Here is a 243,793-nt window from a genome sequence, read left to right as displayed (position 1 = left end):
ACCCCACCTGCAGTGCTGTGTCCAGCTCTGGAGTCCTCAGCTCCGGAAAGACCTGGACCTGTTGGAGCGGGTCCAGAAGAGGCCACAGAAATGATCAGGGGGCTGGAGCACCCCCTCTATGAGAGGCTGAGAGAGCTAGGGTTGTTTGTATTGTTAGTAAAGGTGAAGACTTTTTCTGTTGTCTTCAACCCTTTATTTCCTTGTACTGTCTAATAGTTAGACCTAGACTACTGAGAGCCTGCTGGTCTCCTTGCCGGCTCTGAACTGTAACAGGCCAGAACAAGCCCCCCCACATGTCATTCACGGCTGCAGGCCTTGGTTTTGGAAACCAAAGACAAGACCAGACTGCGAATTTCTTCCCAGAAAACCCACCCACACATGTGGAAAGCAACACCACCTGCTTTGTTAGTAATACTGAGACTTTTTCTGCAGTTTTGATGCCTTTATTTCTTTTATTGTACAATAATTAGAGTTAGGGGGCTGGGATGTCTTGGGGACCATCCTGAGCCCCAGCTGCCGGCCCGGCCAAACCAGGGCCCCTGAGGGATGCTCCCAGGGTCACTGGTGGTGGCAGGGGGGCTTCTTGCGGGGCTGGGAGGGGTCTTCAGGGCTGCCACCCTCCTCTTTGGGGCTCACTGGGGCCCCCCAGGGCACCATTGGCTGCCCCAGCTGGGAGTGGAGGGCCCAGGCACAGCCTCCTCTGGGTCCTCCTGCAGCTCTTTTTGCTCCCCATAGGTGGGAATGGGGTAACTGGGGGGGTTGCTGGGCCCCCCTGAAGGGCTGGGCTGGGGGCAGGAGACTCCCCTTGGGAGGCAGCAGGGCGGGGAGCAGCCTTGGCACTGCCCTCCCACCCCCCGGCAGCACGGGCGTCCCGTGGTCCATCTGACGTCCGGCCTCCCCGCTGCACCGGCACACGACGGTGTGCACAAGCTGATGGACAAAGCTCCTCATGTGCCTGCCTGGGGTGTCCCACAGCAGCTGGATCAGAGCCTCCTTATCCGGGCCAAAGTAGTGCAGGCTAGATAAGACGAGGCTCTGCACTGCTGCTGCTTCCTGGGCATCCTTGAAGAGCTGCCCCAGCACCTGATGCAGTCAGGGCAGCAAGGGATGGAGGACTGCGGGCCAGTCGCAGAAGACGGATGCCCAGACGTAGGCACAGAAGCCGCCCACCGGAGCCACGGACAGCTGGGTGCGGCTGGGTGTCCGCGAGCTCCTCCTGTCAGGCGGACGATAAGTGATGGTGCTGCAGGTGGTGTGATGACTCCTCAAAGCTGTCGTCTGCCCACACTGAGTGCAAGATGGATCTCACCTTCCTCTTGCAGAGGGGGCACTCGGGCTTGCTCTCAGCCCACCGCACGATGCACGGGCAGCAGAATTGGTGGAGGCATGGCAGTACGTAGCTGGGCTTCTCCCAGCTGTCCAGGCATACTGGAGAGCAGTTCTCCAGCTCCGTGGCCATGCTCTCCACATGCTGCGGTGGGCTGGGGGGAGCTGGGGATGTCGAGCTGCTCCTGCTCACTGCACACTAGTCACACTAGAAAAGGAAAAAAAGACCACAATCATTTACTGCTCCAGGGAGGGGTGGAAGAAATGTCCAGGCCCCTCAAGAAGGAAACCCTCCCAGCTCCCCCGGGTGACAGTTCCCTGCACAGCTCACCTCTGGTGCTGCAAGCGCGCCTCCTGGGTGCCACGGCTGCTTGAACCAGGCAGGGCCGGGGAAAATCCTTCAATGGCTCTGGGGTCGGGCACTGACCTCACTTGCAGTGAGGAACTCCCGCCGCACCAGCAAAAGCCTCGCTCAACACTCCAACCTCGCATACTCGCTCAGCTGGAGCGCGGGCACGAGCCAGCTGGGTGAGACTTGGTGCCCGGATTCGAGCAGCGAGGGACGCGTGGTCACCATCCATCGCTTGGGAACGTCGCAGTACATCCCTCGGTGACATCAGAACCCATCGCTCGGTGTCCGAGGCGGGCGGGGGGACGCAGCGCCAAACAGCCCCAGCGCCTCCGCCTGCCGTGAGCCACCAGCGCGGCTCAGCGGAGCAGGCGGAGCCTTTTCCCCGCCAGACCCCCGCCGGGTCCGCGCCCCGCCGGCCGCACCGCCCCGGGACCGCCAACAAAATGGCCGCCCCGCGCCGCTCCTCAGGCGGGGCTCGCGCGCCCGCAGCCGCCGGGCCGGCCGCCAGGGGGCAGCTGCGCCCGCCCCGCCCCTCGTCCGCGGCCGCTGCGCGCGGGGCCGACACGACCCGCCGGGGGCTCCGCGGGGTCCCCCCGCCCGGCACCGCCCGTGTCCCCCAGACACCGCGCGTGCCCCGAACCCCTGCGGCGCCCGGCCAGGCCGCGGCCGGGGCAGCGCCTGGAGGGACTCGCCGCTCCCCGCCCCCGAGGCCGCATCCGGCTCCCCCGAGCGCGGCGCGGCCCGGCGGGATGCGGCAGGAGCGGGGGCCGTGCCGCCCCCCCGAGGGCCGCTCTGGTGCCCTGGGGACAGCGCTCGGCCAAGTGCCGGGGCCTGGTGTCCCCGCGGCCCGTGCCAGGTGCCGCTCGAGCCACAGGAGGCCGCGGGCCTGCAGTGACAGACCACTTCGGCAGGCCCTGGGCTCTCGTCTCCTGGTGCCGCCAGCCCTTCTTCCCACTCCCCGCTGCTCGGCCCACAGCCCGTGTGCGATGGAGGCCTGTGCCGGGGGGAGCAGGGCAAGCGGGCAGCCACCGATGGCCGGGCTCCTTCGTCTCTGTCCTCTCCCATGCAGCAGCAACCAAGAGCCACAGTGAGCTGCTGCTTCCCCTGAGAAAGGCAAGTTCTTCTGCCTCTCATGGGGGGCTCTGTGCCCCAAGTGCCTCCAGGTCTTGAGGTGACCCATGGGAAGGAGCATCCAAAAGACACGGGCAGGACCTGACTGCCTGACACCAGCAAATGCACATGGAGAGACATTTATGTGGGGAAGACTGAGCTCTGGAGACTCTTTGAGGCCACCAGCTGACCCGGCAGTGCTCTTTTTGGTGCTGGCCTCCCTGGCCCGATCTCCAGGGCTCTGCCCATGGATGGACATCTTTCCATTCTGGGAGGGTGGGGGAAGGCAGCACCCTTAGATGACAGTGCCTGTAGCTCTGGGAAAAAAACGAAACCAAGGCCAAAGCCCTGAGCTGGGAAAAAGTCAAATCCCTGGAGGAGCTACTGAGCCCGTGCAGCCTCCCCACAGCCTGCTTTTGTCTCCCCAAATACACGATCACCGGGGCTCTGCAGGCGAAGGAGGGGCTGAGAGTCATCAGCCACCACTGGGGCTCTTCTCTCCTGCTGCAAGGCGGGCTGGAGAAGGGGATCCCACCGTGCCGGGAGATGGTGCACTGCAAGCCCTGAGGAGCGTCTGCCACGGTGTTCTGCAGGGAGAGGACAATAGCATCCTGTTAGCATCCCTGTTTAAGCAGTACCATGCAGTCACCTACGGAGCTGATACAGGCATAAGTCACTAGTTCAGATACTATCAGAAGTCAGGGAAATCTCTGGACCTGGTGCTTGAATAGTATCTAGTGGGTAATGGGAGCATGTGCAAATGAGAGGCTTTGAAATTCAGAAGGGAATTTGTGCTTTTGCACATTTCTGTGTAAGAAAGAAGGTTGGCTTTTAATGTTTAAAATGAAGTTTTTTACACAGTAATTCCAGCAAGAGACGGCTGAGAGCTGCTGGGGTTAATGGCCCACGGTAAAGCTGATAAAGGGTTATCAGCTTTCCCATCTTGCCATTAATCTGCAGGAGCTTGTCTGATTAACAAAAGAAGCCCTGCAATTCAATATCACTACAGAGATATTGCCAGACTCCATTTCAGATGGCTGATAGCAGTAGGCATTTTAGCAAAGCCTGTTAATTAGATCAGTCTTGTTAAATAATATGTAACTTTAATGTGAACCTGGTCAAGAGATGATTTTTACTTTAGTACTTGCAATAACATGATGGTAGGCCCTAAGCCCACCATGTTCCTTGTGGTTCTGGCATGCTAGCCCATTCAGAAGGATACCCCCTTGCAGGAACTGGTGTGCATTAAGCTAATTGAAGAACAGACAAATGAGCAATAATGTGTCACACACACGTGTACCATCTTGTTACAGAACATTTGGGCGACTAGTACGACTGAGCTGGAATTAGACAGTGCTTTAGTAACGTCCCTATATTTCTCTCTTGCTGGCTGTCTTGCTCCCACTCTGCAGGAAAAGAAGGCTGCAAATGACTCTGGCAGGGTGTCGTCAGAAGCTGTGAAGCACATGGGACCCCTTCTTTCATGCCAAGACAGCACTGAATGCCCTGTGATTTACTGTTTTACTTTAAAGGCAGTCTTCTTGAGCTGTTCTGTTGTGTATTTTTAAGTCCCTGTATTGCTATTCCTGTAAGATTTGTGTGGCACTGGTATTAAATATCTGGCAAAGATAATCAGTCACTAACTCAATGAATGAATGAATGAATGAATTCACTAAATGGTCACTGTAGCTGATAGGGTGAATATTAAGTCTTCTGTATGAAAGTCTTTGCATTTTGTGCAGAAAACTTGAGCAGCAAAGTCAGGTGTAAAACTGTACACGTCAAAGCAACTCCACAACATCTCAGTGGATGTTATGTTGGTCTAGTTACATTGCTCGGTAGGATCAGTAAACTCTGGGGTAGAGAGCTCTTGATGTGCAACCCCGCTTGGACATCTGCATCAGTTCTGCATCACAGCTACAGCACGTCCACGTTACAGCTGCCTCATAGATGCATCACCTGGCAGTGAGTATCATGAAGCTTGAGGACTCCCCTGTTAAAGATGGGAAGACTGCAGAGAAAAGGCAGCTGTAGGCTAAGCACAGCAATTGCAGGCTACTGGTGGACTCAGGTCATCAACTAACACAATGCACATGCAAAAAGTAATCCATTAAACTAAATAAAGCACTGGGTCATTTTGTTCCTTGGGCTGAAAATGGTGTTCTCTGCTTCAGAGAACAATAGACGCATCACATTTTAGAAGGAAGCCTTTGTTTCAGGATTAATGTTCACACCTGTGATCACACATCAGGAGGTCTAAAGACCAGCTAGAAATTAATCTGGCTTCAGCCAGATATATACTATAAGTATGTCAACTGCAAAAGAAAGACCAGGGAGAGCCTCCATCCCCTGCTAAACGTGGGAGGAAACATGGTAACAAGTGATGAGGAAAAGGCTGAGGTGCTTAATGCCTTATTTGCCTCAGTCATTAATAACAAGACTAGTTGTACTGAGGGAATCCAGCCTCCTCAGCCAGAGGACAGAGACTGGGAGAACGACCCCCCCCACATTCCAGGAGGAGACAGTGACCTACTGCATCACATAGACACACACAAGTCTATGGGACCGGGTGGGATACACCTGAGGGTGCTGAAGGAGCTGTCTGGGGTGCTCGCCAAGCCACCTTCCATCATTTACCAGCAGTCCTGGCTGACCGGGGAGGTCCCGACAGATTGGAAATTGGCCAATGTGATGCCCATATGTAAGAAGGGTCAGAAGGAAGATCCGGGAAATTACAGGCCTGTCAGCTTGACTTCGGTGCCTGGGAAGCTGATGGAGCAGCTCATCCTGAACATATGCGGGGCAACCAGATGATCAGACCCAGTCAGTATGGGTTTATGAAAGGCAGGTCCTGCTTGACAAACCTGACACCCTTCTATGACAGGGTGACCTGCTTATTGGATGAGGGAAAGGCTGGGGATGTTGTTTACCTTCACTTTAGTAAGGCCTTTGACACCGTTTCCCACAGCATTCTCCTGGCAAAACTGGCTGCTTGAGGCTTGGATGGGCACACGCTTTGCTGAGTAAAAAAAACTGGCTGGATGGCCGGGCCCAAAGAGTGGTGGTGAACGGAGTTAAATCTGGTTGGTGGCTGGTCACGAGTGGTGTCCCCCAGGGCTCGGTTTTGGGGCCACTCCTGTTTAACATCTTTATTGATGATCTAGACGAGAGGATCGAGTGCACCCTCACACCCTCAGTAAGTTTGCAGATGACACCAAGTTGGGTGGGAGTGTTGATCTGCTCGAGGGTAGGGAGGCTCTGCAGAGAGACCTGGACAGGCTGGAGCGATGGGCTAAGGCCAACTGTAGGAGTTTCAATAAGGCCAAATGCCGGGTGCTGCACTTGGGCCACAACAACCCCCAGCAGTGCTACAGGCTTGGGGAGGAGTGGCTGGAGACCTGCCAGTCAGAGAGGGACCTGGGGGTGTTGATTGACAGCTGGCTGAACATGAGCCAGCAGTGTGCCCAGGTGGCCAAGAAGGCCAGTGGCATCCTGGCTTGTATCAGAAATAGCGTGGCCAGCAGGGACAGGGAAGTGATCTTACCCCTGTACTCGGCACTGGTGAGGCCGCACCTCAATTCCTGTGTTCAGTTTTGGGCCCCTCACTACAAAAAGGACATTGAATTACTCGAGCAGCAGCTGAGGGAACTGGGGTTGTTTAGTCTGGAGAAGAGGAGGCTGAGGGGAGACCTCATCGCCCTCTACAACTACCTGGAAGGAGGTTGCAGAGAGCTGGGGATGAGTCTCTTTAACCAAGTAATGAGCGATAAGACAAGAGATAATGGCCTCAAGTTGTGTCAGGGAAGGTTTAGACTGGATATTAGGAAGCATTTCTTTACAGAACGGGTTGTTAGGCGTTGGAAGGGGCTACCCAGGGAGGTGGTGGCGTCCCCATCCCTGGAGGTGTTTACGAGTAGCGCTGACATAGTGCTTAGGGATATGGTGTAGTTGGGAACAGTCAACGTTAGGTTAACGGTTGGACTGGATGATCTTCAAGGTCCTTTCGAACCTAGATGATTCTGTGACATGTGCATCAAAAGTAAGAAATGTCTTTCTGAGGGGTTCAACTAGACTACGGTGCAAACTGCTAGCAGTTCAACAGCTTGAAAGGTCTAGAGATCTTAGCCTAGTGCAGAGAAACTGTATCACAGTTTCACATCAGCTTTGTTTGAAGAGATTTGTTTCCAGTATCTGCCTGGAGCACAACAATGCTTCCTGCGGGAAGCAGTAAGTAAGGGAATATGTACTTCCACATGCATTGCCCATAGGCTGCACTGCAGCTATGCTGACATGTCAGAGCTTCTGGGGGGACCAGAGCTTATCTGAGCATTAGAAAAGTAGACTTCTAGTCCTGCTAGACCATGTTTCTTGTTCTTTGCCCCTCTCCAGGGCCTCTCTGGTCTTTTATGACTGACCAAGCTGTGACACCTTGGTAGTACTGACTTATAGCACCTGTGGACTTGAACATTTTCAAAGCTGGAGCTATGAAAGAAGCTGGCATAACCTTAAATGCCAGCAGGACTGAGACTTGCCTCCAGGTTCTTCTACACATGTCCCTTTAAATATTTATTACTCTTTCAACCATTGCTTTTGTTCAGTTTAAATCCTAAACTCTGGATATGGACTCCCTGTGCTGCTCAGGGCTGGAGAGAAGCTTTCACAGGGCTCTGTCTTCACTGGAGCATCCAGCGACCTATTTCTATTTCCTCAGGCTCACGTGTAGAGACTGCAGCAGAGATGTCTCACTGGGGATCCACTACTGCCACAGCAGGAGTCCTGCTCATAGAGCCAAAGCTTCTCCTGAGCCAGGGAAGATTCCTCTGACCTAGCCAGGGACAGGAAGGAGGTGACTACTGATCTCAATAATCAGATTAGAACACTGTGGAGAGGGAAGAATTAGAGACGTCTGATTCGGCTAACAAAACTTCATGCTTTCTCCTCTCCTACTGGCAAGTGGTGGCAGATGTGCTTCCTGCTGTCTTCCAGGGGCCCTACAATGGTCAGAAACTGTAGCCTGAAGACAGCTCTGCTAACAGGAGTGCTTATGTACGACAGGGACTCCGAACAGGAAAGAGAAGAGAGGAAGTGGTGAAGGTCCACTACTAAATTTATTGTATTAATCCTACTCCTGCTGGTGATACATGCATAATCAATTAAGTTAATTATTTTGCTGATGCCATTGTTATGAACTCCATGTAGGGGAACAGACATGCAGCTGGATTGCTTGTTTGCTTTATTTTTTTTTTTCCCTTTCATCTTTTCTTAATGACAGCATGGGTTGGATTTCCAAACCCTCTCAGCACTGGCCTAACTGCGCTCTCTGACAACTGCAATCAAATTCTTATTTGTCTAACTGCTAACACGTCTACCAGAGAGGTGCTGACTGACTGCAGCAGGAGCAGAATTGAAGTAGTTCAGGCTCCCCTAAAAATACCACTCTAAGAGATTACTGTAGGAAAATACTGTGATTCTTGGTCTGAAAGGCCAATAAATGTGACTTATTAGGGCCAATCTCAACAGATGAGGAACCTGAGTAAGGGAAGGAAACAGCTTTTTTGGTTATGTGGCAACTATAGGGGAGCAACCAGGACCTAATTTTCCTGAGCCCAAGCAGGCTGGTTGAACCTAAGCCTCACTGTTTAAAGTTACACCAAATGCCATTCTGTTGATGTCTTTGATTTCTCCCAAGACATCTCATCCTGCTTCAAAGCCCTTGACTATTTGATAACTATTGACGGTAAGCAACAAGAACAGCATCCCTCTCCAGAAAAGATGATGTGGTGAGCTGTAGCAATTTGTGAATATGCCCTGCCTCAGCTCTGCCTAAGCCTTTAGCATTGGCTCAACTCCTTTTCTCTCGATGGTGATGACAGTGGACTCCTGCTGAGCTCAGAATACTTAAGATAAATCTTCAGTTCTTTGGCAGCACGCATCCTATCCCACCCTCTTCTGATTTGTGTGTCAGTAGACATGGACCCAGTCTTCACGGAGGGACTGGAAAACATCTGTCTCTATGGGTACCAGCAAAATGTCACTCCTTTACTGCAGCTGATGCACCACTGATTGCCTAAAGCAATTGTGGAGGTCAAAACTGCTGAGATGTTTGCAGATCTCAATGCAGAGCTGGGCTCAAAGAGAACAAAACATGATTTCAATGATGAATTGAAAGGAAAGCACTGACATAAAGAGAGTGATAGGCCTCTGTGTGTGCTCAGCACGGTGCGTGGTGCTCAAGGCAATCAGGGCCAGGTTCCGGCCATAGGAAATGTCGTTTCATTGAGTTATAATGGCTGGCACAGGGCACTTTGAACCTGTTTGAAACTAATCTTTAAGACCTTCCAGACATGTTCAGGGATGAAAATTCCAAGGACCATCAGGTAGGAAGACACCTTCTCTGCTTACAGAGGTAGAGCCCATTACAGCCAGAAGGTAAGACTCAATGGAAGAAAGACTGCCAGCTGCTTGCTGTCTTCCTCTGGTCGTTTCCCATGTGCTGCTATCAGACAGGACACTGGCTTATGTGCAGCTTTGGTCTTGGTAGTAAAGCTGCCAGTTTTTCCTTCTCCCTGTGCAGGTGCTTCACAGCAGTCCTTGGGCAACTAAGGCCAAGGTCTCAGGCACACTTACTCTCCTTAGTTCACGTGGCTTTGTACCAAAAGACAAGGCAATTGATTTACTTTTCATCTTCACCTTGGAAGCAAAGGCAATGGTATGCATAGAATCTGCGTCTGAAGCACATTTTCCTTCTTAGGAGATTGTGACACCTCTGCAGTTCTGAGACTGTCACATTCCAAAATGCAAAGAACAGAGGGATTTCAACCCCAGCTACAAAACACATCAGCAGCTTTGGGCTTTCTCTCTTTCCAACCCCCACCCCCCCATTTTATTTGATTCTTCCTTAAACCCAGAGGTGATGGCATTGAAGACAATGAGAAGACCCTGGAGAGAAATGGAGGAAAGAAGAATCCAGTATTTCCGTAATGAAAATTGAGCAGACTAATGTGAGGAGACTCTTATAGTCTTAATTTTGCTTCTGGGAAATCAACACACAGATTGTGTGTTGATTTCCCAGAAGAAAGCAGCAATTAATACTTCATGGTGTAGAAAATCCTTCCCTTCTGGTTGGTTCAAGACCTGCAGGCATTCAGACTCAACTCTCCCATTGCTATTTTCCTGGGAGATGGCCTACTGCAAGATCTAGCAAGGTTCAAAAACCAAGTGTGATTCTTTTTTCCCATTGCAACAGTCAGAGCTGTTTGAAGAAGACAAAAAAGAAAATCTAAAAGGAAATTTAACACCCCCAGTGCTCCTACCATTGGTTATATTGTCAAGGCCAGACAAAACTGTGATTTGGCTGCAGGTAAATGATTTGTTCAAACCTGACTTATGAGAGGTTCTAAGTCACTGCAGCTTTACCTGTTATTTGCTTGACAGGATTCTGGTAGAAGCAAACCAAAAATAAAGAGAAGTGTCCAGAGGAAAACTGGAGGAAACAAACTTGGAAGACAGATTTTGACTCCTTTCAGGAGTATACTTGCAAGTTTTACTGCTGATTTCTTTCCATCTAAAATGTTGCACCAGGAATGCTGATACCATGAATACCCACAGCAGCCCTTCTAGTTGCTGTATATAAAATAGCAAAAAAACACGGGAAGCAGGAAACAGCAGCTGTAATCACATTATGGACAGCTGCATTTTCAACTAGCTTTGCACTTCAGACCAAAGAAGGTAGAGACAAATCTGTGATGGCACTCTCTGTGACTCTGAATTTATCCTGGTCATTGGGATATTTCAGATGGAGATGTTCATGAAGGAATTCACCATACCACTAGTCCTGCAGGCTCCTGAGAAGTGCCAGCCTGGCATCAGTGCACATGCACCCTGATTCCCAACTACCTGAAAGGAGGTTGTAGTGAGGTGAGTGTCAGTCTCTTCTCCCAAGTAACAAGAGGAAATGGTCTCGAGGTGCACCAGGGGAGGTTTAGATTGGATATTAGGAGAAAATTTCTTCACTGAAAGGGTTGTCAACACTGGATCAGGCTACCCAGGGAAGTGGTGGAGTCACCATCCCTGGAGGTATTTAAAAGACTGTAGATGTGGCACTTAGAGACATGGTTTAGTGGTGGACTTGGCAGTGTTAGGTTAACAGTTGGACTCAATCTTAAAGGCCTTTTCCAACCTAAACAATTCTATGATTCTATGACTTTTAACACTAAGATGTAAAACTACTGATGTAACCCACTAGTGTAGATGAAAGATTATTACTCTTACCCATATCTGCTCTTACAGGGAAGGATGGGATAGGAAGGAGTGCTTCAGGGACTTCCTTGAGCTCCTTTCATTTCCTTCAAGGAAGTAATTCACAAAAAAGGCAGGGTCTGAAATGAGAAATGCAAGGATTTGCCTCACTATGTATTAGGTTGGAATTGGGATGCTGAGATATCTTTTCCTTAGTATCTAGAATACAAAATTTCTAATGGCATAGGAAATCCCAACATGTGGAAAGTTTAGAATGCCTTATTTTTAAACTGAGTAGCAAGATCTTGTTGTAACTGCTAGCACTTACATAAAGTGGAATTCTTTTCTGCTTGGGGAAGAAGGGTAGGGAGAAGGGAGCAAAGAGATTGTGGACAGCTGCCATATCTATTTCCATGTGCAAGAGACTGGGAAGAATTAAAGATGAAATTATTTTATTCGAAATGCCTGTACTAGTTGACTGGGCTCAAAACTGTACAGCGTTGAGATGCTTTCATGTAATGCAGTCATCATTTGGTGACACCCACTATTCATGAAGAACTTAATCCATTTCCAATGTAGTCTGTAAATTGTTGTGCAGTTATGACTGGTAGCAAAAGAATAAGAGGAAAGGAATGAAGCTGATTCCCTCTTCACTGGTGCTGCAGGCTGTATTCAGGCAACCCCAAAGCTGTTTGGGCTCCCCCAGTTAATGCTAAACACAGAGTCTCCCTTGAAATGTGAGGGTTAGCATTATCAGGGTCTTTTGTTTAAGGAGAACAATGGATTTTGTATTGTACCATGAAAGGGTGTATCTTTTGAGGGACAGGAAGAACCTGCTGTCTGCCTGGTAATCCAGCATTTTAGGATGTCACTTCTTTAAACCCAGTATCAGCTTATCATTTGCTCAGAAACCAACCTATGTGGGAACCTGCAGCTGCTAACCTTGCCTCTGACTCCAGGAACACAGACCAGGCATTCAAATGCTTTCACTGCTGTTGCTGATGTCTATCCTACCCGCTGCACCATACCAGTGGCTGCAATTACTCAGCACTCCAGAATCTGTCACTTCCAGGAATTTTGATTAGTCATTATCTTCTGAAGATTTGTGAGAAACCCCTTCAGACTAGTTCCCTTAAAATTGCTCTGCACATAACTCAGGGTTCCTTCACTGTACTTGGAATTTCGCAAGGCTTTTGATACTGTCTCTCACAGTATCCTTCTGGACAAAATGCCCAGCACACAGCAAGAGAAGTTCATAATATGTTGGGTGAGCAATTGGCTGACAGGTCCAACTCAAAGTTATAGTAAATGGGGTCACAAGAGGTTTGTGTCCAGTCACCAGTGGGGTTCCCCAGGGCTCAGTTTTAGGGCCAGTGCTCTTATGTTTTTATAAATGAGCTGAATGCAAGAATCAAATGTACATTAGCTAAATTTCCCAATGATACTATATTAGGAGGAGCTGTGCACTCCCTTGAGGGTAGAGAGGCCTTGCAGAGAGGTATGGATAGACTAGAGAGATGGGCAGTCACCAACTCTATGAAATTTAACAAGAGCAAGTGCAGGATTCTCCACCTGGGATACCGTAATCCTGGTTATACATACAAATTGGGGGATGCGAGGCTGGAGAGCAGCTCTGTGGTAAGAGATCTGGGGGTCTGAGTTTATGGCAAGTTGAATTGGAGTCAACAGTGTGCCCTCAGAGCCCAAAGGGCCAACTGTGCCCTGGGGTGCATCAAGCACAGCATAGGAGGCCAGTGGAGGGAGGTGACAGTCCCACTCTACACTGCACTGGTGCAGCCCCATCTGGAGTACTGTACAGTTTTGGGTGCCTCAGCATAAGAAGGTGTCACAGATGGAGTCATTCACTTCACTCGGAAAAGAGAAGCAACACTATACCGTATTGATATAACAAAGTTCAATGATAAATGCAACAGTGGTTTAACAAGACTCGATGGCAAGGTACACTTGGTATTTACTACATAGGGGACAGTGTCAGACAAAACTGTCAGGAGACCCTCCTGTTGAGTCATGAGGTTCAGAAAGGACTCCTCTGCATTTTAAACTTCTTTGCAGAGAGGAGTCTGGGTGCAGTTGGATCCAGACTTAGTCCCAGACTTGGTTAGCAGTTTATGTCTAAAGGACTATATATGTGCACAATCAATCCTTTATATCACTTGGTTACGATTTCAAAGTTTAGCATGCTATTAATCACTTACCAAAAATCTGTTGTGCCAAGGCATCTCTCCATCTCGAGGAGCAACCTTGAGAGGTGTCTCTACATGAGGGGAGATGCTGGCGTGCAGCCCGCTGCCATGCAGAAAGCTCAACGAGCCCTGGGCTGTTCACTATTTATAAAGTAAGATGGATGACTTACAGGCACATTTGCATACCAGCTAGACATCTGGCTCACCGTTCCAGACAGCCCTTGGCTACCGTCTTGCCATAATGTCCCCTAAAGTCCAGAGTAAGCTGCATGCAGCCATCATAACCCCCACTGGTGGTTATGGCTTAAGCAGAAGGGGTGTGGGGGGGGCACACTGCCACAGGGCATCGAACTACTCGAGTGTGTCCAGAAGAGGGCGCGACCAAGATGACAAAAGGCCTCAAGGGCAAGACTTACAAGGATCAGCTGAGGTCCCTTGGCTTGTTCATCTTAGAGAAGGCTGAGGGGCGCCCTCATGGCAGTCTACACCTTCCTCATGGGGGGCAGCGGAGCGGGAGCTGCTGATCTCCTCTCTCTGGTGACCAGCGACAGGACACGAGGAAACAGAACAAAGCTGCGTCAGGGGAAGTTCAGGTTGGACGCCAGGAAAAGGCTCTTCACCGAGGGTGGTCGGTCCCTGGAACAGGCTCCCTAGGGAAGTGGTCACAGCACCAAATCTGTCAGAGTTCAAGGAGCGTCTGCACGATGCTCTTAGTCATGTGTTTAGCTTCAGGGCTCCTGCGAGGAGCAGGGAGTTGAACTCAGTGATCTTCGTGCGTCCCTTCCAACTCGAGAAATTCTGCGATTCCATGAAGATTTAGTCGCGGCCTTCCGAGCACCGACGGGAGAAGGGCATGAGGCCGGCGGCGGACGACCGGAGCCGGGAGCGGAAACGCGGCGACCCCGGTCCAGGCCGGGGGGCGGTGCTGGAGGACGGGCCTGCCCAGGCGCTTCCTGCCGGCGCCTGTTGTGGTTCCGGGGCGGCAGCAGCATGGAGCCGGCGGCGGAGGGCGGTGAGCGGCCGGGCGGTGCGGGTCGGTGGCGGCCGAGCCCATCCCGCGCCCCCGGCTGACCCCCGCGGTTGTCTTTCCTTTCTTCTTGCAGACGCTGAGGTGCTGGCGGGACCCGACCCCGAGCTGGCGGCCACCATGGGCTTCTCCGGCTTCGGTGCGTGGCTATGCGGCCCGGGCGGTGCCGGGCGCCCGGCTGAGGGGCGCGGAGAGCCGGTTGCTTGGGACCGGCGGCGGCTGTTGGGGGGGGGGGAAGCGGGGGGGAGGCAGGGTGGAGGTTGGAGGCGAAACGAAGCGGTCGTGCCTGTGTCGTGGTCCCGTCCCGTCTCGCCTGCCTGCCCCGGCCTGGAGCTGCCGGAGTGCCTGTGACCAGGGTGAGTCTGTGTTCTAACATACTTCTTCATCGTTTTCAGGGAAGAAAGCTCGGACTTTCGACCTTGAAGCCATGTTTGAGCAAACCAGAAGGACCGCTGTGGAGAGGAGCAGGAAGGTCTTAGGTAAGAAATGCGAGAGTGGTCAGTGAGTGCATTTTAAAACGGGTTTTGTTTTTTCGTCTTGGGGTGATGTTTAGTGTCTCAGACTGGCTGCCTACAGAACAGAAAACAAATGTAGTTTTGTGCAGGGAAAACAAGCCTAAACGGCTTGGGGCTTGGTAAATAGTAAAGTTATTAATTTACATATGTTGTCTGAGTATAAAAGCAGCATGCGTGTGCAAGATTCCTGTTGTGGGGCATAGCTTACAGATACAGGAAAAAAGTACATTTGAACACAAGACTATTTCCTTTCTTGTTTTACTTAGTTATGTATTTATTTTGGAATATCCCTGATAACTTTTGGAAATGCCTCCTCCACTACCTGAACTGTGTATAGAAAGAACTGAGATCAGAATGTTTCCTGGTTCTGTATGTTGCAGTACCCTGTGTTTCTCTTCGGAGGAAATTCCTAGCTTTGCTGCAGAACATGTGTTTCTCTTTAGTTTGGTTAACAAATAGTGAACAAGAAAAGATGTTTATCCCATGGGGCAGCTGAGCACCATGCAGCTGGCCCCTCACTCCTCCCCCCTGGGGGGATGAGGAGGTGAAAATAAAACAAAAGCCTTGTGAATCATGGATGAGTCAGCCCTCTCTGTCTTTATCTCATGATAATCATGGGTAAAAGACAGTCTCGATTTGGGGAAAAAAATACTCATCAATTTTGTTTGAACACCACCAGCACTAATTTACCAATCAAACTGGAGTAGGATAATGAGAAAAAGAACTACATCTGAAAAACACCTTTCCCCCCACCCCTCCCTTCTTCCCACGATTGGGTTTGCTCCCAATTTCTCTTATCTCCTCCCCTCCCAGTGGTGCAGGGGGCAGAGGATGGGGGTTGTTGTCAGTTCATCACGCATTGTTCCTGCTGCTCCTTCTTCCTCAGAGGGAGGACTCCTCACACTCTTCCCCTGCTCCAGCATGGGGTACCTCCCATGGGAGACAGTCCTCCATGAACTTCTCTGATGCGAGTCCTTACCATGGGCTGCAGCTCTTCACAAACTGCTCCACTGTGGGTCCTTTTCGTGGGGTGCAGTCTTTCAGGAATAGACTGCTCCAGCATGGGCTTCCCTCAGAGTCCCGGCCTTCTTCAGGCACAGACACCTGCTCTGGTGTGGGGTCCTCCACAGGCTGCAGGTGGGCATCTGCTGCACCGGTGACCTCCGTGGGCTGCAGGGGCACAGCCTGCCCTCTCACCACGGGCTGCAGGGGGGGTCTCTGCTCTGGCGTACCTGCCCCCCTCCTCCTTCAACTGACTCTTGTGTTTTCATAGGTATTTCCCTCATTCATCTCTGCTGCAGGCTCCCCTTCTTAAATATGTTATCACAGAGGCGCAGCCGCCGTCACTGATTGACTCAGTCTTGTCCAGAGGCGGGTCTGACTTGGAGCCTGGGGAAGTTTCTCACAGGAGCCACCCCTGTGGCCCATCCCTGTCTACAAAACTGCACCACACAAACTCAATACACTTGTACAGAGAAAAAGCAACTTTTTTCTGCTTAATTGAAGTTATTTGAGCACTTCTAGAAATATAGTAGCTGTATCTGTTACCCTGTCATAATCCCACCATTCTTATTTATACTTTGAAATCGAAGGTTCTGCTTACTTTGTTGTTGCACTGTTCCACGGGGATTGTTTTTCAGTAAGTGAAGTGGGAATAACTCTTAATACTAACAGGTCTGTATTTATTTTCCATAAGTCATATTCAGAGTTCACTTGTTTACACCTGTGTATACTTACATACTGATTTAGTTCCCTATGCTATGAAGACTTCAAGAACTCTGAAGTAATCATACTGTTTTAATATAATGTTGAAAATACTGAAATATCAGCATCCTTGTATAATCAACTTCTGTTTGATAGTGTGTACAAACTAATAACTGGAAGATGTTTGCATTTTCCTTGTGACATTTTGTTTTTGAGTGATCATTGTAGTAGCAATGGAAATTTAATTTATATGGAAAAGTAATTATTTTCAGGTGAAATTCTTTATTCGTTGTTATCTTTTCAAATATTTCTTATAGATCTGAAAATGAAGGAAACTGTTTTACTGTCCTCAGCATTCTAATTTTATTATCTCCTAAAAGTCTTGATTATTTTGTCATTTTTGCGCTCTCTGTATTCAGAGGCTCGTGAAAGAGAGAAGGAAGACCAAGCTGAAAAAGAGTTTAGAAGTCCATGCACTGATTCATCAGCTTCAGCAGCCAGAGCAACAGGAGCTGGGTCCACATTAAGCCAAAGGTACTTAGATATGGTGGGAGATCTCATGTAACAGCTTTCTTATCCAAAGAGGGTTTTTGTTGGTTTGGTTTTTTTTTTGAGAGAATGAGTGTCTTTTAACTTATGTGAACATGTCTATGTTATCTGAAGTATTTCAGTGGAAATAGTGATTTTTTTAAAAAATTTTTTTTATCTATACTTTCTTAAAGATGTGTCAGTATTTGCAAATATTGAAAAATTAACTGTTAAATATACATAATATCAATCTCCTCCCTAATGCTGTTCAGCATACTTCTTAAATAACAACAGTGTTGTTATCTGTGGATTTTTTGAAAACATGAGGGCAAATATAATGACTACATGTGCTGACTTAATGAGCAGCTGTTGTTCCCACTTGTCGATAAATATACTTGTTCATGTCTGCTGAAAAAGAAAGCAAAGTAGGTGGAGATAGCCTCTGAATGCACATTGTATAGCATAGTGGTGGGGTTGAGAAAGTATTTTGTTTTGACTCAGTCTGAAATGTACTCTCAAAAGTAGCTGAAGGGAATGGGGGCCACACAACTCCATTGCATGGCAGGGATTGTGGAGATCAGTGCACTGTAAATTTTTAGGTTTCTATATCTATGCAAATTTAACTCATACAAGACTAGTAGACCTATATATAGGTAGATATCTTATGGGCTGATAGTGTCTGTATGTGGTAGGTTATTATAGACAAACTTGTAGTGTTTCAGATTATGAACAGATTTCTGTTAAACTTAATTTTTGCCTCTTGCTCTATGGAAAACTCATATACTACCCTATAGATCCTGTGTTATGTCTTGTGCACGAGGGAAAAATATTCAGTGCTCCCATTTGCTTTTAATGATCTTAGATACATAACTGGTGAGATAATGAAGGATTGCAAGAATTTAAATGTAACGTGATTGTGTACTGTATACGGGTGACTTCAATATAAAGAATTGATTAAAACAAATGGTAAGGTGGAAAGCAGTGAGGTGATACAGAGCCTTTCCCTGATGATCTCGTTTTGCTAGTGGACTTGACAGAATAGAAGTCCAGGCACTTTTTATAACGGAAGATAACAAATATCTTTCAGTATTCTGAGTGGGCTCTGGTAATTCACCGGAGTTCTGCTGATACTAGTTCTCTGTTGTTTTTGTGGGCTTTGTTTGTTTGGGCTTTTTTTACCAAGCATTGAGAAGGGAGATCATGACATGAAAAACTCTCCTGGAAGTCTTGTATTTCCTTGTAAAATATGATATGTAGCTTAGTACTTAGTGCTAAAAGCAGGAAGCTACTGAAGGAGCCATGCCATTGTGTCTCAGCCTTAATTCAGAAGAACAATCCTACAACTGACAACTTAAGTCTGAAATACAGGATTCCTGGTAGTTCTTTTTATAATGTAGATTTTAGTTATTATAAACTGATGTAATATATATAGCTTGTTCTATTCTCTGAAAATAGCAACACTTTCCTGAATATTACTTTTTAAAAAATTTCAAGTACTTTCAGTTATCATAATAACCCTCATACTAATTTTTTAATTGTTAAAATGGGATTGGTCACACCAAAAAGATGTGAAGAACAGCTCCTTATTCTTCTTGCTTTTGAGCTACTTTGCTGTAGAGAAATGTTCACAATAGTTATGGTACTTACATATTCGTACATAAGTATAAATACATAGCAATTATGCTTTGTGAAATGAAAGCATCTGCTAGTATATAAAAAGAAAAAAACTGAGAAAATAGAGTGAATGATGTGAGGGGGGGAATATGCCCACATACTTGCACAACTCTCAGAATGTTTTTGCTTATTTCCCCTGTCTGTGCGCCATCCGTGCTCTGATGCAGCTTGCTTTTTTCCTCTTACAGCTTGTTTCACTTACAGAGGAGGTAATGAGGGGAAGCAAGAACCAGTTCCTCACACTTCTTTGAATCCTGGGAAAGGGGCTGGCAAACTGCTGTTTCTTTCTTTACAGCCTCTGCTAGAATAAGAGTGTGAGGCTGAAAGTTGAAGGAAAAGCCACTTGGTTTGTCCTTTGTCAGAACCACTCCTGGTCACTGTCGGAAGGGTAGAAGGTCTTTCGGTCTGGCTGCATCGGGATGTTCTTAGGTTTGACTTCCTTCCAGTCAGACAGAGGACACCAGTAGTTGTAGGTGGAGTACTTGGCTGTAGCCAAGCCAAGCTTGTAGTGTGGTGAAAAATAGCACTGCAATTTTGGCCATTTCACATGCAGAGTGATTACACTGTCCCTCAAAATACTGAAATGTTTGGTTTGATCGATTTATCCTTCCTAGCAAATGAGGGAATGGTAATGATAGATGATTGCCAAGGAAGCTAGGTATTGTTCTCGGGTGTCTGTATAAAGAGCTGAAAATCTGGGACTCCAGGATTGGAAAGGCTTCATTGATTCATTGTGTTCTCTACATTCCTCTCAGTGGCAGCTAATGTGTATACTTAGTTCCATTCCAAAACTAATTAAATATTTTGGCTTTTGGAGAGAAGATATGTGGTTTGCTAGTCTGGGAATGCGTATCGACTCTTAAAACGCAACTCTTTTGCACGGTGTTGTAAAGTTAGTGTTGGGGATACCTAACTTGAATTTTGAAGGTCCCAACCTGTTCCTCACATGCTGGAAGCTTCCTTTTGGTAAAAGGATATTGATTGCCCCATTGTTGTAGAGTAAGAGAAGCTTATTTTATTTGTATTAGATTTATTAGATAATTGTATTCTGATCTAGGTCTTTAATGTCTCTCACTATGCAAAACAAAGTTTGTATGTGGAGGTAATATCTTTTATTAGGCTAGTAAATATAGCTGGAAAAATTAGATGAGCTTTCAGGCATGCAAACTGTTCTCATCACTGTAACATCTGAGGATCTAATTTGTTTGTTTTAGTTTGTTTTGATTTCTTCCTGAAATAGAGTTTCAGTTGCTTATCCAACACAACTATTTGCTGTGTAACCTACTACCTGCTTGGTGTGCAGCTGGTTTGGGGGGTGGAGTGGGGCTGTATTCTCTGTCACCATTACATAGTTCAGAACATATTCTCTTAATCCTTTATTATAAACTTGTGTGTTTTTATTATAGTTTTAAATGATATCTGAAAAAAAACCCTCAATACCTCTGTAGTCTGTTTTTATCTTTTGTTAAACTGTTTTGCAGTCTGCTCACTTAAAAACTCACATACGTGCTCTTAAAATACAAGCTCCCAAACCAAGTCTTTCCATTTGAGCTTGTCTCTCTGAATCTGAAAAGAACATCTGATTTCCACTGCAAGATTTCACTGTATCGATACACTGTATCTAGTCAAAAGTTTTCTGTGTGTCACTTTTAGACCTTCTGCCAGTTAGAATACCACCTACTTGATAACTACCAGCAGAGGGGGCACGTTTATTTTGAATAAACGGAATGAACATGTACTAAATAGCTCTACTTCTCAGAAATTTTCCAGTGCCAAAAATAATGTGTTCACAGAACTGATTTGGACACCAGAAAAGTGATAATTTAGTGTAACTTCTAGAATCTAAGTTTGTGACAGTATCAAGTAGTTGTTCAAAGTCCCAAATTCCCTGTTAGCCTTTACCAACATTATAAAGCAAGTGCCATGCTTTGTGTTCTCATTCTGGTTGTGAGCCTGGGAGATTACTGTTTTGAGTTCCACCCAGCCAGCAGAGGCATAGAGCATCTGCACAAGCTGCAACTGGAAGAAGAATCTTGAAAATTCACTGTAACGTTATACTCTGTTGGCTCCTAAGTAGTATTGAAATCCATACTAGTGATGTGGTACTGTTATTTTTACAATCCATCTAACTTCTTCTTTGTTTTATTTTGTCCATTTTTTTGAACTGTCATTATGGTATTCCTTTAAAGCTTTGTTGATGCTCTCAAGATGATGGTGGACCTACACTCTATTAACAAAATTAGTTTATGATTTACTGCTAATTTCAGTGTTTACAAACTTACAACAGTGCTCAACATCTTTTATCTGAAAATTCCTGTGGAAGTGCCAGTGTTCTTGACATGCTAATTTTAAAATTTTTCCATGCAGAGAGACAGCCTCTAGTGAAAGTGAAGATAGCTCAGATGAAGAGTTAACTGGTCATTCCATGCAACCCCAGACTTCTGCTCAAGGTCCAGCTGAGGATACTGATGATGATGAAGATGATGAATTCATTGGGCCACCACTTCCACCTGGGTTCAAGGATAGTGATGACGATAATGACAATGATGATACAGAGGAGGAAGATAATGTAAGTATTTTGTTCCTCTTCAATGTTTTAATACTTCGAGTAGACTCTTAATTTGTATGTGTGCTCTTTCATTTATGATTGAATTTGCAGGTGAAGCATGACTTTTTTGAAATGCAGGGTTTTTGTGTTTTTTCTAATAATTACTCAACAAGTACAATTAATTGTTTTCATTTAGAAATACCAGGATTTAAAAAAAATGCACAGATGTGAGAGTCATCATCAGTTAGTATATACTGTTTACTCTTTTGTTTTCACATTATGAAAGAACTATATAAATGAATATATAAATATTTTTTTATTGTTTGTTTCCCAATGCATGCGTAGAATTTTTTACAAGAAAGAGGAGGTAAAAATGGGGTTGAATCTAGGGAGAACAATTGTGCCAAAACTGTTCTGAGAAAATGAACTATGGTAACTGAGGGCTTTTTTTTTTTTTCTTTCTGTTTGGTTTGGTTTGTTTCTAAATCTAAATAAGTACCAGATGGGTTTGTTAGAGTAGACTGGTTTGTTAAGGTGAATATAGATTGTCTTTTCTATGTTAAGAGCAAGAAAACCCCTAACAGCCTAACTTGGGTATCACAGATAGTCAGTTGACAAATGTCTCTCTATTTGGTTAAAAGTGTAATGGTTTGATGTTCGTTCTCCAGAACTTCATGGATTTAATATTTTGTGGAAGTGGATTTTGTGTGATGGTTTACATATTGTTTTGTATCAACAGTGATGGAAGTCCTGTAAAAACAGCCTTACTTACACTGTTTTGAAGCATTTGGTAGCAGAAAAAACCTGTATGTCCTGTTGCACAAATATAAACCTAATCGTAAGGAATAAATTCCCAGGTGTCTCAAGGGTTTCTTGCCAGTTCCTCTTCAGTTTTGACTAGGTGTTCAGTTTGTTTATTCTTTTCCAATAAAATCCCTTCCTTTGTATCTTGTGAACTTTAAAACGTAAGTTTAGACTACTCAAAATGAGCAAGAGGAGCTTCTTAAGCAGCGACATAACTGATTTTTAGAGTGAGCCTAACCTTGTATGATCACAGTTTTTGGTTTTGCTTTTGGTTTTGTTTTTCCTCAGGGATTAAGTGATGGAAAATTCTGATGCCTTGGTGTTTGCTGTTACTTTGTCTGATCTGCTTGATTTACTGTTGCCTGTGGATTTCTTTAATTATCGAACTGTACACTTTAGTGCCATATCTCCTGTCATCTCATCTGTACCCCACACATGACTTGTTCTGTCCTAGAAAACCACTGTGGGATAAATCTCAGACTTTCCTTAAGAATGTTGTAAGCCTTAAGTTAATTTAGGACTTACTATTGATCTGTATCAGGAATTCCCTTTAACTTTTAGATATTATGGCACTGTGGAGTGAGTCCATATTCCTGAGGGTGTCATAGACTCAGCAGATTTCAGTTGCTGTGAATCATGTCATATTGAAGTCACTACTTCTTTTCTGCTAATTTTCACCTGTTCTCCCATCTTAGGTCTGCTTGTTCATACATTTTCAACTCACAGTAAAATCTTACAGTGCTTTATCAAGAAATTTTATCAAACATGAATCTCTTCAACAGATAATCAGAATAAGAGGTCCTGTCTTGAAAAGTACTTATATTTATTGATGCTGAAGGAAATGTTTGGTGTTGTTCAGTTTTGTCTCTAAATACTTTTCAACCTATTTCAGTATCTTCCTGAGTGTCAGTGTGTTCACAGATTGTGGTGAACCCAGATGGTTGTCATTTTAAAAAAAACCCCACAGTATATTACACAAACACTTCTGAAAGTACCTATAGCTGCTAACTTTGTGCATGTATGTATTAGGAAGTGGTAAATCTCAAAAAATGTGTGCTTGTTCTGCACAGGTGTTTTGTTCTTTGTATGGGGTCTCATCAGAATGCCCTTCTAAATCACAGCTCTCCCCAGCTGTTTCCATTTCTCTTCCCAGAAAAAAAATTATCTTTTGCTCTTTTGTCAGCACTTCTGAAGCTTCTAACTGCCTTACAGCACTGAATAATAGAAGACACACAGAGAGAAACAGCCAGACTTAGAAATCAAGTCCTGCCATGTATCTTTAATCTTTGGGAGAGTAAAAGTTCTCCAAGATGCTCAAAGGATTTCAGTGTATACGATGCTAAAATAAAACAGTGTAAACTTGAAATCATGTTATGTCCTGGCAACTAAACCCAAGGTTAAGCCTCATGTCTGCTAATATTTCATTGAAGTATTGCACAAAACTTTGCATCAGAAATCTCTTGTAGCTATTCATCCTGATCTTTTCTACACAGATTTTATTGTTCGTTGCTTTGTTTCTATGTTATGTTCTTACTTATTTTCTTAAACAATGGGAGATTTGAAAACACCAGAACTATAGGCAGTGGTTGTCTTAGGCTAAAAAAAAAAAAAAGTAGTTGATATTTCTGTGGGATGCCTTCTCATCAGAGTTTTAAGAAATTAAGATGATCTCTAAACTGGGTATCTCCAGGTTGTTCTTCCAAATAATTAAGAAAATTTTGCATGTGTTGGAAAATCATAGAGAATTTTGATTAAAACCCACACTTATCAGATTAGCTAAATAATGGTGGTTCATCTTATATACCTAATTTTTTCTTGTAACTCATGCCAGAAATTACTTGGGTTTTCTTTTGCAAATGAGAATCGATAAAAGTAGCTTGTGACTTGACCATAATTATGTTGTAAGACTGAATTAAGATTTGGGAAAACTTTTCCCCTGGTTCCATGGTCTGTTAGAGATGTCACTCTCTGTGATTAGCAAAAAGCATGGTATATTTAGCCTGTTATAGTTCCATTCTGAAGTAAAATATATATATGCCTTTCAGTTAAGTGTGTTGGCAAATGTCTTGCCTGCTTACACTGAATTAACAAAATTGTTCGGTTGTGTCAAAGTTTTACCACATTGGTCAAGTAAGCTATAATGGAAATACACTAAATATTCAACATCTGCTTTATTGCATCATCAGTGGAAGGCTGGCATCCTCTGACATCTCTTTTGTTGAGTAATTTTTGTTGAGTAATTTTATTAGGTTTGCTTGAATCAAGAGTCCTATACATACTATGGTTCCAGTTTATGGTATAACCATGTCTTTTGTCTCAGTAGTGAGTATTGAGTGCTATATGGATTCCTAAATGTCATCATGTTCAAACTATAGATTAGTGCCAAGTTGTAAGCAGACTCCTTCATTGATTCATATTTATGGAATAAATGAGGTCCTGTAGGAGAAAGTAACTAAATTCTGAGCACTCATTTATGTGGCCTAGCAGTGTGGGAGAACAGCATTATTTAATAATTGAGAAATTGCAGGAAGATGGATAACATCTCTTAAGTGGTAAAATGGTGTATATTTTTGGAGGCAATACGCATGTGCCACAGAACAGGGTGAGGCTTTTAGTAGAGGTAGTTTATGAAGAGAAGAGGGGGATATCAGCAACATAATAGAAAATATCTTCCTTTTTAATCCCTTTGTGCTATAGTGTGGTGTGTACCTATTTTCTGTTGTCCTCCATCAAAGATGACTGCACCTTAGTAGGACTTTGTGCATTGAAATCTCTGAAATGCAATCTATTACATCAATAAGTAATTTTGGAAAAAACAAGTGGTTTGTTACTTGATGTCTGTTGTGCCAATGAGATACGGATTTTTTTTTAAATTTTTATGTAATTGGTTTTATGCCTGTCAGATTTATGGATTCCAAGCACTGAATATAATCTATTTTCATTATCTCTCTCCAGAGGGCAGTGGGCATATTATTTAGCGAAACTCTTCCTTTAGTTCTGTAAACTTTTAGAATGCCAAAGGGAAACCAATGTGCAGAAAAAGCTGATTTTACTTCAACCTGGCTTTCTCAGTAATAGCTTTGTTTGCTGCGTGACTGTTTTAATTTTTAGCAAGATTGTGATATTAGTTTTTTATTTATATGTGTTTGAATAATGCTACAACTGGCTGGATAAAGTAGAGTTACTGGAAACCAGAGTTAAAAGACCGGAATGAAAGCTTTCAGACAGAAAGGTAACTTTCAGACTGGTGTGATATAAGTTTGTCTGAACTTAAGACAATAGTTACAAAACAGTCTAGAATAGATTTGGTTGAGAATAAGCAGAGCAGCAGAAATACGAGACTTGTGGGTTTTCAGTCTAAACAGTTAATTTATAACTGGGAAGATTTCGTGTCAGTATGGATGCCAGAGACCTTTGGGGTCTAGAGTCTCCCCTTACTGCTGCTTGTGAACTCAGTTATTTTCTTTCCTGTGAAGGGAATCAGGAAGCAGCTGTGCTGTCCTGATTTCCTGTTGATCGATTGGTGATCACAGTATGATCCTGTGAGCCCCAAGGAAGGCAGGTGTTGCTGTTATGAGAGCTCTGTGATTCCTTTTTCTTGCTTGTATATCAGGCTGTGGTTGGTATGCATGAGGGCAGAACTGGGAGAGGAGAAATGGAAACCTTCGCTGAATAATTCTTTTGTTTTGTTTCCAGATATATTGTGAGACTCTGCCTTTTGTTACCATATTTTGCTGCTGAAGTAACTTCTTTAAAACATAAGCATCATCTACACTTTTGACTCTGAAGGAAACAGATTTTTCTTTAGTAGTTATATGAGTTGAGGCCACACCTCGATTCCTGTGTTCAGTTTTGGGCCCCTCACTACAAAAAGGACATTGAATTACTCGAGTGTGTCCAGAGAAGGGCAACGAAGCTGGTGAAGGGTCTGGAGCACATGTCGTACGAGGAGCGGCTGAGGGAACTGGGGTTGTTTAGTCTGGAGAAGAGGAGGCTGAGGGGAGACCTCATCACCCTCTACAACTACCTGAAAGGAGGTTGCAGAGAGCTGGGGATGAGTCTCTTTAACCAAGTAACAAGCGATAGGACAAGAGGGAATGGCCTTAAGTTGTGTCAGGGAAGGTTTAGACTGGATATTAGGAAGTATTTCTTTACAGAACGGGTAGTCAGTCGTTGGAATGGGCTGCCCAGGGCAATGGTGGAGTCCCCATCCCTGCAGGTGTTTAAGAGTCGGGTTGGCACAGCGCTTGGGGATATGGTGTAGTTGGGAACAGTCAATGTTAGGTTAATGGTTGGACTGGGTGATCTTCAAGGTCTTTTCCAACCTTGATGATTCTGTGAGCTGCAGTTCTGTAATCAGAAGTCTTGTGAACTTTTGTATAACAGATAAAATGCATCCAAATACAGGTTTTGCCCTGGTGGCTTGCCACTGTCTCTCTAGCCTGACTTTAGATGTGGTTTTTATTATAGGAACATTGTTTTTCCACCATTGCTTTTCAGTTGTTTTTGCTTTCTTAGGAGAGACTGTCAATAGAGGCATTTAAGGACAACAGGTACACTTGGTAGCAATTCCCTCTGGTATTTTCCTCTTGTTAAAAGTTTTCCTTTTTATGTGAAAGACTTGGATTGATTTTGGGAGTGAGGAAAACAAGAAGAAGAGTTGTCCATTTCAATTGTGATCAGTGCTCTTTTGTAGTGCCTTTTCTCCTAATGGTGTAAAAAACCTGGTTAGTTGTCAGTGCCAGTTTTTCACACGGTTATAAGCTGAGAGGGGGAGGGAGGAAGCAGAGTGTCTCCTGTAGTCTGAAGATTTTCAGGTTTGGTTTCTATCCCCAAAAGTATGCCTTTCTGGAAAACTTGAAGAAAATGTTTTTGTTTCCAAGCAGGGATGTTTTAAAAGAGAAAATGGCTTGTTTTGTGAAAGGCAGATTCTTAATGAGGGCAGTATTTCATGTGGTAAATTTTGAACTTTTTTGCTCTGGCAAAATGCACTGGGAGTGTATTGTGCAATCAAAATCTGACTGGAGGGGAACAGGAGACTAGCCAAAGCAGTCATGTCAGGGTTGGTGGGTGGACAGCTTTAAGTCTAGTGCGTAAGCATTTTTCAAGGTAATGGATGACACCTATTAAAAGATATTAGTGAGAGTGTATATTTATTAATGTTCTCTTCATGTCATTAGAAAATGTGCTGAGATCTTTAAAGAGAGCTTAATGTAGTGCTTGCATCTTGTGACACTTTTCTTCACTTGAAACAACAGGTATAGAGGTGGTGGTTGGAAGAATTTGCTAGCTGGATTTGCAAGGCTTTATCTTCTGTCTGGTGCTTAGTTACAGTTGATTCTTCTTTGGAATGGAGAATTATTTCTCCCTGCAGTACCAAAGGGATACTAATCATGTTGTAATTATGTCCCTGAAACAAGTACAGCCTTGGGCCTCTCCAAGGCTGTACTCTGATTTGGGCATATTTCCAAAATGATAGCATAGCCATTTTCCAAGTTTTAGAATTGTTTTGAGACACTTGAAAATTTTTGCAGAGGTTTAACAGGACATACCAGTAATATGCATTTATTCAGAATGGAAGAAAGCCATTTCCTGCTGATTTACATGGAGAATTTAAGTAGACTAATTGCTCCAATTAGAATTTGGCTATGGTACAGGCTAAAAATCATGGTGTTGTAAAAATAAATAAATGTTATGGGAAATTTTAGTCGTCTGCGAAGTTATAACATTTAGGCTGAGGACTGTGTGTCCTGGTATCTGCTGAGTCTTATTTACACAGTTATGTTTTGGCTTGTCTAAAGAAGAAAAATTGAAGGAAGCTGAGCAAAGTAATTTTTGTGTGCACAGCAGAGACAGAAGAGTGTGGGTTTGAGGATGGGAGGCATTATTTTGAACTACTTCTAGCCATTGATACGTTGATGAAAAATAGGTAGCAATTACCATTGCTTTCAGTTTCCTTTTGTGTTATGTTCCTATATAATCAGGAGGAAAATAATAATATATGTGCATCATATGTTCTTAGGTCTTGACAGTATTTTTGCTGTAAAAATCAGGAGAATGTATTTTCTGTATATTAAACTTGGAACAAGTCATGGAATTCTTGATAAGGATCATTGATGTTGTTACTGCTGTTGCAAAGAATGAGGAAGATTATCTCAAAAGTGAGTTAGGATTTGCAAGCTTCATAAAAGTTAAAATCAAACCCTAAATTTTGTATAATGAAGCTTAGATCAAGAATGTGAGAGAATCATTCAGAAGCTGGAAGGGAAGGAATACTTAACGTAAGAAACTGAGAGCATCATATGGACAATGTATAAGAGGAGGCTAACAGGGTAGTTCCCTTAGGGAATGTTTGTCTTTCATAAAAAGGCGTGGGGTATTTGCTCCTTTCCAACCCACTGCCCCAGAGTTTGGGATTACCAGTTGTCCCCAGAGAAAATTAATGTACTTACAAGATCTCTGTTTACCAGTTCTGCAGAGCATAGTAAGGCCAAGACCTCTCTACTGTGTATCATGCCATTCCTTTTTGGTGGCATGATATTGGTGTTAACTAATTAATAATATGACTGAATATGAGGAGCTTTAGAATGTTTCTTCTACAGCTAGACATTTAGAGTTTGTTTCTAGAAATATTTTGTGAAAAAAAGTAATAGGCATATATAATAGACATCATACCTTGACTTCAAGGTACTTAAAAATTAGAGCAAGGTGACTTTAGTGGTATTAAATAAAGTGTGATATAGGACATAAATTGTTATTACTGTCCTTTTTAACAAAGTTTAGAGATCTTCTTATGTCCTGTTTTTACTCTTTGCCAGCTCCTTTAGAGACCCTTTATCGGGTCAGCCTGACCTGATGAATCCTGTAGAAAGCTTCTTTAGGAGCTGCTGGTACCACTTCTGTATTTGGAAAGGGAGCTGCTAAGAGCGGTGTTCATCTCTGGGCCAGATACACTGTGGCTGTAGAGCTCCCATGCTTGAAACGTGGGATCCTCATGTTCATCTCTCCTGAGATCCTTGGTTGCTTTATAGCCAGATATCTCCTCTGCTGTCCTTAGAGAGATGGTAGAAATGATTGGGTTTTTTGTCTGCCAGCTATGTTTGAGGCATGGATAACCTTGAGGCTATACAGTTCTCAGACGCACCTCTTAAGAAAAAAAAATTCTAAGTCTTTCTAACCACATATTCTACATGTGTATCTCAGTCACAAGACCAAACTTTGGATATAGTATTATTTAACAAGAATATGTAGTTAGAATTGTTAGGAAGTTCTGTTCATGCAATGGTATATGAATATCTGATCCTAAAGGTTACTTTCTATACTTCCAGTAGAAATTGGGATCTTTGGAGGGAAAGAGACTGAAATTAATTTCTTTGAGAACCTAGAACACAGTCATAAGAAATTGGTGACTACCTTCTTACACGATACTTTGTTGGCAGTTGCAACAAATTTTCAATCTACTTTTATAAAGAAGCAGAAATAGCATATTTTTTCTATCAGTGGTAGAACATATAAAATATTTTTAAATTTGGAAAGGGAGTTAACAGTGATACTAACACTGTATTCGACGCTGTTGGTGTCACTGTGGAATACATAAACGGAAGATAGCAGGTTTTCTTTGTAGCTGGCATGTGAATGTTATCTTTTTGAAAAAGTTTATGCTTTAAACAAAATAATGAGAAATACAGGTATAGAGAACTCTTGCTTGAATGAAGAGGCAAATAAAGTGAATGGTAACAAGTATTTGAAATATTTATTGTGGGAGAGATTAAATAATTTAGAAGGACTATATTTGAAGGAAGAGTGTAAGTGACATGCAGTTACATTTCCTTTCCAAAGCAAGGCTTCACAGGATTTTCGATTAACAAATGATTTATGTTAAACTGTTGGAACTGCAGACTGCTCCAGTGCTATCCTTGGAGAGCAATTTTGTTGACTCTTGGAATGTCTGCTGTTTGTTGAAAAGATGGCTTGATTTTTATGAATGTGAGACTACCACATGCAAGTTTTACAACTGCTGCAATGGCATCTCTTATTTGCAGGTGGGCACTTAGAAGTATACAGGGACTATACACACTTGATGCTAACACTATCCAGATTGCACAACAATCATACTGAACTTCCTTCCTTTAGTCTTGCTTATCTTTTTTGTATTTTATTACCTAATACAATTATTTTCAAATTATTAGGATCTTGAATAGTAGTTACCTTGTTACCTTGTTATAATAATAATAGCTACCTTGTCTATTATTTGTAAATGTTTATTTGACGCGTCATTGTAACTGAGGATTGATAAATGTTCATATAACCAAATGTTATGGAAATATATTGCAAAATTTTTGTGATTTCCTTTCATAAACCAAAATAATTTCTCCAAAGGAACTGAAGAATCATAAATAATCATTCATATAAATTTTTATTAACCATCCCCTTTCATGGTCCAGTCCTGAGGCTTTTGAGATGTGTTTAATGCTTAGCTGGATTCCAGTGAGTGCACTTGTTACTTTTTTTGTAAACTATTTATTCTTTTCTTCTACTAAAAATATTTTATTTTAATTTTGAAAATTACTGGTTTTACATCTGTTGTTTTTGTAGAAAAAACTTTCAAATGTCTCAAAGAATACCTACTTAATGAGAGATAAGAAGAAAACTGAAAAAAAGCCTTTAAGATCTTACATCTATTTATATGAGGACCCTAGTGTAGTTTTTAAAAAGTCAGGTGGGTTAGACGTAGCATTTGGTTTTCAAGTAAAACATTACTTTTTAAAGCAAAAGTTATTTTCATATTGTAAGCATCATGTGCAAGAGTAATAAATATTGTAAGCTTTACTTACCAATATTAAAAAAAATAGTTCTGACAGCACGTTTATGCAGTAGGGATAAGAAGTCTTCTGTTTTCTAAAATAGGGTTTAGCATAATTAGCTAATAAATAGCTACCTCATGAAGCTCAGGTTCATTTTTAAGACGGAGGATTGGATCTTTTTTTATGTAAATACTTGTGTTGACTTCAATGGGACTACAGACATCCAGTTTTGTAAATGGAACTGAGTGTGCATAATCAGTGGAACTACCAGCATTTTACCTTTGCTTTTACACTATTGATCAGACAGAAGATACAGATGAAAGGTGATTTGTGACTTCCATTTTTATTTCCAGGTGTAATTAATTTACCCGTGTTTAGTAAATAAAAATGTATTGCATTTTGCAGCAAAGTGTGCTCTCAAGGTGCAAGTAGGAGCTCATGGAATGACAGCAGTGGCTGACTGCCAAAATAAACACTCTGTGCATTCTGGGTAGCTTGGGACAGCACTGAACTCCACACAGGCTAGCTATGAGGAAGCACGCTGCAGGGACATGAGCAGGTTGTTCATTCTGTGCTGTTGTGTCTGCATTGCAGTTTATAGATGAGTTACCTAGCTGATACACTAGTTTGCGTTTGTCTACATGAGATGCAGTCAGTGTTTGACTTAAAAAATTTTCCTATTTCTTTGATACATCTTGACCCAAATACTTTTCTTAAAATTATTTTTTTCTTCCCCAAAATTGCACTAGGGGGCAGTGAAAACAGCTTAGATGCATACCATCATTCCTGGAACTTCTATTTGTCTTGCATAATTTGTGCAACCCTCTTTAGCAACCAGCTTGGAGCCAGTTTTCAGAGTAAATAGTGCTATGTAAAGATTTTGATTGGGATTATTTAGATGTGTGGAATTCATTGCAGTGAGCACATGTACATTCTGGTGTGGTGAAACACAAGGTCATAAATAAGGGTTGGACTCAGTCATGGTGGCCCTTTTACAGTACAGAGGCTCCACAGGTCATCTTTCGTACAATAATGATTATGAATGCAGGAAATAAATACTGGAAGAGCTATAGAGATTAGGAACAGAATTTATTTTTCTATACATGACCAAAACTTTTGTCATGGAAAAAGTGGTTTTAAAGAGTTAAAGTATTCAGTTAATTAGTTCAAATCATATCTGGAATGAAAGCAAAAGCCAGAGTTCTCACTAATATGTGAATTGTTTGTGTGGAAATGCTGGAAAGCTTGTCTTGGTTTTTTAAGTCAAGTGTATCACAAATAGGTGATATTTCGCTATGTATATTTGTAGATTAATTCAGGTGTTAGAAAGATCTGAGAACCTTTACTAGAGTTGCAATGTCCTATGCATTATGACAGTTTTTATATTAAGGTCTGCCTCTACTAGCTTATGTGAATTAGCTGTTTTCTTCCTATCATATAGTACAGGCAAACCATAGGACTTAATATTTTTTTTTTAAATTTAAAGAGGGAAAGAAAATAAAATTGTTATACATACAGCCTTTTTCTTTTTTTCCCTCCTGTTAAAAATGGAATTGTCAACTTTAGAAGATTAACTGGAGGATGGAGAAGTTACTTAGGATTTATGCAGCAGCTTATATCTTTAAAAGGAGTGGGGAAAATAGAGCTGACTTTTTTTAACAGAGACTTCCCACGTCCAATTTCTTTTTCTTTTCAATTTATTGAATGAAGTATGAAAGATCGTTTGATTGAGTTTGACCATATAGCTTTTGCGTATTGGAGTACTTCATTGTTTAGACTTTTCCTTGTATAGGAGTGAAAATCTGTCCTTTGGCCAAAATGTAGTCAGTGTCTGTGATACCAAGTATGTATGTAATGTGGTGTGTGTGTGTGTGACTCCGTTGATCACAAGTAAAGTGGATCAGGCCCACAGACTGCATCTTATGCAGTGCTGTGTTAGAAAACAGAGGGATGTAGGTCAGAACAGGACACCCTTCTCTTCCAGGTTTAACCAGGTGATTAAGACTTACTCACCATGTTCACTGTTCACCTGTGGGTCTTGTGAAAACTATGATGATGCTAAATCTCTGGAGTTTCAGAACAAACAAAATCTTGTGGCAGGACAAATGCAAGTACAGTAAAAAGGGGTCTGTAAATTGTACACTTCTGCTGGTGTGTCCTGTGACTCAGCATTTTCTTGTTAATCAAAGTTAATTAGAAGGACTTAAAGCTTCCTTGACCCCTCAGCGTACAAGTGTGCTAGTTCCTGCCTGTTTTGAAATAGCAGAAATGAAAGTAATGAGACTTACGTTTTCTTGGAATACGCAGAGAATGCCTGCTTATTTTGCTGTTAGTCATTGTCTCCAAAAGACAACTCCCCAAAACAGGTGACATATTTTCTGCATGTTATTGAGCCTTCATCTCTCGGCCTACTTTGAAGCCTGCCTTTATATTTACTGCAGGTTGAGTAGATGTCTCGCAGATATTGCGGTTGTGCTACACACGTGCAGGCACAAAGGAAATTTTGAAAAAATGCTGGGTTGACAGGACTGAAAGAGCTGAATTTGGAGTAAAAGACTTCATTCAAAAAATAAACTATCTATAAATGTGATGGCTGTTGCAGATGGTTGAGTTGAAAATGCAAATCGAGTCACCCTTAGATTTCAAAATGAATTTGCAATTCTTTGGAGGAGGTGAACTCACATTCTTCATATTGGGAGTATTCTAAGCAGAAGGGGAAAACAGTGATTAATTGATAAACTTTTTAACTACATATGAATGGCAACAATTATGGCACTTGAAACAATTCTTCAGCCTTTCAGAATTTTAGTGCACAATATTCAAACTAGAATCTTTCAACATTTTGGCTAAGATATAATGTAACAGGTACACCTATAACAAGAACTTGCTAGGCTTCGCTTAAAAATAAATTGGGGTGAGAAGAATCATAACTCATAGAATAATTACTGTTTCTTTCCCAAGTTGGTAATCATCCAAGTTTCATGCATCATCTGGATTTATAGAGATTTATCTGCCTTTTTCTGACCAACCCGTTACTTAGGGTGTCTTGGAACACGCTGTTCTCTGTGAAGAAAGCAAACTTATGTATCAGGCTGTAGGGATCAGCTGGCTTTCAGTGCTACCAGATTTGTTACCTTTTTCAGTACAAATAGTGTATGTCTCTTGCAAAGCGAATGTCATGATGTAACTGCTCTTATTGTCTTAAATATAATAAACATATTTTTCTGTGACATTCCTCTTGAAGTACATTAGTTGTATTGCTACCTTTTCTACTGAGTACCAAGAATACCAGGAATGGAAATTCAGGAGAAAAAATAACTAGCTCAATCATCCTCAGTGTCTACAAATTGCACGCACCTGTTTTACAAGACCACTGTGACAGAGTGCTGAATAATTTTAAAGACAATGCCGCCTTGTTCTAGAGTTTTAAGTCTCAGTCTTTGAGAGCATTCTGTGCCTTAAGACCATCTGAAAAATAAATTGTTTTGTAGCTCTATTAATTTTTCCGGTGGAAAACATTAAAATTCTGGAGAAGACGTAAGTGCTAGTTGCTTTTTTATGTCACTGTGTATTCTTAGTATGTTTACTTTACCTCAGGTTTCCCCTGCCTCGTTTAGATGACATACACTGGTGTGCAGACACATGAGGTGAAATGTTGGGTCACATAGAAGTGTGCAATAATTTTGTGACTGACAAGTAGATAGAAGTATGTGTGTCATCCAAAATTAAATCCTAGAAATAACGATGCCACAGTAAACCTCACGGTATATCTCGATAGAAAATAGTTTAAAAATTATGACATAGATCTCTCTTCTTCCAGTGATACAGTAACTTGTTTTAATGACTTAATTTCTTTTCACTTGGAATTTATTACCTTTCTTTTCAGAGTCCTTCAGAGTTGTTCCTCTGTTCTGTGATTAAATGCTGTCTTGTCTAGCAGTTTGTTTGATGAGGGCAGCCAGTTGTTTTGGGCTTTTGTTTTTTTCCTTTGTGACAGACCTGTACTATGTCATAATTGATATTTCTTCCTAAGGTGCCTTGTAGAGGTCAGGCATCCTGTTGATACTCTGTGTCCCTTCCCTGCTTGTATCCATATCTGTGGTGACTCCATGTCATATTTTTCTCCTTTCTGAAAAGGAATCTCTGAAAAATCGGGTTTTTAAATATCAAATAAATGTTTTTATTTGTATTGTGATAGTGCAAGCCTGTAAGTGATAAAGCAATAAAGGAAGTTTCTGCGTTTAACAGCTGCAAATTTTAGGGCAGATCCTCTCAGTTATCTATAAATTAAGGGTGTAAATAGTACCAGGCTAAGTCCAGTTGCTGTCCATAAAGTATTTTTCTTAGGGAAGGTAATTATGATACATTGAATAGACAGTGAATTTATGAGAAGGCCCAATGATAGTTTTCTGTGATTTCCTGAAGTCTTGTAGTTCAAATAAGAAACTGCAATCAGTGTTTGAATGCAGAATAAGCAGTAGTCAATTAATTCGCTGCATTTTCAGCAAAAATATTAACTCCCCAGAGTAAGATGAATGTTGTTAAATCTAAATTAGTTATAACTATGCTATTTATAATGCTATTTTAAATGAGCATCTGTGCAAATCACGTGATAGTTATGAAAACTAGTTCTATCCTGTCAAAAAATAATAGTTGTCAGCTGCAGTTTAGTTCTATGTAGTTTAATGCAATTTGCATTAGTTTACCTCTTGGGAGTTGTCTCATAAGGTAGGAACTAATGGAGGATGCAACCCTGTCTGATACTTTTAGCGAGTAACATGATGGACTCTGGCAACCAAGTTTGAGTGGGTGGCAGAGTATCATAGAAATTACCCAACTTTTCTGGCTGATTAGGAGAAAATTTTGTGTCTAACTGCATCTTGAAATACTGTGTACAGTCATATTTGTGGTAGCAGATCATTTATAATATGGATCATGCACAGCAGTTAAATGGTACAGAGATAGATTAGGCAAATAAGAATGAGTAATACGAGAAAACACTTAACAGTACACAGTAAGTCAGTGGGGTAAGAACAGAGTGTGGATCCTGTGCTGTTTGTGAGGAAGGGAAGTGTCAGAAGAAGAGTTAGTATTACTCTAAAAAGTATGGAGAGAAAGAAAAAAAGTAAACATGGGATTCCAGAGATTCATAATTCCTTCTGGTTGTTATGTATGTAGCAAACCTACTTGCTTTCTAAATATAGTAAGAAGATTTCCCCCCCCCCCGGAGCCAACCTTGGCACTTACTGTTTATTCACATTTTTGCAATAGTAGTTAGTGATACAAGTTTTCTTTGGATGATTTTAAACCTAGTTTATATATAGACAAGAAAGTATCTTTAAGCTATGTTTTCTCTGATGGTTGCATAAGAACTAGTGTAATTGGCTCACTTTCAGAACTAAATTGAGCAGGAGAACTTCCTAATAACTGGTTTTGATTCCAAGCTGTTTGTACATATTGCAGTTTTTGCAAATAAAAAAATCAGGAGTGACTGGGGCACAGATAGTCTAAAAGAAAGATTACTGGTGGTTTTAGCTTTTCTTTGTTAGGAAATATGTCTTGTGGGCCGGGAGCTGATACAAAAATCCAAACACATGCAGAATGTTTCTATTTGAAATAAGGTGAATAAATAATATTTAATTAATCTTTAATCTGTAACCACTCATGTTGCATCAAAGAAAAGAACCAGGCTTTAGATTTCATAGGTTTTTTGAAAACACTGCATGGCAACCACTGCCTGACTTTGCCCTGTGCTATTCTTCTTGCTGAAAAGGCATGGAGAAGCTCTGAGGCAGACTGACAATAATCTCTGTTTGGCACTTTTACAATGAGAAGGGTTTACTGTGTAAACGTTAGGCTTAACATACCATAACTTGTAATTACAAGTTGTAAGGAGGTCATCTCAGGTCTTTCATACAGGTGTAGATAAGTTAAACTGCATGCAATTCACAATATAGTTTATGGGTTATTTGAGTTCTTGGAGTGCAAGTTTGTAAACAAACCCATCACATGAACAGTAATTATAATCTCAGAGCAAATATATAAGCTTATGAAAAATTCCAGTGTCTCAGCCAGACCTCACCCACTCCCTTTATTGTGCAAAATTTTGACAGTGCAATGTGTATCTACCCTGTGCCTGTCAGTATTAATAGAGACTTCTGAGCTCTTGATACCCACAAGCAACTGCAAAAATCTATTTATATGCATTTGCTCACTCTTGCTAGCTTGTTCCCTCACCTGTGTTCCACACTACTGGAATTGTTCAGTATCATAGTGACTCTGAGAATTTGAGGATGCATGAATAGCTTACGGTGGGTTTTAATAATTTTTGTGTCAAAGTGATGATTGTGTTTTAAAAGCAGTATTCTTTTGCCTTCTCTATTTTCTTATTTCTGCATTACACTGAAAGTCCAAGGGCAAGTGGTTCACAGGTAGGAACAGGTTACCATCAGTGTCAGGATTTTCCCATTTTAATAGGTTGCCCTATACAGTGGTTTCTGAAATAATTGGTTTTTGAAGGGTAACTTCACCTAAATAAAGTGTCCAGGTGGGAGTTTCTACCTGTCTGTGGATGTTTATCAGGATCTCATGAGAGGTACCTGAACACAAGAGTATGCCATCGGAGGTCCATTTTTGCTATCTCAAACTGGATATTACCTGTGGTAGCCAGATGAAGTGAGGATCCAGCGTGTCTGAACGTATGATACAGAAGGCAAAGTAAACTTAAAAAGCAAGCACATAAAAAAAAGTGCCTTCAAGTGATCTGCACTTTGCACTTTATCTAAACAGAATAATGGCATTGGAAAACTCAAGGCAAAACAAATTGTTTTATAAGCTTACCTACCGTCCATTTTGTGTGGCTCACAGGAGGTAAAATGTAAATTATTAAAAGGCCTGGGAAACAGTCAAGCCTGGGACAGGAGTAGGTGTTATGTGAGATAACATTAGTTTCAGAACTAAAGCATATCACTTCATGGATCACATGTCTAAGGAGGAGGTCAAACACAAGGTTATTGTAAAGAATTCAGGCTTACAGAACAAATTCTAGAAATGGGAGTTAAATTCTGCCCAAGCCCAGCAAACTATGCAAATTGGGCATCCTTGTTTTGACTTCCTTGTTAGTTGTCCAGAAAATGTCCATATCAGGGGATTTGAACAAATCTGAGAAAAAATTCTTGGACTGCATTTGATTCAGGTTATTTTTTGGGTTATACATTCCTTCCCACTGCTTCAGCTTTTCCTGTGGAAAGCAGTGTTTATAAGCTCTCTGCTTCTCTCATGCTCATTTTCTGCTTATTTTATACTTTTGTTTCTCTTTTGATAGAATAGCAAGTTGGACCTATGTTTAAGCACTTGCTTGTTACAGGGGAGGAACTGCTGGGGGGTTTTTTCAGCTTGCTTATTTATGGAAACAGTAGTTGTGGTATCATACATTCCCTAGTTACTTTCCCAGTCATTCAACTAGGAGATATGAAATACCATAGATCTATTTTCTCAAAAATTGCAAGATTTCACTTGTAATACGAGCATTATACACAGAGCTATTTTTTTTCTAATGTGTTGTTTTTTGTTTGTTTTTACTTTGTTTTGTAAATGAGCTTGTAAGGGACTTACCTCAAAGTATGATGTATCTGAGGGAAGGGATGCCATTCAGAGGGACCTGGACAGGCTCGAGAAGTGGGCCCATGTGAACCTCATGAGGTTCAACAAGGCTGAATTCAATGTCCTGTACCTGGGTCAGGGCAACCCCTGGTGTCAATACAGGCTGGGGGATGAGGGGATTGAGACCAGCCCTGTGGAGGAAGACTTGAGGGTACTGGTGGATGAAAAGCTGGACATGAGCCAGCAATGTGCACTTGCAGCCCAGAAAGCCAACCATACCCTGGCCTGCATCAAGAGAAGTGTGGCCAGCAGGTCAAGGGAGGGGATTCTCCCCCTCTACTCTGCTCTCACGAGACACCACCTGGAGTACCATGTTCAGCTCTGGAGTCAGTCCTCAGTATAAGAAATGGACCTGTTGGAGTGGGCCCAAAGGAGGGCCACAAAAACGATCAGAAGGATGGAGCACCTCTCCTATGAGGAGAGGCTGAGAGACTTGGATTGTTCAGCCTGGAGAAGAGAAGGCTACGGGGAGACTTTATTGTGGCCTTTCAATACTTAACGGGGACTTGTAAGAAAGGTGGGAACAGATTTTTTAGTAGGGCCTGTTGCGATAGACAAGGGAAAATGGTTTTAAACTAAGGGAGGGTAGATTCAAACTAGATATAAGGAAGAAATTTTTTACAATGAGGGTGGTGAAACACCTGGAACAGATTACCCAGAGAGGTGTTAGATGCCCCATCCCTGGAAACATTCAAGGCCAGGTTGGAGGGGGCTCTGAGCAGCCTGATCTAGTTGAAGATGTCCCTGCTCATTGCAGGGGGGTTGAACTAGATGACCTTTGAAGGTCCCTTCCAAGCCAACCCATTCTATGATTCTGTGATTTTATATTAATAATAGGCATTAATAATGGCTTCTGGCGTGGTAAAATCTGAGCAGCTCCAATGCCTGAATGAAGCTACCACACTTACTGTAGCACACCTGCAGGATGGGACTTTTTACCCCATTTAAGACACGACACTTAAACACACAAACAATTGTTTTATTCAAAATCTCACAGCAGGTATGTAGTAGATAGGTGGTCTGAAATCTGGAGTTCCTTGTATCTATGGACTATGCTTTTTTTTCCTGACTCCAAAGAAAGTAATGGTAGAGCATCATCTGAACATTAAAAATTGTTATCTGTGTACTAAGTGTGAGTTAAGAATACATTCTTAACTGTCTATTATAACCAAGTTGAAGATGCATGTTGCTGTTAATCCATCTCAGATAGATTAACAAGGTTTTTATGTCCATGATTAATAGTGACTTAATTTGAATCATATAATCCAAACTTAAATTCTAGATTGTAAAAGGAGGAAGACTTTTCTGGTAACTCAAGTAATCTTTGTATAGTATGGAGTATCTGCAGCAGTCCCTTGTGGAGAAAATCAAGAAGCCTATTGAATAATTTAAGGAAAGATGTCATAGGATGTATCTAATATTCTACATTTTCTAACAGTTATGGAGCAAGAAAAATATATGAGGTCTTAACATAATGTCAGTAAAAAGTCTGGGAAATGAGGCATTTCATTTCAGTAAGGTATGATGTGGTTGAATTTTTGCCTTCTTTCTCCATGTACACAGTTAAAATTTTGTGTATTGTCAAGACAATGGATCTTTATCTTAATGTGGATTAAAAAGTGGAATCATTGCTTCTGTATGCTTTTATATGTTGGGCTCCTTGAGGAATAACTATAGTAAGACCTAGATTTGACGTATGATCATTACACTGGAAAATGTCTTTACTCTGTTCCCATATAATCCACAGCTGAGCAATACTGGGTAACAGTTGTTTAATTGTATGTAGAAGTCAATGGCTCTCTGTTTAGTTATGTGTCTTGTCAGGTTTAATTGTAATAATTTGGAATTTTCAGACTACATTACGTGTATAGAAGTAAGTATTTCTGATACAGTATGATGGAGGGATCTCAACATTTATAGCTACTATAGTAAGACACACACAAATGTATAGAAGATAGCATGTTTTATAATTCTTGGGCACAACTTTAAAAAATGATGGGTTTTATGATTAAAATAAAACCAAGATATTCACACTGACTGTAATTTTTAACTTAGTGCTTAGTATTTGCCATGAACATTTTGAAAATTATTTGCAGTGTCCTTGGGTATTAACAACAGTTTTAACAATGAGATATATATCATCTGGCCATAACCCACTACCTTCTTAGGATAGAGGCTTTAGTTAAAGGAGTATACCTGAAGGAAACATGGAGAAGGTGCGTTTCTTCCAAGGATGCACCTCATATGTGTACAATATAAATACATCTTTTTCTCTTTCCAGATGCATAGTTAAAGTCACTCAGCAGTTTATTCTCATGTCACATTACATAAAATTGTGCTGCTATAAGATAGCTTAAATGTTAAATGTTTTGAAGGTAATTTATGGGTGGCCTGGGAGAATTAGTAATCGAAACAGTAATAGAATTGGAACCAGCTGTGGGAGCTAGATAGGAAATTGTCCTTCCTTCCTGCAGTAACTTAGACATGCTGTAATTTTTAACCCCCACCCCCCTACCTTCACCCTGTGGTTGTAGATCTTCTTTGCATGACTAGCTGATGACTCACCCTGCCCCCTCCCCAGTTTTAATTCCATATCCTTATTGATTAGTAACTTTGTAGACAACTGGAATATTTGTTACTAAGTGGGACAGTATGCATAAATTTGTCTCTCTCAAGATCCTGGAGTAAACATTTGATTGAACACCTTTTTAAAATCACAATTGGCAAACTGTTGAAAAGTATAGTCTGTGGACAACTCTCTCTAGAGATGTGATTGTTTAGTTTTGCTGACTGTAGTGTGTTTGCTGAGCGTAACATGATCCCTGAGGAATTTGAAGAACTTCACCAACATTGCTGAATAAAACCTTGTAGCAGATTCCTTATGATAGATATTATTTATTCTAATTTTTCAGATGAGGAAACTGGGGTATGCAGGAATGAAATAAATTGCACAAAGTCAGAGGTCAAGGATTGGTCTACACTAATGGTGTATTGTTTTAATTTCATCTTAAAATGTATAATTTGAAAGAGATGGCTTGCTAATGAGTGTTATTCATATTGCATTGATGCTTGTGAAATCATCTTAACTTGATCACCAGAACTCTTACAGTGCACACTAGGCTCTTCTTTGATGAGAGGAAAAATGCATTTTGTTTCAATTGTAGTAATCTCCATGTCTGTTTTAGACAGCAGTGCCAAAACTGAACATTTATTGGTTGTGTTGGCTTTTCTAAGTTTTGATGAGTCCAAACTAAAAATTTAGAGTGTGGTGCTGCTGATAGACTTAATGCCACTGCTTACCAAACTTGCAAAAGAACCAGTAATGCTTATTCTATTGCACATATTATTTTAATGTACTTCCATAGAAATGCATGTAACTAAAATTGCCTTTTGCAAGGCTTAATAGTATCAGTGATTTTTAAAATGTATGGAGGGGAGGCTTTTTTCCAAAAATTTTAAACTTTGTACGTGTATAGTTTCAAAATCCTAAAATACTTCATAAATAATTTTGTTTTAAGACAGAAGGTAAATCTGAAGAGCAGTAAAGCTGTTCTAATGACTGAAAAACATCTAAAAGTGTTAAAATTATTAAAAGGCAGGATACTTTTTGTGGAATTCTTAGTGTAACCTTGGTTTTCATGGTTTCTCTTTGTGAGTCAAATGAAAGAACTTCACGCATTTTTTTTTTTCCTAAAGCTTGTTAAAAGGTGATAATGGTAAAGTGTCTGTATAGTTTAGGTAAAGGACGTTTTAGAGTGAGTTTAATGTAAATAATTAAGTGAACTGGCTAGCAAGCTGAAAAATGTTATGCATTAATGAAAGTTCAGTCTGGCACTGCATCCTATGTTGTGTTCTTGGATTCTTTCATGTGTGTCTTCTAGGGCATATGCCCTGTGGTAGAAATCCCACATGGAATCTGTGTGGTGCAGAAATTCTTACCAATCTGGATGTGAAATATGTGAATGCCTACGTGAGGCCTGTTTACATCTGAACCTAAGCATTTGTCACTTAAACCCCAAAGAGTTGAAAGTTCATGATTATTTGTCCCTTCTGATTTCAGAATTAAGCTATTCTTTGGTTACCTGTGAGTCTGAACAGAGCTTTCAGAGCAAAAATGTTTGTTGCCTGTTTGTTTTGTTTCTCCTTATTGTCAGCTGAGTGTGTGTGTTATTTTACTGTTTCGGTGTAAATACAAGTATTTTTTAATGTTAAAATGAAGTACTCTATTCAACTCTAAAGAATAATCTTAAGGGATATGTGACTAAAAATGCCAATAATTTTTTTCTTAACATGGTAGGTAGTAGTAATATTGTGTATCTTATTGCTGTAGTAAAACTGTGTCTTGACTGAACATGGGTGCTTTTTGGTGGTATGTGGCAGTTATGCATACTGTTTTAGCAAATATGAAGTATTTATATGCATTTGAAACTGAGATGATAAAGATGAAGTAGGTGGGTGGTAGTGTGAGCAGAATGCAACATAGCTGAAATAGCACCAGAACATTCATATTAAGTAAATCGGTATTCCAGAAACTGCAAAGGAAGCTTGAATGACTGCAGGCAATTTTAGATTTTAATCAGTTTTATCAGTGATTACAACTTGCTTTAGAAAAGGCTCAAGAGAATTTCTCTGGTATACATTGTAAGAAAAATTCCCAGGTTATAGATATTAATATAAATCAGGACTTCATAAATCAATGGCTTGTTAGAAATTATCTGAATGAAATTTTAGAATCTAGGTGAAAAATAGAAACCTTCTGAAATCTTTCTAAAACTGTCTCTCAGGAGACAGATCAGGCAAGCCTTTTGCTGTACTCCAGAAGTATGATGTTTAAGAAAGATAGTTTGCAAACCATGCTGAGACTCTTAATTGCAATACCTTTTCTAAATTGTTAAGCCATTGGAGTCTTTTCAGAAGGGGACATGCCAGTAAGTGGCATGAAAGGGAAGAAGAGGTTTAATTCATGTTACCCGTTATGTCTAGGAACAGTCTCTGAATTATTGTTTGACCTGTCATCTAATAAAATATGTTGTGTCTGACCTATAACAACATTACAAATTTATTATTTTTAGACGGTCATGTGTTGGAATGAAGATTTAATTCAAGGTCTTTTCCCTTGTTGGTTAAACCTGACAAAACACTCTTGTTCAGATCATAAGAAAAAATTGTATGAGGCTGTGAATTAGATGATGTTGAGAGAAGCTAGCCACAGTACCGTTTCCATATTGAATAAATAAATTTACTTCCTGTAGGTATTTGAAAGGAAGTTCATCTGCTTAAGCACCTCCTTAATTCTTGAATGCACTCTGGAGAAATGCATTTTAGCTCACTAAAGAAAAGAATAACTTTTTCTTAGTCTTCCTATACTTAAAATTCAAGACTAAGTTCTGTGCCTGTTTTGAGTGTTACTCAAATATAAAGGATAACAGGGAGAGATGGCATTTTGTTAGGATCCTTCCAATATTTCTGTTAATTTTGAAGGTTTTCTGAATTTGTCATGGAGTTACGAGTTATCTACGGTTTTTCATGAGTAACAGATATGGGGGGTGTTTCATGGGAATATCAGCCAAGATGATTGATACCAGTGTTTGCATGTATCCTACTGTTTTCCATAATATTTTCCTTTTTCTTTATCTTTTTCGGGCCAAAATTTTAGATAATATACATAGGCCCCAATTCATCCAACCTAATCAAGACACCTATGTTAAGAATTTAGTTGCCTTGTACTCCCTGAATAATTCATGAAGAGGAGAGGTCTCCAGATGATTGAGTTTTTTGTTACACTGATTTTTCTTCTGGAGTTATCTGTCTCTCTTTGAAGGCTGTATAGGAAGTCTGAAGTAAGTGTTTTCCATAATTAGATGTATCACATTCAGAAACTCAGATTATATGAATCTGAACCAAACAGTTTAATAACATGTAAGTTTGCATCAGAATACATCTGTCAACTCTAACACCTAAAAGAGAGGAAATTAAAAGTTGTTGAAATGTCCTTTCAAATCTGGATGCTTCCTTCTGCATGCAAGTTAGTGGATAATATACCCCTATAATCCCCAAAACGTTTCTATTTTTCTACTGGTGTAAACCAGCATATTACCCGTCTCTCACATCGTGTTTTTTCATACTTCATCTTTCTGTTGAGTGTACGCTTGTGCGGCCTTAGTGTATATCTTATTGTCTGTTTAAGTTATGGAGGAAAATAACAAAAAAAGGTGACTCAGGAAACCTGCCCATTTTACAAGTAATATGGTTTTAATCAGTGTGTGAGGAGTAACTTTGGAACAAAACATGAACATCAGTGAGTGTGTGTTTGTAAAATGAGTTAAAAAAGAACAGAAAAAATCAGTTTGAACTCTTATTACTGTCTTCAGCTTTCACGAAAAATTCAGTTGTGTGCCGAACAGCTTAAAACATTTTTCTAGTCTGAAAAGATGAGATGTGTTTTCTTTTAGATCTGTGGAACAGTCCCCTCCACATCCTTTTATCTTTCTTCTAATAGTGTTTCAGACTCAGTATTGAAGGATGAAACAAGATTCTATTCTCTCTGTTCCATCATCACTAGAATAATCTCTTGATTTCATTCACTGAGAAGGGTGAAGTATCTGTCAAAGTTGGATGTGAAGTAGAAAGGAAAAACTGCATGTTTGTGGCTCTGAACTTAACTGCAATACAGTGAGGTTTTGCAAGCATTACCCTATGAAGCTTGATGGACTTCTGTAACTTCTTTCCCCTGAAAAGAGAAAGGGGATGTTTGAGAGAGAATATCTGTAAACTGAAGACATTTGATACAGGAATTAGCAAGCAACCAGCATGACTTGCTTTTTTTGTTGTAATTTATAAAATAAAAGTAGTGTAAAGCCTTCTGCTGTTGGTATTAACATATGGTTGTGCCCACATAATGTAGCAGTTGGACTGGATTTCTGTGATGCTGTTCTAAGAGTTTATCTGCACAATTCAGTGGTTTTCTGTGCCATTTTGTCTGTCTAAAAGCAAAATGCTTGTCATGTTGTACTTTGCCACTTTGGGAATTACGGTGTCAGAAATCCCATCCTTTCTGTTGTGATTGTTGATGAGTTGTCTGCCCATTTGTTTTATTCTTAAAATCTCTTAAGAGCATTTTATTTCAATACGTTATATAATTTACAGCATGAACATTTTTATTAGGAAACATTCAATTTCTCTTTTTAACTGCTGTCACTCTTGATTACTCTTTCTTAACCATGTGTATTACTTTGAACTCTTTGTTGGAGAAGAATGGAAGATACGGGAAATTATTACTGTCTGGTCACAAGGAAGAAGGTGTCAGCTCTGTCTGTATGCTGGATTCTAAGATAAAAGCCTTTCAAAGGTGCTCAAACGTTCCTGCTCCTTCCACCTCACCCCCCAGCAGTGTGGCCTTTGCTTTTCCATGCAATATAGTCATTTCGGAGGGGAAGAGAGGAAGCTTTAAAAACCTTGAAAGAAAACATGAACATGACGTATGTAAACAAAATGCTTGAAAATAGAAAGTTCTTTTTTCTTGATTGCCAGAAGGCCTGGGATTTGGATGATTGAAACATAGTCTTCTGCAGGGAGTCCTTCATTTGGGTGTTTGAATTGCAGCAGTTTCTTAAGCTGCTGAAGGTAGCTCCATCACCATTTGGTGCTAGGGTTTTTTGTCCCCTTCCCACTTCCACCAGCTATTCCTGCTGTCCATTAGGAACCCAGTTATTCCATCTGTCTTCTAGTGACGCAGCAATCATCTGTGTCAGACCACCTCTGTTAAATTTCTTCTGTGAAACCTGCAGTTTCACCAGAAATGGAGAAATCTCTGTAAAGTAGATCTTGCCTCCTTCTCTTCACTCCTGCCCATGAATGGACAGCATCTTCCATGTGGAGTGTACCAAACCAGAGACCCAAAAGAGCAGGGTGTGAGGGTTTGCACTTCCAGCAGAAGGGATTTTTTTAGTGTAGTACTTAAGGTATTTTAAAGTAAATAGTAGCCAAACTGACTTTAACCTCTTCTCATGCTCAAGACAGGGAAAGTGCTCACCTTTAGTTTAACCAGTTGTAGTTTTGCATGTCTTTTTTTTTTCTCCATGCTGTACTATAGCTCTGCTCCACCAAATGAGAAGTCTCTTCAAGTCTCCAGCAAGTCAGGGTTTTGGGAGAGCTCTAAGAACACAGGAGCTATCTGGAAAAGGAAAGTCGTCTTTTCTTCCAGGGCAACATATGATCTTGAAATCCTCAAGGATGAAATCTGAAGACAATTGCAAAAACAGAGAGAAAAAAAAATGTATTATTTCCTCTGTTAAATTGCAGTCTTCTGGGTGCCCAGAAAAGTTCCCATTTAAGGGCCTGGTGTGGTGAAAGATTACCTATAGCTTGCAAGTCTTTCACATGGGATAGTTTCCATTTAGTGAAATACAGACCTCTGCAAACAGAGCAGTAGAGGTACTCCTAGGCATAAATGCATCATTCTGGTGGGTCATGAAAGGTGAGTCATTTGAGAACCTATATTCTAACTTGTAGGGGTATTTTTACAGGGGGAGAGGTCAGATTCTAGTGGATGAATTTATTTTTCACCAAGTGCAGTTTGCAGTTAATGTGTATGTGAGATCAGCAGAGTATGTCATTGTGGGATTTCCATTTTGTTTTTCAGTCATTGCTTTTATCCATTTAAGCCTGTGAACATAATCTAATGGTCATTCTAAAGGCATTCTAAAATGACTTTTGGATGGTCAATTAGAAAGTCTAACAGATGGTAAAGGTTGAGGTATTTTTTAATTACAAATTCCTGTCTCTAATACTGTTTAGTGGAACTTTCTCCCCAACCAAAATGTTTAGTTTATCATAAAGATACCAGCCCATTATTTTCCCACCTCCTGTATTCCTCTGTCTTCTGCCAAGTCCCAATGGTTATTATTACCCATATTCACAACTCCAAGGATATCGAAGGATATTTGTAGAACGTAGAAATCTAGATTTTAACTAATTTTTCCTTTTTTGTGACTGTTCTCTCACTTCACAGGTCCAGTTTGACCTGCATCATTGGTTCATTTGATTTTTTGTCTTTGATTTTTCTCAAGAGATCTTGGAGACTGACCTAGTTTCAGCCTGTGGTTTGTAGTGGCGTATTTTCTGAGTATTGCTTGAGAATAAGGAAGGTCCCAAAAGGAACAAGAGAAAAAATCCACAGTATTTAGGGACAGTGGCGCAGTGAATAGAAGAGTGTTGTCAGGCACAGGAGCTTAACAGTCAGCTAGGGCTGGAATTCCCTGAAAAAATGTTACTGCAAACAGCAGATGTGATGCCTGACTTGCAGTGTCCCTTTGCAGAAATTATTTAAAAGGTAAGACTTTTCATTTTTGAGAAAAACTGTGAACTCCTAGAATACACTGTTTCACAGATTTTATATATATATATAAATCTTATGTAAGCCAGGGAATTGAGAATTTTTGTAAAAATGTTAGGATGTACGTCAACACCAAAACTGTTTTCCTTTGTTTCTGCTGAAAGAGAAATTTAACATACCGTCTTTTCCTGATATAGTTTAAAAAGGGAAAAAAAACCCAAACAAAAGAAACCAACAAAAAAATCCTGTAAAGATTTCATCTCATATAGTTTTAATTACAATACAATTTCTCCAGAACAGCATTACTGAAATATTAAAATCAATTTGTGTAAACTTAACAGCAGAAATCCAAGCAACAACTGGAAGACCTGGAAGTGCAGGTACACTTTGGGCAAACTTTATATTTTTGTTTTTTTCAGACTTACAGTAATATTCCAGTATACATGGGATCCTGATGTTCGAATCAGCATAAAATGTATTAACTATATTTTCCTTTGAGAGTGTGAAAAAATGATTTTATGGCATTGGTTGTTCTTCGGAATGTAATGACTAGAAGAAAAGTGGTAGTTGCATTTGATTTTTGTGTGCGCATATAGGCAATTGTTGTAGCAGGTTAATTGTTGTAGAGCAGGTTATAGTATTTTCAGAAAGTTTAGAAAGTTTGTAGTTACTAAAATAGAATAGACTACCTTGTTTTTTTGTAAATGTTTGGCTGATTTGAATATATTATGCCAAGATACATTCCTGGACATTATTATCTTAATTTTTTGGTTTGAATAGTCTAAACACTTACTTAACTGTCAGGCATTCTTCGGGCACTGCAGAATATAGCACCACTAGCACTCACCAAATGTCTGACTTCCAAGGTCAGGCTGTTTTGATTTATCAGGTGGCAGAATGTATTTCTATCTGTTGTTCTCCATTAAAGGCTAGGAGTCAGAAGAGTGTTCATCACGAATGCACTGTAAAGCAAATGCATTTTTATGTGAGTGGTTCACTCTTCGAACTAAAAGAGGGATTTGCTTACTGTTATCTGGAGGAGCTAGCAATTAAAATTAAGTAAGTTTGTTCTGGTAGATTTGGTTTATTAATAATTTATATTTTTTTTGTTTGAATTATTGAAAGAACTCTTAAAGTAGTTAAGATACCCTCTCAAAATTAAGTTTAGTGCTGATGCAATATTGACATACAATACCTACCTCTGTGGTAAGGTATATGAAGTGAGCAACCTTATAATATTCCAGTAAGTGAATTGGAATACAAAATAAGCAACCTTGCAGTGATTAAGATGAGAATGACCAAAATGCTGTTTCTCCTTCCAGCAACAGATGATTTCTGTGAAAGACTTTGATGCACAGAAGTAGTAGATCTTTTGTTGTGGATGGTGGCAGTATGAATCTTGGAAGCTATCTGTTTCCTTTTCACACCTCTGCTTTTATGGAATGTGCTTAGATGGCAAGTACAGGCAGGGGCTGTTGAGCATTTTTTTGCATCCCAAGAACAGCAACTACCAATTTATAGTGCAGGAAATGAGGAGGTGTGGAAAACTTAATTGGTATTATAATTATACCTCTGTCTGGGTGCTTTATAGTGTTAATTGAGCAATAAACTCATTTTCATAATCACAGTTTCAACTGGGAATTTTGAGCTACACCTACTTCTCAACTTGTAAACCACTGAGTCCTGTTGAAGTGTCTCTTAATGCCATGTGGGCTATACATTTCACAATTTCACTTGTAGACTTAACATGGACCACAGTCCCTGTCGCGGATGGAGTGATGCACTTTTCTCTTAAGAGAGAAGTAGCAATATGTTGATACAAACTTTGTTAAACCATTGTTTTGTTAGTAAGTGGTGACAGGGGTTTAACAAGATTCGATGGCAAGGTATACTTGATTATTTACTGCATAGAGGACAGGGTCAGAAAAAACTGTCAGGAGACCCTCCTGTTGAGTCATGAGGTTCAGAAGGGACTCCTTCTCAGAGAGGAGTCTAGGTGCAGCTGGATCCAGACGTAGTCCCAGACTTGGTTAGCAGTTTATGTCTAAAGGACTATATATGTGCACAATCAATCCTTTATATCACTTAGTTAGGATTTCAAAGTTTAGCATGATATTAATCACTTATCAAAAATCTGCTGTGACAAGGCATCTCAACCTCAAGGAGTAGCCTTGAGAGGTGTCTGCTTGAGGGGAGATGCTGTTGTGCAGCTTGCTGCTATGCAGGAGAGTTCAACGGGCCCTGGGCTGTCCACAATTCATAGAGTAAGATGATTGATATATTTGCATACTGACTACAGGTGTTAGTTTTTTCAAAATTTGGCTTGAGTTGAACATTGACTAGCACCATGGTTATGTGGGTGCATTGTTGAAATTAGCTCTTGGCTATTGTGTTATCTGTTTCCGCTGATCCACTTTGAGCCAGGTGTAGACATCATGACCAGGCACATCCATTATGATCACCACTGCTGGTTATCACTTGAGCAGGCAGGTTGGGGAGCAGTGGGGAGCATGCTGCCACAGTCCTATAAATGTTTTTTTTGCTCAGGTGCATGTGTGATTTCTATGCTAATACTTGAGTTCCCCTTCAGACACCTGTGACTAGCAAAGATATGTGTATGTTGTGAATGTGAAAACAGAGGGCATGAGCCTTCCGCTGGCTTATCTCTATGTATGTGTATTTATATATATCTATATATCTGTGCAAAAAGGGAATGAAATTATACTGTTGTTTTGGGAATCAGAGCTGTTGTTAGTGTGAAGAAGTTAGAAAAAGGGTAGATCTGGCTAAATCTATGTAAACGAAAGTGTCAGCTTTATCAGAGAAATAAAGCTGATAGAACTGCAGGATAAAATGACTATAAAGGAAATCAGCCTGATGGTATTGAGACTTTCTGTGGCAAGCATGAAAAAAAGGGAAGGAATTGGCAGGGGTGGATAAGGAAAGAGATATAATGTATCATATGAAGTGTGCTTAAAAATTATTTTTAAATGGGACATTGGCATCAAAATGATAGATTGTGTCTCTTTTTGGAAACTTACGTGATACCAGACAAATGAACATTTCAAGAATAATGATTCAAATTACTTTTGTAGAACCTTGCAATCTCTTGAATACTTTCAGCACATTTCTTTCTGTGTAAATTAACTTGTGTCACAGCTGTTAGTGTGATGTGTTAGATGTTTTAAACTGTAATTGCCTTTGATCTGTATGTTGCTATTAAATGAAATTCCCTGAATTACATTGACTATGTTATGGCTGCTATTGAAGTGCCAGTTGTTAAGACCCATGAGAGCTGGAGATAATGTCACAAGTGGAAGTGGGAAGCCAGTCCATGATCTTAATAAACCACATAGATAACTTAGCTCCTGTAATAAATTTCTAGATTTTTTCATTAATTTCATTAACGTCATAGAGTCCTTTTATTTGAAAGGATATTGTATAATGATGGATTGACTAAATCAAAATTCAAGATTGATAGATATTGATGATTAAGAAACAAAGAGAATTTTAATGTTTTCTGAAGAGGAAGAACAGGAAATATTTTCCTGTTTTTTTTCTTTATTAAGGTAGTTGCATATTTTTTAACAATTATTCCTCAGATTTTTAGGCATATATCCATGAAAATAAAAATCTTGAATCAGTCTCTTGTTTCTGATTTCCACTTGCTTTCTCCTCCTCAGGTTATGGCGGGAAACCTTTCTTTTTGATATATATTGCAGTACTGTGTTTTTTGTTTGGTTGGTTTTTTTCCGCATAGCACTATTTTCACAGAGGTGGATTTTATTTTTTTTTTCCAGAACCCTGTCAAGAAAATTCCAGATTCTCATGAAATTACACTCCAACATGGGACAAAAACAGTAAGTGATAACATATTTTCAACATTTACTGTTTTTTGAGAACTGAGCCATCTATGAAATAAGTTAACAAATACGTACTGTCACCTAACGTTCAAGCAGCTAATTCTTTTTCTTAATTTGTTATTTTAGTGTAGCGCTTTTCTTACTGCAGTTGAAAGTGTGTTTTAGCACTGCTTCTTCACTTTGTTGTCATAACCCCAGTGTGGCTCCATTTGACTCAATCGTCTCATTTTCTTTTTCTGTTTTGTCAGATAGACTCTCTGCAGTTGTTAAGAGTTCCTCTTCCAGGCTAGACCTTCCTAATCTAGGCATAGGTCTAATCTAGACCTTTCTTTGATACGTCATGGATTTCAGAGAGTGTTATTGCTGAAGTTTCTAAGACTACTTTGTAGCTGAATACAACTCTCCTTCATTTTTCTTGAATCTTTAAGTGCCATTTATGCACCATTCTCAATTGCTTGAAACCTTGCTCTTCCTTGTCTTTTCTACATTTCACCTCCAATATTACTCCTTCACTTTCTTTTAAATAACGATTGTCCAACTTGTAACTATCATTTCTTTGTTCTCAATATTTTCATCTCTGGGTAACCTCATGTTTCAACACAAATTGAAGTTCTTTTATGTGCTGGTTGATTGAAGATGTAATTTTATAGAATGGAATTTATTTTCTGACCATGAATAGCCTTGAATCTATTCCCAAATCCTTTCCCCATATTCTTCTTCGGTCATTAAAAAAAGATGCTGCCGCTCTTTATCCTCTTCAGTTTGGGATATGGCTTATGCTTCGATGGGAAAGTAAAACTGGAATTTCTTTTATTGTTATTTTACCCCTGCGAAAGCACTGTCCACTAGTTAGTAGAATTCTCACTCATGGCATTCCTGAGATTTTAATTGGAGAGGGGGGTAAAAAAAAAGAAAGGAAAGAAAAATAAAACAAAAAAATTATTTGAGAAGTTCTTTATCATGAGGTTTTAAACAACCTAAGAAAATGTATAATTTTTCTTTATTGGATTTTTAAGAAAACCTGTAGGTTTGTTTTCTGTTTATGTAATTAATATAATACACTTAATTTAAAAATCAACAATACTAAAGAATTTTGAGTAAGAAACTTACTAAATTTACATATCAAATTAAAACATTAAATGTCAATAACTTGTGAGTTTAAGATTTGAATTTTTAATTAATTTCTTAATATTAGACATTTTAAAGGAATTTTCTGGAGACTTAAACTTAACATTAAAGATCATAAATTTTTTTTATAAGCTTTTAGAAACAGTTGTTTTCAGAAGTGTCTATTCATTAATCTGGCATCAGACTATGGTCTGTCTTGGTCTGTGGAGAGGTGATAAAGCTTACCCATTTGTTTATCATAGTGCTAGACATACAGAGGTAGAGGGAGGAGAGGAATAAAGTAATAAGTGTGTTATAAATTAAAATAGTAGAATATTCTCTTTTAAGATCTGTAAAAGGTGCACTGTATAACACTTAAGAAAAATAGAGTGGATTTTTATGTACACAGTGCATGTAACTTCTTTGCATACTAATTTCTATGCATACTGGGATTTGCATGCTAGTGTACTAGTGCAAACCAGTTTCCCATTTTACATGTGACAGTAATTGCTTCTCTAGGATGTTTCTTGAATACATTTCCTAACAAACTTTATGACGTAATTTTTTGAAATTATTTTTCTCTATATTAACCCAGTAAATCAATTGATGGCTCCTTAAAGCATAAACTCATGTTATTTCTAACTAAAAGGGCTTTGTAAAGTGGAAGTTAGATATTTGGAAGACTTCTGAGGTATTTTGACTGCATGAGAATGCAGCTGTCATCATCTAGAACAGAGGTGAAATATAATGTGGGTATATATAGAGCTGCTGGATTAGACTGGATGTGGTGAATGAAGCATACTGATGAAAAAAAGAGCTCTTCTGTAGAAGGAGTATTTTTTTTTGTATTTGTTTTAGAATAATGAAACTAGTTACCCATGTCATTACACATATGTAAGGATGGGAGCAGCTTTATATCTTGATATCAGTGTTTGACCCCAGTGTTTTAAAATACAGTCTTCTTATGCTCATACAGTGTATTGTATTTCAGCTAAACTTATGTATCCCATCTGTACCTCTTCAATCTGATGAACGTGGGTTTGATGATGACTCTATTCCTGTGCAGCTGAAAAGTCTCAGAAAAGATTTCCCAAGCTGGAGAGTCTTTCCAGAAACCTGATTAATTTCCCAGTTGCCTTGCTTGTGCAGTGTAATAGGAGTTACTGTTCCCAATGAAACTTCAAGGAGATGTGTGTGTGTGTGGAGAGAGAGAGAGAGAGAGAGAGATTTTCTTTTTTTCTCCTGACACTTTTGATACATAGGTGGGTATGAGAAAGAATGCATAATCAGAGGTATTCTGAACAGTGTGCTTTCTAATGTCTCATATCACAGCTGCTCCTTCCTGTAGTAGTTATTGTAGAATAGAACACTTGAGTCTATTAATTGAATGCATGATTAATCTGGAGATGCCCAGTTTTTCTGCATGTTAGAAATCATGAATGAAATGAATGGGGTTCAAAATTTGCATTTAAATGGTAGAAGGGCCATTTTTATGGAGACATGTAAGAAGTTGCATCTGTTTCATTTGAAAATCAAATATGTCACAGTGACATAATCACTTAAGTGGAATTTAATTCATTCTTAGGGATAGCACAAAGCAGTACATTTAAACATTTGATTCAGGGAAGTAAAAAGAAGAATGTTGAATCTATTAGTAACTCTGTAAATTAGATTTTTCTGGGGAGCACTTGATTAGGACATCTGATGATACTTTGTATCTTTTAGAAGAATGAGGCTTTAGACCTTCTCTGAAAGATAAGATTTCTGCAAGCTAATGCCTTTAAAATAAAGCAGGACAGTTAGATTAAGGAGTCATCAGTTGCCTGGTAAACAGTAGCATCATTTCTGCAACATCTTGGTTTTCCTGAAAGTACTTCTTTCAAACTGGCTATATGGTGGCACTGTACATTTGAAACACAATGAGGAGCAGTGTGAGCCTTAAGAAGAACATGACAAGAAATGAGCGTTTGATAAAATAAGGAATGCCTAAGTGAACCTTTTCTACATGAAACTGGAAAAAGAAAACTCGAAAGAAGCCCATACTCTTTCATATAAGGAAACATTAATTTTAGCAAAACTGTCCATCTTAAAGGATAAATTCCATTCATAACTGGTGTTTTTATTATTTTCTGTAGGTTACTTTTTCAACTGGGCGTGGAAAAGGGAGTATCTCATACTAAATTCCATTTTTTTTAAACAGTGTTTGTGTGAGAACTATTCAACAGTTTACATAAGTTTTAAGTCTCCATAACACAGTGTGTATTCTAAAGTTTTAAAAAAAAAGTATAGTAGTAGACTGATACATCTTTGAGACAAAGGTTTTTTTTGTGATACTTCTGTGTGTCTGCATTAAATCATAGTGACTGTCAGTACTTTTCATGTATATATGTAAAGAAGACACATACAGATGAGCATCCTTATATGCAAATTACTGTAATTTTTGTACATCAATATCTGGAATTTTTAATACAGGTTTAGGCATCTGAAAGTAATTGGCCTGATTTCCCCAAATATGAATTCTATGAGTTTTTATCTTCTCATGAAAAATTTTTCAGTCATTTTAACATTTCAGGTTGGGTGTAATTTTGAGTAATTCTAAAAATACTCTTGTTTTACAGTTTTTGACATCACTTTCAATGCTATCTCACACAGATGACAATTTTGGAGAGTTAATATCTTTATTTGATTTACAAATTCATTTAGCATATTGTCTAGGTAATTTTATATTAATATGTAAAATCATGGTAGTAGATAATATTTTCACAAATGAGAAAAGAGAAGAAATAATTTTGAGGGTAAATGAAAGGATGTTTAATCAGTCAGGTGTTTTCTGTTAAGTCTTCGCCATATGCTGATTTGAACACTGCTATGATAAAGTTCTTCAAATAGAGAATTAAAATAGGTTTTCCACTAAAAATTCCATTTTAATCAAGCTTTGATTTGGGAATAGCAAATTAGAGTAATGAGCATTAAGCATTCTTTCCTCAAAGTTCTGAGTAGCTTTAAGCAACTAGTTTTGTATATAAAGAAAATGGGGTTTGGTAAACTTTTTTGAGCTTTTTTAGTTAAAATAGTATCTTTTTAAAATCTGTGATTTTTTTAAAAAAAATCAAATGAATATTTTTCAAAGAGAAATTTAACCAAACAATGTATATATGCACATGAACTGTCTTGAATAAGCTAGCATAAAATCTTAAAGTGAGGAAGGTTAAATGCTGTTTCAGTATCTTCCTAGAAGTATTATTTGTACTTTTGAAAAAAGTCTAGAGTACAACTTTCTTCATAGAAATGAAACATATCCTAATTCTGCAATGAGATGATTAGAAAGCAAACACTGTAAACTAACTGTTCTCAGCTGTCTTCATGTGATGTCTTGATGTCAGTGATGAATTCAGATTATGTAATTTCCATTTCCATTCTTCTTACGCCTTCCAGAGTACTCAAAGGTAGTGAAAATCTCTGAACATGAGCCAGCAGTGTGCCCAGGTGGCCAAGAAGGCCAATGGTATCCTGGCTTGTGTCAGAAATAGTGTGGCCAGCAGGGACAGGGAAGTGATCTTACCCCTGTACTCGGCACTGGTGAGGCCGCACCTCGATTCCTGTGTTCAGTTTTGGGCCCCTCACTACAAAAAGGACATTGAATTACTCGAGCGTGTCCAGAGAAGGGCAGCGAAGCTGGTGAAGGGTCTGGAGCACAGGTCGTACGAGGAGCGGCTGAGGGAACTGGGGTTGTTTAGTCTGGAGAAGAGGAGGCTGAGGGGAGACCTCATCGCCCTCTACAACTACCTGGAAGGAGGTTGCAGAGAGCTGGGGATGAGTCTCTTTAACCAAGTAATGAGCGATAAGACAAGAGGGAATGGCCTCAAGTTGCACCAGGGAAGGTTTAGACTGGACATTAGGAAGCATTTCTTTCCAGAACGGGTTGTTAGGTGTTGGAATGGGCTGCCCAGGGAGGTGGTGGAGTCCCCATCCCTGGAGGTGTTTAAGAGTTGGGTTGACACAGCGCTGAGGGACATGGTGTAGTTGGAAACTGTCATTGTTAGTTAATGGTTGGACTGGATGATCTTCAAGGTCTTCTCCAACCTAGATGATTCTGTGAAAATTCAGAAACAAAATATAGCTGACACATTTTGGGAAGAAACCAGCACACGGAATTATTTTTTTGACTTTTGTAGTATTTTATATTTTGGTAAGACCTGAAGAACTGCAGGAAAAAAAAATAAAAAGCTTGAATGATCTTATTTTTTATTTTTTTTCTGTATAGGTTTCTGCTTTGGGGTTGGATCCTTCAGGTGCCCGTTTGATAACTGGTGGATATGACTATGATGTTAAATTTTGGGATTTTGCTGGAATGGATGCCTCTCTCCAGGCTTTTCGGTCACTCCAGCCTTGTGAATGGTAGGTATGAAGACTGTCTGTTTTACATAAGACTGTGTCTGTGTTAAACTCCTAATAGAATCACAAAATCCTTGTAAGACAGCTTGTTTAGAAGGCTTTTGTATTCCACTGTACTTCTTGTAGTAAATGGAATGTGAACCTAATAACTTGTCTGCTTATATCTTTTCATGCTTTTTCCTATGACTTGCATATTTTCCCCTTTTAGAAAGCTACAGGTGAATGTGCAGATGAAATTGTTAATAGTGTATCTCAGCAAATAGACTGTGAACCTCTCAAAGAGACAGGTGGACTTTCATAGTTGTAATTGAAATTAATACAATACACTTTCGATATGTACTCTGCTTATATAAAACTAATGAAGAGAGAAAGTTAAAACAGTTGACCCCTTTGTGGAGAGCCCCTGTAGTTGCTGCCAGTATTTCTGAGTGGTGGGCATCTAATTTTCATTAAGTCCTGTTTCTGAAAGTACTGGTCCTTTGCATTGCACTGGTAATTGAATAGCTACACAGTGTGCATTAGAAAAGTATAAAACTGTTGTCTTTTTTAAAGTAAAAAAGCTATATATTTATTAACATTTATCTATATATTTTTATGTATGTAAATTTGAAAAAGAATACAGGAAGCATTTTTTAGAGTGTGATTTCCATACTATCCATACTGTTCACTGGTAATTCAGCAAGTAGTTGAATCAAGTTCATTTACTTATTCCAGAGAACTGGAATATGGAACTCCTTCAGGAGTGCATGTCTCATGCACAGTGAACTTTCAGATAAACACCTTCATAAATTAGTAACACAGTTGTTCTAACAAGGTACTTTCTAATGTCTGACTAATTTATAAGATACTTTGGTATGCTTAAAAAAGAGATTGAAATTTATTATGTGCAGTAAGTAGTCCTTAGAACGTCTATTTTTAATCATTATTATTTTAAAATGTTACAGCTGAATTTTGGTCAGTTTATAAGGTTAGAATATGTATGACTACTTACAGATGTGCCAAGAATAATGAATAGATAATGAAAAATGAGAAAAAGTCAGGACTGTTATCCTGAAAAGGAGCAAAATAGAAACTGATGATTGAAACTGAGAAATCAGGAAAATAAGGTGTGCTTTGATTCGTTATGCAATTCTAATCTCTTTGACAGACATAGCTCTTTATAATAAACTTACAAATGGCACATTTACTTTGAAAACATAATTTGGTAAACATGCCACTTTGAAATAAATAAATAAAATCATCCAAATGTGAAGACACATTCAGACTTTTCTGGCATGAGTTTCATTTACACAATTAGTTAGCAGGATACAAATGGTATTTTCCTCTCCTCTCAGTCATAACTGAGCAGTTTAGAAAGATCTGACAGTCTTTACTGCCACAGTAGGTGATTGTTTTAACTGAAGCATTTCCAAATTGGGCAGAAGCGTGCATTCAGATTTAGTACTACTTGGTAATGATGGTATGAGACATAATTATACAATAAAAACCACAAGTACAATGTACATTAACGTCCCATTTCAAGGAAAGCAGCTTGCAAATACATTTGTACTCTCCTTTTGGCAAAAACTGATGGTAAAATACGAGCTTAAATTGCTTGTTATCCATGATGCTGTTCATTTAGTGTGTTACAAGTATCTCATAAGTATTGTTATATGAATGTTCTTGATCAAATGTACATTCTTGTGGTTTGAGTATGTTGAGGTATAAATGAAATACATAAAAATATAAATAATATTAAAATATTGACAGGTGAAAAGTTTGGGAATTTCGTTTATGTTGCAAGTCTCATGTACTAATACTGAGTTTTTAAAAATATATTATTTAAATACCCCTTCTGTATCTGTAAACATAAAACTGGAACTATAGCTCTGGTAAAAAGATCCAAACTCAAGAAGAAGTTCTTCCATGCTGACATTGAGACGTGCTGGTGACCACTATGTGGAATATTCTATAACTTATGCCCAGGTGTATATATATGTTTTTTTCACGATGGAATTTATTGCAAGGACTATTAGTATTCACAGACCTTAATTTCAAAGAATTCTGAGGAGTTCAGGTACGGAAGCTTTAGGTATTAGCAGAAATCCAGTTCTGGAGCCATAAATTTAATTTCATTTTAAGAATAAAAAAGCCTGAGAACAATTCTATATTGTCCAGGTCCCATTTGGTAAAGTAATACCAGCTTACGCTGTTAACGTCTTCTTGGATGTGGGACATAAGGAAAAAAAAGGAGCCTGGCAATAAACTAGTACCTTCAAATCACACCTCAGTGTTACAGGTAAAGATAAGGGTAAGGCAAAGCTGCGTTACATGTGTAGAAATTATTTATGTGTCATGATTCTACCCGTGTACGTAGGTCTGTTCTGCAGGTCCTGGCAGAAAGTACTGTGCACATTTGGCAGCTTTAAACCAAAATGACTTGGATTAATGCTGTTAAAGGGAATTGTTTTTATAAGTTTCCCAAGACTTTTGCTTTAATATTAATAAGAACCAAAAATGTTTTCTTTAAGAACTGCCTCTGCAGAGCCTCACTCTTGGTCATACTCCAATAAACATCTGAAAAGCGGTAACTTCTGGGGCTTTGCAAATACCCTGCATATAGGACTGATTTATAGGCATGATTTTAGAAGTCATATTGCACAGTCACAAAGGTTGGGGTTTTTCCCTTTATGTAAAGGTTGAGGAAATCTTTTCTCTCAGCCTAATTTTTTCATGACTGATTTGTTAAATTAGTAGTTATATTCCTATTGCATTTGGTGCTGTAAAATCAGGTGCTTTTCCTTGTTAGAAGAAACTTTAAGATGAAATCAAAGTTTGTTCAGACATGATGGTATAGGTATTGGTCAAATTATGAACAGTACCATGTTAACAGTAGTGTTTGTAGTTTTAATTTCAGCACTAAAGGGTTTTTCAAAACAATTCTTTCAGAAGACTGGCCCTGTACATATTGTGAATTCTCTCAGAATTCAGATTTTACTTCTGGGCAAGCTGTTTGGTGATATCTAGTGGCCAGATCCTCTTCACGCATGAGGCATGCATCAAGCAAAAAAAAAATCTTTTAGTGTAGTTTTTAAATGTTTATTTTCAGTTCTTACATTTCAGTAGTGAAAAGTTCAAAACATGAATCTATGCTTTGAAGGTGTGTTGGGTATTTTCTTTTGACGATTTCAGTATTAGAGTGTGAGAAATATAACTAGATAAGTACTTCATTCTGCAGTTCAGGTGGGGCTCTGGAATATTTCAAGCATTGTAGAAATCACGTGATATGGCAAGAGCACTTAATTCCTGAGATACGCTTGTTGTCTAAAGCTGAATCTGATGGATTCTTTAGTCTAGGTTTATCAGCTGTGTGCAGAGAAGATTCTAGATTTCAGATATTGTTTCTCTTGTGGGATTCCTTTTCATTTTTTCAACGTTTCCTCAAGCTTAATGCATCTGGCCTCCTTTCTCCTCTTCTGAGCAAGTATTCATTTTTGCTTTTAAGGCTCAGGATGCTTTTTCAGACCTCGCCTGTGATCTATTTTGGAAATTCCCAGATTTGAGTGTCTCCTTTTTACTGAAAATCAGAGTTTATAATACTTCATCCAATTTGCCTGCCAGTTTGTATTACAGAATAGGGTGCTTGAAGCAATTTTTGGCTTTTGAATCATAATGTAGTCATTTTTGCCAAACATTTTTTGAAGAGAAACTTAGGGTTAGTTTACGTTATTATGATCAATGCAGAACTTCTAAAATACGTTTTATGTGTTTTGTGTAGTATGTCACAGTTTGAGGACAGATTTAGCAGTTAATAGCTACTACTGAGTCAGTCATGAAGTCACTACTATGTAAGACATGAAACATTAAATTGGTTGCATAGTCAGTTTTGTGGATCATCTGGGTGTTAACTTTACTGATGTGAAATTGTGTTAGAAAGTAGTTTCCTTAAAGTAACTAGGTTTTGAATGCACATGGTTACGTTCTTCACCGAAAGGAAGATAATCCTCCTTTGAGGACAGTTTGTATGCCATGGGAATCCAAACCTAGCAGGCAAATGCATTCCAGTCCTTAATTTGGGGTTAATTTAGCTGCAGAGCTGAATCATTAATCTAAAGCAAAGTTATTGTGCATATTCTGTTAATGTGTCAGGATATAAATTCTGGGAGGTGTGGAATGGATAGACTGCTTTGCATTCTTTGCCATCCTTGTAATGGAGTATATAGACAGGTAGGAGGTCAAAGGGATATATATCTGCTTCAGATACAGCAACTGCAGTGAACTTTGTTCATAAAACAGAATGCTGAGAGAAGATGGTGAAACTGGAAACGGACTTCCTACTCATCAGCCATCTTCCCACTTTCAGTTAATAATTTTTGTTGTCTTAGTATTATTCCATGATTTCTGTCCCAGGTTTTCTCAATCAATAGACGATGTATGTACGAAAACGTTTACAACAAATGAACAATCATCTAAGACGTAGTAGACTAGGCAGATTGCTAGCTACTGTCATGTTTCCAGGGTTGAAGGTATATTAACTTTATCTAAGATTCTGATGAAACTAGCCCTGAACATAGAAAAAGATGCAAAAATGCTGACATAAGACTAACTTCCTGGTGTACAATGTACAGTGGAGTTTTATGTAGGACTACAACATCCTTTTATAGAAATTTCTAGATTACTGTAACTCCACGTGTTGCTTTTGAGAAGATGAAATAGAATTTTCAGTCCTGAAGAGCTGAATCTGACACATACTATTTTTCACTTGGAGTTATAAGAGCACTCAAGTTAAATGTTTGCCAGAAATGACATTTTAGGCGCCAAGTTTGTAAGTAATACTGTTTGATGTGCTATGTGGTTGAAGAAGGAAATGTGATGTGCACATACACACAGAGAGAGGAAGAAAAAGCTTCAATCCCTTGATAGCAGATTCCGCCCCCTCCTTTTTTTTTTTTGGTATAGGAGTGTATATGGGTCTATTTCTGCAGTATTACTTCTTACCATTGACACTTTGTTTTAGTGTAGGCTTACAGGAACTGAAGTTAATTGAAACACTTTCTTTTTTTCTTTTCAGTCACCAAATCAAATCTTTACAGTATAGCAGCACGGGAGATGTTATTCTTGTTGTCTCTGGTAACTCTCAAGCAAAAGTTCTTGACAGAGATGGCTTCCCAGTAATGGAGTGCATAAAAGGAGACCAATACATTGTGGATATGACAAACACAAAGGTAAAATCAGAAATTAATTGACTGACAATATTTTGCTCTTAATGAGAAAATTCATGAAGTTCAATAAGGAATAATGCAAAGCCCCATCTCCGGGATGCTTTAGTCCTGTGTATTAATATATGCTGAAAGTTGTGGGACCTTCATCCATGGAGGCTTTCAAGATCCAGCTAGACAAAGCCATGGGTGACCTGATCTGGTGTTGGCTATGGTCTGGTTTTGGGCAGGAGGTTTATCTAGGTGAACTCAAGGTCCCTTCCAAATAATGTTTCTATGATGCCACAATGAACTCTTCTGTTTAAAGGTGTATCATCTAAAAATTGTCAACTTCCCCTATACCACTGTCCAACCAACCAAAAAAAATTTATTGATCTGGTCTAGTCTATTCCATTCTTCTACCTTCCCTTCTTTTGATGATACAATTTACCTCTTTCAAGGAAGGGGTTAGAGTTTGTTACTATTTTTACTTGCATGACATGAGTGTAAAACTAATAAGCAACAATGTGTACATTTGTAATGGCAGTTAAATATGCAAATGGGGGAGGGCTGATTCATATTTTTTAAGTATTTTGACAACAGTTCATTGGGTTTTGGCCACTTTGCCTTTGTATTTCCACAAACTTTGAGACAAAGATTCTATTTACATAGATGATTTAAATTCAAGTCAGTTTTTCAAATAGCTTAAGCCTAAAAAGTAGTGATAAAATCTACTGCTCAAACTGATAAAGTTGATTTATTTATTGCTTGTGAAGTATATTGCCAAATAACTAGGCTAAATGCTGTTTTGCCTAAAGCTGTTCTTGTCAGATGACTATTTCTTTTGGCTAGTGATACATATGTAAAACTATCAAATAGTAACTTCTGCTTTAGTTCTTGTTTACTTAAAAATAATTCAAATTTTCTTTCTCTTGTAAATTTCTAGAATTCCAGTGTATTGTGCTCCAGCAGTCAAAATGCTAAAATATTTTATTTCTTTCCATATTTGTGCTTAAAGCAAACTGACGTAATTCCAGTGCTGCAGGAGTAGTTTCCAAATTTCTGTCTGAATGTAGTCATCCTATACTTCAGAGAAGTAAATCCAACTGGACAAAGACATTTTATAGTCATAGTCACCATAATGGCAATTGCTTACTTGGGTGTAGTTTGGCAGTGAGTATGTATATTGTGTCACCCTGGTAGTTCTTGTTATTCCTGTTATTTTTGTGATGCTTGGAACAATTTGCGTGATATCTGTGGATGCCTATTGTTTCGTCCTTTCTCTGCATTACAGTTCTTCAAAGAGAAAAAGGGGAAGTATGATTCCATGCCATTTTCTGCAAGAAAAAATAGAAGAATATTTTATAATAAAAAAATGAAAACAAGCAAGGATGAAATGGATTAGAATACGTAAAATCTATTAAATCATTGTGATGTCAGTCAGCCTTTGCTGTGGTCAGAGTGGTCTGATTTGGCCCTCAGCTTTCATGTGACTCCACTTGAAGAATTTGAAGTAAAACTTATAAAACCTTGTAAAACATCTAACAGACCTTGTAAGACCTCTTTGTGTTTATTTCCCTAGGGTCACACAGCAATGCTGAATTCAGGCTGTTGGCATCCAAAAATAAAGGAAGAATTTTTGACATGTTCTAATGATGGGTGAGTATTGAGGTCTATCTTTTGTCAGGGTTTTTTGAGACCCTTGTTTGGCTTCTGTGTTTTATTATTGTACCCTAATTTGCTTTAAATATCATACTTTTAAATCTTGAGCAAGTGTTCAGGACAATGTTAGGTGAGATTTGGAAGCAAAAATTTCATTTGTTTTGGCTTTGGATTATTAATGTACTTTATTATTTTCATTTTGTGATTTAAAATTACTTTCATGATATTTCAAGATAGTTGCTGGTTAAATATGTTTTTACAAAAATTCTTGACAAAATTTAACTTTACACATTATGTCTTCAGAGCAGAATAATTCCTGTGGAGATACTCAAATGTAACTGAATTTGCTGGGAAGATAGAGTATTTCAATTGGAAGTTGCGTGTTTTATGTTAAGGGTAATTGAATATTGATGGATGTTCTTTGACAAGTGTCAAAGAGACTGTGAGAAATTATTTTGTGGCTTCAGTCTTGATCTTTGTGGCTAGAATCAAACTGCAAAATGTCACCGTGGCACTTGTATTAATTAACAAAGTTACTGCAGCTGTCAGTAGCAAGATCATGAGTGATTTTTGAACTGATGTTTAAAATATGCAATCACCTTTACTCCAAAGTGACAGTGAGTGGGAAGACTGAATTGTCCCACTGATGTATCTATAGTGTGGTCCATAATAAACAGAAGATTTCAGTTACTTTAAACAGCATGGATTTTTTTTTTTTTCCCAAAAAGGACCTACCTACTGGTTTAACACATAGATACAATTTCTGGTAAGACTGTGGCAGAAGAAAAAAAACCTTGAATAGTACAATGTTCTTTAAGGAGCAGTTCAACTGTAAAAATAAAATTGGAAAAATACATGCAAGTGAAGCCAACTATGTATTTTTTCCAGCTTGTAGACGCAAAGGTTTTATTTCCATAGTAAAATTTTATTAATGGTAGAATAGATACTCTAAAAAAGTGTGTTGCTCTTTTGAATGTAGTTAGACATTAGTACAGCTTCTTAATTAGGCTGAATAGTTTGTAGATAGTGGAAAAACAAGTTAAGATATTATAAATTTTGATGATTGTATAATTTTGTCTCATCTAAGCAAGCGCTTAACTAATATACCAGACAAGGATTCAGTGCATGCCTGATGCTTGAATTGCTGTGAATTGAAATGATCTGGTCAAGTAACTAAAATCCAGATAAACACTACTATAAACAGCTGCATAATTGCATTTTCAGAGACTCTACATGACTGACATTACAGGAAAAGTATTTTAAATCCATTTCATTTTGTTTCATGCTAGTGACAGGTCTTTTCAGGATTTGAATGTGTCATGAAAAGAAACAATTTATATTGCTTAATTTGCAACACATCACTTAAATGTTAAAGACAGTATACAATTTGTGAAATACAATAATAACACACTATAACATCTCCAAAGTTTACTCAGTAATTCTTCTTAAGACTGGAGCTGTAAACTGGAATAGAATAGAGTAGTATAGTTCCTGTTGGAAGGGACCTACAACCATCATCTAGTCCAACTGCCTGACCACTTCAGAATCACAGAACTGTCTATTGGAAAAGACCTTGAAGATCATCCAGTCCAACCATCAACCCAATATTAACAGTTCCCAACTACACCATATCCCTAAGCGCTATGTCGACCCGACTCTTAAACACCTCCAGGGATGGGGACTCCACCACCTCCCTGGGCAGCCCATTCCAACGCCTAACAACCCGTTCTGGAAAGAAATGCTTCCTAATATCTAGTTGAAACCTTCCCTGGTGCAACTTGAGGCCATTACCTCTTGTCCCATCACTTGTTACTTGGTTAAAGAGACTCATCCCCAGCTCTCTGCAACCTCCTTCCAGGTAGTTGTAGAGGGCGATGAGGTCTCCCCTCAGCCTCCTCTTCTCCAGACTAAACAACCCCAGTTCCCTCAGCTGCTCCTCGTACGACCTGTGCTCCAGACCCTTCACCAGCTTCGTTGCCCTTCTCTGGACACGCTCGAGTAATTCAATGTCCTTTTTGTAGTGAGGGGCCCAAAACTGAACACAGGAATTGAGGTGCGGCCTCACCAGTGCTGAGTACAGGGGTAAGATCACTGCTCTGTCCCTGCTGGCCACCCTATTTCTGATGCAAGCCAGGATACCATTGGCCTTCTTGGCCACCTGGGCACACTGCTGGCTCATGTTCAGCCGGCTGTCAATCAACACCCCCAGGTCCCTCTCTGACTGGCAGCTCTCCAGCCACTCCTCCCCAAGCCTGTAGCGCTGCTGGGGGTTGTTGTGGCCCAAGTGCAGCACCCGGCATTTGGCCTTATTGAAACTCCTCCAGTTGGCCTTAGCCCATCGCTCCAGCCTGTCCAGGTCTCTCTGCAGAGCCTCCCTACCCTTGAGCAGATCAACACTCCCACCCAACTTGGTGTCATCTGCAAACTTACTGAGGGTGCACTCTATTGATGACCTAGACGAGGGGATAAAGATGTTAAATAAGAGTGGACCCAAAACCAAGCCCTGCGGGAAACCACTCGTGACCGGCCACCAACTGGATTTAGAGCTGACCAAAAGTTAAAGCATTGTTAAGTGCATTGTTCAAATGCCTCTTAAACACTGAGAGGCTTGGGGCATCCACCACCTCTCTAGGAAGCCCATTTCAGTGTGTGGCCACCCTCCCAGTAAAGAAATGTGCCAATCTAAAACCTCCACTGGCACAGCTTTGCACCATTCCCGTGCATCCTATCACTGGAGTCCAGGGAGAAGAGATCAGCACCTCCCTCTCCACTTCCCCTCCCCAGGAAGCTGTAGAGAGCAGTGAGGTCGCCCCTCAGCCTCCTTTTCTCCAAACTAGACAAGCCCAGAGTCCTCAGCCACTCCTCACAGGACACGCCTTCCAGCCCTCCCACCAGCTTTGCTGCCCTCCTCTGGATGCATTCAAGGACCTGCACATCCTCCTTAAACTGTGGGGCCCAGCACTGCCCACAGCACTCAAGGTGAGGCCGCACCAGCACTGAACACAGTGGGACAATCACCGCTTTTGACCGGCTGGTCATGCTGTGTCTGATGCACCCCAGGCTGCGGTTTGCCCTCTTGGCTGCCAGGGCACACTGCTGGCTCACCGTGAGCCTGCTGAACTAAGAAAGTAGGAGTCTGAGTAGGGAACATCATCTAATCATGCCAATGTCTAATGAGCTTGTAATTAATTCAAGAGATAAATAGAAGTGGTGTTTTCATTAATTACATTGTGTAAAGGTTTGTTAGTGAGTAGCACATTTTTGAAAATGTACGTTTCATTAGTAAGTGACAGCAGTTGCTGGTATTATACAGTATTGGTTGAATTTCTGACTTCTTTTTAGTGGTGGGTCTTGCTGTTGCTTTTATAATGTTGAAGAATGCTCAAGTGGTTCTAAATAAATGAAGGTACTGTCTAGTGATTTTTCAATGAGGAAAAATAACTGCTGTAAGATCGCTTTATTATGGTAATTTCAGAGAGTATTTTGCTTAGCAAAGTAACATAAGAATACTTGGGCCTCAGAGCAGAGATGTTTAAAGCTAAAGAAAGAAATGGGCCATACCAGCGAGAGATAATTGAGAACTGTTACTGATTTGTGCTTAAAGGAAACAGGTTTTCTGAATTTCAAGTAAAAGCATTGAAAAAAAGTTGATTTATACCAAGTATTCCAGAAAACAGAAATTTTGTATTTTTCAGTGGTTATTCCACATGTTGTATGGAATATGTTTATGGATGTGATTAAATGTTACAACAGTCTATCTATCTCTCTGCCTTTCTAAGTTTTTACATTTAATCCAGTAATTAATTTGTAAAGCTGGCTTTTTTTTGTTTGAGTCAGTAGATTTGCACTTAATGAAATGCAGAAATATGAAACTATTGAAGAGTGTTATGTTGAAAACTTAGTTTATGTTGCATGCAAAGCAAACAAAACAACTATAATGGAACTTGAGCTTTGGAGACAGTAGCCTTATCAGGTCAGACCACAAGACTGGCAGTTTTTAGTCCAGAGGGAAGAGGTCTAAATGGGAGTATGGTGTGATCAAAGTTTGCAAAATGTTCAAGATGGTAGATGGGCTGAATGTTGAACTGTTTTTTACCAAAACCTCTTAGACTGAGACATTTGTTGAAAGCGTCTAGAGTTAACTTTAAAACTAATAAAAGAACATACTTCTTTTTGTATAGTGTCCAAATACGTTCTGGAATGTGTTGTCACAGGAGGGTGTGGAGGCAGGTTTAAAAAGGGATGAGAAAAATTCATGTTTAGAAGGGCTTATAAACAGATAGGAAATGCAATAGGCATTATAACATTTCTTGCTTGACAGTTGTGGATAGTGAGGGGAAATGAAGGGAATAAACCATAACGGCTAGACTTGATCAGCATTATTATTGCTGTGATCAAATACAGGGCTAAATGATTCTCTGGTCAGATTTGGTCCATGTTTTTTATATATGTCCTTCAGTGACAATAAGGTGGAATTTCATGCGACAGTATTGTTGGAAATGTAGTGTGTGGATTGTTCTCAAGATACAATGCTTTTGCAGTGGTTTTATATCTAGAGTTGGTGTGGTTTGTTCATGCAAATATGTTAACTGTTGGTAAGGTCTTCTCTCTTGAGGAAAATGTTGAGATAAAGCCCAATATATCTTTATGTGGCTTTGGTACATAGAGATTTCAGGTAAGAATGTTTCATCTAGTTCAACCACCCCACCCCCCCCCCCCCCCCCCCCCCCCAAGAAAAAAAAGACTTCTCCCAGTCCTGAATCAGTCTTTCTGCAGGGCGGGAGACCTGTCTGTACCCAATTTTGATGTTCCTGATGTTACACATGGAGGCATTCACAGTCCTCAACATTTTCCTGGGTGTCATACTTTATCAAGAACATTATATCCATAGGAGGAGAAATTAAAAGCTTTATAGTATTGCACATCAGAAGAGGAGGTGAAATCAAACACCTACTTGTCTCAAAGTTTTCTATCCTGTCAGTGCACTGCTCCTGTTGTGTACAGTGAAGATGAGCTATGGAAATTTTGCAATAGATCTGTGTTAGTTTTGTTCTAGAATTTATACTAGACATTGATGTAAGATCGAATTGCTTAGCTTAAAATGACTGCTCTGGAACATTTAATAAAGAGTGTAGTACTAGCTATATGTCTAGATGTTGAGACTTAATCCTTACATTGGAAAAGGAACTGTCACAACTGCCATCTGTGAAGAAGGACTCCTGACACTGAACACCAAAATGGGACCCTTCGGAGGGTCAGTCCTGAGTGTATGTATGTAGGAGAATGAAACTAGTGTTGCCTTTAGTAGGCATGAAGGAAGGTTGAATGTTTTTCCAGTTTTGTTGGCTTTTGTCTCTTGGACATCACATGGAACACTAAAGCAAGGCAGTATTAGCTCTTTAATGGAGATTTCTCCACTCTCTTGATCAGTATTTCTGTGTGAAGAACTTCTGTGTACTCCAAACCTGTTTTTGAAAGAACCAACACCTGTTTTTAAAGATGCAAGAAAAGGTGTAAGGGCTTTCACTTTATCATCTACAAGTTTGGAAGCTGCTTGAAAGTACCAGCTGAGGCATGTGTGTTGTGCTCCATGAGGCATGCTGAATGGCAGTGTCCAACTGAGGCTGAAGGAGAAGAGGATGTGGGAGCACCTGAGGGGTGTTAAATATACTGTTAAACTCTAATCTGTATACTCTCTCTAACATTTGCACCACTTCTAGAGAAGACATTCATAAACTGAATGTTAGAACTAGTTACAAATTGTGAAGTATATTTTATTTGACTACTGTAGCATTTGCGTTGTCTGTCTCTTTAGTTTAATGTCACTTGCATACAGTTTAAAAATAAAAGTAAGGAAAGAAGATTGCATTTTCTGGTTGGTATGTTGAAAGCAGGAGTTTTCATGATGCATAAAGAAGTTAAAAAGCAAACTTTGCAAGTAGACTTGTGGAATCAAAGGAAAATAACACATTTTGAGTATGTTTTAAATAAATTATCTAAGAATGTTTTAAATACATATTTCTTTCTCTTTTTGTTAACTTGCTATAGCTCAAATTCTTATAGTCTTTATATGCACTTGAGAGTTTCTTTGGATTCCAGGTGATTAAGGCTGTAGTACTATCCTGAACTAAAAAGCAATTCAAATGAAGACTCTTAGAATTGCTATTGTAAAAGAAACATTTTGAGATATGGTCTTTTTCTTGTGATTTATTCATGGCATTCAAATTTACTCTACATTTTTAAAAAATAAATCCTATAAGTAGACTTTGACTATAATGTATTCTAATTTGTGATTATTAGGCTATTTGTAGATTTATTACTTCAGACTGCAGATATATGGGTTACCAGCAGGGAGTCTCAGTGTGTTTTCTATGACTGTTTAAGGACACAATGTTGAGCTGAGAAAAGACTACATAAGAAAAAGACAGAGTTCCTTCTGACTGCTGTATGAGGGAAACAGAAACTGGTCAGCTTACACACTGGAATGAGCCAGACCCTAGATTCAGCAGTTACAGAATAAGTCTGAAAACTCCCCTTCTTAACTTGTATAAGTTCATGTCCCCTTATGCAATTGTTAGTGAATACATATAACTTAGAGTAGCTCACTTCGTTTTGTTTTCCTTGAAAATATTCCAGATGATGGCTTGTTAAATCGTGTAATAATAGTAAGTTTTTAAAAAAAGTTATTTTTTAATATTTTAATTATTCTTGAATTAGAGATGAATAATAATTTCACTGGGCTTTTACAGATTGTTCAGAGTTTGTTAGCTTTTAGTTGCAGAATGAAGTAAGAAATTTGTCAGTTCTGTAAGTAATCTGATGATTAACCTTAAGTGTATGGATAAATAACAGTAACCTGGAGATTTAGCTAAGGAGTTTTTTATGTGAATATACTTTAACTACACTAGATCTTGTACATATACTCTCAGAACTGTGTAATGGTGCCTTTAGCTTTCCAGCATTTCAAGTGATTAGAATAAAATTGTATCAAAAGAAAAGGTAGACATAGAAATTCAGATGTCTTCTCCATGGAACTGCAGTAATGCTCTATTTAAAGTTTTGCCTTACAGATACGATAATTTCAATTTTCACTAATTTGGCTGTTCGTCTTTACCAATCTTTCACTGGTTTTTAAAGCATACATACAAAGCTCTTTTCAGCATTGGTATTAACTTGATCTAAGCTTTCTTCTTGCACAGGCTATCTTTTAATTTATGGCTGTATGTTGCCTAGGACTTTAAAATACCCCACAGCTATTCCTGAAAGATCAGTTCCTTTTAATTGCATGTCCTCCTTGCCATTCTAGATAAGGCTCAGATACTGTGTGTAATCAAGAACATCTTTATCTTTTTCACAATGCCTTACCACGTACTTCAGGCTTATTTGGAACATACACTTATTAAGGCAAGGATCTGTCAATTTAACGGCGGTATGTTGAATATGTGTACAGAACTGCAGTAAAGTTTATAGTAACAGAAATGCCGACATTAATGCATTGCCTAAAAGTGAAAGAAAATTTTGAAAATGAGAAAGACTTTAAAAATTATTCTTCTCTCTGGAAATACACCTGAGCAGAGTGACCTAAAAAAATACCCTGTGTTATAAGGCATAACTTAACTCCTTGTTTATATCATTCCAAGCTATCAGTTGACTTTTATGTTAAAACAAAGGAGGAAGAGGTAAAGGATAATAACTCTTTTTGTTATTTGGATGTTTTCTTATCATGAGTATAACAGGTAGTGCTGTATGAATAAGAAGAGAGCTCAGTGATTTTAAATGTTCCAGCAACAGGTGTTCTTTGTCCCTACTCTCGTATATTTTTTCCTTTTAGACATAGAATTGCAGCCAAACTTGAAATTGAGCAGCCCTGAACTTTGTGATTTGTCATTGCAACTAGGGTTGTGGTTGCTTAACAGCTGGTTTACTGTAGAAAATTCCTCTCACAAGTCTTTCCTCTCTCACTCTCTACTAAGTAATGTTCATACTCTTTAAAAGGTATGTTAGAGAATAGTGACTGCCATCACCAAGTAATCTCCATAATAAGTTATTTAGGGATAAATTGTGCATCAGTGTAGATTTGTCTCCAATTAAATGATGAAGTTATTTCAGCTTCAGATCTTCAGAAATAATGTTGTGCATGTAAGGTACAACTGAATCCTTAAACTTTATCAAATGTGTGTTTCAAATATGAAGCTACTCTGTGGCATAGGGTGTTAAATGGGGTTTTTAAGTACTATACTGTTGCTTAGTAAATGTTTTCTGTGTCTTAATGAACTAGACATATTTCTGCCACTTGTGGTGTGAATTAGATTAAGTGATGTCCATAGATAGTGTTCAGAAAGGAAAAGTGATTACATTCCTAAAATCCTTCTTTTTAGGTTTAAAACTAGGAACTGTTCAACAATGGTAGCCTAACTACCTTTTTTATTGGAACAGTTGATATAAGCTTAATTAAATTTGCAAATATGATTAGTAGTTTCAAGCATGCAGAATATAATTTGTGAAGGATGAATGGTGTATATAGTAGTTTTGCATAATTTTCATCTAATGTTTACAAGCATTGCTGTTTAGAAGAGTTTTCTCTCCTTTAGAACATCCTTTATGTCCTAGATACTGCTTGAAATTCGATACATCCTAGTGAACAGTGCTGTTTCATGATTGCTTTTATCTGAGCTACCTTTCAGTTTTCATATTAACCAATTCCATCCTCTTAAGCAGGTTCATATGTAGAATAGCTGCTGTCTCATCTCCTTTCCATTAGCTGCCTTGTTTCTATGTCTGTGTAGGTGCCAGCTATCAGTATATGACCTCTCTCCTTCATCACCATTGTTTTCTGGCCAATATTACTTTGCGTAAGCCCAGAACTGTGTAGCGGCTTGCTAGCTTGACAGAAGGGAGATTTGAGCAAGGTCTGGAATAGTACTGCTGAAGATGACTAGCAGTCAGTTTTCCTGCCCACAGAGCAATCAATTGCTCTTCCTCCCACGATGTCATTCTGCTTGTCTTGAACTGGCAAGCTCCCTTCAGCCTAGATGATTCTGTTTTCAGTTGGTGAGGTCTGTGCCCCATAAGCTTCAGAGCCAAGTCACCTACTACAGTTCACATACTTGCTCCTTAGATTTTTTTCCATAGTACTATGTTCTCAGGAGAGCATGAGATTTGGTATCTCCAGTCTGCTTGGCCATGCACTGTGAAGGACGGCTGTGCTGACTGTGAAACTGGGATTACATGGCATTTCTCCTGGAATTATAGAGTCCAATCTTTGGGTTACATACTGCCTGCTCACTCTAGGTTGATAGCCTGTCAGCCTAAACTGATTACACTTTAAGTGAATACAACCCTGGAGTTTGTTAAGGCCTGGAATAGCCTAGTTGACAACTGGAGAACTGGAGCTATAATTTTACTTCTCTTGAATGTTTTAAGTATCAATAATACTGTGCATATGAAAAAATAGATGAGAGCAGAATCTGGACTTGTGCAGTTCAATGTAAGTGTAGTTATACTGTCTTGCTGTTACCCAGAATTTGTAGATTTTGTGAATAATGTATTTGAAGAAATATGACAAATAAACTTGCATATACCGACCTTTTTTTGTTTAAAAGCTCCAAACAAACTACAACACTGAAGAAAGCTTTTGAATAAATATTATTAGTTTTAAAGCCTTCAGTGTGTTAAACATTTTATGTGTAATGAATACAGTTAATACTGATCAGTCTGCAGCTTTGAAAACTGCTGAGAGCATTAAGATAGCAATGCCAAGGCTACTACCAAGATGTTTGTATAAGCTTTCGTTGGAACCTAAGCCTCAGCACTGCATCTGTCTTCACAAATTTGAAGACTAGTTGGCAAAGCATACTTGAAAATAATTATGTTTCACCTTTATCTAGAGGATCATTTAAAAATCTTTGTTTAATTGAAAAGTCTTAGGCTTGTGCTTTTGTGCAGTTTCTAAATTTACTTCTTAAGACAAGCTGCATGTTATAGAGCATAGGATCTACTTTAAGATCCAAAGTTATTACTCCCCCAAAAGGTCACCCTGAATTATATCTAGTCACATCATACTGCTTTTATAGGGTAGGGAATGTGAATAATACTGAGGTGAAACAACTGAATTTGCCACTGGCGTAGTATTGCTTAAAATTTCATCCTAGGAAAAAAGTAATTCTTGCCAAGTCGTATCAAGCACATATGTATATATGTGTATTCACTTATTCACTTCATGTGAAACATTCCATATAAACATGAAATTCTGAAGTTTGAAAATTTTTTCTTCAACATTTTTGAGAGATACTTTTTTCCCAGGACAATACGACAGTTTAGGCAAATTTTCAGAATCAATTTAGAACATAAAAATACTATTCTGTTCAATGATTTATTTCCAGTCATACCAAGGTAAAATTGTGTTTTATTATGACAAGAAACTTGGAAGTTCTTTTCTGTGTCAGATAAAAATATACATTAAAAGAGTTGGTTGGTTTTTCTGGCAAGCACAGAATTTAAATATTCACAGTACTTCAGTGCCTTCTGAACAATTTTCTCCTTGTAGAACTGTGCAGTGAGCAAAGCAAGAAGGGACAGCCTTTTCAAAGGAAGTTGACTTTTAATAGTCAGTTGCAATGTTCTTAGCTTAGCATGAGAAGGCAGCAGTTTTGGAGCATATATTTGCTTCTCTTGTTCCAGAACACTTAGTATTTCACTTCTCGCCTGTATTGTACACGACTTAGGTTATATGAATAAGCTTTGCTTTAGACTTTTTCCCTAAGCCTTTTCTGTCAAAATGAGACAGATAGGAAAAACTAGTTATTACATCTTTTCTGGTCTTGACTCACTTTGACTGAGATGGGTTAGATAGTACTTTTGAGCAGTCTTGTTAGCAGATCTGAGGGGTGAGCAACTTCTGGCAGGATAGAAATGATAGGAGACCGGAATTTTTAATATTTCCATCAGCTCAGCTTGGTATCAGATAGGGAAGAAGACAAGAATTTTCCATTTTAAAAACTGATAGGGAACTTCCCATGGTTTTTAGTCATCTACAGATTGTTCAGCAACACTTCCATTACGATGACTGTTCCACAAGTATCTTTCACTCTGGCAATTTCCTTTCTTCTCCCATGAAGAAATGATTGTCTTTTATTATATGAAGATGAAATCCTTTCCTCTATAGTCTTTGCTGGTTATTTTAACCTATAACTCAATTTAAAGGACTATTTTTCTCATGAGATATGCATCATATTTGAATGACCAGAATTCTCTCATTATTCTAGTAATAATGGGAAGTACGATAGACTTAGTAAACTAAACTCAAATGTTTTTGTTTGATAATTAAGAAATAAAGTAGGGTAGACAAGAATTTATTTTGGCACATTTGCTTACAAAGATAAAATATATATTCTATTTAAGAAAATAAAATTAAATTACCATGATTAATGTTCAAATCTGATTCTGTATTAAAGTTATGCAGTAATGTCTAATAGTAGTTAATATCCTATAGATCAAAATTCTTGGAAAATATTTGCTTTTGATTTTTTGACATTTGGATTTGCAGGTAATTTCATTGTTTGAGTAATGAAATTTAAAATTGTTCCTCTTACCAGGATCCTCATGTTATATATGTTTTAGTTAAAATCCCACTGATAATTTACTTGTTTAGGGCCTAAGAGATGTATGTCAGGTGGTTTTTGTTTTTCATTGATTGAATTGGAACTGTCTGAAGTTGCATTTCTCTGTTGGTAGTCTACAAAAGTGGATTGTTTCACTGGATGATGATTGGTCTGGAAATGCTTTCAGTTCAGAAAATTCTGTTTAAGGCTGATAAATCCCATTTTGCAAGTGGGATAGAATATCATGAAAATTCTGTATGGGTTTTTGGGAGAGAAACTTCTCTTGTTAATTAAACATTCTATGAATTTTTGTGTAGTAACCATTAGTAAGTTACAAGCAGTAAATTACAATCCAAAATCTGTTGAATTTTCTTCTGGTAATTCCACTGAGTGTTGTTTGTGACTTTCAAAGGACTACTCCTCTACATGTGAGATGTTTTTCATGTATCACTTTGACTAACAGGAAGAGATCTTAAAACTGGTAATCTGAAGTAATCAAACAACATGTTTCTACTATAGTTTCATAAGATAGGACTATTGCCTCAAACTTTTATATTTTTATAAATTATTTTAATTAAAGTATATTTTATCAGAGAAAGTGTGAATCTATTTCTGGTAAAACCTGAACACTAAGTATTAGTCATTGATAATGAAAGCAGATTGTTTAGTGAACTAGGTGAAGACAACAGCATGTGAGGTCTTACATGGAGAAGAGTATTTTCAAAATTAGACACGTTTCCTCAAAGTTATGTAGGGTTAATTGTATATAAGCTCTTAGTATGAAGCTTTGGAAGAGCAGGTACACATATTTTAAAAATCAATACACATGCAGAGAATTGTTTACTAATGACATAGGTAAAGTATATGATGTTAATGTTCTGTTTCAGCAGTTACCATTGAGACTGCAGTTGAGTTCTTTGTCTAGTTCCAGTGATAGCAGCCAGAAAAGGATGTTGAAAGTGAAAAAGAAAAATGTCAGAGAAGAATCCTGAAACTTCACTTAATAGAGACTCAAGCAGCTGAATATGCTTCAGATTATTGAAAAAAATATCAAGAGAATTGACAATGGTAAAGAAATACTGAAGTGGAGATAAGATGTTTGACAGTTGAAATTTCTTTAAATTTTTAAAGACATAGCTAGATCCAGTGACTGGAAGTTAGCAAGGTTTGAATAGGAGAGAAAAAGTATTTCTTTGTCAACAGAGGGATTATGTGACTGTGGAACTGATTATTAAGGAAGGAATGCAGTAAATTCTTTACCATTTGTAGCCTCCACATAGAAATTGGTGGAAGTTGGTGGTTGCAATGTCTCTTAATCATCAAACCAACCACTGACCTCAAAAAGCACCAGTGAAAAAGCCTGAGATTGGAATGGGCATGTAGATTTCTTGTATGAGTTGATCAGTTTTTATTACCATGTGACTTAGTTACTTATGGATAAGAGTTTGAGGCTTGAGCTGTGAATGTCTGTTAAAGTTACTTAGCTTTTGAGGCTGGGAAGAAGTGCATACATAGGCCTTCTGAGGATGGCAGAACTGTCCATGTGGAACTTATGGTGGGAAACAGATCTAATAGTTCTGTCTGTAGCACATTAATTACAATATTTTTTTTCTTTTTTAGTTGCATGTTATATCCTCAAAATCTGCCTTCACAGTGTTATCAACCAATTCCTTGTTGACTTTTTATCTGGTTTTTTTTTCCTTCATTGCTGTCTCTGAATCATTTGTCCCTTTATGTCAATAATGTTAATTTTTTTAAGCTAATTTTATCATTCAAGTATTTGCTAATAAAGCTTTATATTAAGTGCTTTTATTTTGAGAGGGGTTACTATGGCTTTGGAAACCTTTCATCTCTTCCTTGAAATGTTTCCAGACCTGTGGTTTGTGAAATCTTCTGTTTGCTAGGACAGAAAACATCTGATTGATATTCTTCAGTTAGCTCATTAATGGTAGTGGAAACTTCTGGTCAGCTAATCTCTACAATTAAGATCTACATTCATTGGTGTCTGTGTGATTTAGAACCTGCTGGCAAACATTTCAGTCTCCTGAGGTTGAACTTTTGGTGAGATAAGATGCAGATCTTCTTTTGTCATCGTAAACTTACTAGACCATATACAATCCTCCCTTCAAAATAAATAATTTACTTATACTCATTTGTAGCTTCCTTCTGTTATGTGATTCACAGTGAATTAAATGGATAGTAGAATAACAGGTACTGAAGAGTTTCAGAGAAGAAAAAAATGTCTTAAGTTTTTTGATGGCATACACATAAGCTTTAAAAATTAATTATTCTATCATCATGTTTATTGTAAATCCTAGCACATAATTTAACTTTAAAACAGAGTTGGTTTGAGTTAAAATTTGGCTTTAGAACTTTTTCAGAGGGTGTTTTTTTTAAAAAAGACTTTATTTTTTCATCCAAGTTAAAATAATTCTGAAAATAGATTTAATTACTTGTCTATAAGTTGATGTTTCATCCCAGCATGTGTCTGTCCACAGCATGAACTGCTTTTCCTTTGAAATTTTTTTGTTAATTTGTAAGGACACTTGAGTAAGTATAGTGCTAATATAAAAATATATTTTTGTAGTTGTCTTTTTGGACAATTATATCAAAATTGCTATTGAAATACAGTGTGGAGTATGTTTCCAGATCTTTCATGCAGAGGACCTACTTCAGAGGACCAGAGTGGACTCAGACAGTCCATGGCCAGGGCTTGTTTGCTCTAGAAACTTTTCCAAGTAGACAAAGAGTGTCTAGTATATTTTACATAGCTCACATTTATTTACATGAAGTTAGCCATCGAGTAACAGCTCTCTCAGTGACTCTAGAATGGCTAAATTTTAAACCCAGGACCCATGTTTAGAAGGATTTGGATGACATTAATAGTCTACTGAGCACTGTACCTGAAAAATAACATTACAGTTTAGTTTAATTTAGTTTCACAGTCCATGCAGTTGTAGCTGTTCCACATGCAAACTCCCCCCCCCCCCCCCCCCTTTTTTTTTTTAAATCCTCTGATGAGGGTTAGCACCCTTATAATGGAATTGGTGGAATGAGTGATGTGAACATTACTCATCATCTTTGGTAGAAAGTTAGTGGCTTGGTTTAAAGAGCCTCCTCATCAGATTACATTCAAATGAATGATTTAGCAATGAAAGAGCCACATAATAACATCTTAGACAATACCAAGTAGATTTTCAAGTAGATAATAACATCCATTTATTCAAAATACAAGTAAATTAAATATTTAACAGGTTGCTTATTCGTTTCCTTGTTTCTGAGCCTTTAGTTTGAACTTGTTTAATATTAATATTTCAAGCTCTTTGCATTTCTTTCAAGCGAAAGTTGAAGTAATCGTACTCTTCTCAAGAGTGTAAGGTCTTGGGAAAGTACAAAATATTGCAATGCTTCCAAAAGCAGTAGAGATGTGGTAGATCTGCCCGCATTATTTGGAAATGCATATAATTATATGGACTATAACTTAAAAGTATTCCGTCCGTATTCAGTGCCATAATATAGGAACACTTTAAGGTAGTGAGCTGTACAAGCTTTATTTCTTGTAATGACTATTTGTGAATTGGAAGTTAACTTAAATAAGGCACTCTCAAACTGTTGCAGGTAATATTATTTAGAATTAATTATCAAATGTATGTCACCAGTGCTACATTCATAAAATTCAAAGCAGGAGGAAAGTTAGAGGTATGTAAAGGAACAAATTTTTATGGCTTCAAAGAAACCAGATGTTTGTGTATATGCGTGCGAGTAAACACAGAGAGTAAGGAACTGATAGTCTGGTATCTGATGCCAAGATAAAATAATTTTTTTGAACTTTTTTTATTCCTCTGTCAGTTACAGAGATTTTAGGTTTCTATCAGTTTGTAGCTATGTAAAATATAATACTTTCTGCTTCCACACAAACCTGATTTATTAGTATTTTATATATTCTGTGTACTTTAGAGTTATTGCTTAAATACCTACTTTGAAATACTATGGAGATTATCTAAAAACTGTTGTCAAGAGTTGCATGAGGTAAAAATAAAGCAGAATTGGTATTTATGAAAATTAAATTATGCAGGAAGATTTATATATCCACCTTCTCTGTGCTCACGTAGTTGATGTTTTATTTTTCATTTCAGCCATAGGAATTCGGCTGTTTCCAAGAATAAGGCTTAGGAATTGCATGTGTCAATTTTGTTAAGTTCTGGTGACTTTTTTCCTCCTGTCTCTGAAACAGCATGAGTTCTCATCCTTTGGCATAGAAGCATGGTATTTTGCAGGAAAAGAGAGCATTGTGGTTGTGTAGGGATAAAGTTCTGTTGCACTTTATGAAAATCTCCCCTTGTTGGTCAAAATCACAAGCCTTTGTAAAAATCACCTCTGGTGACTTGTTTGTAATACAGGAGTGCCTTCGTCAAGAAATTGCTGCTATCTTGCACTTGTGTAGTAATTTGCACTGCACTGGCGTAGTAGTTTGCTTTTTGTCTTGACATGTGTAAAGGTGTGAAGTCCACTCCAGACACATGAGGACAGCTTTTCCTAGACCAACTTATCTATTTATAGATATATATGCAGTGCAGAGCTGATTAAGAGAGCATAGCAAATGAGCAGGTCTGGTTAAGAGGAGTTTGAATAATGACTCTGCTGGCCCTTGCTGAAAGCTGTATGTTTACAAAAGGGTAGTAAAGCTATTTTTGTCTTTATAAACTATGTACGTTTATATTAATATTCTCCTGAAGTTTTTCTTGATTAAGACGTTAGCTGCAGCAATAAAAATCCACAGTCAGTTGTAAGAGCTTGCATTTGAGAGCTTTTTCAGCAGACGTTTTTACTGCATACCTTCATTTTTAAAGGGTTCATACAGATTCAGGTAGATACTCTTAAGAATTAAAAATTTTAAACAAAAACTTCAGAGAAAATGGGAGACTAAGCATTGTAATTTGTGTCAGTTCTTTTTCCTCATTTATTTAAGCAAGTCATGCTGTTATATTGTCCATGGCTCTATGGAAGTAAGTATGGCTTGTGCTTTATCCCTAGACTCTATGGAGTGGTTTTAATTTTAAAATCCAGATGTGTTTACGCACATAGACAGTAAAAAAACTCTACTTTCCGCATAGCATGGTTGAAGTGAAATTGATTAATCAAGAGGTTTTTACCTTGAAGCTCATGTAAACACAAACTTCTGCTGAAGACTAGGTTTTCAGTTAAGCATTGTGCTTTGATCTTCCCATTTCATTTCGAGGTTGTGCCCCATGTCTCTCACATTGATTCCAAGACTAGACGTTTGGTTTTCTGAAGTGATAAGTTCAGAATTTCATGTGATCTACAGATTCCAAGTTTATTATGTATTACATTGACGAACAGAAAGAGCGTCACCTATTTAAGACAGAGAAACTCACACAGGAAAAGGTAGGGAATCCACCCAGTGGTAATGGGTCATAAATTAAGAATTTGTAGTTCCTTCACAGTAGTTAGAAATACACATACATGCAGATATATCCGGTGTGTGTATAAATGCAGTGACTTTAGTGAGCATGTGAAGTTGTTCATATTGTTCATGTGCAGACAGCAGATGTGACATGGAAATACGCTTCTTTTCTCTCCATTTGGAAACGGAGTTCATTTTGTAAACTTAGTTTACAACTTAACATGATTTCACCAAAGGCTGAAAGTACCTGGTAAACTTATGCTTCTGACACTGATTTCTCTGAAACTACTGTAGATACTTTCAAAACAAGATGGTTCAACTTTTTCAGTGGTAGGAACTTAATTGCGGTTTAGGAATGTCTATCCCGGGTTGCGTAAAATCAGCGGTAGCTTGTGGGTCTAAACAACTGGTCATAGGTATGTGCAAGCAGAGGTTTTGACATCTCATGCATTTCTAAAAGCTGTGTTATCTTTCCACAAGATTGAGGGTGCCAGGAGTGATGAAATTGTGGAAGGGACCAAATTCAGCCTGGGACCACCAGGTCCTGACCTGTTTGCATTTATTATTGACGGCTCTCTTGCTTCAAGAGAAAATACATTTGGATTTTAAACATAAAAGTATGCAAAAATTAAAGATTGTATTTCAGAAACTACTTCTCTTTTAAGAGCTTTCTTAGTTGCATTTTACCATAATAGGAAGGAACTAAACTTATAAAGTGTCCTGAACTTGCTTTTCACTGATAGCTTCCAGTTGAATGGAAGCTGGCAAATGTCCCAATTTTCAAGAAGGATAAGAAGGAAGACCCTGGTAATTACAGGCCTGTCAGTCTCACTTCAGTGCCTGGTAAAAATATGGAGGAGGTTATTGTGGGAGTCACTGAAAAACACTTGAGAGACAACACAGTTCTTGGTCATAGCCAGCATGGGTTCACAAGGGGAAAGTCCTGCTTAACTAACTTCATTTCCTTTTACGACAAGGTCACCCACCTAGTTGAACAAGGGAAGTCAATAGATACGTTTTTTTGGACTTCAGCAAAGCTTTTGATACTGTCTCTCACAGTATCCTTTTGGACAAAATGTCCAGCACACAGCTAGACAAGTCTGTAATGTTGGGTGAGCATTTGGCCGATGAGTTGTGCTCAGCCCTAATGTTTTTATAAATGATCTGGGTGCAGGAATCTAATGTACTTTAAGCAAGTTTGCTGATGAGACTAAATTAGGAGGAGCTTTGGACTCCCTCGAGGATAGAGATGCCTTACAGAGAGATCTGGATAGATTCGAATACTGGGCAATCACCAATTGTGTATGAGCAAGTGCAGGATTCTCCACCTGGTTATACATACAAATTGGGGGACCTGAGGATGGAGAGCAGTCCTGTGGAAAGAGATCTGGGAGTTCGGTTTGATGACAAGTTGTATATGAGTCAACAGCATGCCCTGGGTTGCATTGAGCACAGCATAGGTAGCTGGTTGAGGGAGAGCATTGTCCTACTCTACACTGCACTGGTATGGTCCCACCTCGAGTATTGTGTGCAGGATTTGGTGCCTCAGTGTAGAATGACATCAAACTATTAGAATGTGTCCAGAGGAGGGCATTCAAGATGACAAAACGTTTCAAGGGTAAGACTTATGAGGAGCAGCTGAGTTCCCTTGGCTTGTTCATCTTAGAGAAGGCTGAGGGGCACCCTCATGGCAGTCTACACCTTCCTCATGGGGGGCAGCAGAGCGGGAGCTGCTGATCTCCTCTCTCTGGTGACCAGCGACAGGACACGAGGAAACAGAACAAAGCTGCGTCAGGAGAAGTTCAGGTTGGATGTCAGAAAAAGGCTCGTCACCGAGGGTGGTCAGTCCCTGGAACAGGCTCCCTAGGGAAGTGGTCACAGCACCAAATCTGTCAGAGTTCAAGGGGTGTCTGCACAACACTATTAGTTATGTGGTTTACCTTCACATAGACATGTGAGGAGCAGGGAATTGAACTCTGATTCTGATGGATTGCTTCCAACTCAGGATACTCTGGGATTCTGAGGGGAAAAAAAAAAAATTACATATTTTGCTGATTCCCCAGCTAAAATGGAAAGGTAGAGCTGGGAATTTATACTCATTTAAAGCATAGCTAAAGTATTGAGGAAGCATCCATGAGTTCTAACTGGAAAAAAAAAAATAGGCTGAGAATTTTCCTACTACTTGATAGACCTGTGTAGGAGCCCTTTCAGCTGCGAGTTAAACCTTGATTGCTGTGGAGTATCCAAATGGGATAGGTGCTTGTTAACTACTCATGAGTGCAGAAGGGGATGGAGAATTAAGACACGTCAGTTATATAACATGTAGAAGCAATGCACATGGGTTGCCAACTGAAGCTTCTGCACTTTTCCCAATATCCATCTCCCAGTATCTCTTAGTGATATTGATGCTGTTTGTATCTTTGTTGTGATTTCAGACTTAGTTCTAGTCTTACTAGCTTTTCAACAGATTTTCGTTGGTTCAAAGAATTTTAGATATAAGAAGTGCCAAGAATATTCATATGCTCTAAATGCATTGTAAAGCACCCTTTCAAGTTGTCTGAAGTCAGTTGTTTAGGTTGAAGAAGACAATTTAGGTTGAAGAAGACATCTGGAGGTCATTCATTTTGATCTCCTGCTTAGTGTAAGGCCAACTTAGATCCAGTTGCTCAGGTACCAGCAGGCTGTGCAGTGAACTAAAAAGTGAATTTATGAATAGACTGAAATTTCAGACCTTAAGGCAAATGGAAGACTAGAGCACTACAAGTAACATGTTCGAACTCTAGAGATACTTGATTTTTTTATCACATGGGGCTGTGAAACAAGTCACTCCTCTGGTCTTTTTTCTCTAAAAGGAAAAAACAGATTCTTAAAAATACTTTCTTTTTTTTGTTTATGTCTTGCCTTTACTATTTTTAAATCTACACATTTTCAACTCTAGCAAAACAATAACATTTCACCCCATGTGGAGGGCATAACTGATAAGGCAGCATAAGTCCCTTAGTTTTCTACTTCAGAAATAATATTTAATACTACTTTGTCTACTAACCTTTTGCTTTAGACTTACACAAAAGTCAAAAGGAATATAGGGGCTTCTTCAGTAGCAACAATATTATGATGTGAGCAGACCATGGTGATGACTATATGGAAAAATGGTACTCTGTGTGGTTATCCAGACAGATATGGGACTGTATCATAACTCTTTGGAGACCTGAGGCTAAGAAACTTACTTCTTGTGTACAAAAGATGCTGTATTCCTGTCTGAATTTTTGGGAGGAGGAGTGAAGTGTCTTATCCTTTGGTGTATATTCCAGAAAGTATGAAAAATAAATAAATTCGTATTTGCTAACACTTTATGTGATGCAGTTTGGCCTGGTCTTTATAAGCCTTTTGTAAGTTTTTATGGTGATTGTACTACAACATACAAAGTTTGTTACTTCGTATATAATACAAAGTAAAACTCACTTTTAAAATTTTCTGTAGCCCAAAGTGCATAGTTAATCTGTACAGCTGAGTCAAACATTGCATTGTTTAGCATAGATTCTGTAACTTTAAAAATCAAAATACATTTAGGACTTAGAATTTGCTTTTTTTGTTACTTACCTCTGTTAGATTGCAGTTCATTGTTAATGGAACCAAGAAAAGTGGATGTGAGTGAGATCTAAGATAGCAACAAAAATGGTTAAAACTAATTGTCATGCATATAGGATCAGCTGAGGTGTTGCTTCAGAGACCTTTTAATTGCGTGACTGCTTTAATTTAATTTCAGTTGATTTTTCATTGGTTTAATGGAGAGTACTGCTGAGTGTTAGTTCTGGTCTAAGTTATTTATTGTAGTGAAGAACAACTTCAGATCCAAATAAGCCTTAACTATTTTATAGCCATGACTAATCAGCTTTTTAGAAAGCATCCTGTTTTCCTAGTGATTTACTCTTCTTGCTTTTTCTATATCATGCAAGACTGCTCTTGAGTCATTTCAGTTCACGCAGGTGACAGTAACTTGAACTGTCGATGTTCTTTACCAGAAGTTTTTCCCTTTGATCTTAATCAGATGTACCCCACAGGGAGATGGATTACATCCTACTCTTATCTTTACTAAGTGGGAGATGAGATCTCAGTTCATTGCCTTCTTGTCCCATTTGGAAAATGACACAAAATTGTACCTTTTTACTGTCACAGCTTTCAGAAGTGAACCACATAATATCTGTAATTCTAATGTTCTGTATAGAAATAACAATATTGAAGTTAGATGTTTCTAGAATAGTACATGAAGGACTTCTTGTGTACAAAGTGCTACATAGTCTCAGGAAAATACCAGTGGTCAGTTGTTTTAAATAGCACAGCATTAAATTAACATAGACTTTGAATTATTATTAATTCAAAAGCATAATGACTTTTTACAGAGCTCAATATACTTCACTAAAATCACTGAACCTGTTACTTACTGGATAGAAGGGTCTTAGGGGGAAGGTTCTCCAAGCTACTCTACGGATAGTTTTCTGAAGACTTGCTTAGATAATTTGTTGATTTGAACCGGAGAAGTGATATGTTTTGATGCAGACATCCATGATTGCCAACCTAGTGGCTGATGCAAAGCAAAACAACCTCTTTCCACAGTCAGTTTTGTGTGTGAAGACTTCATCAACAAGAAACAAAGCAAATTAGCTGTCAGGGTCAGGGAGAAAGTCATTCAAAACTAGCAAGCTTTTTTTTCCTGTTAGTACAGTTTAGTTGCCCAAATGCTCACCACTAATGCAATAAAATGTATTCATTGTTTTAGGGAGATACAAAAGGAAATGCTTTAAGGAAATACTAAGGGAGAAAGGCTCATAGGAGTTTGGGTGTGATGGGCATGTTCAGTTTTTGGCCTATGGAAAGGGTTTTGATGAATAGACTGAATCCATTATAACTACCTTGAGAAAAAACTGACTATCCATTGTAACTAACTTGAGAAAAAATTATCCAAGGAAGAAACCTTGAGAACCACACAGTTTGGAACACCTAAAGGAATTATATTTTATTAACCTATGAGCCCGGTAACTGCTATTTTCAGTACAGTACATGCCTTTAATTTGAAGACCGTTTTCTTATTCTGAAGAGGCCTTTTTCTGTATCACTCTTGGAAATCTCAACGGTGTTCTGGAGCATGTTTGTGGGGTTTTTTTAAATGCCTCAGTGATTTGTCTTCTAATTTATCTTCTGTAGAATTTGAATGTATTTAAGATGGTGCTCAGTACAGTGCATTCTCCTCTCAATAATATGTAACACAACATAATTTCCATTTTATGTAATTTATTCTTGTGCATAGGTTCTTGAAGCTGTTTGGTGTGGTGGTGGTGGTGGTGGGGGTTGTTTGTGGTTTGTGTCCCACCCCCTACCCCCCCCCAGCAGTTATCCTGTCTTCAGAATTTAATCACTCTTTTTACATTTCTTCTATTTTTCTGTATTCTAAATATCACTGAATAGAACATGTATGTGGAGTCTTAATCCTCCTTCCTTAGAAGTATGGACTCTTACTGGCATAATAATTGCATGCCAGCATAACCCCTACTACTGCTTTCATCCTGCAGGTAACTTAGTTAACTATCATTTTTCCACAACTGATCTGTTTTTCACTTCCATATTCCTTCTTAGCCCCACCCCACCCCCACCCCCTTTATCTGTATGTTCATTCCCATAGTATTTCTTTTCATATTTTTTCTTCTCAGGTTGTAAAGTTTCTCCCACAAAGCCTTTTGTTTTACTTCTGTTCAGACTATTTTTTTAGTGTGAGGAGAATTTTTCTGAGCATTAGTAACTACTTTGGAATTTTCCAGTAACTTAATGGAAAAGACATATAGTAATGTTATTCTTTTGTTTTTAATGAAAATTTTCTATCCTTTACTTTCCTCTTGATCTTTCTGTATATGATTTATATTTTAATATCTTATACTGTCTTCCAGGATAGCAATTACATTCTGAGCAGATTGCTGGTATCCTCATCTTTTAGTAAAAATGATGTATTATATGTAATGTGCTTTCTAGCTGATTTTAATTATGCAAGAACACTTGATTTTCAAATAATTTTGTCAAGATCTGTATGTTTAGCAAAAGAGATACAAGAAAGCAAGTATATTCTTTAGATATGTTAAGAGCAAGTGTAGTCTAAAGTTTGAGGGTCTTTTTAAAATTTGTGAGGAAGATGTAGATAAAAAACCTTTTTGGAAAGGAAAAAATGTCTTATAAAACTGTTAGGTCCTGAACTTACTGGTATGAATTACAGCGTTCAGAATCTTTGAAGTTAAAGACTGGAGATAGCAAGGTGTTTATCTGAATTTTGCATTGCACAGTATAGTTTACTGGGAATTCACAAGGGAGGGGGGAAAAAAGTCTAGAGCAGCATCTTGGACTTTCTTTTATGATCTATTCTGAAATCTTCCCATTTGTGTGACTGGATGCTCTTCCTTGCACTTGAGTTAACAGCTGCTGTTGATAGTTGCTAAATGTCAGCATTTATAATGTAGGATTATTTTTTTCTGTGTTGTATTTTGTCATTCCATCTCTCTGCCAGTGTGATTGTGAAATATGTTGCTATAATCTCTGAGAATGATGGAGTTGTGGAGTTGGTCATGTTGATGAGCTGATCTGCAAATACTTTGGGGAAATTCTCAGGTTTTGAAAGAAGCAACGATGTACTTAAAATTTTGTGCAAAATTCCACAGAGTATTTTTTCCATCACTTTGGACAGGTCCTTAGAAGGGAATAGCTGAAATAGATGCTTAATTCATATGCAAATACATTATAACCATATGTTCAGGTTCTACTGATTTAAAAAATTATTGAGAAAACATGGTCTTTTCACATTAGCTGGCTTTGTACAGTAGTGTCTCCAGCTTTGCCAGAGTACTGATATTTTCCATGGGTACTCTTCCTGTAATGCAAAAACTGAAGCAAGGAAGAGATGCATAGATGATGTCCCCTTGTTCATCACTGCATGATCAAGGGCCTATTTAATTGTATGGACTGAAGAGATTCTTTTCTCCTATTGATAATGTTGAGGGAGGAAAGGACTGCATGGCTGAATGACTTAAGCAAATAACTTCTAAATCTGAGTTCTGCTTGGATGATAAATGTCAATACTTACTTGGTAAGATTTGTAGTATGTTAATTATGAGCTTATTTCTAGGAAGTTTGTTGCTACTTCTAAATTTTTGCCATTTTGAAGAATGTGGTTTTTGTAATGTTAGCCTGACCAGTGGTTTAGTCTGGGAAAACACAAAAATTACTCAGTCTGGAAAGCTTATGAGCTTTGCATGTCAGTAAAAACAGACTTATGCCATAAGTAAGAGGTTCTATTGTCAAGTATTCTACTGTGACTTTGCAACTTTACATTCATTATAACCTGAAAGGAGTTATATAGGCGTATTGGTGGGTAACTCTTTGTATCTGAATGCATCTATTGGCCAGTTCCTTAGCCACAAGTGATTGTGTGTCATAACTTGCTAGAGTTTACTGGTGCTGCTGCTTTCCTCTCATGAACATGCTGCATAGCTGACTTGAAAGCAGTCACACCACATCTGTCATGACATTGTAACTGTTATATTCTGTTCCTTGGTTTTATTCTCCTTACCCAGTCTATCTCTTTCCATCTTTACTCTTCTCCCTGACCTCCATTAGGACTTCTGGTTCCTTAGCCCAGTTAATACATATTTGTAGTAATTTTTTCTGTCTCCTTTTCTAATTCCTTTCCTCTTCTAGTTTTACTCAAATCTTGCATATATTGTCCAGCAGCAGGATTTTTTCTCAGTATTTTCAGAACATCTACTTTCTGTGCTCTCTCAGACATGCTCATGTATCATTTCAATTTTGAGTTGGTTGCATTTTAATTCATTCAGACTGGACAATGGGAGTAGTTCCCATTCATTGTTATTAGATTTTAATCTATTTTCCCCTTCCAAAATAATAATTATAATTCAGCTGTAATTACCCAAATGGTTCCTGTGAAAAAAGGGCTACCAATTTTATTTGGAAATATGGAAAAATATCGTTTCCTAATTGCTTCAATCCATTTGCTGCATATCACATAAAAATTAATTCTGATGTTTTTGCTTGCTTCTTACTCTGGTAAAATGATTTATCTGTTAAAGTTTCTGTTTGTTTTTTACATTTAGGGATTATTTAAGTAACAGAGAAGCTGAAGAATTGTTATAAATTATCAAGTTGTGTCAGGTTTTTTGGCAGTCCCATAGTTACAATTTTACTTATGTTGGATGTGACTTTTCTTGTATTCTGGTTTAAAGTGTCTTAACTCTGTTCAGATGTTGGGAGTAGGTAGCTTATTTAGAAGTTTTTCTGCCAAACAAGTATGGAAAGTTTCTCTGGGTTTCTCCATCTGTTTGTGTGTACAAATTTTTTCAGTGTCTGGCAGGTGATTCAACCTTCATTGGGTCCCATGTGCTCCGCAGAAGAAGACTATAACTTCTGCTGAAAGAGGGCACAGAGAATACAGTAATGAAACTTTTCTTGTTGACATAGTCTTGTACCACCATATCCAAGAAGTGCATCTTAACAGAACTTTTCAACTATTTCTTAATCTATCCTCTTCACATATTACTGCTTTAGGTAATTTTTTACTGTATTATATAAGCATCTTAATTTCATTCCTGTGTAGGTAAGGTTGGTTTATTTCATAAAAAAGAGGAAAAAAAAAATCTTGCTTTAAGATCAGTTACTTTTTATAAAGAGGCTTAATTTAACACTTTTTAAAATGTGTTTTCTGTCACTGATGAGATGACTTGGAATTCTGTGCTCTGCCAATAAATTCCATTGCAGCAGTGTATGTATGAAGATTTAAAAGTATGTTAGAGCTTTCCAAGGTAGCCTTTTTGGGCAACCTTATATTGCAAAGGTAGGCATTATAATATGTTACAAAGGTAAGCATTATAAAATAGTTACTAGATGTACAGCATCAAGCCTGATCTGTACTTTTAGCAGTAATGTATTCTGTTGCTTTTTTTGTATTTTAAATGTGATATGAATAGAATTAATTATTAAGAATACTTAATATATTTGTACTATATTAAATGCCAATAGCATTCAGTTTTGTGCAAGAGTTTTGAAGTCCAGTGGAAAGAGAGGACATGGAACAGGCAATGAAACTTATTGGAATTTGACGGGTCAGTCTTTTAATGTTTAAATTGGTTCACTCCTTGAATTTCAGCAGATTGTATTAGAATAGTATTAGAATAGGCAGTGTCTTGCTGTATTGGGTCTTACAGAAATTTTCCATGCTTGCAGACTGGGAAATGTGGCTATATAAATACCTTTAATTTCTGTAATACAGCAGCACTGTCAGTAATTCATTTTATTAGAAATTTTGACTTAGTAGTAACGTCATAAGAACATTCCAAAAACACGGGGGGAAAAAAAGAGAAAAACCATTGTGGGAGAAAAAACCACCACCACCCCCCTGAACCCCATAATTAGTTGTTTATTATGGGTCATTTAACTTCTCAGTGGTCAGGAGAATATCCATATTACCTTTCCAAAACGACATTCCTATCTTTTTCTGTGTTGCTTTGATTTGCACTTGGCAAATATAAGAACTTTACAAAATGTGTTTTGCAGATGTGGCACCCACCATTTAAAAAATTAAATTTAAAGTTGTGTATATGGAGGGTTTTTCATGAAATTTTTATCTGAAAAGAAATTTATGAAAGAGAAATTAAAAATTTTTATGTGGCTGTGCCTATCATTCAGTATATTAAAATTTGATGTGATGAAAGAATGATATTATATATTGGAGAGATAGTTTTTAAAAAATACCTATATGTTGTTTTTACTAAAGAACAAACTTTCATTAAACATTGTTTTCAGGTTGAAAAAAGCCTCATTCAGGAAATGTTTTCGTTTTTTCAGTGGAATTCAAAAATACCTTAGTTATACCTATCAACAGATAAATAGTAGTATTATACTTCTGTTAAGTGCTGCAATATAGAGTGTAAGTCAGTGTTACTCTTTCGTCTCACACTTAGACCTAGGGAGATCGGCTTAGTAAGAGGCTTTTTTTTTTCTTTTTTTTTTCTTTTTTTTTTTACCAAAATGAGTCTCCTGGAACTGATCTGATTGATCCAGGGATAAATCTTTTTGTTCATTTCAACACAAACAACATTAGATTGGATCCAGAATAGGTTAGGAAGTGAAAATGGGACTCATGTAAATGAAATCTTGGTTATCTGTTCATTATGTCTGAGGAGGAAGAAGAATCATTAAATGTACAAAATATTCTGTAAAGAAACAGAAGCATAATTCCATATTGTGCTCTCTGAGTTCATATGATACGGTATGGTGTCTCAGTGTCACTAGCAAAAGGGAAGAGAAAATACAGAAGCAGCCTTAGTTAGCATTTGTTTACAATATTACCAGTTTAAAGACATATTCCCTGAAGTAAATTGTTTGGGTTTCTGTGCTTACTTTCTTGTTTATCCCCCTTCCTTCTGGCTAGAATGAGGAGAGTTAAATATTAAGAAATATTAGGTGATGTGAGGGAAAGGGACTGGAAACAAGCTTCAAGTTAAGCTTCAAGTGTAAACAGTAGACAGAGGTGAAGCATCGAAGTACCTGCTGAAAGAAGATGGGATGTTTAGATATTTATTGACAGAGCATGGAAGGTAGAAGGGGAACGTCAGAATAAATTAATCTGTCATATTCTGATGAAGACCCTTAGAACAGGGCAGTGAAAGTATCTCTCTGAGGTCCTTCAGCAGTCTCTATGTTTCTAGTCCATCACTGGTGTGAAGGAAAATATGTAGAGTTTATAGATGACTCCTCATGTTTTGGTTGGTGATGATTGAGTCAGAAACCGTGGGCCGATTGATTCATGTGGTAAGCTGAAATTTTGTCCATGGTAATTTGAGACGTGTTTGCAATATGATGTTCTTTTTTTTTTTTTTTAATATAAATCGGAAATGTTTCCATAAAGAATAAAAATACTTAAAAGATCAGATGTGAAAGAAGGTATTAAAGCGCTCAGTCTTAGCTCAAGAGTTAAGGGCTCCCTGTGAATGATTGATGGATTTGTGAGTAATAGATAGATTATTAATTATAAAATATTTCTCTTTTTTTAGTAGAAGAATTTTATAGTTAGATCCAACAGCAGCAAGGCAATGGTAAACCCATTCAATGTGGGTACATGAAGAAAATGTTGAGGGGACATTAAACACATACTATAGGCTATGTGGCCAGTTTTACCAGGGCACGTAACTTGTACGTGAGGAAGTGTGGGCAACTGTCTGCAGCAGAAGCTCAGGAATTTTTTTGTCTCGCCTGATATTACAATGGATTTACGGCTCACATTTTTTTAATCTGTGTTATATACAAGTGTTAGTTCTTTCTTTACAGTTGAAAGGTAAAATGAATAAGAAGAATGAAAAAGAATATGCTCTACAGTGTTGTGAAAGCGATTGAGGTTTTGACAGGATGTTGAACCCGAAAAAGAGGAGACTGAAGGCTTTAAAAAAGTCTTTCTGGGCCAGCAGAAATGAAGAATTAGGATGCTGAAGGATTCTCAGAGAATTTTTTTAATTGCAGCTGAGATGCTTGTGAGGTATCTTAGATAGAGACAAATAGGGGGAGGCAGGCTTTAAACTTCCCTGCACATAACCATGTTAATATGTACACCAACTGAGAAGTGGGTATGCCAAGGCAGTCCTGAGAAACTTGGACTATAAGAGACGAAGAAGCTTTCCAGCAGGAGATAATCATCAAAAGAGGGGAAGAGAAGCTGAAAGTACAGGATATTCAAAGGAGATTCTGGAAGGATTGAACATTGTGAGGAAAAGGGACTAGAAAAGACTCAACTTTTGAGTAAATATCAGAGAAAATGTCACTGTGCCTGTTGTAAAGTAGGAGACTGAAATGGTTATTCACAACACATGGAGAGGAAAAGGGGAATCTCAGAATCACATAGTGGTTAAGGATGTAAGTGATCTCTGAAGATCCTCTAATCCAACCATCCTGTGGAAAGAAGGATCACGTAGGCACTTAGCACATGGCCATGTCCAGATGGGCTTTCAATAACTTCAAGAAAGGCAGCTCCATAAACTTGCTGGGCAACCTGTTCCATATAGCAACATGGTTTTATTTAAGTGACCCTAGAGAATGCATCATAATCTAATGTTTCATTTAAAATGAGAAAACCCAATACCCAAACCAACCATCAGAACACTTGAATGTCTTATGCTAGAGCTTCAAGTAAAGCAATGAAGTGATGCCTTACAGATATGAGACAAAGACTTTTAAAAATTGGACTAATCTTGACTTTATTATGGACAACTGGAGATGCATTCTACTTCAGTTACTGATTTCTCATTACTGTCATTAAATGTGCAATTAAATGTAACTTCTGTGAGCTATTTCCAGATCACTTTCTTGTCTGTTTTATCCTAGAATTATATGCAAGTCAGCTCTGTAGTCTGTCTGGTCTTGTAGCTCTGATGGAAGTTCCTAATATTATGCTGCAGTGTCTTGTCTTATTCTGGAGAAATGGCAGCCTTTGTTAAAGTGGTAATTGCTTTGCTAGAGACCAGTGAATTACATGCTGTTGGATCATAGGCAATGTTTGTATCATCTAAACAAATGAGGTTGTCTTGAGAACTTAGTGGTTTTTTTCTTTCTAAATTAATGATCTTCCTTCCATTGCCAAATCCTGAAACTGTGCATTAGATGCCAGAAGACTTTTGAATTTTTATCTGGAAAATACTCAACATATTAAATAGATGGAAAACATTTGAATCTAAGACAGTTTAAAGAGTCCACCTGTATCTCAGTGTTTTAGTTCTCTCTCATTTGGGTGTTTTTGTGTGTCTAAGAAACACTGAAGATCCAGGCAGATACTATTTTTCCATTAAAAAGGATGTATTTATTTTGCTAATAATTTGGGAGAAACTTGAAAAAACAGTATTACATAAATGAGTCTTTATAAAGTATTTGAAGAACACTTCTACATCACAACTCTAAGCCCTTCAGGATTAGTGGATGAGAACTATAATAATATGGCAATTAATTTTTTAAAATGCCTTTATAAAGTAAAGAAAAATCTGAAGAATAACCAGCCAGTCTGCAATGCTACCAGTTAAAAGCAGGTTTGTCAGTTCTTGTCATGTCAGAACAATTAAGACAATCTGTTTAGTTAATGAATTTGTATAAGCATTCATGCCTGTTTTCTGAAGTTCTCATTTTTGTAGAGGACTGAATACTTTCATCTTCCTGATTTCCAGTGACAGTGGAGACTATGTAGTATCAGCATATTACCCTTTGGTCATTTGTCCAATTGTGAATAATTTTATGTATTAACAGGAGAGTTTGGGGAAGAACTGGTTTATTTTTTTTTTTTTAAACCTTCATATGCATGTTAGTGAATATGAAGTTTCTTACTTTGTAAGTTATTGCTTTATGTTCCATAACTGTCATACCATATCTTAAATGCTATTTTGCCATTGCAACTTTAGTTGAACAATATTATATGCCATTTATGCTGAAAAATGTGTTTGATTATATCATAAGAAGAGTTATTTCGTATGTATTAACTTTTATCTAAAAAAGCTCTTTAAACTTTTTTCCAGAACTGTGAGGACATGGGATGTTAACAATGAAAAAAAGCACAAAAGCGTATTTAAACCACGATCAGTTCAAGGTAAACGGGTGATTCCCACAACTTGCACATACAGCAGAGATGGTAAACTTATTGCGGCTGGCTGTCAAGATGGCTCCATTCAGATCTGGGATAGGAATATGAGTGTAAGTCAAGTATTTGATAACAATATATGTTTCTGATGTATCGAGTGCTAAATTTTGAAGCTGATAAAATAAATTTTGGTACTTTTATACTTATATTTTACCACCACCAACAACACCCCCCCAATAAGTAATTCATACTTAAAATTTATTATCTCTTCTGCCCCTCTCCAACTGCTGCTATTCAGTTCAAAACACTGAGGAAACTCTTGGCAATCTGTTGTTTTTTTCTTTTTTCAAATAGTTGGCCGTATACCTATGTTTAGAATATTACTCATTTAAGATAAGATGCTTGTGGAAAAAACTGTTGGTTCTTGTTGGTGCTTATCTAATTAAAAATGTTTACTTCCATATTTTATTTGAGACTTTGAATACATTAAGCAGTAACTCGTAAAACTTCGTACTGAAATCAGTTATCGAGATAATGGGCAGAGGAGAATAGCATCCAAGTGGGTGAGGATAAGGGTAATGCTGCAAACTAAATGCCAAATGTTGTTACATTGTTCAACATGTAAAAATTGACATGAAGGAAAATTTGAACAACTTATATAAATGCAGTTTGGTCAGAAAGAGTCAGAATGGGAACTATTTAAAATTCTTTAAAATTATGAAATACACTCTGGAATTTCTTCTGATCATATTGAAGTTAAAATTGAATTTCCAGTAGTTGTGAATCTAACTGACAAAGAATATGTACAATTCTTGCTACTACTTTATAATTCGAAGCTTAGAGCAATCAGTGCTCTCTGTTGCTTTGTGCAGCATTGTTTACAAACCAGTCCAGTTTCAAGAGTTTAATTGATTGAGTGCAATGTTGAGTGCAGATTCACCAGGGAAAGCTTTACTGCTTTTAAAATTAATTAAGCTAATAATCATCTGTACATCCTTTATGCCCATTTTACCCTAAGAATTGATGCCCAGTCCCTTTCACTTCAGTAGGATTAAGTGCTTATGGCATGCATAGAAGGAGAAAATGAGATTAGGGTCAATTTTTTTGGAAGTTTACAGAGGAAATGGCGGGGGATGGGGCAGGCGGAGCAGGATCCTTTGAATCAAACTGACATCATAAATCTTTCAAAGCTGTACAATTCCAACAGGATGGCTTTGGGGAAATAATACTGAACTATTACAAGTTACATTAGTCTGTTCAACTTCATCTTTCAAAGCATTTGATTTTAAAAAGGAAAACAGGCAATTTAGGCAACTTTTCATGAAGATTGAATAAAATTTGATTGCTGGAGGCAAGAGGAAATGTATAGATGTAAAAGGAAAAGAAAGCCCGTTGATCATATTCAAAGTACAGCCTGTATTTTGGGATTGTCATCTATTTTTATTTCTGTTTTTATTTCCACTATAAACCCAGTAAAACTTCCTAATGGCACGAAGCTTGAGAATTCATCCTAAGTGTAAACTTGTTCTAACAGAATAATAAATTTTTCAGAGACTGGCTTTCATCACCTGTGTATGTTGTTTATTTTAACATACACAGTATTGAAATATTAAGCTTTCTGGTGTAGTTTTAACAATAGTGCTCTTGGTAGTCTGCTTTTTCATGTGCTTTTCCTTTTGAACTTTTGTGTGTCTATAAGATGACATATTGTAATGCTGATTGAATGCAGTTTAAGGTGATAATGAAAAATTTAAAGATATATCCTGTGCATCTTGTGCAATTTCCAGCTGGTGACCCCTGTATAAGAATGCAAGACAAGTGATTTCCTAGTGGAAATGAAGTTAGTAGTGTCCTTGGATTTGTATTTTTAAAGTCTAAAGAATTTTTGGCTTTGCTTTTGTTGGTGTCATTAAGAAATGTGCAAGATTTTTGTGTAAAGGAGCAGTGTAAATTGTTTTTTTTAGTGGCATTCTTACCTAAACCTGCTGGTACCCTCTGGAAATCTCTGTGTATAGTTAAAATCGGGTGTTTGAAAAGGCATCTTGATGAAATAATTAAAAAAAGAAAAAGCCTTCATCTTACATTTGGGAGCGGGGGAGGGATAAGAAAAAAAAATTAAAAAGGAACATGTGTTCAAAGTGGCGTTTAGAAAGAGGAGGATAGGATTGTCTCCTGCACTGCAATGATGAAAGCATGAACTAGCCTGACAGGATGCAGAGATGCTTGCAAATGTGAACAAGAAAATGTTAAGTCGTGACAAAGTGGTACAGTTTTGGGGTTACAAACTGTAGGTGACACAGGAAAACAGGTAAATCTGTGGAGAATCAAGATGTGAGGGTTAAGCTGCTTGAAGAAATATATGGTAGAAATATTCTGATTTTTGAAGAAATTTTTTAATTCTCCTACAGCAAATATCATTTGACTTCGTCGAAACAAGTGTAGAGCTTTATACACAGATTTTGCTGTACTACAGTGCAGCTCTGTTTCAAGTCAAAATTAAAACAGCATTTATGTTTAGTTTGAGAAGGCGTTATTGAGTCTGTAACAAAAATCACTAATGTTTGAAAGCAGAAAATAGTTGATATAATTTCTAATACTTATCAGTTAAAAATTATTCTGGCATCATTATTTTAGACTATGGATTTGGCACATATGCAGCAGGAAGAAGGACAGATTCAGGAAGGTGTTTAAAGTTAAGTGTAACTTTGTTGACTGTACTGTCATACCAGAGATGATCTGATAAGGGTCTGCTTTGACTCTCTGAATTCATTTTTGCATTTAAGCAAAAATATAAATGATATTTCAACCCTGCTCTTGGAATACCCATACCACTGTTCCTGCATATGAAGGTAACAGCACAAACTAAATCCAGGAAAATGTTCCTACCAGATATTATGGATCACACTACATACTATCCATAGTGCCTGTTATCCTGGTGTCTGTGAAGGTTTTTAGACACATTTATTTTTGACAGGAGTAAAAAATCCTGTCAAACAGATCCCACTTGAGAGAGAGGAAGTTTCTCTTTGCTTCAGTGAAAATGTAAAGCCCCTGCTTTCTCACAGGAGAAGGATCATGAAAACAGCAGTACCAAGGGCAGAAGTGGTACCCTGATAGGAAGAGTCTGATAATGCCCTTTCCTAGAGCAAAAGGAGCACTCATTAGAGGCAGGCACACTGCTGCAGTGCTGGTAAGAAGTCACTATTCCTCTGGGGGTTCACAAAGACTGTAGCACTTTACAAGGCTGTAGAAGCTCCCTGATGAAGCTTGCAGAAATCTTTCTTGCCACAGTAGCCCTAGCTTCTGACTGCTGGTTATGGGTTTATTATCGTCTGCTCCCCACATGACTTGCTAACTTTACACCTGACTACAGGAATCTTACTGATATGTCTATCAAAGGGCAAACAAATTAAAAATGATCCTGGTGTGTGGTGGTGTCCCCATCACCACTGTAGTGTCACTTGTGTTTGCTGCCAGGTCGTGTGGAACTTGGTCCAAAATGGTGTGATTATATAGTTCTTCAATTTTTTTTTTTTTACTTAGAGAGAAACAAGACCTTTTCTATCCCATGTTTTACCATCCCTGCTGCAGTCAAAGTAGCTAGCTCTCTGTTGTAAGTTAACCTCATGAGTTAGTTGTTTTTTCCAAGCCACTTAGAGCCATCTCAGTATCTGCTTTTTTAAAATTATCTTGTTGCATCTAGGGAGTGATTCTGGTGTGTGATCAATTCCCTTCTTTAGTCCTGACTAGTAATGCACACCATAAGTGTTTCATTCAGTTTTCAGCTTCCACTGTTTTTCTGGTGCAATTCCAAATCTCCCAGCTGTATATAGTGAGAGTAAAAACACTTCTGGAACTTTTGGAGGAAGACTTTTGTTTGTCTTCATGATACTGACATTGGTAGCTTGCTAATGCTGAAGTTAGTCAGATGCATTCTGGCTCTGCCTTCCTTTCTCCAAACTTCCTCGGTATGATCATGATCCATTATAATCACCTGCCTCACAGGATTTTTTCGTTTTTCCATAAATCTGTGTTGTTTTCTCACATATGTTATTTTGTCAGTGCTTGGGTTTTCTTTAAGGTTCATGTACATGTGCATTTACAGTGCACATTAGCAGGACAGTCTATCAACATGTTTGAAATATTATGAACACTGTCAGCTTGGCTTAAAATAGCAGTTTCAAAGGACATAAAAAAATAACTTCCTTCAAACTTCCAATGAATAGTGGAAACAATAGTGTGAAATAGTCAATCATAACATAACACATTAGACCTCTCTCAATTTTAAATGTTCTGAGATGTGGAGAGGTGTCTGGCAAATATGGAGAGTTGGAGAGCGTTAGTGGTCAAAGTAAGACAGGACCTTGAAAATTACTGATTCACAGGGCAGTGCAGTAGAACCACTAGACTTACTTGCAGTTCAAATAGGCAAGATGAGCAATTTGAACCTATACTTGCCCATTTTTGAGCTTTTTGTAAGACCTTTAGATATACGTGTTGCTGAACAAGCTGATCCATGGAGCCAGTCTTGAGTATCAAGAATGAAGTGTGTCTCGCAATCAGTAAACCTCTGTGTGCCCAGTTTTCCTGTGTAGAAGTGGGAGTATCTCTGTGGGAAGACTGGGGTAATTTTTCTAAAGACTGTTAATAGACTTGGTGGGTAGGTCATTTTCCACCCTAAACAGGAAAAGATTGAGATGTTTTTCACTGATTACAAATAGGATTTATTAGGCTGAGAAAGCTAAACTTTCTTAGACTTTCAAGCCACCCGATAAGAAAAACCTGTTAAGTGAATTTCCCCTCCAGCTTTTCCTGGGTGCATTCAGCCCAGGACTGCATAAACAGCTTCTCTGCGTATTGCAGCCTGACTCATGTTTCTCAGTTTCACACATCACAATGTTATGATATAACATTGCAGTTGTGATACAAAAATATTGGTAAGGGTGTTGGGGAGGCAGAGTTTTTAAGGAGTGGTGATCTTTTAAATGACTTCAAGAAAACAGCTTGTACACCCAAAATCTTGTTGGTTTTTTTTTTACCTATTTTAAAACAGGTCTGTTTAGAAACCTTGAGTAATTTTTATAAGCTTTTAGCTATCTTGTGGCTGCACTGTAAATACTAAAGAATTAGCTTTGACAGATATATCTGTAATAGGTTTATCTTTCTATGTAGTGTAAGTCTGAGGAGGAAAGATGCAATGTTTTATGATTTTAAACATAATTCTCATTAAACACAAATTGATTCAGTGCTCAGTGAAAGATTTTATTAACTTCTGATTAACTTCTATTTTTTTACTTAATTGTTTCATAAAAGACCTAATGGTATGTTTAACTCCATTCTTCAGCTATTTCCCAGTCAAAAGTGAGCATCTACTACAGTATTGCAGAACTACTGTTTTGCTAATTTTTTTTGTCCTGGTTTTTAAACCTTGCTTTAATTTTAAATTACTAGAATAATTAATGTATTTTTAAATTACTTAACTGAAGCTCAAAGTGATTTTACAGAACTCAAAACGCACAATAATAATGAAATCCAACACTATACTAATATACTGTCCACATGACTATCCCCAGAAGTGGTGTGATCAAGTGGTAATCCCAATAACCCATTTTCCACACACCCTTAAGCCACCCTATCCTCAAAATATAAGGGGAAGAAGAGTGGGATGTTGCAGCATGCACTGAAGTAAAGCAGATCTAAGCTCTGTACATTTTAATTACAAATACTCATGTTAAAAGTATTTTCCAAATAATTACATGATTCATAGATGCAAGATAAATACATTTCTATATTTAGTGATTGTTTGCTTTGAAAAGGTTTTTGTAGGCTTTAGTTTTGTGGTGTGCAGTATGAAGTTTCAAGGTAGAGTTTTCCAGAGATGAGAAGTTTGAAAAGTATTGGAGCCATTTTGAAGAAATACTGTGCAACTAAGGACAGAGATTTAGATAATGCAAAACGATAACTTATTTTTTGGCTTAAATTGGGTGACCCATTTGTTTTGGAATGGGAATCCAAGCCCAGATCTTATTTGGAAATTTTTTTGTAAGCTTTTTTTTTTGCTGTTCTTGATGGATTTTAGAGCTGATGCTGCCAAGATACAGTAATGAAAACTAGTAGTAAGATCTGAGACTTGCTGTAAATATTTTCTCCATTAATTGGAAGGTCCTTCGAGGGGATTTATACCCATGCTTTGGGAAGATGAGATTGTTGGATCTTTGCACAGTTACAGGATGCTCTTTGCATATGCTGACATACAAAAGACATAGCTTTCAGTAATAAATTTTTGAAATATATGTCTTATGTCTGTCTCCTAGAAAGCTTTATTAGAGTGCATATGCCTTTTTTAGATACATTTTCTACCAGGCAAAGATCAGTGTGTCTTTGGCATCTGGTCTATCACAGCGTTCCAGGATTATGCTCTTTTCACACCAGCTAGATTTTAGTCATTATTTTGGTCATGGAATATTCATTGTCTATTTGCATATTTTGTTTTGGTTTTGCTTATATACAGTTTGGGTTTTATATTGATATCTTCACAGCATTAATTTTTTTCCAATGGAATGTCGATATCTAATAGAAACAATTTACAACGACTGTTCTTAAATTTGCTGAATATCACTGTCACAGCTAAACAGCAGGCAAATCTTCCAATTTCCCCCAAGTATGTAACATGCTTCATGCTTTGAAAAGGGCAGTCTGGCTACATCTGGCTACACATTTCTTGTGTAAATACAAGATGAAGGATATCCAAATATGCTGTATTCCCCTTTCAAACCTAAGGTAAGTTTTCCATATCCATAATATCCCACCCTTTCATTCCATACGTATATGTGCCAGACCTCTGCTCCAGAAACTGGAAATCATGCACAAGCTTGCCAGAAGCAAATATTAACAGATTCATATATTATTCCTTTTTGTATACTTCTGGTTTAGCCAGTACATCACTATCTATACCCTGAAGCTAGCTGCAGTAAAGAATCTGACAATCATATGCTAAGATAAAATGTGCCCTGCTGTATTTCTAAGTGCATTTCTCTCTTATGTAATAAACAGTTTATAGTTAAGAACTATCTAAATGTTTGCACTATCTAATATAGTGATGAAAGGCAATTCTAAATCTTGAAGTCTGTCACACCCCGATGAAAATAGCCTAAAGGATTTTACTTTGAATTCATGTATGGTTAAAGGAAAAAGGCTTATCCCACAAGGATTATATATCTTTCTTTGATTTACTATTTAGAAAAGTAACAGTAGAGCTTACAGAAATAATTTTAAAATGATAATTTGAAAATAAAAGAGTAGGCATTATAGCAACATGATTGGCGTTATGAATATTGTAGTGTTATTCATGTAACATGAATAATGTTACAGAAAGATAAAATAGTGAAAAAGAATGAAACAGAAATAAAGACCCTTCTTGAGCTAGCTTTGTTATTTTAGAGAAAATTTTCCTTTTATGCAGAGGCAGAAAGTTAAAATTACAGATGCTACATTTCGTTTTAACAAGAAGTGAGCTCCAGAGTGGTCTGGCTTATCAGAAAAATGTCTTTTATATGCTATTGTATATGCACTGCTCAAGCAAGCTGAACACTTCATTGGTCTAGAGCCTGATAGGATCTGTAAATTACAAAAAGAATTTTGTGCTTGATGTGTCTATTAGGAAGCTAGTTTTCTGTCCAAATGTTTCTCATTGTGGTTCATAGCATGTCGCTATTTCTTGAAGCTAGTAAGGAGATGAACAGCAGGTTTGTACTGTGAATTTCGTAAAAGAAATGAGAAGTATATTTCTGCACAGCTCTCGGTCATTAAGTTTGTTTTATTATAGAAGCCTAAAACTCCCATATTTTAAAATACTTACGAAAGGAAAGCTGTTACAGCTTGATCAAGTGGATTTGTTTAAGAACAAAAAAGATTGGAAATGACTTCTTATCTGTGGAACATATTGAGTGAGGTACTTTCTGTCTGCATATGCTTGCTCTACCTCTTGGGTCAATTTATGGGCCTTTCACCCCCTTCCAACTTCATATATGGATGTATCTCTTGCAGGCTTCACTTTTTTAATCAGTTCATAACTTTTAGAAAGGTTTCTATTTTAAGGTATTCATAAAGAATAAGGTGAAGGATTTTAGACAATAGTGTACTAAGAGCTAGCTGGGTTGGGTTTTTAAGTTTGGGGTTTTTTTACAAATGGAAATTAGGGTTTTTTTAAATGAAATTGTGATTTCAGACAATACAAATTCTCAAAACTGAAATAATGATTTGGAATTTTCAAACTTTCGAAACATATTTCCCTTCTCAATTACTCTCTTCACTATAGTAGCATAAACTTTTACTACTTATGTTTTTCTGCTTTCATTTTAAATATTACCAAATTTCTGACTTTTCCAGAGGTCTGATGTAGATGAGTAACAGATTCTTCCCATTTAAGAGTTGTGGTTTTTCCATATACTCCTGTGTCACTGACCAATATCAGAAAGTGGATACTGGTCTCGGAAACCTGTAGTTTAATGTTGTGTGCTGCTTGTGTGTAACCTTTTTCATAACTGTTTAGTTTAGAAAAAATAAACTTACCAAAGAAGAAAAGTTTACAGAAAAGTTTGTGGGTTTTTTTTTAGTTGAGTGATTTATTTTGAAATGTGCTCAGTTTTATGACGTGAAGAAATATAATTTTAATACAAAAATATTCCCCATTAATCCATTAGAAATTGAGAAGCTAAAAGAAACAAGATAAATTATAGTGAAGCATAGCTTTTGTATGTAACATTAGGATATAAACTTGACTCAGAAGTCTGATAAAGAACAAACTGTTTCTACATAGAGAACAATTGTTTCAAGGCTGCATCCAGTAAAAGGTGCACTTCTGTGAGGATAACATTTTAAATGTGCTTAAATAGTAAGATTATAAACCAAAGTAGTTATTTTTGTGTCTATGATTATCAATGAGAAGAAAAACTGCACTGCACCATCTCTTGGCAGTGGGTACAGAACTAAACCAATCATATGAGATGAGAAATATTTGTAATAATGTGGTTTTTTGTGAGACAGCCTTCAGTGAGCAAGTTTCTTTTGACTCTAGATATAAATCTCATAGTTAAAGCTAATTGCATATGTGAGGCTTTCTTTATGAAAGTAAAACTTCTTCCAGTGCAAAATATGTTAAAATAAAGGCTTTTTTTTTTTTTTTATGATCTCCCTATTTCCTAAAGGTTGTTTTCAGCAGATGTTAGTGCTAAACAGTTAGCAGAGAGGGTGGTGAAATAGGTGGAGCATTGTCCAGCTGTGTTTTATTTAATGTATGACTGCAGTGATACTACACAGACTGAAATCAGATACATCCACGGAACAGCTGCCTTCCTTGAACCAAGTTCTAAATTTCTCATGAGATAGAGAACTAGATTTGGAGTTGGATATGACTACCTATATTTTTCACACATTATGTGTAAATACCTACACAGTGTGTCTCTGTGTATAAACAAATTTATAATGAAATTTTAATTTAATACAATTTCTGAATGTGTATAATCATTCTAAGATCTACCAATTTAAGCAAGGTACTTTTAGATAATTCAGGGTATGTAATTTTCATTCAGAATAATCAATGTGTGGGGTTTTAAAAAAATGCCTTTATGGTTACTATTTCACTTTTTACCATGTGCATATGCCGCTTTCAGATTTGACTTGACTGTTTTATGCTCAAAGCAGTCACCTGTAATCAGCACTGAAACTTGATTTATGTAATGCATTTTATTAAGATTGGGTTAGGATGACCAAATTGGAAAGTACTGTGCTAGTTCACATATAAAGAGTGAAATATTCTGAAAAAATCCAATTCATTGTATAATCGCAGTCCATGTTTTTTATGGACACTAGGAGCTCCTGGTGAATGTATCTGCTGTGATCAGCACATGCCCTGGTAAGAGCACATAAATGGCACTGTGTATCCTACCTCCCTAGCCTGTTTCATTGTCCTCACCAGTATGCAGGTCTGTGGTCTCATTTGGTGAGCAAATTGAGCCTGAGACCTGTAAGCAAACTTCATCTTGTTGAGGTCACCAGAGTATACCACTGTGACCTTTACAGAGGCTCTTTCACCAGGTCTTGCAAGACCACAATTAGTACAGGTAGTGTGTTCCTACCCTTGTCATGGGAGGACTGGCTTACATTCAAGACCACTTTCAAGAGCCTGAGTGATTTATCAGAAGTAGGGACACATGTTTTAATCAGCAGAAGTCATTGCATTGCCAGCCATTGGCTTGTCACTTGTCACAATGTGCAAATGCCTGGCTGATTTTGATATTTGATGTGTGAAAGTGTGGTGCCAAACTGGGTAGGAGTTAACAGGGGTGTAGGAATGTTTTTTGTACTCCAGACAGGTCACTGTTGTTTGTTGGCTATTGCATTGAGGTAGGGAGAGCAGGACGAGGCTGTGTTAATGTACTCTGCTGTCTGTCTGTGTGTATAAAACAAGCTTCAGTTTTGATTGTTCTCCTTCCGAAACAAATGTGGTTATGTCAGGAGATTTATGTCAGAAAATCCTTTGATGTCAAGTTGGTAAGAGGTTTATACTGACAAACAAAAGCAAGGCAATGTGCAAACTCAGTTGCTACTTGTCTCTTTTTTTTTTTTGTCATTTTTAAATGATAGATTACTCTATGTCCATATGTGTTATGGAAAAAGAAGTGGTGGTTTTGTTGGTTTTAACTTTTTTTCCGTGAGAAAAACACAGATGTGCTTGAGGATTAAGTGAATGATCTGTAATTGCTATTATTGGAAGAATATATATTTAAATCACTGGTAAAATACAGCTGTTAAAGACGACAAAATGAAGTGACAGTGGACCCTAAAAGAAAAGAACCATTATCAAGGAAACAAAGAGGGAAAAGACATCCAAGTAATAATACGGGCAATCGGTTATTAATTGGATTTACTACAGTCTGTTTTACGGTATGTGACAAAGGAGATGACACATTGTGATGCGTATAACAATATTTTTCGTCTGATGAATGGTTAAAGGAGGTTAGATCTTCTAGGGACATTGAAGAGATATGGTATCCAGGTAAGAAAATTAGGAACAGCTTTCATCATATTGCATTTAAGTTGCCAGTTAAACATTCACAACGTGTTGTCAAGATGAACTAAGCTGTTCAGCAGACAGAGAATGATGTACCTTTTCTTGGAAGGTAGTTAATGGCATGAAAATATCAGTAGTCATGGTTGTGAATAAGGTTTTTAAAAATGCATTATAGGAGTTCAGTGGCAAAGGGGACTGAGTAGTGGCAAATAACCAGTGAAACTGAAAGAATCACACACCAGAGAGAACAGTGAAGAAGGGAGCCAACTTGTAGAAGGTGTACAGGTGATACTGGACCTTATAAAACAATGAAGAAGGGGGATAGAAAATATGCATTTTTTTCCGAGGCTGATGAGAATAAGGATGAGGTAGCATTGCTGGATTTGTCAGGGATAAATCTGTTGAGACTCAAGAAGGAATTTAAGTGGGATTGACAAGGAATGAGGACTGAGGAGAATGCTTTATTGGATGGAAGAGCCAAAGTGTGAAAAAGAGTAATGGAGAAAGAAAGAAACATGGAGCTATTTGATGGAAAGTGGATGATGCAAGTGAGATTTCTGAGATATGGCTTTCACAAACAGCACTTCATGTATTTCCCTGTGCTCTGAAGATGCCACTGCTGATGGAGAAGAAATATAAAGTTGCCAGGCATGAGTGTGAAATACTGTGCTGAAATGAAACTGGAAGTCTAGGATGAGAAATTGGAAGAAATCTTTTTGTTGGATGGAGACAAATTTTAGGAATGCTGGTGGTGAAAGAGAATTGTAGTCAGGAGAGGTACTATGGAGTATCATAAAAAAATGAAAATAGAAAAAGAAGAGAAAAGAGGGGTTTGAAGCAACATTAACAGTAGAGGAGAAGGCTAACTGCAGAACGAAAAATTCTGTAATAATTCTGTATTCCTCAGAGACAAATTGGTATGGAGATACTGCAGCCATTTGAGGAAGTTGTGTATATCAATTAGGACATTTTTATCTTACCGTAGCTTTAATAATCAGATTATCATTTATATGAAATGGCACAGAAGGGCTTAATTGATTTAAGGACATTAATTCCAAACACAGGAATTCTGTCCTCTCATATTTAAACAGTAATCTGCTTTTAATACCTATTAAAAAACTAATTTTAAAACCTATCCTTGTTTGAAATATATTCAGGACTCTTACTGTAGGACAGCAAGCCACATTTTTCTAAATGATAGTAGAAGTTTTTTTTACTTTACCTGATGCTTAGGTACTTGATTGCTGATCTGTAGGCTAGCTTGGAACCATGATAATGACAGGGTGTTGTGCAATGTAGATGGATAAATATACAGTGTGTTTTAAAATGGAAACATTCATTTTCAAGTAATTTCAAGATTGAGTGTCAGAAATCAAGTCCAAGTATACTAGAGCTTCCTCTTGCAGAAGCAGTGAAATCTTGGCTTTAAATTTAACCTATTTTACAAAGTATCTTTAATCATGAAGGGTTTTTAAGGCTTTTTTGGGTTGAAGTTGATTCTACCACAAAACCTGAACTGCCAGAGCTATTGAAGACATTATGTTGTTTCTGAGCTAAAGGCCAGATGAATTCAAATGCACTATTCAGTTGTAATTTGTTGTATTTGAACAGAACCACATCTTCTCTAAAGATCCTTCAACAACTGTGTATTTTATACATGGAAACAGTGATTAACACTGTAATATTTTACTTGTAAACCAGTAAATTTGTTATCTATAACTTTGGGGTTACAGATTCTGAAGCTAACTGGGAATTACTTTTCCCTGTGGAGCACTGTGTTCAATTAGTATAAACTACTTGCAGAAAACACTTTTTGAAAATTTTTTCCACTTTGCCAATTTTTTGCTTCCAAATGTGTAGAGTTTTTTATTTGCTTATTTAGCTAGTTAATTATATAAAATTATTGTGAGAAAAAAGCAGTGTCAAAGAAGTGATCGTGAAACTGAGATGGGAAAATTTTTTGAAAAGAAAATGAAGTTTGCTTGAGTTGCCTCTTCTTGTTTCTTCCTTTTTTTTTTTTCCCCCCCAACCAGCTTCTTACTTTTACATTTTACTCATGTATAACTCTGGGGCCTAATCCTGAAGTTGCTGAACTCATCAGGTAAAATTTTGAGTTAAAGATAACTGAATTTGAGGGCATTTAGCAGCTTTGCATCCTACACATTAATATCAACATATCTTTGGTTATTAAAAAAATGCATGTCCCCCACCACCCACAAGTGACCAGCTGACCTGTAACATAAGAAGAAGTTTCCTTTAACTTCTCAAAAACAACTACTCTCAGCAACTTACTTTGCTGAATGATGATGGCATTTTTTGTTTTCTGGAGGCTTTTAAAAAAATTTCTAATATGTATAGTCCTGGAAAATCAGTGTTAAGTGTATTGAACTAATAATCTCAGTCACCTTATGCAGCATTATTTATAAACCACCGAGGCTCTAACTTAAGAATGCTCAATTTATCAATGAAATACTTTGTGTGGCAAAATACCACTTACCCTTTTAACTGAGGCAATATTCCTTCTTTGCCTTTCCGCCTGAATAGATAAAACCAAATCTGTGTTTTTAAAAAATTATTAATAAGCAGATAAAATACAGCACAATGTTTTGCAGTACATTTTTATGGGAAAAAGCAAATAATGTAGAAGAAATAATAGCTCACTATATGTTGCAAGAAGTTTAGTGAAAGTGACTGTTCATTTCTTAGAGAGATACACCAATCTTGTTGGAATATACATGTTTTAGCTACTTTTTTCCAACAAGTAAATTTATTGTACATCCACCTTTGATAACTCACTGCAAACTGCACCTTTTTAAAGTGTTACTGAAAGAGAAATATTAGCTTTAGGTGGATTTCTGTATATTTTCAGTTATATTTCACTCTTTTCACACTGTACCTCTATAAGATCACTAAAATGGGTCTTAAGCTTTGGGACTATTGAAACTGAAAGAATGTGAGAAATTATATTCAATTATGGTGGGAATAACTTTGTGTAGTTGCTTTTTAAAGACATCTTTGTAGCTTCTTTATATCTTTTCTGTTTATATTTTTGCTTGTTTATTGCCAGTAGGCAGAAGGCTACTTTAAGTTGATATGAAACATCTAGTGTTGGCATTTGGCATAGGTGAGCTTGAAACAATTGGTGGACTTTCAGTGGGATTATAGTATACCTTAACTAAATCTTCAGTGACATTTTTACAGAATAACATTGACCAGATTTGATTATTTTCTGGAAGGCAAAGTAGCTGTCAACAGCAGAGCAAGTCTAAGAGTGATTAATTTATTTTTGAAAGAGGCAAAAGGAAGGTTGTGGGGTTTTTTACAGAAGCTGTATTTATGATAGTAAAAAGAAGGAAAATCATAAATTTGCTAGGATAGCATGGGATGGGTTAGATAAGTTATGAAAAGATACAAAGGAACATTTCTTTTACATCCTTGTACGTTTTTCTCATGCAGTGTAAAAAATCCCCAAAGGAAGCCAGCTGAATAGTTTCCAAAAGCTATTTTTATTAGTAATATTTATTGGTTCTGTGGCCAAGATAGATTATCTTCTCAAATACAAATTTTGACAGTGCAGCCAAACATTCAGCTGGGATTTCATTTTCTAACCATTAAGCAAATATTTAGCAATGCTGTTAAGAAGCCATCTTTCTAAAATGGTTTCCTAAAATCTTTCTTGATGAATTAACTCAAACAAGAAGAAGTTGTTTCTGTGGTCAGCAATATTCTTAAAAATTGAATGCTCTAAGTGGTGAAGGAAGCATGAGCAGATAGGAAGGACCTTCTCATCATTCTACAGTGGTTCAGAGACATCTCTAAGGCAAGCCAGCCTGGTGCTTCCTTGTGTTGTCTAAAACCACATATAGTCAAATGCATTGGGTGCCTTGCCTTGTTGCCTTCTGTGTAAATGTTAGAGACTTTTTTCCAATAGAAAACAACTTTTTTGTATCAATTGCAATTAAAATGCTAAATCATTTTTCACCTTGACTGACTACACTGCTGTATGGCATTCTTTTCTAAGAATGCTATTTTCCACAGCAGCCCAACATTTTCCAACTAAGCATTTCACACTTGTTTTTTTTATTTTCGTTATAGTTTTGTGATACAATGCATGATTCACTGCAAGGGATTGAAGATTTCATAAACTTTAAAAATAGTTACAGAGCTGTTATCTCTTCTATTTTTTTTTTTCCTGGTTATGTAGGTGTTTCGTTGCAATACAGCTGCTCAAGAAAAACTGCAGAATATTTAAAAAAAAAAAAGCCAAATCTGTTTAGTAATTGCAAATAATGAGGAAAACTTCTCTATGAAATACATGTGAAAGATTATTGGATGTTACTGAACCACTGCTGGGTGAGAGAGATAAAGAAATCCCAAAGACTTGCCTCCCTTGTTATATCATCCCTCCACACAGAAAAAGGCCTTAGTTGCAACAGATGAGAATATAATGGACACACAAGACGGTTAAATACAATTGCCAGTCAGATGTCCTAGTTATGGCAAATGAAGTTAGGTTACTGTATTCATAATTGGTTAATTAGTATTGAGAGAAAGGAAGGAGTGTTTCAGGTCTGCTAATGATACATGTAAATGTCACTGAGTTAGAAGATCACAGAGAAGAGCAAATCATGTAACAGTGTAATCATGTAAACACTAAAACCTCAAATTTCACAAGTTAATCTTGTTTTGCATCAGCATGGTCATTACTGAAACAGCATCCATTTCTACACCATGGGAAGTGGTATTGAAGAGCTGTCACATAAATTGAAAGCCCAGGGATCATGTTTACAGAGACTTAAGGAAAGCATCTGATATAGTCTGCAACTGCCTACTCAGGGAAAAAATTAAGAAATTCCTCAATTCAGCTGGCATGTGTAGACCTGATAATTTGTAAGTGATATACTAAACACAGAAAGTACAGTTATGTTTCTTTTTCTGGGTTATAATTGAGAGCAAAGCAAATATGCTTCCTTCATTAGAGATGACCAAAGGGGGGTGGAGAAATAGCCATTTGGTGAGTGTAACTTGTGCCCTGGGAACCTGTCTGTCTTGTCAGCTGTGATCACAGCTCTGAGATTGCTGGCTGTCTCCGATGGGATCACTTTCAACAAAGACCCAGACAGCTTTGCTCAGTTGTGACTAAAAAGAAGGTTTTTGGTTTGTTTGTTTTCTTCTTGCAGCTTTATAGCTCATGCCTTTGTCACCTTGAGACTGGCCTATGATAATATGTTATCTTGGAAGGCTTTTATGTTTATTAAAAATTGCCATTTTTGCAGTTCAATGTTGTCAGTGTCAGCTAATTTATTTTGCTGAAACTATCTTAGTCAGGTGACATCATCCATTTAAATCTTAAACAGCCTTATATGGCTTGGGACTTGCCTGTCTAGCATCTCTACCCAGCTACTGCCCTTCTGCCTCATGTTTGAAACTAGTGTAAATCCTGATTTCCAGCTCTTTCAAGAAGCATTGGAAACATTCCTTGATGTGAAAGAGGGGAAACAGCTGGTAAGTGAACATGGGAGGCATTTCTAGAGATGAAATTCCCTGTTCAGAATACACTTTCTTTGTGCTGGAGCAAACTGGAGTAGATTGCGCATTGCTAGTGGCACACTCAGTATTGGATAGAGTTCCTTTTGCTGTAGACATGATTGTGTTTGTATGGTTGACTCTGTTCACCCTAATAAATGCATAACATTTTGTTATGCATCTATAATACAGGGAAAGATTGAAATAGTAATCTTTGTAAATCTCACTTTCCCCGAGGCCTTCCTTAATTTACTGCGTCTGCTTTTTAAAAAAAATCCTGAAGACGTTAGGAACAAGAAGTAAGAAGAATGTCTTGGCTGGAACGTCTGTTGTTTCATTAAAAGAAAAAAAAGGGTGAGGGGAGCATTATAATCTTGGGAAAGTGTTGGCTTACTGTGAAATACTGTATCCTAGAAACAATGGGAAAAGTTCAAAAAAATTCATTATTTAAGCGTATTTTTTTTCTCATGGATGTGTCTTGGATTTCTGAGGTGAACTAACTGACTAGGTCTATCTTCTGCTTTTCCTAGAGCATGATTTATTTAGGATTCTGGAAAAGGAGAGCAGTTGTGTGACACAGAACTCTAACCACGCAGCTCTGTTGTAGGTCATTCATTTGTGATAAACACTTCACGTAGTCACTGTTTTTTTCTCTTCCCATATCGGTCCTCTTCAATCCACTGAGATTTTTTGTGCAAAGGATAGTTATTACTGATGGGCCAGTCATGTACCTGGTTTTTTTGTTGGTTTTTTTTTTTTTTTACCCCTCCCTCTTCCCAATCCTTTCTTGGAATTCCTCTTCTCTTCTGGTTCTCATGCTTTCTGAGGACTGTGGCGATAATGGAAACCCTGACATTTATCTGTTACCCTAGTATTTTTTTATACATGCAAACCGCGTCCTTTCACACGTGCTTCATGTTTTCTGCCTGTCATTTCATGTTGCACACAAGTCCAGTCAGCTGTAACTGCTTAACAAAAATACATGTGTTAATACAAAGCTAGAAAGAAAGTGCTTACATTGCTGGAGTTATTTGCTAGAGAGCCTTCACAGAACTTGCAGAAGATAGGGTGTGTTACTGCAGAATTTGCTGAAATAACTAAATCTTTGAAAAATTTTAAGGACTGATGAACTTGTCAAATTTCGTATGGCATGTGACTGGTACTCCATAATAGCAGACACCTCTGCAGCAAAATGAGAGGAGTAATGAGGGAGAAATGTAGATACGCTTTGCCTTAATTATCTTTACATCTTTATCTAGTGTTTCAGCGCTCTCTCCTTGCCTTCCTGAATCAAACTTCTGAATTGTGTGTGTTAGTTCTGTTGTTTCAGGTCTTTCCAACAAGAAACATTATGATAACAATTTTTTTTCCTAATGATTTGTTAGCAACATCAGACATCTGTTAAAAATGTTGAGAGGCCAGAGGCCAAACACATTATTTTCTTTGAAAACTGCAACGAGCATTTGCCAGTATATGAAAAAACTTCTCGTTCAACCTTCTATCACTTTTAGAGCAACCTTCAATCATTTTAGAAAATTTGATTTAGTATTACAATTCAGGGTTATATTCCTTTGCAGAATAATATATGGAGGGCAAGCTTGCAGAGCTCAAAGTTAGGAAAACAAATCTTTTTAGTGGTAAACTGAGCAAATTTATTTTTAAAGACAAACAGAATTGTTGATGCAATCTTACTATCAGTTTCAGACGAGTCTCATTTTACATTAAATCCTAAAGCATCGAAACTGGATAGAGTTGGGAGAAATTTGTTCTGTTCTTTTAATTTTTGTGATTAAGGGGCAAATAAGGTCTGAGTCTTGGATATCTGCATGTTGCTGTTTTTCTATGGGACAGTTGAAAAAGGGTAGGAACTGGTCAAAGTATAGGTACTTCATTGAAAGGCTCCATAGTGGGTGACATATTTAAGCAGACCTGTTTAATTCCAGAAAGATACAGTTCAGGTTTAATTAATGGATTCATAAATTCATGCTAAATAAAATCAGTATCTTTGACTGTAGAAAAATAACAAAATTCCTGAAACATTATGTGATTGAATTAATATCTATCTATCTAGATATTTGGGGGTTTTACTAGTAAAACATAAAAGAAAAGGCATTGTGGTTGGACCCCAGATCTTTTTCTTTTTTTAAAAATTTGTATCCAAAACAAAACCAATGGAGGGAATTTCAGATTGACTGAGTATGAAATGAAAGAAAAAAAAAACAAACACCCTTGCATTAAGTTGGGCAGCAAAATGAAAACACTGTTATTTTAATACATGTATGTCAGTGTGATACTGCTGGGGAGGAATGGGAGTGTTGAGTAGACGAGTGTTGTGGAGCCCAAACAAAGTTTTTCCGATGTATTTGCAATAGCTAAAAACCATATTGTAATCTTTCAGTCATTTTTTTTAGGTGTGATTATTAACCATTTATGATGTTTTTGCAAGTGTCCATGGTATTTCTTAGACAAAAAATACATCATTTTGATTGCTTGTTAATGTTTAACAAATATTACAGAAAATTTATTTTCTGATAGGCAATTCCCCATTTATCCTTTATATGTTACCACATACTTGGAAAATTTTATGTAATTGGATGCATAAAACATGTTTCTTAGTATTTATAAACACCCCCACCAAAGACATACAGTTGTAAAATGCAGACTGTTCATAGAGTTTCTTCAGGAAGTGCACAATTGGCTAGAAGTGACAGTAATTTCAAAACAAGTACTATGGCTAAATATAGGCTGTTACCTTCTATTTCCAAATACTGTAAGAAGCTTTACTTGGTGTTTGAAGTCTTCCTTTGTTTGCTGAAGAATCATTTGTGGAGGGAATGACTTCTGTGACTCCTCTCAAGACTTGACTAAACCTGCACACCAAAATAAGCTTGCAGTCATTATTAATGTCATCACACAAAGATTCTCTAGCTTTTGGACCAAATTTAGAACAAATATTTGAAAGGGTAAACAACATTAATTACTTTACTATCTTGGGTCTTTTGCATACAAAATAACCCATTAAAAAGTCTCGGTCAAAAATAAGAAGATAGAGTAACTAGGCTTCCTGTGCAAGCTTAATTCAGTCCGTGTGTTTGCATTTCGAGATCACATCCTTTTTTATTCTGTAGAACTGTGTCTCTTTTAACGTATGGATTGAATAGTAATCACTAAGCAGCTGCTCAGTATTTTGTCCTCTTACTGTTAAGGGTGTGATTTTAGATCTGACTTAACTGCATACTGTTCAAACCCTCTGAAAATATACGCTTCTATGCATTTTTTTCTGTTTTGCTCATCACTATGGTAAATAAAGGACTTTAAGGTCACTAATTTGTCTTCTACCCCTCTCTGTGAGGAAGGGCATGTTTTAATCCTCGTTCTACTGATGGGAAGCTGAGATACATTTGTACAGGCAATTTTTAATTCTTGAATGCTTTGTTTTACAACTATATGAATTAGTTTTATGTTAGGAAAAGTGGACACATGTCATTTGCTAGGTTTTAAGAAAAGAGTCAACCTGTCTCAAATTCCTTCATCTCTGTTACTGTCTTTTCCCTTTTCTTCCATTTTCCCTTTCTATGTATGAAAGGCGTCTTGGTACCCTAGCAGAGACCTTTGTTTTTGGTTGGGAAGTAGGAAAGCTTGCTTTTACAAAAGTGCTAAAATTTAGTTTCAGGTTCCTCCTCTTTAAATAGAATTTTTAGGAATTTTACTAAATACAGAGTTAATAAATAAGCCAGCTCTATACAAGAACTAAATGTTAACTTGAAAGTAAATTCTGCCTTTCTCTCAGATGATCAACAAAATAGAAATAATTAAAAATAAACATACATCATTTTCAAACCTGAATTGCAGCTAAATGGAACACAAACCTCAGAATGTCTGAGCTTTGTACTATTATATAAGCCATGAATTTTGGCAGGGATTAAATTTGGCAAAAGTAGATTCTTACAATCCTCCTTTTAAGCCCATTCCAAAGTATGTATATTGTATTTTGGTATTTTTTTGTAACTAAGACTGCTTAGGGGAATATTGAGAACTGCCTTAAAATGTATTTTTACCTTAACCAGGCTTAACTACTTTTATTCAGTGCTAGTGGGAGTTTTCCAAGAGTGCTGATTCTATGTAAGTGGACTACATAATTAAACCTATGAAAAAGTCAAATTTTGCATTCAAGCTCTTATTATGAAAGCCTATGCTGAAACATATGTAGCACTTTTAAAAGGCTGTAGAAATGTTTAGCTTCTGTACCAGCTAAAAAGTGCAGGGTTTTCTGTTTAAATTTAAGAATAGCAGCAGAGTACCCAAAATGCTATAAGGAGTTGTTTGTCCCATCTTGAAATGTGCAAGTTTTCTAATGTTTTATTTTTTTGATAAACAGGTACACACAAAGTTCCATTGCAGGCAAGCCCATGCTCCAGGCACTGACACTTCATGCTTGACATTTTCATATGATGGTACTGTCCTTGCCAGCCGGGGAGGTAGGTGATTGAAAGATTGAAAGAACCCTTTGATGTGTTGAATGTGAAATGGTTCAGTAAACAAACCATTTAAATGGTATTATCCTTAAATGTAATTGTTTGTGATGGAAGTAAGATAGTGAAATCAGATACTAGGGTTTTAAACCTGAGGTGTTTCACAATTCATGTCTTTTATTTTGAAACACTATGCAATACTGCGTTCCTGAAAGCACATCTTACAGCAGTTAAGGAGTATTTTAAGAGAACTTTGCTGTTCATATTAGTCAGTTCCTGATCTCTCTTCTTGTCTAGCATTAATAATACAAGAAAAGGAAATTATTAGCTTAATTAAAAATAAAACGAGACCAGTTTTGTTGCTTAGTTCTTTCCAGGAAGATTACTGCCTCTCAAAAACAGTACCTCTGTTCTGGAGTTATTAATTTCTCAATCAGCTTTCTTCTGTAATGTCCTTTTGTGTTGTAATTGGAATGTTTATCTAATTTATGTTACAAACATCGAGAAGTGATGACTGGAAGTGAGTGGCCAAGATGTTCTTGAATGGCAAAAAAATTTGAAATGTCTGCAGGACAAAAACACTTATTTTTTAAACTTCAAATAAACCTTTCATTAGAAAGTCTTAGATAACAGAACAAGCCTTGAGAAGGCAAAGATATATTTGAAGACTCATTCACTTGAGTATTCGGTGTGTTGGATAGGATGGTGTCTGCCTAAGACAGCTTTTCATACAGAGATTTGTCTACCCAGGATTTTGCAGGCAGGTGCAAGCCTACCATCTGACCTGTCTGGATGGAAACCAGCTGTAACCAGAAGCTATGTGTATGCATTAGCATGGCCCCAAGGCCAAATAAACAGGCCTAGGGAGAGGCAGTATGTGTTAATGTCAGCTAACACTGTGCCTAGCATATGTGCAGGACATCTGGTCAGACTGGTATATAGAGAGAATGAGATTACATATACAAAATACCAGAACAGAGGTATTCATAGATGGTAAAACCTGTGTAGCAGGGGATGTTCTTCCAAGACAAGAGCAGTAGCTTGCAATTGCTTTACATCCTCCCCCTTCCACTGCCCCTGATGAGTAGAGTGACATTGGTGGCTTTTACAGCAATATGCAGTTGCTGTTGGATGCTACCTCTCTGACTTCTTTGTATGTCTCGCCATGTTTCTAAGATTCCAAACATACGTTCCCCAGATCCCATCTTTCAAGGTAAGAGGATGGTAGTCTTGTCCTCGACAGCCCTAGGCTTAGTAGGGCATGCTAATGGCACTTGGATTGTTTCTTAATTGCTGTTCAGGCTCCTGGATCCAAACTTTACTGCCACTGTACTTACTATGAATGAGTCCTAAGCAGTTGAGGTAAAAACTCTCAACTTTGCTGGTCCTTAGTGAACCAGACACTTACTCTGTGAGAACGTTCTCCTCCTTGGAAAATAGGTGAACCACCTGTCTTTCTGTTCTGGACTAGGTGAAATGCTGTATCTGTCTGTCAGTGGTGTTGCCCCCCAAAAATTCACACAGCTATACTTTGTAAGTTTTAAAGGGAAACCTCAGTGTGCTCTTACATATTAACAGCAAACAAGGTTAATACTTAGGTGAGGAATATTCATTAGTGCTGTCTTGACTCCACTTACATAAATTACCTTATGTTTCACATTTATGGATGTAGATCACATCGATGACCTTTGCTTATTTTTATTGAATATGGCACGTTTGGTTGCCTGCTCTTTGTCATCTGTCTCCAGATTTTGTGTCATGTTAAACAGACCTTCACTTATATTTTAGCTACCACACTCTGCTCTAAGCTATATAAAATGTTGATTATTGATTGCAGAATGTAAGACTCTGGGAATTTGGCCCTTTCTTGTGGATAAAAGTGCTACCTTTGTCTAATGTATTAAAAAAAAAAAAAAAGCTCTGTGTGTGCTATGCTAGAGAACAAGGAGGATTCATGCCTTATTTTGACTTGTTTGGTTAGTGTTTTAATGTGAATATTGCTTTGGATCTGTACCAACAAAAGCACATGTGGATCCCGCATCCATAAATTAACACACCTGCCAAGTGCTGAGGATCAAAGAGAGGATAGTTGTTTGGGGCATGGGGACTTTCATTGAAAACCTGATTGATTCTCTTGCATCTGATGTAGATTCTGTGTTGGATATGAGAGAGATGAGGCAGAGCTCAGCTGCAAGCACAAGGGAAAATGAAAAGCTAAGGAGCTGCTTATGAGAGTTCCTAGTTTTACTCTTGTTGGGTATTTGGTAGTAACTTGACAGAAACGTAAGAAAGTGATATTTGTGAACACTTGTAACCATGAAAGTAATTTTTTCTGAATACAGTGAAGGTAGTATTTGGGGAACATTTTCTTTGTTTAGTAGTGAAGAGGTAAGTATTAGGACTGAATTTGGGTTCCTAATACAAAAAAATTAAAAAAACTTTTTTGACTCCTGGTATTTACAGAATTTATGGAGTTAGTTTTTGTCATAATATGAAGCAATGACTTCACGAATTCCATGAATCTCATGATAGCTATTAGTTTGATGGTTCATTTATTTTCCTGTGGTATGAACAGTGTGCAGACTCAGTGCCATCTTAATCAGAAAACGTATACAGAAAAATAAGTTCACTGTAGTTAAACCCAAGAGAAAATATTCACATCTAAGCCTATCAGATAGCTTATGCAGATACATGCTTTCTTTAGAGCTCAAAAAAAATTTTTTTTAATAGTTTTAGCTGTATCTCTCTTTTCAGTTTTCTTCAGGAAAATTAGAATGTTTAATTTTTAATTCGGTTTAAAAACTAGAACCACCCTGAGTACAGTTTCCTGTATACTCAAGGGTTATGCAGCAGTATGTACAATGACTTTCTATTTTGTGTAGAGTAATAATACATTGCTCTTTATGGTAAATACAGACATTAGCATTTTAAAAATCAAATGGTTTTACATCAAGTAATATTTTTAAGGACCTGAATGCTGACGTTCATTTCAAACAATGCCAAAAATGCATTCATTAACTTTAATAGGCGTAGTTAACTATTTGTAATAGTTGGAGCTGAAATTACTTTCTCGAAGTCTTCCAGTCTCCTTCGCTTCCATATGTTTAGAGAGGATGATGCACTTAAATATTTGGCCAGGCTGGTATGGATGCGGGTGATGGTGAGAGCTGTTCCAAGTGTAAGTGCAGAATCCCCAATTTGTGACTTTCCTCCCAAGGCCTTTGGCTCAGGGTGAGCATGGTGCAGACCTGTGGCCACCTCCAACGGTCTTCAGCTGTTGCAGCTCCTCTTGCAGAACCAGTGCAGAATGCAGAAGCATGTATCTTGTTCTGTAAGGTGCCTCTCCTCACATAGACAGGCTCAGAGTTTATAAACACATTCTGGTGCTCCTGCAGGGTAAGCCTTGTTATGCTATGTCTTTCCTGTGCTGTATTTTCTTTTTTAAATTCTCATTTCCTAAGTGTCTTTGCTTTCCCCAGTGATCTTTGATTTTCTATCCTTGAGCTTTGCTTTCAACATGAAACTCCCTCTTTAAAACAGGAGATTCTTGAAGGGTGTTGCTGACTTCAGGCTTTTTGAGTTTCTGGCAGCACTTTGCTTCTTTTCAGCCCATTTGCAGCCATGTACTTGTCTTCCTGGTCAGGATCTTCTGAAACTAAAAATAATCAGATAAAATCTTTGTAGTATCAGGGAATTGGCCTTATTTTGAGTAAAAGCCATTTGCAAAGTGCGTATCCTGGCTCACGAAAGACTATTTTTCTAGGACCTAATTGTTATCTCTTGATAAATCCAGTGCTTAATGATGTCTGACCTGATCATACCAGACTACAGCCTGTTTGCTGGTGTCTTTCTCATTAAAATGGTAAAGAATAGAGTTTGAAATGCTACTAAAAATGCTATAAAAGCTTTAAATACTCCTGCCAACTTTGGAGGAGTCTGCCATTAAGAAAAATACTGAATGATCTGGGTGGACTGTTTTGAATACTTCATACTGAACTGCACAACTTCTGTTCCTCTGTTTTTGCTTAAGGGTAACTATTTTTGTCCATGTATGAAGTAATTAAAAATAGATCAGTACTGCTACAGCTCTTATAAAGAAACCCCTTATGCACCAATGGAAGGATGCTACTGGAAAAAAATCCTTGGTGTTGTGGAAAGTTAATATGTCTGTTTCCTTAGTGACAGTGATTTCAATTCCAAATGCAGATTAGATTCAGGAACCAATATTGTATTTGCCACACAGAAAATTTTAATTAGAAAAAGTGAATTTGGGCAAACTCTTTAAGATGGTAAGAGTTTCAAGGCATTGGCCAAGTCATTCTTCTAGCATTTCTCCCTTTCCAAATACTTAATCATCTATTTCTGCACAGTGTTGCAGAAATCAGTAAGATTGTTGATTTGAAATCAGCCATGACTTTTTGAGTCCTTCTAGAGTCTTCTAATGTTTTAAACCAGCAAAATACATTTTCTTGTTAGCGGAAGAGATATAGCTAAATGTCTGACTGTGTCTCTCCTGCTAAAGCCTGGCAGGACTACAGCTTGAAGATCATGTCAAGGCTTATTCCACCGGGAACAGAACAGCCTTGGCTGCTAGCTTTAGATCTGTCCCTATCCAGGAGATTTGCAGAGTGGCCAAATGGTATCCTTTGCATACATTTATAAAGTGCTGATACTTTACATACAGCATATCACTGATAAGTGTGTTTTGTTGGGGGTGGAAGGGAAAAGGGAGGGTTTATATTACAAGACCAAATGCTTTGAAGTGCTGGGGATGCAGTCTACTGGGAAACAATAAGAAAACAGATAGTTCCAAAATAGAGACTCAATTTTTCTTTTTTGTCATTTTTTTAGCTTCCCAATGAACAGAAATAGACTCTGCTCTAGACGTCATTTATTTAAGTTGTCCACTTCTTAAAAATATTTTGCAGTAAGGAGTTATCCTAGTCCTTAATATAAACATACATGATGTACGAGGCCACACATTACTGCTTTCCCTGTAAAGGGTACTGCTGACCTTGATTTCTTTTGTTACAGAATGATGGGTTTTTTTTAACAATTTTTTTTCCAAGGCCTCCTTTAAGCTCTTGATCTCAAAGGCTGTGAATCCACAAAATACTTTTAGACAACACAATTACTTCCCTGCAAGGTTTGTGCTTTGAAAGGAAGAAGGTCTGTGGATTACCAGTCACTTGCCTCCTTTTCCTCCTAGGCCAGTAAGATTTTGTAACTTTGAAAGTCCTTCTTTTCACCCTTGACAGTGCTGAAGCACTCATGTCAAATGGAAGAAGATGTCTAGGTGACTGAGTGAGGTGCTTCAAAGCTCAAATTCTGTAGCTCATCTCATGCTAGAAATATGTATCCCAGAGGGGTGATCAGCAGAGATGTAGATAGATTTATCTGAGAATAACTAATTAACTTCTTTTTTTTTTTTTTTTTTTTTTTCTCTGGTTCTCACTTTGTTAGTATGTCATAACTTCGAAAAGGAATAAACAGCCTGACTTTTACTGGGCTACAATCACACCATGTTTATCAAACACAGACGAGAATTGCTATAAATGTCTTGCTGTAATGTCGATTTTGGCTTTTATGGCCAAAGTCAGTGTGGACCTGTGTGAAAAGGTTTTGTTACAGGAAGTGTGGGTTCACTTGCTTTCCTTATCCTCCTTCCCCAAGGATTTCTGGCTGAATCCAGGGCCTGTTCTCAGTACTGAGATTGCAGTTTGTTGCTGTTTGACTGCTAAAGAAGGGGGAAGATTTCAGGTGCCTTCCATTCTTCCTGATTATTTTTTAAGGGCAGGTAGAAATCAGACACATAGAACTTGTTTAGTTTTTGATCTAGACCATCTATGGTAACTTCTTTTTTTTTTTTTGATATCTTAAAAATTAAATTTACCCCTACTAGCAGAGCATCAGTGCTCATAAACACAGAATAATTTAGTGTTTGGGGAATCTGATTTCACTGTGGGTAATGGTTCTTGGTAGGAGGGATTGCCATGATGGAGTTGAGCCGCTGAGGAGACGTTTCTCACATACTAGAGTGCAGCAGGTGGAACTTTGCATCCTTGCACTTTTTAGTCATTTAGGGACAAAAAACTTCCAAACCATCCCCATTTTGCATGCTTCTACAGGATCATTCTGTTCTTTTTGTGTCTGAATTAGAGGATGAAATTTTCTGCACGTGTCTGAATTCTTGACTTGCTAATTCTTTATTGCTAACCTTCGTCCCTTTTGTTTCATAGGAGATGATACTTTAAGGATATGGGATATTAGACAATTTAAAAAGCCTCTTAATTCAGCGGAAAGACTGCCCAGCTTCTTTCCAATGTAAGTACTGTAATTTATTCCAGCTAGCAGAAGTAGCGGTAGTTGTGCTGAACGGGAGGGAGTCTACCAGAGTTCTCCACCTCAGTTCTCACTAGGTCCAGAACTGTGTAGAAAGCTTTGCACAGGGAGGACTGTGCAGTAACAAATTTTGGCTATTTTAGGATTTCACAGTGCTTTAAAAGATCCCATATTTTGGGTATAATTCATAACTAGATTTGCTTGGTTTGTGCAATTTTTCAGTCTCGTGTCTTATGTCTAATTAGATTAGCAGCTTTTCAGGAGGAGGACAGTTCATTGCCTTATGTTTGTGTAATGAGATACATAAGTAGTTCTCATTCTTACATGGTCTGTGATTAGTGAAAAAAGAGCTGGATTGAAAAGTAGACATAACATGAAGGTGCATGGTGTGAATTCAGGTTATGATGTTAAAAGTGCTGATCACTGTGTTCTTTGATACTAAAATACTATATTGTACTGCATAGTGCTAAGTTATGTATTTAATATTTTTATGGGTATTACCTGCATTTCTGTAGCTGTAGCACAGCCAAATCCAACTTTAAGGACAATTTATACTTTTGAAATAAGATCTTAGACAGGCAGGTCATGGGCATCTCAGACTGCAGTTTGTAGCACAGAGGAAAAGTAAACAGACAAACATTTTTGGCGACTGTATAAACACAGTGCGTTGCATCATTGAAGAATGTATCATCAGCAAAACCAGATTTCATGATTGATATATTTTTTTTACTTAATGATGATAACCAGATTTGAAAATACTTTTGTGTGTTTGTTTCTCATGTTGAAAAGTTTACGAGACTTTTGAGCAGAGGATAATTTTGTTGGGAGGAGGATTTTTATTGGATCTGCCAGTTTTGCACATTCTGTGCACAGTTGTAATGGTACCTGTGAACTGTGTCTGATAAATATAGTAGTAGAGGACAGCTGATAAAAGATTTGTTTAAAGCTTTGTCTTGAAAGCATTAACAGAATTATTTTTAAGGAGTGCAATTTGTATCTAAGTTCCTTATGCATTAATTATTGATTTGTCCAGTGTGATGATTTGTTTTCTTCAACAGGACAGATTGTTGTTTCAGCCCAGATGATAAAATACTCGTCACAGGCACCTCTGTTAAGAAAGGTGGTGGCAGTGGGAAGCTTTTTTTCTTTTATCGGGAGACATTCCAGAAGTTGTATGAAATAGAAGTTACAGATGCGGTATGTATTTTAGTTTTCTTTTGACAACTGATCAAAATACTAATGAAACCATATTCAAATGCTTTTTTTGCCCTTATACAGGTAATGACCTACTAACACTACTGTAATTTTTCTACTCCATGTTTGAGAGATAAAGGTAGAGTGGCCTGAATAGGTGCTATTCTGCTTTCTATTAAGAAAACAAAAGAAAATCTTGGAAAAAAAGTGTTTAAGCACTAGGAGATCCCTGCTTTGGTGTTACCATTGCATTTCTCAAGGATTTCTGTGAACCCTTCTAGATCTGCGGAATGAGGCAGAAATCCTAAAATTCTTACATGTTTATGCTGTTACTCTGCCAGTTATCATGATGAGATGCCATATAGTGACAAAACTGCTATTTGTCCCTGCAACTAAACTTGTGGTTTCTATAAAATGTATTTCAATGGACTCTAGCCTGTGTAAATGCAACAATTTCATGGCAAAAGGCAGGCATCATTAGGAATCCCTCCATCAGAAATACCCTTCTCACCAGCAATATAAAAACCTAAAACTGTGAATCTGTATGTAATACAGAAGAGTCTGTGCGTGGCTTGAACTGCTTACCTATTCCCTTGTACAGAAGGAAAAAGCTTAATATCATAGTTGAAAAAAAGGTATTTGCACTCTTGTGGTGTACAGAAGTGAGCTTATAGACTGTAACAAACAGGAGTGGGAGAAATTCAAACAGAATTGGATTGCTGAAGTATGGCAATGTATGCTTAAGTCCCGTTAGTTGTTGCAGTCTGTCAGATACCAACTTTGTCGCTTCATTTCAGGATACTATTTTCTCCTGCACTTTTCTTAACCCAGCACAGCAGTCTTTCCTAGCACAGCAGACAAAAACTTCTTGGGCTGGAGATCATTTCTACAGAATTTACATTTGTAATTACTTCTCTTTTCAAATCCCATTTTCTCTTCTAATTCATCCTAAAGCAAAATCTGCTTACAGATGAATTTGTTATATCCTTTCTGTGGCAGCAATCTTGCAAATTAAAAATTGCAGAATTTGTGTCAAACAGAAAGCGTGTGTTTTTTCTGGAGGGGGGAAAAAAAGCCCTGTTTTTATTTTAAACATATATTCTAAATACAGTTTTTATATGACAATGGCAGTTTTATTTAGTACTAAATAATATTTCTGAAAATAGCATCAACTGCATTTTAAATTTTTCTCTTGTGGAACATACCAACCTCAGCTTAACTCATGAGGATTTCTAGTGGATTTTTATTTTCTGATACAAGTATTATAACCAAGAATTTACAACCTTTTTCTGAAACATATGATGTATGAAACATATATATGATATATGATTCATATGATACATGATATGATATATGATTCATATGATATATGATATGATATACGATTCATATGATATAGGATATATTTCATATGATATATGAAATATATGAAACATATGAATGCCTCAGTACCCCTTCTGACACTTCATAACAGCAAAAAGGAAAACAACTGCATAAGGCAAAGTGCAAGAGGTAGATTGTAGGAGCTCTTCTGTCCTTGGGCACAGGAAACGAAATAGCTTAGCGATTCCATTCACAGTGAATTTGGACTCCTTAGAGCTATGTGTCTGGATGTGGTCATGATGGCATCTCCATTATGTGGTGGTGAAGTCAGTAAGTGTACAGAAACTTCACCTGAGCTTGAAGACTGCAAGAATAAGAAACTTGGCAATGGTGGATCCTGTATCTCCAAAAGAAATTAAATAGTAAAGAAAATTTACTCCTTAGAGAAAAACAACCTGTTTTCTGTTCAAAGGAAATATAATTTTCATTTGCTAACTTTGTCCCCCAGAAAAGTGGTTCTTTAATTCTCTGAAATAGAGGGTCTGTTTACCTGCTGAGGTAGATCATGCTACAGGAGAGTCCAGAAAAGATTGTTTTGCTATCAGTTTTTCTCAGAATAGAGAGATAAATTTCTGTTCTTTTGTTTCAAAATGCAAGAGAGACATGGAGCTGAGAACGAACAGTAGGAAATTGCTGGAAAACCAAAATTAGGGGTCAATAAGTAACTTCACTGGGGCCACTCACGTAGTAAAATTTTAAGTATGTGTACAAATCTCAGCAGGTTCATAATTTTATACTGTAAATTTATATAGGTGCTGATATTTATATGGTACTTTTTAAGACTGTAGTAAATCACTTTTGTCTGTAGGGTTTTAGTGGTGCTGTTTTTCTTCATTTGTAGTTATAAAATTTAAGACTGTCGTTCTACTGCTTTGAATGTAATAGGTCAAATGAAAATAATGGAAATAGGTGAAGAATTGAGATGTATAAATGCTGACCTTATAACATAATATTCAGTGTGAGTCAGCACCAATAATACCTCTACAATCAGCCTGTCTAGCTTACAGCTTCAATACTACACATCTAAGAAAAACACAGTTAAGCATATCAACCTCAATCTAAAAGAATAAAAATTACTGTAGGTGGTGTTATAAAGTAAAAGCAGTATATTTTTTCAAGATCTTTCTACTGTTTGTATCTTTCAGCTTTTTCATTAGTGTTCTTTGCTTGTTCTTCTCAAATTGCAGTGTTTCATGAAATATAAACACATAAAGGCATGCTAAAAAACAAATGAATTTTCAAGAATCTGGCCTTTTTATTTTATAAGCAATACATGCTGTTTGTTGGAAAGATCATTGGCCTATAAATTGATAGATTAATATCTTGTGTAGTTTATCAAAGCATTTTTTCAGCAGTAATTGCTTGCTTTCTACAGACTACTTTCCTAGTTTCCATTTTTACATTATAGTCTCTCAAAAATCCAGATAGCAGGTTAATGTAATTACAGATAAACATGTAATGTTGTCTAAGTCTTCAGTTTGTCTTCTGCAACTAAATATCATACTACTTTACCTTTTGTACATTATCTAGTGCTTAAATATGTAATTTTAGTGTTTCTATTTTTGGTTTTTTTAGACATTGCATAGATGAAGTTACACAATGCAAATATGTTTAGTAAAAGCACAAATATCTATCTCTGCAGAGAGCTTCATCTGCTCTCATTTCTCATGAAAATAATTTCAGTGATTTCAGTTGGATCTAGTACAAATTGCTAAAGAAAAAGGGCATCATTAGTCATTTATTTTAAGTATAAAATGAAAATAATAAGACTTTTCGAGGGCACTTGTATACCAGTTTAGTGGTAGAACATATATAATCAGAATAACAGAAAATCTAGTGTGAAGAGAAAACATAAACTGTTAATGTGTTACTTTTTTTAATTTCACAAAGATTTTTTTAAAGGAAATGCTGGTAAGCTTAGAAAATTGAAAAACATTTAAATAGCAGTAAACATTATCTTAAAGCTCTTTGGTAAATAGTCAGTGCAATTGGCCTGTGAATGAACCTAGAGGGTAATGGGAAAATATTTAATGGGAATGTTTGACCAAAGCTGTGTCTGGCATTCCTTTCCATCACACCACACAAACCTTTTTTTTCACCTTTTCTTTCAAGTTTTCATGGGAAAACCCAGTACTGTTTCAGAGCTGCTAGAGTGAAACCTTGTGGTTTTACTAATGGACTAACAGACTGATTAGACTCTGCTGCTGTGGCTGGGTATAGAATATTAATTTGTGTTTCATTTTCTATATTAGTCTTTTTTGCGTGGGTTTTTTTTTTTTTTTTGGTTTTGTCATAATCAGTGGTTAGACTAGTGACTTTATTGTGTCCACTACTGAATGCCGTTCCACCATGTAGGCATTGGGACTTCTGTGGAACTCCAGTTTCTTGGATAAATAGCAGTACTTTTTGAAGAAAATGTAAGTAAATGTCAGAAGTGGTGCAGACTGTGGGCTCCCTCTCTGGCCAGTAGCAGTGTGCCAGCAGGAGGCAGCGTGAACAGGGCAAATACACAGTGATATGTCTCTGATGATCCCATTCTGCCTCCAGTGATCTGTGATTTAGAGATATCTTGATGCAGACATAGGAATTTTACAATTAATAGCACTCAGTGGATTTTTCTTCCATGAGTTTATCAAGGAATGAAATTACCCATGTTGCAGGTTACTGGCAGAGTCATTTACTTACTGCAGATTAGCCAAAACCTCAGGGGTGAGGGCTCTTGCCTCTCCCACTCTACAGAAGCTGATGCTCCGTGTGCTGTACTTCATCCTTACTCTGGCTCAGTGTGTACATGTGTGACTGGAAATCAGGAGGGCTTTGTACTGTGACCATAGTTATGTATGCTAAACAATACAGAATTCCCCTCCTTAACAAGAGCCAAAATTTAAAAAATCCTGTTATGCACATGCAACTTTTTCATAGTTTTTCTGTCTCTGTTTCTTCTATCCTGACAGTATTATCTGCAAACAGTTCTTTTTCTCTCACCTCAAATATCCACAAGAAAATATTTATATTAGACTTTCTCAATTCGAGCATTTGAGGCTTATTTTATGTGAGAGATTTATAATTGCATGCAGAATGTTTCTTTACTCCATTTACCTGGATGAGGAGACTTAAACAAGATGTTAGGAAGTATAACTGCTGGGAAAAGAGATACTGCATGGAAACTCAGAGGCCATTCCCCTTTTCTTGGTAGTATGAGAGGAAGGAAGACCTATAGCTGCTTTGGGATGAGGTCTCATCTTTTGGGACACTTGTAACTACACTCTCTTTCTGGAGTGGAAGGGACATTTCATTGTCAGATGCAAGTCAGGGACAGTTTATTCCTAATTCTCGGTTTGGTTTTGCAAATACAAGATCTTCATGGGAATCAGTTATAAATACCTAGTGTATGGGAAACAGTTGGGTACACAATATTTCCTTCAATGTCAGGTTAATTTAAAATAGCTGTGGATAGCCGCTTGAATCACTCTCACATGTCTATCACTCATCTGGCTAGTTCAAACAGATCTCCCAGTAGTTATCCTTATTACAGGTGAGACTGATTTTTGGCAGCAGTATAGCAGTCATTTTCCCCATCCGGAAAGGAGAAGTAGCACACCCCATTACTGCCAAGCAAGAGTGGGCACTGAGAAAGAAAAAAATAAAGTTGTACAATTACAGAAATTGCTATTTTAAATGAAAATGTTACGAATAATTTAATTTTTAAGTTAGCCAAGATGATGAGATAGTGTACATTATAAAATAAGATGTGCCAGTTTTTAAAATATTCTTCAGGTTTTTGTAGATAAGCAACAATCAAAAAACATGGATATATGGTTGTTTTGGGAAACCTGTTTCTGTTAGGAGGATTCTTCAATATTTTCTTAGTTTCTCAAATATAAGCAAAAGTAAAATTATTAAATACTTCTGAAAATACCTCTAAGGGATGTTTCAGGAAGGTCTTCTGAGACAAGCTATAAATAAAGCTTCTTTTTAGATTAGAGTGAAAAGGAAAGAAAGAATAAGGAATACGAAACTTCCAGCATCCCTTATGCACAGTTGATATAGGATTGCAGTATTTCTTTCCTTGACCTCAGACGATACCATTTACTATTTATAAGGTGCAGTAATATAGTAAAGGGCTTTTCCACTGTGGCCCATTTCACTAAGATTTAAAGCTTTTGAATTTAAGAAAAATAAATTCTTTTAACTTCTGGACAAGATCATCATGCTACTTCTGGGGGTTTTTAAGCCATTTATTTTATTTGAAAGGAAAATCCCCATTCTCCACAATAAGAAAGTAAATACAGTATTTTAGGCCCAGTAATTTTTGTGCTGATTGAAGTAAAAAAAAAAAAAAGTGAATCACAGGAATGTGTTTTCTTTTACAGTGAGGTAACCTGTCAGTTTTTATTCTCTGCTTTCATATTTGTAAAGAGACTGTGCTCCTTCCCTTCATATATTCTGCAGAAGCATGCACTTTGTTATAGGGAGCTGTCACTAGAGGTTTGAGAGAAATAAACTGTGCAGGTTTCCTCACTGTAACAGGGAATGGAGGGTATATGTGAAGGTTGGCTGCCTTAGTTTTCCAATATACTTTGATGAAAGTGTGGCTGTAATTTTATCAGAGCATATGCTTGAAAATGCCCTACCTTGCAATTCTAAGGAAAACAATTTGACACCTTGATTAAGTCATTTTTTCTATTCATCAAAAAGGAAAGTGTTATTCAGTGGCTCAATTCACTTCTAAGAATATATTTTGTAGCTGTACCTTGAAAGGTAAGTGAAACAGCATTGCTATCCATATGTTCTCTATTGAGATCCTGCTTTAAATTATTGGACCCTGAAAATGTTTTTAGGATATTTCTGGTTTCTACATAGAAATTTGTAAATTTTGTCCTTTTCTGGTCCCTTTTCTATTGAATGTTTCCACACAGTTTCCAAGTCGTGTTTCACAAGGGAAAAACATTAGTGTTGTTTTCTCTACTACTATATCCTCGTGAGTATTTTAAATCTAATGATAGGAGGTCACTGCATTCTAGATATTCCCTAACCTCCCACCTTATTTATGGTAGTTGGTTCTTCTCCGTGGAAGAGCTCCAGGGGAATCTCAAACCTGAAGATTTTTGCAATTGAGCTTTAAAATAGATTTTTAATGTATTTTTATTGTGTGAGCAGCCTTTTTTTTTTGGATCAGAGCATGCATAGTATCAACATATGAGTGTTAACCGTCTTTTTGTTCAAAAGAAGAAACAAGGTAGAAGCAAACTGGTAGCATTTGGTGTTCAGCTTTGCAGACATTTGGAAACGGCAGTTCTAAATCTAGTATTTAATCTTTTTTAAAAAATTAAGAATTCATCAGTTTTTCAGGATTTACTTAGTCTACGTTTTTTCCACTCCTCTGGTCAGTGGGTGCATCCAGGAGGCAGACAGCCTTTCCCAGATACAGCAGCATGGCAAGACAAGTCGTTGGCTTTTGGATCACCACTCTGCTCTAAGACACCAGCAAAAAGAGATTACAGAGTGTGCAGTGGGAATTAATGTTGTCTCTGAGCGGCATTATCTTTCTAGGATTCTTAAGGCAGAACTACTGTTCTTGGAGGGGAGCAGACAGTTAATGTAGCTGATGTTTCATACAAGTCTTCTACAGAGAAATCAAGGTGACTGTAGGAGAAGGAAAGACCGATATATAAAATCTTTTCTTACTATGCTAACTTTATCAGTTGATTTTACTTTCCATTCTGCATGTCAACCATCATTATTAATGATCCTTGTTTATAATGTAGAAATAGTGGTATTTCTGGAGGCAAGATTGCCATTAGCTTCAGATTACAATATCGAGTTTCTGATTTTTTTTTTCTTTAATTTTTCCTTTAAATTCCAGTTGCATAGAATTGGAGAGAAAATATCTCTGTGCACGTTTTGGGAAAAATATGCTGAAACATTTGCTTAAGACTCTTCTAGGCTTCTTTCTGAACTTTATAAATAGAGTATGAGGTCATGAGAGGTAGGAAATACGCATTTCCTTTTGAAGCGATGAGATCTTGAGGACAGGCAGGAGTCACTCTGATGTCTAGAACTTAGACTGCTTATGGACCTTTCGTGCAGCCTGGCATCATGAGAGTTTTAGTATATTCTGAGGCATTTTTCCTCTCTTTTAACAAGTAATGTATGTATTCTTGCTGGGATGTATTTCATAAGCAGTTACAGGGAAGTATTCAGTCCATGAAAACTGTGGACTACTTCAAACATGTCCATGAAGATTTGTACAAAGACTAAATTTATATCCCCTATACAGCAGTCTTAAGTACCTGAAGTTTCTGAATGGTTCCACACCTTCATTATAAAATGCAAAAGCTTGAAAGCCACTGCTTTAATATCTCTCCTAATTACAAAAATTGTTTAAAAGTGGTGGTAGCCAAACAGGTATGAGGAACAATCGTTGAAGGATTTTGTGGTAGTAGGAAGCTGTCTTTAGCTGTTAGCATCCAAATATTTTAATGATTTATTTAAAGACATAGAAATCCTATGAAATAAGTACAGCTTTTTTGGAAATAACTTTGTACATTTCTCTTCTGGGAAGATGTATCACTGAAGTCAGATGGACTTAATGTTGTGCAGGTTCCAGAACTATGGAAGATTAAGATGGAAGGCATACTGAGATTTGATCCCTCACTCCAGGACAAGCTTGAAATTGCTTGCCCTTCTCAAATATAAAGATAATGTAATATAACAATAGGCTTAGATAATGGATAATGTTAATTTGAAAGGTCCTTACTGTTCCATAAAAAAACCCCAACTAATAAGCAGTTAGGTTTCCTAAGTAGTATTGCTTAATTATGCTTTAAGCTCCGACATGTTTAAAAGATACTGTATTACACAAGGAGTTCTTCACCATGAACATGTAGGGGTTTACAGGAGAAAAGACATAACAGATGTGCTAATTGAAATGATTGTACACATATTTGCACTGATTTTGACAGACTGGGGTTTTTTTCAGCAGTGTTGGAATTTGTAAAAACTACAGTTTAAGATAAATGTTCAGTCAGAAAGCCCCATTTGGTCACTGCTGTGGTGACCTGTCCTCGCAGAGTCCACGACCACAGTCAGAATGTCATTTTGCACGTTCACGATCTTCCCTGCTGACATGCCGCTTATCTGGCTGTCTGGACAGCCAAGTGCAGCAATTCCGAGCAGCGCTGTTCAAACAGAACCCATCACATACCGTCATGGCCACTGAAGCAAAGCTTGCACGTAGGAAAGAGAGAAAGTTTGTTTAAGTTTTTCTTTTCCTGACTGAAAATATTTTCTTAGAGCAGCAGCTCTCGCTGTCACTTTTTTATTGTATATCTTCAGAACAGATTCTGAAGGAATTATTTATTAGGTTGTAGGTTAGGAAAGGGGTAAGCAGTAAGGTCAAACATAGGCTGTATTTGTTTCTCTTTTATCCCCATTCAGTTTTTAAGTGTCTCCAGAGCTAGACCTGACCTTTCAAGTAAAGATTCTACAGATTTGTTGGACAGGTTTAGGAGTTTGTATCTGCTGTATTCTTTCTGCACTAGAAGTATTTAATTTGGCTTCGAGGATTCTTTATCCTTGAGTTTTATGTAAGTAGCACAACATACTGTAATATAGATCCTCGTTAATTTTATGTTTTTCTTGTATAGTTATTTTGGCCATTGTAGGCTGCAGGGATTCACCTGACCAAATATAGATGTCCACAACTGATCCAGTCACCCTAGGCTCCTTTTCTAATCAGCAGAGAAAAATAAACACATCCAGACTGATTTTTATCTCGTCCTAAAATAGATATCTAAAACAGGTTATATGAAGGCCACTGTAAAATGCTTATTTCTCTCCCTTAACTATAAAGGGAGGTGAAAGTTTGTTGGCATTTGAAGAGTAGATGTCTAAAGATTAGAGGTGTAGACATCTTAAGTTTGGTGAGGTAAGTCCCACCTAAGATCTTCGCTTTCCTCACCTGGTGTTTATTCTCTCCTGCTAAAGCACTGGGACATTTCATCTCTTGTGCTCTGACCTTGCCAATAGCAAAGTAGCAGACAGTGCGTTACTTTTGCACTCATTTCTATTGATTCAAGGATTTATGACTGCAGGCAATTTATAGGAGAAAAGCCTGCTATGCTATGAAACAATTGTCCTAGCTGAGAGTCAAGTCTATGCTCTTACTTCCACCTGATTTCCAGACATAACTGTCAAAACATCAGCAACTTCACCTTAGGATTACAGAAATTTATCTAAATTTTAACAAACTTTTTTTTTAAATCAGTAGAAACATCACGTGAAGGAAACATCAAAACCCCATGAATTCTTGCTTCAACATTTAGAGATGTGTGAAAGCCTAGAATTAACATATTCCCTTTCCACTTTTGGTATTTATCTGGAATCAGCAATATTTTTTTCTAGTGGTAATTTGCAAGGAAATCACTTCTGCTTTTTCCAGGTTACAGATGGGATGCTGGCTGCACACTCACCACAGATAGTACCAGTATTAGCTGTATGTCAGCATAATTCAGTAGAGATTTCCACCCCCTAAGGGTAATTTTCTGTAGGTGTGGAAGTAGATAGATGCATCTTCTCCATTTACCAGATTTGTTTGTACTTCTGTTTAAACAGTTTTCTCTAATAGCTTTGGGAGCAGCCACTGATTTAGTGAACTTAGCCTAAAGGTCTGATAGCTGCAGATAACGGAATAATCAATTCTGTCATTTTGGAGCAAATACATAAGCAGGCTGAGAGTCGAGAGCTATTACAGAAGAATGAAAGGCTGTACCTGAAGTGAAGAGAAAGAAAAATTTAAAAGGCTTATTCCAATGGTGCGTAACTGATATGGAAGCATGTTTTTCTTTCCTCTTCCCTGCATGGCAGGAGGAGCTTTACTAATGAACTTGAAAAAGCTGATACATTATCATGCCTTACCTGAAAATACACTTCACGTGAAATGTTCATTTTCAAAGACAAATGCATGGTATTTAACCTTAAAATTTAACTGTCTTTAGGGAGAAGGGATTGTTTCCAAAGAAAACAATGCCTGATTGAAAAGCAGTAAGACCTCCTGAAAGAGGGAAAAGAAATGAAAACATTATTGTAAAATATTGCCCCTCTAATTTACTTTCCTTGCAGTAGCAAGGAAAGGATATAGCCCCATTGACCTAAGTGCTACAGAAGCGTGTGTTGATTCCTATTTATGTCCAAAATAAGAAAGTCCTTGGAATTTTTTTGAAAATGGTGAAATTTGGTATCATGCCAGTCTAGCAGCAAATTATGACCGCCATTTTCCATTATATCAGTATATGCATACACACATACGTGTCTTTTTAATTTGCAAAGAACAAAAGTTTGGCTATTATCTTGGGGTTTGTATACATATAAAGGTAGTTATATTTGGTTGGGTATCAGTTAAAGTTTCAACTGAAATGCAAAAATAAGAAATCAATGCTTCTGTACAGCTTCAGCTCACAGATATGTGAAATGTTAGTATAGGGATACAAGAAGACAGCGATGGAGGGAAACCTTAATTTTCTCTCACTCTTCTGCAGTGGACTGAAAGAGGATAGCAGTGAGTGATGCTTTCAAGAGACATTCTTTATATACGCTCTCCTTATTTTGTCACATAACGGGCAACCTTACATTTTGGTAGTTTCATAAGATGTGAGATTAAGTGACTGCTCAGGCTCTGGAATGTAGTAGAAAAATATTTTAGGCATAAGAATTAATGTTTATGTGAAGGCTATGTATACTCTGTAATCTTAGGAACTGAGAATGCCTACTGTATTTGCTCAGGTTTTTTTCTTAATATGCTTTATCTATGTTTTCCATAGTGCATCCCCTCCAAAGCTTCTCACAACCCCCATAATCTCTGCCAGTCCCTCTTCCCACTGTGAAACATCTCCAACACTTCCTAGGTCCTCTTACTAGAATTTAATAATCTTCCCTCACCTTCCTGCCTCCAGCCTGTATTGACCCCCCACCAAGACTGCTCTTCCCATCTTGGATCTGCTCTATCCTTGCTGTAAAACTGAGTGTGTTTACCTGAAGCATGGGCCAGGGAACTGAATTTTGCCTTCGCTGCTGCAGTCTTGAACCATCTTTATAAGCAAAGATCCAGGAGAATTCTTTCAATCCTTGACATCAGTCTGTAGTTTTATGACCTTACCACAGCTTCATGGTTTCATCCTAGGGGTAAATTTTCCATTCATATGCCACAAATCATTTTAATCTTTTCTTGCTGACCTTGTAAAATGCCCTCTCTGCATTGTTTACTCCTGTCAGGGTGTTACCCAAGTGCTCTGGACAGTTTCAGTTGAGGTAATTAGCTTTTGCTTGCTGAGAAGTCTGCTTCAGTTATTCTTCACTTTGACTGTTAATCACAGGGGTATATTTCTAGGCCAGAGAAAATGTCTCATTCTGTGTTACAGAAAATTATGTTTCAGGCTTCAGTTTTTCATTTAGAGGCACTGCTGTTAAATCTCGTGAAAGCAGTGTTGTGTGTGCAGTACCAGCAGAGCCATGTGTGCAGTTACCTAGTGAGCTAGCCCAGATGGAGAATAACCTAACAGAAAACCTATCTGTTTACCTACTGTTTACCTGCAGCAACAGCTCTACTTATATGATACAAAGGGAAACACAGAGGTAAGAACAAACTGTTAGGGGTGAGACTACTTATGAACCACCCCAGAACTGGCCATCAGCTGGGACTGCACGTGTCTCGGAAGAAATGCAGGTGGAATAGCATACAAGGGAACAGTTATATCATCACTTTTGCCTGCCACTTTTCTACGTATTTATGAGTTTTATGGTTTAAGATTACCACATATTATTAAGCTTTTAAGTTATAGGTAAAATTTTCTAAAAATGGAGATACTATTTTAAAAGAACTGCAAGCCTAAAGTGAGTATACTGCTTAGCTTAAAAATAAAATAAAAATTATCTAATGTTTGGGTAATTCATATTTTCAATTTAAAACAATAGTATAGCAACTTTAAAAAAAGGCATGGCTAGTTTCAAGATCAGTAATATGTTCCCTCTTTATTAGGCAGTTGTTTAAGAACATAAACATTTTCATCTAGATTGAAAAAAAAATCTTTAAAATTGTGTAGATAATTTAATTGACTTTCAGTTCGGGTCAGTATTACAAGTCAATCTTAACTGTAAGTAATTACTAAGGCCTACTATCAATAATACCCACTGAATCTATTCTAACCTCTTTCACAGTGACAACGAAGAAGGTACATTTGGAGTGTTTCTGTTAAAATTTTTAATATTTCCCCTGCCTGACCTCACAAAAATATTTTCACAATCTTTTCCCAGTATTTCACAATGCAGACTACTGTGTTTGTATATGCAAGTAGACATTGCCAGAGGCTTTTCAGATTGATTTCATTTGAAGAACTTAATGCTTTTGCAACAGCAAAAGTACCAAACAGCTTTTAAATCGTTACTAGTAATTGTCTTTTGCGAGTGCTGTATTTTCAGATTTTGTTGTCACAAAGCTGGCCACATCAGTTCCATGGATAAAATTATTTTCAGGATTTTTATGACTGGCTTCCAGCTCTTCATTCTACAAAGATATACTGTTCAAACCACCAGCCATTACATAAAATTTTTTTCAAATGTTGGAGATGTTTATGTGATGATACATTCTGCATTTTATCATTCCTATTTATTAAAATAAGGCTTTTTTTTCTGTTTGCAAAGCTGAGATATGACCTGGAATTTTCTGGATTTCAGAATCTATATAGATTTGTCTTGTTTCAATTTTAAATATTGTAAGAAACAGGTTAAGTCTTTCTGTGTTGAATTCTTGAATCTAGAATTAGTTAACTGAAGTTTGTTGTTGTTCTGGTGTTTGTATTTTCTGAGTCTTGAAGCTGTCATCCACAGGATTTCCTTACAACTAAACTTATGATTAGTGAATTGTTTTGTGCTAGATTTCCATAAAGCAGTGTTAGGCAATTTAATTCCCTGCTCTCTTACTTGTCTTACTAAGCATGAAGACTCCTTTGTAGGTGGAGTGAGAGCTTGCAGTTTGCTCTTAACTGCTGAGGTTATTGCTTCCAGCCTGATCTCCTGTCTCGGGGGCAATTACAACTAAAGTACCACCTTGTTTGTGTTGTGTTCCATTGCAGAGTGCAACCTTAAAATGAAACAAGTTATTCTTAAAAAGAGATTGTGGAATGGCAAATCTCCTTTCCATCTCAGAGAAACAGAAAGTGGCAGCAAGAAGCCCATGGGCATTTGCATCAGGCAAAGGAGTGTTGCCAGCAGGTCGAAGGAGGCCATGATTCCCCTCTACAGCTGGTGAGACACATTTATAGTGCCAGTTCCAGTTCTGAACTCCCAGCACAAGAGAGAGAGAAATTTATTAGAGTGAGACCGGTGAAGGACTGCAAAAGTGGTGAAAGGCTTGGAGTATCTGGCACAGAAGGAAATGCTAAGAGAGCTAGGATCACACAACCTGGAGAAGAGGAGGCTCATGGGGGATCTTATGTATAAATACTTGAAGGGGGACAGAAGGATGAAGCAGATAAAGCAAAGCTCAGTGGTGCCCAGTGACAGGACAGGAGGCAATAGGTATAAAACGAATTAAAGGAAATTCCACTTAAATGTGAGAAAGTGGTGTGGGGGTTGTTTTGTTTTGTGGTGTTTTGGGTTTTTTTTTATGATGGGGGTGATCATACACCGAGACAGCCTGCCCAGAATGGCTGTAGAGTTTCTGTCCTTGGAAGTATTCAAAACCAAACTGGATAATGTCTTGAGCTACCTGTAGTAGTTGACCATGCTTGGAGCAAGGGGCTTGAATTAGGTGATCTCCAGAGCTGTCTTCCAACTGCAACCATTCTGCAATTGTGTAGAATTCAGTATCAGTAGGTGGGTATCTACCTCTGTGCATAGGTAGGCCAAGCCAGGAAAACACTCCTTTTCCTCCTGTTAACGCACTTACTTGCTTGAGGAGCTGGAAGGTAGGACCTTCTTTCAGCTGAAATTTGATGTTTGGCATTTCCAGTGATAAAGTTGTCTACCTGAGTTATTCTAAGTGTAAACAGTAGGAAGGTTAGAGGCGTTGAAGGATAAACGCTCTTTAAGAATTAATTATTTTTGTATGATAAAGATTCCCTTTTCCCCGTCACTCCCAATGTTAAGACCTAGTCTACGATGAACCTCTTGTTGTATAGATGCTTAGAAATTTTACTTCTTTCAGATTGTATGATTGGGAAAAATTATTAGCATTTAGTTTAGTAATTTGGTCTTTTTAAAGTATTGCCCATTTCTAAAATAATCTGAAAATCTGCATCAGTAGTTTTTATTATTTCTTATAAAGTAGGTTTATATGCCAGTGGATTAATAAAATTACTTGCATGTTCAGAGCTTGTATTTGTTTAGTTTTTAAAAAATTATCTTCTGGGGACTTTTTACAGTTTCAGAAGATTTATAGGGCTTTATTTAATGGCAGTTTCTTTTGCCTGCTCTGGAGCACGTGCCATAGTGGGTTTAAGTGTGCTGTGCATGTTTGACAAGTTAGAAACTTAGCAATTCCCATCAGTGTTGAGCCACACTGTCTCAGGCTTTGTTTTTGTTGGCTGGTATCCAGTACCATGCTATAAAATACATTTACTTGACAGTAGAAAGTGGAGAACCACATTAACTACAAAGTTTAAAAAGGCTGGCTAAACACATGCAATAAATATTAATAAAAGGCCACCCACCTTTAACCTTCCATACTTACTATTAACTTTGTGTGTTTTAAGAGTTACTGTAGCATTTTGAGCATTACATAACAGTATGTAAGAATCTCTTATTTAAATCAAGCAACTTATTAGCAACCCTCTATTGTTTATTTTGATTGCTAGGGGCAGGGATCATGGGCATAATGCATTATCAGAATTCTACTTTGTACTTCAGAGTTACCTGTAAAAAGATAGTTGTCCTTTAATTGTCTCATAATAAACAAGCCAGGTTTCTTTGTACCTGTAAGCAAATGTGAAGGTATAATGTTGTATGCATATCTATGTAGAAGGAGGATGTTTTACAGAGTAACCTTGTAAAGAATGGTGAGTTGATTTGTGTAACTCAATTTTTCTTCCTAAACAAGAACACAGAGCAGAAAAACAGCTCAGAAGAGTCATCCATCATCTTGTAGTAAAATGAATTGCTGATTCATGATGGCTGAATGGGCTTCAGAATTTTTTCAGTATTTTTTGTTATGGGACTCATAACATTCAAAATAATTGGATCTGGACCAAACCAGAAACAGTATGGAACATGAAATGGGAAGTGGTTCAGGAGTCACTAGAGCTGATACATAACCATTCTTTTCCAGATTAAATGGTTGTCATCTCCCAAGTTATAGGGCTGTATTACACCCCTAACTATATTTTAGCTTTGCTGTATTTCTCTTGTTAAGACATTAGTGGTTCCCATTTTGTGAGTTCCATGTGCTGTACTATGTAAATTAAAAAAAATACAAATATAGATACTTTAATGATAAATGGATCATAGTGGTTGACTATTGAATTATTCATTCACTTTGAGAAGAGTCTTATTCCTGGCTTTTTTGAAAGGAAAAGTAGTAAGCTTAGGGGGAAAAAAAGGGCTAGGAAAATGAACATTGTTCAGTGAAATACTGACAGGATGATGCATCCTGCTAGCTGTGGATACATTTATTACATAGGTAACACAAACACTTGAGACCTGTCTTCAGTTTTATCCCTTGAAGATTTACTATGTCTCCAAAATAGATGCTTTTTTCTCCCAGTTAGTCAGATGCACGTGCAGGTTTTGTATGTTGTGTTGTCCTTCAGCAGATTGTGCCCACTTCTTTGGCTCTCTCGAGTCAGAAGCTCGAGTCTTACAGAGCTGCCTGCTGAATCAGACTGAGTACAATAATCACATGGAGATTCAAAGTCACACAGGGAGCTACACTATGTGTATAAAACAATGCTCTTAATGTCTGAAAATTAGTTTCTCTGCTGACCAGAAGGGTGATAGAACTGTGAGACATTGGCTTCAAATACCAAGTGGTTCTGGGTGTTCTGGGGAAGAAAGAACCAAGAGTGAAAATCAGCTGCTCTTCTGTTTTTGCAGTCAGTGAGTGAAAGGTCAGCACTGTGTGAGAAGAAGGGAAAAACAGATAAAGTAAACAACAGGGTGAAAGAATTAAAAATTAAGAATGCAGAAGTCATGAAGGCCTGTGTTGCTGTATCTGAAGCACTTCATTGTTCTTCCTCAAATCCCCCTTTAACTTTCCATTATGCCAACAAAGACCTGGAGTGGTTAGCCTGTGGAAACCACTGGTTATCACACTGCCACCAACTTGTATTTCCTTCTCTGTCTGCTTCCATGTATTATCACTTCTTTTACATTGTATTGTGTTCTGGAGAGGAACTTTTATTCGTTATTCACATAGTCATTTATGTGCTTAAGCTTGTTCCTGCTACAGTGTGACTTTGGTCCACTATTTGACAATATGTATATTAATTCTAAGACCTAGATGAATTACCAACTACCTGTTGCTTTATTTCAGAGTGTTGTGCGTTGCCTTTGGCATCCCAAGCTGAACCAGATCATGGTTGGTACAGGAAATGGTTTAGCCAAAGTGTACTATGATCCTGTCAAAAGCCAGAGGTATGTAATCGTGACTAATGATTAAGAACACTATTTTTTTTCTCAACTTTAGCCTGATTCTGTGGTTCTGTGATTATACTGAGAAATGAGAAAGCCTGGTTTAGTAACATTTGTTTTTCAGAGTTTTACTTATTTAGTAACAGTAGAAAGAAAAAAACACAAACAAACTAGTTTGTTTCTGAAAAGTGGCTCATTTTCCTCTGGGCTTTTCATGGTGCAGTATGCTGGCTGTTCTACCTGAATTTACAAACACTTTCATTTTTAATTGCATGAAATCTGCCTTTGATCTGATCTCTTGGAGGTTGCTGATGTGGTCTTATTGAAAGGATATTTCTTGTATTTAGTCACATTGTCTGATGTCTTTTTTTTTTTTTTTTTTTTTTCTGAAGTAAAAATCTTGTTTAGAAGCATTAACTTAAACTTCAGTGTCTGTGAAGTAATACCTGAAGACCCAGTCTGAGAGGGAGCACATTCCCATCTTTCTACTGCTGGCCTTCTCCCCCACCGCCCACCTATCACATGTGTACATCTAATGAAAAGGTGGTAGTGATTCATCAGAAGGTGTCTTTGTTAACCTGGAATGAAGAGGACTTAACTAGTCTATAAATACTTCTTTTGCAATTGATTTGCTTTTAGTGTCTGGACTGGCTGGAGAACTGGGACATGCTTCCTTCCTTCAGCAGGGAGGAAATGTACACTTCATCTACAATGAGTAGTATGAATAAGATGTTCTTCCCCTATATGCACTCGTACTTGTTTCACTGCCATCCAAAAAAACATACTGTGTTACAGTTCACAGTTTCTGGATACTTACTGTGACCTGGACACTTGGATGTGAAGATAAACTCTAATCTGCAAGATTTTATTTTTCTGGTCTTTGTCAATTTAGAGAACAAGAGAGTTGGTCATCATTGTTTGGACCCATCTCCAGAGGGCAGCATGAGTCTCCCAGGCACAGACCACAAGAGCACTAGCTCGGTTTTGTGCCCAGTTTGTTTCCTGGTACTTTTCATGAGGACAAAAATACCACCAGTTTAAACTTGTTTTGTTGCAGCCAGGCTTATGCAGTCTTCTCTGCTGTAGTGTTACAGGCATCTCTGGTTAGATAACTGCCACCTCTGCTGCTTAGGAAGAGTTCTAGGAGCAAATAATTGCCCATGTTTGGAGAGGAGCACTTTCAATGTGCATGCTACAAGTACTGTGGACAAATGAAGTGTGAAATGAATCTTCCACCCTTATTTCCGCATGTTATATAAACCGCTCTACAACAGAAACACTGATCTCTGTACCCTACTTCACATGTGCACGGACAGACAAAGATACACACATTCATGAATATTTAAAGTGCTATATAATTTTGTTGAGGCTGTGTCTTGAGTAAAAAATGGTTTCTGTTTGATATAAACAGACCAACTGAACTGCTGTATGTTTCCTCCTAGGGGAGCAAAATTATGCGTGGTCAAAACAAAACGAAAAGAGAGACAAGCAGAGACTCTTACACAGGATTACATTATAACACGTAAGGAATTTAAACGTATCTTTATAGCAGCATCCTTAGCGCTTTCCCAGGTTTGGAATTATTTGCAGATCATTTAGCTTTGTATTTTTCCCTCTAAAAAGTAGCAGTCTTTCATTAAGTGTTGATCATTGGAGTGAGATGTTAGTGCTTCATACAGATTTTTTTGTAGACTTGCACAACCAGAAAGGTATGCTCTGTAAGGTTGTTAAATAGTGGTTGGTTTCTAGATTCTGATGTACTTGAAATCCTGAAAGGGCGGCTGCCTTAAAAAAAAAAGCAACAAAAACAAACAAACAAAAAAAAAAACCTCAAAAATCTGGAGCTTTCTTAGATCTTCAGTTTTGCATACCTAAATTGGTGAGTGTAGGTGGGTTTAGGAAATGTTTTGCCACTTGGGAACATCAACACTGCCAGTGGCAAAATCAGAGACATTAGAGATAGAACTTGAACTAATTCCAAGTGAATTCCAAAATTTAGAACTTGCCCAGAGTTATATGGGGCTTTAAATGTCTTAAATATCTAGCTAGCCTTAGGGTTATACTTGTATATGACCTTATGTTCATATTAAGGCTCACTGATGCATAAGAAATAGTTACCATTGTTACTATAAAATGTTTAGTGATCTGCCTTTTCCCAAGGGTAAATCTTACAAGGGGATGAGGGGATCAACTGAGAGATTTTGGCCCTCCCCATTAGCATTGCCCCATGTAGTATTTCCTCATGTGAAATGAGAACAGTCACATAGTTGTGCTGTCCTGCTTCTCTTCATGCTCTTCCAATTCCACAGGGTCTGGATTCAGCTCCGTTTTCCTGTAGTCTTGTTCTTAGAAACAGTTGAACCATTTCTGTAGAACAAGTAGTTGTTTGGCAGCATAATAAATAAGTTTAGAATGAGAAAATCTGAGCAGTCTTGGCCACCAGGCCCTTATCAAGTCACTTTGGTTCTGAGTTCCCACCTCAGGTACTTTCTAACCCACAGCTGTCTCCAGCTTACCTCACTGCAGCAGACGTCCAACTCCAGGTTTTGGGTAGTAGTGTGTAAAGTAGCAGCTGACAAAGATCAGGGGAATTTATCTCCTTTGGGTGCTCTTGTCAATCTAGCCTTGACTATATCAGCATGTGATCTCTTATCTAAATACTTTGTGTGCACTGTTGTTAGTGTTTATACTGTAAAGAGCTTTTGTGATTTTTTTTTTAAAAATTTTCTGCTTAAAATCCAATGAAACTTGTGTATTCATTGGCATTTATAAATGCCGTTCAAAGATTTAGATCCCAATTATGCAAAGCTTTGGAATTCTATCACTGAGTTTTAGCTCTTTAACTGTTTCTTTTGAATCATTTTGAAACTCAATAAGGATCCTTCCATATAAAGCAATGCAAAAAAATGTTGTAAGGGTTTGCTTTGCAAGTTTTAAAGTTTGTTGCATATTTTGGCATATTTTGGAAACTTTTCAGAGGTTAGATGTCTGTCTTTTAAGCTTATAGGTAGAACTTGAGAGAACTGAAGATCTCAGAAGTCTTCTGCAAAATGAACTGACTCCTTTTTCCTCTTTCTCCTCTTTTTTTTTTCCCCTCTTCCTTTGGACTTCTAGCTGCTCTTTAATCTCAGGATTGTCTTTAATAGCTATTTAAAATGCAGGAATGTTATTCTGAGGGATTATGTGTTACTTTTTAAAACACAGGAATACCCAGTTTGGGTTTCTCTTAGCCAACCTTGACTCCACAAATGGCAAAAGCTTGGATCTGTGCATTAGTCCCCTCAGATGCTCTACTCAAACCGATCAAGCTTAGTGCTTGCCAGCAAATTGTCCCAGGCAATATGCAAAAATAAAACCTAAACATTTATTTCCAAAAATCTACTGCTCTGCCACCTGGTTGTGACTTCACTCAGGCTAATAAACTTAGCAGGCTTCCAGAAATAAGCTGAAAAATCAAACTGCTATGTCCCCGGATGCTGCTTTCCATTTTTTATTCAATATAGGGCCAGTGCCCCCAGATTTAAGATTTGTTTGGTTGGGTTTTGTCTTTGTTGGGTCTTTTGACCACAACACAATTTTCCATGTTTTTAGAAACAGCAGTAATCAGAATACCTGAATGTAAGAGCTAAACTCACCACAAGAAAACCATGTCCCTTAACATGGTGTTTCTTTGTTGCTGACAAATGTCTTTTGTCTGAGCAGACCAAAACCATTAGTGTGACTGAAGATAACACGTTTTAAATCCTGAGAATTTAGCCAGATTGACTCAGTTACATGTATTCTTCCAACCTTGATTCATCTCATAATTTAAGAAGAAACATCATTGTGACTTCGTATGCAGAAACATTATGTTTTGGATCATTGAGGGGATTCTGCCTCTCTCTGTTTCAGATCCAAGAATGCATCTAGGGTTTTGTCAAGCTATTAGAGTATATAGAAAGCTGTAGATACATGGAAAGCTAAGAAAAGAGCAGTGGGTTGGTCACAGTGCTAATGTTGAGAACTGAATGAGAGAGGACTAAATTAAATATGCATAAACTGTGCAAACAGTATTGTGGATTAAAGGCTCCTGCCTGAAGGAACCCTGGAAATCTGGCTGCTTTCATCTTTGAAAAATTCAGCAGAAAGCAGCCCTCTAAAATACACCTCAGCAAACCACTGCTTGGAAAAAGAAGTACTAGGAGGCTGCTTCTGCCACCTTTTCCATTGCAAGGAAGAATCCCAGTCTTTGTAATTAAAACCTTAAAAAGAATATGGAATTTCTAACATTTCTTTTCCTCCAAACTGTGACCCTTCAGCCCACGCGCTTCCAATGTTCCGTGAGCCGCGGCAGCGAAGCACCAGGAAACAGCTGGAGAAGGATAGGCTGGACCCCATGAAGTCTCACAAACCTGAACCTCCAGTAGCAGGACCAGGTAACCTAGACATAATCATTTCAGACTGTCACATGCCAAAGGGACTGTCATACTTGGGTTCTACACTCGTTCAGATTTGCATTCAAACTGTTTTGGGTGGTGACTCTACTATATATGTATGGACAGTGTCCAGCACTATAAGACATTGGTCTTTGATTGGAGTGCTTGCCTGGAATAAGTTAATAATCACAATGACTTACTCCAAGTTACATAATCAGTAAAACAACTGTGTGAATGCAGCTCTAAATTAAGACTGTTCCTATAGTATTAAATAACTTCTTTGTGTCAGATCACAGTTACAGACACAATACAACATTTCTTAGTTTATTTCTTAAATATTTTTCTCTAAAATACTCTTTCTTTTTTTTGCCACAGGTCGTGGTGGGCGTGTTGGAACTCATGGAGGCACCTTGTCATCATACATAGTCAAGAATATTGCACTGGATAAGACAGATGATAGCAACCCTCGAGAGGCTATTTTACGTCATGCAAAGGAAGCGGAGGAGAATCCATACTGGGTTGCTCCGGCATATGCTAAGTAAGGAAACAATGAAAAATACAAGTAATATTTCTGGAGGCTAGTGGGAGTTTGGTAAAAATAGAAGACACACATTTTTAATGGTATACTTTGCCTTTTCTGGATTGCTGCCACAAATATGTAAACCAAGAATAGCCTATACTCTTCTATGAAGAGAAGTTTCCAGGAGGCTAAATTGTTGAAATTTGATGTTGCCATTTTAAAAATGTACTTGTCAGTGCTAGAAAATTATTTTAAAGCTTTCTAAGTTGGTTAGAATTTAGAATCTTCTCCAAATCAATGCCTGAAATTGCAGTATACCTTTTAATAAGGTACTGTTCCATTGATAGACTGGGATGATAAGTTTTCCAATATGCCCTCTGGTTCTGACTCAGTTTTAGGTTAAACCTTCAAAATATTCACTTGGTTTTAAGACAGTATATTTTAGAAGATTTCTCAAATGTTGCAAGTTTTTGTTTGAATTTTTCCTACATAAGGACCTGAGTACCTGCTTGAATTAACTTGGTGTTAAAGGTATAGCAATACTAAAAATTGCACTGATAAAATCTCCTACCAAAAATTCAACATAACAAAATGAGTTTTCAGTTGTTGTTACATAAATTACAAAGCCTCATCAAGATTATGGTAGTAAAATCTTGGTAATCCCACAGATGGTAATTTACTCAGTTTAAATTCTGTGTATGAGTATGGTATTTGCGTGCATGTGTTACAATGAAAACTGTGCAATATACTTCTAGAATGCTTTTTACTAAAGATTTTTTTTTCAAAAAATAAATACAATTCAAACCATTAAATGAATACATTCACAGTAGTACTAAAATAAATACTGAATAAATGCATTTCATAGTAATGAACAGAAACTACCACTCTAAAACTTACTAAAATTTTCACATTTTGTTGTTACCATTGATGGTTTTGTTCCACAAAATAATTTATCTAGTATAAGTAGTATTTTCAAAATGCGTAAGGAAGAGGTTTTGAAGAGATGAAATAATCTGCACAGAACAGTCTGCCAGTAACAAACTGGTTTTTTGTTTCCAGCCCAGTGTTTTATCTCCTAAGCTTTACATTCATTAGTACTTTACTGACTGTACTTTCTTTATTAATGTTTAGCTCTTTAGTGAAACAATCACCACCTCTTTCCAGAAACCCAAAATATATTAAGAATCATAGCTGCTTCTAGTGGTGACACTTGTTTTCTGACTTGACCCACATGTTCGCAAAAGATAACTGAATAGCTGTTCCAAACCATTTTGAGAAGGTCAGTGACCCAGCCTGGCTTTGACTGGTTAATTATTAAGTATAGCATCCTGCTAATTCATGAGTATGGCATTTGGTGTTGTACATCAAATTGGTGCATTATACAGGATCACCCTTGATACCAAAGAAGGAATATTTGAAATTCTGATTCTGTAACAGTTGTAATGAATATGCTAAATACTGATTTTTCATTGTTTGGGACTTCATGTTTGCCAGAGGTGAAGTTTACTTTGAATGTAGGCACCTGGTTTTATTTCAGATATGCAACTATCCATTCTCAAAAGTAAATACAATCACACATTCCATCAGGTAGATAGATACCTCAGTATATTTTTGGCTCAGTAACTTCATTGATTGTATATTAAATTTCATCCCTGACACCTACAATGTAGTAGACATGAAAGTTTTAAAACATAGCTGTATTACAGCAGGCTTACTGTGTCAGGTGGGCAGATCTCATTACAGTTTCTTCTTAAAGATGTAGCTGCAGGGGAAGAAGAGAGCTGGCTGAGAAGTGGGGAGGATGCAAGTCCAGACTGCTATTAACTTACACACCAGACGGTGATATGTATGTGGGGGAGCTGGACTACAGCCAACATCATGCTGCCTTGATGGTTTTGTCAGCTGGTAATACTCATGCCACTGAAACTGCTGTTATCCTTGCTTCAAAAGCTTGTCTTTCAGACGTACTCTATGCAAAGAGGATTATTTATTATTATGGTGGTTGTTGTTGTTATTATTATTATTATCTAAGACATTAAGATGCAAAAACTTTCTTTATAATTGTGTTATATTCTTAATTTTCAGAAATGAAGGTCAGTGTTAACAGCTGCAGACCAATGGCAGTCATAGGATTTGTTAGCTGCTTGCCTGCACAGACGGATAATGCAGAAAGCTGTGTTAATTATATCCTATATCTGACTTTACGGGACATGTATGTTAACCCTGTACGTAAAGCATCTTACAGATGTTCTTATGGGTGCATATTTAATAAAATATGCAAAGTACAAATAATACTCGATTGTAAGAGTGTCCCTGGTGGCCATGGTAAAATCAGGAGTTCATAATAATGAGCAGTATACATACCTAGGGAAACTGGTTCTTTAGCTATAGCATAAGATATACTATAGAGTTACAAAAGGTGATATTCTGATACATACTTAAAATTACATACTGTCTTGACACCTAGAAAACATACATCCAGTATGTTTCATTTTTTTAAATAGTGTTTATTCTTTTTACTACTTATTTCTCTGCTGTCAGTCTTTCCACATTTCTTGTGGTGAGTTTTCACTTAAATATGGTATAAAACTAAACGCTTAATATATCTCTTGTTTGACAAGGCTTTTGTTGTCTAATGGGTGATTATTCACTTAGAGGTTTTCATTCTCCTTCTTAAGAAAAAGTCTAAGGAAACTACAGTTACTTCATTTTCTTCAGTGATGGTTTTTAAATAATTTTAGACTGAGAAGACTGAAAAACTGCCCTTTTTCTCATTAGGCAGAATTTTCATAACTCTGTGATGACTGGATTAGGGGTTCGTCTGGTCCTGATTCATACTGATAAGGTCATTCTAAATCAGATAACTGACTTCATGCTTTTTTAATTGTAGTTTCACTTCAGTAATTCTTATAAGAAATACCTGCAACATGACTTTTGCTGTTAGTTTATACTATGTAAAAATATTTCCTTTTTGTTGGAGTTAAAGGTGCCTAATTTATTCTTGAGGCCAAATAGTCATTTTTATTATTTATCACTTGAAAATTTTTTCAAGCTTGTTATCATTAGCCTGACCTTTCTGTTTCTCCTAAAATTTGAGCCAGAAAAGGAGGGGAAAGTACATAAGAGGTGAAAAGATCAGTGAAAAAACAGATGCTGCTAAAAAGGATAGTGGGGATGATAAGATGTACATGCTGAATCAGGGGATGACATGTCACAGAAGCTCAGTGTGAATAAAGTGTCAAAAAAGATGTGATCAGTACAGTAGAAAAATCATAATGAATGAGGATAAAGAAAAGATCTTGAGATTTTTCAGGAAAAAGCTTGTTGGAGACCTTGGCAACAGCCATTCCAGTGGAGTGAAAGGAAAAGCAGGACAGATTGAAGATTTCAAGTAAAGAACTACAGGAAAGGAACTTGAGGCATCAGTTGTAAATGTTTGAAAATTGCATTCTTTGTGAGCTGTTTGCTTTAACACAGCTGTACAGAGATACTATAATGACTTCATATGTCCCTCTGAAGAATCAGCAGGAATTACTAAGATTTGTAGCTGAGGATCTAATCAGGCCCACATGTAGCTCTCTTCTCTCCCAGAAGAAAGGTGAGGGTGAAATTTCCCTCCCCACCAAGATAGACCAGAGTTCTTAAAAAACACCTTTCAGTTCAGTGATGTTGCCCCTGTTTTGCTGACTTTGTCATTGCTGCTTATCACAGGAAAAAGGCAATGACTTGAAGCCTGTAGCTGTGCTGTATCACAGAACTTTTTCTCAATGGTGGTACAGTGCGTGAAGTGGCTCAAGTATCTTCAGTTGAAGAAGCAGGACTGAACAGAATGTTTTGTAACAGTGATTTTGTTGTCACATGTTGCTATATTTAAGCTAAATATTTTTTTTGGAAATAGGCAATTTTGAGAGGGAAGCCTCTGAGATTCAGAGAAGAGTCAGGCTGATTGGTCTGGTAAGGAATACAAAGGAGCCCGATGGTGTAAACCTTCACTTTTCAGTCTGGAAATAGCCTTTATTACATTATTCTGGTTTCCGAGCGTGCTTGAAAGTCTTTTTTTCTTTGTTTCAGTGCAATATAAACACAAATTTCAAAAGTTATTGCAACATGAGTCAGATGCTGTGATACGCAGTTGTTATCTCCAGCTGGTTTAGCTGTAGCGGTATTTTTTTTAGCCGCTAGTCTGTGAACCTCAGATGTCCATGAGCTACTTTTATTGGATCCCTGAAAGGTAATTAAGAAAAACAACCCATAACCAGAGGGATTATGGTGGCTCTAAAGCAGTCTGCATGGCCCCTGGAAGTTTTTTAGGGGGTCTGCGTATCTAAATATGTTGAAAACCACTGAAATAGAGAAGCATGCGTTGTGAATAAATCATGTTAGTTTGTTTTTCTGTTTATGTTTGCAGCCTGTTAGTGTAACCCACAGTAAGAATGCATTTGTGAGTGTATGAGATACTGGTTTCAGCTGACAGTCAGTCACGTGGAAGCAGAGGATCATAGAATAATTTAGGTAGGCAGGGACCTCTGGAGGTCGTCTAGTCCAACCTCCTGCTTAAAGCATGTTCACTTAGATCAGGTTGCTCAGGTCCAATTAGATTCATGTTGTTCAGGGACTTGCCCAGTCACATTTGAATATCCTCAAGGACGGAGATTCCACAACACCTCTGGGCAGCCTGTTCCAGCAGTCTGGTTGGCAGGCATGGTATGCCCTTGTTAAATCCACGCTGGCTGTTCCTGTCACCTTTTTGTCCGCCATGTGCCTAGAAATGCCTTCCATAGGGATTTGTTCCATAGCTTTCCCAGGGACTGAGGTTAGATATACAACCCTGTAGTTCCCCCAGTCCTCCATTTGCCCTTCATAAAGATGATGATGCTTTCCTTTTCTAGTCATCAAGAACCTCTTCCAGGCACCATGGCCTCTCAAAGATTAGAGTGGCCAGCACCCTCAGTACCTTTGGATCCATCTCATCTGATCTCATGGATTTGTGTATGTCCAATGAGCTACATAATTCCCTGTCTCTGTCTTCCTCTTCCGTTGGTAATGTGTCACTCCCTCCCAAAGACTCTGCTGTTAGTGTAGGGGTCCTCGGAGACCTGAGGACAGACCTTCTCAGGGAAGACAGAAAAAAAAGCACTGAATACCTTGACCTTTTCTGTACCCTACGTTAGTGGGTTACCTGCCCCATTGAGCACATTTTCCGTAGCATTCCTTTGGTTGTCAGTGTAGCTGTAGAAGCCCTTACTGTTTTTGTTGCCTTTCACGTTTCTTTCCAGTTTCAATTCCAGCTGGGCTTTGGCTTTCCTGACTCCGTTCCTCCATGTTCACGTAATGCTTCTGTTCCTTTTGACTAAGGCTCTCCCTACTTCCAATCTGTGTTCTTCCTGTTTGGGGTTTATCTCTGTCAGGACATCCTTGTGCATCCATAGTAGGCTTCTGTCAGACTTCACTTTCTGCTCATGGGATGGAATGTGTTTTGAGGAGATTGTCTTCAAAGATCAACCAGCTCTCCTGGGTCCCTTTGCCCTCCATGGCAGTCTCTCATGGGACCTGCCAAGCAGATCCCTAACAAACTGAAATCAACCCCAAAAGTCAAGGATAAATAAAATTGAGAAAGTTGATGGAGAAGAAGAATACAGTTTTCCACATGTATTATTTAGCCCTCAGAAAGAAAAATATTTTGAAGTAGTAAACCTGTTTTGATATTTTTTAATAAATATTAATCATGCAGCAAACTCCTACTACACTAGCAATCTCTAATGCAGTTACTAAGCAGAACAATTTGCGTTTAAATTAAATGATCACTGTTGAGAATGCTATAACAGGAACAGTGTTTTCTATGCTTATGTCTTTAAAATGGTCAGACATATGAATCACCCTAGGTGTCCCAGTTACTGCTGTGTAGCTTGTGGAGGTGGAACAGTTTACATTTCAGCTGAGCTGAGGCTACAGCCATTTCATGGTAATTTTAAAAACCAAGATAGCAAGCAGACCTGATTTCCTCCTTATGTTTTTGCTTTAGCTGGTTACTGCTAGATTATGCTACAGTTTTTTGTTTTCTCCCCCCACCCCCAGCTTTGCTGGACTCAGTAGCATACTTCCTAGGTGTCTGTAACTTTTCTCTGTGCCACTCCTATCCTGGAAAATACGTAGGTTCTGCTGCTTGTTTCACAAATTAAGTCATTCTTCTTGGTTGGAAGTTTCTAACCACGATTATGACAGTTGCAGGTTTTGTGGTCACAGATGACAGGTTTACACTTGATTCGTTGCACTTTATTGACAAGCATCTCAGTACTAACCTGATGTGATCCTATATGGCATCTAGATGTCTTGCATCTTCTGTGATAAAAGGAAGGTATGCTGTTAAAATGGGCTAAATAAACTTCCATCAGTATGTTTTGAAAAAGAGAAGGTTCTAAACATTCCACCTCTTCAACAGTTAACAAAATCCAGTATTTTGGCCAATAAAGACTACAGTCCTGGTGTCCATTTTGGATTGAATGTTGATTTTTTTTTTTTTAATCCTCCTTCAGTGATTGGTTGAGTAGAGTTTATGTAACTATTTTCAAATTAAATTTTTAAATCGGAAAATTTGTTTTAATCTTAGTTCTGTGTTCCACGGAGAACAGAATGACTCACCGAACTTCCAGTAGTGTAGGTCCTCATCTGGGTACAAGATCTGCTTAGGTGTAATGAGATGCACAGCCTGCATTCAGAGACTGTGTGCCAATAGAGTCCTGCAGTAGGACCATCTCCGGAACATCTTCATATACTCCTTACCTCCATGGCAAACTTGGAGGATGGAGGAGAAGGCGGGTGCTAGAAAGATCCTATAGATAAGGGGAGTTGTCTTTGACTAGTTTTGGTGACTTTAAATCTATTTTGTGCCTCATATTTAACAAGTGAACAATCCTGCTCTTTAATAGCTGATGGCTTGCTATTACTTTTCAAAGTCAGTGGCAACACCAAATTATGCCTATTGTGTTAGGTAAGGCAGACACAATTTTGTTAAGGTTTATGCATTTTGTAGAGTTTGTCAGGTAACAGTTGTTATAATAGTGCTTCACATCCTTAAACTGCTGTAAAAGCATTAGTTAATACGTTGAGATGAAGACTGCCTTGGCTGCATTTTATACTTTGTTGTGTCTGTTGTAATCAGAAGTTGAGTACAGCCAGCATCAGAAACCTGGTAGTTTCAAGCTCCACAGTGATTGTGCTGCGAATTCAGTTGGAAAAGGGGACCATGCAGTGATTAAAGTGTAAAACAGGGGAACTGAATGTACAAACAGTTTATTGAAATGCTACTTGATACTGTGTTCGTTTAAAAAGTAATCAATAATTATTTTTATAAAGTTTAAGTGTTATTTAAAATACAAGTAAACAGTGGAGGAATAGATACTATCAAGCTTGACTGCAGGATACACTGTGTTCTCGTATGAAGATCATGAGGTTTTTTATGTTACGGTAGCACTGGATAAAGTCTCTGGAGGAGAGGCTGGGTTTTTTTATGCGTAGGCTAATCCAGAAACCTGGTTTAGCTGTTATGTTTTCACTTACTGGCTGCTGTCATACAACAGTGTAACAAAATGGAGGTTTCTTTTTTTAAAATCGTGGAACGGCAAGACCTGTGGCTCCATTTTTCTAGCATTGTATTAAATTGATTTGTTCTTCCCTTCTATCTTAATTTTATTCATGGAATACACAGATAATGATTGCAAGCTGATGAGGAAATAATACTTGCAAAAGATGTGTGTTTGTTATGCTTGTTCTTTGCTTGAGAGCTTCAAGTTTCTTCAGTTCTCAGAAGGTTAGTTGATAGGTTTGTGTTGAAAATGAAAAATTGTCAAGTCTAGGATGCTCCTTTTTTACATATGGAAAGGATGTCATTTGTGTCTATGCGTGTCTAATATAGTTTCTGATTAAAAAATTGTTGTCTAACCATGACTTTAATCTTTTTAATGTTTTCTAGAACACAGCCCAAAACAGTTTTTGCAGAAGTGGAACCAGAAGATGATGAAACAGACAAGCCAGAGTGGAAAAAACGTAAAATTTAAAAAATTTGGTTTAAAGAGTAATTTTAGAGCATTTGAAACAAAAGTGCAGCATTTATTTCTTTAGTTTTTGGTAGTGAATCAAAATTTGAAAACAAAAATTACTTCAGTTTGTAAAACTTATTGCAGTGTTTTATGGAGCTATACCAAAGCAGCTTCACACAGATGATGAAGAAACCAAATCCATAACCAAATCCAAACATCTGAAACCAACAAGACTATGGGGCTCACCAAAACAATGCTCCAGTGACATTTAACAAACTCTAGGTTCGGTGTACCCCTTGGGGAAGTTACTATTACACAATGACACAGAAGAATGACGGCCCATAAGAATGATGACTCCAAAGTGTGCACGCACTCACTGGAAGGGAAACCTCTCACCCAAGGGTACCCAGAAGATCGTCTTCGAGGTCTTTTCCAGCCTAGATGATTCTGTGTAATCCCTCACCCAAGGGGGCGAGGGCTCATTCAAGGATACCCAGAAGTAGTATTCACTCACTGGGGGGGTAAGGGAGGGCACTCAATCCTGGGAAGTTTTGTTGGGTGGCATCCCAATCCCAAGGGGAGGGCTTCTGATCACAGACCCGCTGCTCTGAGGAGAACCACTCAAAGGGGGTCTCTAGCAGGGGCCCCATTTTGTAGCCTGGTCATATCTGAGCTGTGGTGATATATGGTCAGCGTTCTAGAAAATTCTCTCAACCGAGGCATTTTGCTGGCTGAGGACCTTGTCTGTTGACCAGGGGTCCCACCTCCCCTTTCCTGCTGCAGGGAGTTGGGGGAATGGTGCGTGCTGCTGTGCACCCGTCCAGGGTGTGTACAGGGCACGTACATGACAGCAACCACGGTGTGCTGGCAGAGGCGTGAGGGTGAGGGTGCGAGAGAGCCGGCGGCTGCTGTGTTAAAAGCTGGGGCATGGTGCTCCTGACACTCGGTGTAAAAAGGATTTGTTGCGTTACACTGGATTGTAATCACACATCTGAATTTTGTAATAAGGAATTAATTATATTGTGCAAAAAGAACTCTCTATGTCTGTTTTTAGCTTTGTGTTTTAAGTGAAAAATAATTCTTTATAAATAGAACTCCAGTGAATTCATTATATTGCCAAATGTTTTTTTAATTACTGCTGACTTTACAAATGCTTTGTCATGAGTGTTCAACGATTTTAAGTATATAAATAAAATAATACAGTTTCTGAGCCTCCTTTTAATTTTTTTCTAGTTAAGATTTCACTAATTGACTCCTTGGTTACAAGTAAAACAAAGTTTACACTTTTCTTTAGATTAATATGGAATAATCCAGTTTAGTTCATCTGTGTGCTCACAAAAGTTCCAATTTAGTGCTCACTTTGTGTGAACTTTAGAAAACATGTTTACTAGTGTCTATTCTTTTTGAATGGTGTTCCTGTTAAGTATGTATAGTGTCTCATAGTATTGTATTCATAAGTGTTAGGATAGAGCAGAGCTGTGTATTTATTATCGGGTCTTTGCATCTCCTGACTTTGTTGTATGCCTGAATTATGTATATTCTGCCTCACGCTGTCTGAAGACTGATACTATCCTTTATAAAGTTGTTGCTTAAATGTTGACAGTTTTCATTGTTTAACACAAAATTGCAATTCTTAATGTCATAAAGTGAAGGACAGATTTAAAACTAATGTCCTTTAGAGAAGGAGAACAGAACCCAGGTTAGTTCTAGGCATTTATATTGTGATTATAATAATACACAATATGCTAAGTATTGTGATTATAATAATATATAATATAGCAGGAAATCTGCATTTCCACTAAGAGTAGAGAGTAATAGACAGCCTAAACAATCAAGCTTTCTTAATTATGAATAGATTCTGAAGGCATATTTTAAGGCTATATTTAGCAAAGCACTTAATCACCTTCCTAACTTCAAGTGTGTGGTCCTGATAGTCGGCAGAGCTTCGATTTTTATTTTTTTTTAAGCACTGTTCTGCATCACTATTTTATCATATGATTTCCTTCTCCAAGCTTATCTATCTTTTTCAATTAATCATTTTTATACATTAGGGAAAAGTAAGCCTGACTTCAAAAGGTGTAGTGAGCATTGGCGTAACATTCCCACAAAAACATATTTTCACTGCTTTCACTCAGTGTAGTCTTTTCATGAGAGTGGAACCTTGCTAAATAGTCCACAACTTGGTCCCTTGTAAAAATATGTAAAACTTATGTAGAATAGCGAATCAATGCTTAATTTACATTTGCATCTGTAATATGTAGAATGAAGGAATGTAGAATGTGGGCAGTAAATGGAGGAGAAAAAGTACCAGATGAAGAGCAGTGGTTGTTAACAAGACCTGCTAAACACCTCCCTATGCAATGTCCCCCTCAACAAATAAACATTAAATGGTATTGTTTCATTTAAGGCTACTTTTTGTCATCTTTTCATTGAAAATACAAAATAAAGTATTTTCAAATAAATTTCTATAAAATCTTGAATAAGATTTTTAAAGGATTAGTGTGACCTTGGTTTTAGGCTGAATATTAACAGTTTATCATTTCTATTGTTAGTTTTTCACTGAGGCAGTGTGGCTTAGGGAGCAGAGCTGCAGGGAAAGGCAGATGGAAAAATGCTGCAGCTGTTCTCTGAGCTTGAGGGGAGCTTCTCCTTTTATGTTATTTATTCATATCAGCTAGATGGTTTCCTAATTCTTGAAAGAATGGGTTCTGTAAGTGAACCCTGCAAAATAAGAGTTCATCATTATTACTTACAGTGATTAATTGTCTTGAATGACAGTTTTAGCAGGCTAGAATTTAAAACAGTGCCTGTGCAGATACGTATTAAAAAGATTTAAAAACAACTTAAATTGTACTTACATTTTAACTCTTGGCTTGGTTTGTTTGCTATAGTCCTTACACTGGAATTTCAGGCATGTTCACCAACAAGGCAAATCTTAATGCATTTTTTAATCTTGGAACAGCTCAGTGTAAGAGTTAATCCAGTCAGGAAGGAGATACGAACAGTCTGCTTGACCCTACTTGGGACAGCAAACTCTGACTCAACCCTTTGAATTGTCCAGGGAAAAATCTTAACGTTAAAACTATTAACATGATTAAATTTTTGGTATGAAAGATAGAACTCTACTTGCAAACTGGAATATTGTATTATTTTTTCACTAACCTAATTTTCTCTTAAACTTCATGAAGGACCTAGGTTTTAATAATTGCCAAGTTGTAATCTTGGTCCTCCATGTGTCCATATTTGGTGTTAATGTGGCCAGAGTCCAGATGGGCTTTTGTTTCCGTATTTCTGAAGCAAGGTGGGCGAAGACTTGTTTACAGAGGTGCCACAGTCATCACTAGCACTTTATCGTGCAGAATGGCTGCCATGATGTTTTCTCCAAACCTGGATTTTTCTCTCCATGTTCTGTGCAGCTTCTAGATGTTTTGTTACAGAAATTTATGGTCTTTTGTCCTTTGTGCTAATGACTAAGTTAAGACCAGCTGTTAAGTACTACATACCTATCCGTAGGACCAAGGCTTTTCCTGCCAGATCATTGCAGTCCACTAGTTGGTGGTCATCCTGGTTTCCCATTTCTTCTTTATGTTGCTGCTGTTGGTATAGAGGTCTTAATTTGATTCTGTAGTCCTTTGTGTTGTCCTATCCTTATTCCTCTGTCCTATCTTATTTTTTAAGTCTTCTGTAACAGGTGAGAAGATTGCTAAGGCTGACTTTTCCTCTGGCTGTTTGCAACTGCTTCATGATTGTTTTAAGTTCCTCTCTGGTCTACTTCCTATGACCTATGACTTACTGAAGATGATACTTTTGCCTCTTGTTTTTCGTGATTGATAGCAAGAACTGTGGATTTGTACCCAGAGGCCTCCAGTCATTGGCTCCTTGATTATAATTACATGCCTAGTTTGATGTCCTCACACCTGCCTTTTTTCTGTTGGGCTATAGAAAAATACGTATTATGGGAAGAGAAACCATGAATCTTTATGCTATCGGTTCAATCTCTGCTGGACCCTGAGGAGTGTTTTGCAATGAGTGGCATTGCTGAGCCGAAGTGCAATCCTCTTGGTTAGATCTTTATCCATTAGTTTCTTTGACCTCCAATGCCTTTGGGGGTGTCCAGCTTGAGACGTTTGTAGCTCACACCCTCCTTTAAAACTGGATAATTTGAATTTTGATGTGGTCTTTTAGTCACAATAGTATTGCAAAATCCCTCTTCTGTTTCCTTCTCATGGTAAATGTCCTTCTAGCCTGCCTCTCAGCAGTGGGAACTTACTGAAAGCCCTACAGTTACCCTTATTAAAAATCAGCAGGCTTGTTCTGACTTTTTACCATGTGTGGGCTAGGATTTTGGGAGGTTCTGTCCCTTGTTGATCTCTGAGCTCTTCTTAACTGCTGAACTGTTTCATGCATACATGTAAATGAAGAATTGGATAGCTGGCTAGCAGAGATATCTTTATGGTTGCCTGGTGTTGAAGCATAGATGCATCCTACTACATCAGTTTTTAAATCTGCTAGGATTTTTGGCTAATCCCATTTAAACACAATTTTGTATACAGTATGCACTTCATCTGTCCTCTGGGACTCCAGCATCTAATTGCTTCATTGCAGTCTGGATACCTCTGAAACACAAGATATTTCTCTGTAACATATCATCCTGGTTGAAATTTGCTTTGGTTATCAAAGCTTCCTATCTTACATGCAAATGTGTTGGAGCATGCTGACAGTCTCCTACTTTGGCAGCGCTGTCTTATACTCAAATCAGCTTGTTGGAATCTCCATAACCTTATGTGTTGCTTGAGTGCCTTGGCAGTAGTTGATGATTTTTTTTTTTTTTTTTGATGGCTGGTGATCAGACAGTATGTTCATCTTGTACTCTGAAAGATGACTCAAAAGAAGGCTGATTCAGGAAGCATAGCCAGTAAGTCTGTCTTTTTTTTATTTTTTTTTAACCTTAGCTATCATGCAAGGCTGTTGTATGTCAGGGCTAGTACTTATGATTTTTCTTACTCTTTCAAAGAAGAGCCTGCAGGCTCTGTCCTTTTTCTTCTTATCATGAAATAGTAGATGCTACAGATGAATACCTGCAGTAGATTAGCTGGACTGGATGGGTCCTTAAGAAGTTGTAGTCCATCCTTGACTCAAGTTGCAGCTGTAACTGAACCAGGTCTGGCATGTTTATTGGATCATCTCTTTAAACACTCCCATGGTAGATGCTGCACGATCTTCCTAAACAATCTGTTCCAATGCTTCATTCTTAGCAGTAGAAAGTTTTTCATAATCTTTAAGAAAAACATTCTTACAATTTAAACCCACTGTTTCCTATCCTGTTCCCAGCAGCTATGAAAGTCAGTTTATGACATACCCCTTTGCAGCAGCTTTTTATTATGTTTGAATTTTATTATCTTCTCCTGTCTCCTCTTACTCTTTCCTTTTTCCTTTATGGTTTATGTTTTCCGACATATCATCATTATTTGCTTTTCTCTGCCTTGTTCTGATTGTCCACATTTCTTGAAGTGTACTGCCCACATTGTATTCAGTCTTTCAGATGAAGCTGCTTTTTTAGCACTAATGAGTAAACAGGAAAAATGTTTGCATGTCTCATTACAGTCACTTTTTTTCTCTGAAGTTTGGCACTACAGATTTGTGTCCAGATCCTAATCCCTCTCAAACTCCAGAACCTCCAGTGCAAATCTGCTGCCCAGCCAATTCACTGTCTAGGGGTTATGTAGTATTCTTAAATACTGGATTTTGTCATTTTTACTAAATTATATTGCGTTTTCTCAAAATGTATCACCATTTTGTTCAGATTATTTTGAATTTTCTCTTGGTCCCAAAGTGCCTGCAACTTTTTACAGGGAATGTAATGGATGTTTTCTTTGTTTCTTCAGCTAAGCCACTATTGAAGTTGGTGGTTAGTGGCAAATCCATAGTGTTTCCCATATGTATGGGAGAGAAGTGTTTCATACAGTGTTAATTTTCTTAAGGGTTCATAAACTTCTAGTTAATGTACTCAGAAATTTTTGGAAAAACAGTTGCTTTTCCTAGAAATTGCTGGATTGCCTTCATGTCCTTTCATTTCAGGGTTTTTTTAATGGCTTTGTCCCTTTGTGTCCAGCCGGAATCCTTCAGACATTAACAGTGTTAGGTGTGGGAGATCTCAAAACCTCCTGGTGTTCAGCATTTCAATACTCCACATTGTGAATATATTTCCAGCCTGTCCCAGTGAGGTGTTTCAGTCCTGAATTCACTTATTTTAATTCTTCTATAATAAAAAAATGTAATCTGCTATAATCTTGTGTAATCTGTGAATTAGCAGTAGGGCTAGCCACACACCTATAGGCATACATCTGGTCTGATCTACTCTAGGATTGAATTAGTACAGTCACACCTGCCAAGAGCTGTGATGCTTGTGGTTGCCTTGCTTGTGGTGATCGTGTTGCCCACACATTGACTTTACGAAACTCCAAGCATGATGGAAGCAGCAATGTTTTTTATTCCACATCTTTCCTGTTCACCATCTGCTCTTCCAGTGGCCTCAGGAACATTTTACTGAAAATCACCACCTAGGCATTTTTCTAGCCCATTACTAGTGCTTGTCAAGATCACTGGGATTGCACTGCAGCTGATTTAAGAACATAGGAGCGTACATGACACTTAGCTTGCAGGTGTTAGGTGACAGTGTGCAGGTTTCCATAGTGCTCAAATGCTGAGGAACTTGGAGCTTGTTAGAAATATTCTCTGGAAGTCTCTCTCTTTGGCTGCTGTCTGTACTTCTATTCCTTGTATGCCACTGAACACCTGGTATCTGTTTCTCACATCCTCAGGGGCACCATTGTTCCTAGACTGGACATCGTCTCTTGCGGTTTCTCCTTGATTTCTGCAGAGTGTGCACCTGACTGAGAGACCTGTGTTTCTGGTCCATCCCTGTCCTGTGTTTCTTAGCTTGATTCTGTGGATCTGTTGTGCAGCCTGGGATGCCGTTTAATACGGAGTTGCCATTACTAGTAACAGGCCAAGGTTTTGTATAATACTAAGAGTCCTCAGGGTTTGCCTGTGTTTGGACCTGTCTTGGGCTGCCTGCAACTTTGAGCTTCGTCAGCTGCTGTCTAACAACCAGGTGACCATTGCTTCAATTCTTTAAGGTTTTGCTTAGCTTTGTACAATGAGGGGAAGCTCACGTTATCATTCATGGCTTTGTAACGGGTAATAATTCCATGTGGTGGTTCCATGTTGAATGAACTATTGATGACCCTAGAAATACAGCATAGAGGAGTACAGGCATGGGGTGATAGCAGAGGCTTTGAAGGTGTTGACAGGGGACTATGCCAGCAGCCCTGGGGCTAAAAGGAATTTGCCAGTAGTAATTAATGGTCATTCAGAGAATGGAACTTTGAGAGCTGAATAAACTGGTTTAGGGATAGCAAAGAGGAAAAACATCAAGTATCTAACAAATACAAAGCAAGCCATAAATAGTAAATCTGAACACACCATGGAACTACAGAGAACAAAGAAAAAGCAAGGAGTTAGTATGTCTTGCAAAATGCATAAAAATAATCCCATGCAGATTCTAGAGTGAGGAGGAAGAACCCCCCACCTTATCAACATCAGTCTCCCAGCAAAGAGCTAGTGTTCATACCAACTTGTCACAACAGCCATCTCCCCCATTGCCCCTCAGACTCAAGCCATCACCTTAGGACCCAGAGGGATGGCAGATGGGTGAGAAGGGGTACCCCCTAGGGATTGTGTGTATAGTCATTTTAACTGTTGCTATGCAGAGTTTTTCTGTAGTAGTAGTATTTATTTTTGTGGCATTGTATATAGGCATGCTTCTTCATCCCACACAAACTGCACATGTTGTAGTGCAGCCATTCTATGCCAGTTAGGGATTAACCTTTTTCTGTATTATTCACTTCCCTTGTTACTTGGTGGCAACCCTCTAGTACAGTGAAACCCAAGTTTGCAATGGTTTTATGCAAGCAAAGGGCTCTGAAATTCAGGAGTCTGCATGTGATTCTAATAAAAGACAAATAGCAAACTACAGATTTTCTAACACTGAGTTGTGGCATGAGCAGCTCTGTGATGAAGTTGGTATATAGTTTGCAGTTGTGTCTTCATTTAAAATTACCTGACTAAGCACAGGCAAACATCAGGAATATTCCAAATAGAGAGGTCAACATCTTCAAAATAGCCTTTGCAAGCAATGTTATCAAGAATGACTCGTAAGTTTTTATGGCATTTTCCAGTAAGAGCTCCTTGATTATTCACTGAATAATTTCAATGTGTCTTGGTATATGTTTTAATTAAGTGGCTGAGTTAATAGTAAAGGCTTACATTTATTATAACATTTTTGGGAGAATATGAAGTTTCCAGTTTGTTTCAGTTAATAACACTATAATTTGTAACAATAATGTGCTTATAGCCATGTCCCCATAGCTTACTAGTGCATCACAGAATTGGGGCAAAACTGTATTGTTATTGTAGCCATTCAGAGAAACTTAATTCACTCCTTAAAGGCACAATGTAGTCATCAAAGGAAAACCAGAAGTAATCCCAGACTAAGAAACTATGGCCCAGTGACTCAGGAATTTTCACCTGAAAATGGCATGTCATCTCAACACAGCATGAGCTCTTGCAGAAGATGAGGAAACAGGTCATGATAAATAATAGGGCACAGAGATGAGTGGGAGGTGATCAGTGGGATGCTGCAGGAATAGGGAGTTTATGTCCGGTTTTATGTAACATCATTTTAAACTACCTCCTTCGAGATCATTAAACAGGATGTTAATGAAATTAACAGATGATGCAGATGAATACTGCAAACACCATTGAAAAAAGAGAAGCAGGAAATAACGAGGAGTCACCCTGACAAATGCAAGATAATACATCTGGAAAACAATAATTCAAAATACAGATTATTTTTTCCTCTGTGGTGGGGTGACTCTCAGCTACACCAGAGTTGGTGGATGGCAGTTTGTGTTTCTGTGTTTCCTCTGACAAGGCAGACCAAAAAAATGCATGTGGAGCTTTTGCCAAAAGGATTGCTCCTGACTGAGCAGCATGAGTGACATCCGATTGGGAATGTAGCACCTTCTGTCTTGCAGCCACTGAGGAGTACCAAAGTGGTTGGGATGGCTTTCATCTGAAAATCAGCTTGGTAAATACCACGTAGGGGAGTCCCCTTTTGTGAGCACCAGATGCTTATGTCGTGTACCACAAGTTAAAAGTGCTCCTCTCTATGAGCAGTCTTGCAAATTTAGCTGGCTCTCTGAGAGGCAAATTCTCATCTCCTAACAGCTTTAAAAATCTTTCTCTCACCTGCTTGTAATTGCAGATCTTTGCATCCTTAAAATCCTAGAGTTTTCAAGGGAAGTTGCAGGAAGGTAGGAGAATTTTTATCTCTCTCTTCTTAGTTTGGAAACTCACGTTTCAGAAAGCGATTCTGCGGATCTCTTCCCAGTCATGCTGTTATCCATACAGATGTGCTTCAGGTGCTTTGTTTTAGAGTTTCTCATCAATGTTGAATAGTTGGGACAGACATTCTTCCTTTGTAAAAACAACCTTTGAACATTTTGGGGTTTGATTTCATTCCCCTCCCCCCTCTCCCCCTGTTTGTAAACAGTATATAGAGATGTCAGGGAAATACGATAATGGAAAAAAAAGCCATAATATTGGATTTGCCAGCCCATTATAAATTGTCCGTATGTAGTAAGGTGGAGAGTACTTCCTGTCTGGTTAACTTACTAAACACCCCACGCTTAGGCTCCAGATCCATGATCTTTGTAAAATTTGGTGTTTGGACAATGTCAGCACAACAGTCTCCTGATTCACAGGAGGCTGCTCTTCAGCCTTCAGTGACACCACTGCTGGTGACTACCACAAGGCAGATTATCCTTGAATGCTAAGGATTGCTTAGAAAATTATTCTGAAGGGAGTGTTCTGTGTTACACTGACAAAAAAATATATGACAAAACCTGATGGTTCAAACTATAATCTTGTGGATTAACAGGTTCATGTGCTAAAGTAACTGACATCAGCTTTGTCTTTAATGTGACAACCATTTGTATACATACACATGTGTACATATCTTGTTTCTTTTTGATGGGAGCATGCTATGCAGGGAATTATGCTCAAGAGCTAACATGCTGTGTATCTCAAGTGGTCCACTGACTGTGTGAATGAGCAGTTATCTTGGGAGATATTTACCTTAAGCAGTATCTTGGGTGAAATGTAAAGGACCAGAGAAACTGAAGCTGGCCATGTGATCAATGGGAGGCACAGCCAATGAAGTAACAAGTGGAAGAATCCACAGTAAGTTTTTTAACCTGAGAGACTCACCCCAGTTGGGGTATCCTTAGACAAAACACTGATATTAACCCTTTGCAGAATGGAACAATGCACTGGAGTACCCCAGAGAGCCACAAAATGGAAAAAGAAACATATTTTTTTTTTTTAAAAAACGAGGAGAGAGTTAGACTGACATGGTGCTGAAAATCATCTTGCTGAGATTTTCTGCAGTGTTGAGGCACCCATTTTCAGTTATCCTCAGCTCTGAAGTTCAGGCTTGTGGGATCCTATTGTACTCACACTTTTTTAGGAAACCTTTCCAGGAGTGGTGGGCCTCACAGATGGGCACCTCAGGCCAGTTGTAGGATGAAAATGAGAGGTGACGATGCACACCCATGCATCACAGCCCATGGTCATAAAAAAATTAATAAGTCAACTTTCAAAGGTTCCATAACATTGTAATGGAACCCCCATGCTTACTAGTGTATCTATTGTTCTCCAAAGACATTGTAAAATCATCCCATAATGCAAGAAAGATTAGGGAAGAAGGTTTCATTGAAGATGACGGCTGTCACATTCCCAAATGCAGTGAGAGATTTAGCTGTTTACAAGGTGATAATCTTTTTGGTTGAGGGTCTATAAAATGTCCATTTGTAGGATTCTTTTGTTAATTTTTACTAGCTTTTAATTCACGTTTACACTAAAAAAAATAAAAGGGAAGCTTTAGTTCTGGAAATGAGATAAGTATCACAGTGGTATATATTCTTTCTGTTTCTTTTAACCACTTGTTTTACTGTCCAGCACTGTCCTGCTCTGGCATACAACAGAGTTTAAACAGTTCTGTAAGAGAAGCTGTTAAATGTTTTTCTTTGAGAGTGGGGGAAAAAAGTAACTTCATGAAATTCTAGAGAGTATCCCTGCTTCCCACCTTTCCTTCTTGCTGTTCTACAAGAATCCTTGCTTGAGTTCAGACTTTTATTCTGTTAGGTACTTCTCAAACTTGTGATCAGAGATGGTATCATCTGCTCTAAGAATCTAAATGGGAAAAACAACTATTACTGCAGGATTGGAGGAACAGAAATACAAGATGAGAAGAGTTAATTGAAGTCAGATTAGTGGCAGATCTAGGAATATAGTTCAGTTGTATCAGTTTCCTTTGGTGCTCTTACCAGTATCTGTCTGCTGTGAGGAAGTCTGTAAGACATCTTTTCTTTTCGAACCAGGGAAATATTCTTATCTTGTGGTTGTAATCTAACTTTTGTTGGTTTGTACTTGTGACGGAGTTACGAACAGTGCTGTTTAACCGCATCAGCAGCGATTTGGTTGTCATGAGAAACTGAATCCTTCAGATTGTGGCCATATTACACTGGCAATTCAGATTGTAGTGGCTCCTTTGGAAATATACCCTGACTGACGCATCACTTAATTCTGCTTTGTGCTTGTCTGCCTTCACTCTGCTCCTTACCGCCCTCCTCCTGGCGCACCGTTCCCTGCGCACGGCTGAGGAACATTTCACTTCCTTTGGGAAGCGAGGGCACTGTGCTCGTTCTCCACAGCCCAGGCTCAGTATTGATGATGTTTATTGCTGAATCACACTGCACTGCTTAGGAGCCAGAGTTTTATTAATTAAAAATTATTGGAATCGCAACCATAGAGCCCTCTGCCTGCAGGGATGAATGCAGGGGCTGCAATCGGACAGTCCTGGACAGAATCAGACCTTGCTATTTTGCTTATGCTGTTCATAAATGCCTAGACAAATGGAGAGGACCACAGTGGGACATCTGGATGGTTTCCTTGTCCCAAGGCACAATCAACATTCCCATTTGCTTCACTCAGCATTCCTGTGTGGCCAGAAATTTTTAATCTGTCATTTAAATGTGATTTTTTTACAGGTAATTTTTCAGTTAGTTTTTACCATATGGAGAATTTTTATTGTTAATTAACACAGTATCATTAGACATAGAGTAGATGCTTGGAGGGGGGAAGCTGTGCACAGCTAGTTGACCTCTGCAGCACAAACATTCAGCTCCCAACATTAATATGATTTGTTTAACCCCTACTAACACGACAATCAAAAATATTGTGCCAGTAGTGCAGAGCAAACTGGAGTTCAAGTGCCAGCACCTCTGCTAATGGAAATGAGCCCTAAGGAGCTGCTGTTACTTAAGCCAGCTGAGGATGTTGCCTTGGGTTTTAGCATGTTTGTTTTTCCAGAAATTGTCACAAAGACACTAGCTTTGTTTTAACTAGACAGAAAGCTGGGCCAGAGTTCTGTCTGCGTATCATAGCACTGCAAAGTGGAAGAAGTGAGTCTGTGCCAGCACAATGTGAGCATATCTCCGAGGTGAGCTAGTTGATTACACAAGGGACAGGGATCGGCTGCCAGCTCTCCCGGCTGGAGAACAGCTCTGGGCAGCAGCGAGGGAGAGTGTGTCGAAAGAGAAAGTCAAATGTCCAATACAGGGATGGGGGGGATTAGCAGAACTGGTTTTGGGGATCGTAACATATGAGTTGGCTTTTACATGTAATCTCCTTCTGCGTGCTCCATCATAAAGTGTCTTGGTACAAGCACTGTAGATAGCCTTGTAGCTTTTCTGTAATTGCGAAGAGATCTGTCAACCTCTTTTCAGTAAGTTTCTATAGGCACAGGAACTTCTGAGCAGTTAACAATTAGAACTGATATTTAGTGTGTTAAGTCATTTAGATGAAAAACACTATAGAAAGAGGGAGTTTTTTTAAAGCTATGATTCTCATTGCTAGGGCATAGTTATGTAAAAATATCAGGCAAAATGCTGAAGAAAGGTGAATGGGATCAAACAGGATCATTGGGTTGTTCAGTATGTGGTGCAATCTGTGGAGCCTGTACGTGCAGTGTGCATCATATACAATTTACCTGGAATGCATGCACAGCACCTGGGTTCAAACTGCGCAGTGAAAGCCCTGCTTTCTTACTTCTTTTCCAGAAGTGACCACTAGCATGTCTAAGCTACAACATTTAATTGGTATCTGGAGCTTGTATATATAAATGGTGTCAAATATGCACGTGTCTGCTGTTAATTGATTGCGGGGAATAGGGCTTGCAGATGCTGTTGTTGTGGCATGTAGCAAATAGAAGTCCCTGCCCAAAAATTTTTCTGGTTTAAAAAGTATTTTCATAGATATTTTGTGAAACTACAAGAAACAGCTACTTTTAGCAAACAGGTGCCTTTACTTGAGCATGTGTGTGTCTGCTGCTTGAATTAAGGCTTGTATCACCTTACTGTTTTTTTAGGACTGTTCTCATCAACAGTCATTATAAAATCCCAAGGTCCTGTGCCATATATTAGTACCATGAACACCATTAAAACTGTGATGACCAGCTAATGATGTGTCAAGTTGAACAGCAGAAGCCTTGAACATGTTTTGAAGAGAGGGTTCACTTAAGGGAAAATAACACCTTGAGATTTGTCTAAAGAAACAATTTTAAACCAGGAGAATAACCTTGGAAAAAGCATCTGGATATTAAACAGTTATTCAGAGCTCATAATACACTGTGGTACTGTATGTGGCTCACTCAGTAGCTAAAATTAGGTGATTATGTAAGGAGACCACAGCGTACATCTGAATAGCTACTGTATTGGGTTAATGATGTCACTCATCTTTATTGAGTCTTTAGCTATTCTATGGCTTGGCCGGGGGGCAGCGTGAATTCAGGAGTCATGAAATCATAGCCAAGTTAAACTTTAGTGAAGTAAACACAACAGACTTTTGTAAGGGAAAGCAAAACAACTCCCAACCAAAGGTCTCCCATCATAACGCCCAGGTGATGTTGCCACCAGCTGTTATTCCTTGTAAACCTTCAGGAAAGCATGATAATAGAAATGCTACAATAAATCTATCAGTTGATAATAATAAATTACAATATATCAGCCACTGATTTGGAGAGATCAGATGAGCTTTCGATTTTAGTATTTTGGTTGCTGGCTATGAAATTGATTATGTTTTCATTGAGGTCCCATCACTAAGACAATTTATGAGCTCTCTACTGTATACACTGCTGATGTGTATAAATAAATACACGCATGCCAAAGGTAAAGTGAGAATTAAGTTTTATCCACACATAGTAATATGCCTTAGCTTTCACACCAGATACAATCCAAATCCAAATGGAATGTCCCATCATAATTTTCATAAAAGTGGTTTATTTGCTCACCTATGTTAAATGCTGTAGCTTTTTCACATTTGGCAGTGATGTATACACCATACATTTCTCCACCCAGTCGCTGAGCCTTTTTCTGAATGGTTGCCAATTTTATATCAGAGAAGACTGAGAAGGACCATCAAGTAAAGGTGTTGATGCAGAGACAGACAGGTTGGTTTCCTCAAATTTTGCGTGGCTAAGTGGCTCTGAGCTGTGTCAGCAGTTACTCACTGTCATGGCTCTGGTACCTTCATGTGGAACATGCCTGTTTAGATGAGCTTTGGGGCTGCCCTCTAAAGTTTCTCCATGACCTTCCTCTTCCAGTGGCCTCAAGTGCTGCTATCACAGGCCCTGTCAGACAAAGCCTCTACAAGGAAGAAACCTGGAAGTAAATGAAAGCCTGTTTACTTCTCAGGTGATGCCCAGACCTGCAGAGTCACAGGGCTTTAAAATGCCAGAAGTAATTGTTCTGGGGATAATTTGGTGATGAGTGACAAGGGTCCACACTGGGAATAGGGCATTGGTGGTGGCCACAGTTTGCAGCCCTGGCAGTGCACATGTGAGCGCCCTTGCTGGCCACAGGCAGAGCTCTGCTCCTCCAGAACAGAAAGCAAAGGCTGCATTTGGAAACTCACTCTTTTCCTAGATATCTACTCCCTTCTTTGAAGTAACCATTCCCACGCGTTTCCTGTCAGGGGTCCCCCAGGCCCCCACAGTCTCTTTTCACTCCCTTCTTTTTTAATCCAGAAAGCTGCCTGCTTTGGGAAAGTTTGCCGGGGATTGCACTGTACTCATTTGTTTGTAATGAATGAGAAGTGCTTTTCATTTTCTCAGAATTATTGTTGCCAGATACCATGTGTACACATGTTGCAGACCATCTTGCAGAGGGAGCTGGCAAATCTGCAAAGCTGATGCACACGGCTTCTGCAACTGAAATGGGCTCCTCTCAGCCAGACTGCTGCTGAGGTCAGGAAACACACATTTATTGCTCTCTGTAAGATCTCCAAAAGAGGGTTTTCTTCCATTGGATTTCAACAGTGATATTGCAGTCCAGCCTCCCAACTCCAAGCACCTTTCTGCTTTCCCACTGCACTCTCATCAGTCCCATTTGCTGAGCAGTTTCACCAATTCTCAGCAGCACAGGCAGCCTAGAACAAGAGTTAGACTTTTGGGGAACCCTTAGAAAGCACATGGGTGATGAGATTAAAACTGTGCAATTTAGCACAGTATTAGGACTCTCAAGTGATTCTACTCCTTTTAAACTGATGATGTGAAACTTGTTGCTATCTTCTTTTGTCTTCAGTAGGATGGTTCTGTAGCAGTTAGTTATCAGAAAGGAGTGGCTTTTTTCTTCTTTATTTTTTGTTTTACCATGTCCCATAAAGTGTGAATATGTATGCCCTGATTAGCATCCCATCAGTTGGCTGATCACAGGACTTGTCAGGATGGACACAACCTACTTGCAGACCAGTGTTGGAAGTGAAGTGCCAGAAGCAAGTAGCTAAGGATTTTGTTCAAAACCTGGTGGGATATTTCATCTCTGCAGTGTCTTGTTTAAGCTTTGCTGTATAGCCTGACGTGCTGTGTGAGATCTATGGGAGAGGTGATCTGAGCTCCCTTTATTGCTTGCCATATGAAGCATTGGCTGAACGGATGAATTATCACAAAAGGTTTCTGTTTTGATGAGCCAGCTTCTTCTGATGGAGAAACAAACTTCTGAGTTTGAAAAAACATAGGAAAAACAGTCAATCTTTACTGTTCTTCCTAAAATATTTGTACATGGAAATGCACAAAAGTTGAAGAAGCATATTATTTGCTTGGTTCCTCTTGCTGAACAGTTGTCTGTGTGAATCCCTGTAGGTCTAAATGAGTCTGGTAACCACTGAAGCAGCATCCCTCCCTGCTGATCTTTCTGTGCTATACCTTGGATGAGGCTCAGAGGACTTGCTTTAACTTGGTCAGCCCTGAACTGGTCAGGCAGTTGGACTAGATAATCATTGTAGGTCCCTTCCAACAGAAACAGTCTATTCTATTATATTCTGAGACTTCTTATGGACACATACACAGCGTTGGTAAATCCTGTGCACGGTGGATGCCACTACACATTTACATACCACCAGTCTGCACTGCTGTGCCACTAGTAGGCTGCTGTTGGATGTGAATGTGGGCAAATGTTTGCATTTCTCCATTGCATTGGCCTGGTTGCCCACATTCACAGTGTCTGTGCTCAGGGAGGGCATAGAGAGCAGCAGCCCAGTGCCGTGAACCACAGCATGTGCAGCTTCTGCACTTGTGTTACTGAGCAGAGCAGGAAAGGGATTTTCCATGGGGCCTCCTGAAGAAAGGCAAAATCAGTACACACAGTGAGTTTTCACTGCTGCTTATGGCTCTTGGAAGCGGATAGCTATAAAGATCAAGACATCAGCTGGGCCATTTCTAGTGTTTGAGAAATTATTGAGCCGAAGCATTAGAAAGTGAAAGAGGCCTGTTTTAAAAATATGCTATTTCTTGGGAAAAAAACAGCCATAAATGTCATCAACAGGCTAGAGAAAAGAAAGGCAATAGTACCAAATGATGCGTGGGACTAGGGGGGATGCGTGTTACAGAAAGCAGGTCTCTCTCTCATAAGGAACAATGTCTTGACAGTTTGAGAAGAGCTGACAATAAAACACATGATTAAATGAGCACCAGAGAGCAGACTCAGCCATAAAACTATACATTTAGTGGCTGTGCTAGCTAAGCCATAGCAGTATTTATTGAGTTATAACACTGGAAGAGGTGAATAAACATGACTGAGACCATGTGAGCTCAGAGGGATTACCTTTGTTTTTAAGAGAGGCTTTACCATATTTGCTCAAAAATCTTCACACAGTGTAATTTAAAGTACACTTTGAGTTTGTAGCTAATGTCAAAGAAGATGGAGGAGTTCTATGGTTTATCATGAGGTGGGTAAATTAAACCAATACATGAAACTTTAAATTAATTTTCTTGTCCTAAATACAACAGCATCTTTGTGGCCTCTGATTCTGTGTACTCCTGTTTTCCATTTATCCTTCAGATGGTGGGGATGGGGAAATAATGTTAGGCTGTGCATTATTTCACCTTATGCAAAAAAAGTGTGTCATGTAGGGAAATGTCATGTCATGTCACTGATGTCACGTAGGAAAAATCTATGAGATTAGTTTACATTAAATAAGGCCAATATAACATCTATTCTAAAAGGCTGGACAAAGATTTAAAGGGATTTAAAACCACCTCCCCAGAGCAGCTAGCCAAAGAGATATCATGACACAAAGGTGCTTCATTGGTTCGTACTAGCACATAATATATAGACTCACTCAGCGAAATATAAACTGCAGTATACTACTGAGACTTACTTGCATTGTCCTATAATGGTCATATATTACTGACACTAAGAAATCAGCCTAAGGGATTACCAAGTCTCTCTTAATAGATTAATGGAACAAATTCCAAGGTTTTGGAGACCTTTTTTTATCTGTTCCAAATTTTGCTCAACTAGTTGACAATCAGAAAGGGAGATTTCCATGCTCCTTGCAAAAATGCCTTGTTATCACTGGTTTGGTCTGAGATTTTAAATGAGATTCCCACTTGTAGCTGAAATGAAACCAGATATCCTTGATAGGAAAAGATTTGCTGTTAGCAGAATTTAACCTCCTAGTTAAACACCAGAAAAAAACTGCTGCAGAACTTTCTTCAGCTCCTCCCAAACGTCTGCCTCTTAGGTCATCTTCATTTTTTCATCGTGGTAGACACCCAGTCCATGTGAACGCCACAGAAAATTTCTCTTTTGGATATGTTTTTGCATTTACCCAGTTTCCTGGCCTGACAGAAGCCCTTTTCCACTGATCATCACAGCTTGGTGGGGTGGCCTGTGCCACATTTCGGGTTCTCCCTGAACCCCCTGTTTGCAGCAGCACTTGGTCACAGTTTCTTGTCTTTAGGCTACTGTCATATCACTTCCTCCAGTAACTACTGTTTTCAGGAAGGGCCATGTTACTGTCTATGGTCATTTTTGATATAAGGCAGCCCTCTGGGTAGCTCCCAGAAGACAAGATCCCTTTAATTAACTTTCTGTGAACAATGAGACCCAAGATTTGTTCCTAAGTCAGACGGGTGCCTCAAACCTGGAGACTTGGGGTCTCCATGCATTGACAGATCTGGTAGGTGGGTATCTGTTGGTACCGCACAGTGACCCAGCCCTGGGGCAATGCCTTCTAGCTCCACAGCAACTGCACACAATGATTTCACATCAATAAAAGAAAATCTTATTTTGGCTGCCACATAATACATTGTATAGATTGACACAGTTGGACTTAGTTGAGTTCAGACCTGATATCTGTCAAAAAAGTTGGGTGTTAAATGAAAGGGATTCCCAAAAGGATGCAACATGTTACCTCTGAAGTTATGACTCTGATGAGTTCCCCATCCAGCACCTGAAAGGAATTATTGGAAACAGAATGGAAAACAGAACCGAAAATATCAATGTGCCTCTGTGGAAATCCAGGATTTGCTCCCATCTAGCATCCTGATGGAGACACCTTCCCCTCAGGAGGAACATGGTCCTACTGGAAGAGAGAGAGAAGACATGGATGGTGAGAGATATGAGGGCTCCTCAGATTGGATAGACCCATGTGGACTATGAAGGTGGAGGAGGACTGGCAACTCATTAAGGCATAGGAATGAGTGGGCAATTGATGAAATGGACGTTCAGTGCCAGCAGAGAAGCGCTTGCTTGCACTGCACAGAATTAAATTGCCCCAGAGCACAGGGGAGCCCAAAAGAATAAATTCACAGAGGAGGATGTTGGGTGCCTTCCCAGGGAAAAAGACCTGCCAAGGGCTGTTGGACACTGATAAAACATTTGGCTCAGAAAGTTCCTGAACTCCAAATTGTTGGAGCAGGGGTGGGGTTTCCAGGGAAAATACCACTCCCAATTTGCATTTTTATTCTACTCTTTCCTTTCCCAGCTGAGGGCCATACCAGAAACGTGGTGTTGGGAGATCTTCATCCTTGCCCTGGCTGTGAAGCCAGTCTCAGCCCCAGAGGATCTGCCTAGTCCTGTGGGAAAGGAGTCTCTGCATCTTTCGAAATTCAGAGTTATCCAAAGTCGATCTCTAAACTGTGGGGGTTTTTTTAAGGAAATTTTTCATCTCCAGATTAAAACTGCTATTAAAAATAATACCAAATGCTAACAAGAAGTGCCTGTTGACCTCTGTTTGTATCTCAGAGGGGAATGATTTTAATCTGAAATAAGAGTATATTTGGACATGTTTACAGTATCTGTGATGCCAGAGATTAATATGAGAGTGATGAGACAGTCAAGGAGGAGAAAGCTGTGGGAGAGCAGCAACAAGTGAGGGAGAAAAGAAGGGGGAACTGTCAACATGGTATGAGCACAGTGAAATGTCTTGAAGCTCTGGAAATCACAGGGCACATGAAATAAGGTAAGAGAAACTTGAAACAGAAACAGAAGGACTAGGGGGATTGTACAAGAAAATCTACAGTTTTGATATACTTGTTTACATTCCTGTGAAACTGAAGTAACTCCATGACAGTCAAGGGAGCAGCTCTGGTGAGGATGTTGGTGGCTTTTGACCTGCTAGGACCGTTTGGGGATAAAGTGTGCAGCTCTGGGCCAGGCTTTGTATCTTCCCTGGGGCGACAGAGAGAAAGAGTTCCTCATCCAGTGTGCTGGCAGACAGGAAACCAAAGGTTGGAACAGTGGGAAGAAACCTATACCTGCAGCCCAGGGCTGGGATTGCTGTCAAAAAGCTAGAGAAGTTGCCCACAACAGTTCAGTGCTGTGGGTAATTACAGCAGTCCTCCGAAGCCTTCAAAAGCCCATTGTGTTTTTTGCCATTTCTTCAGCTGCAAAGTGGAAATGTTTCCACACTTGTGAGTGATATGCTTTGGGAAAAGTGAACAAAATGTGGCAGTTTTGAAGTGAAAAAGCCAACCGTGAGTGAAGACATCTTGGTGCTAATCTTGAGTACTGGCACTTGGTGCCTGCCCAAGAAAACTGGGCATCAGACTGAGCTGAGCACCATGTTCCTCTCACTGGCTGCTGCTGTGGCTTGTCTGAAAGCCACTGGGATTAATACTGCTAGAATATATGGTTCGTTTACCTATTTTTATTGACCCATGAATATACCTACGGAATAATTTATTGTAATGTTAGTAGCTCAGTCCTGTGATGTTTGCTATAGAAAATTTTCACTTTAAGCCAGTGGGACATTTTGGTAGGGTGAGGAGTGCAGGCCTGGCCTCTGCTTTGCCTTTTTTCTTTTCCATTGCAACACAATTAACCTTTTCATTAGAAGAGCTCTGGTCCAAATAAGCAAACTTCTCAATGTGTATTACTGAGCCGTTTCAAGCTGTCTCTTGCTTTGGAACAAAACATCTTTGTTCCAGCCATGCATGACATTTGAAGACCTATTTATACAATGTGTCAGCTCCATTTGTTTTCTTCATCCTGATATTTTCCTCTGTATTTTTGGTTAACTATCCAGATTGCAAGGAGCAAGACTGCTGCTGATTTCCTCCTGCACTGTTCTAGACAGAGGCACTGGCTGCCTTTGGCCTTTCTCCCCTTTTGCGGGCAGAGGTGAAACGACTCAAGATCAAACACAGTTTTGCCTACTTCACCCTCTCTGTGCTGAGACCACCACCACCAGACAGCTGTGGGGTGGAGCACATGGAGAGCTTGCAGAAGGACCTAGTAGTATTACAGTTTCTCTCTTGATGCCCTGCCTGTGGGTGATACTGCCTGTGGGATGGACACAGCTGCAGTGTCTTCTGCTGGAAGAGACCCTCTGAGGGCCAGATTTCCAAGTTGCATCACTAAATATGCCCTCCTGCAAAATACCTGCTTTTTCCTTAGACATTCATAATTTGTCCCAAGTCTCTAATCAGCCCTTCTTGTCCGACAGCATAATGCTAACTGATGAAACAAAACCCAATGTTATATATAAAAAACAAAAAATCTTTGTCAAGATGTCAAGTAATAAAACTTAACATCCTGCTGATTTTAGAATTGAGTAAGTGTGAATAATTACAGGATTTGGTCCATCCTCTCCCTTACAAATAATTTACCTAACTTGGGACACATCTTCCAGAAGGGGCCCAGGGTAGTGCTGTCCCTGCTTCTCAAGCAGAAACCTAATGCCTGTCCCAGTGTTGGCACTACCTAGTGAAAAACGAAGGTTTAAGCCCTTTTTGAAATCTTTTATGCAACCTGCCAGCTGAAGGTTTCAAGTTGCTTTAACGCATGCAGGATGCCAGAGAAATAGTGCCAGTCTTGCTTTAACCAGAAAATGAAGCTGAAGGTGCCAGCCCAGATGTGGTGAGCCTGGTGTTGCAATGGCAAAACCCCATCTGCTCTCTCCAGTATTATCCTCACCAGGAAGGTTGGGGAAGGAAACAGCTCCTTGCAAGCAGAACTGCTCCTGTCAGCTATTATGTGGCCCACTGAAAGCCTTTGATAAGGCCAAGCAAGACTTCAGCAATGGCCTTGTGCTTCCCCATCCACATAAAGAGGAGACAGAAGGTTTGGGCTATAAGATCAGAGATTGATCTTCAGAGCATCTCACGGTTGTGTTTTACATAAGACACCCCCCTCCAGCTCTCGGGAAAGTGCTCTGCTGAACGTGAAGCTGCAGGTCATTTTCATGCCAAACACTTAATATGTGCCATATTCAACCAGACTGCAGTCAGCAGCCTTTGTGCATGGTGGATGGGCTTCTGATGCAAGGAGCAGAGGCGGTGGCATGCGAGAAGGAATGCCTTCAATACCGTGTGCTTCAAAGGCAGTGCTTGCAAGCTTTGCTTTGTGTTCCAGGGGCTGGCCTAGAGCTGTGTGCATGGCCTCGCTCGGCACAAATGAAGCCAAGGCATCCATATGCTGTACATTACGAGAAAGAGTGTTTGATCTTCTGCTCACTGCTCAGATGCTCCCTCTTCCTCTCTGTAGCAGTTTCGAGGAGTACAGAGCCTGGTGTCAAAACCTATAAGTCTGCATGCATTTATAGGCTCTGTGATGGTAACTGCAGCACTTAACACAAAACAGTTGAGAAAAAGTTGTTGGCCACAGCCACAAAACCTGCCCTCATGTTTTCCATGATGGTGGTGGAAAAGAAAATTCCTCAAGTTGTATTTTCCTATTTGAAGTCGAAGGGAAAAGGACTGCCAAAGGAGATGGAATCTAGTCCAACTGATTTAATGCCTGGGTTAACAAAGCAAAATGCAAATCCCCTCCAAGTGGAATTGTGGCCATGTATAGCCAAGGCCATCAAGAAGCCACTGCAGACCCGGATGTGCAAGGGACTATTTGGGCAACAAAACTTCAAGCCTGCCACTGGGTTGATTACTGTGTCACTGATTACCATGCATTTTCAAGTCATTTATTGCAATGGCCCATTAATACTATGTTCTGCTAAGAAGCTGCAGACATCTCTGATCCACATTAAAGACACTGGTAAAATAGGGGAGGAAAGCTCCATTGCATAGAGGACTTGCTGGCTCTTCAGCATTGTCCCATGTGGGTTGAGAACCTGGCAATACTGTAAATTGGAAGTGGTACAGTGGGAAAGAAGCACAAGCAACAACCAGGTAACAATAGAAATGAGTTTTATTTTGTAAAAAGTTATAAAATGAATATTGTACAAAAATAAAGTCTGTAGAGAACTTTGGTTGTTTAACATAAATGACTGAGACATAAATCGCAGGTGAAGTAAAAAACTCCAGAGAAGCATGCTCCTGTCTTCAGTAAGGTCTAAAAAATAAAAAAAAAATCACAAACTTTACCCTTTTGTATTCTGAACAAAGTGATTTGTTCAGTTATATCCCCTTTAAGCTGCACAGAAAATGCTTTGGGGCAAGTTTTCAGCAACTGGGGCAAGTGAAAGCATACCGCTGAGCGCTGCCGCTGGTCAACTACCCAGAAGCACAGCTGACCCTCAGCTTAGCAGGCTTTTACTGCCCCAAAAATGCAGGGTTTTTGCATTTTTGCTGGTGGTGGTATCAGCTGTACCACCCCTGCCCCGTGTGGAGGGTAAGAATGGACCCTGTGGGTGGGCTCTGGGACTGCCCTTCATCCGCATGGGAAAGCAACAGAGGTTGGGGCTGAATAATATTTCATACACCTGGTACATCTTTCTATGCCTGTTCTGGACTTTTTTGACTTCTACACCCTTCTTCTGTGGCACCCCAAGGGACTCAGAGCAAAATGAGAATGAAGAGCCATTGCATGCATGAGATAAAAGGCTGGACCATTGTGTTTTGGGTTTTGGTAGAGATTTTTTTTCTTCCTGTTGTTTTTGTGGGAGTTGATGCTTCACTGGTTGTCAGGTATGTCTAGTGACCTGCACTGCTGCTCCTTCGGGAGAAAAGTCTCCAGAACGACAGCTTGCATTAATGGTCAGGTATGAACGCCTTTGCTTTACAACCTCCCTCATCCTAAGGAAACTCAGACTGTTCTGCTGCATGGGTACAATCCTGTAAGGTTTCAGCAAATTATACATAACACTTTGGTTATTTAACACAGTTGTTTACCTGCAGGCTATATTAAATCCAGGGCTAACTATTAAGAGGGGTTTAACCTCTTCTATATGGAAATACTGAAGGAGAAGCTTAAATAAATATAACAAGAAATTATAAGGCTAAATGTGATTATTTTCCATTTGTCAATAGTTATATGAGGTCAGTTGGCAAAAAGTGTGAGAAAAATATGTGGCTACACTTAAAATATAACTAGAATTAGTTTTTCTAACAAATCACTGATGTTGAGCCAAGTCCTGTGACCCTCACTCATTCAGAGCCATTGCTGTTCCTGCACATGTATGAGTGCAGTAATTTTCAAAAGTAGTGGTGAACAGGAGGAAGGGCTGCAGGCTTCGGCACTACATTTTGTGATGTAATCAGGATTTTGTTTAAAAGAAAAAAAAAGGTAAAGTAAGTGATTTTTTGCATTCAAGTTAACACTTTCAATCAAAAGTATGGACCGTTGTTCCCAACTTCATTGTCTCTCTGTATCTTCCAAGCACCATCTACTTTGGCACCTTCAAAAAGAAACTTTAATAAATAAGGAAAGGAGACTCATTACTGAACTATAATAAATAACAATAACTTAATCTCAATAAATATCTTCTGTATACTTATGTCTCTGAACGGATGCATTGCATCAAGTAGTCTCTGCTCACTCACAATGACCAAATAGAAATGTAGTTACGCAAGTGATGTTAGTCCTCTGTAAACCTAAAGAAACACACGTTTTGTGTAGAACCGGGCTTGTTATTTCTCCTACTATACTAGGAAGAAGTGCTTAAAAACTCAACTTGTTTTCACAGGTAGCAGAAGAATGAAATCCTACACTTGTTTTGAAGAAACATGAGCTGGAGATAACCAAACTTAAACAGGAAGTGGAACTGGTTTGCTTCATGTTAATACTGGCCCTAGAGAACTTGAGCCTGGGAATTCTAATATTTGCCCGATATCATCTTAACTATGAGGTTAATCTTATTATAGCTTAGAAGTTGTCCTAAGTGTTTAGCAACCGCCCTTCAATGAGCAGTAACACAATGTCTTTCAGTAAAGCTGAGGGCACATGGGATGAGTAAGGTACTCCTAAGCTACTTCTCATCTAGGGTTCCTGGCACAGATGGTATAACTACAACACAGCATGGTATGGCAGGGTTGTGTTTTTAAGCACATTCCTCATGGATCTGAGTCTCACTGACGGTGGACTGTGTCAGATGGGAAAGAGAGCGTGCACACCGTCCAGTCATCGGCATCTCCACCTGAGCTTTTATCTACTTTCCCATAGGATGTCAAAAGCCTCCATCCTCCTATGCCGCCTTTCTCCCAGCCCCTGGGCTCTCATGACCCCTTGTTCTGCATTCTTGGTCCTCTCTTCTCCGTTCTGAGCAGACGCTTCCCCAGGAACCTTGGTCCCTCTCTTTGCATCGTGGCAGGAATGCAAAACTGGCGCTGCCTCTGGCGTGCAGCTGTCAGACACATCCACACCTTTTTGCGGAATGTTTTTTCAGTATGTGGTAAACCAGGTTATCATCCAAAAAGGATAGATCATCATCAAAGGCTGTGGGTCTGCAACAAGCTTGCCTCACTTTGTCAGTGACTAGTTTTTTCTTTCTGGTTAAGTTTTTTAAAATTTTGTCATAGGTGGTCTCAGCTGCATCACAAGATCCACTGCAATACCGGAAAATTAGCTCTTCTTTGGTTTCGTATCCCAAATCCAAGTCAGTCACATTTAAATGTATTTCTGTTAAGACGCATCCTCGATTTTTGCCCTTTTGACTCCTCCTTCCCTTTTTGCTGGAATTCTCTATGTTTGTGGCTGCATTTTGTCGGTTTCTCTCCCGCCTAGAAAAAATCGGAGTCTGTTTATCTGGTGACCTCCTCAGTCTTTTAATGGTGGCTTGAATAAAGTCCACTACCTCATCAAACTGATCTGGGTAATCCTCTGGCATATTAGCTGTTTGGGAAAGATAGAAAAAAGCTTTGTCACACATCAGGTGTCATTAAGTTTGTCCATTCATGGCTCAAAAGCATTAGACACATGCAAGCTGCTCTGCCCATCACTTCAGTGCATGTGCCCAGGACCCTCAGAAATCAGGGAGAATTTGAAATGGTTTAGATCATCATGGAAACTGATTTGGGGAAAAATAAATGAGATATATATGTATCTCTGTAGGTGTCTGCTGATGCCTGGTAGCACTCCAGCACATCTTTCAATATTGCATAAACCCTGTCAAAATCAAGGAAAGGAAAAGCATGTCATGATACAAATATTAGTTAATGGGTGGAGGAAGCTACTATAGAAAGGTTACACCAGTTCCTCCCAGCAAAGCAGCAAAAGGATGAGGCTTCTTTAAAGCAGTTTTGTGATTATAATTATTAATTGTTGTCTTTTCACACCAACAACGGTTAGTACTGCCAAAGCCACCTATCGATAAGGTTTTTGGGCATGACAGAAAGACGAATTTCCTGGGGTACCAGGATGAGCTATCCTTCCTGGCTGAATGCCCGCCTTTTTACTGCTTCTAAGGGATAATTAGTATTATCAGAGCTTTTGAAAAATTTCTCATGGAAGTATTTTGTATCACAAGATGCTGATTAGACAGAATAGAAATAGGTCAGAAGTATTATGTTAATTTTCAAGGGAAATATTAACACATTTTTTATGAAGTTCAAATACCTATTTCGTTTTTCACTTGATATATGCTCTACCAGTGATGAACTATTCAAGTAAATCAAATGTTGAAGTCAATGAAATGTTTTGATACTAGCAGAATGAACCTCTACAATAATGGTGAAATTGAATGTGTTCTGAAATGTTCTCAGATTTCAGCTTTTCAGCATGATTTGGAAAAAAAAAATATTTTGAAATCTTTAAACTTCCCATGGACTAAATCCCTCAGTGTGATCTGCTTTAGTGAATTCAATGATTTAATGGAGGGTCAGGCTGTCAGAAGCCTGTGTGGTGTCCTTATGTTGTATTATTAATGATTGTCTCTTAAACACATAAACTACATTGCAGTATTGACTTTTTTTTTTCCCTCATTCATTGTGCCAAAAACCAAGACTTGAGAACTCACTTCCTTTGCAGTAAGACCTAAGAGGATGATTCTTTCTGTACTTAACTTCTAAGTGCCCACCCACATAACAGACCAGTGTTGCGCACCTGGCCCTGCATGTATGGGAGCTCCATCTCCAGAAGGACTCCTACAAATCTCCCAGGAACTGCAAATATTGGGAAAGGCAATACCCAAAGCATTGCACCTGGCCAGGGGGTTGGTACATCCACTGAGCCATAAAGGCTCTCAGCCGGTCAGGTGCTGAGATAGGAACAGCTCCTTAGGCAAAGGCTCAGCGCCACATTTCCCTAATGAGCACTGCAACAGCCAGGAACCCTGGTGGGAGACCAGGCAGCACATGTACCCAGCCCACACATGGTGGCATGGACTCTGTTAACAGAGGAGAGGAAAACATTGCCTAGCAAAGGTGCACCTTCACATCCTCAGCAGAAGCACCAAATACAAAGGAGATGCAGGCAGAAGGATCTTTACTCTATTAGTGCAAAAACCTGTTGAAACACAGTGCATCTGCATGTAAGCAGGGACACGGACCCCTCCCCAAAGCAGCCACATCCTAGAGGCTCGCCTCCATGACAAAACAGTGATGGATCAGAAGCATACGGTTTTTCATCGATAGCTCCAGTAAAACAGTATAGACTGGGAAAAGAGTAATGAAGGCAGGCAATCTTGTACCTTCTCATAATGAGAGTGGCACATGGGAAGCAGGATCCTATAAACTGCAGAGTTTGGGACTGGGAAAAGTGAATTACACTTTTTTTTACAAATATGCATGCTAAAGGCAACAATCTCACAGACCATTGACTATCAAAAGACATGAAGGAGGGATGGCTGCTATCTATACAGCTATATGGGACCCGAACAAGGCAGGACCCTGCACCAAGCCCCATATTCCTGTGACACCAATGGTAAGTTCACCCTTCTTGCACTCCTCCATCATTACCTCTGTAGCAGGTACCCAAATACCCACTATGAGCCATACCTACTGGAGAGGGGTAGCTTGGATAGGTGTCCATTGGATGCACCACCCAGCTCTGTTGCAGGGCAGGCTGGTCTGCCTACCCATATGAATACTGCCCTACTGAGCAAGGTCCAGGTCAAGGTGATGGGTGGACTGCATTCCTTAAAAGCAAGAAGGGGTAGACACCTTGCTATAGACTCAGTCAAGCAAGATAACTCACGTGAAGTAAAGTTTGGCTCTGTCATGGATACAGATGGAGAGGGGTTTGGCAGGAGGCATTCATTGCGGTGGGATTAGGTGGTTTCTAGGTTTCTTGCACAGAAACTATGTTTCTTAGCTTATAACCCAGTAAGGGATGTGGCCCTGAGGCAATGGTTCTAGCTGTGCCATTCTCCATTCTCACCTTCAAATTACCCCTCTCATTCTACTGTGAATACCCCAGCTCGCACATCTGTCACACACTCCTGGCTCAACCCTTGTAGCAACAGTATGACACAATGAGATGTTGGCTATGGACAGTGAAATACAACCATCAGGGAAGCATACTAGGGCTTAATGAAATTCATGCAATGGTCAATTATCATGAAGTGGACAGAAGACTGTTACAAGGAAACCCAACCTATACATGGACATTCTTGTCTGCAACCTTCAGCCTCATACTTATCCCAAGCCTGGTACACTGCCAGTGCAGCCAGGGGAGTAAGTGTCCCCCACTTAAGAAGGGAGAAACAAAACTGTGTATTACCTGAAGAGATAACTACCCAAGTAGGCACACAATTTTTAAACTGCTGGCAATTCAGGTGCAAAAGTATCACCTACCCCTGTGACAGTGCTATACGCAGGAGTCTACTGTGGTTAAATATTAATCAACAGTTATAGGATTCAAGCACTGTGCTGCACAAGCCAATCCATGTATGCCCTGGAGGGTAGATAAAGAGGAATCATAGAATCATTGAATCATAGAATCATTCAGGTTGGAAAAGACCCTTAGGATCACTGAGTCCAACCATCAGCCCTACTCCACAAAGTTCTCCCCTACACCATATCCTCCAACATCTCATCTAAACACCCCTTAAACACATCCAGGGATGGTGACTCCACCACCTCCCTGGGCAGCCTATTCCACTGTCTGACCACCCTTTCTGTGAAAAATTTTTTCCTAATGTCCAGTCTGAACCTCCCCTGTTGGAGTTTAAAGCCATTCCCTCTTTTTCTGTCACTAATCACCTGTGAGAAGAGACCAGCACAAACCTCTCTACAATGTCCTTTCAGGTAGCTGTAGAGAGTGATGAGGTCTCCCCTCAGCCTTCTCTTCCTCAAACTAAACAGTCCCAGCTCCTTCAATCGCTCCTCATAGGATTTATTCTCCAGGCCCTTCACCAGCTTCGTTGCCCTCCTCTGCACTCGTTCCAGCACCTCAATATCTCTCTCGTATTGAGGTGCCCAAAACTGGACACAACACTCCAGGTGTGGCCTCACCAGTGCAGAGTACAGGGGGACTATCACCTCCCTACTTCTGCTGGTCACACTATTTCTAATACAAGCCAGGATGCCATTGGCTTTCTTGGCCACCTGTGCACACTGCTGGCTCATGTTCAGCTGCTTGTCAATTAGAACCCCCAGATCCTTCTCTTCCACACAGCTCTCCAGCCACACCTCCCCAAGCCTGTAGCGATGCAAGGGGTTGTTGTGGCCCAAGTGCAGGACCTGGCACTTGGCCTTGTGGAAGCTCATCCCGTTAACGTTGGCCCACCGATCCAATCTATCCAAGTCTCTCTGTAGTGCCTCCCTATCTTCATGCAGATCGACACTCCCGCTTAACTTGGTGTCATCTGCAAACTTACTGATGATACACTCTATGTCCTTACCAAGATCATCAATAAAGATGTTGAACAGAAATGGTCCCAACACCGAGCCCTGAGGAACACCACTTGTGACCAGTCGCCAGCTTGATTTAGCTCCATTGACCACCACTCTCTGGGACCGTCCATCCAGCCAGTGCTTGACCCAGCAGACCGTTCGCTCATCCAGGCCATGAGCAGCCAGTCTTTCTATGAGAATTCTATGGGGAACTGTGTCGAATGCTTTTCAAAAATCCAGGTAGATAATATCGACAGCTTTTCCCTCGTCCAATAGTTGGGTCATTTTGTCATAGAAGGAGATCAGGTTTGTCAGGCAGGACCTGCCTTTCATAAACCCATGCTGACTAGGCCTGATCCCCTGGTTGTCTATTATATGACTTTTAATGGCCCTCAAGATGACCTGCTCCATGACCTTCCCTGGCACCGAGGTCAGAGGAGGAAAGGTCCATGTTGTGGACTGTGTCCCTGCTTGGAGCCCATGCTGACATTTATCCTGGTTCATGCGTGATCACTACCCCAACTGCACCAAGGGAGCTAATGTTGCTGAGAGCCTTCTGTGCTGTGAGTGGCCTATGATACTTAAGGTGGAGGAAAGACACAATAGAAGAGCCCTATGCAACACTCCTAACACAGGTATGGGGTGTCAACACTGCAGAAGGTAGAAGCAGTAGGGCAAAAAGTAGATCAAGTAATCAAACCAACAGTGTATCCAACTAGAGGAGCCCTACCTACACACATGGACTTGCTACAACCAGAAAATGGGGTATTAGCAGCATGACTGATCCTGCTGATCTCACTGGGTCTCTAACACTAACCATGCGTGAAGCACTCCAAGCTGTAACCTGGGATGAGGTATGTGTGGCCGATATGTCTAATGGAGCAGGGATCCCTGCTCAGCTCATTCCCTATTGCAACATCAGGCCATTCGGGAGACCCGCTGGGAGGGATGCCAGCACTATGAGTATGATGAATGCCAATTTTCTCTTTCCAGGGTGGACTTTCCCTTCAGCCCAGGGGATTGGAAAATATACCAAGCAGATATCCAAATCTATCGAGAGGACCCTTGTAGTAATCTCCACTATTCGGAGATTACATCACTGGAAGAGACTAGGCACATGGGTGATATTATGAAACCTGTGGGAACAGTGGGCACAGAGTCCCCCTTGAAAAAATGTACTGGACCTAGTGACCCTGGTCTGTGTCTGTCCACCTACAAACACACACGCTGTTATGTGGCTATGTGGGTACACCACATTAACACAATGGCAGCTGCATTATTGGGCTACTCAGTGAGTCCTTGTAAGTTGCTGTAAACAACAACAGCCTCTGACTGTGGAGCCCGAAACTAGTCATGATCAATGCAATGATGCTCTTTTTGGCACCTTCCGACTGAACTGCAAATGTATCCCAAGTTTGCTTCCATAACTAGCACTGTTCAAGGCACACCTCCAGTCCCCCCCATCAGCCAGCCTCTCGCTGGTACAACCCTGAATATTATACCATCCCACAAAGCCACATTTCAACACACTCGGTGGCATGGGCGTGTGCGCTCAGTACTGCATCAAGTGCAGCTGGACCCAGCAACCACTGAACCATGGGCCCAAGCAATGGGGCTCATACCGATCCGATGTGAATCTGTGATTCTGTGATGTGGCTTGGTGCTATTCTTCTGCTGCTTAATGAAGCATAGTCATCAGCATGACTACAGTCACTAGGAGTGGCTCATAGGGGTTTGAAGGAAACCTTGACAGCCAGGAGTAAAGTGAGAGCTGACTTAGCAGCCTATGCCAAGGTGCCAGTCATGACTCAGTAGTGATATTCTCTGTCCAATGCATGGGTGCAAAGCCTGAGAGCCCGAAACAAAATGCTGTAGAAAGCTGCTGAAATAGGACCCTGAGCAACCAAGTGGAAATGCCAGCATTAACACCAGGTGTGACGGGCTGAAACAAGGCACTAGAGGTAAGTGCTAAGGAAGCTACCACCAGACATCATACATGAATAAGCAATAACCATTGATCAAGGACTAAAGACTGCAAAAGATGAATGGACAGAAGGGAAGGTGGGGAAGAATGACAGCAGGACCACCCCATCCTGATGGGCACTTGGTGGATGTGCTGCAGGGATGCCAAGACCTCTCTGCACCACAGCCAGCATGTCCCAAGCAGTTTTTTGGTCTCCGCACTGTGGTAAGTGCTGCTGGGGGCGAAGTGGGTGCTGAGCTGAGCTGCATGGCCAAGGAATACCACCAGACTCACAAAGGGCTGCCTTGGCATAGAGTGCTGGTTTGTAACCTGAAAAAAGTCACTTGATTGAGTGGTACTTAGTTATCCCTCTGTCTCCAACACTGTTTAGAAAATGTTTATAGTCTCAGAATAAACATCAACAGCCCAGCAGCTTGCTTCTCTAATACTGCATGGACTGCACTGATTTGACAGAGCTTTCTGTGGAGATTTCACACCCTGGGAGAAGCACATATTATTATCCCTTCCTGTAACATACAGAGTTTGCATGTGTGTATATGTGTGCTGTATTTACACATACACACATACAAATGTATCTAATTATACACACATACTTTTTTCAAAACAAACTGGTTTACTGACAACACTTGCCTTCTGGTGGAAAAGCTGAGAGAACAAACACATGACAGATGCCTGTCATACTGTACAAACTGCCAGCAGAAAATGCTCAGATACTATGGCAATAAAAGCAGTAAAGAGCTCTGAGCAGTCGTCTCTGGTCCCAGGCTCCAGGGTGTGAAGGAATTAGAATTTAAAAATCCAAAGCCACCTAGGATAGGACAGGATGGGATGAGGTGGGATGGGATGGGATGCGATGGCACAGGATGGGATGGCACGGGATGGGATGGGATGGCACGGGATGGGACAAGACAGGATAGGACAGGATGTGATAGCCCACAACAGCATGTGCTCAAAATAGGTTTGCAAATGTTGGCTCACACATGTGATGCACCTCAAAGCAGATGTTTCCTGAGGGAAAGGACTGTAAGTCCTGGAAATGTAAAATCCTCCCTCATCCTGGGCCCTCTATGTATCTCATTCACAGTGTGGGAAAAAGGCTGAGAGACCCCACTGGGGCAGTGTGACAGGCTGAGCCCCACCATCTAGACTATTGTGCCATGAACAGTCACAAGACTGGCACAAAGTCATGAGGTTTCGTTTGGGTTTTATGTCATGTTTCTGAAAGCTGTCTTCTGACCATCCAACTCCCTGGGGAAACGCCTTGAAGGCAGTCTGCATGTGGGCACGTGCGCGCGTTTTTGCGCCGCCTCCGCAGCACCCCGCCGGCAGGAGCGTGGAGCAGGCAGTGCTGCCTGCGGGAGCTGTGGCCAGCATGTGTGTCCTGCTCCCGCTCACCTTGTGCTCCTGCAGCTCCCTTCCATGTGCCCTCTTTCAGTGCCATGCCAAGAATGTGAACACCCAGGCAGAAACAAGCAGAGACTTTTCCTCTTGTGGCAACCAGAGCATGAGTCTGCTTTCTAGTGCTGGAGTATCAACAGCGGGGGGAATGGATGGCAGCCCATGTGCCCGTCTGCCTCTGGGCACCTTCTGTCTCCCATGTCCTGCTGAACCAGGGCTCTTGATCTGTCAGGAGTTTTTCACATGACCAGAAAATTAATAAAAAAGCAAGAAGGAAAGAATGAGACACCACAGGACTGGTGCACATGGGAATCTATAAGAGTGACCAGGCTGGGGGCAGAGTTGGTGAACACCAAATGTCCAGAACTCCAGGAGTCAAACAAGAAATGAGACTCATTTAAAATACTAATTAAAAAATCAAGAATATCCACATCTTCTGCTTGCTGTTTGCAAGCTGTTCGCTTGCTTTCTGAACCTTAGGGCACCCTCAGATCATAGTTTTGATCCAATCGCTCAGTTAGGAATGTCTCTCTTGAATGCAAACTGAAATTCTTGCCTCACTGCTGCTCTCTGGAACCTGAAGTTTTGACCTGCCCGCCCCTGAGCATAGTCCCTGTCTCCTGGGCACTACAAGAGCTGGCAGCGCGTATGGGTGCAGGATCCTGCAGCCGAATACCCATGGTGCTCCCCACCGGCCTCCTCAGAAAGCCACCCTGGAGCTCTGCTTTGGGCATGCAGGGAAACATGCCTTCCTCCAGGCATCTTCCCCACTGCAACCCCCTGCACCAAGCCTGCCTTTGCATTTCCAGTTAATTAGAGACACCGTGTGCCAGCAGGACCAGGATCTGATCCCTGCACTTTTTAGAAGAATAAATTATACAGTGTTCAGACAGACTTCTACATAAAATAGGTCTAAATGACTATCCAAATCAAACTCATCACATTCTCAAGAAAACAGCCTCCACTAAAGAAAAATGGACGATTTATTTCTGTCTGTTCAAAAGTGATCACAATTACATTTTGTAAAACTACTCCTTTGATTTCACTAGCAACAGACCTATCTTAAAGCCAAATAGTCCCCCGCAGCGGCAGTAACCCAGCATGGTAGAACAAGAAACCCTCAGTTTGTACCTGACCACAAATTGATTTCAGTGGGAACAGATGGATCTTCAGCTTTTGAGAAAAAAATCCAGTTACTCATTGTGGTGCCTGGTTATGGATTTAACTACAGTCTCTTCTGACCATGCTGTCTATAATGGTTTACAAGAAAAGCTTACATTCTATTAATTGCAAAATACTAATTTATATTAGTGGGGTTTTCCTTGAAACTGAAACTTTTTGTACTTTATTGAATAGTGTCTCATACGCATCTCAGGAAAATGTAATCACATCACTGTAGCGTCATTTGGTATTTTTGCATATCCTGAGTTACTGTGATGTAATAGGAGTCACATAAGGTATACCAAAAATGCTAAAATTAGGCTTTTGTTTCACACTGTAGAGGTTTTATGCATGCATTTGTGGCAGTGTATAGCTGCTACATCAAAATGTCAGGCCAAACATTTGATAAAATTACCAGGATATTTCACTTAAGCACAGCTATCTTTCAATTAGAGAAGTTCAAACAGCAGCATTCAGACTTTAGATTAAAGTATGTTTTAAATTCAAGGGAGTTAATCCAGCTCATTACAATGGTAAGCATTATTTAGAAAATTAAGATCCAGATCTGTGTTAGGATCAAATAGCCCTTTTAAAAAACAGGTCTGGTACTTTAATCTGGGCCCTACATAACTAAAATATTTTAATTTCCTTTCTTACCTCGTTATTTTTTAAGTTTCCTCTGAAGTTATACACATAAAAATGTTTCTTCTTAGATCATTTGCTAGTGGGAAATAGCCAATTAATATGCCTCTAACAGTGACTGCAACAAATCATCCTCGTTTTTGTTGTTGCTTATGAAGATTACTCTGGTATACCATTTATTCATTAATTATTTTTGTATTTAGCTCCTTTGCAGTAGTGTTTTGAGGTACTTATTACAGTGGACATGCCCCGACCAAACACAGAATCCCTCCATCTCACACCACAAAGATGTACTTTAGTAGACCCTCGGAGTAACCTGTTTGTGGAAGCGTGACCTTGGTGAGGTTAAAATTACTAATGTGGTGATCATTATGCTTTGTAAAAAAGCACCAACTGTGGTGGGGATAAAGTATTTATTTTATTGAAAATGAACTATTTTTCATGAAAAACAAAGCCTATCGTGCAGGCATCAAAGCAAAGGCAGGTGTTAAAACCAGTTATGCTGAAAGGTTTTCAGGATTTAAACAATTAAAATATCACCTCTCTGAGGTATAACTTTGCTTTCATGCCTTGCATGAAAATTCATGGGGCTAAAAGTGAAATGGAAACCCATCCGTTGTGTCCATTAGGAAATAGAGCATCAAACACACCAGGGTCAGCTCATCTTTAAATGTTTAACACAGTTCTGGTTCACTACCTCACTCCCTGCCTCACCAGCTCCCAGGACATGCTGTGTCCTTGCCCCCGACTCAGACAGCCCTTAGAAATGGAGCCTCTCATCAGTGTCACTTGTCTCTCATCAAAGTAAAGTGCTCAGTAACCTGGAGGATGACTCTAGGGCCACGCATACCAGTCAGGTATGATAAGACAGCACTGGAGAAAGGCACAGGGTTCACCTTTCTGGTGTGTTTACTCCTGATGGGGCAGCCAAGTTTGTGTTTGTAGCTCACTAGCTAACCTTGCTGCTTCCCATGTGTTGGTCAGAACGGCAAATCTGCAGAGGACTTTGTATTTTCACACTGCCACGCTTGGCAGTGCCTCCCCTCACATCCTCTGCATTCTTTCTCACAGGTATGAAATGCTGGTTCCCACCAGAAGAAGGAAGGGGAGAAACAACAGGACCATGATAATTTCTGCCAGCTGGGGGAACTCCCTGAGAGCAGGGGGAAACAGCAAGGTCAGATGAACTGGGTGAAGTAAAGGAAGCTGCCTTGCAAGCTGACCTGTCCATGACAATTTCTTGGTTCTTCATCTGGTCCGGGCGGGGTTGTTCACAAGATCCTGTCCAACTCTGGGCAGGCACCTGGGGCTGGGCCCCTCTTCTGGCCTCTCTGGGGTGGGCAAAGGAGTGTCTCACCTGGCAGTCAAGCAGCAAAGGAGCAGCAGGAGGATGTGGCCTTGCCTCTGATACAGAGCTTTGAAAATCCATCTTTGAGGCACTGAGGAGCAGACAGCTTTTCAGCGGTTGCTCTTGAGGTGTTGCGACAGTTCCTGCAGCAGCTGCGAGGAGCCCATCTGCACTAGGGCCTTATTGTACAGGGCTGTGTGGGCACTCGAGCACCCACGAGGCAGACTCTGCATCTGAAGAAGTTACGATATAAAGAGTGTAAAAGGGGAAAAAAGAAGAAGTGGCAGTGCCCTGCCTGAAGCCAGAGCTGGAGCAGGAGCCAAACCTGTGCAAGGCACATACTGGCCTGTTGTCTCTTCACTAAGGCCTCGTACCCATCCAAATCCATACAATGCTAAGTAACTATCCAGCTTCCCAGTAAAAACCTGGGTTTATGCTTAATATTTTGTTCTGTCCCAACCCTCTGAGAGCCTCAAATGAGAATGTATGAGTGGGACCCAAAACCTGTGACCAGTATTAGCAAGAATGCGTGCAGCCAGCTAACAGGCACAGCACTGAGACTTTAATGGACGCAATACAGATACAGTGGAGGAAATACAATGTTGGTAATAAAAAGAAATTATCTTTAGTATCCCTGGTGCAGAAGTGATCCAGCTCAGCCCTCATACGACATCAGTAAAACTCGACATAGGTCACCCAGCCCCACTTTAGTGCCAGCTCACTGAATAGGAACAGCATTCCTAAATATGTAACAGCAACTGTTCCTGGGCCCCCTGTGCTCTTACACTGCAGCTCCTGTTGGGTTTTAGGGGTGTTCCCAAGGAACAAACACAGGCAGCAAAGCAGCAGGAAGGGACCCTACCCCAGTCTCTTCCCTGGGGGCAGTAAAGCAGAGCCAGCCAGGCAAAACCATGGCTGATGCTCCTCGGGTGGCAATCTCTGCTGCTATCAGATTTTGATCTGACCTATAAATAATACGTGTTCTTCCACTGTTGCCTTTCACTACTTGTATTTCAATGTGCTTACAATAGGAATTATATGAAAAGTTTTAATATTACCATTTGGAAAACATTATTGTAATAGTCAGTCCCTGGCTGTAGGGAGGTGCTACCTACTCTGCTGCAGGTCTCATGTGGGATGCATGGGCCATGGGCTGCCAGACAGCACTGGTGTGTGCTCAGAAGAGCGAACTCCTTCCCAGCCACTACGCTGGATCTACACCTCCCTGTCAGAAATTGAGTAATAGCTGTTTTTGCCAAAGAAATCTTGCATGCTTAGGATGGGAGCAGAGGTAGTCCAGATGTTTGTAAGTATCTTGTTAGTTAAAGAGGATATGACCAGCTTATTGCTAAAAATGTGGCCACCTGAGAAGTTTTGGCATACTGCTGTAACAATGTCTGGCCCCGATGCAGGAAAACAAGTATTTTGATTTCAGTGTTTCCTTCTTTTGAAGACTATTCCTATTCAATAATCATTAAAGCATTTGTACAAGTCTCACTGACTTCAAAGAAATGCACCTGCAGGTTTCAGTTTAAGTGCTGTACCAATACATACAGCCTAAATATCTGCTAAGTCATACAATGTGGCTTTATCCCTTAAAAAGAATGTTGATGTTTGAAATGCCTCACATAATTAAATTTCCGTCCTTGATTTTAAAAACAGACGTACTCTAATGTATATTTTATGTCTTAATGCTTTGTTTGTACCTGTCTCAAATAAATCTTCTTGATTCTATTTCCTTTTTTCACTGTAATCAGGCCTGGATTTCCAAGAAACATTGAAATCTTTCCTTTGGTTCCCCTTACCAAATATTACTTCATCAAAAACTACAGCTGGTTTTGTCAAAAATGACCATTCTGCAGTGTCAACCACTCTACCAGCACTAATGTGGCAGTGGCCTACTTAGATGTCTGATGATCCTGAACATGGTTATGCTGCAATATTTAGTATTCCTCATTTATTGCTTGTGATTAACTTATTATCTCAGAAGCATAAGAATCCACAACAAGTGTAGTTATGTGGGGTTTGGCCTGTGCACTGTAAGTTTTAAGTTGCAGTTGCTTGATAGTGTGCTTGGGGAATGAAGACTGCATATTTGCACTAGATGTTGATCCCTGATCATCTGCAGTTGTGGGGGATGGAACCCGATGACCCCAATGGCTTCTCTCAGCCTCTGTAACTTCAAGTATTTTAAACCTGCTTTATGGAGTCCTAATCAGGAACAGTGCAATTTCCAAAGACATTACAACCTATCAATCTGAGGATCCTCCTCTAGTGGACAAATAATGCCTCCCCTATCAATTCAACAGTGACTACACAGCTGAACTCTTCAGCCTTTCAAGAAGGGTTTTGCAGTCTGTCATCTGCAGACCCTGAACACAAGGATTTCTAAAATAATTTGAAGAGGCGTATGAAAGGTGACCAAGAAAAGCATGGTCAGATATGTTATCTAACAACCCACACCTGCAAAACATCTAAAAGGATCCACATTTCCACTGGGAAATTGCTGAGGTCCCTAAATCGAAAAGCAGCAAAAACATAAAACTTTAAACAAAGGCTAATGAGAATAAAACCGTATTCTCTTGCATTTTGGTCCCTTCCTCCTTAAGCCCCAGAATACCCTTCACAGGAGTATATTCAGTATTTACACCTGAGACTGCAGAAAAATCAGCTTCTAGGGCTACATGCATCTGCATTTAACAAGAACTGTCCTGGTCTTTTTCTAGAATTGTGCCCGTGAATGGGCAAACTCAAATGCTTTGAATTTCTAAACGCCTAAATAACCTGGGTGTGCCGTTATATATGCTGGCCCAGGGACACAGGCACACTTGGTCTGACACTGTCTGGATGCAGTGGCTATACTGGATACACACAGATCAAATGACGCAGTGTGGCACCTGCTCAGTGCGGCAGACACCTCTCCCACGCTTTGGATTTACTGTGCATGGGCAGGTTACCTCTGTAGCTTCTGGGAGTCTTAGACTAAAGCGCCTATGCCACACTGTAGGTATGCTGAACAGGAAATCCTGGACAAAAACATGAGAGTTCTGGTTCCTAACACTGAACGTGCCTAATATTGTACAGAAGGAAATGCATTCAGTTTGAAATATAATTTAATACTGGTTTTGCCTTAAAGAGACCTATAATATCACTGTTTATTCTAGATACTTTCCGTATTGGTTGGTAATGTTGCAGCTAAATACAGTAACTTAACATGAAATACCCCTTAGCAGGGGTATGAAGAATTTTTAACAGAGGTATAACTTACACATACCACGGTGTGTTACAGCACAACAAACATACCAAAGGAACTCCACTAACAAATGACCATCCAGTGGCCGCAGAGCAACTCAGACATTTTAACGCAAAAACCCACCTTTTCCTCCTATTAGGAGGGAAAAGTCCATGGTGAAATTTTTCATTTAATTCTACATGCTTACCACTAGTTCTTACTAAAGATGCTGACTTGATGAAGACACGATATATCATATCCTGGATCTTAGGATACTCCAGTCCTCACATACATGTTGATTATGGCCATACAGCAGCAAGCAGTTACAAAATGTATTCACTGGGAAATGCATGTAAGTCAAACCACGTGTTTGGCTCCCTCTGCACTGTCACGCTTCTGAAGTTGCTGACTTAGTATTTAGTTTATAATAATTCAGTTTGTATTTGCTCTGTTCGAAGTTGCTGTTTAAGCTAATTGTGTCCTTCTCCCAGCAGACTGTAGCATGAAGGAAACAAAGAAAGGGTTTTCTAACCTTACAAACTCTACAGCTACTCTTGTGTGGAATAAGCTATCCCATGGACACTGATGCCTAAAACACCTATGAACACCGGATTCATCTCAAATGCACTGCATTTATGGGGGCTACTCTCACTCCAGCCTCCAGTCCACTAAAAAATGCAGAAGACTGCAATTGCCAACACTCTCTGCCATCTCTAATTACTGCCCTGAACAGCAAAGGTCAGCACATTACACCTGATCAGCCCAGGAGGTTAGGACCTTGTCTGTAGGCTGGAACGAAGGAAGGTTTCGAGCCAGTCTGAAAGGGATGGGGTAACATCAGGTGACCTCAGAGCACTCTTTGCAGAGAAAGCAATCCCAAGCAATGAGAATACAAAAAGGTTTCAAGGGCCTGGGAAAACAGATTTGTGCTCCAGCAAGGTGTTTGGCCTGCCTTTAGGAGCAGGACTTGATCTCGCAACTCTCCTAACCCCTGCTGCAGGCACTGTAGGAGACCCAAACTCTCCGGAGTAAGAACCCTGGAGCGCAACTGCTACTCCCCAGCCCAGCCTGCATGGGGGGATCACTCTGGAGGAGAGCAGTGCACCCCTCTTTGAATGCACACAGCACCCAGTCCTGCTCAGCACCCACACACTCCCTACACAGATAAGTCAACGTGGGCAATGACAGTGCTCCCACTGCTTTGTGAGCTGCGCCCTGCAAAGGCCCTCAGCTAAGCAGCTGACCAACGGTATCCACAGAGATATTAATACACAGCGGGTCCACCAGCAGGTGAGCTGGGGAGCTGCAAGCACGCCTGCATGCTCATGGCACATTGCCTTCTGCTTGTAAGAGAAACCTCGAAGAGGAGAAGGAAGTCTACATGGTGTAGATGTGACGACTCCTGTGTAAATCGCTGTGTATCTTTGTGCTGAAGGGTGTGTGCCACCAAATGGCAAGCAGAGAGTAACAAGTATGTCAAAGACACTGACAGCGGTAAATCGGACAAAGTGCTGCTGCGGTGGGAAGGCAGCAATGTGCCTGGGCAGGATCAGCCTTATGGGCTCTGTGTTTGCAGACTGTTCTCCAGACAGCACACATGTTTAAATCAACTAAAAACGTGGATCAAAGTATTTCACTGCTTTCTTACAGCCATCCTTCTGCAGGTCTCCCCTGACTCATCTGACTTGTAGCGGAGTGGAGTTTCTGACTTTTGGGCATGGGTGCTACATAAACTGCTGCCATACAAAGACCACAGGAACTCCAAGGCTTTTCCCCTATTTCTGTTGTGAAGAACAGCACTGCTTACTTTCCCCTTGCAGCGAGGCCCATCTACTTGTGATCTGCAGGGTTCAGAGATTGAGATCAAACTATCAGCCTTTTCTCAAACGACTATCCTGGGCAATAACCAGGGACCCAGCTCTGCTTGGCAAAGCCTACATTTGTACCCTGGAAATAAAGACATCTGGAACAGGCTGTCTCTTGATACTACCACAGCTCAGGTAAAACACAGGTTGTCTTTCTTCTCACTTCTTGTTCACCCAATCCACAGGAAAAACAGAGGCAACAATGAGAAGTTTTGGACACTAGGAACAGACAAGACCGCTGCTGCTGCCTGTCCCCTCAAGCTTCTGTGGAGGAAACAGCTCACCCGAACCGTATTCCCAGAAGTAAGTTTCAAGATAAAAGCAGGCATCATACAAATACTATCACCCTGGGAAGATGGAGCACTGATGTTCTCCCACTCTGTAGCTCCTGCTAGAGCTACAAACTGACTGGTGCTGCTTTACCCTAATGCTCTTCTTGCCACTGGCACTGCAGCAAGCCTGTGCAGAGGGGACCAGCACAGTGGCCTGAAAAGCCGATCACTGCCTTTCATAGGACAGTACCTATCCTGCCACATGGCTTGTCATGGAGAAGATCACCGCATGCGATGGCAGGCTGGAGCCCTGTGACGAAGCACTTCTGGCCAACCTCCTGCATGGAGGAGCTGAAAGGACATCAGAGGGGCTGCTGGTCTGCGAGCAGCAGGAGCCTGGGCTGGGATGGGCAGAGGAGGCAGCCTAGGCAAGATTCCAGCAGGGGGGAAATACAAGCAAGAAAAGGAAAGAGAGAAGACTAAATGGGAAAGGGCACAGATGTGTGTGCGGAAGAGGAGATGGGTGTTGGGGAGGGGACGAAAGTGGAGTCACGGCACACGATTCCCTGCTTTGCACCTCCACGCTGCGTTAGCCCGGCTGGTCCCAGAGAAACCAGAGCGGGGCTGCCCATGGCTGGAGCTGCGGCAGGCGCAGGGAAAGGACATGCCTCCACATATGGAGATAAAAATGAATCCCAATTACTGGATACTGTCTGCATCCTGCAATGAGCTAAACAGAGAGGGCTAGGCAAGGGCAAATGGAGCAACCTCCAAGCTGTGTCTGTGCCTTTGCTAAGTGAACATCTCACAGTTCATGTGAGTATTTTGCGACTTCTTACTGAGTCATATTAACTCTGACTTTAAAAAGCCACCAGAGTTAGTGTAACATTCACATACCACTGTGAAAATCTTGTATCTGCTATTGTAGAAGACCTATTATTAGCGAGGCATTATTATTATCTGTCATTGGATTGTAAGCTGTCTTACTGTGAGCTGGTTCATGTGGATTGCTCTGCATCAAGCTCCTAACCCTGCCACCGCTACTCTTCTGTAAATTTCCATGCAGACACACTAATTTTGGGATCAGGATCCAAAGGAGGATTTAATGAAACTCAGCAGCACTCCAGGATGTGTACAGTGCCTCCCACATGAAGTCCCATCTCCATCAGGACTTGCGCCCACTACAGACAGCGAATAATTGCATTGGCAGGTCTGAGCAGGGAGAGGAGGTTGAAGTGGTGGGGAAGTAGTTTCAGTGCCTGCACTGGGAGGTGTATGTACCTGACACACCTCCTGGCTCCTCTGCATACAACTACCTTTCCCATCTCCCCTGGTTCTTCAACCAAAGGGACCTTACGACTGCCAGGAAGGTACGGCTGGTGGTGGGGGGAAGGGGGGGCATTGCCGCTGCAATTGCCAACCCCAAGCTTTGGAGGGTGACTTGGCTGGGAGCTGCTAGAGCCAGACCAGAGCCAGCGACCATGCCTGGGGGAGAAGTGAGGGCAGAGAGTGGGGGGGTCCTTTCCTCACCCTGATGCCTGAGCAAAGGGGAACGCATTAGCAAGACAGACAGCAGTGGCTACAAAGGGGAATGTTTCTTACAGTCACTGTGCACAGCATAGGGAGGCAGCAGGCTGATGGGGGAGAGATCATCTTCAGGCCCCTCTACCACTGAAGGGGGCCCCTCGGGAGGCGTCTTACCGGTGGGCAGGGGCGAGGTGGAGACCGTGTTGAGCAGCACCACACAGACAGCCACAACATCCCATAACTTCATCTTAGATCTCCTTCCAACACGGGCCCCTGGCAGAGAGGAGAGGCAGGGTTAGCCCCCAGCAGCTGCGCTCCCCCAGTCCTGCCACCTCCCTGCCACCCCTGAGACAAAGCTGAGCAGCCTCACACCCCCGATCAGCCTCTCACCCCCATTGCCTACCAGAGTGAGGGAAGGGGGCTCTCCCCAGCAAGAGGTGTGGGAGAGGGCGGTGCACGATGGTCTCCAGCCCCTCTACGCCCAAGTGAGCTGCTCTGGGGGATGCAGGCAGGCAGGTCCCAGGAGCCTGCACCCAGGGATGTGGGAGTGTGACCGTGTCCCTGTGCTGGCAGCCAGGTCACCTTGTGCTTCTCCTCCTCCAGCACCCGGGTGGTGACAGGGCACCTGTCCCTGGGATGGGCCAGGGCAGACCGGGCTGATCTGGGGTGCAGGGCTGAACAGATTTGTTGTGCTACAGGCAAACCTTCCTTTCCCTTTCCCTCTCTTCTCCTTCCCCTCTCCTCTTCTCTTTCCCTTCTTCTCTTTCCTTTTCCGTTTCTTCTTTTTTCTCCCTCCTTCCCCTTTCCTGTCCTCTCTTTTCCTCTTTTTCATTTTTCGCCCCTTTTCTCTTTCCTTTCCTCTTCACTTCCCACCTTTCCTTTTCCCACCATCTTCCTTTCTGCCTTCCTTTCCCCTTTCCCTTTCTCTTTTCCTTTTCCACCTCTCTTCCCATCTCCCTTTCCCCTTGTTTCAATATTTCCTTTCTCCTTCCCTTTTTTCTTTCCCCTTTCCTCTGTTTTCACCTCCCCTTCACGTTCCTCTCCCTTTCCCTCCCCTTTCCTTCTCGTTTTTCTCCTTCCTGTTTCCCTCTCCTCCTCCGTTTTTCCTTTTCTTTCTCTTCCTATTCCTCGTCCCCCTTCTCCTTTCCCTTCTCTTCTCCCCTGTCCCTTCTCTTCCCCCTCGCCCTTCCCTCTCCCCGTTCCTCCTCGCCTCCTCGCTCCCCGGTCGGAGCCAGACACGGCACGCACCCGATGCCCGCCGCCCGGCGATGACAGCTGCCCCCAGACCGCTTCGGCCCGGCCCGGCCGCCGGCACAGGGCTCGGTCCGGCCCGGGGGGACCCGGCCCCGGCGAGGTGCGAAGGCGGAGGGCCCCGGTCGGCTCCGTGCCCGGCCCTGTGCCCCCGCGGAGGGGAGGGTGCCCGCCCCGGCCCCCGCCTCGCCCTCACCTCGGAGCTGGTCTCGCCGGACCCGAGACGGACATCAACGCCGGGGAGCCGAGCGGCCGGACGGGCGCTGCATGTGGGCCGGGTCGGGGTCCGACCGCCAGGACCCTCTGTGCGCGGGGAGGGGGGGGGGGGCAAGGTCGCAAGTCTGGATGGAGGCCGAGGGCAGCCGCCAGCAGAAGCGCCGGCGGCCTCCCCCGCCGCCGCCGCAGGTGCTGTGGCCGCGGCTGGAGCGGCGCCGCGGGGGTCTCTGCCCGCTCCGGCCCCGGAGCCGCTCAGCAGCGGCGGGAGCGGCCCGAGCCGCGGGGAGCGCCGCCTGGCAGCGGGAGCTGGCGCTGGGTGCTGCTCTTGGGACCCTGCCTGGAAACCTGAGAAAGACACTCCATCAACAACTGCGGGGAGTCAGATGAAGACATCAGGGCTCCTGTAACGCCAGCTGGTCCAGCACCGCGGGGAGCCGCGCACCGCTCGGACACGCACGCAACGGCGGGAAGAGAAAAAAAAAAAAAAAGAAAAAAAAAAAAAAAAGAAAAAAAACCACCACAGCTGAGGAGGGGAGGGAAAAATAAAAATTTAAAAAAAAAAGAAAAATCAAACCACCCCCCTCAGCCTGCTAGGGGAATCAAGAGGTCGGCGCTGGGATTTGTAGAGCTGGTGGCGGCAGCAGCAGCGAGGCTTCCTCCTCCAGATCGGGGGGTCCCGTCGCGGCGAAAGCTTAGATCCAAGCCGGGAGCGTAGCGGGAGGCCGGGCCGGTGCCGGGGAGCGCCCGCTCCGGCTGCCCCGGCTGGGCCTGCCCGGCTCCCCGGGCGCCGGCGGGGCTGGGCGGGCGGGGTCGCGGGGCTGGGCGAGGCGCGGGGGGCGCCGCACCCGCGGGCAGAGGGGAGCGCGGAGCCGGACGCGCGGACGCGGGGGCTTTGCCAGGGCGACTCGGCGCCGCAGATGGATTTATAGGGCCCTTTGGCAGTGACGCGCCCTCCGCTGATTCGCTTTCAGACCCAAACACACGCTGGCCCCCCGCACCGGACCCCGCGGAGCCTCCAAATATCTCCCGGCTGAAGTCACCGGCCCGACATACCGCGGGCTGCGCGGCCGCCGGCGCAGCTCCGCGGCACCCGCTGGCCCCGCGGCGGCGGGGCCGGGCCGGGCCGGGCCGGGCCGGGCCGGGGTAACCCAACACCGCGTCCCTCCCCACCGCCGCTCCGCCGCGCTCCCGCCGCCCGCCGGGCAGACAGAGGGACGGACGGACGGACGGACGGACGGGCGGCGGCGGGGAGGCCGCCCCCTCCTCGCCCCTCGCCGGCCGCAGGTGCCGCCGGCGCGGTCCCATCCGCGCAGTGCGGCGGGGCCCCTCCGCGCAGCCCAGCGAAACCCCTCGGCGGTGTGCGGTGGTTTGACTCGCCGGAGGCCGCTGCAAAGTGTCTGTAAACAGTCTCGGTTTTCAGCCCTGCGCCGTGTATTTATGACTCACCCAGTTGTCCGGAGGTATGAGGTCCCCATGTCGCCGGCGCTATGCATTCAACGCGGCGCAGCCCGGGCGGGCGGTGGGGCAGCGCGCAGGGCTTCTGCGAGCGTTCCGTCCGCCCTGCGTTGCTGCTTTTTTTTAAAAAAAAAATGTTTTCTACTTTTGGATATTTGGGGGGTGAGGCGCTGGGGCTTGGGATGGAGCAGCGAAACCCCCAGGAGACCAGCTCGCTGCCGGCGCGCGCCGCGCCGGTACAGCGCCGAGCACCGGAGCTGCGGGGACGGAGGGATCCGCACTGGGCACGGCGGGGCCGGGCCGGCGGCAGAGCTGCCCCCAAGAGTTGTACCCTGGCTGTGGGTTTGTTTCCATACCACCACCCCCGGGTGTCTGTATGCGTGTGGTTATGGTGGTGCATTCACACGTGTGCGTACCGGCTCGTCCCTCTTCCCCGAGGAAGGCGAGCTGTGTCCGGACGGCCCCGCCGGGGACCGCTGCCCGGTCCCGGCCCCCCGCGGGCGCGGCTGCTGCTGCGGCGGGGGGCGGCCATGGCTGCTGCCGGGGGGTCCGGTAGGGCGGGGTGGGGGTGGGGGGCCGCGCCGAGCCTCGTCCCGGCCGGGCACCGCCACTGCCAGCGGCACCGTGGGCTGCCGTCCCCGACTCTGCCTCCTTGGGCCACCTTGTCTGCTGTACACCCCTTTCCCTCTCCATCTCCCTTTCCCTCTTCCTTTCCCTCTCCCTTCTTCTCCCTTCTTCCCCTTTCCTTTTCCCTTTCCTTCTCTCTTTCACCTCTCCCTCTCCCATCTCCTCCCCTCTGCCCCATTCCTCTGTGTACATCCCAGCCAGCCCAGGCCCCACAAGGAGAGGATGCAGGTGGGACCAGCTCCCGCTGACTGTCCTGGGCTTTCTGCACAGACCTTGCTGTGCCCCTCGCCACCCTCTGTGCACCCCTTGGCTAGGAAGCAGGATGAGGACCCCACGCGCAGACTCCAGAGCCAGGTGTGTGCATGCCAACAATGCTTGTTTGCACTTCTTCATTGATGTGAAACATGCAGAATCCTCCAAGCACCCAGTTCGAGAGGAGATCTCAGGCCAGGGGCTGCAGGTCTGTAGAGGAGGTCATGGTCACCTCACTGGGTGTAATGGGAACGAGGTGCAATCCCTGTATCTTCTACAGCCAGCGCAGTGAAGGTTTTAAAGATGTGTTTATTGGAAATTTGGAGGGGTCTGCTAATGTCATCTAGATGGGCTGCCAGGACAAAAATTTCCTCAGGAGGCATCTTCTAAATTTCCATCAGATGACAAGATGGAGAGACGAACATGAACCTCCTCACGAAGCCCGTTGGACAGCATGGCATTTCCATCGCTGCAGTCATCCACCTGCTGAGGGGAAATTGCACAACTATATTCCTCTACATGGGACATTTGTGATGAAGGGGGCAGCCTTCCTTGGGAACATGTCCCCTTCTCTACAGGAGCAACATATTTGCAACTCAGAAATAACATCTGAATGAATTACTTGATTAGATTTTTTAAAAATTTCAGGCGATTTATTTTTGTAACTGTGCCATTTGGGGAAGGACTAATTTGCACAAGAGATTTCTTGTAAGAACAGCAGAATAAAAAACTCCCCAAAGTTATCTCCTGTTACAAATTTGAAACAGTATTATATATTAGTAGTCACTTAAAAGACATCTTAACTTTTTTTTCAGTACAGATAATCCAGTCACAGGCACCTGGAATAAAAGTTTCTGAAGTGCAGCCTCTACAGACAACAACAAATGGGTGGAACAATGACAGAACAATCAAAAAGAAAGAGGGCATATGGTATCTGTGCAATAAAAACATGGGCATCCAATAAATGCATCTGTTTATATACATGTGCATACCAGAAGGGGACAGGAGAAAGCACTATGAAAGCAGTGGTTGGTTTGGGTCAGCCATACCCTTCAGGTTGTGCTGCCTCTGCCACAAAGTTACTTAGGTGTAGTTGTGAGATGGGTGATGGATGCAAGCGCTGTATGCAGCAAGTGCTGCATACACCAAATGCTGTGTGCACTAGGTGCTGCGTACATCAAGTGCCATAGGCACAAAACGTCATTCCTGGCTCCCAGCCTGAACAGAGCAGGCACAAAGGTTAGAGGAACAGGTACAACGTGGTGCCTCTATTAGGGGTCAGGGACTGAGACATGTTGAAGTGAATGTCTTGGTCAGCCCGTTAATGTGCAGTGAGATGGAGTCCTAGTATTTTAACTAAAAGACTATTAACTAAATCTTTACTGCACGTATCGGATAAAGTGAGCTCAATGCATTATTCCTTTGCATGGGTTTTGTCAGTGCAAAGCCACTAATTTTCTTTAAATAACATCAGGCAATGAAGCCAAGACAGAGATTGTGTATCTGTAATACTGCAGGAGTTTATTTTTCCTTGCTATTAAAAGCCGTTGAAAGCCCGGTTTTTAACATACGCATTATTTAGCTCACGTGAACCATAGAGAAAGGAAATGTTATGCAGATGTCTTAGCTGCACTAATAGGATGGTCGAAATAAATGGAGAATAAACCTGCTAGTTCTTAATCACAAAAATAATGTATCTGCCTCTCCCTGCACCACTGTTGCAGGTCTCTTGGAAAGGAGGGTTTACTGAGAGACCTGCTGCTCTTGCTTCATGGAAATTAAAGTAGCTGCTGGAAAATTTCCATAGTTCTATTAAAAGCTAACAAAAGCTACAAAAACTTAAGAATTGATTATATTTTTCTCTAGAGATCATAAAGTTTTAAGCACAAGTGTTTCGGAGCTGCTTGAGATAAAACTTTTTTTGGTGAAGAAAAAAAGGAACTTCTGTCATGAAAAAAAACAGAAAGAGAAAAATGACCCATTCAGACCTAAATAAAGTGTGTCTTTACATTGTAAAGGTTGCCTCTTTTAAAACAAGCTGAAAAGCTGCTTGACATTATGCAGTATGGTCTCATTTTTTGTTTATATGTGTCAACATGATGTATAGATCTCTTAAGATGTCAAGCGCTCCATATTGTCATTTCTAAGTTACCTTTGAAATATGAAACATGATTTCCTAGTCGCAGTATGACTGTTCAGGCAACAAGCAGTTGTTTCTTTAGTAACAGAGGAGATTGCGCTGTGGTTGAAGCGAGTGCCCTTGAAAGTCATCTGAGTACCAGGGAAATGCACTGAGTGGCTGCACACCTGGGGAAGCAGTTGTGTTTTGGGCTGCAGCCGCCTGATCCTGCATGATGTCGAACGCCCTTGGTCATCCTTGGACCTACAGGAGGTCCCTGCAGGATTGGGCCACTGCATGTTTTGATCATTCATTTCCTTTCTTTGATTTAAGATGATTAAGGTTTGTATGAATTCATGTGTTTTGGGGACATGGGCATCCATTCTGCTCTGTACTGGCATCCAGCGCTGGATGTGCCATTCCTGCATCCCGTGGTACGTGTATCATGGTGACTTAACTGGTGGGCAACAGGTGAGACCTTAATTTAGGTAAGAACCAGAGAGAAAATGTGACAGCATAGATATCCCCCTGAGAGGGGAGATGGTCTGTTGGAGCCCATGAGGATTTGCTCAGGTGCACTGCCTGTGCTGGAGCCCAGACTACCTGCATTGCTCAAACAATCTAGTTGGCCCTAATTGCTGTGTTTATTAGAATTGTTGTGAGCCAGTGCCAAGGTCTGTTCTTTAGCCTGGAGGCCAACTGCTGCTGTTTGACCACATCCTTCCCACTCCCTCCCAGAGAGGGTGGCTGCACGCACATAGCCTTGGGGGTGACTCCTGGTGCCTTTGGACTCCTGCACCCATGTGGGGATGGGGTTACCTGGGACGGCATGGGCCCCAGCATGCCAGCGACTGTTCTCCCAGCAGGATAGTATCAATAGTTGGGCCTGGCAGCATCCCTGGCAGTGTTTATTTTCCTGGGATAAGTGCAGCCAGCGTGTCTCCACGTGCTTCAGGCAGTCCTCCCTGCGCAATGGAAACAAGTCCTAAGCAGGGGCTCTTCTCTTGCTGGGGTGCAAGAAGGACAGAAGGCACCCTGTTTCTAAAATTGATCTGAGATGTGGCAAATGGGGCTTAAAAGCAATCTTAACTTTTCTTCTCTTTGGGTAGACATCTGCAGAACTTTATTGTAGATACCTGGTTGTTATTGTTTAACTTGTATATTTATAGGTAAAGTTTAACATGTGATGGGAAACACTGTAGGCAAACTGTTTAACAGTTCATCTGGGCAGTGTCCTGTGCTCAAATTCCCCCCATAGCTTAAGTTCCTTTATCCTTTAGGAGGCATTTTTCAGGGAAATACTAGCAGATTTTTTCTGTTACAGCCTTTCATGAAGTAGTTCTCTAGCAGAAAGCTACTCAAAATCATGAACTCGGGACCTATTCTAGTTACATACTTCAAAGATGTGCCTGATAACAGAGTGTTTAAAACTTGCTAATTAAAAGTAATTGTAAACCGCTGTCACATGCTGCTACTGTTTTAATTGGCATTCATCACAGCTGCATCTGTATTATGCTGCCACTGGGATCCTGGTGTATTTACACTAATCTCAGAATGTGTCACCTTCTGAGAGATTAGGAGATCATAAAAACATGAGGGCAACATATTTGTCAGGGTTGAAGGTCATTAATCTGTGCTGAAAGCAGCCAAGAGGAGCAAGCCATGCAGATGGACAACTGAAACAAGCAGTGACATTTTGCAAAAGTGGTGAGCTTTTCTATTTGGATTCTCTCTCCCAACGTTTTTTTTTCCATATTTCTGAATTTGTATTCTGCTGTCAGATGTCAGTGTAAGACATAAGGAAGGTCATTCAGAAGTATTCATTCACTTGTTAAACTTCTGCCAGTTTTTAATTCTGGGAGAAAAAAACCAAACCAAAACACAACCCCATCAAGTTTTACAAGATATGTTGCAGAAGCTTGGTTCTTTTGGATGAAAATCCCTCTTAGCCTGTTGTTAAGGATAGGAAGAAGTTTCTCAGCAGTCTCAATGACTGTGATACATTCAGCAGACTATTCAGCTGTTTGCTTATGGCAGACTTGCAGCTGTAACTGCATTGTCCTTGCAAACCACTGGAATGTCAGATAGCAGTGGTTATCCCTAGCCTGGGCTGTTAGGCAGATGTTTCTGTTAGGGTGAGCAGAGACACACTGTAATTGGGGTTGGTTATGAGAACAACTGGGCTATAAATCTTCTGCTCCTTGCTTATGTGTGCTTCGTCATGTAGAGACAATTAAATAGTACTTTTTCTTTCCTTGTGAATGTGGAAATATGAGTGTTTGTTTAAAATTTTTTTACATAGAACAGTTATAATATGTGCTGACCATCAGCTTGTAATGCTTCAACATGCTGGTTTACACTGGGAAAACTTCACTATTACTGAAACTAGAAACATTTATTCAGCTTCTGTGCTCAGAAAGAGGCATTTATGAATATACTTTCACAGAGCGGAAGACTTGGGACTTTTAACAGATTCAGAGGAAATAGCTCATATGCAAAATAGGTATAACAATGATTAATAGAGCTGTAAATTTACCCATCTGAAAATCTTCTTCAGCAGTTAGGAAAAAAGTTCTGAAAACTTGAGGCTGTAATCTGGGACAAAAATGCAAACTGACACATTTTATTTATACCAGGCTCCTTTCAAAGTCACTCAGTAGGAGCCAGTCACTTTTGCTTTGATTTTTGTGAAGTCTTTGTGTGGATCATGCATAGACCTCTATCTCCTTTAGCAAGGAAAAGCGTGGGGTACTGTACCATGCCCTTGCCTACGTCTCTGAGCTCTCCATAGTTAGTAAGACTGAAGTGCGATGATGTATGTGATCTTCACGGAAGTTCCTCTGAAGATTACGTTTAGCATTTTAATTCAGCAAAGCAGTGAAACATTGACTTTGAGTCAGGGATGATTAGCATACTTGGACATATGCAAGCTTCTTGCTGAATTGGTTCCTGGATCTTTAAATGTCTCAGCCTGGAGTTATATTTACACTGCTTTTGTGCAGGCGAAGTGGAAAAAAGTAGACAGTATTAATCAGCAAACTGAAATAGCGTGCAACCATTTAGGAATGTAAAGGTAAGTGAGGGAAGGTGTGAAAGAATTTGAAATTTACGGGAAAGATACAATCAGTCATTTTTAGGCTGGAAAGAAATGTCAGAAATGTTATAATTTACAACACAGCTTCTTAAAAAAAATAAATCATATTGTAGGATGCTACAAGGCTTCATGGATAACTGTTGGTAAATTTGCTACAAAGGTTTCCAAGTATCTGCTGTCTTACATCCATGAAAGTCAACACAAAATCAATATTGGGAATTGGCTCTGCTGTTCTTACTCCAGCAATGTTTCCATTGGCTTCATTGTGATGATTTCCTGAGTGACTGGTTTCTTCCAGAGTCAGTGTGGTGCTGCTGGATGAGGGATAGTTCCAGCATGCTTGTGCAAAAGCTATTTCCCATGAAGAATTATTGTTGCCTTGGGTCAAGTCATGCCCTTATTCTTACTCCCTCTCTTTTCAGGTCCTTTGCCAACATCACTCCTTCCATAAAATCTCACCTGTACTCTCTGAGCTACTGTATCAGGTTTTTGAGAACTTCTGGTTTTGTTGGGGGAATGGAAATGAGAAATAGAAACAAGAAGACATTATTTTTGCAAGAAGAAATTCACTCGCGCAGGAGTTAAGATTGTATCATTATTAGCTAAGATCCCAAGGAATTCACTTTTCTGGAAATCGGTAAAAGTGGAGTTTCCCCACAGCCTTCCTTCATTATGTTTCCCTTTGAGCTTTTCTTCTGGGACATTTAGAAAGGAGCCAGGGAAAAACTGGCAGGTCTCCTCAGGAAGAGCATGTGATATCATGGTGGGAGCTGTTAAAGGTTGTTGGTTCAAGGAATCAATTATTTTTTGCTTGGTGTGTTTAAAGCCAAACTTGCATTTTTAGAGGGGGGATGAACCTATATTGCAAGACACTTCCTTTGTCTGTTCAGGAAAAAAACACCAGTCCTTTGGTATAGGAATGGGGGCCAGATATCAGAACAGTACAACATGTGAGGAAAAATCCAGAGAGGTTTTAATCAAGGTAAATTTTAATGTGAAGTCAGGTTACCTCAAAACATCAACAGATTCCTTAATTCAGAGACATTTCCAAGATGGTAAACTATCTGTTCCAGAAATCAAGGAGTCTTCACTTTCTGACAACCCAGGACACAAGCCCAGTTCTGGCCCTGGTCTTAGTCAAAATTTCACTGACTTTTGGCTCATTTGATGCTCCTTCACACTTGTCTGACAGTTCATGTCAGGATGGCCACAGCAGCTCTCTCCTTTCCATACTGCAACCTTCCCCGCTTCACTCTCTCCAGGTGCGGCAAGCAGTACCTCCCGCCCACTATTAGTGACCCTTCTCAGGCCTCCCTTTAGAGGTTCTCTTCTGTGCCTAAAACCTGCTATCTCCTCTTCTGCCACCTAGTCTTTAGTCTTCGATGATGCTCTCACCAGGGCCACGAAGGGCTTGTGTCTGGGTGCTGTCAGCCATCAGGGGTGCAGCTGGGGGCACCCACACCTCAGATCATGGGGGTGCAGCTACCAGGCACCGGTCCTCTGTGCTCATGGCTCCAGCACTTATCTCTCTTCTGACAATATAAGAGGAAACAATTTTTTAAAAAAACCCAAAACCAAACCAACAAAAAACCCAACCCCCCAAAAAAACAAACAAAAAACCCTCATAAAAACTCTGACCCCTTCCCCCAAAACAAAACAAATAAAAAGAAGCCCCAAACCAACAGAACTGTTTGGTACTGAATCCTCTGAACACGTCATTTCATCTCTGTTCTCTTTATTGGAATCCAACAGTCCTTACCACATTCTCCACTTTGTACCAAGGTGGCTACAGCTTTTAATGATTTTTTTCCTGTGTTTGTTTTGAGGGAGGGACAGACCAGGGGAATGGAAGTCGAGCAGATACACACAGACCCTTGATATTGATGCTCTTGGACCATCTACTGCCCCTTTGACATTGCCTTATTTTGGGAAAAGCTGAAAGAGGTTGAGAGAGAAAGGTGCTGTGGGTTATCCCCCCCTCCACCTAACTTCTGGCAGGCAGCTTGGATACCCAAGTGAGAAGTTAATTTATCACAGTTGTTTCCAGTAGTGCATGGAGGGTACAGCCTCTCGAGAGGGCAATTCAGCCCACCTAAGAGATGAGCAGCAGCTCTGTGTCTCTTCCGTGGTGTTAGAAGAAACCAGAGGTGACCAGTCTTGTAAAAGAGGCACCTCTGCGAAACGAGCTTGGATGAGGTCTATAGGATGGGACCAGGGGAGAGAGAGGACTTGTTTTCTGGTGCTTGGATATGTGTTGTCAGCAGCACTCAGAGGTGTATTTTTCACACAGAGCATTTGTTCTGTGTGCTGGGCTGGCTGATGAACAGTTGCATCTGTACAGAAACTCACACACTTGACCTGCAGTGCCCGCCGGTCCTGAAAAACCTTCCTGCCCCTGACTCCCTCCCTGAAGCCACTGCTGCCAGAGTCGCTTGCCCACCTAACTTCCGAGGTATTTCTGGTGTAATTTTTCCCCTTCATTCTCTCTGAATAGTGCCCTGGGGTGAGTGCTCCTCTTGTCCAGCCCTTGCTGTGTGCATACCCTGCACGTGCATATGCAACATACAGATACTCTTTCCTCCATAGTCCCCAGAGCACAACGGCCAGAGGGGGCTTAGTCGCGCTTCTTCTGGCCTTGATTCTGCCAGGTTTTCTTGGCAGAAAGTTTGCAGGCAGATTCTCACAGAAGATGTAGCCTAAGGAAAAAGATGGTTCTTGGCTTGTTCCCTGGCACCAGGGGAAATGCAGCACAGGTGCATGGGAAAATGCAAGGGCATAGGCACTGGGCACAGTGGGAAATATTTAAGAATCACCAAGTTTAATGAATTCTTCCTAAGCTGATGATACCTGAGAAGACAAATGCTAACAGTGGTGTTTTGAGTGTGCAATCTCTCAGGTAGAGATTCCCTGGGATGTCAGTGCCTGTCTGACAGGCAATGGGAAGTGAAGTGCCTTCAGCTTTCAACAGCTGTAGTCCCAATAACTGTCTGTACAACCATCAAAGCTGAAACAAGCTCTGCATAATTTCTCTGTCTGCTCTCTGTGTATCTGCTGCAGCTTATGCTGACTAGGAAATGGAAAACACATGGGAGTAGCCCGCCCCCTTGGCTTCATCACAGCTGTATCAGTTTTCCTGTAAGACTTGGAGTTAACTTGGCACAAGCAATTTTATCAAACTTCAATACAATCCATACAAGAGTTTTTGTGTTGCTACCAGTCTGTGAAGAGAGAGGATGACTGCAAAGGTAATGATCTGCCTGAAATGGCTGATTAGCTTTTGGAAATGATCTGAAAGGTTGGTTAATAGACCAGTTTTTACTGTCATCTGTGGTCACTAATGATAATATTAAATCCTAGTGTAAAACATGGTAAGCAGCTGTATTCCTGGTGTTTCACTCAAGAAGAGACCTAACCCCAAACTTCTGCATTGGGGAATAACTCTGTAATGAAGCCCCTGAGATGTGGAAAACTGGAGAGTCTCTAAGGGCTGATTTTAGACTGACAGCCTGAGGAGCCTGGGACAGTGTTCAGAGGAGCTGGCTGCTATTTACTGTGAGTGTTGTATTTATTTCCCTGTGGTCTAGGGCTTCCTGTGTGTTGGGAAGGTTGTTGTTTGCTGCCCTACCTGTGGGGATCCCCAGAGGCTTGCAACCTCTTGACTGATGGTCCTGGCTCACCTGAGCCCCTTTATCCCCCCTGATGGCTCTCAGGGGGTCTCCTTTAGGGTCACTGCTCAGGCTATTATGTTGTCTTCTTGACTTCTGCTCTTAGATCTGTACATTCTTCACCCAGGAAAACTTTGTGTTTCAATGTGGTATTAGATGTTATTCATATGCCTTTGTGTCATCGCTCTGTTTTACAGTTCTTATTCTTTCTTTATGCTGTATCATGGAATAATCTACTTACCCTTGGTTACATCTCCAGCAATTGCCCAGGGACCTGCACTCCTTTTCACCCTGTCCTGTCTGTTTGGTGCTGTTTCTTAAGGACCTTTATCAGAGAACCATAGTTGCAGGAGGAAGATTTGATGTTTGAGTCATTGGTTTTTCCTGGGGTGAACTCTGACTTTAACCTGTTTAGAAATATCATCTCTCCTGATATGTCTCCTGGACCTGCAGCTCTCCCATTTGATACTTTGTATTTGTCTTGTCTGGACATGTAATAAATGAAGCTGGCCGAAGCTCCTTCCTTACAAAATAATAGTAACTTCTTTGATTTAGGTGTCTTTAATTTATATTCAGTATCTGAAAATTTTTAAACGTTAAGTAAGCATTGCATCTCCTAGCTATTCCATTAAGAGATTTAAGCAGTAGTAGTTTGTGCACGAAAGCATCATGGTAAAATGTAAATATCAAAGCAAGTAAAATAAAATTGAAAACAAATCAAAAGGGTTCTCACAGTTGGTGACAAAAAGTATGTTATAGATTTTTAATGGGGATTCTCCTGAGACTTAATGAAAAACTGTTTATTTTGCCAGTGCACCTTTCTCTGACAACAAACTGTTTCTAGCCACTTTTACCTGTGATGCCTCTCATGCTGGTTTCCTGCATACAAAAAAATTGCCATAATTTGTTTTGCACATGCTTCTAGGGCTCCACCAGCTGCTAGTGAATACTATCCTACTTTGCTTACATTCAGTTTCAGCATTTCCTTTGAGGTAATTTGCTTTCCAATGGCTCTATGAAGCCCTTCAGGGTTTGACCCTGAGCTCTTTCTCTGTGTGACCTGGTCACACTTTTCACCCTCCACAGGGCCAGCAGATAGCAGCCTGCTTGTCTCACCAGTTCATAAATTTATGCAGACTGGGCAGCTGCTACTTCACCCATGAAAGTCCTTGCCCAAAGATGCCAGAGATGCTGCTGCCCTTTCACTCTTTAAATCAAAACTGAAAGCTTCTTTCCCACAGTGCTCTCATCTGTCAGCTGGCTGCTGCATGCCAGGCTTTTCTGTTGTGGATCATTTGGAAAGCATCTCTTAGCCATGATCCTCAGGGGCTGAGAGCCCCCCTTGTCCATGTACTGTGCTGGGCAGTGAAGTGGGTTTGCAGGCTAGAACCCTGTGCACATTGCAGGCTGAGGCGCTCTGTGCTGGAAAGGGTGGCAGGTTTCCCAGTGACCTGAAGAGGAGCAGGACTAAGCTGTTCCATTGTGTTGTACTTAAAAACCAAAGGTCACTTATGATCAGAATGTTTTAAGAAACATATCTATTAAAGGAAAAAAAGAGTTCCATTGCTGGGCACAGGTGACAAGATAAAGCAGTCCAGCAGCTTGATTAAAATAGCTTTTCTATTTTTAAGGGCAATTCCTTTAAAAGAATGTTTGGCTTCTTTTGTGTGGGTGATAAAATCCTGAAAACCTCTCAGGATAGCACTTGGGTTTTGGTTTTCTTGATTACAGGGCTGTAACTATTATGCTTATAGGCTTTCAAAGCATCACTACTCTGAAGTAAACCTACTGCATTAAGTACATTCATTTGGACAAGACATATTTTTGAGCACTTAAGTTTTACTCATTAAATACAAAACCTGATGCAAACTGACCTTTAGCTCTCAATTGAGTCCAAACTATTAGAAACTCAACAGTTATGTTTCCAGTGACATATTGCTGAATTTTCCATATTTAAGTGCACACATATTTAATAGCACACACACTCACACGCATGCGTCCCCCACCCCCAAAAATACACAGGAGTGCAAATGGGAGCCTGGCTAATGCCATGGGAGATGCAGGATGAATTTTGTTAAGAGGAAAGGCAAAGGGCTGGTCCTAATCCAGTGAGTTTATTAATTCTGCAACAAGATCAAAACAGTTTTAGAAACACTGTCAGCACGCCACTGCTGCTGTTGACAGCAGGAATAAATACCACCTGAAGGGCATAAGATAGGCTGCCATGCCCCACTGCTGTGGAAGACAGGATCACCTCTATTCCCTATGCAGGATGTGCACAAATCTCATGGCCCAGGCTTCCCTTCTACTAGGCACTATATGAAGAGAGAGGAAAAAGGTGAACTAGACAATCTAGCTGCTCTTAGGATGTTGTCTACTTGTATATACTTAGCATTAAAATATTTTTCGTGTATTTTAAGAGAGGACCTATTGGTTTTTAGGATCTACCAGTCAGACCTTGAATGCTGGCCCTAGAAATAGTGCTGGAGAAGTTGGAGTTCTTGATATTGGCTGTAGTGGTTAACCATTGCTTCACATCCAGTTCTGCCAGAAAAACTATTTTAAAAATGCATTAGCTAAGATTCTTCTATGAGCAGAAAACTTAAGTTCTGGTGGGTTTGAAATATTACACCACTAGCAATCATAATATTGTAATCAATCATTTTGCATTGTGGTGAAAATGAGAAGGGAAGGACAAATGCAAAGTAAAAAGAAGCTATGTTTAGATATGAGCAATGTTCACATCTGCATTTTGATCAAATCCACATACTAGAAAGAACCCTTCTGCAGACAAACAATGACATGTATTAATGACTCTAGATGCTGAAAAGAGCTGTTTTCTGCATGCAGAGAATAATTATTTCATAAAAATGATTAACCTTTTCCTATTCCAAGTTTACCAAAGGTCCAGTCATCACTTGGTATATGAAGATGTTGAATTACTGGGGCCAAACTTTTAGCCTAACTTGATTAGGTATGGCATTTCTGCTACACAGAAATTTGGAGTTAGCTTTGCAGTGAGTAATTTGTGCCTTCAACTTGGAGTAAATCCTTATCTGCAGCCAAAAGTTGGTGTCTTATACACCATGCTGATTGTGCACACAGTGACTTGTATGCTTGGTTTGCTCTCCATGATAGGAGGAGTTGGTGCCTGAAAATTTGTCTCTTAATTAAATGCAGGCATAATTTGAATTTTGTCTTTTCAGACTATTCCCATGGTGGAGGGAGAGATATTTTTTCACTTTCAGAGGTTAAAAGCACCAAAAATTATGAAAGATAACTGCTGAGTTTTGAAACATGGCCTAGATGCTGTGGATGGACTCAGGCAGCGAGAAAATGGATAAACTGATGAGCAGGCAAAGAGAACTGCACCATGGCTGCAAATACCATGTTCATTCTGTTTCAGTCCCCTTTGGGTGGGGAAGGGCAGGGTGTGAGCAGCTTGGCTGGAAGGGAAGAAGGGAGATGGCTGAGAGGGGGTGTGCAGTGCAGGGGTGAAGGGACACGTGGGCAGTGTAGCTGGAATGGGTGTACGGTGGGGCTGGAGCACAGGACCAAGCTGCACTGGGCAGAGGATGTCCAGTTCAGTTAGAGAAATCTTGCTGGGGCTCATGGATCCTTTCTACTACAGTTTCTGATATTTGTGAATGGTTTTGCTCCTGAATCAATATATTTGAAGGGAAAGGTAAAACTATACTTGCATGTTTCCTACTGGACCCTGGGACATATCCCCTCCATCACTGTGGGAGAAGGGGGGTCATGCTCCGATCACCCACTTGAACCAGTCTTTCTTCCTTCTCTGATGTGCCCAACCTTGGTGCTGCTGAGAGCCTGGCTAGAGAAAATGGCCCAGGACAGTTCCTCTGAGGAAAGTGTCAGGACAGACTGGTGATGGGCAGAGGGCAGTGCTCTGGCGAAGCTGACAGTGTGGTTTTCACCACCCTGGAGGCTGTGAAATGAAGCTCTGTGAGGTGAGTGATCTTGGCCAAGGTTGCAACATCTTGTACCAGAGCATATTAATCTAAACTCTGCTTTGCCTTCATGTAAACTATTCCCCTCTGGAGCAGCCTGCACTGCTGCAGCTACACATTTGCTTTCACAGACCCCAGACTGTCAAGCAACCTCACACAAGCATGCGTTGAGCTCATGTGATTGAGCTACATGTGTTTACTTTGTTATAGGTCAACCACTTAAGCCTACCCTCAAGATGAACTTAATGTTTGCAGATGAAGGGCAGCAGCTATGTAGTACTGGAATAGGCAGAAAACAGAATCATAGCTTTGAACAATAGTAAAAACGCTGGCTGTCTTAACTAGGTATATTATTGCATGTGATACATACACCTACAGAAAAAGTTCTCTCGCAGTGTTTGACCAGAATATGGAAATCTGGTAGGTGAGACAGGAATTTCTCAGTGTCAATTTCTCATAAAATTGGAAAAAAAATCTCTACAAAGAAGCACGAATCTAGTAAATACTAAAGAAAGGGAGCAAAGCACAGCCATAAATATATATTATTTTTGGCCCACTGAATATGGTTTAGCTTTGCACATGCTTAACTGCTTTACCTGCAGTGGCTAATTGTGATCATGAGCCAGGGACAGAAGAGTTGAATTATGTGGTGGCAAACTTTTCTTGACAATAAGCCTGACTGAAAATGCAAATAAAACTTACAATGGACCTAAATTACAATTACCCTGAATTTATAACATTTTATGCCACAAGAACAGTAATGAGAGCTTTGGTATGACTTACTAAGTCGTACAGAATAAAACAATATAAATTCTTGACTCAATAACACAAATCCATTTGTTCTAAAATGTGGCCATTTTAACTTGGGGGAAAAGTCTCAGTTAAACAAACAATTTCTGTTCCTTTTAATCTCCTGAGATTTTAAATGGAAGAGCCAAAATGACTACACTGACTAGCTTTCTCATAAATAAAATCACAAAACTTACTACTGCAAATAGACATTGTGGTGGTTTAGTCCCTGCCGGGGTCTGAGACCATGTGGCTGCTGCTCCTCCCCCACAAAGGGAGTGAAATACAAAGCCCCAGGGCTGAGATAAGGAGAGGTTTAATACAACAGTGCAACAGCAACACAACAAACAACAACAATAACAATAAGAGTAACAGTAATAACAATGAACAGAGCAAGGTATGTACCGATACAGCAGTGAGAGGAACGGCTGCACAAACACATGGGCTCACCGATTCTCCCTCGCTTGGGCGCCAGGAGGTGATGTCAGCATGGTATTGAATAACCCGGCTAGAGCTTCCCCCCACTGCTGGGGAAACTTAACCCTATCCTAGCTGAACCAGGACAGACGTTCAAGCTCTTTCTATAAAAACCATCACAAAGAAGCCCTAAGAAATCAGTATAAATTAGAAATTTCCTTCTTCCTAGGCCTTGGGCTGAATTGGGATGAAAAAAAATCCAGTTTAAGAGGTTAGGAACAAGCTTCTTGGTATTTTCTGTGCAAGCTGCTTCATGTACTTTCCACCCTTTGCTAGTCCGTAACCCTTTAAAATAATTTCCTACGTGAACCCAACATGATACTCCCATCTCTGTACACTCCTAGTAACTTTTACTGAGTGGCCAAAGCAGTGGGGTGGCCCTCCAGAGCTGCGGTGAGGGATATGGGGCGCTTCCTGTGCAGCTCCTGCTGGGTTTTGCCGAGGGCAGCTCTACTCTTGACCATGTGGGAAAGTGGCCCTGATGCTGGTGGGAGCTCCTGTTCCGAAGCATTGCAGGGATAAGGCCAGCATTGTGCCTTCACTTGCTGGATGGTGGAGTGTAGCCTATGTGTAACTTTTAGTCAACACAGGCACACACAGATAATAGACCGTTTCAGCTGCCTCTGGGGAGCTTCTGTTATAATCTGCCAGAAGATTCTTTCTGTGGTTTAAACTTTGGCATATGAGGAACGCCAATACTTTATATATACAAAATGTCAGTTATGTGCCCTCAGGCAGCAAGCTAAAAATGCTGTTACCCTGTTGATGGATCTGGGTTTAGGTAGTTTCAGCTACAGTAAGTTTCTTGATTTAAACTCTGAAGATCAGAGTCAGCTAAAGTAAAAATTGCAGAGTGTCACTGGTTTTCCTCTGATTTCGAAGTGCTTTGAATAAATCAGCAGGGAGAAAAATAGTTTTCTTACAGGGACTATCACACTGCGCACCAGTAATGTGCAGCCACGATGCCTTATGTAATGCAGTGGGATGAATGAGATGCTACCCAGACTCTGCTGACCTAAAGCCTGATGGTGTTCCTGCTGACTTCAGTGACATTTGACTGTGCAGTGTTACCAAATCTGCTACGGATAGTGATCTGCAACATGAAAGCACTTGATGTCTGTGGTCATTGCTGCAGGAAAATTGCTGCTGCCCTGGAGGAAGTTGTGTGTGACAGTGAACCACAAGGCAAGGCTGGTGGTGCATACCCCTGGTGCTGCTGCCAGAGTAGCATGCCCTGAGACAGGCAGAGTCAACAGAGGACAAAAGTCTCAATAGCAGAAGTCAATCAACCACCATATGCAACTTATCCACAAGATGAAATCACTGTGCTGCAGAGAATTACTGACAATAAACAGCAAAAGAAATACTAAACATCAAGTGCCCAATTCTTATTTACAGCAAAGCCACTTTATATCCCTCTGGACTGTGTAAGTGGTCCTCAGTGGAAAGGATACTGCAATAATTTACAGCCAGTGTATAGCTGTGTTAGTTTACAAATGAGAATTGGAGACCAAACAAGTAGTAATCTTTTTTAAGTTTTTAAGATTTTTAAGTTTCTCATGCAGTTAGAACTTGTCAAAAAATTGACAACCCTTTAGTAGAAGCTTTAAATTAATAATTGGAATTTAGGCTGGAGGTTTAAATTGCTTCAGTCAGCAGAAGTTTCCTGGGACAGACAGCTGATGTTCCATAGCTGGAGAAGACCATGGAGTGTCAGCCTATGTAAAAAAAGACTGTCTCCAGTTTTAGTCAAGCTACTAGCACCCAGGGTTGTGTGACTAGTGAAGTCAAAAGGGAGTAAAGAAATAGAAACTCTGGGCCAGATTTTTATCTTACTCATACCAATGTAAATCCAGGCAAATTCTCCCCAACTCAGTGGAGTTATTCCAAGCTTACATGAGCTTAGACAATATCAGAGTCTGATCCTTTTATTTTGGGCTACTGGAACTCCCTAAGTAAATAATGTGGACAATTGTGCAAATTCCCATCACCGAATGAAGAAGTTTTCTAGTTATAACCACATCAGTCAGCTCAGGAAGAAAAAGAAGAGACATTTGGTAGATAATGAACAAGACTAATGAAAGAACCAAGCTGGGAGACAAAAGACCACTCCATGAAATCTACAATGACATAAACAAATTCCTTAAGACCACAGCCAAGTATAGCTTGGGAAGCAAAGATATAGATAAGACCGAGCTGAGTGAGTCCTCCTCTCATGGTGTCCCCAGTCTGGGCACCCTGTGTTTGCAAGTACGGCACTACTGAAGACTTTATTACCTCATCCGCTCTAGCTGCTGACTGTTGTGTCATTTTTTAGGACTAGATGACTACAAAGATCTGCCAGGGTCTGCATCCACTCCTTCCTTATATCTGGCCTTAAAGAAATGTAAGATCTTCTGCTGGTACAAACAGCGCAGTCGCCCCAGTTACTGGGCAGCCAGTGGCAACTGCAGTTCTGCCCCTAAACTCTTAACTATGGGCATATGGCAAATGTAATTCTTTGATAATTCTTGAAGTCCTGAAAGTCGTGTTGTCTTCTACAGATCAATATAAAATTGTCTGTCTGCTTCTCTTTTCACTAAAAATAACATTTCTGAAGTTTGTCACTCATCTGTGAATCAAGAAAAGAACTGTATGTTCTAATATATGCTCAGTACAAGGTCTAAAATTACATCTTCAAATAGTAAGTTATATTTTGGTTATATATGTTGTAGTGTGGGAAGTATTTGCGTAGCATTTTATTTAATTTATGCAAAAGCATGTAAGTGAAACAGTGTTTCTAAGAAGGTACATGCTACATTGCTTCATGAAAGAGTCCTTTCTGCATGGGTAAAGAGGTGCCTCTCTCTAGTTTACTGACAGGTCAGCTGGGTATTTTCCTTTCTCTCAAAAAAGAGAGAGGGTAAAACTAAAGCTGGCCACAGTAGATGGCTTCACGCTGTGGGATCAGTACTATAGCTCTCCTGTGAAGTTCTATAGCAGGAACTCCTCCAGAGCAGAGTGCTTTGCCTCTGCCTGCATCTGCTTTGGGGAGGTTGTAAGTGAGCATTGATTGATGTGGTGGTAATTTCATTGATGCTTTTCCAGCACCAGTTACCACAGAAAATGATTCTTTTCTGAATCACTTCCTTCTCTACACAAAACTCAACAGAATGGAAGAAAAGTTGGAGAAGAGGGACACTAGCAGGCTGTACTACCTTTTAAGAGTGATTTCACTTTTCTGAAATAATCTGCATACAGTAATGAAATTCTAGGCCTACTCAAAAATCCCCCTAAAAGACACAGTGGCCTGTTGAAATATGTGTGTGGAGAGCAGTTAATTTTAAATGAGTAAAGATTATTGAAGTTCTACAACTTGAAATTTTACAACAAGATGAAGAAAGAGGTCTCAGTCACCAGTGGATTTGCTGCGTGACTAATTCAGGATAGTGTCTGTTTTGCTGTGAGAATGATAGATTTGCTGTCTGATTTGACAAGTGATAGAAAATACTGGTACAGCTGGCTATGTGGGACTGATACAGAAACCCAGTGTTACAAGGCAGGCAGCTGACCATAATGGCTGCGCTCACCTTTTAATGAAGCTGCAGATGGTGGAAGAACTGACCAACAAATTTTAGCATCTGTTTTCCACTTGGTGCTTATTTTTGCCAAACTATTTTTCTTATGAAGCAGCCCTAATGAAGTGAATGTCATTAAAAGCTCTTCCATAATTGCTATTGTTTCTGAAAATCAGGCAGGGATACCATTTAAAAACACAGGGTAGCAGAACTTTTTTTCATGGCCTGAAGACAAACAGGCTTCCATGGCAAGCATGGCCAGGAATTTTTAAAGGAGCCCCTGGGAAAGGATATGAATCACAGCTTGGATGGCTTTTGGGATGGTGCGTGATTGTGACAGGACATATGTAGTCACATCTACGCAGGAGAGGAGTTGTGGCTAGGAAGGGAATAATAATTTCCTCAATATAATCTAAGGGCTATATAGGCAGGGGCAAAACTGGAGTGGCTGAGAGTGCCTCTTCAGCCAGCACGTCTGTAGTGACAGGACAAGTGCTGAGAGTTTTAAAATGAAAGAGAGTAGATTTAGATTGGATGTAAAGAAGAAATTTTTTTACCATGAGGGTGTCACTGGAACAGACTGCCCAGAGAAATTGTAGATGCTGCATCCCTGGAAGTATTCAAGGTCAGGTTGGACAGGACTCTCAGAAACCTGATTTAGTGGAAGGTGTCCCTGCCCACATCAGGCAGATTGGACTAGATGATCATCAAAGGTCCCTTCCAACCCAAAAGCTCCACCAAGGAGCTTTTATAACTGAAAACTCCCCTGGCTCCTTTCTCATCTTCCTTCCTGGGCGTTAACTTTTTTCTGGGACAAATTTTTCATACACGTTAGGAATAAGAAAAGAATTAAATGTGAGGTTGGATATGAAGATGTTTTGTACACCTTCACATATAATGCCTCCTGATGATTATACAGCTAGTTTTCCAGATCCCCTCAATGGCGTAGAAACAGTAAAATGCTGAGGACGAGAACCTATCTTTTAAACCTTCTGAGAAGCTTCAGAACAGGGAATAGGAACAATTGTCTGTTCCTAGTTGCTCTGTGCTAGGGAGGTAGAAGGCCCAGGAGGGCAGTGCCAGATTGCAAGGACCCAGAGTTGTTCTGATCCATTCTCGCTGCCGTACCTCTGTGCTCTGCTCACCTTCAGAGGTCTCTTTATGCTTTTCAGAAATTCTACCAGATGTTGGTAATACCAAAGGTATACTCTAATCACCTGTTCCAGAGAGGACAGTTCAGAGACAGCCTCACACATTCCTTTCTATCACTATAATCATATATATTGTAATCACAGGTTCTATTTTAAGGAAACTTCTGGCTCAGCAGCATATACCGAACTGCCAGGATTGTACACTTCTTATCCAAATCCAAGGCATGCTTCACACTGCCTGGAGCCTCCAGCAGAGATGCTGTGGGGAGGCCAGCTGAGGGCCAAAGGGTGGTGTGAACGCCTGATCTTTCAGGACTGCAAATTGTCTTGGGAAGGTTGATAAAGCTAACTGGCTTAATGCTGCCTTGTGCCTATGCATTCCTGTAAAAACCTTACCAGGGGGCCAAAGTTAATTTGTTAAATTTCTATAGCCTAAATCTCAGACTGAAATCTTTGTGCCCCATTTTGTGAAGGGTTCCAGAGAAATTAAGCTGTCAGTTATATATATATATATATATATATATATATATATATATATATATATGTATATATATCTCTCTCTCTATCTCCCTCGCTACATATACACATACATCTGGGAGAGCAAGCTGCTAGACATTTCCCTCAAAGATTGCCCTGTTGAAGTCTGTAAGTTCTGTGGGGAGGTAGAAGGAAACAGATTAGCCTTCATACAACACAAACGTAGGGAGGAAGCCTTTGCTGGCCTTGAGATTGTGATCTAGACATAAACAGTAATTTGGTTCCAGCACTAAAATGTACACCCAGCTGAAATTTGATTTTACTGCTGCAGGCAAAAATTTATTCATGATTTGTAACTACCTACATAACTACCTCTTAACTTCCTGTTTAAGGATTTATGAAGATTTATTCCCTGCCATCTCAGTCTGACAACCTAAAATGGCCATTTAATTTCAATGTTCCCGCTAATTTGTCTATTTTCTGTGGTTTTAACCTCAGTTTGACTGGTTTTTAGGGCTCAATTAGACCAATAATATTAATAGCTATTTAATCTAAATGGCACTGTAACTCAGAGCTTACTGAGAATTACCTCTACTTCAAGTCTAATGAATAGGATAATGAGCCTGATTAAAATAATTAAGGCTAGTAGAAATGGCACTGGTAGGGAACATGATTAGAAAGGCTGCTAGGCAAAAACAGGTTGATAGAAAATTATAGCCCTGTTCCAACCACTTTTTGTGTATAAAATAGAAGAAAAAAAAAATCCTCTAAACTGTTAAAGCCATATATGAAATGGGGAATTGCATCCCTTTTGTGATATTAAGAACAGAGGTCTACCTCCTTGGGACCATACTGCATGGATCTCTTTTGGAAGGACACTCTCTTCCTTCCTAGGTAAGGCAGGGTGTACACAAGGAGCCATTGTATATAATCCAGGATGGAAATTATAAGTGTAATTCCTTACTAGCTCCTACATGAGCACTGGTGTTTGTCAGAAGGCTAGCTTAACCCACTTCAAGGCAGGCTGCACCAGTGGGATGATGCACCTCCTCTGTCTGCTCCCAAAGGCCACTGCATCCTTCAGCTACCCCAGCTACTGCCAGTCCAGCTGTGTCCTCTCCATCTCCTTGCCTTCTCCAGTCTGGGCTTGGCTTTTGCCTCCTGTGGCTCAAGGACAGCTTATTAAGGTGAAATCTATTCCATTTTGTGGGACCCAATGAATCTCATAATGTGTCTGAACTCTTAGGTTCTGTTATGTTTTCTTCATTCTTTGCTTGATAAGAAACAATTTCTGTAAAATATCTTATTTTAGCAAGGATTTTTTTTTTTTTTTAAAAACTGTGGCTATTTCTGTGTGTTTAAGAAAGGGGTGAGTAAGACCAGAGAAAGAACCTGATGTGTAGAGTAGTGAGTATTGAGGTACCCAGGGTTTTACTCCTGGTCTTTGAGGAAATTTCTCCTACCCTTAGCTCATAGCTTTTTATATATCCTGGCTTTAGGCAAAAAGAATGTCTCAAAGATATTGATCAAGACTTTGGTGTTGATTTGAGCCAATTTATAGCACAGATAAACTTGATATCCTCCTAATATCTTATGCTACTTTGGTGTTTGGACTGTTTGATGTCTCTTAAAAGCTGAAGTTGCCATCTGAAAGTATGGGAAGCTTCTTGTACCTAACCAGGGATACAGAAAGGCTTATTCATGAATACTGTTTTCAGAGCACATGGTGAATCTAGCACAGTGGTGGCAGCTGTGGATGATTCAGGATGGATAAAACTACCTTCAAGCGTTGTTACCACGTTATAGCCATTCTTCACTTTTAAGCCAGTATTGTCCAATCACTAGACAGCTGTGGTGGCAGCAGGTGGTGACATTTGGTATTGATACTCGGTGCTGACTGTTATCCAGTGTAAGAGTCCAGCTTCTGTATCAAACTTATTATTCACTGCAGTATGATACAAAGACATAGGAAAACAGAGAAAATACTGATTCAAGGGAGGTGTTATGAGGACATGCTATTTGCCATTACTATTAAGTTGAGTGAATTTCTTCTATTGGGAAAGACTGAAACTATCTTAGCATAGTTCTTGGGACTTTCAGCACTTGTATGGAGAAAGTATTGCGCAAAATTGTTGTGAAAACACAGTAACATGTCAGATGCTGCAGGGAGGTAGCAAAGAAGGGCAGAAGGGTAAGGAGGATGGATATCTTTCCCTCTCCATCATGCTTGTAAAGGTGACTTTAGCTCTATGTCCTGCCTTGAGCCCAGGTTGAGAAAGCCTAGAATGTTTTTTCTCTAGACTTTCTGCAGAACAGGAGATTTCATGCTGGGAATATAGCTGGGTAGTACCAGTGCATCTGGAATGGCTGTCTGGTCTTTAAAGGAAGAAGAGTTGGGTCCTCTGAATGATGCATTGGCTATTTCAGTCTGAAATTTCACCAGCTGCTCATGACACTTCTCACAAGCCAGGAAGAGCATGGGTTATATTCACAAGTCTTGGTTTAAGACTCATGGATATGCAGTAGATCTGACATAAGCTGCTCTGCCATGCCTCAGATTTCATAATCACAGGACAGTTGGATTCCTGACTGGCTGCACTAGACAGGAATTTTGGGTTCCAGTTTACGCCGGACATGTCAGAGACATGCTGGCACTTTCAGCCGCTGATTTTATGACTGTCTCACATAAGGATTTCTGGTTCAGTTATTGTGTTTTGTAAGTGATCTATACAGCACAGGATTAACATTAATACCCGCTAGGGTAATTATCAAAGCATGTGGTATCCTGATGACACACTTACAGCTTCACATGAACTGGTAGATGCTCTGCTGACTGTAGGCCAGAAAGTTAAAATCCTCAGCCAGTCAGCTGGAAAGAAACTCTTTGCATCTCCTCTCTTTGGACATTTGCATAATTTTCAAGTTTGGAGAATGGCCTGTTGGGGAAAGCTTGGAAGCATCAAAATTTGAGGTTTCAGTGATGAAGCAGGTACATAATGCAAGCCCTCTCTCCTTCTACCAGTCTGGTCAGGTGGGTTTACGTCCCTCAAGCAGGCAGAAGGCTTCAGTGTTGCTTTCACAGAATTCAAACACAAAAATCTGGACTTCAGTGACAGCAGGGTCTGGCCCAGGTGTTTGAGGGGGACCAGGAGCCTCACAATCACTGAATCAAGTGAATCAAAGGCCTTGTTCTTCAGCTACTTGGAGCTGCTGGCACCACCACATGTGGGGAAAGAACAGCCCTGCAAGGGAGAGGGTGCCAGAGTGGGAGGCAGACTCACAGAGCTAGTTAGGGCCAGCACTGTGATGGGGACAATGCTTTGTAAAACTGGCAGGGTGTCTGGGAGAAACCAGCACCTTCAGGAGCTTCCTGCTGAGGAACACAAGTACACATGCTGCATGAGCTCTTCTGCGTGCACACGGGGAGATATGAAGAAGGTATATAAACATGTGCCCTTCATGTCTTCCCTGCACCACAACCCTTGTTTTGCTGCCAGATGCTTTCCAGTATTCTGTACCATGCTCTGCAGAAACAAAAGTATTTTGTCATTAATCTTTCAGCGTGCAGAGAAAAAGAGGATCATTGAGCTCATTAGACCCTACCTGGAGTACTGTGTCCAGCTCTGGGGCCCTCAACATAAGAAGGACATGGACCTGTTGAGCAGGTCCAGAGGAAGCCACAAAAAAAATGATCAGGGTGCTGGAGCACCTCCCTTATGAGGACAGGCTGAGAGAGTTGGGGGTTGTTCAGCCTGGAGAAGAGAAGGCTCTGGGGAGACCCTATAGTGGCCTTCCAGTACTAAAAGGGGGCTACAGGAAAGATGGGGAGGGACTCTTTATCGGGGAGTGTAGGGATAGGATGAGGGGTAATCATCTTAAGCTGAAAGAGGGTAGATTTAGATTAGATGTAAGGAAGAAATTCTTTACTGTGAGGGTGGTGAGACACTGGAACAGGTTGCCCAGAGAAGCTGTGGCTGTCCCCTCCCTGGAAGTGTTCAAGACCAGGTTGGACAGAGCTCTGAGCAACCTGGTCTAGTTGAAGGTGTCCCTGCCCATGGCAGGGGAGTTGGAACGAGATGATCTTTAAAGTCCGTTCCAACCCAAACCATTCTATGATTCTGTGAATGCTGGGCTGTCATTTATCACTGACCTTCATTTGGGACTTACAGGAAGATAGAAATTTTCTTGTGTCTCAGATCTCCCTCTTATGTGGTAAGCAGAGACTTTGTTCTGACTGTATCTTAGCAGGAGAGTGGCCCAAATGGTGGCCTGTGAGGGCATGGTGTACAGCTGGCACACACAGCCACGCTTTCCTAGGAGTTCAGTTAAATGTTTGACAGTAATGGTGATTGATGCCATGTAAGTAATGCTGAGAGTTGACAGGGGAGAAAGGTCCAAAACAGTTTGGAAACCATTGCTTTAGAACATGCACTGAAAAATGAGGGCTGTGATTTACCAGTTACTTCAGAGAAAAACGTTTTAGGCAATTCTGACATGAAACAGTTAGCTGTATCAGATACTTGTGAAGATAATCTGGTGTTTGCTACCATATCTCTCTTCAGCAGATGGTAAAGGCCAGGTACTAATTAAGAAGAAGCAGAAAAAGAAAAGAAAAAAGCTCTAGGTTGACAAAATGCTACATGATGTAATAAATAGCATCTTATTTATTATTTCTGCTAACAATTATGGACTGGAATGAGACCTCTCATAAGGAGTAGATCATGCCTCCATCTGTCTACTGCTGGGTTATTCCCCTTGCATTTGCAGAAACTAGTTCTGGACTTGTTAAAGGCAGATCATGGAACAGTTGGATGATTAGGATCAAACTTCAAGAGCAGTTTCCCTCCTGTTTTGTTTTTCACAAGGATAATGGCTGTTCATGGGGCTCAGACAAGCTACTCATCCATTTGCAGATTTTTTAGGTCCTCTTTAGAGTGCTGTTTTGTTTCTGGATAAACCTCTGTAGACCTGAACCAGATTTGAAATATGAAGGCTAAAATGAACTTTATGAATCAACAGATCAGAGATACTGATTCTTTGCCAGAGAATATCTAAAAAATGAGCACATGAAGGAAGAATGTAAATTGGTAATGAATAATCAGAAATATTTTTCGGTTGAGGGTTTGATTCAAAGTTCTCTGAAGTTTCTCAATATGAAGACGTAAAAACAGCTTTGACTTAGCCTTTTGCTGCCCTCCCTCTTTGCAGAGGGCAGACTAGAATGAGGGCATGGGTGCAGATCCAGGGCTGCTTTGAGGTATAGGAATACAGTGGTTCTGAGGTGCTGCAGAGCTCTTGGGGCAGCCCTTTGGGTCAAGCTCCCAGAACTGGGGCAGTGCAAAATTAGATTTGAATGCTGTGGGCTGCGTTATCAACTGGCACCAATAAAGAGCATACAGCTGAATCTGGAGGAGTACTGCTAAGATGCAAGTGCAAAACAGCCTCAGTTTGCATGAGTCTGAAAAATGAAGAAAAGCTAAAACTAAAGAAGGAAGGAAAAGACCAGACAATCTTGTATCAGCTAATTGTGTAAAATAAAACAGTTGAAGTGAGGGAAATTCTCTGGGCTTGTGCAACAGTTTAAACCATTGAAATCAAGCAATGAGGGCATTGCTACAGTCAAAGCTGCAAAGTTTTATCTGCTAAGGGCTGAACAAAGCAATTTAATTCCTGATGTATACTGATTGGTGTTACACCAGACAAGGATTTGGCTCTTTCAGTTAAAAAAAAAAAAAGAGAAAACCAAGAAAAGAATAAAGGAAAGAAAGAAAAGAAACAAACAAAAAAAAAAACTTGGCTCAGAAGAAAAACAGAAATCAATCTGCTGAAAGTTTCTCAGAATCTGTACTGAAAGGACATTTTTCCACGGGAACAATTAAGAAGTGCTCTAAAAATAAAGTTAAAAACACTTTTCATTGTTTCTAGCGATCTACCTAACCAACATTCCTATTTTAGAAGGTATAGAAGCAAATTTTGGTTTATCTCAATAAAATGCAAGCAGATTTGCCTTGTCATTAAATACACTTTCATTTTCTTATGTGTTTAGCCATGCTTTAAATGGGTTATTCTTCTCTTTAGGAAGGACTGCTTTTTTTTTTATTCCCCTACAGGCTTCCAGAAAAAAAAGCTCTCTTTTTTTTTTTTTTGGTATTTATGTGCATTATTAACATTGCACGTAAGTGTTTGATTCATTTGGAAAAAACTTCGTGTACCAAGAAATATTTATCATCAGATGTGATGCAGAACTAGATCAAATAAATATTTTTTTCCTTGTACACTAAATTGGTTTTGTAGTATAAAAAATGTGCCTTTATTGCATGCAGCTGGCCCTCCTTTAGTTGCCCATATCTGTGGGCAGTCTTGGTAGCCTCTTCCATGGGTTTCCGGCAGTTTCAGGGTGGAACACTTGCACTTTTTAAAATATCACAATTACTGGATTATTTTGTATGGCTTAACTAAGTCATTGAAAATACTACACAGTCAGTATTTATTAACAAAACACATGATCCCTTAGCTTCCAGTATATCTTATTTGTCTCAAAATATTGGCAAAATGCACAAGTTGTAATTTCCACTGAGTAGCAGTTAGCTTAGGCACAGAAATCTAGGTTCAGAGTAGCTAGCAATACTAGCTCTGCAAGGAATTCTTAGCTGGCTATGGTCCTCATGCCCTGCCAGTCTCCTCATAGGCTTTAAAAGTATAAATAGAGAGACACTGGCATATCTCTCTTCCTGCCCTTCCAAGCTTCCAGAAGGGATGACTCCTACTGTGCTTTGTTGCTATAGAAAGGTCTGGCTCAGGGTTTGGCAGCTCAAAAGACTGTATAGGAAAACATGTCTTTGGCAGGGATTAAAAACCACTATCAGTCTCTCCAAATGAGAACTGAGAAACCTAATGGCATTGATGGACAATCTCTCAGTATCACAAGTGACTTTGGCTGGAGGTCCTACAGAAACTCCAAACACTGGATGATTTGAGAAAAGACATGTCCTTTCTTCAGTGTTGTTACTGGCAATCTCCTCTTTCCTGCCCTGTTAGTGAGGATGGGATAAAATGCCACATTTCTGAAGTGTTAGTAATGCCACAGGATGATAAAAATTGAAACCTATCAGACTGGAAATTCAGAGAAAACCAATTCTGTTTAGACTCCTGCCTGAAATTCTGCATTTTCTTCAGTGCAATTTTTCTGTCTTATAATTCTCCATCATCTTTCCATGCTGTACTGCAGGGCTGGAATCTGTCTCTAGCCAGTAAGGACGTTATTAAAGAGGAAGATGTTTACAGGAAAGACATCCTTAGTTCTGCAGTGTGTAAAGATCCTTTTGAACACTCTCTACCACTGCCTTTGCATTATTTTTGACTTTTCTCTGTCTTATTTTGGTAATTTCTCATTCTCCTGCTGGTAAAGGTTTTCTTCTTCAACTTCAGGGGGCAAGTAATTCCTGGTGAAAGCACTGAATTTATCTTATTTTTTTGATGAGAAGGAATAGTAATCTAGTATTAAATCCAATTAACTCTTTGTTATATGAAGCTCTAGGGATTTAGTATGTCCACTTTTTGGTACTCTGTTTAGCATATCTGAAAGCTGTGGGTTTTTGGTCTTATTTCCCTCATCCCTGTATGAGAAGTCACTTCCCTAATATGGAGTTTGGAAGGGTTCTTCTACTCAGGGAGGTTTCTGAGGTTGTAGAGGGTATTGACAGGCTCTAATGTGTTTTAATTAAACCCTTCAATATTGTGTAAAGGGGAATGGATGTTGTGAAAGGAAGAGCTATCATCATTTGTCAGTTCTACTGACCATGGGGCTAAGCCCTCATGTCTTAAGAAGCTTTGTGTAAAAGTACTGGAGAGGAAATCAGGCTGTAGCTGGACAGGGAAGAGGGGGCTAAGCCACAGTCTTTGTCATTGTTAGTTCTTGGTGGACATCACCACAAAAGTAAATTTTAAGCAGGGAGCTGCTCCCACGTGCGAGGTCCAATGTGGTGAAAAAAAGAAGCAATAGATTATGGCAATTTGAAATGGGGCCATTAGAAAGGGCCTATCTCTTGTGTTTCACTTGGTCTCTCAAAACTGAGTGTGATCTGCAATGCAAGCTGGGGTAGGCAGTGTCTGGCCATGAAAGTGCAGATACAGAGTTACAGCTGATCATATAGAGAACAATGTACAGGTGATGTAATCTATAAAGATTACAGGAAGGAAGCAGCAGAAACTTTGCTAAAAGTCATGGCTGTCCCTCATTTACTTATTTCTGCTTCTATTTTTTTTCTTCTTTTCTATGTGTCTGAAATTACTAAAGGTGATTCCAAGAAATAGTGTGGAAGATGAAGGTTTTTCTTTAAAAATAGTGATGCGCTCTCTATAATTGCATTTGTGTTTTTGATAGGTACAGGTGTGCTTCCTTGTTTTGGCAGCATGTTTAGCACATATGTTATTCTGTAGATGCCATTTCCTATGTCAAGGTTTTCTTTTCCTTATGTGAAAGAGATAGAGTGGCTGAGGCTTCTTTTCTGCCTTTAGGATTAGAGCTAGTTCAGATCAGCACCCAGACGCTATGCTGGCAGCCTTTTTTCTATCACACTAGCATGAACAATATGAAAAAAATCTGTAATTGATAAATGCCACTTCATAATCTTGCTTGCTTCTTAATCATTCAGCATGAGTAGCTCTGAACGGAACAATACAAACAGAAGCTAGCAGAGAAAGCAGAAAATATCACCACTTGTGAAACTGAAAAAGGGGAAAAAAGTAACTTTATAACATATTTATAACACTATCAATGAAGCAGTTCAGCTTAACTAGTCTAAGTTTCTTTCAACCAAATCTGAGTTCTTCTGGGAGTATATAGGTGCCCAAAGTTCCTTACTGGGTCTGTGAAGTGCTTCTAGATAATATGATAAAATTAATTCCAGATTCCCAGCAGTTTGGTGACCCCAGCAAGTGACTTCTCTGTGTTGCCAACAGTAAAACCGCTGACTGGAAACTTGCCAGTTACTACTGTGCATGGGAACAACCTTCTATTTAATGTTGTTTGATAAATATATATTCAGTTGTTGCCATAATAAAATGCTGTAGAAGTCCCAGTTGTAAGATCTGCTTAGTGCAGTCTGTCCTGTGCCACCTGCTGTGCTTGCCTGATGGATGCCATGCTTCCATTCAGGACTTCTCCCTCGTAACTACAAATGTGTGAACAGAAAAGCTTTTCCAAGTGCTCTTATTTACAGTCCTGGAAAATGGACAGAGATCAACACACAAGGTCATGAGGTGCCTAGGGAAAACAGTAGCGCTTATTTCCAGAGACATCATAGTGGCATAGCTTCTTACTCACAAGCTGCATGTGACATTGTCATTTAAAATGCATTCTCTGGTCTATCCAGAGCTAGTTAGCAATTCAGGGTATGTGCCTTTCATGGACCTGAGCTGTTCGTATGCTCTGTAGAACATTGATTTTAATTGGCTTGAAACAACAGAGCATTTGGTAGTTGGTCTGTATTTCATAAAAAGATACACATGCCTAAAGGAGCTGGCTAATTGTGTGGCTGAATGGAATGAGAGGAGTAAATAAATATTTTCCCAGCACAGGCTATTCCACTGAAGGAAATATAGCAGAAAACCAAGGGTCTGGGTTTTGTGCCTTTTGAAGAATAAATCTTACCCAGAGAAATAATTATACTGACTTCAATGGGAGTAGCAACATATGTGACTGAATTACTCTTAAAGGAGTAACAGAATCAGACCCAAAGTGTATACCTGCAGGTTTTTACCTAAAAAGGCATTATCCAAAGCAGCCACAACAGGAAAAAAAAAAAAACAAACAAACAAAAAAAAAAAAAAACAAACCAAAACCCAACAAAAACCAAAACACTTATTAGAAGAAAATTAAAAGAGGTTGATTTATTCCTGATTTAAGATATATCAGTCAGCAGCCTTGGACCTGACAGACTCTGTTCTTGCAGGATTCAGCTGGTTTGGAGGAGTTATGTTGATCACTGGCCATGGTTACATCTCCACGTGGTAAATGCTACATTAAAACTTATAGTGGGTCATACACAGAATATATCAAGATTTGAGTGCATATAAATGATACATGGATTGGTCAAAGTGCGTGTCTACATACTTCCTAACACGGGAAGAGTTTCTTAATGTGAGGGGAGTACCATGCCACAGTTTGAACAGAGCTATATTAAGCCAAATAGTGCTGTAATATGTACCAAATGACTTCCCTGAAAAGCTGTAGGACAAGACTGGCTCAGGACTTGGCTGTTGCTGCTCCAGAAAGGTTGTTCCCACCAGGGGAAGATGGGGATGTTTCTGGACTGCGCCTTGGGTTGCTGTGGGAGTGACATGCGGGTGCCTGGTGTGAGGGGAGAGGCCCAGCATTCGGCAGTGGCTGCCCCTCTTGCTCTCACCTCTCCCTTCACCCTAGTCGCAGGTACAGACCAAAGGAGCAAGAGCCATGCTCGTTCTGCTGCTGCTGGATGTTGCCACAGTTAGTTGTCTACTCCGGCCTGTAGCTGGGGCTGATCCTGCTCACTGCTGCTACAGGTGTGTGAAATGAATAATTAGTGCACACAGTATTTCACACAGTCCATTCTCTAACCAGTGCAGCATAAGCCCCTTCTGCTGGAGAAAGGCTGCAACCCTGGATCTGTGGCAGGCTTGTTTTGCTGTCTGGATCTCAGTCAGACTTGTTTGCTAGATGGATAAATTGTCTGGCTGTAAAACTCGACATGAAGGATATGGTAAAGAAAAGCTGCCATGGTTCTCTCCTATACGGGTATTTCAATGATTAATGCTTCCTTGTCTTGTGTGCAACGATCGTTTCCTCTATGCTATGTGCATTCCTGTTGCTTAGTATCATTTGTTTTTATTTTGGTCTTTCTAGGAGAGGCTGTGAAGAGATTGGGCCCAATCTGGCTTCCTCTAAAGTCTTAGAAAATATTGGCCTTGAACCAGCAAAGCACTTACGGTCTGATAATGCTCCTATAAAATTCAATGGCAAGACTCCCACTCACTTCAGCAGTGCAGCCCAAAGCGCTGGGATTACTCAGTTGCTTGAAGTTATGCATGTGCCTGAGTATTTTGTCGTTTGGAGCTCTAACCAATAAAAGCAGGTCTGGAAACAGGGACTTCCATGGAGAAGGCCACTAAGTATTGATTATCAAATATTTCCTCTATTGAAGCTAAAAATTTTAACAGCAATGACCTTTTGTGCCCCAGCAGCATTGGTACTTGGCAGAAATTCTCAGCCTTTTTGATCTGATTTGGGCAAAGTTCCAAGTTGCAATGGCGTTATTTAATGGTTTTGATATCCAAAAGAAATGAATTGTGGGGTATTTCAGGAACTGAATAGAAATGGAAACTGGAAATTCTTTCCTGAACCTGAAATTAAAAATTATACTGAGTTCTGCAAAGAGAAACCAGTGGAAATTCTTGCAGGGCTCCAGAGACACAGCACAACCATGGAGTCTTATCTGCTTTACCTGACACAGTATTTAGCTCCTTTGGCTCCAGTAGTATTAAAGTCTGTAAAGAAAAGTAACTTTTAGCACTGTTTCCGGTTGTTTTACCATCTTCTCCCTTCCCTTTACTCCACAGAGCAGATGCTTGTTTGGGGTGTTTATCAAAGTGTCAGCCCAGCCTTGCACTCTGCCACAGCTCGCATGGAAGGCCATGCAGAAATGCAGACTTATGCATTGAAGCGTTTGGAGCAAAAACTACTACACTGTGGGAAGTGGGAACATAATCAGCTTTGGACAGGCCCAGATCAGTATCATTTAGACAAAAGTGTAGTATATCATAGCTAGAAGTTGATTGTTTCATTCCACTCTTGTTTAAACCCTGCTTAATAACATAGTCACAGTGAGAAATGGGTGTGCTGGTGTCAATACAAGTTTTGCCACTGAATTTATCTGAGCCATGGTTTTGCCCACAGTATTGCTTCTTGGTAAACTGACTTCTAGGTTATCTAGTTTCCAGGTGTTTTGCACAATAGTGAGACCAGGCTTATAAGAACACTTTATTAAATTCTGGTTTTGCATAAGCTAATGTACAGAAATGCATGCATACATAACTATCTAGTTCCCATACACACTTACTATAACAAATTGAAATTTTGGACAGTGATACAGTTATTGCATATAACTGTAGTACCTCCTACTCCATATCTGATGAATGACTGCCACTACCGCTCGAAGTGAGGTCCTTGACTCCTGAGCTGTTGAAAACCTTGCCTGTGAAATCTGAGGCTACCAAAAGGTAGTGCTTTAAAGAAAGTGCAGGATGTTCTGACAGTCATCAGATCCCTTTCAGCAAGTGTTCCACTTTGCATTCTGCCCACAGAAAAGGTGTATTTATAAAAAAGGAGTGAAAAAGATTAGCATAAACAAATACGCCTAGTCCCTAATAAAAGGACTGCCAAAAATAAAAATCTACCAATAAAAGTAAAGAAAAAAAAAGTTGCAGGGTTGCTGCCATCATTTGCTTGCATAACAACACTGCTACAAATCTACATGTATACTTTGTCTTTTCAATGGAAATGCTGCACTGTAGCCCTTGGAAATGTAGTTTCACGTGAGGTAGGAAGATCTGGTAGGTAGCTGCGAAACAGGAACTTCTGAATTTGGGTCCTAGCTGTATTTCTGTTTTGCTGTCTGACCTTGGGTAGGCTTGTGAAGAGGAGAAGCAGTGAGTTTTACTGCACCAGCTCTTCTGTATTTGCTTCCTTTGTGTCTCCCTGTCTGTTAGGGAATAACAAAGCTCAGGGGAACCCACGGGATTTCCCCATCACAGGGGTTGCATTCTTAAAGGCAAACAAAGCCCTGTACATAAATTATGTGTACTAATATAGTGTTCATCCCACACTCCCCATGGCATCCATAATCACCCAGCAGGAATCACCGTGTGTTTCAAGTGAACATGAGCCACCCTAGTTTAAATCAACGTGTCCAGTCGCTTTGCACTGTCTCAGTATTGACACTCACCCCATCGTGCTGCATGACAGTGAACAGCTGACAGAATAAATCAGGGATCCTGGACATGACAAGAACTTACTTGACCTTACTTGACTTGACCTATAATATCTTGTTGGTGCGGGCGGAGAGTAGGCTTTCTCTAGTAAAGTAATCATATCCTCACTAATTTTTCTTCATCCTATTCAGAGCATGCTGTTGTGTGTGCATGGAGTGAGGGGATTTGTGAGGGAGGAAATACCTTTTCCTTCTTGACGATTATTCTAGGAAACCACAAGATAAATCTTTATTGAGTAGAGAAGTATTTGTCCTCTGAAAAATGTTAATAGAAAAAAAATCTTGTATAAACTGAATAGGAGGGAGAGTGAGAAAGGTCTAGGGCTTTATTCCTGAGCCTGATCATTATTTTGCACTGGAGAGACTGGGGAAGTGTAAGTTTTAATGACTACATTTCTACAAATTATCACAGGGTATTAACTGTGCATGCTAATCAGAAAATAATAACAATAATCTACGGCAAGAGGACTAGAAAACAGGACAAATTTCAAACTTGCACACTCTAGCTCTTCTTCTATGCACTGGAAATCTGACTCAACCAACCATGTGTGTGTGGGGAAGCGTTCAAAACCTAAAGGCACACAAGGTCTTTGCTCATATAAACTTCCCTGTGCCAGAATGGAGGCTATTGGAGACTTAGTGAGCTAGATCATCAGGTATCTATTTCTGCATCTTCAACAGACAGATATCAGATAGATGAAAGGGATGCTAATGAATGCAGCTTGGATAGTATTATAGGTGAAAAACCAGTATAAGCACATTACAAATTCATATGATTTTCCCACACTGTTTGGCTCTGTTTTAATTGAAATTATTACAATTGCAATAGTGACAACAATTTATACTAAGTATTACTTTAGGTGACGAGGCAACTTCAGTGTGCTAGGCCCTGGGCAACCCAAAACCTTACAGTAATATAAAATATATTTCAGTTTAGTCACTGCAATTCTTACGAGTCCATTCAGACTGAGACATTGTACATTTAATTTCTTGTGCTGTTTTCACTGTTCTGTCAAACCTCTTTTCTTTTAGTGGAAGCTCGTGTAAATTCTGAAAGGACTTAGTAATAATATAACCAGAAATATAATTTTCCCACCTTGATTTCCAGTTTTATTAAATAACGCATACCATTAATTCTCACATAGACATTTCTTACTGAGGTTCATGACCTTTTGAACTTAGCTCCCAAATGTTTGAAATGATGGTACTCATATGATTTATATATAAAACTTTGGCATGTATTCTTCCCTTTGTTTCAAAGCTTTGTATGCTTATGGTCATACAACAGGTTTTTTCTTTATACTTTAAGTATATTTGTATTTATCTATTTTCTCTTTAGTAATCTTGCCAACATATATGAATGTTTGACATAAGATACTTAAGTTTGAGTCACACAAGTGCCTACATTTTCTGGAAATAAGATGCAGTGTAAAGGTACTTTGACACAAGATCAGGCCTCATTTATCTGAAGTGAGTCACAACTACGCAAGAGTGATTTTGGTTTACTAGAGATAAATTAGCTATGCCATCCCTAGTTTTGAAGAATCAATTGTTTAGTTTCATCCAGGGTAAGAGAAGTATTGCAGCTTCAATAACAGTCATGTGCCCAGAGAATACCACCTGTTCCCTTGTCTAAAACTTCTAAGGGCAAAAGCAATATTCATTAAATAGATTATATCAAGGTAACAAGAGCTTACAGTTTCAGACTTGTGATTTTCTTTCAGACACTTATTCATCCAATACCTTTGCTTTTTATTAATTTTTTTTTTTTTGTCTTGAGGAATTCAGGTTTTATCATAGGCCATCGGCTTGGTACTGTGGTAAAGAGAATGATAGGCTCTTAGTGAGTTTTCTACTGGCAGGCCTCCACCAGCTTTGGTGAAGTTATGCTTGTTTACATGCATTGAAAATTTGGCTCAGTAGCTGCATGTGTGATAAAAGTTATCTACCTGCTCCTACTTTTTCAGATAGAGACATCCTGTGCATATCTTGGCTTTCTTCTTTCATTCCCTTTAAGTCAGCGGGGTGCCTCCAGATAAGGAAAGCCTAGCAGATATAAATAGTGGAAAGCATTAAACTGATATGACTTTAGCAGGAAGCTGCTTTAAAAAGGAGGACTTGGAAATTTTTTTATAATGGCATAAGGACTGAACAATGACAAAAGTGGCTCTTCTACCCCAGAATAGATGCTGAGGTCTTTAGTTGTAGCCATTTCGTTTGCCCAACTGTTGTAAGTTTCTTTTGGAAAGACATACTTTCACATTTATGCAATTTTATGGAAGAATACAAAACCTCTGTCTCCTGGAAAGATCATCTTTTTCCCCAACCATAGTGGCATTTCAGTGGCAGGGAGCACTCTGTAGATGGTAGGTATGCCTAAAAGCTTCTTGTGTCCGTGCCCCAGCTGTCTAACAGCCTTTTTTTCTAGTGTGCACCCAAGTTTTCTGAAATTTGCCAACATTTTCCATTTAGGCTTGGTATTGCCAATGGAACAGGACATCTTCCTTCTTCACATTCTGCCACTGGATTTTTTTTTCTTTTTTTTTTTTTTTTTTTTATTAATAGACAGAGATCACAGTCCCTCTCTCTGGGAAGCGACTCCTGACTTCTGACTGGTGTGAAGTTGGGAGGTGGGTGCCTTATGCTCTCTTGCTCCATGTCAGGGAACATATTTTGCTAAATTCCATTTCAATGCAACTTATTTTGGAATTATGCATTTGAGGTTTCTGTGGAGCTTCTTGAATTACTCGTTTATAGCACTGCTGCAGGGTGTAAATCATAACTCATTTTCCAGAATTTTTTTCCAATGAGGCAACACTTGCAAATTTAAAGTGGTACTTTCAAAGACAAAAAAGGGCTCTCAGAAATCCAGTTCCATGCCTTAAAACTTTAAAAGATAACTTGTATTTTGAATTATTCAGGTCTAATGGGAGTTCTTATTTTCTGCCATGTAATCTGAATCTTGGTATTTTCCTTCTGAGCCTAAATATAATTATCTGTTATATTAGACCAATTTTAACTGATTTTACAATAGGGAATTTGGGTGCAGGTGCTCAAAGCAAGGGAAAAAACAGAAATATGATGTCACCATAGATGGAAGTTAGAGCTACATTTCAGAGCAGTATTTTACCACTAATACCTATGGGACATCAATTCTGATAGACATAAAATTCACATTTTTCAAAAATATCACCATGGCCTTTTATTATTTATCTCAGGTTCAGGGACAATATTGACCAAAATTAATTTCATTGCTAAAATAAATATTTTTCACAAGAAGTGATATGTTTTAAGGACATGTGTTTAACGTCAAACATCACTGCTAAATGTGTGTTTCTTTTTAACTCTGAGCTTATGACAGGTTAGCTTTAACTTAACCCTGTTTCATGTCATGAAATATATTCCTGTGTAAAACCAATGGCAGTTACTGTACAGGTGTGTGTGTTGTGGCCAAAAGAGAAAACTGTAAAATTATCAAGAGACAACTGTGTGTTTGGGTGGATTTTCACAAATTGTCAATAATTATCCTTTTACACAACAGGACAAAACACAGAGAGAGTGCATTTGGTTTCTAGTGGGTGAAACCTGAGTTACAGGTAGAAAGATTTTTGTAAGGATGGTATATCTTATATTCGCAAGAAGTAAATGAAAGCTCATAGTAGTCTAGGATGATAGCAGGGAATGGGTGGTCATAGGAAGTCAGTTCCTGCAAAGCACTAAAACTCCATCTATTTTCATTGTACATGCTTGAAGAGCTGAGACCTTCTGCTAATCATCACTAAGGTTAGGATTTCCAGGGGAAGTTATGGAAATCCAATTCACATCATCCAAGATGTCTGCAGTGAGGCAGCTCTGCTGGGAGTCAGGAGGTGGTCCACCAGCTGGTGGAGGAGCTCATGCACTGACGTGCCTCTCCCTGGGCGGGTGCTATTGGCGTCAGGGCATGATGTATGTGCGAATGCCGACACCACTCGAGCATCCTGGCTGGGTTTTAGAAAGAAAACAGAAGCCTGACAAGGGCTGCCTGCTGGCGGGAGGGAGCAAGGTCAGGCTCTATTTGGAGCTCTGACATGGGTGGATGCCACAGCTCTGGAGAGGGGACAAGAATTCAGCCACGCTCCTGCAATTAGCATTTCCAGCTCCAAGTGGCTCCCACTCTAAATGTGCTTTCTTGGATGGCCCTTCTGAGAGGTCTAACTTTGCATGTGCTCAATGGGGGGAGGCTTAGCACCCAGCTCTGGGTTTTGAATTTCACAGAAGGAGCCAGATGCTTAGAGGCCAGGTATTCAGTGCTTAATCTGTGGGGGTTAACTCTCTTATTGGATCTACCTGTAAGAATTTGACCTCGAGGATCACAACTCCAATTAGACATCGTAGGAAATGGAAAGCCCCACAACTCCCCCGCATGTTTTTAAATAGTTATATATATAGGTCCATAGCAATTCTTTGCGCAGGCATGCATGGGGATTCCAACAATAAGCCCCCAGTGAGCTCTATGCGTTGAGCGAGAGGTTCTGCTTCAGAATGCCACAGGCAAATTTAATGGCATGCTACAACCTCCTCTTCCCTGCTGAAAACATTTTTTTCAATTGGCCCTAATTTCAAATGAACTAAGAAATGTGTTGCAGAGCAGAGAAGTAAATGCTGCTTAAATTAGTTCCTTTTTTAAACTTCACTAATGAGTTTCGTGTTGTGATTATCTACTCCTTTATATTCTGAAAATGAAATTAATGCAATTTTCTCCTGAGAGCTGAGGGACTGGGCTGACAGAATGTGAATTTAATAGAGGGGAAAGAATAGCAAAGACTTCACATCACTGCCTGGCTTTCTGCTCATCCACCTACATGTGGAGACAACTGTTGAAATGACAGTCAGTCAAATTGCTCCTAATTTCCGCAGTTGACACAGTTTTCTACCTGCCACCAGGGCTGGGTTTTCTGTAAGGCCTATCCCCACCTGATCAGAGAGAAGCAAGAGTGGTGTCTAAGGCCTTTTCCAAGGTTGAGAGTCAAGAGAAACAAAATTCATGCCCCACTGCTGGAAGAAGAGGAGCTGGGTTTTGCTGCAGGAAACCCACGCACATGTGAAGGATGGTGATGGGGTCCCATCCCCATTAGGAAGGCAAGCAGCCACGTAGTGGCTTTGTAACACACTTGTTAAAAATGTCCTGCTGACCCTGCACCATGCAGGAATCCCACAGTTCATCACTACAGCCTGAGGCTAGACGTTGGGACACTGCCTGAGACCCCTCCTGGGGCCACTCTCTGGGGCCTACAGCCTGTCCAGCACAGGCCCAGCCTGGGCGTGGGATGCTAGGTGACCCGTGGTAGCTTAGCAACCGGCTGCCCGCCCACCCAGTGGCTGTAGCCAATCACGGTGGAGTTTGTCACCTAGCGCCATGTTGGGCCTGGAACCCCAGCGTTGCCTGGTAACCGCCGAAAAGGCAGCTCACTTCTGGGCCAGCAGCCTGCTGCCATGGCTGTGCCTGGACTTGCCCAGAGCCAGCAGGCATGAGCCACACCGAGGTATGCACAACCTGCACCAGACTATCCCCGGTTGAACACAGAAGGCGCACACAGGCAGTGGACAGTGCTGTGCAGACCCTCCCCTTAACTTCACTGCATAGAGCCGTGCAGACTACCCCACTGATGCCACACACTTGGCTCCAACGTGTGGTAGTAGTACGCAGACATGTACAGGGCCCTGTGCAAGGCACGGCTGTCTGTCTCTTGGATCAGGCATGGACTAATCTGGGCTACAGCACATCAGAAGCTGTAGGGTTGTCCTAGGAATGGACATCTTGGGACAGTTGAAGGCCTCCTTCCCCCTTCTTTATTTGTTCCCTATTCACTTGTGTTGCTGATAAGGGTACATCCTGCCTGAGCACATCAAGCTCAATGCAAAGTCTGCTGCCCGGATTGGACCAGGCAGTTCAACTGGTGTTCTTGGGCTGGACCCCTTCTTTCCTAGGCTTTTGGAGGTCCAGCGATGAAAGAGGGAACCTGAGTTCCCAAGAGCACTTGGTAGACAGGACCTTCACTCCCCTTTCAACAGGGAACGCAGAATTCCTGACTGAGACATTTGATTTGTCAAATGTAAATACTGCCATTTTCAACTCCCAAACTGAGAAATGCTGTCAATTTGCAGCATGTATTATTCAGGGCAGGATGTTATAAAATCACTAAAGGGAGTCACAGGTTTAGCTTAATGTCAGGCAGTATTTAATTAAATATTTTGAAACGGTACTGGGATCAATGTTTTCTAGAAACAATTTTAAGACTTGTGATATAATGAATAGCACAGGAGTTTCAGTGTGAGATCTTCCAACCCCAAACAAGGAAGGAGTATGTGAGGATACATCAGACTTGAGGGCAATGAACTGTCTGACTTGTTTTGTTAGCCAGGTCACGTGAGTCTCATTAGCTGTAGTCCAGGGCTATAAAAGGCTCACTTAAGTGTCTTTTTGGGCCAAAGAGGTATTTTGTGAGACAGTATTCCAGGTGGGAGCATGTCATACCAAATGTAACAGCAATACAGTGTACTTGTTATTATTTTCCACCTGTGTTTTCATGCCCTCTAATATTTTGTTCAGTTGGGTGAATGCTATTTGTGAAGTTCAGCACAATGATTTTCAGATTATAGCTGCACTGGACAATGCAGTGGGTATCCAGAGGTGCTCAGACTACTGTGGTTTCTAAGATGGTCTATAGCTGCACCAGCATTGTATTCTTATAAGTCTAATAAACTCTGCTTATTTACTAGGCCTAATTATTTAGAATGGGTTTTGCACCATCAGGTTCTGCTTTGCACCATAGCCACTAGGCTTTTTGGATACTATTTTCCTACATTGAAGTCTTTGCCACATTTTGCATTATATTGAGTTTATCACCATTGGTTTTCATCTGGCACTCTCTTCCTTGGATGCCAGCTTCCTTATAAGGCTTACTAGTCTTTCTCAGGCTTGGTGAACCAAAAGGACCTTGTTTCACATTCCACTGTTGCCACCTTGGTATTGCTCTTCTTTGGTCCTTGCAGTGTTAGGACATCAAAACATGTTTTCAGAATAAACTTTAAACCCATTTATGCCTCTGTAAATGTTAAAATTCACTGGTAATCCTTGTCTGTGTCACCCCTTGTACTCTGACTTTAAGCCATTTCTAAATTCAAATTAGAGATTCCTTTCCATCCAGTGAGTAATTAACTTTTAAGAAGGTGAAGTAGGAGATGGGATGGAGATTGTTTTTTCACTGCCTTGTATCTTCTATGACTTTTCCATACAAAGACATATAGGAAACAAATATAGAAGAATGCAGTAGTATCTTCCTTGGTTTTGCTCTCCTCTGACAATTCCCCTTGCCTGTCTGCTGTGCTGCAGCAAACTGCAGGCTGATGAATAAGCTGGGGACTGACAGAGGGAGCCAGGTGTTTTCCTTAGTCATTTACCAAACTGTGAAAAGATATTGGGAAAAAGCTTGGAAGGAGCTTGTGCACCTTGAACAGAAGCTTGTTGGATTGACTTAGTGCTGTGTTACTCTGGTTGCTTCTGAGGTGCCCTCAACACTTGCTCTCCCCAGAGGCTGGGCCTATCCATGAAGGACAGATGGTGAAGGTGCTTCACAGAGTGAACTGGCTCAACATGCTCTCCCTTCACAGGATCTTTATATGGGGAGCAATAGCTCTAAGGGATATAGCCTTGGGGGTTTCATTTCAGTGCTGCCCCACCCCTGTTCAGTAGAATTGTGAAATTAGAGATTTTCTTTACTTGAGTGGCATTGTTTGAACGTAATGAAGTCAGCATATAATATAGTCTTTCATCATCGTCAGACACAGGAGCATATGAATGCAGGATGGACGAAAGAGACTGGTTGCATCATTGAGTCCTGTCCTCAGCAGGGTTGGGGAACCACACCTGAGGTGGTGAGTCCAGAAGAACTTTTACTCCATGTGCCTCAATCTATCAGAGACCACAAAGCACACACCCTGTACCAAATTTAGATCTGATAAGAGAATAACATCCGTACCACTAGCATATTCAAATGCCTTGGTCTGTATTATTTTTTTGATGTGACTAATCTCCAATACTTATAAGAACGAAAGGAAAAGAATATAGATATCAAATTTTATAGTAAAGGGGAAAGTAGTTCTTTCCTGACCACTTCAGGCAGCCAGCAGAAGTCCTGAATGAATGCCATGGTATAAATATACAATGTAAAACAAAGATGATCGAGAAGTGAAGGTGGTGTCTTCTTTCTGCTCTCCTCACTATCAGCATACCAACAAAGTAATCACGTAAGGACTCAGCACTAAAAATGATTCTGCTGTTTTCCAAAATGAGTATATTTATTTATATATATGTCTCTATTACAACAGTGAGTCCAACAGTTGTAACACAGATGACAGAAAATAGAAGAATGATTTTGTTTTCAGCCATTTTGAAGGATGTTACAGAAATTTCTGTGACTTTTACTGATTTTTTTAATTTAAAATGCATCACTAATCAAGTAACTATTATTTTAGGTTGCACAACATGGATACTTGTCTCTGTCATGTTCCATACAGAGTCTGAAATCTTCACTCACTTATCCATCTCCCATGTTAGACCAGTTACTCTTTTTGTAACATCTGCAGGATTATTTATTTAGAGATGCTCTTACTTATTCATGTGTAAAGCATCAGTGGAATGCTTTCCATTCAAAAACAAAACTTTTGATAGTTTAGAGTTTATGCTACGACTCATAACACAATATATTTATTGACTTGCCATTTAGATTTATTTCCTGAAGTTGCACAATGATAGCTATCTAAACCTTGCTTCAGTAGGTTGAAGTGCATCATAGAAACAATTGCATAAACTATTTTGCTAATGTTTTTTCTTGAACTGTAGTTTCCCTTGATTCTTTTTATTTTTAAAAGATCTAGGATTTACAGGTTTGGAAAACGTGGATCTTAACAAGTTTGTGAAAAGTCAACCTGACCAACAAAGACATTTGTTGACACCCTAGCATCACACGTGCAGTGGTTACTGTGATATTAAGGAGTGCTTTGAATCTTTGTTGCCAACATAAAATCATGAGAATTGTACTCATTTGCAGCAGATTTGATGTTGGCATATTGTGTAAAGATGAAATCTGAGCATAAAAACCTCAGTAATGACACTGGTCCAGAAATAGTGCAGAAAAGGAAAGAATCTCATTAACTTCAGTGAGGTTTCGATTAGGATCTGTATCCATTCCAGTCTTTAGAAACAAACATAAAACCATCAGTAACAACCTCTGGACTACTGATCCATGGCAGTAGATGAGATATTTTGGAGGAAAATTCAGGAGATAAGTTGGCTACAACATTTATATCTTATTTCTATAGAAGATATATGTAAAAAAGCAATACACTCCTTTATAAAGATGGTTTTGTGTATTGACTGTCAGCCCTAGTTGTCAGAAGGTGCTGAGTTTTAACATGGAGACAGTATATGTGACAGCAAAAAGTCACTTGCATTGCACAGCACTGAAAGCCAGAGCTTTGAAATGTCCTGTAGTTTTGAGATACTAGTTCTGAGGCCTAATTCCAGATTTATTGAGAGTATGTAGAAAGGAAGTATTTTGGCTTTGTTTTTGTAATGATACTGGCAAAAGAAGATGTCAGGGCAGTAAAAATGAAAATTTCTGTTGTTCTAATAGTCAGAAACTGATGAATGCTTTGAAATACAATTTTATAATAAAAAGGAGATAAGGATTCTGCACTCTACCTCTCTGAGCAGTTTGCTTCATTACAGAGGGTAAAACCACGACAAAAGAATACAGAATCAGAACTAAAGGGTAACATAAAATGAGAACAGCCTCAGAGAATCAGTCTCTGATTACAAAAAATTCCAACTTATTTACAGAAGAGGCATAGCAGAATTGAGCCTTATTTGTAGAAATCATGATAATCCAGTCAGTAAATGCCCATATTTTCTCCTCTCTTGGTGTCTGCAAAGAATAAGACTTTTTTCTTGGTATGGCTTCAGCTGGCTCTGGGTAATACCAGGTATATGCAAGAGCTTCATACATCTTGTCCATACTGCTCTGCACAGATCTGCAGCTACTGCAGAGACTCCCAAGAGCCAGCCCAAGGACAGAAGCAGATGGAGCACAACTGCTGAGATACAGCAGTGGGTTAATGTGAGCCAGCTCTAGCATGTCAGTGTGGTGCTGCTGGAAGTTGGGGCGGGTTAGCTCAGGAGCAGCATCAGCCTAGGGTAGTTGGACTGAGCTAGTGTAACTGCTGCTACACTTCACTGCAGGCCATACGAGTGTGAATCAATGGCAATTCTGTACTTTATTGCTTGAGGTTAGAGATGCTTAAAGTCCACGAAGCCTAGGCCTGAGAGTACTGTGCCTTAGTATGGAGGGCACACCTGAGTAACTGCATCAGTAGAAGTCTATTGCAAATACTTAAGACCTAACTAAGAACTTAACTTGTTTATAACTCGTTCAATTAGTCATTGCAGTGTCCTATGCTCTGTTAATTCTGAGAGAACCAATGGACCTGGAGGCCCAAGTGATTGCCCTGGCACTGTATATAGTGTACTGAAGGCTTTGAGTATGGAGATCTCAATTTGCTTAGAGTGTCTCAAAATCTTTTTAACTTTAAAAGATAAAAGAGAAAAATGAGACAGCTAGATCATTTGGAAAGTAAAAGAAAGCTTTGTTTCAATGAGATCCTTTTTCACTTAAATTGTGGAGGGTTTAATTTGTCTAAGAAAAGTTCTGGTTCAATAGTCTTTCAGATGCAACAGTTAATACCTTTCCATTTTGGGAAAAAGATGACGTGGGTTGGGTTCTGTGGCTGGACCTGATGTTGTTGCTGTCATTAAAATCTGATTCTGTTTCTGAAAGCAAAGCAAGATAAGCAGACCAAAGATGCAGAAAAGAGCAGTAGAAATAGCAAACACTGCTTTCCTGATTCTCAGAGAAACAAACCTACATTCACTACAAAACTTGGCAAACTTACTAGCATCAGCCTGTTCACTGAACACTCCTTTTAGCT

General features: G+C 39.9%; 2 protein-coding genes and 3 long non-coding RNA genes across 6 annotated transcripts; 2 read left to right on the top strand and 3 right to left on the bottom strand.

Annotated features, from left to right (window-relative positions):
• Positions 1–421: 421 nt before the first annotated feature.
• Positions 422–2,129, bottom strand: LOC141918620 (uncharacterized). Its single transcript, XR_012621736.1, has 2 exons — positions 1,658–2,129; positions 422–1,534 (listed from the first exon to the last, which is right to left on the bottom strand). It is a non-coding gene; the product is annotated as an uncharacterized LOC141918620 (long non-coding RNA).
• A 783-nt stretch (positions 2,130–2,912) lies between these two features.
• Positions 2,913–13,982, bottom strand: LOC141918254 (uncharacterized). Its single transcript, XR_012621630.1, has 3 exons — positions 13,647–13,982; positions 11,060–11,166; positions 2,913–3,375 (listed from the first exon to the last, which is right to left on the bottom strand). It is a non-coding gene; the product is annotated as an uncharacterized LOC141918254 (long non-coding RNA).
• Positions 13,983–14,169: 187 nt separating this feature from the next.
• On the top strand, positions 14,170–154,509 carry WDR70 (WD repeat domain 70). 2 transcript variants are annotated; one of them, XR_012621629.1, is made up of 19 exons: positions 14,170–14,242; positions 14,334–14,396; positions 14,653–14,736; positions 16,896–17,010; positions 21,046–21,247; positions 51,631–51,690; positions 57,065–57,198; positions 62,246–62,399; positions 63,955–64,031; positions 94,658–94,832; positions 115,695–115,794; positions 122,028–122,112; positions 123,189–123,327; positions 140,231–140,331; positions 141,771–141,850; positions 144,627–144,743; positions 145,119–145,281; positions 147,349–147,488; positions 153,233–153,307. XR_012621629.1 is itself a non-coding variant. In XM_074812508.1 (18 exons), the coding sequence occupies exons 1-18, from the start codon at positions 14,221–14,223 to the stop codon at positions 153,315–153,317; spliced, it is 1,956 nt and encodes a 651-aa protein (XP_074668609.1). In that variant the 5' UTR covers positions 14,170–14,220; the 3' UTR covers positions 153,318–154,509. The 2 variants fall into 2 exon arrangements, 1 of the variants encoding a protein (XP_074668609.1); XM_074812508.1 differs by lacking the exon at positions 147,349–147,488 and having other exon boundaries at positions 153,233–154,509.
• A 21,882-nt stretch (positions 154,510–176,391) lies between these two features.
• Positions 176,392–198,971, bottom strand: GDNF (glial cell derived neurotrophic factor). Its single transcript, XM_074812394.1, has 3 exons — positions 198,087–198,971; positions 196,715–196,912; positions 176,392–179,269 (listed from the first exon to the last, which is right to left on the bottom strand). The coding sequence occupies exons 2-3, from the start codon at positions 196,884–196,886 to the stop codon at positions 178,785–178,787; spliced, it is 657 nt and encodes a 218-aa protein (XP_074668495.1). The 5' UTR covers positions 196,887–196,912; positions 198,087–198,971; the 3' UTR covers positions 176,392–178,784.
• A 368-nt stretch (positions 198,972–199,339) lies between these two features.
• On the top strand, positions 199,340–201,143 carry LOC141918674 (uncharacterized). Its single transcript, XR_012621761.1, has 3 exons — positions 199,340–199,566; positions 200,386–200,542; positions 200,842–201,143. It is a non-coding gene; the product is annotated as an uncharacterized LOC141918674 (long non-coding RNA).
• Positions 201,144–243,793: the final 42,650 nt, after the last annotated feature.

The sequence above is a fragment of the Strix aluco genome, chromosome Z (assembly GCF_031877795.1).
Source record: "Strix aluco isolate bStrAlu1 chromosome Z, bStrAlu1.hap1, whole genome shotgun sequence".
NCBI lineage: Eukaryota > Metazoa > Chordata > Aves > Strigiformes > Strigidae > Strix > Strix aluco.
Note: the sequence above shows the minus strand (reverse complement) of the source record. Positions and strands in the feature narration are given on the sequence as shown.

What these genes read in the sequence shown, in the direction of transcription:
- WDR70 (XM_074812508.1), top strand. Translation starts at nt 14,221, where the DNA reads ATGGAGCCGGCGGCGGAGGGCG. An exon ending in TCCAACATGGGACAAAAACA is followed by an intron (nt 51,691 to 57,064) that starts GTAAGTGATAAC and finishes TTTTCTGTATAG; the next exon opens with GTTTCTGCTTTGGGGTTGGA. An exon ending in TGTCCTTGCCAGCCGGGGAG is followed by an intron (nt 115,795 to 122,027) that starts GTAGGTGATTGA and finishes TTTGTTTCATAG; the next exon opens with GAGATGATACTTTAAGGATA.
- GDNF (XM_074812394.1), bottom strand. Translation starts at nt 196,886, where the DNA reads ATGAAGTTATGGGATGTTGTGGCTGTCTGTGTGGTGCTGCTCAACACG. An exon ending in CTATGCTGTGCACAGTGACT is followed by an intron (nt 179,270 to 196,714) that starts GTAAGAAACATT and finishes TTTCCCAAACAG; the next exon opens with CTAATATGCCAGAGGATTAC.